The following is a 288,358-nucleotide window of genomic DNA, read 5'->3' on the forward strand; positions in this document are numbered from 1 at the left end:
TTGCTGTATGCGTTCTATTACATTTTTAGCACTTTATCTTGATACAGTGATAGAATAATCTTTAAGATTCTTAATAGAATGCAATAGCCTCCAGCTGCTTAATGCTAGATTTAATTATTTATGAGGCCAACATGGGTGTTTAGATGTACATTGCACTTGCAGTGCAGCATATGAATGTTATTAAAATTGATAGTAGGAATCCAGTTAGACATCGCATAGATTCAAAGAATGCCAGTAATTTGGGACCCTGGAGATGATCTATTTCATTCTGTTTGGTAGAAAAGAAAACTGACAGAGGGAATGGAAATGAGTTATCCAAGGTATTCAGCAGGTAGCAGCATGATCTCAGCTCCCCTGCTTCTCAGTCCCAGGATTTTCCCATAATAATGGGCTATTTGGTGTCCAATTGCTTTCTTTTGTCATTACAACCTTATCAAGATCTTACGCTTTATGCTGAATGTTTACATTTCTGACCATTGCTTCCTTATAAATAAATAGATAATTGTTACTGGAAAGAAAAGCTACTCTATTCCTCCTGTGACTTTCCTTTATTCTCATAATTCTGTCACATGCTTCTGACACCAGGTTGTGACTTTCTGCCCATTCCTAGGCCAAGTAATTCTGTGATACCAACTTGATGTTTTACAGTTGAACTTAATTCCGGCACTATCTACTACCTAGAGATAGCATCAGACCCCACAGGTTACGCTCCATCCCACAAGTCTCTCTTCCTAGATGACAATGACAAGCCCAAATTGTAACCTGTGCTTCTGACTCACTGGCTATAAATCAGAGTTTCCCACAATCCCCATTCACAGGTTCCATTCTTTCCTAAAACAGCTCTCAGGACTAAGGGAAAACCCAACTTACCTTTATTTGTTTGTTATATATTAAAGGATGTGATAAAGGATACATATGGGCAGCAAATGAAGGGATAACATAATGAATGAGGTCTCAGTAGGTCCTAAGTGCAGGGGCTTCTGGACCTGTGAAGTTGGGGTACATCACTGTCCTGGTACATGGGTGTGTTCTCCAACTCAGAAGCTCTCCAAACTCTCTTAATGACTTTTTTTTTCAATAAATATTTGTTTATTTGTGCATAGAGAAACTGGGTGTGGGCCAGAGGTGTGGGAGGTGGGATTAGGGGTGAGAGGATTCACCAGAGACAGAGTTGGGAGCAGAACAGGCAGATCTACTGAAATACACTGCTGAGGGGAGCAGCAGGCAAGAAAAAAGAGGCCTGCTGTGCCATGTGGGTCACCTCCCTGGCCGGGGATCAAACTCAGGCCACAGTGGGGATAGTGCTGAGACTTAACCCCTAGGCCACCAGAGAGACCTGCTATTGACAATGTAGTGGTGGCTTCATTATGTAGGCATGGTCAGCTGTTGACTTCATTCCTAGTTTGTCTGCCTTTCTGGAAAGTGGAATGTGGGCTGAAAATTCTAAGTTGTCTAATATTGGCTTGGTCTTGTGAAGAGACCACTAAGATTCACCTCATTAGAACAAGATGTTGCTACCACTTAGGAGAGTCCCAGGAATTTGGAGCTCTGTGTTAGGGATCAAATACCAGAACAAAAGATGGCAACTTTCTAAATGATAAGAGAACTAGGAACAAGGGGGGATATATTTACTTCATAGTTTTAAAGTTACTATATCATTTTGCATTTTTTTTTGTTTACTATACAATTAGTAAGAGATGTTATGGGCCTTTGAACCTACAAGGTGCTCAAGTCATTCAGGGCATGTCAGGAGGCTAAATGACTATTCACACTGTGAGTGGACAGAGTGGCCTGGTGGATTATTGCATATTTGACATTATTGAGCAAATTCAGTAATCTTATGTTTCTTTAGAAGATACAGATCTTTTGTCTTAGCATGTTTACATTTTAAATTTAATTTTGAAATATGGATTCACAGAGATTTAAAAAAATGTATAGGGATGTCTTGTGTACTCTTGGCTAATTTTCTTTCAATGGTGACATCTTACATGACTATGCAATAGCACAAACCAGAAATTGACATAGGTGCCATTGATGGAGCTTACCCAGATCATAGCAGTTCTACAAACTCTGTGTGTGTGAGAAAGAGTGTGTGTGTGTGTGTGTAGTACATGCTATGCAGTACAGTCGTGTAGATCTGTGTAACCACCACCACAACCAAGATTAGGAACTGTCCCACCATCACAAGGTTCCCCTATGCTATCCTTTTCAGCTATCCTTTCCCCTGTATTCCTTACTCTAAGCAACCACTATTCTCTTCTCCATCTCTATGCTTTTATTTCAAGAATTCATATAAATAGGATCATACATTATCTTATGTTCTTCAAATGAAAGAACCAAGTCAAAGTTTTGTTAAGTCTGCAGAATAATTTTTAATAGTCATTGGTTTCAAGTCCTGTCTATCTTGAAAAATGTGCTTTGTCCTTTCTCATATTTTCTAATATCAGGCTAGAAAATCAGTAAGAAACAAAAAAATTCAATTGTTTCCCCACATGATACATTCTTCCACTCTCTCTGATTTTTCTCCTCCAAAAGTACCTTCATGCTCTTTATCTCTTCTAAGAAAGCTTAGTGATGAGTCTGAAATAGTCTTTAATGAAAGCCCCGATTACCTTTTAAAAAGCTCCTTTCTGGACCTTTAAAGTAGTTTACCAAAGTGAAACTAGATATTTAGAAAACAAAATGCAAAACATGCTTGTTTTAGGAATGCATCGTTTTTGAGAAAGGACCACTTCTTTCAAATGTCTGTGAACTTTTATTCACATTGCCCTTCACTCTTATTCAATTATATATATTTTACAAGTTTCTATAGCGAGGGTGATGAATTGTCAAACCAAGTCATTGTCTACCAATTATAGTTAATATTTTTTTAAAGATTTATTTATTTTTATACAAGAGCTGGGGTACAGGCCAGAGGTGCGGGAGGGTGAGAGGATTCACCAGAGACAGAGTGGTGAGCAGAACAGGCAGACGACTGAAATACACTGCTGAGGGGAGCAACGGATATGACAGGAGAGGTCTGCAGCACCATATGGGAATCTCCTTGGCCGGCTGGGAATTGAACTCGCACTGCAGAGGCTGCGGACAGCTTCACAGAGCTGCACTCAACCCGCTGCGCCACCAGGGAGGCCCCAATTTCAATTAATATTAATGATGGCTACTGGGAAGCTACCTATATAGCTACTGTGCTATATCTCGGGTCTCACTAGCTTTGCTGAGTTACAAGGGACTGCCTAAGCACTAAATAGGGACTTACTGATGCATATAGGAAGCCATTTGTATTAATATAATTAAGAGACCCTACCCAACTCCAGTGAAAAATTACTTGAAAGTAACAGAGGACAGAGTCCTTATTTTAAAGTAAATGAACTATTGGGAATAATTACCATTAGTCCAACCATAATTGGATTTAATGAGACCGAATAGAAACAAATTAGACATAATTGGAAGTTAAGCAAAAGTCAATTAAATCCTTATAATTTTAACTTTATAAAAGTTATTGAATTAAATGATCGGGATCAATTATAAAAGGAAATAATGCCATGAAGTGTAATGCCAGGAATTGGTACATTTTTGAGGAGAAAGGAATTGTTTTACTAATCATTAATGTTTAGTAAAAATCAACTTAATCACTTTTGCAACCTTATCACTAAGTTTAATAACTTCCAATGAGGTCATTTTGTAAACTTGTAATAGTTTTACCTACAAAATACTGCAGATGTTTTAAGGACTCAAGGAATAGAATTTACTTAATAGAATAAAATAGCATATTCATAATTCTCAGTGAATTCAGGTGGTTTGGAATAAAGAGACAATTGCTCTGACTCAGTGTTCATTTCAGACTGGCTTAGCTATGTGAGAATTAGGGTTGACCTGTTGTAGGAATCCTGTGATTGAAAATAAATGTACCACTTTGCTCTTTATAGACTCACTCTGGGGATCAGTCTGCACTCCTACAGCATGCTGTCAACCCCAACTAACATCACCTGAAAGGCCTCAAGTCAGTTCTTATTCAGTAACATAAGTGAGGTCTGTGAAACTGGTTATCTGACTCAGTACTAATAAACTGTGGTTACCTAAGCATACCTCCACATACAGTCATGGCCAAACAGTGTTGTGATTCCTGCCTGCTGGGTGTGCAAGGAACATAATTCACTCTATGATGCTGAATGACACTCCACAGGGCATCTAAGCCTGTGGTAACTTTGAAAAGTGATGGAATATGATTGCAGTTTTGATTCAGTGCTAAACTAGAATTTTCTAATGATAACCAAAAATATTAATTGTGCAGTGACAACAAAGGAAAGAAAAGCAGCAAACTGGTCTCAGGAAATAAATCTAATTGAGATGCTAGATACAACACAGCTTTATAGACACTATCCTTTAAATACATTATGTCTAAAATAAAACCATCTCTGTACATACTGCAGAAGTGGTAAATTCTTTGCTGAAGCATATATTCTGCAGTTTTATATATTTTTCATATTTAATAGTTATCTGCTTAGGTAAAGTCAGTGGAACTATGATATGATACATGTAGTGGGCAACTTCACTAATGATGTAGTGAGATTTTGCGCAAAGATATGAACTGAGGTGTGTGAACTCCGACTTTGGATAATGAAGAACATACTTTTGAAAATAAATATCTCCACTTTGCTGCCTCATACATGGTAAATGATAGCCCCATCCAGTTATGATTCTTCTCTAATAAAATGTCTTTCCTGGAGAAGCAGGTCTGGTGATCTTTTGTATATTGGGACACATGAGGGCAGATCCAGGAGTCCTGGCATGAAAGTTTGTTCAAGGGGTTACTCCTGCTTGGTGGTGTGTAGGTGATTTTTTTCTGAGTGCATATAAATGTCTTGTTGAAGATGATGGATTTTTCAAGATCTGGTTCAAGTGAATTGATTAAAATATCTGCCGCTGATCCTCAGGGTTTTCAGAGCTCCAGTATTTCTCTGTGTTAAAAGGGTATTAGAAGCAGTATTTAAAAATCAGAGCAGGTAATGCTTAGACAAGACAGAGAGTGAAAGAAAAGGTGGAAACAAGAAAAAGTCAGCACAGAAAAGGACCACCTTAGACACAGGTCCCCTCAATGCAAAATTGGTTAAAAGGCTTTTCTTGGGCCCCATTTGCTAGTTCTTATGAGTTCTCTGTAATTTATACCTCTTCCTGTTTAATCCTCTGACAGGAAGGACAAATGGAAGAAGGGAAAGAAGTAATTAGATCAGTAAAAAAGGAGCAAATATCAGGGAGGTAAATTGGTGCTGCTGGAAGATGCAAGTCTTGAAGTATGAATTGGGGTTTGAACTTCAGCTATTTCTGTTGTAATTCTCCTAAACTCTGCTCTATTTTTATTTATTTTTTAAAGATTTATTTATACATACAAGAACTGGGGTATAGGCCAGAATTGTGGGGGTGAGAGGATTCACCAGAGACAGAGTGGGGAACAGAACAGGCAGATTGACTGAAATGCACTGCTGAGGGGAGCATGTGGCTCAGCTTCCTGGCTGGGGATCGAACTCATGCTGCAGTGGCTGTGGATAGCTTCATAGTGCTGCATCTTAACCCCTTGTGCCACCAGGGATGCCCCTCTATTTTTTATTAAAAATGTGAATTGACTGCTTCTTGTGGACATGATGTTATGCTAAGATTTGCTAAGTTACTTCGAGGAAGTGTCATCAGAAAGGGAGGATTTAAGGACTGCTTTTACGTTATTTCAGTGATCTGTGTCTTTTGCCACGTGCCTCTGTTCTGGGCTAGATATCGCAACATATATCTGCATGAACTTCAAGTCAAAAGATGTATGAGATCAAAGATCAAGTCCAGTTTGGTTTGCAAATTGCTTAATTTCTTTTAAATTTCTTTCAGATTTCTCATCTATTAAGTGGATAGATGATCTAGCTTAAAGGTTCATTTAAGGGCAGACAGAAATAATGCTTATCAAAATGCTTAGTAAAAAATTACTGGTAGAGATTAGGTACTCAATAAATGATAGGTATTATAATTAATAATTGATCTTAGTTTGGACTTTAATTTGGAGAGTAGTAGGGGCATACAAATTATATGATTCATTCAAGTTTGAGAATCCCTTTTTGTCTTCACATATAAGTGACAGTTTGGTTACTAATGAATGATTGATTTATGCTTTTGGATTTTGGCTATTCTAATTGTGTGTAGAGGTATCTTGTTTTAATCCGCATTTTCCTCATGATGTATGACATAGAGTACCTCTTTATAGGCCACTTGAGTATTTTCTTTGCTGAGGCATCTGTTAAGGTCTTTGGCCAATTTAAAAAAATGGATTTTTTTTAAAGATTTATTTTTATTTATTTTATTTATTTATACAAGCACTGGGTACAGTCAGAAGTGCAGGATGGTGAGAGAATTCACCAGAGCCAGAGCGGGGAGCAGAGCAGGCAGAAGGACCGAGGTACACTGCTGAGGGGAGCAGTGGGCGGCAGGAGAGGTCTGCGCGCCATGTGGGACCCTCCTCCAGTGGCCAGGTTGCAGCCAGGGATCGAACCGGCGCTGCAGAGGCTGCGGGCAGCTTCGCAACCCAGCGCTCAACCGCTGCGCCACCGGGGAGGCCCTGGATTGTTTTCTTATTGTTGACTTTGAGTGGTTTAGGCATGGCTCTTTGAATCTTCATATAACTATGTCTTTGAATTTAGTCTCATCTGTTTAAATGATTGCTTTACGTCAATTTAGATTTATGGTGATGATTACTGACATCTAGTTTTATTATTCTTACTTAGCTGTTTTCTTTTGCTTCAATTTTTTGTACTTTTCCCCTTCTTCTTTCCTGACTGTCATTGAATTAATGGAGTTCCAAAAATTCTTGAACCCCCTTCTTCTACATAAGAACCAGCAAATAATTTGTTTTGCAGTTTTGATTTGTTCAGCTATTTTTATTCAACTATTTTTAATTGGTGGGGAATCTATGAGGTCCTGGTTGTGAGTATGTTGCTCAAGAAGAGTTAAACATTTGTTTTATCCTGATGTTCCTAAATACTCCTACCTGGGACTTCCTTACATTTCTTTCTTTCTTTTTTTTTTTTTTTTTTTGGCTTCAGTTATCTTACCTTGCTGAAGTCATAAAATTGAAAACCCAAACTTGTTTTAGGGCAGGACTATGGCTTTTCATTCTCAAGGGGAAAATGTTTTCTTTTCTCAGGACTTGGACTGAAATGGGTAAGTTCCCCTGTCATCTCTTTCCTGTAGTTAGGAGGCTTTATTTCCTGATTCATGCTGTCTGACTTTATGTTGGACTCTTCCCACTCTACCTTGCAGGAGGCCAAAGACTTGTCTCCAGTCCCCTACACAGACTGCAATCCAAGTCTCTGAATCTTGGGGCTGGCAAATGTTCCCAGAACACTCATGGTTTTCGTATTCATTGACTGTTTGGGTTTTCTGCTTTGTCGTATTGTTTCCCCCTGGATATTTCTCTCTCTTGGAAGCACAACTATGCATTTAAATGGATGTTTGCCTCATTTTATGTGCTATTTCTGCATGTTTTGTAGTAAGGGCTTTTCAGAATACCGTGCTCAATGTATTGCCAGAAGTAGAGGTTTGTTTCAATGTGCTTTAGAAATATCCAATTTCATATAAATAATATCTTACATAAAAGCCATTCTTGCCTCTTAACATTTGGGGCTCTTATATACTCCTGTTGAACCACATGGTAATCTATTCTAGGTATGCCATATTCTCATAACACTGTAGTTCTTTGAGTTTTATCATTTTGATTGTTCCTTATGGAATATTGACCCTTATTACGATTGGTACATGTTAGTGTGACTCTTGCTGTTAGTGATGTAACATAAAAAATCAGCCTTAATTCCATGCTAGCCTAAATAAAAATTACAGAGACCTTAAAGACTGTTCTGAGTTCATGTGTCTATTGTTCTTAAGTGATTTTTCGTTTTGTTGGCAACTTCTGCATGACCCCAAGTGACTATAATGCTCAGTAGAGCAAAACAAGCCACTGTGTTTCCTATGGTGGTGTATTTAATTCATCACCTCTCCCTTTCTCTGTTTTTCCATGTATTCTCCTTTCTTCTGGAGGAACTACTGCTCCTCCTCACTCCAGTCATAAAACTCTGCCCTTCCTTTTATGAGTAGATACATGATGCAGTCTGGGCCCATCTGGAACCCCATGCACCTGGCTGCAGGATTGGTTTAAGGAAGTAGATGCTTTCATTGAACCAATCACAGCACAAAGGAGCACAAAGAGAACCTTTCATCTCAGCTTAGAAAGTTGCTAGCAAAATGGCCCTGGTGAGTCCCAGGGCAAGTTGGGGTTAAGTAGACAGCTTCAGGGACAGTGCAGGCAGGGACTTTGGGAGAGCTAAGGGAGGCCTCTGAGATAAGGGCAGAGAAATTCAGGAGGGCTAATGAGGGCAGTTAACAGTACATTTTAGGATACCTTGGATAGGGGAGGTAAAAAGAGAAACTCTAAGATAAGAGCTGGGAAAATGGGCACATCTGCCTGGATGAGTATGGCCACTAGGAGAAAGCACCAACCACAAAGTAGGATGATGAGATTTTTAGAATAGAAAGAAAAAAAAAAAAAGATTTAAATACCCCTAGACCCTGGCCCACAACGGCTTCATTGCCCCTCCCAACGTCAGCATACTTGGAAGTCCTTGGTTTCTTCCTTTAAATAAACTGTTCTTTACATTCTTAAAGTTTGTTTATCTCTGCTTAAAGTTACTGCAAATTCCTTTTTAAGGCTTCGTGGTATTATAGGACAGGGAGAGGGGCAGCCCAAACCCCGCAAACCTGCCTATTCTAAATGGGTTCTGCCATCTGCCGCATCAACACAAAACATAGGAGACTTTAATGGGAAGGAACTTTAATAAAACTAGGAAACAATACAGGTAAGGCAAAGAGTCTAGTTTCTAAATGAAGCACCCAAAGTTACCCATCCCCTCGTGGGTAAAAGTCCATCCATATGGGATCGGCCCAGAGCAAGGCCCCAAAGCCTGCCACAAGTCTAAAGCACCTTCCAGTGGGGACCCACAGCAAAGGGTCAGAAACAACCAGACAAGCCCGGAAGGAAAAGAGCAAAATCAACATCAAGATAAAAGCTGCCATTGTCACCTCCCCATGGGTCTCACCCACATCTGTGTCACCCAGTCCACGACCACAAGACAAGCGCAGTTTCTTCACGTGTCTCTAGGCTCCATGTGCCTCCTCCAGGTCACCTGGCTCCATCCTGCTTCCTTCTTCAGTCTCTTCTGCAGCTTCTCCTCTCCCTGCTCAGCTCCACCCTCCCTTGGGTGGGGCAGAGAACCTCCCCCTTTCCTGGGGACCACCCTGTTACAGTGGGACAAGAACCTGTGGTGGTTCAAGGGCTAAATTAATAGTTCACACCAGTGTCACTGGCTTGGTTTCCTGTTGTGGGGAAGAAGTGGGTTTCAGGTTGGAGAGCTGAAACCCATCACCCCAAGAAAGTGGCAGTGAAAGACCAGAGTGAAGAACTGGACCTTTCAAGACCCCCAGATTAAGACTCAGCATTGCCCACAATCTTGCTAAGGTTTGGTTATGAGACCTGCAGTTCCCTTTTTTGAGATAGCTGGTTTGAGTTGGGTGTCTGTCTTTTCCAATAAGAATTCTGATTCCTTACCTCAGTCTAAAAATATTTGTAAATACTTCATTACTCACTAACTTGGCTGCACAGATATGTTTGTGCAGACACATTCGAATGGTTTACATTCTAAGAGAGAAAGTCTGGCACTTTTTCTCTAGAACTTTAACTGCTAAGCTCAATGAATATTTAATACTCAGTTTTGGATATATAGTCAAACATTAAATTAGTAGTTGAAAGTTGTCCATATTTTCAGGAGGTTCTGACTTACTCCAATTGAGTACTAAGTTACTTTAAGTATTTGTGTGTTCAGAACTCCTAGGGTCAAGGTTAAACTGCTGCCTTCTCTAACACATAGGAAAATTAATGCATAAAAACTTTCTCTCCAGGCCTCTGGGCATTGGGGATTTGGTTATCTTTTTCACTCAACTGACAATTGATCCATTATTTGCACTAGATAATTTGGCTTTGTTTAAGCACACCACTGTTTGTGTTTTTAACTCTAAATCTTACCTCATTATGAACAGTTTTTGACCATTTCCCCTGGGGAAACACTAATGCTGCTTGTTTATATAGAAAGTAAAGGAGTCAGTGTTGATATTTTGGCTAACTTTCACAGGCAAAATGTAGTACTGCATGCATATGTTTTCTTCTGCATCCTCCCCTTTATGCCGGACTATGCCTTCAGCAGTAAACTATGACTTCACCCACTGACACCCACCAACCATCAACCACTAACAGCAATGGATTGAATGAACATTGTTTCTTTGATTAATTTGTCTCTATTTCTCTTGTCCTAAAGTAACTATATGTTAAGGAATGTGTGGACAGTCAATGAAGCTCCCCACTGTGTTTTCACTGCTTATAAATCAAGACTTACCTGATGAGCAAGAGGTACTGGGATAGACTGCTGAGACCTGCCTGTCAAGGGCCCTTCAGAGACTTGACATGCTAAGTAGACATGGTTGACAGAGAGTTGACCACATGTGTAGGTTACACTGTCACAGACATGGCCATTGGGCCACCAGCAGCAGCCACAGACAGCTGTTATGTTTTGGAATAAGTCACATGCATTTTCAGTGAACTGGAAACTCTACTTTTCCTCATAGAATTTTTCACATTGAGTAGTGCTGTTGATTTGTGTTGTGAAATTTTATAAAAGCACTCATCTTTGTGTGTCTTGTAAAGTTGTTGAAGATGCAGTCTCTACATTTCATAGTTACTTCTTAATGAGGAACTAAGGAAAACATGCTCTCTGGACTCATCTGAAAAAATCGTGCTTTTTGGAATCAATTGTTTTATTTATCCTAAGGGGATAATTTAGGTTTTGTTACCTGTGGTTGATTACAGATCATACAACCAAAGTAGATACTCATCTCTGGCAAAAGTAAAGGACTGGCTGACATGCATTGTGTGATGGACTTTATACCTGGCTGTCTTTTCTTTACCTTTGCCTTAGATTTTGCTTCACTTATTTTTTTACTTAAAAAATAATTTATCTTATTTTCTTACATGAATTTTAATAAAACTCCTTATTATGGGCCTCCCCAGTGATACAGTGGGTTGAGCGCAGCGCTGTAAAGCTGCCTGCAGCCTCTGCAGCGCAGGTTCAATTCCTGGCAGGCCATGGAGATACCCACATGGTGCAGTAGACCTCTCCTGTCTTGCCCTCTGCTCCCCACAGCAGTGTTTTTGGTCCATCTTCCTGTTCTGCTCCCCACTCTGTCTCTGGTGAATTCTCTCACCCTCCCGCACCTCTGGTCTGTACCCCAGTTCTTGTATTAATAAAATAAATATTAAAAAACTCCTTATTATAAAAAGCAAGTAAAAAATAAGGTAGACATTTCTTATAAAATGATGCTTAATCTAGCCCAGTCTCATATATTATTAGCACACTATTCTGTTAGACGTAACCCAAGGCAGTGAGCAGCAAAACCTTGTACACAGCAAAACCTTGTATATAGCCAAAGTGGATGTCTCTAAGTGTCTAAAATAAAATATCATGCCTGTGGCTTCAGGCAATTGCATTGGTCCTTATTTCTAAGCCTAATATTAGGTTCAGAGTATTTATTTTTTATTTCTTTTTCTTTTTTAAATTATTTTTATTTTTTACATTATTGTTCATTTTTAAAAAATATTTGCTTCCCCACCCCTTCAGGTGCAGTCCCCATAGAGTTTCCTTCACCCCAAAATAGATGACTGTATCAAGAAGATGTGGTACATATACACAATGGAATATTATTCAGCAATCAAAAAAGATAAACTCATGCCATTTGCAGCAATGTGGATGGAGCTAGAAGGAATTTGCTCAGGGAAATAAGCCAGAGGAAAAAGAAAAATATCCAAAGGTTTCTCTTATAGCAGGAATATAAGGGAACCAAATAAGATATCAGTGTAAAAAAACAAGTTCAGAGTATTTAAAGAAGCTTAAGTACATGATTTCTAAGTCCATAGTAGGTGTGAATTAAGAAAATTTAAAAAGAGACAAGTTGCTACATGGGGACACTGACAACAATGGAGGGAAGAGAAAAACATGAAATAGGCAAAAATGCTAAGCAATACAAATAACCCTATATATTTTAATAGGGCATATCTAGTTGATGTATACACATCTAATATATAGATATGATCTAATGTTTATAATGATGACTGATTCAATTATCTAGAATATTTGACTATCTAGAATTCCCATAGTACAAAGATTTTTAGGTAACTGAATTTCAAATAAATTATTACCCCGCATTTAACCTTATAATTCATGTGAAGGGCGAACAAAATTTGAGGAGACATACAGAGAAATATTCGATCTCTGAACCCTTCATGACATCATTGATCAAATGGATTAGATAACACAGGATACAGGTTTAATACCTTCTGGTTTCACTAGAAAAGTGTCATTTAATAGCATGCAAATGATAGACTAGACATGTCTCCAGGGTCTCCACAGCAAACAACTTCTGTGTCTAACCTAGCATGCAAAAATGCTCCATTTAAAATGTAAGCTGTAACTGTGTGTATTGTATTACTTATAATTACATTTCTACTTGGTTAAATGTTGGCTTTTTTCAAGTTACAAGAAGTACAGGCACATTGTGGCTTCAATACATGTAGATTATGTATGTGTAAATGTAATAACCGGATGCATTGTAGCCTAAATGCTCACACTAATTCCTGAAAAATACTTAGTTGAATTCTCTGGGCAGCACAAGGCTCTTCATCTAATGTTTTGTCTGATTGTTGATCAGGGGCTATAATGTTCATTTTCCCAAAACAAGGAGTAATGTTCCAGTTCTGTGAACTGATTTTCACCTTTTCGAGAGGTAGGGCCTAGAGGGGTAGAAGAGTAATTGTTGTCGGTTCTCATGCTTACCATAAGATGACTGAGCCTCCCTGGTAGCGCAAGGGGTTAAGTCACAGACTATGAAGCTATCCGCAGCACAAGTTCAATCCCCAGCCAGGGAGCTGACCCACATGGCGCAGCAGACCTTTCCTGCCTTGCCTACTGCTCCCCTCAGCAGTGTATTTCAGTTATTCTGCCTGTTCTGCTCCCCACTCTGTCTCTGGTGAATCCTCTTACCCACCGTATCTCTGGCCTGTACCCCATAATAAAATAATTAAATAAATCTTAAAAAAAAAATAGATGACTGAGCAGGCATTACCAACCTTCTGAGATCTTTAGGAGGCAGTGTCTGGAGGGTTTCAGGAGATAATACCTACACATTTCTCTGGCTGCAAAGTGGTGTGGCCCTTAACTACTGCTGACTTGGAGACTTAGGTAACTGGACTGTTGGTACAATGTGATTCCTGCTCTCTGAGCTTTCCCTTTCTTTGGTCCTGGTGGGTATGTAATTGAGGTTTGGATTTGCGTTCAAGGAGATGAAATCCATTTAGCTCACTGTGCAAGGTTAAAAGAGTTCCCCAGTGGTTCAACTTTTGGAGTTTGGGACCAAAATCTCACTTTGCTTTTGATTTTATCACTTTGCAGTTGTTCCCTGTAGGTATATTTTTCTGGAGAGTTTCACAAGAAGGAATGGTGACCAGATCAGGAAGGATGCTTTACATGACTTGACAGATTAATTTTTTATTTTGCAATTTTATATTTAGTTGGAATTAGTCTTGGGTTAAATGTAAAAATATATACAATGGAATGTTTTCTGATCACTCACTTATCCTCATGTAGTTCCCATAGCCCCCATTGTTAGGATTCTACTATGATTAAATTCCTTGTGTATCCTTCAGAGTTTCTGCTTACACAGGTAAACAAAAGAAATACATACCGTTAATGATCTCACTTTTTACATAAGAGATAATGCATTGAATCATTGTTTTAGATTTTGATTTTTCTTTTTTTTTTTTAAGATTTATTTATTTATGTATACAAGAACTGGGATACAGGCCGGAGATGTGGGGGGTGAGAGGATTCACCAGAGACAGAGTGGGGAACAGAACAGGCAGAATGATTGAAATACACTGCTGAGGGGAGCAGCAGGCAAGGCAGGAGAGGTCTGCTGCACCATGTGGGTTGCTCCCTGGCCTGGAATTGAACTCGTGCTGCAGTGGTTGCCAATAGCTTCATAGGTTGTGTCTTAACACCTTGCGCCACCAGGGAGGCCCAGATTTTGATTTTTCTTTAATGTTCCATGTCATCCCGGACATAGTTTATACACTTTTTCTTTTGATGATTGTGTAGTAGTTCATTGCATATACGGTAATTTACTAATCAGTCCCTTATTCAAAAATGGTGGGATTAATTTTCAAGACTTGCTAACAATGCTTCAACACATAGTTATACTTACATTATGTACACACTAAAGTACTTATATCTTTGTTGTATAAATCCCCAAATGTAATTGTTCTGTCAATCAATTTGTAATTCTATCTTTAATAGATACCATTGGTCTCCATAAGGATAGTAAATTTTAAACCCCATCCCCCCCCAGATGGCCTATGCTATGGAATTTGGGGTTTTTGCCAGTATAAAGTGGGAAAATGGTATAATTTAATTTGCAATTCTCATTATGTAACTGAACCTGTCAAAGAGTTCCTTGGCTTTTTCTGAGAATTGCCTATTTATATATTTGAAACCCTTATTTATTGTTAATCTTTCCCTTATTGATTTCTAAGAACTTGCTATATATTAGAAATTCAACCCTTTATCTGTGCTGTAGTTACAGATATTCCACCCCTCCCCCAATATGTCATATGCCTTTTAATTTTACTTATTTTCTGCCACATAGAATTCTTTATGTATTTTTCAATCTGTGTATGTGTATATATATTCCTTTGTATTTATTCTTATTGCTTTATGTATTTTTCTTTATGAATTCTGGGTTTTCAGAAATAGCAAGGCTTTACTCCCAAGTTTTAGAGGAATCCTTTCATATTGATAGTATGTTTATGGTTTTATTTTTATTTATATTTGACTTTTTTCCTATTTGGAATTCTGATATGTAATGTGAGAAATGAATCCAGTTCATTATTTTATATACTTATCAGTTTGCTCAAACTCCGTTTATTGAAACAGTTCATCTTTTCCCTATCATTTAAGATAGGGAAATTTTAATTTAATTTATTTCCTTTATTTGGAGGGCTGATACGAAGGCATGGAAGCAGGTTCTGGCTCAAGTGTCACAAATTCCTACTATTCTTTTAAGGAAATTTCTTGAATAAATGCTTATTGATTTGCTATATGCCTTTAGGTCAACATCCAAAGACTCTAAAATTTGTGCTTTATAATTTTTACCAGTTAAATTTTTGTTTCACTGGGAGACAAGTGTCTCATACAAGTATTTTGGAAGTCTGACCCAGCAATTTATGAGAAGTTTGTATGGAGAACAGGGGAGGGAACAAAGTTATCTTGCAGGCTTACCAACCCAAAGTTTCTCTCATATGCTACCCTAGAAATAGACTGCTTTAATAAATATGACAAATTGGTGTGTTTCTTTGTATCACCATGTCTTTTTTTTTAATGTTTTGTTTTGTTTTTTATTTTTTTCTTACATATTTATTTATACAAGCACTGGGTACAGTCAGAAGCGCGGAAGGGTGAGAGAATTCACCAGAGCCAGAGCAGGGAACAAAACAGAAAGACTGACGAAATGCACTGCTTAGGGGAGCAGCGGGTGGCAGGAGAGGTCTGCGCGCCATGTGGGATCCTCACCTGGTGGCCGGGGATCGAACCGGTGCTGCAGAGGCTGCGGGCAGCTTTGCAACCCAGCGTTCAACCACTGCACCACCAGGGAGGCCCCTCACCATGTCTTTCTGAGCCAGACTGGCCCAGATGGGCTTCTGGTGATATCATGCCCACCTCAGTTCCTAAAATCATAATTGCAAACAAAACATACAATTTTATACTTCAAAATGTGTCTCTAGCCTTCAGAAAGTGTCATTTTGCCAGCACCTTTAAAAAAATTTTTTTTTCCTATCTTTTTCTTACATGGCTTGATTGAGCTTAGTTCTTTTAAGTCTACACAGATTTTTGGAGTCTACACTTAACATCTGTTTTCTCCTCTTTTTTTTTTTTTTAAAGATTTATTTATTTATTTATACAAGCACTGGGTACAGTCCGACGTGCGGGAGGGTGAGAGAATTCACCAGAGCCAGAATGGGGATCAGAACAGGCAGACTGATGAAGTACACTGCTGAGGGTTGCAGCGGGCGGCAGGAAAGGTCTGCGTGCCATGTGGGACCCTCGCCCGGTGACCCGGGATGGAACTGGCACTGCAGAGGCTGCAGGCAGCTTCGCAACCCAGTGCTCAACCCCTGCGCTACTGGGAAGGCCCTGTTTTCTACTCATTTTGGTGAAAATGAATTTAAAATTGCTTCTTGATGCATTTCTTCCAAAGAGAGTGGTGAGAGATAGTGTTTATGCAACTATGGTCATTGGCATGTCACTTATTAATACTCTATTCACACTTCTTTAATGGAACTCCTAGACTTTTCTAAGGCTTGGTAATAGTTTAATAAACATTTGTCAATGCTTACTAAATTTTTTACTCTTGCATATGTTTTATATAGGATGTTTCAGAAAAACACTCAGCAAAACTCTAGCCATTTATTTTCAATTATAACTTCCTTTCCCTCCCTTGATGAGTTGTAGACACTACTGCTAGTGAAATTGATTTTGTTTAGAATCCTGTAGGCTGTACTGGTTAGTAGGTTGGAATGGGTTATAGTGGGTGCTTAGATGAGTCTTGGAATGGCATTTTTTGATAGATATTATTTACACTCTTAAATGATAACTGGGAAAAAGCCAGGCAAAAACTACCAGTATCATAGGTTTTGTGGATGACCTGGGATTTCCTTATGTTAAATCTTAAGGAAAGTGGGAGTGAAATTAATTTTGAGAAAAATCAATGAGACAATTTATTCATTTCACTTGATAAGAATGATAAAACATCTTTAATATCATGTGTCATAAATGTGAGCTAATATAAAAGATCTATAGATGCACAAAAGAGACTACAAATGTGGAATATGGTGACAAAAGAAGGAAAAAGTTACTTCATTTGGGAGAATAAAAGGAAATGTGCCCAGAAGAAGTATTATTTGAAGGTTACATAGTATGTGTTGATTTCAAAGGAATAAGTGATATTTTCTTAAAGGTTACTTAGAGAAAAGCATCCTTCTTATGATATGTAGAATAAATGAATTAAAGTCAATTACATTATTGAAAGTCATCTTGCACACAGCATAAGAAAGTATCAAACAACACTCTAATGTGAGCTTTACCATTTAGAAGATTGTCAGTGTAGTATTCTCACTAGTTAGCAGATCTTAAAAGAAATGGTCATCCTAAGTCCTTACATTAAAAATTGATTTCAGGGCCTCCCCAGTGGCGCAGTGGCTGAGCGCTGGGCTGCAAAGCTATCCGCAGTCTCTGCAGCGCCTGTTCCATCCCTGGCCCCCGGTGAGGGTTCCACATGGCACGCAGACCTCTCCTGATGCCTGCTGCTCCCCTCAGCAATGTGTTTCAGTCACTCTGCCTGTTCTGCTCCCCGCTCTGGCTCTGGTGAATTCTCTCACCCTCCCGCACTTCTGACTGTACCCAGTGCTTGTATAAATAAATAAATAAGTCTTTAAAAAAATTGATTTCATGATCAACTTCAACTGGAATGTCCATGTTAAGAAAATGTTGAAAATGCACAAATTACAGTACCAAGAAATGACTTCAAGGTAGCACCTGGTTCATACTTTTAAATCAATCTCTCTCTCTCTCTCTCTCTCTCTCTGCCTCTCTCACTCACTCTCTCACTCACACACACCACACACACGATATTTAAATAAAAGAGTTTTCTTAACCGTTCCATAGAGTAAATAAAGTGAGTCTGGATTAATGATTTGCATGGTGATCACTCCATTTATGTTGGAAACCAATTAAGAGAATTCTATAGGCTTTTTCCTTGAGCCAACTAGCAGGGCACAATATAGGAGGCACAAGAACTGTAAAGGTGACATCTTTGTGTTCTGAAAGCTTGAGTTGTTACAAAGTGCAGAGGTCCCAAGCAGATAGATCATTACCTGCTTTGTCCTTTGTTTTCAAAATTCTTAATCAAATTATCAGTGATAAAACTGCTTTTCCCTTTGGTTACCAAACAATGCAGCATTTATAACAGCAGGTCATGGGGAACAACATCAGCCAGTATTAATAAGGTAAAAGTACCACTGGGACCAGGAAATAATTGGCAGGACTGCTGATCTTGTTTATCCTGTTTTTTTTTTCTTCATTCATTTCTACACAATCTCTTTTCATTCTTTATGTGCTCATCTACAGATTTAAAATGCCTCAGAGGTGGCAGAGAATAATTAGCACATAGAGCCTAGAAACTCAACTTTTAAATTTTATTAATGAGCAGAGTTCCTCTTTATCTTTTAACTGACCCCAAGAGCATTAATGAAAAGTATCTAAATATGAATACAGGTGTAGTAATAAAGGAGAATTATCAGTCACCCTTAATTTAATTGGTGTCACCTTAGCTTTTAGTAAGGTAATAGGATAGTATTGCCACCTGCAATCATTCAAGACTACTTTACTCACTAATTAGCTCACTCAAAAAAATTAAATGACCTTTCAAAAGTGAGTAAAATAGAGATCCGGTTAGAACCATTAAATATATATATTTGTAAGATGGCATAGGTAGAATATTTAATTGTAGAATTTCAGAGTTTGAGGGACCTTAGTGGTTCATTTGCAACCTTTGCCATAAATCTCTGGAAATACTCATACTATATAGATATTCTAAAACTCTACTAAATGGAGATTTCACTTTGATATTCCAAGGTCTTTCATCTAATGTCATTATTTCTTAGATTCTTTATATGAAAAATACCATATAATGTTTTGATTAGGAAAGGGATACTTTTTTAGATAAAGGTGCAATTTGTTCAAAATTTGCATGAATTAAACTCTGCTTTTGGCATGTAGAAAAATATAAAACATGGTTTTGCTGCTTCTAACTGCTCATATTTTGGGATCTAGGATGAGACATACAAAGAACAACTTTATAAAGTTGAATAATCCATTATATGAATTAACACATGTGCTAAGAATTATAAGTAACTATGCATAATGAACAGAAGTATATGTAACTACAAATCAAGCCATTGGGCTTCTCTTGTTCCTTAGGAAAATTTTCTGCTTTAAAGAAGTGTTCAAAGTGACATTTTACTTAGGAGACACATAGTTCATTTTTATTTAGAAGACGGAGTGGTTAACTGTCTTTGTATGTGTTAATTGAAATGCTTTAATAGTGCATATGCTTTTGGTAGCTATCTGCATATTAGAAATGGATGCAAGCTAGTATTGCTAGCTTGTCACTCTAATGAGCATGAAACAAAATTCATTGGTATTCAGTTCCTCTCCACAAGCACTAATCCAAAGCATGTTTTCTGATTATGAAAGTGGTTCCTTCTCTCACAGATAGTGTAGCTCCAAATGAGGAATATGTTTAAGGGTCAACATATACTTGACTTTTTATTCTGACTATACAAAACAGAAATTGAGGCACAGAGAGGTAAATTTTTTTTAATTTACTGCAGAGTGGAGGTTCAGACTTGGATTTGTTGAACTCATGATCCACAACTGACAGTGGAATTTGGTCATCTGGAGTGTTTCCAGGAATGTATATCCAGGAACAATTTTCTGCTAATTTTCCATTTCTATATATTTGCTTATGTTTCCTTCATAGTGAATGTCCATACTGTCCCTTTAACTTTGTATCTTTAAATGCTAATTTGTATGTCTATCCTACTTTGGTGAGATCAGTAGGAGTTAGTTCAGAATTTCAAAAATAGAACTGTGCTGTGAAGTGTTAGCAAGTGTCAAAGTCTAACCACCTATTTCTCTTGTTTAGCATAGTCTTGAAACTGAAGGTTTTTTATTGAGTAAAAATTTAAAGAATCTCTGTAACATGCCTTGATTTTTGAGGCCAGTTATAAGAGAATCTTCAACCTACAACTGTTCTTTCTGTTTTATGAACTTGGTTCTATCTATATAGCACTTCAGGATTTCTCAAATGAAAGGAACACTAGTATCACAAAAATACATGTATTTTTATTTGCAGTCTACATATTCAAGTTGCTATTGAAATAATCTATGATTACTGGTTAGGGACTAGAAACACTTATATTGAATAATTTTTAAGTTATAATATCTGTAGAACTGATGGAAAAGGAACACTGAAATCTTTTCCTTTAATCTAGATTTTTTGACCTGACATTTATTATGTATATTATAATATATCTGATATGAGTACAACCTCTCATTTATCACTTAGCATCAGAGATACAGGTGCTTTTAAGAAAATGTTGCAACTAATCTATTCATATTGAGGAGACTGTTTTGTAGGCATGAAGAAAATTTTCCCTATTAATCTGGGTTCTTTTAAGATAGGTAGAGTAGTCAAATTAACATCAGACAGATTAGTAGGGGAAAAGAACAGATTTAATTATATTATGTATGGTGAGTCTACATGAATGTATATTCCAAAGTAAATGGGGTAAAAAGGAGTTGGTTTATCCTGAGTTTAAGAATTAGATAGGGGCTGGGGGCTTCAAAGTGAGATAGGGGGACTCAATGATAAAAACGACCAGATGCTTTGTAATTACATATTTGCCCTGTAATACAAAGTTCCTCTAATAGAAAGGTTGTTTCTGGAGAGAACCCTAAATTAGTGTAATACCTCCAATTTTCATTCTTCTGCATACTTAAGGAGAGTAGTAAAAAGTTTTTTTTCAGTTTTTAGTTTGAGTCTGATTTCAGTCATCCATATGCCATAGTGGCATGTCTTAAAAAGACCAGTGGGCATCTTCACTGTACTAAGCATGGAGAGCATGTTTCCTATGTTATCTTGTAGGATACATTTGCTAGCAAATCTATGATCAAATGAATTCATTTAAATATTGAAATGGACTGGAAGTCAAGGAGACTTCCTTAAGCTCTTTGTCTATTATCCATTAGTTAAAGACTTTACGGGGTAGGGAGCCACAGCATCCTTACTTTTCATATTTGGAAAGACAGAAAGCTATATATATATGATGGTCTTTAAGTTAACTCCAGCAGTTAAGTTCTAGAATTGCTCCAGATCTCTTGTTCTTCTATCTACTAGATTCTTTTTCTGAATAAAATGGTTCTTGATGGCCTTTCCCATTTCTTATTGAATAAAGAGGATCAGGATCTGCCACCCCAAAATAAGCCACTTTGGCATATAGATTCCCAGCTAAAGGCAATTGAGAATAAACAGATACATGGAAAGAAATCTTCTCAAAGTTGTCTTCATCTGACTAAATGCAGAAACTTTTGAGAAGTCTGCACTGCACAAATCTCCAGGCAAATTTTATGGCCATAGAGAAGATGGAAAGTTGGCACCAACAATTTCACAAGCAAATCTTATTTACTTAAATGAATAAATAAATAAGCCACATATCTTCCATTAGTTTTCTCCATATTCCTTCCTATAATTTATTGCCCCTTGAAGTCCAAACCCTTCTTTTGTCAAGCTGTTTCTCCATAATTTATCATCTATTGTTAGAATGGTATATAAGCTTTTCACTCTAATGTTTCTTTCTGTTTCTTTTTACTTTTCTGTGTAACCCTCATGCACATAAAACTAAAAACATGAAGGAAATTTGTATGATGTTTTATCTTATTAATTTGTCTTGTAAGTTTAACTGACAGGCCCGAGACACAGTACATAGAAAGAAGAGCAGGGGCCTCTGTGGTGGCACAAGTGGTTGAGCACCGCACCGTGAAGCTGCCCACAGTCTCTGCAGCATGGGTTCGATCCCCGCGAGCCAGTGAGAATCTCACATGGCGAAGCAAACCTCTCCTGTCTTGCCCGCTGCTCCCCTCAGCAGTGTATTTCATCAGTCTGCCTGTTCTGTTCCCTGTTCTGTCTCTGGTGAATCCTCTTACCCTCCCACACATCTGGCTTGTACCCCGGTTCTTGTATAAAAATAAATCTTTAAAAAAACAAAACAAACAAAAACAACAAACAATCCAAAAAAACAAACAAACAAAAAGCAGAGCAAAAGTTTTCTTCTTGCCCTACAGATTGCTGAGAATGAAAATATTTCTTTCAGGTTTACAATAATGATGAATTTGACTCTTTTTCTTTACTCCTGTAATTTGAGGGTTCTATAGCTTAAAGAGCTCTCAGGTTTATAAGCACCCTGACATAACTAACCCTGGAGTGCAGCCAGCACTTTAAGATTTGAATACTTACAAGCTATTCATATCGTCATAAAGAAGGTAAAGTGGAAATCATATTGCCCAAAGCATACATCTACACATAGCATGACATGGTTTGTTGCCAGTTTCTGTCTTTTGGTTTAATGTTTTAAATACAGGGTCTCACAATCAATTCTGGACACATTAAAAACCAGATAATTTCTATATTACTAAATGATTCATAAGGAGTAAGACTCTTCTAAGTCATTTGGGGGAAATGTGTTAGACTTCCTGAGGACACAGAATTACCACTGTTAAAGTAGAAATGCATTTGGCTAGGAATCAGAGAATCTGTATTAAATTCAAGCTCTGATACAATTTGTGGCATGACTTGAGGCAGATCATTTAATGTCTCAACCACAATGTCCTGAGCTCCAAAACCACAACTTTGAACTTGATGGTTTCTTAGGCCTTGCCTGAGTATATAAAGTTTATTCTATGTGCTAAAGCCATGATTTAGTTTATTACTCTGGTAATAACATACTTTCAGGCAGTAGCTTTCAATAAAATTCAATTTTTATAAAAATTCCAGATAACTGGAAAAGGAGAGTATTTCATTTCAGCATATTCAAATATGATAAGAACCTAAAGAAAATGATTAAACAATAACAAAGACAGTAGTCCTATTTCAGAATAGACCATTTGTTTCTAGAATCAAGTAGAGGTTTGCAAACATTTATGCAGAAGGGCCAAGATACTTGTGAAGGAAGTAATGTAATTTACCCAAAAACTCTTTACTTACATCTGCCTACAAATGTAGAAACATCTGAATGTTCAATTTTAGCCCATTCTTTGGTACATAAAAAGCTCTGGGTGCACTGTCTCTGGCTCTTGATTTGTAAAGAAGAGAACCCTGGTTTTTACTCAATGTAAAGGCGCCTCAGGGAAGTCACATCTCATCTATTAGATGCCTTTGTAATGCAAATCATACTGTTTCTTTTTTCTTAGCAACAACTTAATTTGGGACAGGATTGATTGACTAGAATGTTTGCTAATCATTTTGAAACAAGACTAGGCGAGGGGCCAATGGAAGTTTGCCAGAACCTCCTTTCCAAAGACAAGGTCGACAGCTGGTCTCATTTTGGAAATGCTTTTACCCATTATCTTATCATTTGGTCCTTTTTATATGGTCCACATCTCAAATTGCAATAGTTATTTTGAAGGCACTCCAGAGAAAAGGAAAAAAAAAAGGTGCCACACACAACTCAGAGTATATATATTGTTAATTATGAATTACTGCTGAACCCTAGTCTTTGGATGTAGGTAATGTGACAACATTTGGTGGTGAAGTTGGGAAAACAACTTTGATTTTGACATCAGAACATATGGATTCCTTGTGTTAATCTTCAAAACTCTTCTTTGGGTAATTCCTTAAAAATTTAAAATAAAATTAGAGAATTATTACAAAATGAAGATGTTATGAAGTCACTGGTGTGCAGAATAATAGGATACATTCATTTTATAGGCTAACATTTCAAATGCTACAGCATCTAGGAGGATTATATGAATGTGTGACTCAGACAAGATGTAGGACAATAGAGAATGGTGGACCTTGTGGAAAAACTAGAAAGTATATGCTTCTTCTAGAGACTCTCAAATTTAGATTTGAAAAAAACAAATACCATGCTCATAAACAATAAGAACTCCAATACAAATTAGCACTTTTCAATAAATGAGAATTTGAGCTATAGTCTTGTTTCAAGTTTATCTATTAAGACAGTTCACTGTCTTTACTAAGATAGTCCATAAAAGGGCCTCCCCTGTGGCACAGGCAGTTGAGCGCAGCACTGTGAAGCTGTCCACAGCCTCTGTAGTGTGGGTTTGATCCCTGCTGGCTGGCGAGATACCCACATGGTGTGGCAGACCTCTCCTGTCTTGCCTGCTGCTCCCCTCAGCAGTGTATTTCTGTCAGTCTGCCTGTTATGTTTCCCACTCTGTCTCTGGTGAATCCTTTCACCCTGCACACATCTGGGCTGTACCCCACTTCTTGTATGCAAAATAAATAAATATTTTAAAAAATTTAATAAGATAGTCCATAAAAGCTCAAGGGAGAGAGGAAAGAGACTAAACTTATCAAGTATCAGATAATTAATAGACATTGTATTGGCATTTGAGCATATGTGATTTCATCAATTCTCCCAATGATAATGTGCAGTAGCCAGTATTATTCCCACTTAACAGTTGACAAATTTCAATTTCAGGATTAAAGTGAATTATAAAAAGTGAGTGGAAAAGCAAAGATTTAATTACAAAGCTCATGTCATTCTGCTATCCTAACTGTATCAACTTGATTAAGCTGTTAACTTCTATGCACCCATGTTTAAAATGGGCATAATACCTTCTTTACAGAACTATGTTCAGAATGACAAAAACCTAATTGTAACAATGTTCCATAATCATGCTTTTTTAGATGTCTGTTGAATATGAAGGCAAGATAATGGCTCTGTTGCACAAACATCAACAATAGTAGATTTTTTTTTTTCTATAGTGGGAGTTTGGATAAGGCACCTTTCCTCTACTACCTGGATTGAATTGTAAGTTACATTCAATTAACTGGCTAGAATCTGAGGTATAACTATGATTGTGCAGTGGCCAGGGGATACTTACATATTATGGTTATTGCAATAGAGACAATAATAACTGTGTATTAAGGAATAAAATTGTATTAGACATTTCCAGAGAAACAGATCAACCAAGATGTGTGTGTATGACTATGTTTATGAAGGAATTGGCTCATATATGGCATATATAGCATATATTACAATATATTTTGTAAAAAATTAGCTTGTAATTATGGACGCTGACAAGTCTCAAAACTTAGTCAGCAAGCTAGAGACTCTAAGAGGACCTCTGGGAGAGATTCAGCCAGAGTTTAATGGCCTGAGAATAGGACAGGTGATTGTAAAAGTTCCACTCCAAAAGCTGCCTGTTTTAGGCAGAAGGAATTAGACAAAGGAATTTTCTGGCAAGAAGTGGATTGTTTCAGGCAAGGCCACCTTCCTGTTGGGGGCAGCAGTGGTCTAGCAGGTAGATGACCTCGCTAATATTGAGCAGGTAGTTTCAGATTGATTGATTAAAGGCTGCAACTCCTGGGAGATGTGGAAACTACAGTTAGGTTAGGTATTAAACGTCTTGATGGGGTGATGTGGACTTAGCACAAAGACTCTATTTTGGGCGTGTTGTCTTTTTCAAACAAAAGCGACCTGACAATGTACTGACATGATGGTCTTGAGAAAATTAACATGCTGTGACATCACCAAACTATACGAAAGACCGAAGAGTGCTGTCAGTGTGTTTCCAAAGGTCAGGTGCATTTTGGGCAGGACTGCATGAGTCAGTGGGGCCTGGAGCACGGGATACACACACTGGACATAAAGAGCATTTCTGCATGGAGCTGGATCAGCTTTCATATAAGTGTGATGCTGTTCATGGTAAATAAATAGCACACGTGCTCCATGCAGTGCATGCAAAATTACCCCCAGGGTTTTAGGGTAGAAAACCATCCCACTTGATTTCAGCAGAGCATGAAATAACCTTTTACCTGGCTACTTACATAAAGGGATGGTGCCTATTAATAAAACATCCCACATCCTTGCTTTTCCAAGGGAAATGCTAACAAAACGGTGTCATTTTCCCATCTGTTCCTCTGTCTTTGGCTCACTTTATGTTCAGCATAGGGTGGTCATGAGGGTTAAATTGTTCTTCTGGATGACTTTGAAGTGGATTTGCTTATACACAGGCTTTGTTATAAGACTGTATCATACAGTCTTTGTTCTCTGACTCATTCCTAACTAACCTGGCTAGAAGGTAATGCAAATACTGTCATCTATATCACATTCATCATAGTTTATTCTGCTGAGTGGTATCAGATGTGGTTGTCTTTGCTTTCCTGGGGTAAGACTTGTTTTAATTGATGATTCATTTTTCTGTCAGATTGTGCTTGTCTCCTTACTAAGTTGTCACACCCACTCAGTGATTTTATTCTAATTTTCTGCCCTTCTGTTCTGTCCGTGAAAGCTTTTCCACACCCATTTTATTATCAGCCAATTTGAATGTCCATTTAGTGTCTCACACTCAGTTTTTAAGGTAAGAATTTCATCCAGGATTTCTATAAAGCTGCTCATGTAGATGTTGATTGCCATAACAAAATAACAGCCTGCTGGGAACGTTGCCTTGACATAATCATCCAAAAGGCCCTAATGGATTTATAAAAAAATCCTAAAAATACCATGAGTTTAAAAATGAGAATACTGGGTCTCATACAGAGTAGTGTTAGCCATACATTTGGGCCAAGTTCTGTAATTTTGATGTCTCTATGCAGAGTATCATGAATAACCCCAAATATATTTAAAGCATCCCACTTAAATTTTAGGGATTCAAATTTTAGTTAAATGTTTTTGGTGCCTACTTTGGGATTTAGGATGTTTATTATCATTATTTATGACAGGGAATGATAAACTTAAATGATAAACTGAAGTAATAAAAGACATTATGAAATAAAATAGGACAATTTCATGTAGAAGAATATTATGTAGCATTCAAAAACATTTTAAAAGGGTTCTCATTACATGCCAAATACTTTTGCTCCAACAATATGGGAAAAATAACAGGGTGTTGTAATTCCACATATGTTCACAACTAGATAACACTGAAAAATGGCATAAAACATGTTAAAAGGCTTTTGAAGGCTATTGTGGGAGAGATTGAGTGAGCTTTTTGCCTTTCAATTTATATATTTTTTGACACATAGACTATATTCTTTTCATGGGTCTAGAGATTTAAAGATACTTTTCGAGACAGAGGACCTTGACTCAGGCATGCCAACAGGTTAGCAGAAAACTGTGGAAAGTGGGGGGCTCCTTAGCTCCACCCCATTGTGTGTGACAGGTCTTCGGTAACTTGTCTTATCAATTCTTTTCAACTTTCAAGCAAGATAAGAAATCCAGATTTCTACCTAAAACTTGTGAATTTAGCTCTTGGCAATTAATTCATTTTTTTTTTTTTTTTTTTTGGGAAAGCAATGGGAAAGCCAAACAAAACATGTCTTAGGGGCAAATCTATGTCACATTCAGTAAACAAACATGGCTCAAGTTTGTGACAAATATCCATTGGTGTACCCCAAATATTTGAAACATGTTAATGATATGTACAGCTCAGTATTGACTGTGAACTTGAAGTAAACTCAGTAGTCCTTACAGTGCATGTCCCTGTACGTAATTTAATTGTTTCCTCTACCCTCTTCATCTGTTTTTCTCTTTCTGTTCTTTCTTATTATTTCCTTTTTCCTCCTCTCTCTCTCTTTCTGGCCTCATTAAATATGGGATGCAGTTTCAATGAATGCTACATGACTCCAAGATCCCCCAGAAGATTTAAACAGATGAATTGTATAGGCCTATCAGGCTCAAATTGAGGCTGACCAGTTCAGTGTTTCTCGACATTTTTGTTCTCAGAACTTCTAAAACCCAAATAATAATAATAATATAATAATAATAATAATAATAAAATAAACATATAATAATGCCAAAAGAATTTTGCATTTTTCCAAATTTCCATAATGTGTGACTTAATTGATTCTGAATTCTCCTTGTTTCTACATTTAAACTGTTGTGATTCTAGCCATCATGAACTTCTGCAAAAAACTCTATTTGTTATGAGAGTAAAAATTGCAAATGACATTTTCTTATTACTATAAGGTGCTTTTGACCCCAGTTATCTCTGACAGGCTCTCAGGGAGTCCTGGGCTTCCCTGGCCTGCCCTTGGCAATCAGCGGTCCAGGTTGTTTTCTGAGCTAATCACAAACCAGTGCAGGCGCCCCCCCTCACCTCTTCTGTTAGCCTGCCCCAAACAATTCATTCTTTTGTGTTAAAGCATTATTTTCTATCAACGTGCAAATACCAGTGCGAAAGAGAACACATTAAATTATTAACAGCTATCACTTTCTTAGTGTGCATAAATTTAATTCATTTCACTTTGAAAGTCTCTAAGAACAGAAAGGAGATGAAGGAAAAAACGAGAAGGGTCAGAAAGAAAAGCATAGGAAGGCTCCAGTCCCTTGCTTTAACTTTATCTCTTTCACAGCAGGGCCAGGAGCAGCCTCCTTTCTGGATAGTTGACTTGCAGCTCTGAAAAGGAAACAGTTCCTAATCTATTTTAATTGCTTCTTCTCAAAAACTACCTGAATTACAGTACCCCTGTGACTTAACATCTAATTTGGACACATTGATCCAGGAAATGGAAAGTGTTATACCTACTAATAAAAAGTCAATCAAAACAAAACCCACTAAATTTTATGAAAAAGTATTTTTATTGACAACTATGTGGGAAGCTATTAATGTCTTCTTCCTATTTTGTTACTTTAAACCTAGAAATGCTGTATGCTACCATAATCCCTCATACTTAAATGTATTTTTTCCTCATGTTATGACTTATCCTTAAGGGTTTGGTATTGCTACTTCTTCATTTTTAAGAAAGTAACCATTCTGTTTGAGCATCTGTGCTGTGAAGTCTTTGGAAATTAAATTCCAGTCTTTGTTAATAGGGCAAAATGGAAATACAGTATCGGGTAATGCATGACAATTCCATGGACTGGTATTTTCTGCAGATGAGACTCTAAACATACTTAATGGGAGGGAAAAAACTCGATAAACATCAGTCACTCAATATTTGTGCCATTACATTGTAATAATTTCTTCCCCTGCTGGCTACCAAAAACCCCTTCGGAGGGAAGAGCTGACTCTCCTTTGTGGGATGCATCTGATGGGATTGTTGGCAAAGTCACCTGGTGCCAGGTCCCTGAACTATTGAGGGATCCAGCAATATAAAATCCTCAAGCAGAGAAACCAGCAGCCATAGCAGTTGAACAGAAAGTGTGGGGACACAGAGGATGAAAAAGCTAATTCTGCCGGTGGGTGTTGGGTGTGTAGGCAGAGGTAGGGTGGAAAGGGCCAGGCCCCGGGGCAAGCCCTACTGAGCTTGAATACAAGTTTTTTCACTTACTGTGTCTCTTTGATCTTGTTTCTTTTTTTATAAAAGAACAATAATACTTAACTGGACAAGAGATTATTAGACATATGTAAGACTTACCTAACCCTATTGCCAGCGGAGTCATGCTGCTCTTAAGGTCAGCATAGGAATTGTGTTTATCTTCTTCCAGTCTCAAGTCCAAAGTTTTTCCCAAAATGTCTGCAGATTTGCCCTCATTTATTCAGGTGCAGAGGGTGAGAAAATGTGCTGTGTAGTTGATTTATTTATTTTTTTAAGATATTTTAATTTATGTATACAAGCACTGGGTACAGTCAGAAGTGTGGGAGGATGAGAGAATTCACCAGAGCCAGAGTAGGGAGCAGAGCAGGCAGACTGACGATACACTGCTGAGGGGTGCAGTGGGCACGGCAGGAGAGGTCTGCGCACCACGTGGGACCCTCGCCCCACGGCCGGGGATCGAACTGGCACTGCAGAGGCTGCAGGCAGCTTTGCAGCCCAGTGCTCAACTGCTGCACCACCAGGGGAGGCCCTATGCTGTATAGTTCAGTGAAAATCCTTCTGCACTAGATTCTTGCTCTCTGCTTTGCTCTGCTAGGGCTGACATTCTCACTGCTTTGGTGTCCACCTGAACGGGAACTCACATCCTTCCTTGAATTGCACACAAAGGCACTCCCGCAGGCTTCTGGGTGGGCAGCAGGAATTTTAAGGAGATGATTTAAATAGTGGAGCAACTCAAACAAGTCACAATGGCTTGCTAGATGCCTGTAATCTTAATTCTTAGTGTGCTCTGTGATTCTGGGGCTCTGCCTCCTCTCACTGTCCTCTGCTTCTTCCCTTGAGGAATCAAAGCCTCCTCAGACTCTGTGCAATGAAAAACAAACACTGAACAGCAACAATAATGAAAATGTTTCCTCTTCTTCTTTTCTACCCCTCTCCCCTTTTCTGTAACTTACTCATAATGCTTAAAATGCAGAGAAAGTAAAGCTGAGTTATTCAGGAGGTTGAACCAGAGGAATTGCACTGCGGGTGGTTTCCCCTGCTTTGCTCTTACTTTTGTAGCCCTGACTACCCCAGGCTCTCACTACCCCAGGACTCCCATGCTATCAGGTAGCCCAGACACGCTGGCAAGACCACATGAGGATTCTCAACTCAAAAGTTGCAGGTGAGGCTGTAGTCAACCTCAGTCAGGAGACACGAGCGCTGGTGTTTGCAGTTGGTTCCAATTGGCAGCCGCTGAGCCACCTCTCGCCTTGAGGTCTCTGTGCCTGAAACCCCAGGACAGAGCAGAGACAATACATTCCTGCGATGCTCTGCAATTTCTTGACCAACAGAGTCTATGGTAGTTTTAAGCTTCTAAATTTGGGGGGTTATTTGTTATGCAGTCATAGTAATTACTATCTGGAATAATGGTTACCTAACACTAGAGCTAGATCTAGAAAGAATAGGAACTTTCACCAGGCAAAATTACTTGGAAAAGACTTCACATTTTTAGGAGAAGAGTGAAAAAAATCAAGCTTGTTAAAGAAATAAGTTTTGGGAGAGAATCAGGGGAGGTAAAATGATAGGGTGAGAAAATGTGCTATATAGTTTAGTGAAAATCAAAACGTACTTGTTAGTTAATAGAAGTCATTTTCTTCTAGACTGCTGACCTTAAAGATATATTTTTTTAAATTGAGAAAGTTTATGCCTTAGAATTGCAGGAGACTTTCTGAAATTTCACATGGACTAAAAAAATAACTTTAAAATGTTAAAAAAATCTTGCAGCTCTTCATTAGTTCACATAATTACTATCTAAATTCTAACATTGAACTTGGCTTAAATTGCAAGCTGTGATTTAATGTATGTTTAATCATAATTGATTGTTGGTTGAAAAAAAACACTAATTCTTTATAATTACTCACATTCAATTTTAGGATGATTTTTTTGGGGGAGGGATGTGTTAGTAGCAGAGTTGAGAGTGAGAAGCATTCTTATCAGTATTCTGGGTCCTAATACATTTTGTATGTAATTTTCCACAGAGGTATTGATTTTAATCAACTTTAAAGATGTGGCCCCACATTTGTCAAAGCAGAAGACCCAAACGTGCAATTTTTTTCTTAGTGGAAAACTGATCATAATGAATGTGCTAAAATATATTAGTTATCTATTAACCTCAATATGCAAGAAAGTACTAGATCTTTAGCTTGCATCATACAAAAATAGTGGCTAGAGTGTGACCCACTGTAGGGGAAAGCCAGATCAGCAGAACCAAGTGGCCTGTCAAGACAGAAGTTTGTGAAAATGCTTGCCTGGGTGTGAAGTAGGGATATTATGAAATTAACACATATGATGCACAGTGTAATCATGCTACTCGTGATAGGAAAACATCACCATTCTAGCAAGTGGTGTGTTTTGTACATCAGAATTCACAGCATCATCTATCTCTGGGATACTGTGTGTGTGTTGCAGTTCTGCAAGGATTTCCAGTCAAATTTTGAATAATTTTTGGTAGTTTTATTTGGTTATTGAAGTGTAGCTTGATTGTGTGTATGTGTTTCCACTTTTCTTTTAAGCACTGACAGTCCTGATTAAATTTCTCCTTGAGGAGTACGAAGAAAAACAGCAAAGTAACTGTCACAACTTCTTTGAGATGAATAGCTTTAAGTGCTTTGAACACATCATCCCTAAGTAACCTCTCTGGAAGAGTCGTGGAAGCAGCAACACTGTAAGATCACGGGACGTGCTAGCTGGTGATGGTTTTTTGGTAGTGATTATAAGGTTTCTTCTTAGGCTCAAATGCAAGGTTGATTTCTATTTCTTTCATAATGCTTCTAATCTCATAGTCAAATGACTGATACACTATTGACTTAGTTGGCTTGAGTGTTCATATTTAAATTGCATTGGTGAGGGGTTCAGTTTTGTGATGCGTCTCTAAATTTTTACTGTAAAAAACATAAGCCAAGTCTGGCTAGAAACTTTCTTTTTGGTCGAAATCCCAAAGACTATAAGCTTGCCCTAGCCTGGACTTGAGGGCACTTAAATATTTTTACCTTCATAACCCATAACAGGTCCTTGGCTTAGCTTCTGATAAGCAAAAGACTGGAAAATCCTTTTCAACTTCGGAAACATAGCAATGTTTCAGATATGCTCTCTCCTAAGACTTCATACCGAGGAAACATGGGAAAGAGAGTCCTTATTAACTTATGCCCCTATGTGGACTATGATGAATAAAACTTTACTCTCAGTTGCCAGAGAAGTCTACCTGGTCTTGGTAGGTGGAATTTACTTACTACAAATTGCCTGCATACCTATGTGCTTAGATATGTGCTCTTCCTAAATATAGCATACAGTCTACTTTTTGCCCAGTGGAGATGTTTCAATGGACAAGCACTAGATTTATTTCATGGTGTTAAGGATTTATTGAATAAGCTTTTGTGGAGCCCCAATTATGCCCTAGGACCAAATTGCACCTGCCTGTGGGAAGTATGAGCCTTATTCTCAGGGGTTACATCCTCTGGTGTGACAGAAGCATGAGCATATAGTACCCAGAGGCCAGAGCACCACACAATGTGCAGGCCGCAGGCATGCATGGATGACAGGCTGACACTGAGAGCACGCTGACTTGTCTTTGTGTAGGTAAATTCTTTATGGGAGATTAAAATCTTCAGGATTGAAAGACATGTTTTATGGTAGCAAGTTGACTGTTTTTTTTTTTTTTTTTTTTGCGCTTATAACCATGCTTGATTGTGAATGTTAGCGGGACAAGGGAAAAATACAGGAGAAGAAACCATCTTTGTTTCTTTTTATGTCAACAACCAACTGATGCATAGTATAGACACAAGGTGGAAATTAATTGATTATTTTAAAAAAATTAAATGGAGTAAGAACGTGAAGAATCCTTGCTAGGAGAGTATTTTTTTTTCTCTGTCAGAGAGCAAGAAAGTGAACTGTAAAGTTCATTTACACTGAATTGCACTAATCTGATAGATACATCCACACAGGTATGTATGTGCATGTGTATATTGCACAGATATGCTCTCTCCTAGGACTGCAGGCCAATTATATGGAAATGAAGTTTCTCTCTGTTGGCCAACTTGGGCCTTGCTGAAAATTTTTTTAGAAATGTACTGTTTTAAGACTTTTCTTGCTAAAGCTCCCTCCCTCCCTCCCAGCTTCCCCCTCCCTTTTTCCGTTCCTCCTTCCCTCCTCTCCTGCAGAGGGGGCAGACCTACACCGTGGGTTGGCGATGTCCCAGGCTCCTCCAGCCCTCTCCATTTCCCGCTGTCAGGCATGACTCTCTGTATCTCTTGAAAATTGAACTCCATCTTGGTATCTGCTTGTCTGGGGCACCAGACTCTGTTCCAGGAAGAGGTTACACAAGTGCAGGTGTCCCAGGAGGTCAGCCTTGTAGAGGCACATCCAGGTGGTCCTTGTCGCTTTCTTGAGTTAAAGAAGGGCAGGGTAGTAGGAGCTGCATCTGAAATCTTTGCAGAAGAAAAATGGTTGGCTTGGTTATTATAAAACTCCTTCTTAAAGAAGGGGATTAAAACATGTTAAGCAGTAATGTGTGTCAATTACAGAATTTAAAGGAAGGGCATTACAAACTCAGTCTCTGATGGTCTTTTCATTAGCAATACTCAACATCTGTTTAGGTAGTAAATGTAAGTGGCCAAGTTCTGGGTCGTTAAAATCTTGATGTAACCCATTAAGGCAATGCATGGGCCTTAGTTCAAAGGGTATTACCTGTGTATCTGTGAGAGTGGCAAATGCAGCATGCATTTTATGTAAATCTAATTGATTTGTAATGAATGATCCTGCTTAATAAGTTAGTTAGAACATTTTAGCATTTACTTGCACAGGATCATAAATGTCTTTTTCTTTAACTGTTGTACAGGGCTAATCACTTAACTGAAATAGTGTTTAATGTCAAACACACAGCAAGCACTAAGTTCATTTTGTTATTGATGAAGATGGAGATGATAGTTCTTCCAAGGTCCTTCTTCTCAAAGGTATTACTAGATGCTCCCAAATGACCCAGTTGAGAAGAGACTAGAAACTTTCTTTTTGGTCGAAATCCCAAAGACTATAAGCTTGCCCTAGCCTGGACTTGAGGGCACTTAAATATTTTTACCTTCATAACCCATAACAGGTCCTTGGCTTAGCTTCTGATAAGCAAAAGACTGGAAAATCCTTTTCAACTTCGGAAACATAGCAATGCTCAGTCAAGCGATAAAAGCTTTGGAAATTAGTCATGAATATTATCACTGTGTATCAACTGAAGTCAGATGAACTCTATATTCAGCCAAAGTTCTTTTTCATACTAATTAGATGCTCTTCAAAGGTGTAATTACCATTTAAAAATTACTTCAGAGTGCAGGATAGACAATAGCTTTTTAATGCCTTTTCATGTCTTTCTGTGTTTCTCATATTTCAATGGCATCTTCTTATTTCACCTGTGAATCACAGGACTCTCAAGGACTTCCAATCCCTATACCCACAAGCTAAGATTCTAAACAGAACCTCTGCTCACATGAAAAACTGGATTCAATGACCAAGACATGACCATAATAATTAAAAATTTGATTGCATGAATTGTAATCTGCCCTATACTCCTTCTCCTGCTGCCACCTTGAGCAGAGAACTATTTCTGGTCTGGGAGGTGAGATGCCTTGCACATCAAAGGAGGTGAAACATGAAGGTTGGCATGTGCATGTTGTCACAATTTGTGGCAGAGCTGAGAATCAGACTGGGTCAGGGAAGCACATGCTCTTTGCTCCGCCATGCCATGTTTCTTGACATCTCTTACCATGTCAGAAAGGCAAGACTGGGAAAGAGAATATTTCAAATTTGTGAGCATGGTCTGGCGCATTTTATGGAAGTGTTACAGGGCAGCCCCGACATAAAATGGGTTGCCTGGCTGTGGGTCCTCACCCGTGCACCTAAAAGGGACTTATTAATACTCCACTACAGGCACACACAAAAGGTTAATAAAAGGTTTATTTACAAGGGAAGGGAAATGAGGAAATGTACAACTCAGGGAGAAAATAGGGAAATAAAGTCTTAAATGCGTCCTACCCGATCCGCTGACCTGGAAACCCAATGGCACTCAGAGCTGGCTGAGAGCCATGAGCTGGCGGAGAGCCAAAAGGGCGCCCCCCAAAGCCCACGTGTCTGGTTTTATACCAAACCTGGCTGCTTAACTCCACCCTCAGGTCCCAGCCACCTTCCCTTTGGTGGTGACGGGATTTTTCTTTCCCAATGTCCTGATGGCTTTGGTCTAGAGTGGGGGTGGAGTCCACAAAGCCTGAATGGGATTAGCTCAGGACATCATTTCCCCCTAACAGAAGTACATGGGTTTTTGTAGCCAAAGTAAAAAAGCTCACCTGCCCTTCCATGAGTTACCCAGAAAGCAGTGGACTTCTTTTGGGGGTGGGCCATGCTAGGAAAGACCCCCCTGACTTACCAACCCTCAGTGTCTTGCCATTTCCTTGAAATAGCCTCTAGGCCTTGCACAACCTGTTTTATCCAGTCTGGTCTTTCCCAAGCCCCTCTGTTCCCCTTAGGCAGTCTTCCCTTCTTCTTTGACATTCTCTTTGTCTCTTCCCCCTTTAAGCTCTTTGTGCAGGCTCTGTCAGGAATACTGTTTTGTCCTCTTTTCAGAACTCCAGTTCCTGCTTTAGATCTTATTGGAAGCACTGTTCCCCTCTGCCCTCCCTGGCCCAGGGCCTCCTGCTTGGGATTTAGGGATGCACATCACACCAGCATAGAGTCCCCTGCCCACCCAACTCCTACTTCAGCACACACTTCTTAAGACTGGCACTGGGTCTGGTTTTGTTCCCCAGGGCACCTACAGAACAGCACCAGACCCAGCACCGAGGGGAAATGTGCCTGAGTAATGTTCTAGGGGTGCTCTGCCCCTCCCTGCAGAGGGCAGCCTCAGGGGCGTGCTGGGGCCACCCTGGTCGTCCATCTCCAGATGATTCAGTGAGTGGCCGTGAGGTCTTTGGAAAGTGTCCTGCGGAAGTCAGGCACCCTGCTGTCCTTTCTTCCTTCTGCTATTAATGAACGTTCAGACTTTGGGCAGGTCATTTAATACTTTCTTTTTCTTTACATGAAATGGGATTATCAATATCTGCTTTATTCATTTACCAAGTAATCCCTTTAAGTCAAGAATATTAAAGTCTAGATGGTATTAGTGTGACCCGGACACTATGGTCAGAAGGGATTGGTTAGACAGTTCCTATTTCCATACAAGTGGATTCCTTGAAATGTATTTGTAGGGATATTTATTTATTTTTAAGATTTATTTATTTATTTATGCATATAAGAGCTGGGATACAGGCCAGAGATGCGGGGGGTGAGAAGATTCACCAGAGACAGAGAGGGAAACAGAACATGCAGACTGAGTGAATACACTGTTGAGGGGAGCAGCAGGAGAGACAGGAGAGGTCTGCTGCGCCATGTGGATCACCTCCCTGGCCGGCCGGGGATCGAATTTGTGCTGCAAAGGCTGTGGACTGCTTCATAGTGTGGTGCTTAACCCCTTTCGCCACCAGGGAGGCCCTGTAGGGATATTTAACAGATAGCAATAAGGGCTACATTTACAGAGAACTAAAACTGTGGTGTAAGATTTCTAATAATGGCTCATTATGTGCTGCACCCCTCAGATACACATGTCAGATGAGGTGGGTGACACTTTCATGTGTATCCAGCACAGAGGCCCTTCAGGTGTCTCTGGAGGTTGAAAAGTTGATGCCAGAAACTGTCCTTCCCCTGTGCTGGCTGCTTCTGCTACCCTTGGCTACAGCTATAATCTTCAGCAGTCTGGGTACCTTGAAACAGGTGAAGGAAAAGGGGTTCTGCCTTTTTTTGCCACCTGTGGTAGATTGCAAAAATTTAATTTGTCATGCCCTCACCTACAGTCTTTTTCATGTAATTATATAGATTTCATGAAGCTTGACCTTAGGTTTAGCTAAGTGCATTAGTAAAGGTTCTCCAGAGATACAAAGATAGGGAATCTGTCTATCTAGATTTATATAAGAAATTGGCTCATGTGACTACAGAAGCTGTTAGGTTCCAAGTTCTGCAGTCAGAATACTAGAGACCGCAGAGAGCTAATGGTGCAGATTGTCTGTATACCAGCAGAATTGAGGTCCAGGAAAAGTTGATGCTTCAGTTTGAGTTTAGAAGGCAGAAAAACAAAACCAAACACTGGTAGTCCAATTCCGAGGCAGTCAGGCAGGGGGAGCTCCCCTTTCTCAGGGGGAGGGTCAGCCTTTTTGTTCTGTTCAGGCCTTCAACTGACTGGACAGGACCCACCCTCAACGTGGGGCAATCTACTTTCTGCAGTCTACCAATCCAAATGTTCATCTCATCCAGAACACCTTCAGGCACATGCAGATTAATTTTGGGCCAAATATTTGGGCACCCTCTCACCCAGGCAGATTTGCTTTTTTCCTTTTGAAATGGAAAAAACAGAGATGACCCTGCTCTGGCACTCCATGGCTAGCTGATGCGAGTCCAGGTCTTCTGCTGGCATCTCCAGAAAACCATGGTACAGGAATTTAACATTTTATTTTAATCTAAATAGAAAAAATATTCAGACACTTAGTCGCTAATAAAGTTCAAGGTTTATCCTAAATTGGTTGAGATCACACTGGTGAGTATTACTTATTTTTTGAAGAACAATTCATGTTGCAAACATAAGCCATTTCTCTGAACTGTGAGCCAGACTGAGAAATCCACACAATTGATTTCAAATTTGGGGGAGGAATAGGAATAAAAAGAGAACTTCACAGTCTTATTCCAGAACCCCTATTGAGTAGAGACCTCAGGACCCTTCAGGATACAACATCCCGCAGATAGTATGTTGCCAGTAACAGAGAAGGCAGAACAATGAGCAAACCAGCTGTCAGTCCATGGAAGAGAGCGCTCGCAAATGTCTGGCAACACTCCCTGTCTGTGCAGCAACCTCTTTCAGCCTGGATGGTTTTCCATGTTGCGCAGCATGCCTGCTTCTTGACATTAAAGGCATCACTAGGTGTGGGTTGGGCATTGCTGCGTTTCCTCTTCCCAACTCCTGCAGCTTGGCTTATGTTGCTCAGGAGTCCCCCACGGCCGTGGCATCTGGTTTCTTTCTGGGAGGCATCTGCCCTGCCAAAAGAGCAGGAGGCAGGGGAAAGAATAGACAGAATGGGATCTGCAGGCCTCTAATTCTTAGGGGAAAGCAGCATGACCTTGGACTCGTGGTTGTGTTCTTGAGAAGCTTAAGTAGAGATCCTGTTGCTCCCTACAAGAAGTTTGAACAAACTGAGATGATGATCTTGGAAGAAAACCTTCAAACACTGTGAAAAGCCATGTCATAAACAAAAGAAGCCTTTTGTATGCTTTGGAAGCCCCCTGCGTAGTATACTCAATAAATAACTACATGCTGTTCTACTCTCTGAAAAATGAAATGACAGGAATTTTTAATACCATTTCTGAGATTTCCTATGAGAGTTGATGTACATAGTCTACTAAGTTCAAAGCCTCGTTTTCCTCTAATTGTTTTCAATATTTCTTCACATTGTTAGCATCTTTCAAAAAAAGCATTGGCAGATTGCTTCCCCTAGAGAGAATAGACGAGAATAAAATTTCATGTTTTAATCTTTAAAATGCAAAAATTCAAGACACCCAACTTCAGTGATAAGTTTTTCTGTTTTGTACATGTTCTGTTAATACCTAAGTAATGTCCAGAAGTATTGCTGTCTTATACTTACAAAACTAGATCACAAATCAAAATTGTTTTGTATTTATTGCCTTTCGTGGGAATGCTCGATATGAGATTTCTGGTTGTCTTTTCAAGCAGGCTTTTCAGTTATTAAAAATCAAAAATAGGGCTGCTAAGTTCTGGTAACATCAAAATATTCAGGGGGAAGTGCATGCAGCATGTCTGATCAGGAGTGTATAAGGGTTCTGTGTCAGAAGTGCTTCCATTTATTGAATGCCTTTAGATGAATCCTGTTCTGAACTGAATGTTTGTGTCTCCTTAGAATGTTATTTGTTGACACCGTAACCTCCTATGTGATGGTATTTGGAGGTGGGACCTTTGGGAGGTAATTAGTTTGAGGTCATGTATTGAGGGTGGTGCCTTCACGATGGGATTAGTGCCCTTCTAAAAGCAAGAAGCAGCAGGAGCACTTCCTCTGTCCCTGCAAGTGCACACAGAGGTCACACGAGCACATAGAGAGATGGACTTTCTTTAGACATGAAGAAGTTCCCTCACCAAGAATCAAATCTGCCTGCACCTTGATCTTGGACTTCCCAACTTCCAGAACTGTGAAAAAGAAAAGAAAAATCTGTTATTCATTCCTTCCAGTCTATTTTGGTATTTTGTAAACAGCAGCCTGAGCTGCCTTAGACAGACCTTAACCTGGCGAAAGTTTTCACTGCAAATGAGGGGTGAGCTTAGCTTCATCCCTATAGAAAAACCTTAGTGGTATCTGTGAAGCTGGGACTTATCTCTCATGGTTCTAAACATTACAGAAGCAATCATCTGTCCCTGGTTCCTTATTAGGTCTTTGTTCTTTCTCACATTGATTTTTTTAGATAACTCTTGTGTCCCTGTTTTAAAAGATGATCTTGCAAGAAATAAAGTGAAAGGAAAACTTTAGATAGATGCTTTTCTCTGATGCCTCAGAAATGTCAAGATTATTAGATAATCTCCTGAATTTCTTTGTTACCAATATTCTCAGGTGTGAAACTAAGTCAATCTCTTAGAAGACCTCATACAACCTGAATGATAGAACCTCAGAGGGCATACACTGCATCTGAAAGGGCTGAGGGGAACCCCAAATGATAGTGATCAGATGAAAGGTTACGCAGGACCATGCACTCAGTCATATTTATCACACTTCTTCTGAGCTTGTGGGAGAACTATGCACCTTCACAAGCAATGTTGGCTTCTTGAGTTAGGTTCAAACAAACAGGCACTTACCCAATCTTGTCATTTGTTTTTGTTATTGATTAGCTAGTGTTCTTCTTTTTCATCCTCATCTATTTCCAACTTCCTTCTCACCCACCTGCTCACCTCCAGGGGGACTCTCTCTAGTTGTTTCTTAAGAGGAAACTCCTGGTGGTGCAGCGGTTGAGCTCTGGGCTGCGAAGCTGCCCGCAGCCTCTGCAGCTCCTGTTCGATCCAGTTCGATCCCCGGCGCCAGGCGAGGGTCCCACATGGCGCACAGACCTTTCCTGCCACGCCCACTGCTCCCCTCAGCAGTGTATTTAGTCGGTCTGCCTGCTCTGTTCCCTGCTCTGGCTCTGGTGAATTCTCTCACCCTCCCGCACTTCTGTCTGTACCCAGTGCTTGTATAAATAAATAAATATATCTTTAAAAAAAAAAAAAAGAGGAGACTGCTTTCAGGTCCACTTTTCTTCCTCAGGGTACTATGGTCTTCTAAGTCATAAAAGTTCATAAAATGATTTTTGAGACCTTTTAAAATATGATCCAAGAACCATTTATTTAAAAAAATATGTACATTCATTAATTCATTCAGGTACTTTGTCTTGAGCTTTAAAAAAATGAATCATTTTGCAGAAAATAAACTCAGTACTGCCTCCCTAATACATGAATGAAGGAATTCCCCAGATAACTGAAGTCAAAGGCTTTTACACATTGAATCATCTAGCTTTCAGAGTTAACAATTTGAACATTTGTGTGCATCTGGAGATCCAGTTTCTGTTATAATAACATTCTCAAGATCTGCAAGATTTGATTCCCCCCCACAATAAATATTAATAGAACTTATAAATTGAAGAAAGCTCAGGAAAGAGTCTACAGAACCTAGAAAGAAGGATGTTTTCTGCGCATGAAATATTTCTGAGCTAAGGTCTTCACACCTGAACTAATACTTGCAAATATGTGACTTTAGTGATTTTTGGGATAGCCTAGACCAGTTAGTAATTAGGGTGTATACTATGATATATTCATAAAAACTAGATTGCTTTTATCCATTTATTTAACAAACACTTTACAATTCTGATTGCCAATGATGATGTGAGTTGGATTTCCTCCATATCTCCCCACAGTGCTCAGACAACAGCTGCATGTCCTACAATTCAACTAAGTTCTAACAGTATTTGCCTGGAGGTCAAATCAGGTTAAGGTTTCAGATCTTCAAGACTGCTCTATATTTCTGATGCCAATACAAGCCCAGTTGTTACTTGTGCTTCTGATCAACCAGCCATAAATCAGAATTTCCCAATGTCCATTCCTTGGGTAAGATTAATTTGCTAGAGCACCTCACAGGTCCCAGCGCTAACAGTTCACTCACTATATTATTGGCATATTGCAAAGCACATAACTTGGGAACAGACAGATGGAAGAGATACATAAGTCAAGCTTCAGGAAAGGACATGGAGCTGCTCTGCTTTCCAAGTGAGTCATTTTTCTTGAATTTCCAGGAAATCATCAACCCAGAAGTTCTCTGAATTTCCTCCTTTTGAGTTTTATGAAGGCTTCATTATGTGGGTATGATTGATTAAATCATTTGCCATTGGTGATTGATTCAATCTCCAGCCCTTCTACTTTCCAAAGATCAAAGGAGGTGGAACTGAAAATTCTAGCTCTGCAGTTACATAGTTGGTTTTCCTTGCAATCAACCTTTAACCTTAGGTATGGTCTAAAAGTCATCCCATCAACATAAGGAGACACCTTTTTCATTCACCTCACTTAGGAAATTTCAAGAATTTTAGGAGCTTTGTACCACAGGAATAAAACCAAGTATATATTATAAACCACAACACAACTGTGATAACAAGAGGTTATGTATAGTAATCTTGATAACACCCCACAAAATTTGTGGAACATTTGCTGTATGCTTGGCACTGAGTTAGATGCTGAATGCAAAAGTTGAGTTTGTCAGATTCCCTTAAAACCTCATCTAATTTGATCTGAGTTTGATCACTCCTGTTGAAGCATAACTGACACTTTGATAAATATTTATATCTATTGATTCGCTGTGTAGATTTTTTTTTTTTTTATATTTTAAGAGCAGGTTTATTAGGGAAAGGGATGGAGGAATAAAGAAAACTTGTATAGACACAAGTAGGCAGGAAGAGCTGCCCTGAAAGGGACAGGTTTGCTGCTGAGAGAGGCCTGCATGGTTGCAGGCAGGCGGCCTTGACAGGTCACAGGCAGGAAGGAGGCTGCTGCCCTGCAGAGGGAGAGAGTTGGTGAAGAGGCACCTGCATAGTCACAAGTGGGCAGAGGGAGTGCTGCCTGTCGATATTTTTGTAGGGAGGGTGCACAGGAGTTTGTGAAGGCCCTTTTTGCAGTCAGTGTAGAATTTGTGAAATACTTTCTCCCTTGAATCTGTCCCATTTGAATGGGAAATTTCCCTTTTTAATCTGATATTTTTTAGGGCAAAATCTTCCATTGGTGTGGGTCAAAAGGACATTTTATTTACCTCTCCCACCACCATCTGTGGAGCCAAATTCCTCTTCTCTCCTTAAGATTTTATCTTCCATTAGCTTCTAATATTGACAGATCTTCCAGGTGTGTGAAAAGTCCAAATCCTTTTCTTTTATCCATGCTGTATCCTTAGTTTCAACTTTTCCCCCGTCCTGGAATTTCAATGAATCCGATGAAGGACTCCTCATATTTTAACCTCGAGCTTCTGAGAGGCCTTTCCTGGTCCCTACCTTTTCTTGTCAATCCTCATTTTGTTTTCTGTGTAGAATTTGTGGCCAAATTTTATTTATTATTGGTCAATTCAATGCCTTTTTCTTTTTTTCTCATTAGCAAGTGCAAGGGCAGGAATGGGTCTGGCTTATTTACTATTACATTTTCAATACCCTAGATGGTAGACAATAACAAACTGTTAAATATTATGGATTATAATATATTTAGTTTCTTCACAAAATTGGCCTATAGATATGTGTGTGTTGGGGAACAGTGTGGTATTTTAGGTTAGTTAACCTCTTCATAACTTCATCCATGAGATTCAGACTTTGCTCAGTGTATTGCTAAGTGTTCTACAGAGAAACGAGAGAGAGAGAGAGAGAGAGAGAGAGAGAGAGAGAGAGAGAGAAGAGAAATTTGTATGATTATGGAGACTGGAGAGTCCTACATGATGGGCTTTGGAGAGGTCTATCTGTCTTCTAGTCAGGGATTCAGCTGATTGGATGAGAATCACTCACGTCAGGGAGGACAATCTGTTTTACCAGAGTCCACTGATTTAAATGTTAGTTCTCATCCAAAAATGACAATCCACAAAAACATCCAGATTGTTTGGCCATGTACCTGGGCACCATATTCCAGCCACATTGACACATGCCATCACAATTAATCTGTAACTTGAATGTTGACTGAATTATCTAAGTGTCAGGACTCACATTTATTCAGATGGGATTAGATATTGTCCTATTTCTGTAGGCTCTCTGATTGAGCAATCCTCTTGGATGAGATTCTTACATATAATATAGGCAAATTAGTCTCAATAGGGGGTTGGCATACCACCAGTTTATATGTGGTGGCACAAGCTTAGAATAATTTTTACAGGTGAACATTTGCGATCAAGTTGCTTATAGGGGACTAACTTTGAACCTCAATTATGAAAAATGTTACCTTCCACCAAAGAATTCCATTATCTCACTTGTAGACCTAATACAAAAAATTGTAGAAAGTGTTTGGCATATTTTGAATTTTATCAATAAAAGCTTTGTGCAAATTTGTTTTACCTCTTCTTATATATTAGGATCTATGTCATATCTTTGATTTTTCCTCTTAGACCATAAAGCCTAGAATATTTATAAACTGGTTCCAAATGCCTCCAGTGTCCTTGAGTCAGGCCAGGAAGGTGGCATGAATCTCTTATTTGAGTCTGTGCTTTTCTTAAATAAGCTGCTGTTTTTCCATATCAGGCTTATGATATAGAGGAGAAAGTCTGTATATTATCTTAAGTCCTTTATACAGATCAGCTTAGTTGCTTTCACTCGTCTAAGATGAATAGCTGATTTTCATATCTACAAAGTCATTTCATAGCTTTATACCAAGCACCCATAGAGACAGTATTTAGTCAGTGAAAAAACAACTTTCGGAAATGTTTTAGAGGAGTTAGCTGTACTGTAAGATCAATTTGCAGTGTGCTTCACCTTTCCAATGTAGACTTTTCACTAACTTGATTCCATTATGGCGTTAAATTAGGTAATGAGCCTGAGGCAAAAATAGCTATAAAAAAGTTCTGTTTGGTTGAGTGTTTTGAAATGTGGATGCTTAACAGGAGTTTACAATTTGCGTGACATTTATGTTTATTTATTTTGCATTTTATTTCCCTTGCCTTGTTTTTCCTTTCTGTTTCACTTGGTCTTATTTTCAAACCTGTGCTTCTGAGCAGACCCCCTAGCTCTTTTGTTAACTGGAATTTCCAGGAAGCAATGACTCCGTGCTAGAGGTTTGCTTTTCTTGCCCTGGGGATCCTGTTCTGGCCTGCAGACCCCATCATGCATGATGAGGCTCCCTCCTGGCCCACAACTCCCTCTCACCTCCTTGTTCTTGGGTGTGTTAGGAATAAAGGGAAAAAGCAGACAGCCAGAAAAAGTAGACAAACTACAGGCCTAGGTCCACCCAAACAGGAAAACATCCAAGGAAGATGGGTGTCATGGGATGTCATAGAAAGGAGGAATCTGAATCTCTTGCTGTTCTAGATAGTCCAAGCATTGGAACACAGGTCGAGCTATGCACATTTGAGCTAATTATGTGCACAGAAATGTTTTGCTGGAGGAAAGGCCTGAGGACTAGCTTGGTTTTCTGCTTCTTAAGTAGATTGGACTCATTGCTGTTTCTTCAACAGTAAACAGTGTTTTCTTCAAGAGCCGATATTCAATGATATTTTTTAATTCTTGTGTGCATTTAGAAAAGAAGGGATAAATACATCATGATACTAAAAATGTTATCTGTAAGTAACTTAAATATAGAGTAGAGTAATCCAAAATTCTGAAAGTAATTGAAGTGTTCACTTACGGTTTTAACTCTTTCTCTATGAGTTGACAGTAACTTTATTTTAAGTGAATCACTTCCTGAACAGCCTCTTACTTTCAATAGGACACTGGTTGCTTCAGATAAATTTGATTTGCCCTGAATTTAACTCCTTGTCCTTCCCATTAAATGAGCCTCCACCTGAATACCTTGTTTCTTTGTGAAGGTTGCCTGCTGGTTTCCTTGTAGTCAGCAGTTCCTTGTCTTCTATCCCCATACATGCCATTTATACACTTTTTTAAAAGTAAGTTTTAATTGAAATAACATTGCATTATAATATACAAGTTTCAGGTATATGTTGTTATAAATCAGCATCTGTTTATATATTAGCACTAAGGTCTAATTTTATCCTTTCCACATAGTTGTTTCTTTTTACCCAACTTACCCACCCCCTCCCATTCATACCCTTCACTGCTTATATACAGGGGCTGTGAACAAACTTATTAGTTGAGCTCCTTAGTTGGCATTAAAAATTCTTCTCAACCTAAACTTATTCCCTCTTGCCCAAGTTCTGTATTTTTCATGCAGCCCTCCGTATCTTCTCACATGGATTATATGCTCTTTGTAACGTGTAGAGGCTGATTAGATGTTCCCTACACTGTTCATTCTCTTTGGAAACATGCATAGATAGTATTTTCCAGTCTGCTATGTGACTTTATTGTGAGCATATGACTTGAAGGTAGAATTGAAGGCCGCTTTCAAGGTTGACCATAAAACACCACTCTTTTTCCTTCTGTGGTGACCTGGGAAGTCATGTTTGGACTTCAAGCATTTTCAGGACTTCATTGGTCCTGAATGATGTAAGGATGGTGGGTTGTGGCCAGAATTTACTTTATGTTGAAATAGTGGCAGATGGCCATTGACTGGATAATGTGCTGAATGTCTATAGCTGTGTAGGCTGCAACACAGAGAAATGACAGACCATCCTGATTTAGAAAGTGAACTTGGGTAAATATTGCATAGTGTTTGCACAGCAAAGGACCATTTTGGGTTTGTGATCTGTGAATTCCTAGTTCTCTGGTTATCACATGGTGTATGCTCTCCTGTTTTTATCAATTGTTGCAGTTCCAAAGCAGCATGTGATTCTGTGTTGGGCCATCATTTTAGTTTGCATATTTTTTCTGTGGACTGATTTTTCATCATTGTGATGTCAGTGTCTATTTTTGTGCTGATCGTACAGTTATATCTGTCTTTGATTGTTGATACCCATTCTCTTTCTTTGTCTGGCAGACATTAAATCATTAATGTTTCAAAATCACATACAGCTGAAACTTTGTAAAAACAGAATTTGTAGTGAGGAGCTCCTTTAAAATTATGGAGACAATCCAGTGTTCTCTCTCTCACTTTGCTTTTGTTGACCTATAATTTCACTTCTAACAGGTATCAAGGGGGTTATCTTCGATTGATAATTGTTTTTCCTGATCTCATATGTATGAAAACCTGTCTTTTATCATGAGACCTTCCTAGAATATAAGTATTTCTCTTCATTACTGATGCAGGAAGCTTTTCAGTCTTGATATATATCTATCATATTAAATTGCTAGGAAACACGGCCATTTCCGAAGGTCGGCTATCTCAACAGCAAAAATTGTCCTGACTTTGCTCCTTCATTTTTGACACTCACCATACATCATTGCACGGCTTCTTTGCTAATTAGCAGCTGCATCCATGGTCTTGTTTCTCCACTATGGGAATTTTTGCACAACTCTCTTGCAAGTTAAACTTCTGCCGTACATTACTAAGCATCCTATCTTTCATTGGGGATGCTGCTGAAAATCCCACAAGACCATCAAAGTGCCTCTGTTATTACTTGATTTAGGGTAGTTCAACCCTCCTCCCATCTCTCCCCCTCTCCCCTAAAAAAGGCAACAATGAATAGAAGAAGCTAACCTTTATAGGGCTCATATATATATATACTTCATGGCAGGCACAGTGCTGTCCTTTGACCATCTCATTTCATTCTTATTATTAATGTGTGAGCCAGAGTCAGATGAAAAATAGATTAAGAATTAAGAGATTTAATAAATAATGTGCTCAAGGAAACACAGCTGAAAAGCAGCAGATCTGGATTTAGACACAGTTGTATGTGACTCAGAACCATGTCATTGGTTGCTGTAGGAGAATTCCAGGGAGAATCCTAGCTCAAGTGCCAATATTAACACAAATGCTCTTTGAAATGATGAGAAGAACACCACAAATAGTTAATAACAAGGAAAATACATATATATCATGTTATATCACAGATTTGATAAGTATTTCTTGATAGTATTTACCTTGAGTGTAAAATTTGTAGTGGATAAAATAATATAATTTCCTTATTTTTGCACAGAGCATGGTGTATATTTTAGTAGGTGGCCTGGGCTCTAATCTGTCAGTGAAGCTGTGTGAAGTCTGAATGCTAAAGTAAGAGACAGAGATGGACAGACACTTGTTTGCTCCTGTGCTGCTTCTCCCCCAGGGACCAGTATTCATGCTAGGGGAGTGGGAATGTCTTCAAGGGATCACCAGGTAAAGACTGAAGAAAATACAACCCCTGCTGCTGGTGGCTTTAAAAGCATCACAGTCCTGCATGGGAAACAGCACTTCCTCATGAAACAACATTTCTTTTTTTTTTTTTTTAAAATAATAAATTTTATTTTTATATTCCCCTTACAATTGCAACCCCCCCATTCTGACCCCAATCCCTCCCCTCCCGCCCCCCACCCCCCAAAAAGTGTCTCTGGTTCATAGTTTTTTGTTGATTTTGATTTTCACTTTCTTGTAGTTATTCATTTTCTTGGTCCCTTATTTAAGTTTTCTAGATTCCTGCTATGAGTGAGACCATCCGGTATTTTTCTTTTTCTTTTTGGCTTATTTTGCTGAGCATGATCCCTTCCAGCGCCATCCATGTTGCTGCAAATTGCATGTGATGAAACAACATTTCTTATGGATATTTTGCTTCCTTTTCCAATTCAGGACAATTAGTATAACTTCTAGTGACATTCTTTTTAGGTTACCTACCATTTTTTAATCTCTCGTGTCAGAATTCATGTTTCTTGTCTTATTAATACCTACTCTTCCCAGCTTGCCCCCCTTTCCAGTTCCAGTTGGGAACACTAAGTTATTCAAAGATTTTGTTTTATTTTAAAGGAATATTGCATAAGACATGATGTTTGAAAAATTATTACACACACACACACACACACACACACACTATTACATATACAAAGCCCCTTGACTTCTCTAAATGAAAAGCAACCTACTGGAATACAAGTTTTTCTGCAGTCAAATGCTCTGCTCCTGAGCTATAACCCCTTAGAATACAAAATTTTCTACTAAGAAGTTTCGTATGCCAGCAACATATGTGTGGGGTGACCTGTTTTTCTGAGTGCAACTTAACTGTAAATACTGATGTGTTTTCTCAGCTTCCATTGACTGACGTTTAAAAACTATCCTACACACTTTGCTGCCTTAGTAAACTGAGGATAATCCAAACTTTATTGTGAGCATTTCTTCTCCAGTACTTTTAGATGTAGATTTTTGATACGTCTGCTGTAATGTATTGCCTTAAATAACTTCTGGATTAATTTCTTTTCATCTACCTCTTCCACATAAAAGCAGAATTTAGAATGAACAGCTGCATGACTTCCTGGGCATTTAATAGGACTTTTTAAACTACCAAAATAACCATGGACTCCAAGGGCGAAGTAGACTTTTAAATTGTCTCCTTGTGCTTAATTCTATAATGTTCCTGTCTTTATCAGTAGCCATTGTGTTTGCACAGCCTTCACAGCCTCCTCTCATTTCAGTGTTATTCTTACCACAATGCTGAATTACTGGCCTTATTTTAATTTTCCCTTGGCTAATTTTGTCTTCTCTTCATAGAATTTAAACACATTTTCATTCTACCTCTTTTCTTTTTGCCTTTTTTTCCCCAGAACTGATGATTATGGGCTTACTTTATTTTAAACATCCTTCTTTATTTTTCTCAATATAGGATTTCTCACTGCAGGTGTGGTCATCATAGTTTTCCCACCACCAAAGTGCCCACGGTCCTCTACCACACTCCACCACACTCTGTTGCCCACCCTGTTCTCCACTCTGCCCTCTCCTCTACCTGCTCCCTTCCTCCTCAGTGTCTGAGATCTATTGTCTTCTTTTTAGGGTTAGTCTTATAGCTTGTCTTTGTATGATCCTTTTTTTTTTTTTTAAAGATTTATTTATTTATACAAGAGCCAGGGTACAGTCCAGATGCATGGGAGGTTGAGAGGATTCACCAGACACAGAGTGGGGAACAGAACAGGCAGACCGACGAAATACACTGCTGAGGGGAGCAGCGGGAGAGACAGGAGAGGTCTGCTCACCATGTGGGTTGCTCCGAGGCCGGCGGGAATCGAACCAGCACTGCAGAGACTGCAGACAGCTTCACAGTGCTGCGCTCAACCACCTGTGCCATCAGGGAGGCCTTGTATGATCATTTTTGATGTCTGTCTATATGATTTTTCTAGATTCCACATATAAGTGAAACCATCTGGTGTTCATCTTTCTTCTTTTGGCTCACTTTCTTAGAATAATCCCTTCCAGTTCCATCCATCTTGCTGCAAATGGCATGAGTTTATCTTTTTTGATTGCTGAGTAGTATTCCGTTGTGTATATGTATCAACCTCTTTTGTTCTATTCTTTCTCTGTTTTTAATCATAGACTTATTTGATAGAAAATTCTCCCCAAAACTGGTTCTCATGATCTCTCTCTTGAACCAATTTATTTGCTTTTATTTTTGTAGCATTATGTATGTTTTTGATAAAGTATTTCTTCTGGATCCTTAATCAATAGCAATATTTCATGTAGTGCAACCTCTCTTCATTTATAGATGAAAAGCTATAAACCCACTGTGATTCCATTCAGATCAGTGTGCCTGGTCATCTACTGACATACTGCAAGCTTGGGAGTCAGTGGTGGTTTTTGCTCTTCCAATTATCGCATCTTTACAGAGTGGGGAGGAATTTTTCGTGATCCAGAAGAGTGAGAAGAGAACTCTAATTTGCCACTTCCATTCCTTTTACTGTCTCATTTCACTTTAGCTGGAGCCACTTTCCTAATGGACATGGATTGATACTAAGCTGTGTTTGTACTCTCCTCAATGTGTGGCCTTCGAGGTTTCTATTATGGGAGTTTGTAAAATAGTCATTTCTCAGAGGCAGAGACAGTGCTGCAGGAGAAATACAGAACACTTGTGATTAGTCTCCTAATACAGTTTAACCCTCCTTTTACAATTTAACTCTTGGAATGCCATGTTCCATTGAGGAGTAGTTCATTTAACCATGGGTAGAGTTGTGTTCATCTCACCACCACAGCTTATATATTAATTATATCTTTTGGGATCAGGACTACACACTAAAGCTTCCAACAACTTGACTCTGTCTTTCGTTTTGATGCTCAGAAACATTTTGGATGTTGTGCTATCTTTTGTGCTGTAGAATCTACTTATACTGCCCTGTGATTTCCCATGAGAAAACCTTTCTGTGACTTTGTCCTCAGAGATGCTGAGTCACAATGTGCATCTTTTTCTAGTGTCATTTACTAGAGGAGTCATCGCCTGTTCTTCCTTTTTATAAAAAGATTTATTTATTTATGCACACAAGAACTGGGGTACAGGCCAGAGGTGCGGGGGGTGAGAAGATTCACCAGAGACAGATTGGGGAACAGAACACATTGCCTGTTCTTCTGAGAGCCTGGAGAGACTTCGTTTCTTTCCCTGCTTTTTCACACTGATGTTTTGCAAAAGAATCAAGTATCAAAAGTCAACTCATTTTTGAACTGATGGGAGAAAAGAAGATTCAATTGACAGAATGGACCATCAAACTTTGGTATTGCTTCCTTTTATTATTGTTCTTTATTACCTATTTCTTTGTACAGATTGTAAAAGACTCTGAGACAGACAAATGCAGGAAGAAGCACACTGTGTTCGCCAAAACTGATTGTTTCCTGGTTATCTTCATTGGTCGTGGAAAGCATCTTCCTTCCTGATTCACTGGTGATGACAAAGTCTCGATTTTGAAAGGTTGCAGTGCTGTGTCTGTCTGTCTCACCACCTTTCCTTCCTTCCTTCCTTTTTTTCATTTTAAAAGGATAGTTTTATTAGGAGAAACAATGAAATAGAGACAGCTCTATAGTCATAGGTGGGCAGGAGAGCTGACATTGCAGCTTTACAAAGGGAAAGGGTTTCTGTTCAGATTACATACTTCAAACCTTCATTTTATTTTCTCTTTTATTGCTAAGTCCTTAAAAGTGAGTATAGGTGAACAGAGTGACAGTGGGAGGTGGCTGCAAGGAGAAGACACCATAGCTAATTTTGAATTTAGGACTAAAAGAATATTGAAAGTTTTCTTTTTTTTTTTGCCAAAACAAATATTTGATGGTTTCCTGTTTTTTTTTTTTTTATTTAAGCATCTAGTAAAGTTTTGGCTGTTCTATTCAGGAAAAGAGCATGGGTCCAATCAACATGTCCCATAACTAGAGCCACAGCTCGGGGGAGGAAAAAATAATATATGAAAGAAGTTTACTGGAGTTTGATTTTAATTCATCAATAATATTTAATCAAATTAAACATTCGATTAGCAAATTAGCCATGTTTAAGATATTTCAGTATGGTACAAGAGAAACAGTTGCCAAAGTTAAGGTGATATTTTATATTCTTATCTGTTCAATAGACCACTTTCAGAATGGATGATATTTTCAAAACATTAGGGTTGTAAGGTCAGTCTGTGAGGCTAATTATTTCCTTGAATTTTCTTTGTATTTAGTTTGGCTAAGTTGTCACAGATAATCAGGGATATTTTGGTTTCTGTTAGGTTTATATATTAAGGTATATCTTTTAGAGGTCTAAATTTTAATCTCTTTACTAATAGAAGCACAGATATTATTTTCCTTTTTTTAAAGATTTATTTATTTATGCATACAAGAACTGCAGCACAGGCCAGAGAAGCGGGGGGTGAGAAGATTCATCAAAGACAGAGCAGGGAACAGAACAGGCAGACTGACAGAAATACACTGCTGAGGGGAGCAGCAGGAGAAACAGGAGAGGTCTGCTTTGCCATGTGGGCTGCTCCCTGGCCAGCTGGGGACTGAACTCGTGCTGCAGAGGCTGCGGATTGCTTCATAGAGTGGTGCCCAACCCCTTGCGCCACCAGGGAGGCCCTATTATTTTCACTTTTAAAAATCAAAACAGAGGGCCTCCCCGGTGGCACGGCGGTTGAGCGCTGGGTTGCGAGGCTGCCCGCGGCCTCTGCAGCGCTGGTTCGATCCCCGGCTGCTCCCCGGACACCGGAAGAGGGTCCCGCATGGCGCGCAGACCTCTCCTGCCGCCCGCTGCTCCCCTCAGCAGTGTACTTCAGTCCTTCTGCCTGCTCTGCTCCCCGCTCTGGCTCTGGTGAATTCTCTCACCCTCCCATTCTTCTGACTGTACCCAGTGCTTGTATAAATAAATAAATAAATAAATCTTAAAAAAAAAAATAAAAATAAAAACAGAAAATGTAATTCCTTATTAAGCTATTTAAACATCACAACTTCAGGTGGTAATCAGAAAACTTTGAAATTTGGAAATTAAGAACTGGAAAGGAACTTGCAGTTCTTGTCTAAGTTCTTCATTGTAAAGGTGAAAATTATACCTTTAACACAATTACACTAAATAGTCTGCTCTAGTGTTACATATATTAAATCATTTATTTCTTTTAACTAATTATTATTATCCCTACTTTACACATATACACTTAGATGAGGCTCATTTATCTTCCATGGTAAAAGAGCTAGCAGGTGGTAGAATTTGAATGCAAAGTCAGGCAGTCTGGCTTTTAAGGTCTTGTTCTTTTTTATTTTTAATTTTAAATTAAATTGTATTTTTTATTGAGGCAACATTGGTTTACAGCACTGTATATGATGTAGACAGACAGGTTCACAGATGTATGTTACCACACCCACCATCTAAGTATCCATCATCCTCCACCATAGTCCATTATGCCCTTTCCATTCTTTGCTACCCTCAATTTATAGTCAGCTTTTTAGGGTTTGTTTTGGCTTAGTTTTGTCTATTGCTTTGTTTACTTCTTTGTTTTCCATATGTGAGCGAAACCATCTGATATTTGTCTTTCTTTTTCTGACTTATTTCACTTAACATAATCCTTTGCAGTATCATCCATATTGTTGCAAATGACAGGATTTCACCACCCCCTTTTATAGCTGAGTAATATTTTGTTGTGTATATAAACACATCTTTTTTTCACATTTTATTTAAATTTTATTTTTTTATATTCCCCATACAATTACAACCCCCTTATTTTGACCCCAAGCCCTCCTTTTCCTGCTACCCATAGAGTGTCTCTGGTTCATAGTTGTTTGTTGATTTTGATATTTTCTTTCTTATAGTTATTCATTTTCCTGGTCCCTTATTTAGGTTTTCTAGATTCCTGCTATGAGTGAGACCATCCGGTATTTTTCTTTTTCTTTCTGGCTTATTTCGCTGAGCATGATCCCTTCCAGCGCCATCCATGTTGCTGCAAATTGCATGTAAACACATCTTTATCTACTCATGTGTTCTGTGACACTGAAGTTATTTACATAAGTTGGTTATTGTAAATATTGTTACAGTGAATATAGGAATGCATTAACTTCCAATTAGTGTTTTTTGCATTCTTCAGATAGATACATTGGTGTGGAATTGTTAGTCATATGGTAGTTCTATTTTAATATTTTCAAAATATCCATACTGTTTTCCACTAGGGCTAAACCTATCTGTATTTCCACCAACAGTGTATGAGGGCTTCTTTTTCTCTGTACTCTCACTCTTTTTGATCTTTTTGATAGGGACCATTCATTGTCACAAGTATGACATGGTATCTCGTAGTTTTCCTTTACATTCCCTGATAACTGATGATGAGCATTTTTCTTTATATATGCTATTACATGCATTTTCTGAAGATGTATCTATTTAATTTATTTGCCCATTTTTTTGGGGGGGGGGCTATTATTTTTCTTCTTATTGTGTGAGTTATTTGTAGATCTTGGATATTAACCTCCTCTCTGACGTATAATGTAAAAATATTTTTTTCTCTTTTGTAGGGTGTCTTTTTATTTTAATAGTAGTTTATTTCCCTGTGCGGAAATTTTTAGTTTGCTCTAGTCCAATTTGTTTATTTTTGCTTCCCCTGCCTTGCCATTGTTTTCTAATCCTGAGACAACGCTAAAGCAAGTGTTGCAAAGTGTTTCAGCAAGTGTTTTGCCTGTGTTTCTTTCTATGTGTTTTATGGTTTCAAGTCTTACATCTAAGTCCACTCCATTTTGAATTAACTTTTGTGTGTGGTGTGAGATTCCTATTTTACACCATTGTCTACTCTCTCAGAGAAAGTAAAATACAGGGAAAGAAAACGACTTGCTAAGGTGATATAGCTGTAGCAGCAATTGCATCATAAATTTAAAATGAACGAAAAGAAAAATTTTAAGCAAACAAATATAGACGTTCATACCAGTTGTTTTTCTCCCATAAAAATTCTTAAAATTGGGCCTCCCCGGTGAGGGGAGCGTTTGAGCGCTGAGTTGTGAAGCTGCCCGCAGCCTCTGCAGCGCTGGTTCGATCCCCTGCCACCAGGCGAGGGTCCCACATGGCGCGCAGACCTCTCCTGCCACCTGCTGCTCCCCTCAGCAGTGTACTTCGGTCCTTCTGCCTGTTCTTCTCCCTGCTCTGGCTCTGGTGAATTCTCTCACCCTCCCGCGCTTCTGACTGTACCCAGTGCTTGTATAAATAAATAAATAAATCTTTAAAAAAATTCTTAAAATTATTCCAACCTGAGTTTTATGCACAGACTCCTTTGGAATATTCACTTGTAATTAAGTCAGATTCTTTCAATTAATCAAAACCCTCCCATATATCTTCTAATTTTTAGTAAAAACCCTCCCTTGGTGGCTCTGCCAGGCTTTCTGACATTTGTTAGTAATTCTCTTATTTCTGGCTTGCAAAGGGTAGGAGAAGAAAGAATGAAGGGATCTCGTTGGCTCTTTCAGTCAGGAGGGGCTGCCTTTCACTGAAATTTCCTGAGTTGAAGAGAAAGTGGTAGTTTGCAGTAGGAACTGTCCTTGGCAGCACTAACAAGCAATTTGCACAAAATGGCCTCTTTAATGACCAGCTATTTTGCCACTTCTGTTACCCACTATTTATGTCAGAGATCCAATATTCCTGGATTCTAAAGACCTTCACCATAATTTTGGATTATTAACTTAATACATATTCAATTATGTAAAGGAGTTGAAAAATGTAAAATGCAAAGGAAAAACTGTCTGCAGAATGTTTGATTGTGACTTTTAAAACAGAGTTGGAACCATAGATTTAAGTTGTATATTCTCTATCTTATGTGATGTTTTGAAAAATTTCCATGTTATTAAATATTCATCAGAACCAACATTTTAAATTGCCACATAGTGTTTCACCAGTGACTGGGCCATAGCTTATATAGCCATTCTCCTGTTTTCAACGTTTAGATTGTTTTCAAATTTTCCTATCACAAAAAATGTTGAGACACCTTTTATGTCTTGGCCAGATTTCTGAAAGGTAGAATATTGAATTCAAAATTGTACAGACTTTTAGTCTTCAAATTTCTGAAGGTTTATCATGAAATGCTTTTACAAAGATGCATACTTTGCTGCCAGCAATATATCTGAGAAAGTGTCTTTTACTACATCTTGATCGTTATTGACTGCTATTAAAAAAACAAACCACAAATAAATAATATGGTACACATTTTTAAATTTTATTTTTTAAAGATTTTATTTATTTATGCATATAAGAACTGGGGTACAGGCCAGAGGTACAGGAGGTAAGAAAATTCACCAGAGATGGAATGGGGAGCAGAACACCTTGCCTGTTCTCAGAGCTTGGAGAGACCTTTGTTTCTTTCCCTGCACTTAGGAAGGAATGTGGGAACACCCCTAGATTGTCTGACAGCCTCATGGGGCTCCCGGATCATTGGAGTGATAGTCCAACCAGGTGGTAGGTGGGAGCTTGTTTAAATACTCTTGCACAGCTGTCAAGAGTCCCAGTTTGGTTTCCCCATTCCCTCTTTTTGTTCCTCGTGCAGTTATTTCATTTGCTAATGTGTTTTTGGTATACTGAAAAAGTTTGTAGTAGGTCATGAAGTTCATGGTCTGGTAGAGGAGAAAAGAGCATCTACCTGTCATAGGCATGTATGGTTATTATTATATATACCTATTTTATATACAATAATATATCTAACATTTGAAAATATATCACATATAATATAAAAATATATTTAGTCATCTAAGCATATTATTTTTTTATTTTATATATTTTTTTACATCATTTTTCATTTTTACACAATGTATGTATTTTTATCTTGGTTATAGTCCCCATGCAATTCCCACCCCCCTTTGTTTTGATCCTACTCCCTTATCTCCCCCCACCCCCCATAGTGTGTCTCTGGTTTATCATTGCTTGTTGATTTTGATTTTTACTTCATTATAATTAGTCTTTTTCCTGGTCCCTTATTTAGGTTTTCTAAATTCCTAAGCATATTAATTTTTAATTAGAATTATATATTATGTAATATATTCTATTAATTATACTCAATACATAATGAAGTTATCAGTCTACTAATAAGCAATGATAATTATATGTATGAAGATATACATGTAAATACATAGAATATAGACTAAAAATAAATATTTGCTTATACCCAGATTCCTGCATATTTTGTTGTCTGTGAACACACAGAGGATAGCTCATGACGTATGTTAATTTCCACAGGAATGGTGCAGATGATGCCACAGTTGTTGGGGAGAGAGCACATTGAGGGCTGTGGAGGCAGAACAGACTTACCCAAGTATGTGAAACTTAAACTTGGCACTGAGGAATAAGTTCCCACATGGTGAAAACCATCAGGGATGATATTCCTTCAGCCAAGTTGTTTCTGAATAATTTTTCCAGCAAATTCTCATCCCAATGGATTCAAGGGTGGGGGTGTTAATGAAAACAATGTGTTCTTGAGAGAAAACTAGTGAGTTTGAGATAATTTTTAGGTGGCTGGTGGCAAAATCTTGGAGATAGTGTATTGTATTTCGTAGTGTTGTAAGTTATTACCTGTAAAATAAGGTCATATTTTACAGAAGGGAATCATTGGAGGTTATTCTATAGGCGACTAAGCTGCAAATTATTTTTGTTAAAGAAGACTGTGTTAGTGGGCCTCCTCTGGTGGCGCAGCAGTTGAGCGCTGGGCTGTGAGGCTGCCCGCAGCCTCTATAGCGCCGGTTCATCCCCCGGCCACTGGTGAGGGTCCCACAAAAATAAAAAAAAAAAAGACTGTGTGAGAGCAGCAGTTAAATACACTGAGTGAGGCAAAAATTTGTGGTAGGCTGACTTGATGAGAGATGACAATTTCTCTGAGTGAAATGTACTGAAGGTGTGAGGTGCTTGTGTGAAGCATCTTAGCTAAGTGTTGAATCGGGTGGCTGACTGACATTGGAGTTTGGCTGTGGGTGCAGAGATGATACTGCTGTAGTACTCATTTAATTGGCAGAAATAGTACACAGTCAAGAAGGAATGTGGTTTTGCAGAAAACAAATGACCTATTTTGTGTGGCTTGAGGAAAGAAATGGGTGAAAAGCATATCATTTAGTTTCACTTGCTAATAACTTTTGTGCCGTCTGTCAGGTATAGGGATGTGTGTCATCGTTACTGGTTGCAGTTCCTGTGCTTTTCCTAGTAATTCTGATAAGTAGTGAGGCTATGTTCCGATTTCCAGAAAATCATGAATTCTCTCAGGCCATTGTTTAGAATCTGCAGCAGTATTTTTCCACTTGGAACAAACTGTTTTCTTTTTATGTCTTGTCTTCTTTTAAAAAAGCCTACACTGGTTAACATAATAGTGGTTAATATCTAAAGTGATCCCATCTAGAATTCTATTAACATCTTTGTATTGGGAGCAGAAGCTACTTTAAAAGAGGATATATTTTACTCTGGTTTCAAGGTCCTAGGGATTAGTATTATTTGAAAGTTAATATCTTTAGTCAAAATAAGAGTTTGGGCCATTTCACTTTCTAACATAGGTTTTCCTCTTGTCTGTGTTGGCAATGTTGCTTGAGAAATTCTGGTCATTCTAGATTAATAAAATAACTATTTGTCATTTTGGAAGAGAAATCCTATAGAATTTGCATCAAGCTAAATATGTTACTTCTAGAAGGTGATGATGCTTTCTGGAGGTTCTGCGTAGTATGAGGGTGACTATGACGAAGAACTCTGAGCTTCCCTGGGGTGGAGAGTGTCTGTAGTTACTCCTGCTGGTGGGTGGGTGGGCTGGTTTAAATAATAATACTTATGCACCTTGTCTCATAGTTGATTAGGGAGTCAAATATAAAGATAAAGTATATTGTTTTTATTTACTGGAATAAAATATCAAGTAAAAGAAACATTAATGGGGATTTACTTCAGTTGTCTTCTTAATATACAGTAGTCCTTGTAATATCAAGGGAATGATAAATTACAAAGGATATTTTAATTTCAAATTTCAAGTGAACACTGTACAAAATTGGAAATCTCTGCTGCTGGAATTTCCTCCTTTCATTTCCTGGAAACATGTAGCAAAGGCAAAACTTCAAAATGTGTGCAAACATTTTAGCATTAAAACAAGTTGTCCAAATATACAAATGTGTGTACATAGGCTTTCATTTGTCTTGAGTAAATTTCAGGACTGTGATTGCTGGGTCTTATGGTATCTATATGGTGAATTTTAAAAGAAACAGAAAAACTGTTTTGTAAAGTGGTCACACTATTTTGTACTCCTGTCAGCAATTTATGAGCATTTCAGTTGTTTCTCATTCTCATCAGCAGTTGGTATTCTCAATCTATTGTAAATTGAATTTTTTTTTTGTCTTTTTCAGATAAATAGTCTTGTAGGTCTTGCCCAGGTACAAAGAGTTATTGTGACTGGCTTATTTGATGTAAGGCAATTCAGAGTTCATTTCACCGTGGGTTAAGTGTCTACTGTAAGTGAGTTTGTTTCTAGTTTGACCACCAGTTCTCTAAATTTACCCAAAGGACACAGAAACATTAATTCAAAAGGGCACTGCACCCTATGTTTATAGCAGCACTATTTACAATAGCTAAACTATAGAAACAACCCAAATGCCCAAAAATAGATGACTGGATCAAGAAGATGTGGTATATATACACAATGGAATATTACTCAGCAATCAAAAAAGATAAACTCATGTCATTTGCAGCAACATGGATGGAGCTGGAAGGGATCATGCTCAGCAAAATAAGCCAGAAAGAAAATGAAAAATACCGGATGGTCTCACTCACAGCAGGAATTTAGAAAACCTAAATAAAGGACCAGGAAAAAGACTAATTATAATAAAGAAAAAATCAAAATCAACAAACAACTATAAACCATAGACACACTATGGCGGGGGGGCAGGAGAGGAGGGATTAGGGTCAAAATAAGGGGGCTGGGTATTGTACGGGGAATATAACCAAAATGAAAATGCATACATTGTGCAAAAATGAAAAATGATGTAAGAATTATATAAAATAAAATATTAAATAAATATAGGCATAGAACTGGTAACATGTTCATGTGCATTATCTCATCTACTCTCCAGGTTTCTGTATGTCCATCAATCTTTGTTATAATTCATGCTACATTTCTATGTAATTGTCATATTAGCATATGAACATACTGCTGTAGAACATACTGCTCTTTACATATTTTGATACTAAAATCTGTGTTTATCTGAGTTCCTTTTGGGCAGGGACTGAATGATATTTAAATTTTAATTATCCACATTTAATAACATCTCCATCTTTATTTTTTTTTATTTTTTTTTATAGAGGCATGTTATTTATTTATTTGTTTGTTTGTTTTGTTTATACATGCACTGGGTACAGTCAGAAGCACGGGAGGGTGAGAGAATTCACCAGAGCCAGAGCGGGGTGCAGAGCAGGCAGAAGGACCGAAGTACACTGCTGAGGGGAGCAGCGGGCGGCAGGAGAGGTCTGCGCGCCATGTGGGACCCTCTCCCGGTGGCCGGGGAGCAGCCGGGGATCGAACCGGCACCGCAGAGGCCGCGGGCAGCTTCGCAACCCAGCGCTCAACTGCTGAGCCACCGGGGAGGCCCAACATCTCCATCTTTAAAAAGTGTTAATTGGATAAACAAATGCACCAATTAGTAATTTCTAAGGCAAAACTGATCATTTATATTAGTGTATAATATAATTTATTAGAATATTTTGAATGATCGGAATAATTTAAATGGTTTGAAAAACTTTCATGCTTAGAGAACAATTCTACATGACCATAAAAAATGTTTAGGACCCCTGGTCTGAGAATTTCAGCAAAATACCTATTTTGATCTGAATCATTGAAATGTTTCACTTTGCTTGGATGAGAAAATTCATTGAAAGAGATAGCACTCATAGAGACAAAGTTAAAAAAAAAGGCAAAGTAGGGAGGTTCAGGATATTTTTGTTTGCTGTACAAAAATTTGCATTTTCAGAGCAATCTTTGGATCTATGGAAACCATGGAAACTGTCTTCAACATAACCATTTTTATACTTAGGTTTATGTATAATTGCCAGAAAGTCATTTTCATCTGAGCTACTGGTCAATGGGTTTTACCTTTGATAATACAGCAATTCCATTTTTTTCGATGCAGCATAATTTCAAGAGTTCCTCCTATGCACTAGGCGTTCTTATCTCAAGTCCAAGTGCTTCCCTAGGGCTGTGTGATAGTTTTGAGTGAAATACAGTATGAACATTTACTGTGGTATTTCACTACTCTCCTTTCTTTGGGGGAAATAAGTGCATTCAAATTTGGCCAGAAGTTTGTCAAATATTATTCCCCCCCCCTTTTTTTTTAAACTTAAGAGCCTTCATTTTGATGATTTATTTGTTTACTTGTGCTTTCTTGTTTGATTGTGATTCCTAAATACTGAGAACTTGACTGACTTTTCAGGGATTTGTTTTGGGATTTATTTCTCAAACCCACTGACAGTAAATTACCCTGGGTAGTCCCTCCCCTCCACCCCCCTTGTAATCCTTAAATTTAAATGAAATTTCCCCCCTTAGTATTGGTTGATCTTGTATTCAATGACACCTTGGAGAAACATTTGTTGTCTTCCAGGTTAATTTTTTTCCCTATTGTTTTGATGGTTTAACTTTGTTTTCTTTTTTTTTTTTTTTGCATTACTTGAATTGAAGGTTGAAATTCAAGAAATAAACTGTAAATTATTCCAGTTCAACAGGAAGGAGGATGGTTTTGCAACTGCACATATGAGGTCACAGTTGAGAGACCATGGGAAACATTTGAAGCATTAAGAATTAGACAACTGAAACACTTTATCACTTATGATATTTCATTTGGTATTTACAAGATATACCCAAAGGGACCCTCATCTGCTTTGCCATATGGAAAGTTTCTAAATGGTAGCATACAGACCAAGAGCAAAAGGGGAAAAAGAAGCAATTTAAGGTGGTTTAGGTGCTCAAGAGCAGCGGTATTTTCTTTTGTTGTGAGAAACAGCTGTTGCTTTAGGAAAAGGTACTCAAAAATGATATACCTCCTTGTTCCTTTGGGATCTGGTAAAAATATCCGAGAATAAACATTCACAATATGTATTTTATTTTTTGTCCTTTTATAAAGGTGATTTTATTCCATGTAGTTAACTGACAGAATTAATCATGCCAATGTGTTTAAATGTAGGATTTTTGTTTCTGTCTCAGTTGAAAATAAGTAAGGAGAAATTCAGGTATTCGAAACCATTTTTAGTTTATATTTCCTTTCTGTTCGGCAATGCTGGCATCTTGAAAAGTATTTTAACAGCAAAGATTCAAAAGTGGGTCTTGTATCTAATAAACCTAGTATCTAATAAAAACCCATCCAAATAAGAACCAAAATTCTGGGTTAAATGTGAGAATTTTTTTTTTTTTCCCACAACTTAAGTGTTGAGATCTGATCATTAATCATCTGTCACAAAAAGGGCGATGTCCTAATATGGTGTAATATGCTTCAAAAATACTTGCTTCTGTTAAAAAAGGTGACTGTCCAAGGCGTCTAGGCATTTTTAAAATATGAGTCATACAAAGTTTTGATGGTTATTGAAATAAAGTAAAAAATATTTTTCCCTATAATTTAGGATTGATTTTTTTCTATCTTTATTGATTCTAGTTTTTTTATGTTTTTTAACCAATTCTTTCAGTTTTCATGTATTTATAATTTCTTTTTAAAAATTCTATTTGGTTTTGTAGGTTTTTTTAATTGAGGTAATGTTGGTTTACAACACTGGAGAAGTATGGATTCATACCTCTTTAGATGTGTGTTACTACACTGCTTACCACCGAGTATAATTTCTTTTAGAGCTGATCTTCTACCTCTTCACTGATACTCATTCAACACACACTATTGCTCAATCTGCAAAGCACTGTTTTTGGAAGGAGAAGAAAAGGTCTTTGTGGAACAGTCCATTGGGAAGATGGGAGCTAGGTATAGTTGCAGTCCACTGTGACAAATGCTGTGAGGAATCTTAGCAGAGACCCAATGAGACCCCACTTTTTCCTAAACAGAAATTTTTTACTTAACAAACAAACAAAAGCTCCTTAAGTTGCACCCTAACCTGAAAAGACAGCTATTCATGATGTGAGTACTAGTAAGCTCAGCGAGAAAATGCTGAGCTTTTATTTTTTTAGAAGCTTTTCTAAAGCTTTTATTTTTTTTTAGACCAGTTGTAGGTTTACAATATAATTGAAAGGAAAGTACAAAGATTCACTATACACCCCCTGCCTTCATACATCCCAGCCTCCTTAATCATCAACATCACTCACTCACCAGATAGCATTTTTTTTTTTTTAAATCAAAGATGAGGATCTACAGTGACATGTAATAATCACTCAGTCTCTAGTTTGCCTTGGGATTCATTCTTGGTGTTGTATGTTCTATGGGTTGTACAAATGTACAGTGACATACATTATGATGATGAATATTTTCATATCCTAAAAAAACCACTGTGCTCTGCCTTTCTGTATCTCCCCCTGCTGACTTCTGGCAAATACTTACCTTTTTACTGACTCCAGAGTTTTGCCTTTTTTTTTTTTTAAAGCATGTTCTATCTTTGAGATCATACAGTATATGGACTTCCAAATTGGCTTCTTTCACTCAGTAAAATGCATTTAACTTTCCTCAATCCCTTTTCATGGCTTGGCAGTTCATTTCTTTCTTTTGGGGGATCATCTCTTTTTTGTGCTGTGTATTATTTTATTGTCTGGATTACTACTTTCTAACTATCCATTCAATCTACTGAAGGGCATGTTGGTTGCTTCCAAGGTTTGGTAGTGTGAAAAAAAACTGCTGTAAATCCTTATGTGTAAATTTTTGTGTGGACATAGAAGTTTTTAACTCCTTTGGGTAAATACCAAGTAATGTGATTATTGGATTATATGGTATGAGCCTGTTTAGTTTGGTAAGAAACTGCCAAAGCTCCTTCTACAGTGGCTTCTAAAGTACCATTTTTAAAAAAAAGTACCATTTTGTATGCCCATCAGAAAGAGGGCTCTTATTTTTCCACATCCTCACCATCATTTGGTGTTGTCATTCTAATATTGGACAGTGCTACCTAGTTGTTTTTAATATGCATTTCCCTTGTGACACATGGTGCGGTGCATCTTTTGATATGCTTATTTGATATCTGTACATCTTCTTTGTTAAGGTCCTTGACTCATTTTATTTATTTATTTTCTCTTTTTTTAAAGATTTATTAATTTATGCATACAAGAACTGGGGTGTAGGCCAGAGGTGAGGAGGGGGTGAGTGGATTAATTAGAGAAAGTATGAGGAGCAGAACAGGCAGATGCACTGAAATACACTGCTGAGAGGAGCAGTGGGCAAGACAGGAGAGGTCTGCTGTGCCATGTGGGTCAGCTCCCTGGTGGGATCAAACTCATGTTGCAGTGACTGGTGTACCTTGATAGCGCTGTATCTTTAACCCCTGTGCCACCAGGGAGGCCCCCTTGGCCCATTTTAAAACCATGTTTATATTTTCTTTTTTTAAGTTTGAAGATTTTTTTTTTTTTGGTTAAATTTTATAGTTTTATTTTTAAGAGAAAAAAGTCAGAAGTCTAATATGTGCATTTAGAACAGTGCTTTATCGGATAACTTTTTCTTTGGTTCATTTTCTCACTGAAAAATTCAATATGGCTAAAACCTTTTTCCAGATATCTTTTTCTAACTATTGTTTTGTTTACAGTCCTTTGAACCTTTAAGAGTTAAATATAATGTTGAAAATCTTGGGAGGGGTCAATTGAAAGCATTTTCCCTGGGCCTTTAGAGGTAAAACATCTATTCCTATGGGTTCCAAGATCTTATGGGCAGTTCAGATTTGCCATCTTGAAAAACGTTTGCAAAAGGCTAAGATTCCTCCATATGGAGGCTAATGTAAAGCCAAATGCAAATTAATATCTATTGCTTCTAAATACTATTAATATGGAAACACATTTTCCTTTTTACCAGGAGTGTTTCTCTAGTGCAGATTTTCTTTTATCTTTATTTATAGCACACACACACACACTTTTCAGCTACTGACTGTGATTCAGATTCTTGATCTTTCGGGCTCTCTTAAATATTGACAGTTTTTGAGGGGTGTAGTGGGTGCGGGCTTTGGAGGAGAGCTTAATGTAGTATAGAGTAGAATTTCAATTTTGGAGCTTTTTGGGTTGATACAAATTTCTAGTCAGCTGAAAATTCACAAGGATAAAGATAAAGTGCTCTTAGACTTTCAACTGTAAATTGACTGCATGGAACCAATTTGAGAGCAGGCCAAGAAAGTAAGGTTTAGAGGAGAACGAGATGAGCAAATGTTAATGTAAGATTGATAATGTTTTAGTAGTCATTGAATTGAAATTTGAAAAAGGGAAATCTGGGAGTTGAGCAGACTGACATTAAATGAAGCTGAGAAGTATTTCAAATTCTAAGTTCAACTCTTTCCCCAAATACTCTTCCTCTAATACATTGTTATCAAGCTCCTTATTTATAACCTAACCCCTTCCCATCCCTGGGAATTTTCCTCTGATTGTCACTAATGGAGCTGATCACTTTCTCTCCTAATGATTCATATCCTTGAAAAATACATTTTTATATTATTGAAACTATCTCACTGTGCCAAAGCAGTACCAGTGTTTTAATAAGTTTTGTTAAATACCTATTTTGAAATGAGACCAATATAGATTCTTCTGTTTTACTGCTAAGTGACTTTTTGACTCTGGACAGGTCACTTACCATTTCTGGGTTTCAGGTTCCTCATTATTAGAAGGAATTGCTATTAATAGCATAGAATTCTCAATGAGTTCTGTATGTTGTAAACACTTCAAAAAAAGTCAGTTTCATAAAATTTAAAATTCTTTCAAATAAGTCTCTATTTCTTAGTGTGTTATTTCAGTGCTTCTATATTAATAGATAATGCATACTATTTACCTTTGATATTTTGTACAACTTCATTACAGTATTATTTTCTCAATGTATGCTGGAATGTTCAGAAGGTTAAATGGTGTATAAGAGAGAGTTGCTAGAAATTGATCTAACATCTAAGCCTTGTAGAAGTTTTTCTTTACTAATGTGGAGAGAAACCCCTCAGAGGGGACTTAGAAAACACATAAAAGTTGTATTATAAAGCTGCCAGTATTTGACCTTAGAGCAGGTCCAATTGACAAAGGAACTGCAGGGTATGAAACATTCTCATTACAATGTCATGGCAACATTACTGAAATTATTAACTATCCAAGCGGGATGATGGATGTTATAGGGTGATGATGTCCTTGGCAGAACATATTGCTTAATTATCTTCTTTTAGTACTAGCATACAGTCACGTTCCTATGATCAAATGCTATTCCAAGTGAATATGAAATGAATTCATAAGGAGAGAATATTTAAAGATCCTATCCAATAAAAGAGCAGATTAAATGTCAGATCTTCATTAGGGGTTCTTTAATCAAAGTTCCTTTTTGTGGTTTTGTGACAAATCCTTCTAATTTGGCACTTGAACCAAAGACCCCTAGGTCTAAAAGGAACTGTTCTGTCACTTGAGTTAAAGGGTAATTTAATGATTTTTAAAAGTAAAATTTATGGTCTCGTGGGTAGGACTTATGAGTAGAATTCAGAAAGCCTTTAATTTCAGTGCCAGAATTAATATCTCATCTTTGATTTTTTTATAGGGCTATGAAGTCCTGTGACTTAGTTTCCCAGTATGTTAAAAATAGAATACAATAATGTAGTATGAGTACTTATAAATTTATAGCCAGTAACATTTATCAGGTACTATTGAGATTTTTAACAACACTCTGTGGTGGGCTTACATAATTCTAAAGAAGTAGAGTGGCTTCAAGTGAGTTACTTAATGTAATTGCTTGTCTTAATTAACATTTAAGGAATGTTTAAAGATGGAATGGACAACGAGATAGACTTTTATCCAGGTTTGCAAAAAGGCACACCAGTAGCATTCTCTTTTTTCCAGATGAGAAGTATATTACATTTAAGGAAAGCCTTGAAGGGAGCTTGAAGAATACTCATCCTAGGCATCTAATATATAATCCTAGAATATCAGAGCTAAATATAGTAGTTTTACTGCAGAGTGAATTGATTCAGTAGAAGAATAAAACTAAACTATTTTTGGTGATGATGAAATTGGAAGTAATTTATTATCTCTGTGGTCGTATGGAACTGTTTGTGGGCATGCAAAATAAAGGTGGGATATCAAATGAGTTGGTTATCAGAATCTATGTCGTCAGTACTATGCCTTGAAGAATTCTTATGTTTTTAAAAATAAAGTCAAGTATTTGATTTATCTTAAAATCTTTTGAATGAGAATTATAGCATTAAAAATGTAGTATATTTAGTTCAAATATGGGAAAAGTAGTCTCACAGGAAACTCTTTTGGCTGTTAATTTGCATCTATTAGAACTCTATAAATAGCAAACCTATTGTATGGTAATCAGTGTTGCTATTTATTATGACTTAAGAAAAAGAAATTGAATTTTAGATGATAAAGGCCTATAATTTATGCACAATTGAGTACATTAATTAAATTTTAGTTTTTCTGAAACCAGTAAACCATGTCTAATAAATATTAGGTTTTTGGTTAACAAAAATATCACAATCTGGGATTCTTGGTATTCATATTTTGGTGCGTTTGAAGACCAAATTATATCAAATTTGTTATTATTCATTGAAAAGATTACTAATGATAAAAATTTTATAAAATACTATATCAGGACCTAAAATAAAAAGCATCGATCAACTGGAAACCATTTGAATTTGCATTAAGTCATTAAACCAAATTATATTTTTTGATAGGATACTACTCCCATAGATCAAATGGGACAGATAAAGCAACTGAGAGTCTCAGATGCTTTCCTTATAAACTACTTGTAGAAACTGATCTAACAGAAAATACATTTATAGAGACTTAAGTCTTCTTTTAAGATTTATTTGATTTATTTATACATACAAGAGCTGGGGCATAGGCCAGAGGTGGGGGGTTGGGGGGAATGAGAGAATTCACCAGAGAGAGTGGGGAGCAGAACAGGTAGAGGATCTGCTGAAATACACTGCTGAGGGAAGTAGAGGGCAAGACAGGAGAGGTCTGCTGTGCCATGTGGGTCAGCCCCTAGGCCAGGGATTGAACTTGTGCTGCAGTGGCTGCCGATAGCTTCACAGTGCTGAGACTTAACCCCTTGTGCCATGAGGGAGGCCCAGAGACTGATGTCCATTTAAACAGCAGTATCTAGGATGTATTGATGAGTGAAATATTTGCCGTAGGGAAGGTACGTCATGTTCCATTTACTATGTATGTTCCTATCAATGACTATTGATATATAAGGTACTCTTGTTAACTATTTTTTTTTATAGAGTTGCTGTTCATGATATTAACTGTAGTAGTTTCTGATGATTTTAGCACGAGTCATTCAGTTTTGTTCTCTCCCTCTCCCCAACACTAAATGGATTTCAAAGATTGCTTTGTTTTACATTCAAAAGTTTAGTTACCTAAGTTGTAGACCAAATATTTCTGTGAGTGAATATTTTTTTAAATGACATAATCATGCTCATATACATATATATAAAATGTGGCTTTGTTAGCTGATAGCAATTCGTGTGTTAACTTGTGTGTTACTTTAAAGACATACATGCTTTTTATATTTACTCATGCCAGAAAAATTATTTGAGTTAAGTCTAAGAACTATAGATTAAAAAAGGTAACTCTTTAAGTGTGATTTTGCCTTGGCATTGTCTCTGGTATTTTAAAGATTAAAATATGACAATTCATGTTGCAAATTAAAAACTAAACCAAATTTAGATGACAAGGTAATTAAGAATGACTTACTTCAGTAATAAAACAAGTTTAATTTAGACTCTCTCTTCTAAAATCTAGTCTTACCTGAGAACTCATCTCTTTTGCTTTACTGTACTGACTAGATGAGCCACTGATGGATGTATTGGGAAATGTGGTTTGAAATTCACTAGTAATTTTTTTTTCATATTCAAAGGGTAGGTTTATTATAAAAAGTGAAGGAAAGGAAAGGACACTTGCACTGTTACCAGCGGGCAGAAAGAGCTGCCTGAAAGAGATGGGTTTGCTAAAGAGAGGCCTGCGTAGTCACAGGCAGGCAGGAGAGCTTTGCCCCACTAGTAATTTTTTTGTTTGATGTCAAGAGTCAGCTTCCATTCCCTCCCAATAATGATAGTACACTTCAAAGATCAGAACTAGATAGATTCTTTAGTGAAAGGAGGAGATACCCCAACATTGGCATTTTCCTTTGATGTTTAAATGTTCTTCAATTCCAAAGAATGTCACCATTAGCTAGTGTTTTTTGAAGCCACGGAAGACTCTCATATGGCTCTAATTTCAATAAGATATTGAAAGGAATAATAGGTATTAGCCAAATAAATTCAGAAGAACGAATCATTTGCCCAGGGATGAAAGATACAGATTCTGCAATGCTTCTAGAATGGGCTCATGTACTGTCAATATTTCCCCAAAGTTCAATTTGAAACTCTCTGACTTTAGTAGGTTGCCATGTTATTATATAAAAAAATAGTGTTCTATAAGTATCCACAAATGTTTTTAATATACTTTACCAGAATAATGATTCATGATTTCTTCATTTATTTTAGTAGACATAGAATTAATATTAATCCTAATTCCTAATATTATAGAAATCAAATGGGTAGCATTTTGTGAACTTACACATTTTTAGAAGAGAGTAGAATTGACTGAAATGGTCTCACTGCTCTCCTTTTACTGCCAAATACCTAATATACACTGCTATGCTTTGATTTTTCTTGACATCTTACTTCAATGAACTTCTAGTATTTGTTTCCTAGCACTCAGTGTAATGCTTGTACATCAACTGTGTAGATAAATAATATTTTGTAGAATGAATGAGGAAATTAATTCATTGGCAATGTAATCCCATAAAAATAACTGCAGTGTATTGAGTTAAAGCAAGGGATTGCTCAGAAACAAAGGTCTGAAATTTTGTATGATAAATAGAAAACCAGTGGATTTTTTGTTTTAAAGTAGCTCCGAGTCATTACAAAAAAATCAACAATAAGAAAATGGCAAATCAAGAGTATTGAAAGCTGCTTGCTATGATCCAGTAATAATAGTCCAACTAGTATTTTGTTGACATCTTCCTGAGTGATACAGATACAGAGCATTTCTGACCAGACAACCATGACATACACTGTAGATCTGGAATGAATGCTATTACGATAGCATGTCTCTCTCTCCGGGGGCAGCTGCCCATGTGTATATCTCTTCTACTTTATCGTCAAGAAAGAGAAGGTATGATGGAGCCAACAATGTTGATGAGCATTGATCTGTTTCAGAAATAAATTAACTCAGTTTCAAGGACTGAGAAATGACTTCAGGCTTTTCCTTAAAAGAAAAAAAAAAGATGATATCTCATTTTCAGAGTTCAGAGATGAGAAAAAAAGTGGAAATTGAAAGAAGCAAGGTAAAAATTCAAAGAAATTGGGTCAATTTTGAAGGAGAATTTTTATTTCCTTCTGTTTTGTTTTTTACCAGTTGATACTTACACAGTCAGAGTTTGCTTTTCAGCTAATGAGTTAATGCAACAATATGGATTGTTAATTTGGAAGGTGACTAGAAAATTTTCCCTGTCATATTTTTTTATTTTATTCTCCCATCCTTTATAACTAAGAAAAATATTGCTTTCAGAAGATATTGCAGGGAACACAAACTTGAGATTCTAGTCTTCTAACTAGTTTCAGATGGGGGCATAAAAATGATATTTCAGAATGTTAAAAATAATCAATGTGAGTAAAAGTTGGACTTTGAATATTTGCCTGCAGTATTATTACTTCCTCTTGGTGGTGTGTTTCTAATTTTAGAGCCTGTGAGTGAAAGACAAAGTGCAGACATAAGTAATCTAATATTGGCTCCATTTGTTTAGAAGATCTACTGGTTTTATTTTCAGACTTAATACCCTTGAGAGATTCCTTAATAATTTCACATTCCATCAGAAATGCCCCTACCTTCAAAATTATGTCTAATGGGTTCGTTTCTTTTGATTTGTAGAGTGGTGGAGTCAATGAAATTAGTACTTATCACAAATATTGTAAAACACCTTCATTAAACCTCTTACCAAGAAAGATTTTAATGGCTAGTGTGCATGTACCCATGGTCTCCATATATTTTCCCCACAGCGCTGTTGGGACTGGGGTGTGACTGACTGAAGGGAAGGATTAGTATGTCCAAACTTTTTAGCAGACCAGTTGAAGTCAAGAAGGAGAGAAAATGATGAATTATCAAACTAGATTATCAGGAGTATAACCATCAGGAAGATGGTTAGACTTCAAAAATATGGGGCAATTATTATGAACACTGAAAGCTCCCAAAGCTGTATATGATTAAAAAATATTTTGGGACACAGAAAAACACATTTAAAGACAAATGAAATGAGCCAAAATGACAAAAGAGTGAGCAAAACAGAAAAGCTTAAAACTTAGGTATGCTGTGTGTCACTAAATTTCTCCATTTTGACAAACAACTGTCAGTATTATACTAGATTAAAACTTTCTTAGAATTTAGGGACTTTTTAAAAAATGTCATATCCAATTCCCGGTATAGTATTTTATCATTAGACTTACACTGTAGATCTATTGTATTCAGTATCATGGTAAGCCCATGTGTCTCCTGAATATTATCATAATTCCGATTAAATTCCCCAATAAATTGCCTGAATAGAAATGTTGATTTTCTTCCTTTTGAGTTTTTATGCAGGAAAAATTTCAACTAGCCTGCTGAATAGACCAGCTTTTTAGAAAACAAAGACTTTTCTTGAAATAGAATGAGTTCTCTTTTTAAAGGTTCTCTGTGTATATAATCACTAGGTGTTTCTTTTCCTTCATTATCAGCAACAGCAGTGCCTCAAGTCTAATGTCAGAGGCATCTGTTTGAACCAGAAATGCTTTGTCAAAGTCAGGAGGGCGTAATAAGGCTGGATTTTCACCGAATGCATTTGTTAGGTTCCTGAATGTTAAATCACAAGCTGAATCATTGTCCAATTTCTTCTTTCCTTTGTTGTTTTTTTGGCAAGCCAGGAAATGGCTGTGCAGAGATAAATCTGAGTTATCCATTAATGGGTCACCATTTATACTGAAACCTGTCTCTTTTCACCTTTCTAAAATGAAGCTCATCTTCATTAATGTGCTTTTTCTATCAGGTACATGAAATCACTGAAATGTTACAGGAAGATGCATGCTTCGGGTGACCCAGGAAGCATCATCTCTGTGTAGTCTCATTACCTCCAAAAGCAAATGTAATAGCTGCATCATAACACCAGGGAGAGGGAACATCTTATTTGTGCACTCTTAGGTTGTTAGAAGATTTGTTGCTTCATATCCCAATTTGTTCAGACAGACAGTAAACATACATTTGGTTTTCCACAGCACCGCCTCTCAGGTACAGTTGTGAAGGTTGGGTTCTATTTTGTTGTCACTGTACTCTAAGCTTTACAACCTCCCTTGAGCAAGCTGACCCTCCATTTGGATGTTGGCTGACTGATTTCTCAGTGAACCTCCTGTTCAGAATTATGGGTTGCCAAATTAAACGCACTCTATGTGGTTTGCAGTATTATCCAAAGTGATGCTTAGATGTGTCATCTGAGCATGGGCAAGGGAGCGTATTGGCATTTATTTCCCATAGAGACATCTTAGGAAATAAGTTGTTAGTGTTTTCTAAATATTGTTTGCACCTTCATGCATGCCTTTTGACTTATTTGAAATAATAATATATTTTATAATATAATAGAATAATAATATAGTACTATAATAATATTATAATAATAATATAATAATATGTAGCGTAGTGGTCATAGTTCACACATTGTCGTGAGCTAGGGATGAAAGTTGAAGGTGGTTTGAGTTGGGTAGTATGCTTCTTCAGTGAGCCTACCGCAGTAGTGAAAACAGAAGCTTTCATAATTACCATTGTTTTAAGTGGCTGTGGGAAGGATAAGGTTGTATACAGCCCATCCTGAGCTGCAGGGTCTTGAGAGGACAGAGTCTCATCCTTTTCCATTCCCTGTTTGGTGCTGGCTGTTTGTTCTCAAGATAGCCCCTAGTAACCCTCACCTTGTATACTCCAGGAGTCAGGTTTAAGTCTTGGTAACTTAACTTTTCTTAAAGGTAGAATGGACTGTGGCTCCCCACAGCAAGTAAATGTGTTTCTTGGCTCTCTCTAGAAATAAACAGTCTTTGTAGTAGTCCTAGAATACACTGGGTTGATGTCAAGAGTTAGGAATTCCAGGCAAGTTTGGTGATATACATCCAACTAGCTCAATTATTGAGATCCCCTGGTTTTTCTTGGGGTATGTGGAAGGACCCACAGCACTTGAATTTCTTTCAAATCCAGAACCTAAAAGCCTGGGTTACTCAGAAGCAGATAATAAACAGAGAAAAGCAGTTATGGGTTAATCATCAAATATCTTGAAATCCTGAGCTTCTAGAATAAGGGAAGAGGATGAATGAGTTAAGTTGTACATAGGGTTAGCTTTGGTGAGAAATGTCCTTTCGTGTTAGACTAAAGGCTTAACAAGGAAAAAATCAGCATCTTTCATGGAGGGAGGAGACAGGTTGTCTCAATCTAGCAAACTCTATCTATTGTGTCATTTGTGTTTAGTTCTCTGAAACTACTTTTGGTTTTCAGGCTTAGCGCTGGCCTGTCATCCACTGCCATCCCAATAGATGGCTTTCTCCTGGATAGGTTGTGGTGGCCGCCCCATTCTAAACTGCTTCACTCTTCTTTCCCATCATCTTTTCATTCAGTAATCTGAAAGTCAACTCTTGTAATTTGGCCTTAGATTCCAGGTAGGAGTAAGGGAGTGCCCTGCTTCCAGCCTCAGGGACATAAATAAGTTGCCTCCACCAGTTCATACACAGATGGTTCTGATTTCAGAGACTTTTCTGCATTGCTCTGTTTATATTTGTGTTTCCATACCATGTATTCTTGAGGAACCTCATTTTTTTTTTAACAAAACCAAAAAACTCTGTGGGCCTCTAATGATTTCTACAGAATGTCAGACAAAAAGATGAGATATACTCTCTCTATTTAAAAGGTTTCCAACATAAATGTTAACAGTGTGATGTTATCCATCCTATTCTCTCCTACTTTTTCCCCCACTACATGCCACTGTGAAGGAAATGTGAAACCCAGTATCAGCTACATCTGGGAGTATTGTTTCTAGAGCCTTGGGTGGCTATTTGGCATAATCTGGACATTGATGAAAAGTTGGTCTGCCTTCTAAACATCTATAGTCTTCTTTCCAGTCATATATACCATTCATGGTATATTATATTAATACACTCTGAGGTAAGAGGGGTTCACCTGTGGACCATGGACCAGATGAACCACAGGGTTTTACATATGGAACTGTACTTATGGGTAATTGGTTCTCATCTTAATACTATGCCTCTCAGGTATGTACTTTAGCGTATTTAGCTTTTTATGAAGAACAGTTTCGAACTATCAAAACATTGAAAATAGAATTGTCACATCCACCAGCAATTGCACTTTTGAGACTTTATTCAAACTAACTTGAAAAGATACCTGCACCTCCATATTCATTGCTGCATTATTCACAATAGTCAAGTTCATGAAAATATCCTAAGCATCCATCTTAGGGATGGATGGATAAAGAATTTGTTATGAAAACACACACCCGAGAATATTATTCAGCCATGAAATACAAAGACATTTCGTCATTTGTGAAAACATAGATGGACCTTCAAGGCATTATACTAAGTAAAATAAGTTAGAAATTTTTTTTAAAGATTTATTTATTTATTTATACAAGCACTGGGTTCAGTCAGAAGCGCGGGAGGGTGAGAGAATTCACCAGAGCCAGAGCGGGGAGCAGAGCAGGCAGAAGGACCGAAGTACAATGCTGAGGGGAGCAGCGGGCGGCAGGAGAGGTCTGCGCCATGTGGGACCCTCCTCCAGTGGCCGGGGAGCAGCCGGGGATCGAACCGGCACTGCAGAGGCTGTGGGCAGCTTCTCAACCCAGCGCTCAACCACTGCACCACCCTGGAAGCCAAGTCAGAGAAATCTTAAAAACAAACACAGACAGGTTAAACTCGTGGTTACTGGAGAGTGGGCATAGGAAGAATTGGAGGACGTTTGTCAAAAGACTTAGATCTCCACTTACAAGATAAGTACAAGGGGTGTAATCTACAGCATGGTGACTATAGCTAATGTTGCTGTATTATATATATGAGAGTTGTGAAGGACTAAATTTTAAGAGTTCTCATGAGAAAAGATTTCTTTCTTTTTCTTTTTCTTGTGTCTATATAGATGATGGATGCTAACTAAACTGAGGAAATCATTTCACATGTGTAAGCTAAAGCATTGTGCTGCACACTTACGCAGAAATTTATGTCAATTATTTACAATAGAACTGAAAAAAAATTTAGCTTTTGTTAGTGTCCCTCGGGGAGAAAAAGCAGAGCCTGAGAGTGGTGTTGGTGAAGAGAACTCAATGTTTTATACTGAGAAACTAAAATACCAAGGACACTTCATGTCTTCTAGAGCAAAAGGGATCAGGCTTTGTGAAAGGTGGGAAAGCATTGAAGAAACATTATCTTCAATTTTCTCCTGGTTTCCTGCAATCTATGTGTAATATTGAGATCTATGACTTAAAAAACCATATGTGTTTCTTTATTGTGAAAAAGAAGTGGGTTAGTAAATTAGAGGGAAAATAAGACATTTCTTCCATGTGACAAGGATGGTGGAGGGAATCACATGTGATTCAAGTGTAATTGTGTATTTCTGATTTAGAGGGATATGGTTGTAGTTATTAATCTAGGTAAAGTTTTTTCTGTAAACTCTGGACGTGGGAAAGAGCTGAGGTTTGAATTTCAGCTTCAGCCTTGTGTTTCCATTTTAAAATTATACACAAAATGTTTGTGAGTATGGATGTTGGAGAAGAAGGTAACATTTTCTCAGCCCATTCTCTTGACTATTTGCAGAAGTCCCAGTCTAATGAGGAATACTGTGCATGCTCAGAACTTTCTGTTTCATGAATCTCAACAGATGATGATGAATTGCTCCTAACAATTATTATACTTTATCACTCTTTTCCAACCCTGGGTAGTTTCTCTCTATCCTAGAGTTCTCAACCTTAGTGCTTTGACATCATACACTGGATAATTCTTAATTGTGGGATGTTTTCCTATATATTGGAAGTTGTTTTAGCAACACCCCTGGCCTCTGCCCATGAGGTGCCAGTAGCATCTTCCCCAATTGTGACAACCAAAAATGTCTCTTGCCCTTGACAATATTCCATGGTAGATAGGGAGGGGGAAAGACTCATTCTCAGTTTTGAACCTTTGCTTTGCCCTATTCCTTTCATAACAAATTAATTTAGGAAAGTCTTCTTTCTGCTGAGTTTGCTGATAAGGTACTTAGTTGTTCATTTATCCATTTAAAAGATTTATTGCATAGCTATCTTAGACCTGACGTTAAATACCAATCTAGCTGTGTGCTAGACTCCACACAATATTCCATGATCTTTATACAGTTTGCCAAACCAATGCCCCTCTAGTAAATTTGGCATAATCCATGTTTTTTAGATGAAATTTGCTCTGGAATTTGCTTGATTAGAATAACCACTAAGATAAATGCACTTGTTGGTTAGGACTGGGCTCACCAAGGACCGAAATGTGTAAGTTTGGGGAAAGCATATTCAAATTCCAGTGCAAGGTCAGCAGTTTAGGACCTCTTGGACCTGTGTCCAAGATATCAAGAGACTGGAGCAAAGGTTCAACAACTCTAGCACCCCTGCCACGACCTTGCCTCTGAGTTACTTTGAGGTTAGCAAAAACAATATTGATTTCTGTTGGTGCCACAGATGCTGGTACCCTGAGTCCATAGGCAGAATGATTATGAATTTTTGTAATGAGCCAGGCCAGCTGAAGCTTGGTGGGTGGACTGTTTGGAAGTGTGGTTGGATCCATTATCTGGGTGTTTCAATAGACAAAGCCCTAGGATATGACACTTAAAATCAGCAGGCCCAGCAAGCACACCATACCTCTTTAAACTGAAGCCTGCAGTGCAAAACCAAAAATGGGAATGAATTAGTCTTTTGGGAACTAATCTCCACGTTGAAATGTGGTAGAAATTACAGTGAGGAGCAACTTTCTAAATTATTTTCTTATGCTTCATGTCGTTCTTTAGTGCATATTTTTAGTGCTTCCACCGACTAACTTCATTCTCTCTCCTGCTATTTCTAATACATCTCCAATGATGTATTTTCAACGAGAATTCAATTACCTGGAGAGGCAGATGTGCTAAATGGCAATTTGAGGGTTTTTTTTTCCCAAGTCGATTTCAAAGCTGACTCATGATTCTACTCTGGTACTGTCAGGAGAGAATCACTGTCAACACGCTGTTAAAAATGAAACCTAATAATGAGGGAAAATGGATGAAACATCACGTAAATCTCCTTGTTCTTACCGATTGCCTCATTTAATTGGCACCATTTTATTGAATTTTTAATAGAATGAAATGAGATTTTAATGTAATCTCATTGAGTTTAGACCTAATTTAATATATTAACTTATTATGAATCTTTCCTCATTAATTTGTTTTGTATAAAGTTATGCAATGAAAAGTTTCCCAAATTGCTAGTTATTTGTAAACTTTTAAAATTTTCTCCTAAGGAGGCTTGTTATTTGTAATGCAGGAAGCAAAGTGAAATTATTCAGTAGTATTTTCTTTACTAATGTCCAAGTTAAGATACTGTGAACTGTTAAGATAGTGCATGTTTACATTTGCTGAACAGTCATAAGCTTGAATATTGAGCTTTAATTATATTAACCCTTTGAAAGAGTAGAACAATGATAATTAGTATACAAGAATGTGAAGGGCCTGAAAATTGAAAAAAAATAGTGTAGATGTTAGCTGATTTCATCTGAAGCCAATCTCATTATAAATCATATACTTTGAGTCATACCGTATAACTTTTTTTCTCAGAGGATACTTTTGTCTACTATTTTATGATTATTTTGTTTCAATGTATTTAGGGAATTGGCAGCAGACTTCTAAAATAGGGCATTTAACGAACTGCAAATGTGTAAAGTTCTCACTATTTTAACCCAGCGATGATAAAATCAGAGACATGTTGAGTTCACCAGAGGAAAATACAGAAAAATCAACTAATATATTGGCATGTGTGAATAGAAAAGCTTTTGGTAAAATTTACATTGGTTCATGAGTCTAATATTTTGTAAAGGTTATTTTTAAAATACCCCTATATATATATATATATATATATATATATATATACACACAATCTCTCTTTTTCCAAATACCTATTGAAATAGAATGTCACTGGTTGAATCACAGTAGGAAGAAATGAAATATGTTTCTGAGAGATTCTGTATTTCAAAGTCATTTTCAGCCATATATATATATATTTAATTTCATATACATATCAATCATATGTATATATATATGATTCAACCAGTGACATGCTATTTCAATAGGTATTTGGAAAAAGAGAGATACTTATTTGGGGGGTAGGTGAAAAAGGAAAGGAAAAACAGTGATTTTTTTTTTCCTATTCCTGAATCCAAAACAGAAGACTCTAACATTTCCCTTCAGGTGGACATTTCTCATAAAGGATCTGCTATCAGAGACTATTTAGAAATCGGGCAAAGCTACATCATTTTCATTATCCCTATTCATGGATGAGGAAGACACGTAGCACATCATCTTGGCACTGTAGCTTTTAAACACAGTTTATTTATAGGGCTACTACATTAGTTACAGTATATTGGCTACTATATTAGTTCCTGTGGTGGTCAAACAAGTTATCACTAACTTGGGAGCTTGAAATATGAATGTATTCTTTGAGTTCTGGTAACCAAAAGTCTGAAATCCAGGTTTAGGCAGGGTCACGTTTTTTCTAAAGACTCTAGAGGAAAATCATTTTTTGCTTCTTCCAGCTTCTGTGGTCCAGATATTCCTTGGCTTCCTTGGCTTGTGCCTGTGTCACTGTAATCCCTACCATCTGTGATCACATTGTCCTTTTCTCTTCTTTGTGCATCTCTTATAAGGATGCTGTCATTGGATTAAGGGGCACCCAGAAAATGCAGACTGATTTCCTCATTTGAAGGGCCTTAACTTAATTACATCTGCAGAGGTTCCTTTTCCAAATTAGGTAACATTCACAGAACTTTGGAGACTAGGGAATGGACTTATCTTTTGGGGGAAGGTACTGTTCAACGTCAGAGTAAGCTATACCATAGAACAGATCACCTATAGTGATCATACTGCATATTACGCTCCCTGTTCACATTTATCTTATAACTGGAAGTTTGTATCTTTTGACCACCTTCCTCCAATTGCCCACCCTTTTCTCCCTCCTTCTGGTAACCACAAATCCAATCTCTTTTTTCTGAGAGAAATCATACACTATTTCTTTCTCTGTCTGGTTTGTTTCAGTTAACATTATGCCCTCAAGGTCTCCATGTTGTGGCAAAATTTGGCTTTCTTTTGAGACAATTTGGTAACAATGAGTTAAGCACACAGCTTCTTTCTCTTGCATAAATCTTATTTGGCATGGCAGATCTGCTGCAAATGTTGTCTGGAAAGAAGGGTTCCTTTCTTTCTCTCTTGATGCTCTGTTGTTCAAGATGACTCAAGCCACTAATTCCACACTCCAGCTGGTGGGCCAGCCAGCCTGGACACTGATCCTCTCTCCTGTTCACATCCTACTTTCCTGGACTTTATTTGTGTGACCACAGCTTATTATGAAGGAGATTAGGAAATGCCATCTGTGTTCTATGTGCCCACATGGAGGCTTTCTGTTATCTCAGAAGGGGAAAAAAGAGTGTTGAGGACATTCAGGATGGTAGTGTTGATAAATAAAGTGGATTTTGAAATTGATGTGAAATAAGATAGTTTACTAATCTTGCATCATAAGTCTTGTTTTTTTCCCTTACTTGACTTCAGAAAAAAAAAAATCTTAGTTTTGAGTAGTGATAAAAATACTGAAAAAAAAAAAAAAAAAAAAAGGCCGCAAGGTAGCCTACCTATTAGAGTGCTAAGAAAATGTTGCAGCTGTATCTGAGAAACTGACAGTGAGGAAATGTTAGATTTCAAATACTAGAAAATTCAAATAAGAAGAGGACTAGATAATTGGGAAAGCATGTAGTACATATCAGAAAACCAGTAGTAGGATGGTTCTGAGTTGACTTACCCAGATCCAGGCTTTTGCAATTTTTAAAATTCTGACAGCCTCAGAGTCCTGACGGTTGTCTGCTCGCCATTGCGATATGCTGTAGCTGTTTCAAGTACTACATCCTCACTTCATAGCCTCTGAAGAACAGGGAAAGAGAGAGAGGAACAGTTTGATTCAGGACCCAACAGACAACTCTCCTCCTATATCATTGGCTTCACATAGCATTGGCTATCATTGCGTCATGAATTCTTGAAGAAAATGGATTTGTTATTGTTAAAACCAATCCAGGTGCTTCATTTTTCCCTGCGAGGGTAGAAACTTTCCCTTCTGTGTCAGTTCTTATGTTATTTTCTGGATGAGAATTAAACATGAAAATAAGGGAAAGACTAGAAGAAAAAATATTTTATAGATCTTAGTAGTTTTAAATGTTGATCAAAATTATATATATATGTATGTATATACATAATGCTATATATGTACGTATATACATAATGTACATACATAATGCTTTGGTGAGTTGTTAATGATTTGGAAGAAGAATGGTAGGGAAATACTGGGAAAAATAGAACTGGCAAAAACTATGAGAATATGAACTTTTTAGTTGTAACTACAACACTGCCTTCTCCAGAGAAATTTGCTGGGACAGTTCATCCCGTGATAGTTGACTATGTGCTACTAGATAGCTTTTTGGTATCCAGTGTACATGTATATTTCCAGGCCAAAGCCTGGGCCTTCTCCTGGTTATACCATGCCACAGTCATCTGCTCCTGCTCTTCTCATCCATACATTATTAAATAGACCAGGACTAATCAGTGTGGTGGCCTGGGTACTGTTCCTGGGTAATGATAAGTCCAGAAACTGAAATTTAGAAACTTGTAAAGGAATCTGATGTTGCAGTGGCATATAAAGATTCAATCTGTTTTAGCAATTCATTTTTATTATAGCTTATGGAAGGGTTGGTTTGTAAGGGTTTAGGAAGAAGAACAGAAAACCAACCATCTCTCAAATCTGCTTTTCTTCCACATTGAAGCAACTTGATTGTTGTTTCAATTCTAAACTAAATATATTTCTATATTTAGAATATGGTCTATTTCCAATATATAAAATATATTTTCAGATTTCTTTCAAGCCACATGAAAGCTTTGAGGAGCATATGCTAAACCTTGTGGTTCTTTTGAGGGAGGTGATAGAAAGCAGAGAAGGCTGAGAATCTGGCTGGAATGAAGTCAGACTCCATATTCAGTGCCCCATCAAGGACCTGTGAACTCTTCTAGCTGGATATACATCTCCCTGAGGTTCCTCCTCAGACATTTATACTTCCCTCAGGGATAAGGTGAGATTCAGACATTCACATGATATCTGAGAGCATGAAAACCAAGATGAGGACATAACACACTTACCTGTACACTCAGGAAAATGCTATCATTTTTGGCCTCCCATTGTGGACCTTAAATATCCTAGGCCCTGAGATTTCTCTAACTTAAGAGGAAAAGGTACATTAAATACATTTTGGTGTTGGGTCTGATATGCTACTGAAAGTTAAAAATTGCAAACAGAGTAGTAAAAAAAAAAAAAAAGGAAGGCATTTGTTCTGTTGAATGTAAAAAGCTAACTTAAATATGCCCACATGTCTAATGCAAGGGTGATGTACATTGATGTGAGTGCCATTTTCTTTCAGTTACATGAGGCAAAGTTTCTTGGATACTTAACTTCTGAATAGCAATGTTGACTACCTGTTACCCCCCACCTCACACACAGGAAAGTCATATGTTAAATCCTAATGCCCAATGAATGGTATTTGGGGTGGGGCCTTTGGGAAGTAAATGGGATTAGTATCCTTATAAAATAAATTCCAGAGGGTTCCCTTGCCTCTTCTCTTGTGTTCATACACAGCGTACAGATGGCCAACTATGAAAAAGGAAGTGGTCCCTCACCACATATTGAACGCCCCAGTATCTAGATTTTGAGCTTACCAATTTCCAGTACAACAACAAATTCTGTTGTTTGTGAACAACGTGACCTGTGGTATTTTGTTACATCAGCCTATATTAAGGAAGACAGATGTCAATCCTAATAACTGTATGTACAGGTGAAAGATAAGTAGAGGCTTTGCTATGCTGGATATTGAATGCAAAATTTGTTATCCTTATCTTGCAAGTTAAGATTGCCATAAAGAAGTCAGTTCTGGGCCTCCTTGGTGGCGCAGCGGTTGAGCGCTGGGTTGTGAAGCTGCCTGCAGCCTCTGCAGCGCCGGTTCGATCCCGGCTGCTCCCCGGCCACTGGAGGAGGGTCCCACATGGAGCGCAGACCTCTCCTGCCACCCGCTGCTCCCCTCTGCAGTGTGCTTCGTCACTCTGCCTGCTCTGCTCCCCGCTCTGGCTCTGGTGAATTCTCTCACCCTCCTGCACTTCTGACTGTACCCAGTGCTTGCATAAATAAATAAATAAATAAATAAATAAATAAATAAATCTATCTAAAAAAAAAAAGTCAATTCTGAGCTTTAGGTTGATTGCCACCTTTGACTTTCTTTTAATTTTCAGACTTTTTTAATATTTTATATAATTCTTACATCATTTTTCATTTTTGCACAATGTATGCATTTTCATTTTGGTTATATTCCCCATACAATTGCACCCCCTTTATTTTGACCCTATCCTTCCTCTCCCCGCCCCCCTCCCCCGCAGTCTGTCTCTGGTTTATAGTTGCTTGTTGATTTTGATTTTTACTTTGTATTAATTAGTCTTTTTTCCTGGTCCCTTATTTAGTTTTTCTAAATTCCTGCTATGAGTGAGACCATCCGGCATTTTTCTTTTTCTTTCTTACTTATTTCACTTCATTTCAGACATTTTGAATACAAAGTAGAAAAAATGGATAATATTTTTCATTAATTGTATTTCAGTGATTTCACTTTCTGTAGATTTAAATATATAGTTCCTTTCTCCAAATGCAGGTCAGATTGAAACTTTGCAGGAACTAACTATGGTGAGGAGGAAGAATATTAACCACATGCCCCAAGTAATCATGTTTTTAGATATTTATTACCTATAATTTATTATTCATTGAAATACATTTGTACACTCTTGCTTCACCTATAATACAACAGATTTCTAGATCTAGTTTTATTTCACTGTCGTCTCTCTTTCACTGTCGTCAACCTCAAATTCTTCCTGTTTAAAGGATATCTTGTGGTAATAAAAGCAAAACTTTGTTCCCACTTGTTTCTTTTTCAATTTTTTTCTTGATTACTGGTAGCGACATAGAATATAAACTTTGGCAATTTTTATCTTTGTTCTCCAGCTTGTTACTTATGTGCTGCTTGTCATCAAGTTCTGTAGTTTCTTCTTGTTTTCAGGTATATTTCCTTTTACTGATTTCCTATCCAAGTGTGTGAGAATTGGGGGGGAGAAACCCATTTGAAGCAGTGAGACTAGCTAAAGAGCACAGGGAGAGGATGGTTAGCAAGAACGAGAAAATGAAAACTAGAAAGCTACCCAGTATTCTGGAACAGAAGCTAGGGGTCTTTTTACAGTGTGGTGGGACGTTGACAATGCACATGGCTAAAAGGTTACCAAGCGACCTGACTACTGAGAAAGTTTTACTTAACAAACTTTTAATTTATAATTTCGCTAGAGGGCACTCATAGCTCAGGGGCGAGAGGATGGTGTGTAAGACCTGCCAGCCAGGTGGGAGTGGGGCCTGCGCCTGCCCCTTGGCGCAGGTGCTGCCCTTGGCTCCCTGCAGGTGGGCAGACCTGCAGGTGACCACGCACTGCGCCTGCTCCTCACTCTCTTGCGGGTGTCCCGGCTGAGGCGCAGGTGCACCACATTGTTCATGGCGTGCTGATCTTGCAGTTTGGGTTCCAGGTGAGGTTCTCAAGCATGTGAAGCAGCTCTCTCAGGTTCTTTCTCGGGTGCAAGATGTGGCACTGCACCTTGCCAGCGCCCTGGGAGAGGTGCACGCCTTCCAGGAATTGGGTGCCCATGTGAGTTGGGTGCCCTTGTGTTTCTGGTACAGGAGAACCCGGGGTTTGTTCAGCATTTCTGGAGTCTCCAGGTGATTTTTTTGACCGAGGAGAAAGGTGAGAGAGAGGGTGATCTCATCAAAGGGCTGCTTAGTTCTCTTTAAGCCTAAGACCCGGTTCGTTGTTTCCTTCAGCTCCAAATTCTTGAACATCCTTGCCTCTTCCATACGTGGGGGTGCGCACGGGATCACTTATCTCCATTGTTGCTCTAGGACGCCCCTCTGTAATGTACCACTTTTAGCGAGAGGTCCTTGAACTCCATCGACAGTCTCTTATTGCACCTGCATGATGGCACATCCTGGGAGAGGGAGGATGTGAAACCTTCCCTTCTGGACTGTGGGTTTCTAAGTCTCCCTTTCTGTTCTAAGGCAGTGGGGGGTCCTGGTTGAAGGGACTGGGAGAAAGTGCAAGGGAGGAACTGCTGGTGGGTGTAGTAGTGTCTGGGAGTTATGATTTTGTGTAATGTCAGGAGCTGACTTTTACATATGTGCCGAGCACTGGGCAATACTCACTTAAAGACCTTACTGATGCTAGGAAAAATAATTAAGACGCCATTGACTTTTAAAATATAAATGTAATGGGTTTTAGTTGTCAATAACAATGTCGATATTTATTCAGCTTTTTTTGTGTGTGTGTGCTAACTTTGGGTGTGATAGACTGAAGGACATTGGTGACATTATTTTGCAGCTCTCCTGTAAGAGTTCTTACCTATTTCCCCACCACTTTACTTTTTTAAAAAAATTTATTTATTTATGCATACAAGAGCTGGGGTATAGGCCAGAGAAGCAGGGTGGGGTGTGTGTGTGACAAGATTCACCAGAGACAGAGTGGGGAACAGAACAGGCAGATTGACCGAAGTACACTGCTGAAGGGATCAGTGGGCGAGACAGGAGAGGTCTGCTGCGCCATGTGGGTTGCTCCCTGGCAGGCCGGGGATTGAACTTGTACTGCAGAGGCTGTGGATTGCTTCATAGTGTGGTGCTTAACCCCTTGCATCACCAGGGAGGCCCCCCGCCCACTACTTTCCTTTCAGTTGATGTTGTGTCTTTCTGTGAGCCTACACCTTGGAGGTCTTACAACTATGTCTTCCCCTTTTGGAATATTGCTGCCTTGATATGAGGAAGGCAAACTATTCTGCTCCAGGAAGAAAGACTACATGGAGAGAAAGGTGGAGTGACCTAGCTGAGTCTAGCCCCAACCAACCCTACAGCTCAATTCCAATACAGTGTGAAGTCATGAAAGACCAACAAAAGAACCTCTCAGCTAATGCAGAGAATTATGAGAAATATAAATTGGTTAAGATTTGGGGTATTCTGTTATGTAGTGTTCGATAGCTGATAAGTCTAGCCTTTTGGCATATGTTGTTAATAAATACTTTGATACATATGATAAGCAATTTTAAGTTCAAGTCATTAAGCAACTCACTATGTCAAGAATTTTTCAATAATTATAAATTGGATAAAAATTGTGCCATTGCAAAATAAAGATGAAGCATTTTTTTAGGGACATACTGAACATTCTCATTTAAAATTTACTATTATTTTTTATTTTTAAATTATTTAAAACTTTAAATATTTACAATTTTTTAAAATTTTTATTTTTAAAATTTTTTTTTATAGAGAACTGAACATTCTGAAAATAATGTAGTTTTTACTCAGACATTAGGCCTTACAGTCAAGAGGTGCATACTTTAGAAAGAATTAGGACAAAATGATTCTCCAATTACTGTACCCTGATGCTCTGCATCAAATACAGCTGAATTCATGCTTAAAATGCAAATATTTAGTTCTACCACAAACAGTATAGACAATAATCATTTTAATTTTAGAATAGATTTTCTTGCTATTCTCTTTTAAACACATATGTGTGTATGTATGTATGTGTATGTATATTTATATATATATATGAGATACCCTTTAGAATGACTAAAATGGAAAAGAGATAAGGTTGGCTAGAATAATGAATTGTTAGAACTCTTGTGCACTGACAGAATTGCAGAACTGTTTGGCAGTGTTTACTAAAGTTGAAATGCTTATCCAGAATTTCCAATCCTAGGCATATTTCAAAAAGAAACGTTGGACATACAGATATTTAGACATACAGACATTTCTAATGTCTAAAAGGTTGTTGAGAATACTCTTAGCATCTTTTTTTTTATAGCCCTAACTAGAAACTGCTTAATGTCCATCTCAGTAGAAAATAAATAAAAATTGGAATACTGTATAGCAATGAGAAAGAGAACTAACAACAACATGAATGAGTCTTCCACAATATAATGTTAAATTCAAGAAGCAAACACAGGCTATGTACTGTATGTTTGCATTTGTTAAAAACAACACTAAGGTATGGTGTTTAAGGATAGTTATTACCCTTCATGGGGTTAGTGATAGAAAAAGGGGTTCCATAGTTCTGGGGTTCTCAGTTTTTTTTTTAATTTAAATTTTATTTTTATATTCCCCATACAATTACAACCCCTTTATTTTGACCTCAATCCCTCCTTTCCCCGCCCCCCACCCCCATAGAGTGTCTTTGGTTCATAGTTGTTTGTTGATTTTGATATTTTCTTTCTTATAGTTATTCTTTTTTTCTGGTCCCTTATTTAAGTTTTCTAGATTCCTGCTATGAGTGAGACCATCCGGTTCTCAGTTTTTGGACCATGGTGCTGTTTGTGTGCTGTTTGTTAGTGAAATAACAGACAAGTCAATGGAACAGAACAGAGTGCCCACAAGTGGAACCACATAAATACAGTCAACTGATCTTTGACAGAGAAGCGAAGGTAGTATAATGGAGCAAAATATTCTTTAAACATCTAGATATTCATATACAAAAAATTAATCTAGGGGCTGACATTGCACCCTTCACAAAAATTAACTCAAAATGGATCATAGAACTAAATGCAAAATGCAAAATGGAAAAATCTTAGAAGATATCATAGGAGAAAATCTAGATAACTTGGGTATAGTGATGATTTTTTTTTAAGAATGTTATCTAATTCTGGTTATAGTGATGATTTTTTGAGCTGCAATCCCAAAGGTGGCATGATGCTTGAGGGGGGTGATAATTGATAACTTGGACTTCATTAAAATTAAAAACTTGTGCTTTATAGAGACAGTGTTTCAAAGGATGTTAGACAGAATGCAGAGTATTTTTAGGGTAGTGAAAATTCTCTATGCTATTATAATGGTGGATATATACTATTAATCATTTGTCTAAATCTATAGACTATTCAACACCAAGAATGAGCTATAATACAAACTATGGTCTGGGTGATAATGATGTGTCAATAGGAATTCATCGATTGTGGCAGGTATACTACTCTGATAAGGGATGGCGATCATGGAAGAAGCTGTGTGCATGGGGAAGCATATATGGAAAATATCTATATCTTTTTCTCAGTTATGCTGTGTAACAGAATTTGTCTAAAAACAAAATTTTAATAAGAGATATATATTTTAGATATTTACATATATGCAAAAGTGTTTGCACATATATATTTCTTTTATAGTTTTCCTTCTCACCCCCATCCATAAGGAAGCTCACAATTATCTTTGTAAACATGGGGAGAATAATATGAAATCCAGAACATATTATTTGTGAGAATTGCAATGATAAATGGATTAATTTTCTACGGGGTCTTTAGTCTTCCTGATGCTGGCAGACTTTATTTAGTTAGCCTCTCCATCCTCAGCCCCTGGATAAATAACGTTGCCAACTGGCCTGCTCTTTCTCCATCAATACTACTCTAATGCTATCTCTTTTCTGTCCAGGGGTCCCTTTTGTATTCTTAGAGGTTGTCTTTCTGTGTTATTTGAAAAATTTGTTGATATGATATGTTCCCAACTTTATTCTGTGTCTGTGCACTACAACCTTTAGCCATGATTTTTATTTTCTCCATTCACCACTTCTTAAAGGTATTGTTTATGGTTTGAGTTGGCTATAAATAATCAATCTCCTTTATATGTTGGCTTTGCTCATTCACAGCAATTTGAAAGTGAGTTTTACATAGTAGAACCATTGATATGTTGGTCTTTTAGTTGATCTAAAACTTACTAGCCACCTTGTATCACTCCATTATTTCACAGTGTGTATTTTTCCTTTTACTCACAAAGCTAGAGACATTTGCCTGGGGTGGGCAATTAGTGGCGAAGGGAATCAACATTCATTGGATCTCTTATATGTGTTTTTATAGGCTTTGTGGGGAAGAAAGGCAAGATTATCTTTTCCCTTTTTTTAGGCTGATAAATAATCAAATTAATCATCAGACAGATTGACAAGTGAAGAAACAAAAATAAGTTTAGTAATAACATGTTGAACTCCTGTATACATGGAAAACCTCAGTAATTTACCAAAAAGACTTCCCTTCATAAATACCTTCATTGTATTTTGGGAAGGGGGAAGGTCAGCTATGGGAGGTCACCAGGAAAGGCAGAGCAAACAAGGACATCACCTTTATGCAAATTTCATTTGCTGCATTCTCCAGTGATAGAGTTAGAGATTTTAGTCTTCCAGTTAAAATTGTAGTTATGGGTCTTCCTCATAAAATGAGAGTGATATTCCCCAAAAGGGAGATTTTCCATTACACATGTACATTTGCTTATAAAAGGGAAACCTCAACCCAGTGTTCAGCACCCTTCCAATGAAATAATCCTTATGCCAAAGAAATGTGTTTTGGGGGTGGTGATATTTTTCCATACAGTTTAATGTAAATTATTTTATGTAATCTTCATAGCATGCAGGAAAGGTATAGGTATTCTCATCATTAGGATGAAGAGGTGCTTATCCTAAGTTACCCAGTTTAGAAGTAATGGAGTTCAGATTCACTATCCAGAACTGTCTCTAAATCCCATAATTATTCCATGACATCAAGATGCAAAGCTAGTGAAACCATTTTTTTTCCCCCTCCCATCACTCAGTGACTCAAAGTTGCTGTTGCAGACTGCTAGGGACTATGCAAGCAAGGGCTAAGTGACTGCTTGCATTGAGTTTACCTCTCAGGCCCAGAGTTTTTTTTTTTTTTTTTTTTTTTTTTTTTTTTTTTTTTTTTTAAATATTAAATTTTATTTTTATATTCCCCCATACAATTGCAAACGCCCCATTCTGACCCCAATCCTTCCCCTCCCGCCCCCCCACCCCCAAAAAGTGTCTCTGGTTCATAGTTTTTTTGTTGATTTTGATTTTCACTTTCTTATATTCATTTTCCTGGTCCCTTATTTAAGTTTTCTAGATTCCTGCTATGAGTGAGACCATCCGGTATTTTTCTTTTTCTTTTGGCTTATTTCGCTGAGCATGATCCCTTCCAGTGCCATCCATGTTGCTGCAAATTGCATGTGTTTATCTTTTTTGAATGCTGAGTAATATTCCATGGTATATATGTACCACATCTTCTTGATCCAGTCATCTATTTTTGGGCATTTGGGTTGTTTCCAAAGCTTAGCTATTGTAAACAGTGCTGCTATAAACATAGGAGTGCAGGTGCTCTTTGGAATTGATGTTTCTGTGTCCTTTGGGTAAATACCTAGGAGTGGAATTGCTGGATCATATGGAAGCTCTATGTTTAGTAGGTCCAGAAATCTCCACACAGCTCTCCATAGTGGTTGGACCAGTTTGCACTCCCACCAACAGTGCACAAGAGTTCCTTTTTCTCCACATCCTCGCCAACATTTGTTGTTGCTAGTTTTTTTAATATGTGCCATTCTCACTGGTGTGAGATGGTATCTCATGGTAGTTTTGATTTGCATTTCCCTGATTACAAGTGATGTTGAACATTTTTTCATATGTCTGTTGGCCATTTGCATTTCCTCTTCAGAGAAGTTTCTTTTAGCTCTTCTGCCCATTTTTGACTGGATTATTTTCTTTGTTGTTGCTGAGTCTCATCAGCTCTTTGCAGATTTTTGTGATCAGTCCTTATCATTAGTGTTGGGTGCAAAAATGTTCTCCCAGTTGGTGGGGTTTCTCTTTGTTTTTGTTATTGTCTCTTTTGCTGTGCAGAAGCTCTTTAATTTGATGTAGTCCCAGCTGTTTATCTTTCTCTTCACTATCACTGCTTTGGGTGATGTGTCTGTAAAGATGTCTTTGATGTGCAAATCCCGTAGTGTTTCGCCTATATTTCCTTCTATATATTTTATGGTTTCAGGTCTTATGTCTAGTTCTTTAATCCATTTTGAGTTGATTTTTGTGTATGGTGTGAGGTAGTGGTCAAGCTTCATTCTTTTGCATGTAGCGACCCAGTTTTCCCAGCACCATTTATTGAACAAACTTTCTTTGCTCCAATGCATAGTCTTTGCTCCTTTGTCAAAGATTAGTTGACCATAAATCTGTGGGTTTATTTCTGGATTTTCTATTCGATTCCATTGGTCTGTATGTCTGTTCTTGTTCCAATACCATGCAGTTTTGATGATTATGGCTTTGTAGTATAGTTTGAAGTCTGGGAGTGTGATGCCTCCATTTCCTTCTTTTTTTTTCAGTAGAGCTTTGGCTATTCGGGGTTTTTGGTGATTCCATATGAATTTCATCAATAATTGTTCTATTTCTTTGAAGAATGCCATTGAGATTTTGATTGGAATAGCATTGAATCTGTATATTGCTTTTGGTAGGATAGGCCCAGAGTTTTCTGAGTGGCTAACAAAAAACAGATGACTATGAAACTTAAGTGTGGAATGGAATCTGGGGACTCTCTTATTAGCAATGGCTGTTTGAAGAAGCAGCTTGCAAATTTCATAGAGAGGGTATTGTTTGCAAATCTGGGTAAAATTTTAATTGTGAAGATATTCTTTTTCATAATAGATACATTGAAGAGAATGAAGAAGATCAGATGGGAGAAAAACATTTTTATGGGTTATTTTAAAATACTTTTTTTAGGAAGTAATGATTTGTTTAAAACTTCCTGACCACCCTATCTAAATTGATACCCATTTCCCATTTTTGTCTTTTGTCTACTTTATTTTCCTCCTCACTACTTATTCCTTATTCTCCAACATATTAAATATTATTCACATTTATTTGTAAATCATTTTTACTAGAATTCGGTCTTTGTGAGAACAGTTATCTGTCTTCTCTTTGAAACAATGTCTGACACAGGAGATATTTGTTGAATTAACATGCATTTCACAATTGATATTTTATTAGTGTCTGGAGATTGAATAATAGATACTTTTAAAATAATTTATTTAGAATGTTCTCTCAAGTCACATTTGTGGGTCTGCTTCAAAGTTCACGGGATAGTGGGTTGGTGGGCTTAGACTGCTTCCAGTTGGCTTTACAAGTATCTAGTCAAGGTGTCTATAAGAGTTAATTTCAAAAAGTTCATCTTTCAAGTCTTCAAAGACAAACTACTCAATCACACTTGCTGAAAATGATTTTAATTTTAATCACAATTGTGTCAACTAATCATACTGACAGACCCTCCAAATCTCACCCTTATTGCCCAATGTGGCTAAACTGGTCCTTGTAGTTCTAAATGATGGCAGAATGCATGTCAGGAAACCACCAGGAAACTTTGAGTAATAAGGTTTATCACTCAGTTTGAACAGTAAGATTTACAAAGAATAGATTCTAGATGGCCCACACTTAAGGTTTCATTCATCAGTGATAAATTTATTTGAATATACATATTTTACATCCTTGTTCATTTTTGTACAATGTTTGAATTCTCCTCTCAGGTGTTAAAAATTCCCACCACCAAGTCACCTGTGAACCATCACCATAGTCTCTGTGCTCTTCCTTCCCCTGTTTTGACCTTCTCCATCCCTCTCCCCTGCTGAATGTCTCCAATTTATAGTTTGCCTGCTGCTTTTGTTTTTGTTTTATTTTTTCCTGATCCCTGGTTTAATGTTAAATTTAAAGCATAAGAGTGGGAATTTGGTAGTGGGAAGAAGATGGTCTGCTGCACCTCCCCCTGCAGTGACCTTTAGGGCTAACCGGCCCTAGGTCCGGCTGGGCAACCAGCGCGCAGGGGAAGAACAGCAAAACCCTACCTGCTGCACCTCCCCCCGCAGTGATCTTTAGGAATGGCTTTCACCACGGTCCCTAGATCCGGCTGGGCAACCAGCGCACGGGGAGAGAACAGCCTGAAGCAGAGGAAGTGCAGCGGAAGTTCCCTGAAAAGGCAGAAGCTTATCAATAGATAACGACCACCAAGAACCACTACAAGAATGCTAAAAAAACTTATCCCGTCTTTCTAGAACTACAAACTTTAATCCCTTATCTGTCTTTCTAAACTTCCTCCTTTCTTCTATAATGGTCATTGTTTGTTATGTAGATCACCTCCCTGATGGTGATAGACTGAGCCCATGAGCAAGCTAATTTCTTTGATATTCATTCCTGTGCTTTTGGAAAACATATATATACTGGTCACAAACTCAAAGAAAATTGCACTCAGATTTTCACTCTTGAAGTGTGTCTGCTTGTCATTTTCTTTCGCCGACGCCCTGACCACCCTGCACGCTTCTCTCAACCCTGAGGTGGCCTCATCGTCTACTGTCTACTGCTGTGCTGGTCCGCGGCAATGGTCAGTAAGTGGTCAATCAGCTATCTAGGTTGTTCTCAGCTTTCTCAAAGGGGCTAATGGATGGGGCAGCCTGATTCCTTGCTCCTTTTGCTGGCAATATATTTATTCAACATGGATGTCTTTGAAATGAAGGCTTTGGCAATCAAAAGCTCAATGACTGGCACTGAGTGACTGATGGACTCTGGAATCAGAGTAATTGGATTCAATCACAGCTTAGCTTAACTTCCACTGTAACCTCTTTGTGACTCAATTGCCTCACCTATAAAGTGAAGATAATAGTAACAGTTATCTGATAAAGTTCTTGGAGGGAATTAGATGAATTAGTATCAGAAAGCAGCTTGGAACAGTGCCTCGCTTATGATAAGTACTATGTTAAGTGCTAATTAAAAAGAGCATATGATAAAATACAGTGAAGTGAAATGAAATACAATTAAAGATGATGTATAAGCTAATGGGTGAGTTATAATAGGGAGAATAAAAGCAAAAATGAAAATGGTCAGAGATCTGTTCCATTGGGAGAACTTCTCAGGGATGACATACTGGAAACTTGAATTGACTGCCGTATTTATTGAAAATTCTCATAATTGAGGAAAAGATATGCAAAAAGAAATGTTTCTATTCAAATTTTGCATAAATAGAACTTCGATTGAAGGAATAACCATGTATCTGGGTGAGCTCATGACATATATTGTTATGGTTTTGAAAAATGTGGACTTTAGATGATTGTTTCTTAGTGCTCTACCTTTATACACATTTTATGAAAATATAGCTTAAACCTTTACACCTAAACTTAAATATTTGAATTTGGAATTTAATGATGAGATAAATGGAATCTTCAGGCAGGTAGTGAATTTAGTATGTTTGCATTTGAAATTGATGATGAACATTTTGTCATTGGGAAGACAGAGGGCTCTTAATCTGGGATGCATATGATTTGTGGGGTCATAGAATATAGGGAATGTTTGAATATAACAGCTTTTGAGCATTTTTTATTGGGAAAAGGTCCATCAGAGGAGTTTATGTGCCAGCAAAGTTTAGGAATCATTGGTACAGAAACTGCAATCTTCAGAGTCTCTAGTTACCATTCTATGAAAGTATTTCTTTTAAAGGAAATAATAATTAAACATCATCCTAGTATGAGATAATCTGAACATTACCCATTTTAAATGAAAAGGGAAGAATCAGGAAAATTAAATACTTGCTCTCGTAGGTGCAGAAGGAATGTTCCCATACCCTTCTAGGTTTTCTGGGCTGGGAAATAATATCAGCATCAGACAAATTAACAAGAAAATAAAACCAAAAAGAAGTTTAATAATGACATGTTTACCTCCTGTATACATGCAGGAGATTTAGGAAGACTGAAAAACCCAACAAAATGGCTGGAGTCAGCATCTTAAATGAGGTCAGCTAGAGACTTGGGGAAGGGAAAGGTCAGCATGGGAGGTCACCAGAAAGGCAAAGCAAATAAGGGTAGGACCTTCAAGCAGACATAAGTTGTTTGCTGCCCTCTCTGTTTTTTTAGAGTTTTAGAGGAGGTTTGGTCTTCCAGATACTGTGAGGGAGATGCCCTTACAAAGGGAGCCTTTTCTTTCTACATGTCAATGTCTATTACAAAAGGGCAACCTCAACCCAGCCTTCAGAGACCTTCCTTTGAACAAGTCCTTGTCAAAGAGTCATCTTTTGGGGATGGCTGATTTTGTTTTCCTAGGCAATTTATCCCTAAGGTATTCTTTATCCAGTCACTTGCTTTTGTATATGTTTTATATTACTGTTAATGTGCACACACATGTACACATGTATATATTTAATTTAGAAAATAGCAAGGTTCACTATCGACTACCAGTGCTTGATTTTTGAGTTTTTATAAATTCAAAAGCTTTAATAAATGTAAATATTTTTAATAAACTAGATATTCAGATAGATTTTATTATCTGAGAATTTCATTTCAGGGTAGTAAATGGCTTTTTTTCGCTTTATTTTCCTCTCTAGATACTTGGTTTAATAGGATTAGGAACCACTTTGTTATGCTGTTAGCAAGCAGTTTTAATTGGATAAAATCAAATACTTTACCAACTATCTCTACAGACCTTACTGATTTTAGGGCAGAAAAACAAAGGTTCTGATATAGACTTTATGTTTAGGGAAAAGGGTTATAGCTCAGTTTAGGGGATAAAAACAGAGTTCCGTAATCAAGGCAGAAAAAAGCAGAATCTCTCTGGGCCTCCCTCTGTCTTTCTCATCTTTCTATATCTGTGTATGCTCTCGTCTGTCATTCTTATCTTTCTTTTTATCTTATACGGGACAATATTTGTTAAGAGCAGGCATATAATATATTAATTGATTCATATTCTGTACAATCACCAATTCTCTTGTCCTTATCCCACCCACAATAGGGTTCAATAGTATTAACAATAGAAAGGATAATAAGTGAATCTAAATTTAATCCCCTTTTGTTTAAACTAATCTCTCTCTAATTAATGGCTGCTCATTCCATTATTGCTAATGAATCAGGAGACTATTCTCTCCATCTGTGCAGGAAGAACTTTATTAAATCATCAATTGAAAATCAAAGGAGAGCGCACAGTCCAGCTTCCCATTGTTCCCCTGGTGACTTTTAGTTTAATGAAAAGGGTGTCAGAAATACAAAGACTAAATGGAGCCTTCTCTCTTAGGTGCATAGCTTTTAATTCTGGATTGTATCCCAGCTCTAGTCAGACTTTTTAAATCTTAATATTATAAGGATTAAGTAGTTTATAGACTAGTCAGTGGATTACACTGAGGGGTGGAAAGGATAGGGGCAGGGTAAGGGAGGAAATGAAGTTACAAGGAAAGTTTTAAAAAATATGTCAGTCAACTCTATGTGAGCATCCATCCTCAACCTATCTGAGGTCTTCTTTAGTAGGTCTGAGATTCGGTCTAAGTGTGTATACTATGAGAAGCCCTTTGGGTCATTTCTGTGCCATAACTGACCTTCACCCCCCAACATGTGCGTGAGCACGGACACACACACACAGACACACACACACACACAGACACACACACACACACACACGCACACACTGAGAACCACTGTAAATGGCAGCAAAATACAAGTTCACTCTCCTGCTTGAAAAGAGATGACATTTTATTCTTTTGGATTGTTTGAAACTTTGGGGTGCAAAAGAAATCCAGTTCTCCTTTTGTTCTTCTAGAGCTGGATGAATAACCAAAATAGCATCAGAGGGGCTAGTAAAGGAAACACTTAATATAATAATAACATCTAGAGAATTACATGGTTGTAAGTTTTAAAGAATAGTGGAGTGGATCAGTTATATTTCTCCTGTGTTTTGGGATTTGGGGTATCAAGGACAAAGAGGGGGAGACTTTACATGACATAAGAAGGACCTCTTCCTATTCTGAAAATAAAATTTATTCCTAGCTAGAGAAAAGATAAGCTTACAGCCTACTAACTACATTCTTTTTATGAAAGGGGGAATCAATGATAACTTCTTTGATTAGGAAAAAGGCAGAAGCTTAGGACACACTGATCTCTTCTTTGATTAGGCATGGGTAAAAGACTTAGTCAAAAAAGAAACTTCTGTCCTTCACAGTCCTTACAGTTCTCAACTGAAAGCAAATTGCATTCTTTAAGTAATGGTAATCTACCTCCCAAGACTCACAGGGCCTTAATAGACCTCTAATCCCCATGCCAAGATGACAGAGACCTTCTCTGAGCCTGTTGAGAAAAGGCTTTTTACTCTTTTGGGAGCACAGGAACTTCAGTGTTTAAAAACTTCTTTAAATTGAGAGCTTGGGAGGAATAATCCAAAATAATAAATGTCAATTTTTCATGTATTGTAAACCTTCTCTGTGCCAGAAAGATGCCAGGTGACGGTGCCAGGGTCAAGGACAAGCTCCTGCTTGCAGAGACTCCCAGACCAAGTACTCAGAAATTACTTCTACGTCGTAAACCTAATAATGGAATGTTGAATTAAAATGCTATCTTGGTGATTATCTGTCACCTGTGTTGCTTAATGGAGATTTCCAAATAATGTTATGAAATATTTATAATTAGATTTTTCTGATGGTAACTAAAAATACTGTCACTCAAATCATATATACTACAACAGCATCAGTGCAGAGAGTAACAAACTGACATACTAGGTAAGCTCCTGGGTCATTAATTCTGTCTCACTGCTCAGAGTTTCACAGTAGATGTGAATGTATCCTGGTCATACTAAGCGTAAGGCATGTCTTTCTGGAGATACATACCATTAGACCTTAAGTTTCTCTGATTTCTTAAGCTATGCTCTTGAGTTTAGGGCTCATGGACAATTTACTACAGGGTAAAAACCACAAAAACTATGATTTTTGATTATATGCATCTGAAGAACATAATGACTTATTTGGGTACAAAGGAATTAACATTATCTTTTTAAAAATACTAATTACTTATTCTTTGCTAGATGTTATCTTGGCCTTGGAAAAAAAGAAACAATATAATCCCTTTTTTCAATGAATTTGCAGTCTGGTAGAGGAGATGACCTATAAACAAATGATTACCATATAATGTGTATGTGTATCAATCAAATATGACAAGGTCCAACAGTAGCATAATTGGGGTGATAAACCGTAAAGTCAGGTAAGACAATGGATAGGAAGGGCTTCTAAGAGAAGTGACCTGCAAAAGATTATCCAGAAGTGAAAGGCTAAATCTCACCCCGCTACATATATATTTTCTTAACAAGGAAAAAACCATTAATCTCAATTATTTGAGTTGCTAGAAATAAAATGTGAATGAAAAATCTATGTTAAGATTTGTTTGATGAAGACCCACTGAAATAAACTTCCTGTGTGATATAGTAGAGTCCCTGATAACCAAAATGGCCACTTATTTGGGCAATTTGGCTCACCAAGAATAGTGTGCAAGGATGGCCAGAGGGCAGGTGTCAATCTGCCATAGGTTATACTACAAGAATGGGGTAATTTGGTATAGCTGTCCTTCTTGCCTCTGTGTCTTCATGGTTCCCTGTGCTGCTTCCCATCAAAGAATGTATCATAATTTACCACAAATGACTCCTTTTTTTAAAAATACCATCTCCCCTAATAAGCTTCTTGAGGGCAGGGACCATATCTGACTTGACTGTGCATCTAGGTTTGCTATTTGGTCATCTTGCATTTATGAGTCAAAGATATTTGTTGCATTAAAAAAAATCAATAAACCTGAAGGCAGATTTAATCAGGAATACAAATCTATTTTTGTGCTAGGTCAGGAATCAACAGGAGGCAGTTGCTGGGTGGAGGTCAGTGCTAACAAGCCTACAAAGGCCAGATGAGATGAAACCCATGACAAATGGGGAATGGCACCATCTCTTATGATGGCTTGTGTTTTGAAATATTTAGTTTTTGAATGGGAGCCTGAGAGTTTTCAGTGCATGTTTTCAAATAAAATATTCTTCTTTTTTGGCTTTTATGGCTTAAGCCAGTTTGAATATTTAAATAATTCCAAGTGTAATAATTTAACACCAAAGGGTGCATTTGGTAAAGCTCTTTGGACTTTTAACTTTCCTTAGTCAGAGGGGTCTTTTGTTTTTACATCATGTGCGTGAGGCCAATGTGTGTGAAACTATAGGTGAGAGCTTTTGCTGTAGAAGGAGAGAAACCTGTCAGGCTTCATGGTTTAGTAGTATCTACAGGATTCCGGGTCAAAATAGCAGTTACGTAAAACATGGTCAATTTTGTACTGTTGTCTTGGTCCTTGGGTCAGTAGTGTATACAGTGCACTTCAGAGTTATTATCTTGAAGGCCTATATAGCTTAAGCTTGGAGTCAGAAAGTGTTCTACCTTCAGCTCCCTCATTTATTTCCTGGGTGATTTGGCAAAGCTACATCTCTTTGGCTCTCAGTTTCCTCTCGTGTAAATGGGGATTATTTGGAGACCTTAGGACATTCAGATATACTATACTCCTAACAATTGGTGGATGGAAACACTAGAGTGGTCAGTGTCATTTTTGAATGTTTTTCACTAGAAATACTCAAAGCACTCTCCACCAGAGGGTCTTTGAATTTGCTCAACCTTGGTCTGGAATTTTCTCTCCTTACCCCCAGCCTATTTCATTCTTTATGTCATTCAACTAAAATCTCAGGTATTATTTCCTCAGAGGGTCTCCCAGACACACCTCACTAACTTTGTAATCACTGTCACATTAGCTTTTTAAAATTTTCTCCACAATGTCTTCTGCAAACTGAAATCATCTTTATATTCTGTGTTTCCTGACCAATTACTGCCTTTCTTCTCCTAGTAGATGATAAGGTTCTTAACAACAAGTATCTTGTCTGTCATCTTTACCACCATAGTCCCAAGCTGTAGAAAAGTACTGGAATATGGGAGATAACCCCAGAAAATTTTTTTAATCACTGAATTCTTAAATATTTTGAATTATAATTTGACTCCTTTTTCTCCACTCGCAGATAATATGCACAATTCAGAATGCTTTGGGCAAGGATAAAAAACATGGCCATCTCTATCTGCGTGTATTTCCCCAGTTTGGCTTGACCAGAGGAAGAAGTAAAAGAAAAACCCACGTGTACTTCATATTTACTGGTGTGGTAATTTTTTCCAATAGAAAAAGAAAAGACAGTGAGTTTAATTGGATCCAGTCTCTTTGAGTATCTTTTCCATCGAGAAAAGAAAGTGGGAGAAGTGTTCTCGCCAAATGATGACTTAAATTTAGTCAATATTTCTGGGGGGTGCCAAATCAAGAGGTTGCAGAAGTTTATTTTTCCTTTACTGGGGTGCATTTCCAGCTCAGGCACATGGACTGGCATGGAAGATCTATCAGTTATAAAGGAAAAGAATACATTTGGTGTCTGCCTCTGCTAGCTGGGGAAATAATTGAAAGCATGAATATTGTGTGGTTTCTCTAAAACTTCAAAAGTGTACATAATCATGGGAAGGAGAATGCCATCTGTTTGTTGTTAAGGTCATGTTTTATTTTTCTGCTAATACTCTCAATATATTCAGTAAACTTGGCTTTTTTATAAAGAAAATTAATTATTATTTATGCTAGGTTTAGATTAGTGATGAATTTACTCACTTTCCCCTTTCCATTAGCAGTAGAATGGCGTTACATAATAGATTAGAACCATTTGGTGATTCATCACCATCACCCGAAATTGCTCATTGGCCAAAATAATGAGTAGAAACAGGGCTCAGAAAGAAAGAATCCATCTTTCGTATAGTTAATAACATGCTGGCAGGTTTGCAGAGTGTGGTAACAATAGCATTTGTTCTGCAGTGTAGGAAGGGATGCATTGTCAAATGGGATTTATAGGCCATTTGCTATCAGCACTCATCTGCCTTAGCATCTGTGGAACCCCGATGTTTGGTGGTGAATGGACCATACAGAAATTCAGAACTTGAACCTCAGACCCAGAAAGGTATGGAGAGGTACTCACAGTAAGAGATGGCAGGATTGGGGCCGAACCCAGTTCCCATTCCTAGCCCAGGGGCTGCTGGCTGTATAGTGAGTGCTCTTCATCGGCTGTGCCATTCTTTGCTAGAATCAGTGCAGCCCCCAGCAATCCACAAGTGACGTCACATGCAAATTCCACAAACCCCATGTCTCTACGGTAGACTGTATTTGGGGCTGTTGGGTCACTGTCCCATAGTTTACACGTAGTATTTATTCTGTAGGTTAATTTATTAGTTGCCTTAGTAATTTGAAGTTATATCAAGTTCAGCCTAATAATTGTTCATTATTTGTGAATTAAAGCACTATATGTGTATATAATTTGCTGTATGAGAATCAACTAATAGATACTAGGGTGATAAAAAATTATAAGCCCTTTTTAAAGAACCTATAGACACCTTATACATACTATACAGAAAGAATGGGCAGAATATTGGTTAAAAAATCTTCTTTTCTCCTGCTAGGAGTGAGACCAAGTGGTGTTTTTCTTTTTCTTTCTGACTTATTTCGCTGAGCATGATCCCTTCCAGCTCCATCCATGTTGCTGCAAAAGTCATGAGTTTATCCTTTTTGATTGCTGAGTGATATTCCATTGTGTATATGTACCACATCTTCTTGATCCAGTCATCTATTTTTGGGCATTTGGGTTGTTTCCATAGCTTAGCTTTTGTAAATAGTGCTGCTATAAACATGGGGGTGCAGGAATTTAGAAAACCTAAATAAGGGACCAGGAAAAAGACTAATTATAATCAAGTAAAAATCAAAATCAACAAGCAACTATAAACCAAAGACACACTACAGAGGGGAGGAAGGAGGGATTAGGGTCAGAATAAGGGGGGTGGAAATTGTATGGTGAATATAATCAAGATGAAAATGCATATATTGTGCAAAAATGAAAAAAGATATATAAAATATAATAAAAAAATAAAAAAATGCAAATAACCTGCAAAAAAAGTCTTCTTTTCTCTGACACTCTTATTTATTGTTTTCCTGACTTCTTTGGTTGTTCTTTTTCAATCTGCTACTCTTCATTCTACATATTCTTTAAACAGTGGATTTCCATAGGGCTCTGTCCTAAATTCTGTGTATTACTCTGACCCTTCATTGTCCCATCCAATTCTGCAAATTCTGTTATCCATAACAGGACATACTAGCCTAGGAACCAGGGATAGTCTTTAGAGGCCTGTGATTCCTCTAAAATCATGTGTAATATTGGTGTGTTTGTACATAGCTTTTGTCATCTTCAAAGTTCTATGATGTGGATAATTCACAGGATTTTTTTTCTCTCCACTCGTGAGCCCTGGAGACCAGATCTCATTGCACCAAGGCTCCTCTACTTGGAGATCTCATAACTGAAGCTGAAACTTAAAAACTTAAAACTTACAATGCTTACCTTATCAATTTCCCTACCCCCTCTGAATACCTCCCCTGGCCCCAGGATTTTGTTCCTTCTTTTGTGTTTCCTGTTCACAGTGAAAAACATCATCATCTACCAGATTTTCCAAACCAAATACCAGGGAGCTTTCAGATTCTTCCTTTTTCTCTCTGCACATCTAACCTAACTCCTATGGGTTCTTCTAAATCTCTCTCAAATCTGTCCCCCCATTTTCAAGTCACTGCCCCTCCCACCCCTCACCTTTATTTGATGCAGTAGGCTTTTGGCAGATCTTCCTCTAGATTATCTTCAATCCATTTTCTATTTTGAGGCTGGAGTATGTTTTCTAAAGTAAAATATGAACACGTATTGCCTGGCTTTAACTCATGAGTCAATTTCTGTGAGCTCCAGGGTTCAACCTTGATAACATAACCTTGCACAAATTGTTCCACACTCTCCTGTATCTTCCCTTGCTTTAATCTCTCACTTTCCTTAGCCATATCTTTCCTCTGGCTCCTCAGACCTGCTGTATTCTCTCTCATCTCCTGTCCTTGAAATTTGCTTCTGACCCTCCTCTTCCAACCTTCCTCCTAATCTTCACTCCCTCCACCTCGGTCCCTTCCTCTTCTTGCACCACTCCTCCCATTCGCCAGGCTACCTAGTAATTGTCTTCAGTTCTCACTGCTTCGTGGAGGACTGGATAGATGAGATCTCCCTTATATGCCCCCACAGCACCTTTCCTTTCATGGAATCTAGGATTTAGCACACTCTGGGGACATGTTCGCCCCTGTCCTGCAAGCATTGTAAGCCTAGTGAGGACAAGGCTCACATCTGTTGGATTTGTGTTCCTGGTGTCTAGGATCAGGCTCCCCACACAGCACGTGCTCTGTTAAACACTTAGCGAGTGTATCACTGGAACAGTGAAGTGCAGGTAGAGGTCTAGGAGAAAGGCTTATCATTGGGATCATTGTCATTGGGTGACTAGGGCTTCAACTTAGTGCTGAAAATGATAGAATGTGGTTTAGGCAAGGTGAGAAAGAGTAGAAATCAAGGGATGGAAAAAATAGTATTAAAGTCTGGAAAAAGGACTTGACTCTGAGATGACAGGGCAAAGAAGTTATCAGTGGGTGGAGTTTGGCTCATGGGTGGTGGTATGTCCAGTGAGTACAGTCGTTTGCCTATAGTGTAGACATCAGATAAGAACAGATAGTGACCTTGAATACTGGGGTGAAGAGGGAAGCCACTGAAAGGGTCTGGGCAGGTGCTTTCATATTGGACAGTAGTAGTATTTCTAAAACTTCAGCTATTTGTACATACCTTTGGAATTTTTTTCTACATCTGTGTATTTTAACTACATATACTTCATATTTTCTCTAAATGAATTTTCTACTTAAATGATCTTTTTATTTTTATTTATTTTTTTTAAGATTTATTTTATTTATACAAGCACTGGGGTACAGGCCAGGGGTGCGGGAGGGTGAGCGAATCCACCAGAGACAGAGTGGGGAACAGAACAGGCAGAAGGACCAAAATACACTGCTGATCTTTTTAAAAGGAAATTACATCACAGTTGTACATGAGAAACAAATACTGCTTGTCGTTAATCGAAATAAACAAAAAATTGATGAAAAAATGTTGAATTTCATGTAGATACTGTTTTCTGCCCAAGTTGCTAAGTTTAAGATCTGCTCTATCTTTGTCATAAAGGGAGATAAATGAGTATTAAAAAAGGTAATAAAGATCTTTAACAAATCAAATCTTCTCTTTCACATAACCATAACAATAAAAAGAAAATTAAAAAGGGAATATATTTCTCACTATATGATTAGATATTATTTGATTCCTCATGTGGATGCCACATAAAATCATCTCTACTTCCATTAGAGTTACTTGCCTTCACTTTGGGCAATGATGGTAAAAAGGGGTCTGCAAACTTTTTCTGCAAATGCTTTAACCTCTACTGGCAATGCAATCTCAGTTGCAAATATGTAACTGCTGTTCAGCATGAAAGCACCTGCAGACAAAACTTAATGGAAGTGGTGTGGCAGTGTTTCAATAAAACTTTATTTCTAAAAACAGACATGAATTTGACCTATGGGATGTAATTTATTGACCTTTGGTCTTTTTTAGTGGTTTACTAATTTATGGTGTGATGGGGATTACTTGTGTTATGCATTGAATAATGTCTTTCTCTCCTCCAAATATATGTCAAAGTCCTAACTCCCAGGACCTCAGAATGTGACCTTATTTAGAAATAGGGTCTTTATAGAGGTAATCAAATTAAATTGAGTTCCTAGGGTGAGTTCTAATCAAGCATGCCTGATGTCCATATAAAAAGGGGATATTTGGACACAGAGGCAGACACATACAGAGGGAAGGTGAATATTGTAAGCCAGAGAATGCTTGAGACTACCAGATGCTAGGAGATAGATCTAGAATATATCCATCCCTGGTGCCCTTGGAAGGAGCACGGCCCTGCCCATATAGAAATCAGTGTCCAGAACTATGAGGCATAATACATTTGTGTTACTGTAAGCCCCCCAGTGTGTGCTAGTTTATTACCACAGGCCTAGAAAATGAATACAAACTGTGTGTTTTTTGAATATAAATTTTGGAGCCTCATCTAAGAAATATTAAATAAGACTATTCATGTGTAGGAACAAGGTATATGTTTTATTTTATTTTATTTAAAGATTTATTTATTTATACAAGCACCGGTTATAGTCAGAAGCGCGGGAGGGTGAGAAAATTCACCAGAGCCAGAGTGGGGAGAAGAACAAGCAGAATGACGAAATACACTGCTGAGGGGAGCAGCGGGTGTGGCAGGAGAGGTCTGTGTGCCATGTGGGACCCTTACTGGCTGCCGGGGATTGAACCAGAGCTGCAGAGGCTGTGGGCAGCTTTGCAGCCCAGCGCTCAACCGCTGCGCCACTGGGGAGGTCCCAAAGTCAGATTTCTAAACATTAGACATTTTGTTATAAAAGGAAAGGTAAAATATTAGGAAGAAATATTGTCAAAATATGTGTTTTTTCCAATGTGGAGATGTGTGCCTGGTCAAAGGTGCAGAGGAAGTAACCAGAAAAGAAATAGTGAAATCTCTAAAGTACCTAGACCAGAAATGGCTTCCCCTTCTGATATGTGGTAGAACTGGGAGATATTCTTTGGTTTTTAGTGTTTTTCCTTTATGCCCAGTCTCTGCTTTCTCACATAGATAAGCATTTCCTCCCCCCCACCAATTGTTAAAAATATTGTTGTATTTTACAAATCTCCTTATAAATTTTTCTAACCACTTATAGTCTAGGCAATAATAAGGCAGGAATTGTATTTGTCTGGAAACATCTTCTAAAGGTTCTTAAGTGTTTATGAATTATAATTTAGTGAAACCATTTCTCATAGCAGCTCATCTATGTCTCTATCAGTATATTTTTCTATCTACATAATACATATTCCATTTATTTCTAAAGATTGATTTGAGGTAGCTGCTATATAATGATTACAAATTGCAGATGTATGGTTACAAATAATTATATAGATTCCTCAGGACAATCACAAAAGAAAAACTAGAAAATGACTAATCATTGACAAATTATTGTGAAAACAAATTGCTAGAAAAGATACTGCTAAACAATTTCATGACAAATTGGTTATGAAAATGCACAGCAAGACATTTTTTGTATAAAATCCATCTTTGACAAGGGGGAGAATGACTCAAAGAGGGCTTTGCTCTGGGCTGTCTGAAGGGAGCATCTAATTTTATCAGTCGAAGATCAGACAGAGCCAGCTGAAACTTGAGCCAACAGAGATGAGGTGTCCTACACACTCCCCTGGCTTTATTATGACATCAGTGACTGACTCCAGACTTCAAACACATGGCTATGGAAGAAAAAGGATTTTGGCTGCCTTTTCCAACATCTATTCCAATATTGACAGAAAGCAAAAAAGTTAAAAAAAAAATACCTAAGTCTAAAATATCAATACAAAATAATAGACTCAAGAGGACACAGGATGCAAAAAGTCTGAATAGTAAGAATTCACCACTGGCCTGCCAGGGAGCATGTGGATTTTAATGCCACTTCAGGGCAATAAAAATGAAATGTCCCACCATCTTAAAGGTTTGGGACTTCTAATAGAATAAGCATTTGATTAATGAAACAACATGTACTATAAAGAACAAGGGATCATAAAAAGCTGGTTTTAACAGCCTAAGTACCTTTTGCAGCTTAAAGTCTTTTATCACCTTGTAAATCACCCCTGGAGAGAAATAACCAAAGTGAGCCAAGGCAGACTTCCATTACCAGCCCGTCCACGTTGGGACCTTGGCTCTAGTTTCTCAAACATACTGTCTTTGCTCACTCACTGTGGTACCTTGCCTTTATTATGGGGTAGGACAACTGGTTGCCTCTTACAGGCAATGTCTCAGAACAAGTATGTCCCCTCAGGAGGCACTTTCCCGTGATGTCTTTATTCTGCAGTCATGCATGCCTCTATTGGTAGAAATTAACCATGAGTACTAGCCAGCTTGTCCTCTCCCCCACCCCCCGCAACCCCCAAGCTTGTGGCTTGTAGCAGCGAATGTTAATCTCCCCCAGGTTGGTGTGTGGGTTGGCTGCACTGGAATTCAGATCTGTTCTATGTGCCTTTCATTTCCAGGGCCCTGGTGGAAGAAAACTGGCATAGGGTGTGCTGTTCTCACTGTGCAGGGAAGGAGCACAGCAGGGTGAGTCACACAACCAAATTCTTCTAAACTTGGTGTACTTTGTCCTCTGTAGGGCTGATCTCGATGTCAGTGGAAGGGAAGTACATTTACCCACAGCACATCCTGACCTGGATGAGGAAGGAAGCGTGAACTGGGATTATATCATCCTGTTGACCATACTGTGAATTACACAGATGTGGATCATGCAGGTACCTAACTAGAGAGCCTGGACAGGAGTTGATGATTTCTGAGGTCACAGTGTATGTTCTAGTCCAAGGAGACTGATGCATATGGTATATGTTAGTAAAATGGCAGGAAAGAATCCTTACTTCTGTAATTATGATTTACTTAGGTTTACAGCTTTGGCCTCAAGCAAATTTTTGACAAACTAGAGACCCTTGAGATATATACTAGGAACTGCAAAATGCAGGCTGTACATGTGATTTTGTATAATCATGTAATCTTGTAAGGTGGTTATTGATAACTCTGTTTTTCATACAAGGGAACAGAAGCTTGGGAGCCAAATTGCATGAATGGTCAATTTGCTGGGAAGTCCAGACTTGGGATTTGAACCCACGTTTGTCTAATATCTCAGGCTTAAGTTTATGTATACATGTGACTCACATACATATGTTTCTTTAGAGTATGTGAATATATATAAAATATATTGACATATACATGTTATATGTTAACATGAGTGTAAACTATGGATTTTGTTTAACTGGAAATGTCAGTGTAGGTTGATCGATTGCAACGGTTGTACTGCTACATTGCCCTGGATGTTGATAATGCAGGAAGGCTGAGCATGTCTGGGGATAGGTTATATGGGAACTCTGAGTACTTTTCACTCAATTTTTAAGAGGTATTCAATTGAGATATTGATAAATAACATGATGGTAGTTTCAGGTATAACATCATGCTTTGTTGTTTGTACACATTTACAAAATAATCACCACAATAAATGAATCTAGTTAATATCTGTCACCATACACAGTTACAATTTTTTTCTTTGCACAAAAATTGAGATTTACTTTCTTAGCAACTTTCAAATATGCAATAAGCTATCACTAACTATAGTCACCATGCTACACATTGCATCCCCATAACTTAACATATTTTATATCTGGAAATTTGTACCTTTGTCTCTCTTTCACCATATTTCCCCACTGACAGTCACCAAATTTCCCTCTGACAATCACTAACCTGTTTTCTGTTTATGAGGTTGGTTTTGTTTTCAAGTGGGAGCATATGGAAGTTTTCTTTCTCTGGTTGATTTCTTACACTTAGCATAAAGCTCTCAAGGTTCATTCTTATTGTTGCAAATGGCAAGATCTCCTTCATTTTTATGACTGAAAAATATTCCATTGTATGTAGATGCCACAATTTCTTCATCCATTGATAAACACATATGCTGTTATCATGTATTGACTATTATAAATAATACTGCAGTTAACATGAGGATGTACCTTTTAGAGTTAGTGTTTTTGTCTTTGGTTAAATACTGACAAGTGGAATTGCTGGGGCATATGGTAGTATTATTTTAAATTGTTGAGGGACATCCATGCTGACTAATGTCTGTACCAGTGTACTTCCCAGCAACAGTACACTATGTTTCCACTTTCTCCATGTTGTTGCCAATACTTGTTATCAGTTGCCTTTTTGATAATAGTCTTTCCAATAGGTGTGACGTGATAGTGAATTGTGGTTTTGATTTGTGTTTCTCAGATGATTAATGATGTTGAGCATGTTTTCATGTACTTGTTGGCCAGGTTTATGTCTGGAAAAAGTCTGTTCAGATTCTCTTCCCATTTTTAATTGTATTTTTTCCCTTGCTGTTGAGTTGTATGAGTTTTTAACATATATTTTGTATATTAACCCTCTATAAGATATATGACTTGCAAGTATTTTCTCCCATTTGGAAGGTTGCCTTTTCATTTTGCTGATGGTTTGCTTTGCTGCACAGAGACCTTGTAGTTGCATGTTGTCCCACTTGTTTAGTTTTGCTTTTGTTGTCTTTGGTATGGGTGTCAAATCCAAAATCCGTCACCAAGACCCATGTGAAGGATCCTACCACTCAGGTTTGTTTCAAGGTGTTTTATGGTTTTAGGTCTTGCGTTCAAGTCTTTACAGCATTTTGAGTTAAGTTTGTTTATGGTATAGGAGAGTGGTCCAGTTTCCTCCCTACACATGTGGCTTATCCAGTTTTCCCAGCATATTTTTTGCGGACTATCTTTTCCTCTTTGTATTTTCTTGGTTCCTTTGTTTTTCACTCAATCTTGATGTGAATCTAAAACTGGTCTAAAAGGTGAAGTTTATTCATTGAAATAAATGTAGGAGAATTCTATTGTCTACAGAGGAAGAAATATTTGCTTAAGGATGCTATGGCAATGGATTTGTTGGGAATGAAAAATAGAAATAATCTGGGGGATAAGGCATGAGAAATATATTAAGTAACTTCATATACCTGTAAGCAACCATTAAATTATTATTTAGAAGAATATTTAATAACATTGAAAGTATGAACAGTGAGAAGAGATTATAAAGCAGTATGTATTATGAAACCTCAAATTTGTAAAAAGAATGCTAAAAAATGAACAGTGAATAATTCTTGGTAATCTATCTTTAGGTGACCCCACCTCCACACACCCAACAAATTTGTTAAATGAACATATTTTGCTGTTTTAACTTGTAGGATGGTACCCTCCTGCTGACCTGTAACTCCCCAGAATGGCCTTGCTAGCCATTCTCAAGCTGGGAAAACCTCACCTTTCTCTGTGCCGAGTGGATACTATAGGGAAACTTTGTCTTAGCAGCCATGTCTTCTCTAGGCCCCAATTTGGGGTCCAGGGGTAATGATACAGAAGAGGCAAATGGTCTTGCAGAAATTAGTTTTGCTCCAAAATAGTGCTTAGTGCTGGTTCTTTCTTCCGAGCTTACATGTACTTCATTATTTTTATTATGTAGTTATGGCAAAACACAATGCAACAATTATCAACCATTTAAATGTTAAGAAAGAAGAAAAAAATAAATCAGAACAACAATCACAACTATAAAATCCCAAACAAAACGTCTCATTTATTGTGAGAAATGGGAGCATCTTTTTTATAAGTTCTCCTCAAGACAGAACAGACAAAAAACAAGAGATACAACAATTGACTATTTATAAATGGTAAAAATTTCTCCAGCAGGAAAACAGCCGCAGGCTCTATAATAATTGCACTTAAAAGAACTAACATCTTTTGAGTGTATACTATGTACATGAAGCATTTTTCTACCCAAAGCATGTTTTGTAGTTATTTTTCAACAATTCTCCATTTTATTGACCTATTTTTTAAAAAAGATTTATTTATTTATGCATGCAAGAGCTAGGGCACAGACCAGAGATGTGGGGGAAGGGAGGGTGAGAGGATTCCCCAGAGAGAGTGTGGGGAACAGAACAGGCAGATTGACCAAAGTACACTGCTAAGGGAGCAGTGGGCGAGTCAGGAGAGGTCTGCTGTGCCATGTGGGTTGCTCCCTGGCAGGCTGGGGATCGGATTGCTTCATAGTGTGGTGCTTAACCCCTTGCACCTCCAGGGAGGCCCTTGACCTAATTTTTTGATTAAATTTGAAAACATTGAATTGTTCTGAATTTACTTTTCATTTTCCTATTAAAAGAGTAATTTGCATTTTAATGTAATCTATTGGGCTTTTTTTTTAAAACCCATGACCTATTATATGATTCTAAAGTCATCGAGTCTTTATTATTGTGACTTTTTCTTATGTGAGATGATAATATTGAGTTCATTTTTACTTCTGGAATCAAATTACTTTCAGTGTGCAATTTGGGCACCAGTAGAGTGAAACAAGAATTTAACTTAAAGAATGTAGTCCACTGAGTGTGTGTGTGTGATATATATGTATATATTTCACCTGTGTGTGTGTATGTTTGTGTGTGTGTGTGTATATATATATATATATATATATATATATACAGGTGAAATATATACATATATATCACATATATATACACACAGGTGAAATATATACATATATAGCACACACACATATATATATATATATATATACAAGTGAAAATGATATATATATCTCATGAAGTTTTTATGCCAGTTGTCTATTGATAGACATTGAAGTTAATTCCATGTCTTGGCTATTAATGCATCTATGATCATAAGGTTGTTTAAGTTTTTTCGTATACTTTGGGCAAATACCTAGGATTGATATTGTAAGAGCATATTGTATTTTCATTGTTACAGTCTTAAGTAATTTCCATATGGGTTCTACCAATATGTATTCCAACCAACAGTGAATGAGTGTTCCTTTTTTTCCCACACCACATTGTCATCGACATTTGTTGCTTCCAGTCTTTTTGATATAGGCCATTCTCACAGGGGTGATGTGAGATATCAGTGTAGGTTTTTGTTTTCATTTTTCTTATAATGTGATATTGAATGCTTTTTTCATGTGCCGGTGGGCCAACTGTATGTCTTTTTTGGAGGAGTATCTGTTATTATTTAGGTTTGTTGCACTTTTTTTTTCCCATTGGATTGTTTTTTAATCTAGGTTTTCCAATTTGTTTGCATATAAATATTCATAGCAATCTCTTGTGATCCTTTGTATTTTTGCACTATCAACTACAATTTCACCTTTTGCATTTCTAATTCTTTTTAATATGGTTTTCTCTTTTCCTCAGTGAACTTAGCTAAGGGTTTGTTGATTTTGTGTATTTGTTCAAAGAACCAGCTCTTAGTTTTATTGATCTTTTGTATTGGCTTTTAGTTTATACTTAATTTATGTCATTTTTATTATTTCCTTCCTTCTGATTTTTGGTTTCATTTTTTTCCAGTTCCTTCAGATGTAAAATTAGATTGAGACTTTTCTTGTTTATTTATGTGGGCCTATATTGCTATGTAATTCACACTTAATACCACCTTTATTGTACCCCATGGGGTCTCATAGCTTAACTTTTCATTTTCATTGGATTCAGCTGCATTATCTTTTTCCATGTTGCATTCTGGGGTTGATCCTTCTTTTCCATGGATGTTACTATTTTCCCAGTAGGTGGCGCTGTGGCTTAATTTTGGGATCCTCTTATGAGGCCTGTAGGAGGAGAGAATGTGGGAGAGTGGGTGCTCAGATGCCTTGAGTTTGCAGTTTTTTTGTGGTGGAGAGTGTCTAGGGCTAGGAAGTAGTTGCCATTGCTTCTCTCTTTGCAGTTGGATCAAATTTCAGTCTGTACCTAGAAGCTGCTTCCTAGGTACCTGTCTCAATATTGTAGGACTCAAATGTTTAAAACTGATTTCTCTCCTCAGAACTCACTCTCAGGGGCACAGGGGTTCTGCTCTGCCACTGCCCATACTCTACCACTGCTATCAGACCAGTGGTCAGGTCCTGTTGTATCCCGGACACAGGGCTCAGAAAGCAATGTGTTATTTTACCTTAACTGCAAAGGTCCCCTGTGCTAGTCTGGGTACATTGGAAATTGTACCCTTCCATAGTTGGTCTGTCCACCAGGAATGACTCCATGTCATTGTACCCTTTCCCTTGCTTCCCTCCCTGCCCCCAAACCTTGGTAAGTAGCATAGTACCCACCTCAGGGAGGGAAAGTTGTGTCTTGATCCAGTAATGCTGGCAATGAGCTGGTGAGGTGTACATATGGATGATGGTTGTGTCTGAGTTGTATTTGAAGGAGAAGCTTGCTGGCAGAGAGCTCTTCTGCTGTTTTTTGACTCTGCACCCCACCCCCAATAATGCAGTTTTGTTAGTCTTTGTAACAAAGTTGAATAAAGATAGAAAACTTTTAGTCAAATAATCCTAAAACTTGTGAATAAGAATTGCCTTTAATTTACAGCTGTAGTCTCAGAGGTTCAGAGAGATGAGATGCTTTGTTGAAAGTCATATAATGGGTGTTGTTTTACTGACTTTCGAGTTTTAGCACATATCCGTTAATATTTACTAGGAAGTCATATGAAGGAGAAACTTTGGACATTTTTTGAAAAATCACTGCTTTCCAATATTCACCCCTATTGAAAATACCTTTCTTTGGAGAATCTGCATTAATTTTCTTGGCAATGAATCTGCAGATCTTCAGAGTTAATGTTCTGTATAGGTGTTAACTGCAGCGTGTTCTAACCTTATACAACTAACCCCTCTACAAGTAAATGGGTGTTAAGAAAGAACAAGCATTATTTTCAAGGAAAAGTGAGAGGGTGTGTTTTTCTTGTCTAAATTAAAATGAATTTTATTAGTAACTGTATTCACAGCATGAGGAATAGCATAAAAAGAAAATAGCTTCATTTGCTGAGGGATAATTGCCCTTGGCTAATCCATACGGTCCCGATTCTAACTGATTGTGTCCCATAAAATCAATGTACACCATCACTAGCCTTGCCACTCTTTAAACTTAGAAGGAAAGTGAAAATCATGACTTCATCCCTCATCACGTTTCTCATTTTTTCTTGTCTTTGATAATAAAAAAGTGTTCAACTTCAAAAAATAAGTCCAGAGTGAGTCACAGAAATCACTGAGTATTTTTCAGCAATCTGGTTTCATCCTCTCAGTAGCAACACATGAGTGATGTGGATGTGTCTCAGATATAATGCCCTCTTTTTTTCCTGTTATGTAAACATTCCAAAAGGGGAAACAACATTAAAAATTGAACCCAGGAAAGATGCCTCGTTATGAATTATGATTTAGCAGTAAAGTCACTGCAGGAGAAAGAGAACCTGTCTCTCTTACCCTGATGGTACTTGCGATAAAATACAGGAGGATGTGGCACCACTCTTCTTGATAAATTGAACCCTAGAAAAGCCATGAATGTGAAATTATCTAGCACATGATAAATCTGCTGTAATAAATAAAAATCCAATAGTCAGAAGAAGTAGGAGCTGCATGAAGTAAACTTTCTTTCAAACGCTGCCTCCCTAACTTTTGGCAGGATTCCTGTTTCTCTGATGACTGTGTAATTAGGTTTTTTCATTTATTATTTGCACCCCAAAAACCCTTGTGTGGAAACAGAGAGTCAGAGAGCATGTATGTTTCACCTTTTAAAAAATGCCCAAAGGATTTGTCAAGATAAATGTGCAGTTATTTGAAAATTTGTTGTTACTCTCAAATTAACAAGGTGGCATATTCTTACCATTGACTTTCTGAGAAGTTGTTATGTCTTACATGCTGGCATAAGATAAGTCTTAAATATGCTTTCAATTTGCCTCTGTAAAATTTATCTTTGGCCTCCAGGCAAAACCAAAAACTATATTTAAGATAATGTACAAAGTCCTAAAAAACTTCATCAGAAAATCCCAATTTTTCCCTTTGTAATTAAGGTAAAGAAATGCTCTAAAAATACCGTTATTAATGTGTTTATAACAACAAATTGAGTATACTCATTTTAATTAATTTTAATACTTTTTGAACGTACTCCAGGATTCAGAACTTTCTTGATAATATTTTCTAACTGTTGAAAATGTAATTCTCATGAATTAAATTGAGTGGGAGTTAAATTAATTGATATTCTATCTTGTTAAAAAAAGACTTTATATGGATAGATCAGTACTTCATTGTTTCACATTTATCTTTGACTTCCCAAAGACTCAGTTAGTAAGAATGGCAAAGCTTGCAGATAAAGCACACCTCTAAGAGAAGAATCAGAAAAACCTTGCAAATAAATAGGAGAAATAAAACACTGGTATGATATTAAAGATAAATAGTTTATATTTATTGAAAATCTTACTCCATATCATATTATTCAATACAGTTACCAAAAAAGGGTTATTTTTCATATCTTGATAAATCCAAATGCCTTTTGTATGGGTCTTTTTTACTCCCTCCCCATTTTCCATAGATTTTATTTTTTAATTTTTTTCCATTGATTTTAGTCTTTGGTTATAAACCATAGCAGAAATGAACACATTTATTTCCATTTATTTATTTATTTATTTCCATTCCTTTTTCTCATCCATGCTGAACCCAAGCCTATGGACTATGTTCCTTTCCTCAGTTGTGAAATATGACATTGGTGAAAAAGCTAAAAAAGTGGATTTCCTTTGGCTTTAGAGAAACAGATATGACTCTGGGACTAGAGAGAAGAGAAGGACTCTTTCTTTGCTCTCCTTTCTAAGACTTGTACAGTTCTCTGGCTGGGGGTAGTGTGGGTTCCTGTTAGAACAGTGGTTCCATGGAGTAAAGGTCTACCCTGTGTCTCCCAGGCATAGCCTTGGTTAATCTTCAAATCCTGAAAAAACTGTGTGAGAGCAAAGGCAGGAAGAACCTTATACCTGGGGAGAGCCATGATGACATACTGGAGAAGAAGTAAGTGAGGAGTGAGTCTGGGTGGATAGTGAATAGATAGTCATGAAGTTTCCCATGGTACAGAAATGTAGGCTCAGCTCCTTTGTTTCTACTTAGAACACTGAAATTACCCAGAAATCTACTGATCAGAAAGAGAAACATGACATAAACATGTGAGCAGTTGTGACGAGCATGTATGGATGGAGATGGTGTTTTCTAACAAGATGACACATATCTCATCTGATGCTGGCTGGACTGGACAGGTGATATCTAGGACCACACAATTCCCCCATACTATAATTCCCTGGATCTTAGATATAATTTATAGAAAAGAAAGAGAAGTAAATTGACAGACATTAATTTTTCCCTATTCCAAAGAAATTAAAAGCTAAAAAAATTAAAAAAAATAAAAAGTAACTCTTTCCCATACTAGTTTGCATTGAGGCTTATATTACCTACATTTATTTTAACTTTCAATGAAAAGCCTAATTCTTTGGTGTCTATTTGTACACATATCTGATTGCTCATATGGGAGGCTGCAAGGGACATTGCAAAGAGGTTAGATAAGCACAGCAGAAAATAATGTTTAGCCTCCATTTTGCTATTTCTCCTTCCCTGGTCTTAGTTTTCTCATGTGGAAAAAAAGGACTTCGATGGACTGGTCTCTCTTACAACGCTTCCAGCTTTGGTGATATGATTCTGAGTCTGCACCATCCTATTTGCTAAATTGTTGGTTAGTGCTGCTAGATTAGATACTGCATATAAAGCACTTATCTAGGAGCTTGGCACTTAGATGGTCAATAAATATTAATTTCTGTCACCCTCCCTGCTCAATAGCATTATCTAATGACTACTTTCAAAGTTAAAGGTGTGATTCTTAAGATATAATTAACATGAAGGGCCATTATTTTTTTCTTTCTCTAGGTTTCATGTGCAGGACCTGTTTTGAGGAAGCCACAGTGGGTTGATTTGTCAGCATATTTGCTTCCAGGGATGACTCTTTTGCAATTCTTTTATCTGTGGTTGAAAGACCTCTGAGTCCTGACCAGGAGAGTTGGTTAAAGTGTTTGGAAGTGGCTAGGAAGGTCTACTTTCTCACTGGTGAGAGATGAATCGAAGATTAAATGGTGGATTCAGGGTGGCACTTATTTGATCTAAATTTGTGACCAGATAGAGGCAGGACTGTTGGCAATCCAGAACTTTTGTGATCATTCTGGCTTTCTGCTTCTATTGTGTTCTTATTTGAGCATCCAGACCATTGGATTAGTGTACCCTTCCAACAGGAGCTATGAAATGGTTGAAATTGTATTCCTGGTGAGTTCACAGAGCTGTAGGAAATTGCCATTGAGGGTGTTAGAGAGTCTGGGGGTCTCTCTAAATCAGTGTTTGCAGGGACTGTTGCTTAGATGGTATATCAACAAGAGATGAGGAATTTTTACTTCTGCTTTGAATTCAGTGGTTTTTCTTCTGGGCTGCCACTCTCAGTTGTGTGAACCTTCCCCTTCAGCCAGCAACTCCCTAAGAAGACACCATTTTCAATGGGATGTACTTTTTCTATAGCTGGCTGAGGGGAAGCAATTTTTTTTTTTAATGGTTTTACTGTCTGCCTGTCACCTCTTGTCTAACCATTCTCCTTACTCCTTGAACCTTCCCCTGGTTCTGAAGGCAACAGCCTTTTCATTATTCCCAACCCATTCTGGCCTTTCACTCACTTACAGGGTCCTGTTAAGGCGCTGAGCCAGAGTGGATATGGGCTGGCAAAAAAGGTGTTTTGGTTTGAGTCTTTACTTCTTTGCCTCAAAATTCCTACACTCAGAGGCTTAGCTGATTTTTTTTTTCAAAATGCCGGCTGCCAATCACCTGGATAATAACCAGTCTGGGTGCCTATGAAATTAAATATAAATCTGAAGGCTCCCACTCCAGATCTGTTGATTCAGAGTTATTGGTGGGAGTCCCCAGAATCTGCATTTTAACAAGCACCCTGATGCTTCTTTTGTAATTAAAGTTTAAGAGATACCACCTGCTCATCATCCCCTTCTACTTTTAAATTTCACTGCTGGAAGCCACCTTACCTTAGTCATGCAGTCATGCAGTCATGCTTCTCTTTACAGGATAAGTTTTGATTTTTTTCAATGCCAGAGAAGGTAGCATTGATCTGCAGTGTATTTCACATGCCTCACTGCATAGGCCCATATACGCAAGGAAGCACATTGTGGTAATTTTCTCTTGTATGCCGAGCCAACAGCCAGAATGTAGCTTATCAGAGCATGAAGTTTCTTGCACTTCCTAACAAAACACCCCATCAGTTGTGACCTGTGTGGCCACAGCAAATCCTGTGCCTTCCCATTGTGACTTGCTAACAGCCAACAGCCCATATGGGGAAGTGGTTGTCACTGAGTGTTGGGAGTAACACACACTTGTACCTTTTCAAGCAGGTGGGCTGTTCTGTGATGTGCATCAGTCTGGCTGCCTGGGATGCCTGCTCAGTCCTTCTCAGCCATCAGCTGACTCGCTCTATCTTACTCTGTCCTCTCATAGCATTTCCCAGTCACTCCCATGACCTGAAATTGCACTCAATAAATTCCAATGTCATTGCTGTTTGTAGTTGCTGCCTTACTCCCCATGCAGCAGTTACTTAGTTTTCTGCTATTGTTTGTCCTTGGTACATGTCTCAGCCAGTGAAGCATCTCTGGCTCTGAGCTGTCCGATTTAGAGTTTTATAGTTAGCAGGAATGGCTCTTAGTCCCTTCTGTCGATAGGACCCTGTTGGCTGTCTGGTAAAGACCTGTCTCAAAAAAAAAAAAAAAAAAAAAAGCCCGAAACATTGTAAAAAACATAAGCTAATATACAGATGATTATAGAGGAAATAAATTATGTTCAAATATATTTCTCAAAACATTTTAAATGAGAATGTTGTGATAAAGTAATATGTATGCCTTTTTACTTATGCATTAAATAGCAAGAAATAACTGCAAGTTTGATGATTACTATAAATTTGGAAGTGCCAGTAATCCTAAATGATAATTTGAGAAAACTGTAGCAACTGTACTGGAATGTAAAACTAGTTGTAATTTATATTGGAGCCATATCATGAGGATTGCTGCTATTATTGCGGTTTATCACTTAAATTCATAGGAGGGAAATGCTATACATTTTAAATTAGAGAAAATAAAGATTCATTTCTTCATTTAAGCTTATGTTCCTTCAAAATGAATTTTAAGAATCTTCAATCTAGCTCAACCTCCCAATTTTACCAGGAAACAAAGACCCTGAGATGTGAAATGAATTACCAAGATCACAGTTCATTGTTGGTTATGTGGGATTCAATCTTGGATCCCCTAATCCATTTCTCTTTTTGCTGTGTTCCACTGCTTCTGTTTACTGAATTACAAGATGGCCTTTATTGGCGATTCTGCTTTATGTTTCTCCCATGGTTCTGTCTTCTTTGTGTTATATTTGATTCTGGCAATTCCATACAATACTCTTTCTTAGTGGTGCTTAGATTTTGTCTAAATATTGACACTGTGTGGATGTCAGACTCAGCTTTTTCTTCCCTAGGATATAATGTCAAATTCCCTATTTTTTTAGTCAAAGAATTGTGCTAGTATTTAAAGGGAAATAAGCAATCATAGTTGACATAAAGAGTGTTCTTCTTTAAAACATTGTTGATCTGGAGTTTACTACATTGTACCTTATAATTTGAGTAAAATATGAAACCAGGAAATAGTTACAATTCATATGAAGAAAGGAACCATCTTGTCTTATCTGAGTTTGTCATTGGGAGACTAAAAAGAAACAGAGTACATTTTTGTATAGTGTATTCAGTCTTGCAGTGCCTATATAGATACAGTTTTTCCTGGAGGCAGAATAAATTATTAGTGACCAACCATATTTGGTATCACTTGCATTTTATGTATTTGGAGTCTATCCACTTGACTGTTTTTAAAACATTCGAAGATAACATTATATTAACCTTTAGGTGTTGTGTTGTTATTTGATTTTTCTTACATATGCCTTTAACTGGACTACATACTTTTTTTTTTTATACAAGCACTGGGTACAGTCAGCAATGCGGGAGGGTGGGAGAATTCACCGGAGCCAGAGCAGAGAACAGAATAGGCAGAGTGATGAAATACACTGCTGAGGGGAGCAGTGGGCACGGCAGGAGAGGTCTGTTGCAGCGTGTGGAACCCTTGCCGGTGGCCAGGGATCGAACAGGTGCTGCAGCTTTGTAGCCCAGCGCTCAACTGCTGCACCACCAGGGGAGGCCCTGGACTACATACTTTTTGAGGGTAGGGAGCTGGTATTATTTATTTTATTTCATTGCATCTTTCATTGCCCTTAGTATTTAGCCACAAGTATGTGGACATAGCGTAATGGAAAGTACATCAGCTTTCTACCCAGGTAGGCAATAGAGTTGTGAATATAGCTTCACTTATTCTGGCCAGGTTTTAATCCACTTATGCCTCTGTTTGTTTACCTAATAATAAGCCTTATATGCAGAGAGTTGTTTAGTGCAATGATGCTATGCAGAAGATAGGACAGTATCTTTTTCTTCTTTCCCTTTTCCTGGTGTTTCTTCCTCTGCTGTTTCTTATTTGCTAGCATCCAGTGTCTCTCATCTCTGATGTACTCTTTCTTATAGAAGGCATAGAAAAGTCACCTCAATAAGGGGACGGTGTAGAGTGAGCAGCAACACATTCTCCCATCCATTTTAGTGACGGTTAATTGTGGATGTGTCGTGTCTCTTTGCTGTCTTCTTTCAAGGAATTGATCCCATTGATGGGGGCCATGTTTCTCCTCCATTTTTACAGCCCTGTTTGCTCGTCAGTGAAATTATTTATCATGCTTTCAAAGGGCTAAAAAGAAACCATTTCAAAAGGAGGCGAATTATGTTGGTGTTTTAGGAAGTTAACATATAACACTCTTTTTTTCGCTTCTGTAGTTCACAATATATTGAAAGGACCCAGAATACAGATGAATAGAAACCAGAATATGTGCCATATTTTAGAAATTGTAATCATGTTGGGAAATGACTTTAGCTCTGTGGTATAAATACTTCCCCTCAACTGAACTCTGCTTCCACAAACAGAAGAAAACCAACACAAAACTGGAGACTCCTCCAGCCTGCACACACAGAGCCTACCCTGAGGTGTCCTCTCTCGAGGTTCCCACACTGGAGAAAAGGGAGAGCAAGTTGCCCTGCTGAGCACGCTCAGTTTCTTCTTCTAAACTTGCTGGTGAGATCAGCCTTGTCTCAGGAAGGAATGCATGAAAGAGGTGGAGAAGGGTTGAGTGTTGCTTGGACTGAGTTGTGCACAGAATGTGACCCCTGGACCAGAAACATCAGTATCTCCTGAGGCTTGGAGGATGCAGGTTCCAGGACCACATCCCAGACCTTCTAGTTACCCTGTTGGCCCAGCAATGTGTGTCTCCTCAAGCCCTCCGGGGGGCGCTGCTGCAGGCTGTGTTTGCAGTCTGCCATTCTTGCTCAGTGCTCCTCAGCTCTGGTTGCACCTTCTGGTCACTTGCGAAGATTTAAAAACTTATCCATATTTTGGCCAAACATACATAAAAGCTTTATGAATCAGGATCCTTATGGTAGGGCCTTGGTAAGTTTTGAAAGTCGTCAGGGCTTTTGTCCCCGTAAAAGGAGGAATCCCTGCAAACGGCACAATGAACAAAGGCTGGTTGTGACTTTGAACTCTTAGTCGTGCCACTGGGGTGTTTTCTTTCCTTCCATCACAGAGTTGGTGTTGCAAACACGATGAAGTCACCTGAGACATAGCTCTTGACCACTCTGTGGGATCCAGTGACTGAGAGCCTGGTGGGATGGGGTTGGGGGGGTGCCTCAGACACAGGAGACTGGGTGAGTTGCACTGGTGCCTGGCTAAACACCACTGACACCTTTAACTTGTCACTGAAAGGTATACTACTTTGTTTAAAGACAACAGAATCTAATATTGGCAGAGACTATGTAATGTATTTTTTAAATGACTATTTTTTATATCTTTGAAAAGAAACAGACTGGAAACTCGAGATTATGCTGTAGAGGGTCATTAAAAAGGCATAAAAAAGAAGTGAAACTTTCAAGTTTACAAACTTAAACCATGTTTGGAAGAACGAAAATTCTTGTTGGAATGGTTCCTGTGGGCAGTGACCAAGCAGCGCTGAGGGTAACGAAGCTGACTTTATGGAGCCCTGTTTTTATGTGTTGCTCTATGCGTGTTAAATTCACGGGCAGTTTGCTTTCCAGAAAATCATGTTGCAAATCCATTCAATGCATTGCTTCACGTAGAATGATTAGGAAGTGAGGTCATAGGAGCCAAATAAACAGCTCTATACCTCCCACCACTGTTCTGGAGACCGACCAGGCAGCTTGTCTGCTCTCTGCATGGCGGCTGCCTTGGAAGAGTCTACCCCATAGAAATATGTGCGCTGTGAGTGTGAGTCTCTGTGTCATTAAACATCTCTAGTAGCCACATTAAAAAGTGAAAAGAAAATGTTCAGTTAATTCTGATAATACACTTAATTAACCCAATGCACTGAACATACCTTTTTTTTTGTTTCAACAAGTAAACATGATAAATTTTTATACTAAAATCAATAAAAAATAATAAATTATTGGGCCTCCCCGGTGGTGCAGCGGTTGAGCTCTGGGTTAAGAAGCTGCCTGCAGCCTCTGCAGCACCAGTTCAATCCCCGGCCGCCGGCGAGGGTCCCACATGGCGCGCAGACCTCTCCTGCCGCCCCCTGCTCCCCTCAGCAGAGTACTTCGTTGGTCTGTCTGTTCTGTTCCCCCTCTGGCTCTGGTGAATTCTCTCACCCTCCCACGCTTCCGACTGTACCCAGTGCTTATATAAATAAATAAATAAATCTTTAAAAACATAATAAATTATTAAAAAAAAATTGTACCAAGGCCTTGAAATCCAGTTTGTATTTTCACATGCAAGGCATGCTAGTTCGTATTGGACACATTTCAGATATTCTGTGGCCCCTGTAGGCTCCTGGCTGCTGTAATGGACTTAGAATTCTAAAGTATGGTTCAGTCACCAGGTTTGCCTCTCATTTGCTCCTCTAAAATTAATAGCATTTCAAACTTGGTTTCTAGAAAGTAGCTTAGTGTTTTCTCTTGCTATTTTCTCTTTACAGCAAGAGTATATCACCAAGACTTCTTTTGATTAACATTAAGGAAATCTTTTTAAAAAGTCTGTTTTCCTTTTGTGTTTTCCATTGATTTTGAAAAACAGCATTTCTATCAGTATAACTTCAGTGGTACTTGTTTTCAAAAAACCTTTGAGCCTCCAGTTAGATAAGGTTGAGATTGCTGGGAAAAGTTAGCTTGATAGGAATGTGGTCTGATTCTTGAATGCATCTAAAAAGTTGGTAAGAAGTAGTCTAGAAATTATATAGAAGACTGGAATGACATCTCATTTTTCAAGTAGAGAAGCATTGAGAGTAGTCAGTTTTTACCATTATTCTGTGGGTCTGAGTTCTGTCTTTCTGGTCAGTTGGTCTAAAGTACTGCATACTGCCTATCTGCCAGAGATCACAGCATAAGCTGGGACTGCTGCGGGCAGGAATGCACCTGCTAGCATATTATTTGATTTATTACAGAATAAAAGGTTCAGTAATTGCTCATTGATTAATTTGTGTGTTATTGACTTTTGTGAAGAAATAGATAAATACGGTGGTAGCACAAAGTGCTCACCATAGCACCAGTGATGCCCTCCTGGTATGCTTTGTTTAAATTTTCACTTTCATTTTGAGAGTTGATGATGGTCCTGTTTGTGGTTTGTTTTCGGTGCTAATATACTGGATTGGGTGAGAAGAATAAACCACTTACTGTATGACATGCATCCTGAGCTGTACAGTTTCTTAGGGGTCACACTTCCATTTTTATGAAAGTAGGATGTCTTTTCAAAGTGTATACAGAGAGGGTTAGTACATGTGTGTGAAATTAAAAATATACTCTAGTTACTTCTTGAATCTATTAATGACAAAAGCAGTATCCATATTTAGGTGGAAGGGGGGAAAATTATTTATGTCTTGAAGGGTCATTTCAGCTGTTACTGAATTATATTTCCACAGTGTATTTCTGCCATTTTCAGCCACTGTTGTTATGTCTACTTGATTCAACTGCAGTAGTTGAATAATGAGCAATTCTGTGTTTTTCATGATATCAAGTATCTCAGTTTTAGACAGTCCCAATTTCCTTGTGTCTAGAGTAATACATGCATTGTTCCTCTTATTATATAAGTAAAAACTTAGGAAATTGTGACTGTATTCTTTGATTCTTTATGGGGGTATATTTGCACATATTATTAGTTAAACACAGATAATTAGTTCCTTCACTGGACTTGGAATTCTGTGTGGATAGGGACTGCATCTTTATTTTTTTTCTGTAGTTTAGTGATTGATATTACATATGTATAATGATTAAGTACATTAGTGGATTATACACACTTGAAAGCAGTGTCAAACAAACACTGGTATGTTTTTAGAAAGAAATATTAAATGTCACACCTGAACATTTTTAGGGACCAGGACTAGGTGCGTAATTATTAAGAATTTCAAGACAGGGACCTCCCTGGTGGCACAAGGGGTTAAGTCTCAGCACTATCAAGCTATCGCCAGCCACAGCAGCATGAGTTCTATTCCCGGCCAGGAAGCTAACCCACATGGCACAGCAGACCTCTCCTGTCTCGCCTGCTGTCTCCTCTCTCTCCTGGTAGATCTGCTTTTTCTGCTCCCCACCCTGTCTCTGGTGAATTCTCTAACTCCCTGCATCTCTGGCCTATACTCCAGTTCTTGTATGCATAAATAAATAAAAATAAATCTTTAAAAATAAAAAAGAATTTTAAGACAGTGACAAGTAGAGCATTAAACTAAGCACCGGACTCTGTAGTCTATACTTATCACAGACTCATGAAGCCAACCCTATTAAGGCCTAATTAATTGGAAGTCAAACTCAATTTTAAGTGCACAGACAAACACAAAACAAAGCAAACCATGATACAGGTTTTAAAATTTTCAAGTATTGAAGAGTCTAGCATTTCTTTCAAAGAATAATATTCTGTTTTGAAAAGAGTGATTACTATTTATTATATACTATTGGTCTAATTAAATTTCCTATATTTAATTCTATAGTTAGTAGTTGAAGTCTTAGACTTAAAAAATGTGGATATTATAATGGCAGATACTAAGGTTTACAGTTGGAGAAATATTTCACTGCTGATTGAATATGCCACGGATATTTGAGCATCTTGAATTGGTCACATTACTTTTATACTTCCGTTTTGTACCCTATCAAAGTGAGTGTAAAAACTTAAAGCCTTAAGCTTAAATTGAATACTGTGGCTAAGACTGCTAACTAGAATAAATGAAACTAGGCTCCTTGAAATATTTCATGTGAAGGATATTTGCTTTGGGGGAGCTGAATGCTTTTCTAAGAACACATCTTTTCTTTGTTTGATTTGTTTAGTTCAAGAACAGCATTCATATTATGGATTAATGTGACATAAAATTTTGATTTAAAATCTCTGTAAGCCAAAATAAGACTAAGACTATCTACAAAACTGTCAAGATACATTTTGCCTGTCCTCCTCTTTCCATTTTTTTTCCTTCAAAGGATAGAAATGCAATTGGACTTGTGAAAATCACATTAAGATTGAAAGACTGTGGGATGTTTCACCTGGGGTGCTTGTTAAAAATTGCAGTTTCTGGGGTCTCATTCCAGATCTATTTAGCGAGACTCTGTAAGCAGGTGCCTAGAATCTGCATTTTTTACATTTTCCAGATGCTTCTTTTGAAGTTTGAAAATCACTGCCCTTGAGTTTTAACTGCCATTAAATAGAAATTTTAATAGCAGCAGCCATAATTTCATAATATGACTGATAAATAGACTCTGCTGCTAATAAAGAATCACTAAAACACATAACTATGTGAGATAAAATATACAGATGTGCTGACTTGCTGAAAAAAGAAAAGTCAGACTTCTGATTGAGTCATGTTTGAAGTGCAGCTGTGAAATTTGGTGATTTTTGAGCGGAATCTAAATGCCAGGCAAAATTTGTGTCTGTGTTCTTCTCTACCCCTCCCCTCTGACACCATTTCACTGTCTTGCAGCTAATCTTTATGCAGGAGCAGCTTATCTCTGCTCCCTGAATTTCTATGAAAAGACATTGGTTACAAAGTCAAGAGTTGCAGACTTCTCCGGTTTCTCTTCCACACATTCAGTGACATAGAGCTGTATCAGGCAGAGCTTGCCACTGCTTTAATTTTATCTTCCTGAACAGGATTAAAAATACTGTTCTCACCCCACTTAGAATGTTGCTGCTAAGTTTCAATATGTCAGAGGCTTTTTCATTTTCTCAGTGCCTATGCTGGCTAAGATGCTAAGTGACAGTGCGGCAGTATTTGCATTATCTTCCTTACCTTGCACATTTTTCAACTATGTCAGAACAGAGGTGCTTTGAAGGAAAACTCACAAAGAATATAAGGAAGTCTCCTGTGTCTTGCTTTGATAAGTTGGGAATAGAGCTGAAAATGTCTGAAGGAATGAGTCAAGCCTTCTGTTCTATATCCCCACCTCCCTTCCGTGTGATTTTATACACTCTGGTTGCCTTAAAATTGGTGACCTTAGTTAAGACCTTCATAATCGTGCTCAAAAATGGAGCCTCACTTAGCAGTCAATATATGCCTCATTTTTAAGATGATTTAGTAATGATTATGTCACATTTTAAAAAATACTTTGTAGTTGTCAAAGTGCTTGTAGACACATCTCATTTAATTCCTGCCAGACTCCTGTTAGGTGTGCAGAGCAGGTGCATCCACATTATGGGTGAGGAAATAGAGGCTCAGAAACTAATAATTAGTGGGTCCAGTGTTTGGAACTTTAAGGTAAAAAATTCTTATTTCTGGAAAGAATCTAATTGTACATTGTATATCTGATTTCTAAATAAAAGAAATGTGACCACTTTACATCTTGTTATTGTCTGTATCAGTGTACTGAGAGCTACATCCACCTGTAAGGAATAAGACACTGTCACCCTTTCCCATTCTAGGGGCTTTGGGGTGATCTCCTTGTAGAATTTAAAATATATACTTTGGTTCTAAGTATGTCCTGGTGTGCAGTGTTAAAACCAGAGTTTTAATAGCCGTTATATTCCAAGATGCAAAATAATATGCTCTTAGATATTTGAAAATTGTGTGGCCTGATTGGCTCGTATTCTAGTCCTCAGCTGTTTACAGCTCTGTAGCCAGTGGGATTTGCCAACAGACTGATTATTTCCTGTCCAGAAGTGCAGACTGTGACAGGGAAGTATTTTGTGGTCAGAATTTATTAGGCATTAAAATTATAACACCTGGTGACAAAGATGATAACAGTAGTTGAAAATGCCACAATATGGATCTATTCTCACAACAAATATTGCAATAAGAATGGGAAATGCTGCAGACGGAACCCATCCTCATTATGTTCTGATCAAATTTCCTGCCTTCAGCATGTATTGTATTGTCTGGCCTCCTTAATCAAGAATGTTGAATGTGAAGGAATTTCTCATCTAGAAGGAAACATAAATTCTCCTTTGAACATCTATCTAGTAAGAGAATCTGTTTCCTCATTCAATTAACCAAATTGGAATACCAAAAACACTATTTTTGAAGTCTCATTAGAGAAGATAAACATACATGTGTATGTATTTAATGATTGCTACTAATTAAAAATAAACTGATTTAAAACCTTTGAACAAAAATTGCACCCATTTTTCTCTCTTTATCACAGTATTTACAAAGGGCCTGGACTGGATGTTCTCTGCACAAATTATTTTGCTGTATGATCATAATGCTTCCAGCTGTGATTAGTGGAAAAGAGATTAGTTAACTGTCAAAACAAAAAAATTTCGTTAGCTTTGTTTTTGCTGTTGTTAAGATGCTTTTAGGTATTTTAGATTTTTATTTTCTATCTTGAAAAGGAGCTACCTCTCTTAATAATGCCGCATGTTGCTTCAGGCAATAGTAAAGCTTGTTGCCTTATTTGTTTTACTCTCATTGACATTTGAGAAAGAGGACTCGCCAAATATGCCTGCAAATTGGTTGGTGTTCTTTTGAAGCTATCAGCATGGCGACTTTTTCCAATTTTGAATGTGATAAAGTGTGATAAAGCTACCAATGGAACCCAACAGGAAATGCCAGACCAAAGGTCATTCTGTCTGTCCCAAAACCTCAGAAACTGGCTTTTTGCCTCACTTTTTTTGGAAGATAATGCAATTCAGAACAAAGCTGTCTGTGAAGTTGCTTTGAACATGATGGTAATGAAGGATTTGATGTGAGATCATTTTTATTTCAGATGTTGTAGATACTAACGTTATGAAACGAGTATTTAGTCCAAGCATGGCTAAGAAAACTAAATTTTAATTGGCAATTTTGGAGATCCCAGCTCATGCATGATGCCTTGTTCTGGCATGTTTTCCAGAACTGAAATATCTTTACTGACCAATCTCCATGGTTTCCTCTTCTCAAACTATTCCGTCATGAATACCCATTCTTGGTGTATCCTTACTAAAAATTAGTTGATGAATAAATGTATTTATTCATGGTACATGTAAGATATCTGTATAATATATTTTTAAATATTTTATGAGGATGATAGGCATGGGGGAAGGCAGAGCACTGGAGTATGGAAAAGGATATGGAGATTTATTCACTTCGAGAGTGTGAGGAAGAGGACAGGGCTTGGAGTAGGGGATGAATAAGGCAGCATCAGTGTGCTTAAGAAAGATGTGTGAACAGGATGGGAAGGGCAGGTTGTGCATTTGCATAAATTGCACAGGAGTATAGTGGGTGATGATGAAAGGTGGGAAGACTGTGATGTTTGGGTGGAAAATAACTTAGAAATTGACTCATCCTTTGGCTAGAGAGGAAGGTAGGTATCCTTTGCCATAGCAGTGGATCTTGAGCAAACCATGCTATGATTTTGTGACCTTTCCTGATTATTGATCTGTAAAGTTCTAAAACCCAAGGGAGATAGAAGTCACAGTGCAATCAATATTTCTATTATAGATAAGAAAATCTCAGAAGGGTCTACATGGAATCATCTGTATATAACCAACCCCAGACTTAAGAATATTTTGAAGATAAATACTAAGATTATGTCTCAATATTAATTTTAAGCTTCTTTCTTCATTCCATTTTTATTTATATATTTTTAAATTCATTTTTCATTTTTGCACAATGTATGCATGTTCATCTTGGTTATAGTCCCCATACAATTCCCACCCCCCTTGTTTTGATCCTACTCCCCGCTCCCCTCCCGCCATGTCTCTGTTTGTAGTTGCTTGTTGATTTTGATTTTTATTTTATTATAATTAGTCTTTTTCCTGGTCCCTTATTTAGGTTTTTTAAATTCCTGCCATGAGTGAGACCATCCGGTATTTTTCTTTTTCTTTCCATGGAAACAATCCAAAAATAGATGACTGGATCAAAAAGATGTGGTACATATACACAATGGAATATCACTAAGCAATCAAAAAAGATAAACTCATGCAGTTTGCAGCAACATGGCTGGAGCTGGAAGGGATCATGCTCAGTGAAATAAGCCAGAAAGAAAAAGAAAAATACATATGGTCTTTCTTTCCATTTTGCTTTATATTTGCCCTCTCCTATTTTGTCCCTTTTGAAATAAAAATGGGCAGTAGTAGATCATAAATGTAGAATCAAGGAATATTAAATTATCTTCCAATTGTTGTCACTTACAGTGAAATTAAATGACTATGAACTCCTTGTTAACTGCTGACAAAAATTGTTTTAGAATCCTCACAGCCTGATTAAACTGATGCTCAATCAATAATTTGTCCATTGAATCCTGTAAATGGCTTGTTTTTATTAAGGGGGGCAAAGAAGAAAAAAGAGTATTAGGCAGAGAAGAAATGAAGGTGACAACATGATGGCCACAGCAAATTCCTTTATTCCACTCCATACATCCCTGGAATGTATATTTTAATAGGACTGTGATAACATGGCATCCTGCACTTTAACTCAAACTTAAGTTATACATGCTCATCTATTATCACTAACTTTTAACTAGTACAAGATAGAAACACTTAGGCTCAGCACCTTTCTGTGTTTTTTAGTTCTTGGGAGTTGTTCTTATTGGAATTTAATGTAACAACTGTAATTAATCTTTGGTGTCCTACTTGACCAGTGGGAAAGCAAGTATTCATCTGGAAAGCTTAGAAAGGCATAATTATAGCTATGCCTTTTTGTTTTTTCTTTTTTAATTGAAAAATTTGTCTCCTGCATTCATAAATTTACATTCAATTCATACTGATTAATATTAAATAAACAGAAAAGTAGTTAACTGGTCAATTAAGAAAAGCTTGCAACTCCATTCTTTCAATTTCCACTTCTACTTTGAAGGTAGACAAAGAGCATTTCCTTCCCTCTTTTTCTTCTATTCAAGGTCCTGCATTTTTTGGCATAATCTAATGGAAAATTTTATGCTCCAAAGCATCAATTTTTCTTTCCAAGTGTTGTGGTTTCCAATTTATCACCTACTGGGTGGCTTTCAGTTTACATGGCAGAACAGAATCTTCTCAACTTTTTGATTTCCTTATTAAAATAGTCAATGGAAAACTAAACCAGTATTTAAGTAAACCAAGGATATGATCTCATCTTTATTCTTGTCCTTGTGGTTGTTGGAATGGAGTTCTTCTTATATATCTAAATAATGTTCCTGTTCACACAACACAAATACCATCATAGTATTTCCTGAATTAAATACTTTCTCCCTCCACCATCCACCCTCTACAACATGGGAAAGAAGTTCAGGAAAAGAGACTTAAATGTTTTAACTTTACACCAAAATATCCCACCAAATCTGTATTTATGAATTGACTTGAAGAGATACCGATAGATTTAAATGCAAGATTCTAAAACCAACTGGGTGAAAACTGTGAGGTAGTCTAGGATTGTAAAACAATTTTAGAGCTAATCTCTAGGGGATGCTCTTGGCCACCGTTTGGTTTCTGGAGGCTGTCCCTCCGGAACACCTGCTTTAGGTAAAGCCCCACTCCTCAGCATACTCTTTGAAAAGCTGCCAAGTCCTGGATTACCCCATAAGTTTCTCTCTTTATGGATAATCTAAACTGAAATGTTCAGATAATGGTACATTTGAGCTACCCCTTAAGCAGATGAGAATTCTTTTTTTTTTAAGATTTTTTTATTTTTTTATTTATACAATAGCTAGGGTACAGGCCAGAGGCGTGGGAGGGTGAGAGGATTCACCAGAGACAGAGTGGGAAGCAGAATAGGCAGACAGACCGAAAGCACTGCTGAGGGGAGCAGCGGGCAAGACAGGAGAGGTCTGCTGTACCATGTGGGAATCTCCCTGGCTGTCCGGGAATTGAACCGGTGCTACACCATCAGGGAGGCCCCAGATGAGAATTCTTAAGAGCTCTTGAATTTCCCTATTGCTCAGGCATCACAGGGGAAGACAATAATCTCCAGGTTTGGTGGTGGCCTATTTATGTCACTAAATTTATCTCATCCAGAGAAGCTTCCTCCCTTAGGTACCTGAATGCCATTTCTTCCCCTCTCTGTCAGTCAAACATTGAGGCCTTGGCCAGGTGTTCCCTAACTTACTACTTAGTATGACAGTTAAGCTGAAATTACTTTGTGGCTAGTGACACAAAGCTTATTAGGTAGGTTGGTGTTTATAACTTTATAGACTGATAACAAAGTATAAGATAGAATATGGTTTTGGGCAGAAATCTAGTTGATGTGATATCTTTGTGTTGCATTGCTTGTTGATATACTTTCAAGATGAAACTATTCTTAAATTTTCAAGACTTTATTCTTCTTTTTTTTAAGGTTTATTTATTTATGCATACAAGAACTGGGGTACAGGTCAGAGGTGTGGGGGTGAGAGAATTCACCAGCGATACAGTGGGGAACAGAATAGGCAGATCGAGTGAAATACACTGCTGAGGGGAGCAGTGGGTAAGTCAGGAGAGGTCTGCTGCACCATATGGGTAGCTGGGGATCCCTGGCTGGGGAACGAAGTGGTGCTGCAATGGCTGTGGATAGCTTCATAGGTTGCATCTTAACCCCTTGTGCCACCAGGGAGGTCCTCTTTCAGCATTTTGAATATGTCATCTATTGTCTTTTGTCCTTCATGGATTCTTATTGGAAATAATTGCTAATTTTACTAAGGAATCTTTATATATGATGAATCACTTTTTTCCTTGTTTTAAAGCTTCTCACCTTATCTTTGACTTTTTTATAATTTAGTTAATGTGTATCTCCTTCGTTTATCCTATTAAGATAGTGGCTGCAGATAGCTTCATAGATTGTGTCTTAACCCTTTGCATCACCAGGGAGGCCCTTCAGGACTTTATTCTAAGGATGAGAAAATTGAGGCCCATTGAGATTAGGTAGCTTATATAGCTATTTCATCATAGAAATGAGTATTCGATCCTAAGTTGAGTGATCAGATGTACTGTATCAGGTCACAGCTTTTGACAGCTTAAAAAATATTAAGACATAGTTTTGATAAAGATTTGTTTTCCACTTTGAACTGTGGGCCCTTTAACAACTCTAAAGGAGTTTTCTATGCAGTCCTCTGCCTGTCAATATTACCCTAGATTCAAGTGGATTCAAGTCAGAAGTGCTGCTTTTCTTCTAGAAGCCAATTTTGTTTGGAGTGTAGTGTAGACGTGGTTCTATCCAGTTTTGAAGCTTGCTGATTGTTGGTAGCTGTTTATTATAACAGTTGAAAGGAGAATGCCATAAAAATAAAAGTTTCCCACAAGTGGGACACTATTTCATCTGATTTAGATTTGTAGAAGCTGAAAGCAGAAGGAACTGAAAGCTTCCTTTGATCTTTCTTAAATGAAGTTCTAGAAAAGAGTTTTTTCCCTGTTGATTCCTAAGTAATGACTCTAAATATGAAAGCAATTTTGAATGTATAAGAATATACTGGCAAAATCACTTTTTGGCCAGCATCACATCTTATATCTTTTGCACCCTCACCTTTCCCCACTAAAGTGTGTGAAAAAAGGACCAGTACATATTTCTTGCTTCTGCCAAAATCCATGTACCCTCTTTTCTTTTTCCAAGAGAGTATGTTGTTACTGTAGGGGTGAGTGTGGAGAAAGTGTAAAGAAAGAAATCCTATCCTTATTTATTTGCTACTTTTGACTCTAGTGAAATGTGTAGTTATTCGCAAATTTTAGTGTTTCAGAAGAGTCATCTGGGGCTTGTTAAAAGCATATTCCTTGACTGGCTTTCAGAGAGATTTGTTCCTTCTGGAAATGCCCTTGGTGAAAATGCCCATGACTCCTGAACATTTTGGCTGTTTGACCGTTTTGGGAGTTTGAGTGCCCTCAGAAAGGTGGAGCATTGCTGAGGTGGTTTCAAAATCCTTCCCTTTCCTAATTATAGTGCTCTCCAGGAATTGGAATTTCATCTCTCTCTCTCTCTCTCTCTCCCTCTCTCTCTCTCTCTCTCTCTCTCTCTCTCTCTCTCTCTCTCTCTGTTTTCTTGATAGTAAATGCTTGTGGTTGAATCTTGAAAAGCTGCCTAAAATAGTGCACGTATATCGAGCATTCACATGTCAAAGGAAAAGATTCCTCTTGGCAACCCAGGAGGAGATCCAGAACTCAGGTTTTTCCCTCCAGTTGTTAACCCTTGATGATACACAGTTGCTGCTGGTGGTGCAACACCAGATGAAGATAGTGGGGGAGATATCTGTATTCTCTCTTTCTTCTGCTCTCCAACCCCTGGGATTTCCATTTTCTGAATCCACTCAGAAGAAGAAACTTCTGGGCCAGCTGAGTTCAGAAATTACAGTTGGTAGGAGCCACACTTTGGGATGCAGAGCAAGGGAAAGGAGCGACACAGACCTGGGTATATGGGCCTTGGGGCCTGGGGAGAAATCTGGGCCTGGTGGAGAAGCAAGGCCACCATATTTTCTAGAACAAGAGTACAGGAAGGAAAACAAACTCCATGGGATATAAAGGTTCATGTCCATGTAGAGTCAAAGAGTCTGAACATTGCTCTGATAGGGCAGAGCCAAGAACTCCCAGGATACTTTCTGCTGAGAGAGTCAATAGAAAAGCAGCTTTTTGCTGGGTGACCTTTTAATTCTACCTCAGCAAAGAGACAGGCATTTCTGAGTAGAAATAACTCAACTCACATAGTAAACAAAGAGTTGGTGCATCAACAGAGCAGTGCCTGGCACACACGCTCACTCCTTCTCCTGCTTTCTGTCTGGGGTCTATTTGGAATGTCTGGTATTTCTTTCTGCCAGTGTGATTGGAATGCAGCAGAAAGCTGGAATTGGATCCTAAGGGGAAGTACCAAAAATAAGCAACCAATAATTCCATTAACTGTAAGACTAAAAAATTGGAGCAGATGTGCCATGGTGAATGTTACTTCTCCATGGAGAAATAAACTCAGTTCACATTTTCAGACAGTCCTCTGGACAATAAGATGGCAGATTGGGAGTCTGATGATGACTTTAAGAATTTGGGTTTTTTCTTTTAAATTGCAAAGTTCTTTAAGGGCCGGCATGTAATGAAATTTGTGACGCATGCATAAAATGAACCGATAATTATAAAAGTCATGAACTTCACAAATTTACACGGAGGAGAATTGTCTAAGGGGATTTGTGGTACTCCCTTAATGTGGACTTGAAAGGCTGCTTAGTTGAGTTCCACTGAGCAGTCAACCCAGATACCCCAGCAAGATGACAGGCTGTGTGCTGCAAACACCTCACCACCCACCTTTCCGCAATAGCGAGGACTTTTGATGTAACTGCTAGGAACTAGTCTGTCCATGTAATGTTTTCCTATAGTGAACTTAGTTTTAACTTTATTTCTTGCTTAACAAATTCTTGTGTCTCAGACAGATGTAACCTTTTCTTTTCGCTTCCTGAGGACACCTGCAAGATATTCTAGCTAAGTTTCCTGGATACATCATTGGTTTTTTGCCAGCCTTGTTTTTAAAAATCTACATATTGCTTTCCCTGTTCAATCCATCACTTTACCCTTGAAAAGGTCATGGTTCTCTCATCAGGAAACTTTGGAGAAATCCTTTGCTGTGATTTATCTGATGTTACATGCCATGATAGAGATTCTCAGGAAGTGAGACCCATTAGTTCCTTGTAAGGTCATTCCCCTGATGTCCAGAGCAGAATGAGTACGAATTGTGCTTGCTTGAGTTGGAAGCATTCTCTTGAACGATTTAAAGGGAGTCCAGGGAGTGATTGGTTTCTCTGTGGTGACTCATATGGGTTAGACAGGTGATGTATGGGAGAGAGTGTCCCTTTGTAGTTCTAGACGGTCAGTGACAATGCTTATATTCAAATATGCCCCTCTGATAATTTGATTTGGTATAAAGACAAGCATGCCCTAAAATATTTAATATTTTATTATCTTATTCACATTCTGTGGTTGTTTAAAAACCCCTTGGTGTGTTATAAGCAAATATTTGCCCTTTCCCCTTAAAATTCCTGGAACATTAATCATTACTGACAGGAGAGATTAAAGCAAGCCTGGGTACTATTTTTTTAAATCATGGTAATTGAAAATAATATTAAGTGAATCTCAGAGCTATTATATTTATAATATTCAACACTGAAATATGTTTAGTGGAAAGGCCAGGTACTTTGGGGAAAAAAAACAGCACTGTGAAATCGAATAATTTGTTTTCTTACTTGGGAGGACATTTTGAGGGAGACCCATTTTCGTTGTATGATTTCTCTGGGATACGGACAAAATCAGACATTATATAGGAGACATTTATGATACATTCAGTTGTAAACTCACGTTACTTTCCTATGTGATCATCTCAGACACCTAAAATGTGTTAAATGTTTATTTTATGTTCTTCCTAAATATTTTCTGATCTCAAATGTTATTTTCAGTCAAGATCTTTTATTTACGGATCACTTAACTGTATTTACAGTAACTGTATTTCTGGTATATTTATAAGGCCCTATGTTGATTTTTGGTGATACAACATTGAACAAGATAGAAAGGTCCCACCATAATAAGTTCCCGGACAGTGAGTTTTCTTGGCATTAAGTTCTACTAGTAAGATGGAAATGCTGTCTGACTATGGAGAAACTTATTAAATGGCAGAAGGTAAGTGTAGAGAATCAAGGTCAACTGTGTGGAGCATACCTGCAGCCTTTCCTGCTCAGGCCTTGTGTGATTTTTCCAGTTCAGCTGGAAGATTTGTCCTATTGTCCATATACTCTCTTCTCAAGGCCCCCTGTAAAGCAAAGTGTGAAGTTGCAAGGCTAGGTCTCATATCTGTAGTAAGGCATAAACACAGGACTGAAACAACAACCTGGCCTTACTCTGTGGGCTCAAACCATCAGTGTTAATAGTCAAGAGAAATTAGACTGAAAGCTTGGAGGAAAAATGGAAGGAAATGGGCTTACCAGTCTCTAGGCTCAGTAAGGGAGGATGCCCTCATGTGTTCAGTGTGTTTGGGATGCTTATGTGGGCTTCTCCAATGGTTGCCCTTTACTATGCAAGCCAGAGCTTATTTGCCTGTAGATAGCTTTTATATTTACAATTTATGGGTTAGTGTTCTCTTTCACCTAACCCAGTGATCGGTGAGAATAAATCAGTTTGTTAAAAGATGATGCTTTGAAAAAACCTATTTCTAAGGGCATTTCACTGGAAAGTTAACAGATTATTTTTCACTTAAAAATACAATTTTTCTAGGGTCAAGGACTATTGGTGCTTTGATCGTGGGGGTGGTATGGTAACAATCTTAGAATGTGTGGACCTATTCCCCTAAATTATATTCAGCGCTGTAAACCAATGTTTCCTCAATTAAAAAAAAAATTAAAAATGCAGTTTGCCCTGTAAATGATAGGAGAGAAATTTATTCTTAGTTTTTTTCAGATAAATAAAATTTTTGTTATATTTATGCATGGTGAACTGGATTTAAAGGGAGAGAAGTCTATCATTATCTAATACTTTAAATAATAATTTGAATTAGATTTTGAAATGGCTTATTTGTATCACATTGGTTGGTTTATTGATGATATTCTCCAAAATTAATGATCTGGCTGTCTGTCCTTTTCTGAAGGAAATAACTTGACTTTCTGTTGATTTGATTTTCCCTCTCCTTCTTTTTGAAAGTAGTATGGTACAGTGGAAGGAGGACGGGACTAGTGTTTGGAAACTTACTGTTTAGAATGGCCTCTGATATTTACTCACAGGAAATCTCTAAAGCTCTTTGATTTCAATTTCCCCATTGGTAAAATGGAGCCAATAATATAAATCCATGCAACTCACAGTCTCAAATGGGAAAAGTGATATAAAAATAGTTTTTTAAATTGTAAAGTATTATATAAATATAAGACATTCTACTTAGTAGGCACTGACCTAATGCAGAGCAATGCATACATATGGCAAAATGTCTCTATAGTGCAAAAGGTACACAATGCCAGTTTCTTCATCTTGTGGTTTCCTAGTTCTTCAGTTTCCCGATGTCATGTCCCAGAGGTAACCACTCTTCCTGGGGAGTGCTCAAGACCTTCTGGGATCCATCCTAAGCGTGTTTAATAGACCTATGGCCTACTTTCTAGGAAAGTACACATTTTCATTTTTCAGTAGGACATAGTTCTCGGTATGTGAAATTGCTTATGATTTAAGGAGTCTAGCTTGATAATTTTTTCTTGTTTCAAAAAGCAGAGAGTAGAAACCTGAATGCTGTTAGCTCACTGAATCAGTGTGCTTCCCAGATATGTATTGAAGTCCATGGAGCCCATCTAAAAGGATGGAAATAATGCTGCACAGGAATCTGGCCTTTCAGCAACAGACACAATTTCACAGCACACGTTATTACTTCTTGTAAAAGCTGTTGCTCCCCTTTCTCATCTCAAGATCACTGGATGACAGGTCTGGCAGAAACAAATAGCAGGTGGGATGACATGTATTTGTGGATTTTAGGTTATAGTTTGGCTTTAACATGTTGCCATGTCTCTTTTTCCAGACTCGCCTTCCTTTCATAGGCTCAACACCTCTTTTTAACATAATGATTAGATTCAAGACCTGCAATTCAGTCAAGATGTAGTCACGGGTCAGCATACTCCTATTATCACAGCTGGGGCTGCAGTCCCATGTTGCCTGTTTCAGAACAGCAAGTGTATTCATCTCAGCTGTGCCATCCTGGACAATGTCAAACACTCCTCACATTCTTTCCCAAGAAGCTGGTTTCTTAGATTTCTTTCTTTCTTTTTTTTTTTTTTTTTAATTATTTCAGAGCCCATGAGGGTGTGTCAAATGTCTCCCAGATCTTTTACCCTTTCATTTGTCCGTAGTGGCCTTAGAGGTCAGCTCCAACTAGATATGATTCTATCACCTAAAAAATAAGAAAAAAAACAGAGTATGAAGGAGCCAGAATTAGGAGCATGGAGAGTGGACATTTGGAAGGACAGCATAACCAGTCAGTTTTTACTTGCTTTTAGGTAAAAGTAGATCATATTCATCATTACTACTCACAAAAATCTACCTCAAACAATGAAGAAAGCATTTTGTAAAATGTTTATGTCTATGAAATCTGACGGATGTACTTGCTAGGGATTTTGGCCATTGAAAGCTAGTTCAGCCTAAGAAAAAGATTAAGTGTTATTGTTTAATAGTCAGAGAGAACAGGAATCAGGTTCATGAGTTCAGCATAAACAAGGAGCAATCAAAAGGCCTGTAGACCCTCAAGTGTACTCAGAAATCTTAGAGTTGCAGGTATTGGCTCAAGATAATGTTTTGAGAATCAAAATTCTGAAGTAATCATTTGGTGAGAGAATTTCCAATGGAGAAACCTAACACATTATGAGCACAAAACAGTGTTGAAAGGCCTAAGTTGTTAGTGAAGCTATGAATAATTTTTCAGTTTGTGAAAGCTAATAAAATAGCAGAGCGATTAGACTATAAAAACACTTGGCACATCTTAAACTAACAGGTACAGTATGATTGACTTCCATTCATTGTCCAACAGTATTGAAAAATTTTCTGGATCTCCTCCTGCCCTCTCTAAACGACAACTGGAATTACGTTTGCTTTGATACAAACATTAGGCACACTGAGTCAAAAAGGTTTTTTTTTCCCCTTCTATAATCAGATTTTTATTTTTTTAATTAATATTTTATTTTATATAATTCTTACATCTTTTTCATTTTTGCACAATGTATGCATTTTCATTTTGGTTGTATTCCCCATATAATTGCACACCCCCCTTATTTTGACTCTAGTCCTACCTCTCCCCTTCCCTCCATCCCCCCGTAGTGTGTCTCTGTTTTATAGTTGCTTGTTGATTTTGATTTTCACTTTGTATTAATTAGTCATTTTCCTGGTCCCTTATTTAGGTTTTCTAAATTCCTGCTATGAGTGAGACCATCCGGCATTTTTCTTTTTCTTTCTGACTTATTTCGCTGAGCATGATCCCTTCCAGCTCCAGTCATGTTGCTGCAAACTGCATGTGTTTATCTTTTTTGATTGCTGAGTAATATTCCATTGTGTATATGTACCACGTCTTCTTTATCCAGTTATCTATTTTTGGGCATTTGGGTTGTTTCCATAGCTTATCTATTGTAGATAGTGCTGCTATAAACATAGGGATGCAGGTGCCCTTTGGAATTAATGTTTCTGTGTCATTTGGGTAAATATGTAGGAGTGGAATTGCTGGATCATATGGAGGCTCTATCTTTAGTAGGTCAAGAAATCGCCACACAGTTCTCCATAGTGGTTGGACCAGTTTGCACTCCCACCAGCAATGCAGGACTGTTTCATTTTCTCCACAACCTCACCAACATTTGTTGTTGCTAGTTTTTTTAATATGTGCCATTCTCACTGGTGTAAGATGGTATCTCATTGTAGTTTTGATTTGTATTTCCCTGTATAATCAGATATTTAAATGTTCATTGCAGTGGTGATGTCATAACTCTGAGATGATGCTACTCCTTTCTCAAGTCACCTGGAACCTTCTGGGAGGGACAAGGGCATCAGGACTCTTGCAGTGAATGGCATGGGTCCTGTTGAATAGCTGTTTTTCAGCCCTCTTCTCTAATAGAATCAGATTGTTCTAATTCCCCTGTGCTGATATCGACACTGGTGTGTGGCTTTAAGGACCAGGATTAGTGTGTTGCAGCATTGTCCTTTTCAGGGCTGAATTGCAGACACCTTCACTATTGCTCAGCTTCATTCAGTGCTGCCACTCTTTGTTCTTTGCAATTTCCATTTGATTTCTTGGCTTTACATTATTTTAATCAGAATAACTAAAATTTTATAAATGATAATGCTGAAGTTGCATGCATTATTTAGAAAAGCAGAGTCAAGCTTAATGCATATTTGTGAAAATGAGTGAAAATAATGATAAAACCTTTATTTAGTGCTAAACCTCTTCCAGACACACATTATCCCCTATTTTTTTTTTCAAATTAATTACATTTTAACAATTAACAATGTGGTAGGTGACATTTTTATCTTGGTTTTATTTTTTTATTTTTTATTGTTTTAAAGATTTATTTATTTATGCATACAAGAACTGGGGTACAGGCCAGAGGTTTGGATGGTGAGAGGATTCACCAGAGACAGAGTGGGAAGCAGAACAGGCAGATCGATGGAAATACACTGCTGAGGGGAGCAGCAGGAGAGACAGGAGAGGTCTGCTGCACCATGTGGGTAGCTCCCTGGCTGGCCGGGGAATCAAACTCGTGCTGCAGAGGCTGCGGATTGCCTCATAGTGTGGTGCTTTACCCCTTGTGCCACCAGGGAGACCCATTTATCTTGGTTTTAAAGAAAGACTAGGTAACATTATGTCAGGATTATATAGATAATAAATGAGCAGTTGGAACCCAGGAACCCAACTTTAGGCACAAATTTATGCTTACTGACCTGGATATCAAATTGTGCTGGATATAAATATGGAATATTTTTTAATCTGTGTAAGTCACTGCTACCAACCATGATAGATAAAATGTCCTCACACTCAACATTCAGTCAGGTTTGATAACATTCTAGTAATTTGTTTAAGTTGTTTTATTTTGGTATTTAAAAATCAATTCTGATTATTTTCTCACCAAGGTATACAATATACTTACAGAAAAGTGTATAAAGACAGCTCCATAGATTTTCACAAGTGTGCAAAGTAAGTAACCACCGCCTAGATTTAAGACATGGAACATTTCAAGCACCACTGTTAGGCTCCGTCCCAGTCACTGGTGCTCTCTCGTGGTAATTACTATTTTGAATTCAATAATCATAAGTTCTTTTTGCCAATCTTGGACATCATGCAAATGGATTCATAGAATATGTATTCTGTATTGCCTGAGTTTTTTTTTTTTTTTTTCATGCAACCTGAAGCCTGTGAATCATCTGTGTTGTGTGAAACAGCAGATAATTCTTTTATATTCTACTGTTTGAGGTTACCACTACTTATTTATCCATTCTCCTTTGTACATACATTTGTGTTGATTTGGTTTTTGGGTATTGCAAATACAGATGCTATAAAGATTTTTGTTGGGCCTCCCCTGGTGCAGCAGCGTTTGAGAGCTGGGCTGCGAGGCTGCCTGCAGCCTCTGCAGCGCCTGTTCGTTCCCTGGCCACCGGAGAGGGTCCCACAAAAAAAAAAAAAAAAAAAAGATTTTTGTAGCTGTTTTCTGGTTGACGTATGCATTCATTTTCTACAAGTATATAAGCAGGGCTGGAATTCTCGTGGGTCATACTGTAGGTGTATGTTTAATTTTGTTGCGTATTGGTAACACTTTTCCAACCTGGGCAGACCAAGCATGTTCCCATCAGGAAGGTATTAGAGTTTCTCTTGCTTCACATTTGTAACTATACTTGGCATTAAGAGTCCTTTTCGTTTTAGGTATTCTAGTGTGTATGTAGTGGTATCTAATTGAGACTTTAATTTGTTTTTTCCACATGAGTAATGAAACCGACTTTTTGTATACTTAATGAACATTTTAATGTTTGCTTTGCTCGGTGTCTGTTCAAGCTCTTTGCTCATAAAAATTGAGTGATTTTTCTAATTATTTGTTTGCAATATTTTATATATATGTATTCTAGATGTTAGCTATTTTTTAAAGTATATATGTATTATCAATATAATTTTCCAAGTTTGTGGCAAGGTTTTTCTCTATGTTCGGTGTGAATAGAAGCTCCTAATTTTAAAAATTTTTATTAAGATAATGCTGGTTTGCAATGTGGTTTTTATTGTGAAAGTATAGAAACTTCCCTTTCAGGTGCTCTTATAACCACACCCACAGCCCAAACCCTCGTGGTCCACCACCACAGTCCTTATGCTCCTGCATCATTTTGTTCTCACCTCTCTCTCACTTCTTTCTCTGGTAGCCTCAGTTCTCTAGTCAGCTTTCGAGGTTTAGTTCTTCATTTGGCTTCATCTGACTCATTGTTTGATTTCTTTATGCTCCGCATATAAGTGACACCATCTGGTATTTGTCTTTCTCTTGATTTATTTCACTTCACATAATCCCCTCCAACTCCATCTATTTTGCCATAACGGCAAGGTTATCTTTTATGATGGTTGAGTAGTATTCCACTGTGTATATATACCACTTCTTCCTGATTTACTCATCTGTAGCTAAACACTCAGAAGGTTTCCATAGTTTGGCTATTGTAAATAGTGCTGCAATGGACATGGGAGTCCAAGTTTCCCTTCAAATTACTAACTTCATATTCTTCAGAGAGTGCCTACAAGTTGAACTGCTAGGTTGTTTGGCAGATCCATTTTTAATATTTTCAGAACCTCCTTTCTGCTTTCCACTGGGGATGGACCAGTATGCATTCCCATAACAGGGTAAGAGGACTCCCTTTTCTTCATGTACTTACCACCACTCGTTGTTTTTGGTCTTTATGATGTGGGTTGTTCTCATGGGTGTGAGATGGTATCTCATTGTGGTTTTGATTTCCCTGATAATAAGTGAGGATGAGCATTTTTTCATGTGCCTGTTGGCCATCTGTATGTCTTTGGAGAAGTGTCTATTTAGCTCTTCTGTCCATTTTTTGATTGGGTTATTTTTTGTTGTTGTTGTTGAGTTGTATGAGTTCTTTGTAGCTTTTTGATATCAGCCCCTTATCAGATGTATGGTGGACAAATATTCTCCCATTCAATAGGATGGCTTTTTGTTTTAGTGATGGTTTCTTTCACTGTGCAGAAAGTTTTTAATTTGATAAAGTCCCAGTTGTTTATATTCTCTTTTTTTCCCTTGCTGTTGGAGGTGAATCCACAAAGACAGCTCAGAATTTTTGTCATAGAATGTTTTGTCTATGTTTTCTTCGATGTATTTTATGGTTTTAGGTCTTACATCAAAGTCTTTTATCCATTTTGAGTTGATTTCCATTCATAGTGTGAGATAGAATCTGGTTTCCTTCCTTCCTTCCTTCCCTCCCTCCCCACCACTTATTGAAGAGACTTCCTTGGTGCCATTGTATAGTTTTGGCTTCTTTGTGCTTGATTAACTGTATATATTGGTTTGGGTTTGTTTCTGGATTTTGAATTCTATTCCATTGGTCTTTGTGTCTGTTTTTGTTCCAGTACCATACTGTTTTCATTATTATAGCTTTGTAATATAGTATGAAGTCTGGAAGTATGATACTGCCATTCTTTACCCTCCTCCCCTTTTAAAATCAGGATTGCTTTGGCTATTAAGGGCATTTTGTGGTTACATATGAATTACAGTAATATTTGTTTCATTTAATTGAAGAATGCAATTGAAACTTTGATAGAGATTACACTGAATGTGTGATGGCTTTGGTTTGTATGGCCATTTTGATAATGTTAGTTTTCCCAATTCACGAGCAGGGAATATTTTCCCATTTAAAAATATTATTTTATTACATTATTGTTCATTTTTGTATAGTATTTGGTTTCTCCCTTCAGGTATAGTCCCTAGAGTTCTCCCACCACCATAGCACCTTTGAAGAATCACTATAGTCCTTTGTGCTTTTCCTCCTTGTTTTGACTCCTCTCCTCCCTCTTCCTTGCTGTATCTCTCTGATCTGTGATCACTTTGCAAGTTTATTCTCTTCTTTTTTTGACCTTTTGTTCAGTTTTTCTGTATTGCACATATAAGTGAACATCTTTCCATTTCTTTGTGTCGTTTATTTTTTTTAAACAATCTTACACTTTTGTTTTTGTATTGGTCCATCACCTTCTTCACTGAGTTTACTCCTAGGTATGTAATTATTTTTTGGTATAATTGTAAGTGGACTTGTTAAATTTTTCCATTTTTAGCTCATTGTTTACATGTAGCAAGGCAAGAGATTTTTGAATATTGATTTTGTAGCCTGATACTTTGCTAAACTGATTTATTGTTTCAGTTTTCACTGGAATTTTAGGGTTATCTATGTATATTGTCATGTCATCTGAAAATAATGTAGCTTCTTCTTTAGTTTGTATTCTTTTTATATCCTTTTCTTGCCTAAATGCTGTAGCCAGGACTTCCAATATTATGTTAAATAATAATGGTCAGTATGGACATCCTTCTCTTACACCAGATCTTAACGAGAAGCTTTCGGTTTTTCACTATTGATAATGATGTTAGATGTGGGTTTGTCATGTGTGGCTTTTATTATGTTGTAATATGTTCCATTTATCCCCATTTTTGAGGGTTTTCATCATAAATGGATGTTGTATCTTATTAAATGCTTTCTTAGGATCTATTGGTATGATCGTATGGTTTTTATCTTTCCATTTATTTATGTGGTGAATCATGTTGGTTGATTTTCAGATGTTGAACCATCCTCATGACCCTGGTATAAATCCCACTAGGTCATGGGGTATAATCCTTTAATGCACTGTTGGACACAGTTTGCTAAGATTTGTTGAGGACTTTTGCATCTGTGTTCATTAGGGAAGTTGATCTACTGTAGTTTTCTTTTTTTGACGTTTCTTTGTCTGGTTTTGCTATTAGAGAGTAATGTTAACCTAATAAAATGTGTTTGGAACTAGTCCCTCTTTCTCAATTTTTGGAAAGAGTTTGAGCAGGATAGGTATTAGCTCATCTTTGAAGGTTTGGTATAACTCACATCTGGTCCTCACTGTTGGTTTTGTTTTTCCTTGAGAGTTTTGATTGCTGTTTTAATTTCCTGGCTTGTTATTGGTTTATTCATATTTTCTATTTCTTCCCTGTTTAATCTTGTATAGTTGCATAATTCTCAGAATTTGTCTATCTCTTTTAGATTATTGAATTTGTCTATCTCTTTTAGATTATTGATTATGAACAAATGTTCATAGTAATCTTATTATCCTTTGAATTTCTGCAATATCTGTTGTAAATTCTCTTTTATTTCTGACCCTATTTATTTGAGTTTTAATTCCTTCTTGTCTCTGTGATCCTAGGAGAGGTTTGTCTATTTTATTTTTTCAAAGAACCAGCTTTTAGTTATATTAATTTTTTGACTGTCTTTTTGATTTCTGTTTTATTTATTCCTGCTCTAATTTTTATTTAATTCTGATGACTTTCCTTTTTTATTTTTGTTTTTCTGTTTCCTTCAACTGAGAGATTAGCTTTTTATTGAACTGTTTCTTGTTTCTTGATGTGGGCTTGATTGCTATCACTACCTACTTAGTGTTGCTTTTGCTGTGTCCCATAAGTTCTTCGAATGCTGTTTTATCACTATCATTTTCCTTAAGGTAGTTTTTGATTTGTCATTTGACTTCCTCATTAACCCAATAATCATTCAGTAGTGTGTTGTTCAGTCTTTACATTTTAGAGGTTTTTCATGTTTCCTTGTGATTGATTTCTAGTTTAACACCTTTGTTGTCAGAGAAGATGCTTGGTATGCTCCTTTGCATTTACACACACATATTTTCAGTTTGGTTTATAACCGTCCACTGAAGAATTCCTTTTCTTCAGAACAGTTAGACCTCTCTGTACTATATGTATGTATGTAGCCTAACCTGTATGTCTGGTGGAGTGGGGGGGAAGTTCACCTGCTCATTCATGCATCCCTTTTCTTCCTTACTTGGTGATAGCTCCACTCCTTCAGTGTTTTTGAGGGGCATGTAGGAAGAAAAAAGTGAAAAAACATATTAGTTAACCATGAAGTACGCAGTCTTCTGTTTGGTGCTTGCTCTTTCTCATTTCTTGCTGCACGGTGGTTGGGCTTTGAGATCTCTAAGTGGTTGGTAAATGCTGGTTCTTTTACTCGTACATGTGTGAGGAATCCTCACAGGGCCAGTTGGGGAGGAGACCAAGTACTGGTCTTACCTATTCCCTCCTGTTGATACAGTCTTCCTGCCTCTCTTCTTTCCTCTTCCACCCCTCCTCCACTTACATCTTTTTGGTGCCAGGATCTTTTATCTCTTGAGAAATATAGATTGGAACATTGGAAAAAAGCATCAAATTCTGCTACTTTCAATGATTCTATTTTATTTATAGTGGGGGAGTCCATCTACTCTTCAGATTTGTTTATATAGTTGGGGACACGGGATAACTGGCAGGTACCTGGCTGAGAGACCTACAGTAGAGACTGAAATGGTAATCTTTTCTTGCAGGCATCACTATCTTCATACATAATTCTCTTGGAGTTTCCTTCCCTGTGATGGAGGAAAGTGAGAACTTTCTTTATTCTAACAATCTCTCTAGCTACAAATTCATCTTTTTACCTTTATTGGTGATACAGTGGTGGTGGTTGTTGGAGTCATTTGGACTTGGTATTTCTGATTTAATCCAGATAAAATTTGCAAGTGTTATTATTTGAATTTTAACTAAAAAACACCTAAGATGATAAGAATATTGGTATTCAATTTTTGTTATTTAACTTTCAATTGTTACTTTTCTATTTTGAAATAGCCATTCCTCACAAGATGTTAAATGTGCTTCCATCTGGAGAAGCTACTCAAAAACAGATGACTTATTGATGCATCAAATGTCATCTTCTTATACAAATGAAACCATATTAAATCTTGGAAGTCTGAAATGATTGAACTTCAATCAGAAGTAATTTTTCTTTGGATGCTACAGAGACTACCTAGATTCTATCATTATGAAGTTAGCACTAGACCAATTATTCACTTTTATGTTCCTGGAGTGACTTGCTTCTTTGATCTAGAGAAACAAAGATAAGTAGCTTATGAGATAAATGGGAAAAAAATAGAACAAAAACACTAACTTCACTTCATTTTGTTTGTTGACTTCCAAAAGTTAAGTTAAATTTATTGGATGCCTCTCATGATTTGATTGTATTAAAACTTGCAGGTGTTTGAGGAATTTGAAGATATGACGTATGTGAAAGGCAAAGTTAGAGAAACAAGCTTGTTTGCCTTGATATCCAGAAAAGTGCAAAGCAATCTTTTTTGCTTTGAGAGTAGCTCCCAACATTTTTATTAGATGTTCCCATGCTTCTTCCTCATTACTTGGTACTTTTTAAGTGATTTGATTTCTATTTTATTAACATTCAATTTTAACTTAGTGATGGTGGTACAAATTGACAAATACTTTATTCATTTGGAGAAACTCATTAGAATTTTTACTTATTTTGCTTTGATTTCATGTAAGTTATAAAAACTGGAGTCAACCTGACCTAAATCTGATTTGATCTATAATCAGTTGAGGCCTATTTCTTCTTCGTTAAGATGTTGGAAAGTTTGTGTTTATATTCATCTCAATATATAATTAATTTGGTTTCGTTCTTTGATGTAAATTTGAACTGTATTTTATTCTTAATGATAAAGACACAGACGTAAGTCACTATTTTTATTTTATAACATACAACAGATTGTTTATATTTTTGAAATTCACAAGTTAGCTCAAAGCTTTAAGGGGGGTGGGAATTGTATGGGGAATATAACCAAGATGAAAATGCATACATTGTGCAAAAATGAAAAATGATGTAAAAATATATAAAATAAAAAAAATAAAATAAAATATAGATACTTCTAAGGTCAAAAAAAAAAAAAAGCTATTTTTCAGATATTAACATTGATGAAGGATCTTTCCCCTGGAATTAGAGGGAAAAGTACAAATTACCACCAATGAAGTTTTTACATTTGTTTTACTCTTAATCTGATGACTTGAAGATAATTCTATTCAAAAGCATGTGCAGACCTAAGAATTTTTTTCTAATTAGATCATCGTAAATTACATTTTAAATGAAATGTAATGTTTGTCTGGATTAGAGATTGAGATAGCAGGTTAGTAACCATGATAATGAGAACATTTGCTTAAGAAGGTGCCGAAATGGGTGCCCTTACTTCACCCTTTTTGTTAGAAAGTGCTTTAGAGTTTCACATGTGGGAGACCCTTAACTCTTACATAAAAGTTTTTTTTCTTCAAAGGACTAATTTAGATGATTTATAAATGATATGTGGAAAGGGATCATTACTCTTAAGAACTGAACAGAGGTGATTCAATTGAATAACTATCGCCAAGTATTAATCAGGAGTTCAGCAGAACTGTACTTTGATTTTACTTCCCTATATGAAAGATGATCCTTCATCTATGGAGAAAAAAGATTTGTGAATCTGGATGTGCTATATATGTGATTAATTCTACTTTCCCCCCTTAATCCATGACTTTAAAATTCAGGTTCTTATCTGTTAAACTGGATGGGACACAGAGGCAGATGGGGTATGGGCATGAGTGGTTTGGTGGAAGCAAAAAAACCCAAAGCTTGACAATGTACTCTGATGAGATAATGGGTCGTCGATGATAATGAAATGACACAATTCCCCCCACTATGGTAATTCTAGTAATTTTTAGATTAAAGAAATGGAAAGAGACACAATAAGTAAATGCAATTCCTGATTCTAAACTGTATCCTTGATGGGAGAAAAAAAACTTATAAAATATATTATTGGATCATTTTACAAAATATGAAAGTATTGTATCAGTTTACTCAAGATGAAAATGATATTGACATTTCATTGAAAATTATGCTAATGTAGGAGAGTATTCCTGTTCTTAGGAAATAAAAACTGAATAGTAAAGACCACAATGTATGTAGCTTAGCCACAAATATTTTATTTCATCAGGAGTAGGTGTGATGGAGAGATGCAGAGGTAGACAATGTGAATGATAATATAAATGGGAGAAATGTTATTAAGTGTATCTTGGATGGTCTTTTTACTATTCTTATTCTTCCAGTCTTTTTTTTTTTTTTTTTTTTTTTGAGTTTGAAGATATTTCCCACTAAAAAATAAATCTCTGTACTGGAATTCTAACATTAAAAAAATACATGGGAGCAAGTTTGAAATTTTTCCAGTATTTGGGCACCTCTTTTTTTGCCTCCACCAAACCACTCAAACATTAGTTTCCATCTAATAAATTATTTGCACCTTTTAGTTGTATTTTTAGAGAGTAAGTTGTTGGTAGGGATTTATTTACATGAAGGCAGAAAACTGGTGGGGAAGGCATGCGCACAGGACAAGGAGTTAACAGAAGAAAGTTCAGTTGGCTGAACACAAATTGACTTTGATTTTATTCCAACTCAGTTCTGAATTCTTGTAAACAAATACTCAACCACTGGTCTGAACCCAAACCTGCAGAACATGAAGCTCTTCAACTGTCAAGTAAACTTTCAGCAAATCAAAGTTAACTTGCAATCTTGAAGAGCGTGAGATATTCTCAATTAAAAACAAACAAACCAACTTGTCTCCTCCATGGGAATTTGTGGGATTTGCACCACAGTTTATTTCAGTATGCCAACTAGGTTCTTTTCATAAACCACAACAAACAAAAAACCACTAATATGTATGCATGGTTACATTTCAAATATTTTATTGGTATTTGTTCACTATTATTTTTCTTTTGTTTGTTTCCTTGATGAAAAACTGTTTAGAATGTTAGAACTGAACTGGTTCTTCCATTCACCCTCTAATTTGTAATCTCACCTTCAAATAGATCTGGAAGATCACTTAAAAATTATACTTGATCAGTAAAATTTGCCAAATTGTATATTCCTGTCATTTACTATAATGTAGGGTTTTGAGGACAATAATGTCACATGTGGTTTATAGATTGCCCTAGAAAGCAAAGCAAATAGGAAGAATTAAAAAAAGAGAGGCAGAATAAATGAAATTTTTTTCTTCTTCTGAGTTTGATTTTCATTGTTTTGGTACTTTATAACATTCATTTTGGATTTACTACAAACAAACTTAAGACATATAGTTACTCTGGCCATCACCTAGACCTATGATCATAAAATGAAGAAACTAAAAGGTAGGTGGAAAATTTAGAATGTGAAAATTAATGGACATCCCATATCACTGTAAGAAGAGCTGGTGCTGATAACTTTGCACAAATACTGTGCTACCAGAAGTTGTTGTTGGAAGTAATGTTCACTGCATTGTGTGGTCTGTTTTACTTTTTCTTGTCCAAGTGATAGATACTTAAGGAATGACAACAGAACTGGTTAATTAGAATGGAAATTGCAGAGGCAACACATCTTGTAGGGCTGAGAGTTCATGTTAAATCAAATAATGGTGGAGTTAGAAAGAACCTTAGAGCTCACCTCTTCCAGTGCTTTATTGTTCAGATAAAATAAAAGAACAATTATAAACTATTAAGTTCCAGAAAAGTTTAATTGATTGGCCAAAGGTCCGTAGTTAACAAGATGACTGTGGGCCAAATAACCCTCTCTGCACCTCATATTGCTCATTTATTAAAAGGATGCACATACTATTTAAGATCATGTTTATAAAATACCCAGTGTATTTTATACTTTTTTTATGCTTGACATATATAAAACATTCAGTGAATGTGGGCTTTTGATATTATTAAAGTTGAACCTTGAATATTAATCTTATTAATAATAATAACTTTATAATTGGTTCTTTGCAAGCAATACCCAGGTCTTCTAACTCCAGGTCTGGTGCTTTTCCTACTTCCCTCCTGCCCTTCCCTCTGGCCTGCAGTCTGCTGGAGATAAATGTCTGAAAGTAAGTTCTTCCATAGCTGGATCTGTAGAATGAAAGAGAAAGGAAGTCTTGTTAGCACCAGTCTGAACTCTAATCAGAGTGCAGAAGTCCTGCATCCAGATCCTTGTCACACGCGGTGAGATCTAGTCTCATTTGAAGTTATGATCAAAGTTCTGCATGGTTCATGCTGAGAGCTAGAGTTTTTTTTCCCCTATGTGCCCCCTGCTTTCATTTTACTCAGCTTTAAAACATTTGTTCTATTTACATGAATGTATTCAACAGGCAGATTGTTCCTTGCCTGAGAATTCTTCCCATGAATGCAAATAACATTTCTTAATCTCTCACAGCTGGTTCAAGAAGTATGCCTGATGAATCACCTAGAGGAGATAAAAAAAAAAAGGATAAAGAGAAGAAAAACAAATGCAGAACATTATACAATCCTTGATCAGCCCATTAACTATTTAACTTATGCAAAATATGTACTGCATGAAGAACTGTTTTAGATAGAAGCCACAAGCTTTCTCCTGGGCTGTGGAGAGACAAGGTCATATCTCTGATGCTTGAAGAAAGCAGAAAGGCTACAACCAGTTGAGATTTCCATGCCAATCTTGTGAAACAAACTTGGGTTATAAAAATAAAATTCTTGAAATTCTTGAAGACATGAATGCTCTGGATAGATGTAAACCCTTCCCCTATTGGAGAAAGGTGTTTTTCTCAAGATATATGGACTAAAGGTCTGTGTTTTTGGTCTTCCCCAAAGACTTTCTAGGAAATTTGGTAATTTTAGAGGCTACTAGCAAGCCTCAATTGTATTTATCAGTGAAGACAGGCTGTTAGTATAAGGTTTGTTACTCTTTCCCTCAGAGATCTTGAAAATTCCTTGAAAATTCACCTGTGAGTGGGCACCAAAGGGCAGGTTTGGCACTTCTGCTAGATTCTTCTGAGTGGGTAATATATTTTCACACAGGACTGAGGTAAAGGAGTTGCATGCTTTTCTGTTCCCATGAGATTTCCATTCTAACAGATAAGTATTCCCCCGGTTAGGGAAGAGACTAGCAACTAGGAGTAAGCGATGCAAACTAGCTTTTTTATCAAGTGCAGGTCAGCAAGCTAGTCTGTGCATCTCCACATCTGAAGCTATATGGCTCTTTACTTCGGTGAGGTCTGAATGTGGAAAGAAGCAAATTGCAATGGAGAGAAAGGGGTTGGCTTTCTACTGGCTGAAGTGGTGATGGAAAGACAGTGACTATGAGAAGAGGCAGTGATGGCAGAGCAGGACACAGGAGGCCCTGACTTACCTGAAACTGTGGGGCTGGGAGGAGATTCATCCTGGGAGGTGATACATCCTTTCCTTCACTCATGCCTTCATTCAGCAAATACCCTAATCCTGTTCATTCCCCCGCCCTGTTATATCCTTCTGTGATTTTATATCATGCCTGGATGTAAAATAGATTTCTCTCCCAAGCTCTTGTGGCAACAATGACAGGTTCCCTGCCTAGTTCCTCATGCATCTTGTGTCATCTCTCCCCCAATTCATCTGTTCAGGCCAGTGTTTTCCTCTCATCTGAACTCTTTCTCTCTTTATTTTTTTTGTAGGAAACATTTTATCCCATAGCACCCCATCATGCATGCACATGTGCTCAAAACACACGCACTTTTCCAATGGCTGGTTGCTTCTCACCTTTCTGGGCTCAACTTAAACCACATCTAAGCAAGAGCCCTTTCCTAACCACTCTACAAAAGCAGTTCTCCTGCCCACTCTTTGTCTCTTGTTTCAGAGCTTGATTGAGTCCTTCATAGCTTTCATCACCTCATGTATTTTATTTGTAGGTGTACTTTCTGTGTGCTTCTACCTCTAGGCCGTGCACCCCAAGAGAGGAAAATGTTCACCTTTTTCTGTATCAGCCACACCCCCACAGTGCCTGGCACCTAACATAGGCTTCTAATGAATGGGGAATCAAGGTTGAGAGGCCTATAGGTGAGTCTGTGGAATATCCTTATGGAATATCCTTGTTCTCAAGAGCAACCTGTGACTTTTATGTCTAAGCTTTGTCAGGGACAGGGCGCTCAGGAGGAGCAGCATCTAGCAGGAGGAGGGATGAGGGTGGTGGTGGAGTCAAGAGAGCTATATCATGGTCCCTAAACTCTAGGAAAAGGTTGCTGATGGATCTTGATCTAAATGTCTTAGTATTTATGAGAAGAAGGTTTGCCAACTTGGGTTCTATTGTGGTGAGTGGCCTTATTGGATCAAAGTCCGTTGGGATTATCCTCCTTAGACAGGAAAGAAGCTGGAAAGTACTGCTATTATTAGACATGCAGTACGTGCAAATTTTTTTTCTGGCTCTGGACCCTGGCATGCCCCTGAGCTGAGGCTGGTGCCTGGGTCACCATCAGTGTTCCTCTGGAGGACAGTCAGAGCAATGTGCCAGCACTGCTAGCGCTCCCTGACTTCCAATGAGTGAATCTTCCAAGAATCCTGTTTACAGCTTCCTGGGCTGCAGTTCCCTACCAGGTCGCTGCTCCTTTATTCTCCTTCCTCCCCAGCTCTCTTTGCCCTGCACTGATCGAACCTTCCTCCCCTTAGCAGGGGTTCCTTTCTTCTGCTCCTCAGGCTGCCATATCCCCAGACAGTTACATCGCTGAGGTTATTACACTCAGCTAATAGTGTGCCAGCTTAGGGGTCTAAAGAACTTGGCAGAACTCCTCGAATCTTCTGGAGCTCAAAACAGATATGCAAATAAGTTCCTCAGAATCTCATGGTTCCCCAGGTAGTTATGCAAAGTAAACTCTAATAATGATTGCTTTGGCTTGGACTCTTTTGTATATTAGTGTGAATTTAGAAAAGGACTTTGGGCTTGGCTCCTGCAGGGATTGTCATGTAGGTTCCCTTTCTGTTTTCTAATTTCTTCCAGCCTGACTTAGAACTCAGGCCAGAGTTGAGAATATAAACTCCAAGGCAACACGCTGAGTTCAGAAGATGGGTGCGGGGTGAGCTGAACAGAATCCAGTGTCATTACAGTAAACCTACTTTGGAACAAGAGGGCTGCCCAATGCAGAGGGGCCTGCGCTCCTGGGGGCACTTCCTGTGGGCTTGTGACTTGACTCCTTTGTAAAGAAGCCAGTGTGTTGGCAAAAAGAACCAGTGATGTCTCTGCTCTGCTGCATTCAGTGAAAAAGAATGTGCATGAAAAGTCTCCAAGTAAATTCCTCTTCACTGGAGATGCCTGGAAATGTGTGCAATGTGCCAGAGGTATATAAAGCACTGACTATGAAAAGCTGAACATAAAAAAAATTCCCATCCCTTCATGCAGGATTAACGGTGTTCCCTACCTGGTGGTTGCTCACATAGGGAAGATTGGTTTTCTGTTGGAACCTGGAAGCCAGTGAGAGCCGAGCACATCACAGAAATGAAGACACTGCACAGAGCCTGAGAAACAGTGAAAGGAACTCCCTGGCTATTTATAAAATGCCTCAAGCTAGTTTTACACCTGAGTGATAATTTCTATAAAATGCATCCCTACTGGGTTGGGACTAATAAGCCTAAGGACATGAAATAACGTGCTCTGTTTAAATAGCTGTGTAAACAGGTGTTCCTGGTGTTCTCGATAAACTCATTTCCATGGACCTATTAAAATAGTTGTTGATCAAGGTGGTCTCCAGGCACTGGAAGTGATAAAGCAGAATTTCAGATGGTAATTAGGTATAAGAAGCCCTGGAGGTTTAACCTTGTCAGATATATAGAAAGTGCTTAGTAAGTGTCCAGCACTATTATTGAGGTTGTTCTTTTCACAAGAGGGGCCATTGACACAACCACTGAGGCTGCCATAGCTCGGAATTGGGTTCCAATGGAATTAGGTTCCAATAGGCAGTTCTCCTTGAAGGTGGTGAAGGCTTCCTCCGTGGGCAGCATTGCACTTCCCTTGTTACAGAGCACTGTGGGGGTGCCTCATGTAGAATCTTCTTCTTTCCCTAATTCTCTGAGCTGAGTGGGTTGGGAAGAACATAAATTTACATATACAGGCATTCCAAGGAATACATGTAGGCATCGTCCTTGTGATTTAAACAAATTGCTTTTTTTCCCATCTTGAGTAACAATGCCTAATGTTTGCAGACTAATTTGGAGAAAATTCTATCAGTGCTTACAAACTTAAACAGACCAAACAGATTGGATTGGTTTTTATGAATTGAATTACCCTTTAAGATTCTGGAAATTTATATCAATATTTGGCTAGTTCACCTTTGGTCATGACATGAAATTTGCAAACCTTCTCTGGGCAGCAAAATTTTGGAGATGAGCATGAAAGCAGTACAACGATTCCACTAATGCCAGAACCAAAATATTGCCCATTAACCATTTCTAAACTAATAGCAAAATTGCTGACATTGGATATATTTTATCTATTTAAAAAATGGTGGCCTATCATGCATCAAGCAGGAAGCATCTTTGACTGAGAAATACCTGTTTTAGAAATAGTTTTGATTGCTTTTTCCCTTCCTTGGTAATTTAACCTGTATCCAAAGTAGAGTTATAATTCGAGCAATAATTTTCTAGCTTACTCAATATTAATCTTAGAATTTTATATAATAGCTATAAGGAAATGGTGAGACCTAGTTTCCATGGGATAACCCCAGTTTGCCTGACTCATTCTGCTTTATGCCTAATGACCAATATGTCATTAATATCACTCCCTTCACTTTCAAAGTTATCCTGGTTTGTACAAATTTTTTTTTTCCTACTGACATGCATTGGTTTACAATACTGTATATAGTGTATACACACACACACACACACACACACACACACTCTACCTCACACCTAGTTCTGGTACTATCCACCACTATCAAATTGCCCCTCTATTCATTTTCCCCACACCTTACCTCTTCCCTTATTGTAACCATTGTTGTGTCATTGGGGGTCTAAACGTTGTTTTGTTTTGTTTCATCATTTTGTTTTTTTATATTTTATATATGAGTGAAATCATCTGGTATTTTTCTTTCTTTTTCTATTTTTATTTAGCATAATAACCTCATATTCCATACATGTTGTTGCAAATACCAAGATTTTATCTTTTTTTTTGATAACCGAGTGGTATTCCTGTGCGTGTGTGTGTGTGTGTGTGTGTGTAACATCCATACTCAATCATCTGTCAATGAGCAGTTAGGTTGCTTTATATGTTGGCTCTTGTGAATATTGCTACAATTAATATGGAGCATACATTCTTTGAATTAGTATTTTCATATTTTTCAGACAAATACCTAGACTTAGAATTGCTGGATCATATAGTATTTCTACTTTTAATTTTTTGAGGCACCTCCACAGTGTTTCCATAGAGATTGCACCAGTTTGCATTCCTACCAAACAATGATGGACAAGGGTTCCTTTTTCTTCACACTCTTGCCAACATTTCTTTCTTCTTGTCTTGATGTAGACCATACTCTCAGGTGTGAGGTGGTATCTGATCATGATTTTGAATTTCATTTCCCTGAAAAGTGATGATGAGCATTTTGTCATGTGCCTGTTTTCCATCTGTATGGATAATAAATTTTATTCCCACTGTATTTACCCATTGCTGGGAGATAAAACTAAAACAATATCCTCACCAGTAATAGTAACATAAAGGACAATATTTATAGAGTAACAGGAAGGAAACTGAAGTGTTTTAAGCAAAAATAAAGAAAATTTTTGATATCAGTAGGGAAAGGATAAAGGAAGAACAGTTTATTTGCTTTGGGTGAAGTAAGTTATAGAATAGTAAGCAATGAGGTTGGTTTAATAGGACCCATCCAATAATCTGAAATCCTTTAATGAAATGGAGGTGTTGGTACAATAGAAAGTTGGCAGTTATTGAAAGTTTATGAGCAGACACTTGAAAGCTTAAAGACCATTACAAGAAAGTTGGTATGGCACCAGATATGGAAAAGATTGGAGAAAATAGCATCACTTCTAGATTAGAATTACTGTAGAGGAGCATATTAGGGTCTCCAAAAGGTAGTCTTAGAGTAAGCATGCAATAGTATTCCATCCAAAAAGTCATCATTCTGAAAAACATGGAGGAGGAGATAATGGTTACAAAAACAATAATATAGAACCTGAGTAGAAATGGATTGGAATTCAAAGCTTGAATAATCTGGTAATCCTCTGGACCTACTAGCATTTGACTTCAGTGATCTTTATTTATGGTTCTTGTGCTTAAGGATAAGGTTATGCCTTGATTCAACTCAGAGTCTTTATAAGTGATCCTTTTCTTATTGCTGGTTATTATATAGCATGTGGAACTTAAGGATGAAAATGGTTTCAATACTTGAAAGTTGAAGTCAAGTGGAATTTTACTTTATAAAGGAGTTAAAACATCGATGGAATCAAGGAAAATTTAAATAAAATCATGAATGAGTCCTATATGGAGTTATTAAAGGTTAATTTAATATACTCAGGAGACAACTTAATCTTTTGAGTCCAACATCATGGAAAACCACAATAATATGCTCTCACAAATCAAACTGTGATGTTTTATACAGTATACACAGATCAATATTCCTCTGTCCTCACCCAGGATTGATTTCTTGTATTAAGAAACAGTCTGCTATTTGTTCAAGATGCCAAAAACCAGGGAAGATGAGACTGATTTGACTGCACATATCAAATGTCAGTTTCCTAGATAATCCTCCATGTTTAATAAATTGCTAAGTGGTTCAATTTTCATAATCCAGCAGTAACTCTATTAGTCACTCTCTTCTTTGAGTATCTCATCTTTTTTTTCTTCAGCAGTTTAGAGTTAAGTAGTAGTAAAACTTTTTTGGAAAGTAGAATCAAAAGATACATTGGTGGCAAAGAACTAAGTGCCCACTTTGATGTGGTATATATGTGTGTGTGAGTAGGAGAGAGAGGGAGAGAGGTTGGGAGGGGGGGGTGAGGGAAGGAGGTGTGTCAAGGGGAAAATACATCAGAATTACTAAAGGACAGTGTCTCTTAGGTGGATAGTGAATCTTAATATATGGTTTTCCAGTTATTTAATCATGAATGAATTCACTGGATTGTATTTAATATGTGAAAACACTCTTGGTTAAGGATGCAACTAATATTTTTTAATAACCAGCAAGTTCAAATTCCTTCTTTTTTTTTAAGATTTATTTATTTATTTATACAAGAACCAGGGTACAGTCCAGATGTGTGGGAGGGTGAGAGGATTCACTAGAGACAGAGTGGGGAGCAGAACAGGCAGACTGATAAAATACACTGTGGAGGGGTGCAGTGGGCAAGAAAGGAGGGGTCTGCCTCACCATGTGGGACCTTCGGTGGCAGGCCGGGATCGAACTGGCGCTGCAGAGGCTGTGTACAGCTTCACAGCGCTGCACTGCGCTCAGCCGCCTGCACCACCAGGGGAGGTCCTCAAATTCCTTTCAATCGATAAAAAATATAATTGCCTGTGTCATATTTTTATTGATAAAAACATATTCCCTAAATATCAATCTCATGGTCCTTACAGTTACCTAATAACTTACAAATTTCAAATTTCATGCCTCAGGAGATCCCATTTGGAAGTATTTCTGTGTATAAAATTATGACATCATTGATCAAAAATTAATAGATATAACTAGAAAAACTTTAATATTTATACCCTAAGTTAAAATTAACTATAGCAGAACTTCCAAGATAATAGACTAAGGACCCTGCCCAAACAAAAAAGCAAAGAAAATGGTGGCAAAAATTGTCAATATCATCTTTTTTTTTTTTTTTTTTTTTTAGAAATCTGGAAATCAACCAATCGCTTGCAAGCAGTTTGAGGAATATTTACTTAGGAAACACTCTAGGAATACCAAGTTTGATAATAGCATGGCCTACTCCATTCTCTTTTCCACAGTTTTGTAGTACCCTGGAAAAGCAGCAGCCTTGTAGCCACAGAATCTGTGCAAACCAGCAGCAACTGGAGGGGTGTACTGAGGTCTGGAGTTCCTCAAAACCTCTCATTACAAGTTTTGTCAGAATTTGATCTGTCCAGCATTTCTTCGAAAAGCTCCATTTGCAGAGTATTGTCATTATTTGACCTGACTCAGAGGTCTCTCTGTGGGAAAGACATCCCCAAGGCATTTGCTGAAATAAGAAAGCAAAATTTCTTCACATTGTAGCCTCTCGAGTCTGTGATATCACTTGGCACAGATAAAGCCTTAGTCAAAATATTAAAAGAAATATCTAGGAAGGTACTGGCCATAGGGATCTTTAAAAAGCCCTGTTATAATCCTGGGAATCTAGAAACCCATGCACATATACAGAGCTGTGTATTTGCCTAGAAGACCTGAGAAAATCAAAATTCTTAGCCTTTGGCTGACCTTGGGGCTCTGTATAGACAGAATGTAAAGACTAAGGGCAAGTTGTAAATTGCTTGGATGTTAAATGTACGTCTCAATATGTATGTAGAGACTTCTGCAAAATCTGGGAGACTAACTGGTTCAAATATATCTCTGAAAATTTATTAGTTCATCTAGAAGAGACCTAAATTACCACATATTACAGGGAATAGAGACTATACAGAATTAATCTCACGACATCACCAAACAAACAACTGTAGTTAAAAGAATGACAAAATTGTGGCAACAAAAACCTGGGAAGGAGTTATCTGATTTATAAATTTGCCACATTTATGTACTATCCAGTTTTCTACAATAGCCACAAAAACATGAACCAATTAAAAAGGAATATATGGGTCTCCCCTGGTGGTGCAGCGGTTGAGCACTGGGCTGCGAGGCTGCCTGCAGCCTCTGTAGCGCTGGTTTGTTCCCCGGCAAGGGAGGGTCCCACAAAAAAAAAAAGGAATAATAAAACCAATTAAAAAGGATGGGTAATGGGTAAAATGCCATCAATAGAAACTGGCTCTGAGGAATCTGGACCTGAACTTACCAGGTCCATATATATATATTATATATATGCATTATATATTGTATATGTATTATATTATATATTATATATAATATATATAATACATATATTATAATATATTTGAATACATGTAATTTATATATAAATATATATATTTGAAGAATTAAAATAAATCTTCTCTATAAGATTAAAGGTAAGTATGATAACAGTGTCTCAACTAGGAGAGACTATTGATAAGAATTTTTTTCCCACAGAATTCTGGAGTTGAAAAGTACAATAACTGAAATGGAAAATTCATTAGGGGAGCTTAATAACAGATGTGAAATGACAGAAAAAAGAAAAGAGAAGTTGAAGATAACTCAATTGTAATTGCCTCATCTGAAGAACAGAAATTTAAAAGAATTAAGGGAGATAAAGAGAACTCCAGACACTTGCGGGTCTCCATTTAGGATGTGAAAATGAGCATAATGGATAGTCTAGCAGGGTAATTGAAAAAAAAAAAAGGAACAGAAAGAATATCCGAAAAAATAAGGGGAAAAATGTATGAAATTTAATGAAAAAAAATCTGTATTTCCAGGCAGCTTAATGAACTCTTAATAGGATAAATGCAGGAGATTCACACCTAGATACATATTAACTAAATTATAAAAAAGCCAAAGATAAGGTGGGAAGCTTTAAAATAATCAAGGAAAAAAGTGATTCATCATATATAAAGATTCCTTAGTAAAATTAGTAATTATTTCTAATAAGAATCCATGAAGGACAAAAGAGAATAGCTGGCATATTCAAAATGCTGAAAGAGGGCCTCCCTGGTGGTGCAAGGGGTTAAGATGCAACCTATGAAGCTATCTGCAGCCAGTGCAGCACAAGTTCTATCCTCGGCATGGTGCAGCAGACCTCTCCTGTCTCACCCGCTGCTCCCCTCAGCAGTGTGTTTCACTCGATCTACCTGTTCTGTTCCCTGCTCTGTCTCTGGTGAATTCTCTCATCCCCCAAACCTCTGGCCTGTACCCCAGTTCTTGTATGCATAAATAAATAAATCTCTAAAAAAATGCTAAAAAAAAAGCACCCACCAAATCTTTAATATTCAAACCAACAAGCCTTAAAAAAGAACAAAAATTTAAAACATTCCCAGGTAACAAACATGCAGAGAATTCATTGATAGTAGACTTGAGAAGACATAATTATTTCTGTACTTCAAGCTGAAGTGAAAGGACACTAGATGGTACCTTGAATTCACAGAAAGGAATATTGACTTAAAAAATGAGAGACGATATGTAATAAGATGAGGAATGAAAGAGGGGACATCACTGACCGCCTCACAGAAATAAAAATGATTATAAATGAAAACTGTGGGCAGTTTTTTTAACCAACATATTATATAACTTAGAGAAAATGGAAATATTCCTATAATAGTATAAACTACTAAAACTAATTGAAGAAGAAATGGAAAACCTAAATAGATATATAACAAGTGGTTCATTTAGCAATTTAAAAACTGGTCAAAAAAATAAAAACTGATCATGAAGAAAAGCTCATACACAGATGTCTTCAATGAAGTCTGAAAAATATTTTAAAAATAACATAATACCCCAGTTGACAAGGACTTCCAAAAAAAAAAAAAAAAAAACAATAGAAGGGACACTTCTCAACTCATTTTATGAGACAAGGATTTCCCTGATACTAAAACTAGACAAAATTATGAGAAAAACAAATCACAGATGCAAGAACATCAACAAGAATACTAGTAAACCAAATTCAGTACCATGCATAATGGATTTTATACCATGACCAACGGGATTTATTTCTGAAATGCTAGACTGGTGTAGCACTGAAAATCAGTTGTAATATACGATTATATATTGTTGAAAAAATGACACAGATTACATGATTATCTCAATAGATACAAAAAAAAATTGAAAAAGTCAAAGCCTTTCCATGGCAAAAAATAATACTCAGTGAATTCTTATAAAGGTTATTTATGAGAAACACCTAGCAAATATCAAACTTGACATGGAAATACTGGATACTTTCCCTTTAAGATCAAGACATGACAATATCTGTTCTTGCTGCTTCAATTCAATGCTTTGTTGGGTATTCTTCCCAGTACAGTTAGGCAAAGGTAAAGAAATGAGTAAATAAACAAGAAAATGAAATAAAGTATGTCACATTGGAAAAGAAGAAAATGAAACTATCTGAATTTGTAGATGACACTATCTTGTAGACAGAAAATCCCAAGCAATGTTCAAAAAAGCTATTAGACCTGACAGATGATGATAAGCAATGTTTCAGGGTACATCACTAATATAATAAATGAGTGCCACTTCTATACACCGCAGTAAAAAATCCAAAATTGAAATAATGAAAACAATTTCATTTATGTTAATATAAAAAGAATAAAATACTAGGAATAAATTTAACAAAGAGCTACAATACTTAAACACAAAAACTGTAAAAGATTGTTTAAAAAAATCAAGAAGACCTAAATAAAAGGAAAGCCATTCTATTTTCATGGATTGGAAATTTGGTATTACTTAGATGGACATAGTCCCCAAAATGATCTATGGATTCAATGCAAACCCTGTCAGAATCCCCATCTCACTTTTTTACAGAAATTGAGAAGTTGATCTTCAAATTCATAAGGAAATACAAGGGACTCAGATACTCAAAACAATCTTAGAAAAGAAAAAAAATTGGTTTACTCACTTTTCAGATTTTGACACTATAATCTACATTAAGACATTGTAGTGCTAACAAAGAAATAGTTCAATAGAATAGATTTGAGAACACATAAATAATTCTTTACATTTGTGCTGAGCTGATTTTTGACAAGGGTGCCAAGAAAATTCATTGGGGAAAATATGATCTTTTCAACAAATGTTGGACAACTAGATATCTATACTGAAAAGAAAACAATTGGACCCCCAGCTCACCCCAAACAAAAAGGGGAAAAATATCAGAGACATAACTGTAAGAGCTCAGTCTTTAAAACTCACAGAAGGAAACGGGATTAATTTTTTTTCTGTCTTTGAGTTAAACAATATCTTAGATCTAACACTGAAAGCACAAACAAGAAAAAGATGACTTAAGTTAACACTAATTTGACACTTGAAAATTTGGTTATTAAATTGTGCAATGAGTCAATTTTTGTAAGTCCCCAAGTTTAGTAGCTATCTCTCATAAGAAGAAAGACAAATCAATTAATTGTGTAAAAAGATGTTCAATGTCATTAGTCATTAGTGAAATTTAAGTCAAAATCACAATCAAATATTACTATATTTAGTAAGATGTCTGTAACCAAAAATATACACAGTAAGTAATGTTGGCAAGGATATAGAGAACCTGATGGGAATGTAAAATGGGTGCATATACTTTGAAAAGACCTTGCACAGTTTGTCAAAAAGTTAAGCACAGAATAACCATATGACACAGATATTCTCTTCCTACATTTATATCCAAGAAATGAAAATATCCATATAAAGATTTGTAAATGTATATTCAGAGCATATTCACCATAATCATAATAGCCTAAAAGTGAAATTTAATATAATGTCTACTGGCTGATGAATGGAAATATGCAATGGAATAATAGTTATTGCTGTAAAAGAATAAAATATTGATGTATATTGTAATATGTGTGAATCTTGAATGCATTATGCAAAGGGAAAGGAACTGGACACAAAAGACCACATATTATATGATTTCATTTATATAAAATGTCCAGAATAGACAAATTTATTGAGATAGAAAGTAGATTAGCAGTTGTCTAAGGTTGAGTGGAGGGCAGGGAATTGGGGAAAATGTAGTTATTGCGTATGGATATAGGGTTTCTTTCTGGGGTGATAAAATACTCTATGATGATTGTGGTGATAGGTGTCCAGCTCTCTCTGTATATTAAAAACCATGAAATTGTATGTTCCTCTAGTGCCGCCATGTAATGATGCTCTAATTTAAGTACAGGAATGTGGATTCACATGGAATATGAAATCAAGAATAGTAAACATCTTAATTTTATTTCCTTTATCCTTTTTGAAACCTACTTTACTGATATGTTTCTGATGCTTCATATTGAAGCCGAATAGCAAGACAAGAAGTCAAGAGAACTGGCCTTTTGAAAACAAAATATTTTGTACATTTTAAAACACAACTGAGGTATAATTCAAATACCATAAACATCAACCATTAGAGCTCTGCTGTGGTCTGATTCCAATGCCAGTGGCTTTGATCATGTTCATATGTCTGCACGGGGATATGCTTGTCTCTAGCAAGTGTTCAACTTGGCCCTGTCTCTCACTGATTATAGGGTAGCTTAATTTTACTTCGGCACCACCAGTGTTCATGTCCCTGTGTCCCTGTTCCTAGGTTTGAAGTTTCTGGCAGCACTAGAGTAATTTCTCTCTTGACATCCTTGTACTTCCATGTGGAGTCATGGGAACTGATAAATGTCATTTACAGAACCCCACAGTACCACAGGCAACTGCAGTGGGAACCGACTCCATCCTTTTCTCTCATGTATGTTCTAACATGTCTCTTTCAAATCTCCTTGGTTTGTTCTCTAGCTCAGAGATGAACACTTGTCTTAATGTTCACATATGGTCCTCAACTCAGCATGCAGATGTCAAGCTCTGATAAGTGTTCTCCCAGCTGGCTGTGCCCTGGGGGTAGCAATAACTGGATCCAGCACTTCTCCACCTGTACAAGTCAAAATGATATCCCAGACTTCCAATCTTGGACACTCCTTCAATCTCAACTCCTTCTCCCTTACTAAGAATTTAAATTCTGTTCTTTCTCTGAGAGCAGTGAATAAACTTATCCCTATTACCTCTTACAGCCTCAGGGGGGCATGCAGGAGTTGGTGGTTAATGGGCATAATGCCAGTTCTACTGCCTCATAATGAGCTCTGCCAGGAGGTATTGAGGGTACCAGGCACTTATCTTTAGAGTAAGGGGTTAATTAGTGCCTTCATTTTATTTGTGGACCTTAGTTGTATCTCCAGGGACTTATGTAACGTAGTTTTCTGCTCACAATAGTTTACCTTATATGTCCATAAAATGCTGACCTGAAAGGCAGTCAGCCGCGAGTACATCAGATTGGTTGCATAATTTCTGATTCTTCTCAGAAGAACTAGAAATCAGTGATGTTACCAGTCTATGTTTCTTACATTTTTTTTTTTTTTTTGGTATTTACAAAAATTTTGCTGGGATGGGGGGTGCTGAAATAAATTATTAGATTGCTTTCTTATATTCCATTGTAAATATTTTTTATCTTGCCTTCCCAAATATTTATAAGCTCTTTGAGAATCCATATATTATGGTTCCTTGGGGATTGTGAAATGGCATACATATAGTAGATGCTCAGTAAACATTTTTTTCTTAATGTACTTTTTCCTCACTACTGTATGATTTTCAAAATATCTTTATTAAAAAGAAATAATTTTTTAGGCAATTAAGATACAAACATTACATAATAGCAAATGGAATTATTCTTCTTTGAAAGCTGTAAATCGAACATGAAACCTTGAAACAGCTGCCAACAATGCATACTGGTTTTAGTCTGTTATCTGAACTTTCCCATGCTCATTAGATACTTGAACTTGGTTTATGTGGATGAGATTAAACAGATTAACCACTTGTGTGGGAATGTAGATACAGACAAATTTCCTTTGGCCCAAGCTTCTAATTGCATCTCAATCTACACATTGTTTGAGTAACAGAGTTGGACAGGAGGATGATGAAAAATCACTGAGTCACAGCAAGTAATTTAATTATAAATAGAGTTTTATGAGTGGTGTTAATGTGTGCTACCTCAGCTAACCTGACGATAAAGGTTTCACAAGCTACAATGACATCTGGAACCAAATCACATGTAGGAATTATGCAGCAGCAATAAAAGCCACTTAATTAGCATTGCAAATAGTGTTCCAGCATTTATGAGATGTCGGTAAATTTGCATACAGATACATAATTACATAATTTGCAGCTGTTGTGTTTGTTCCATAAGACCTTGCCACTTTATTAGCAGAATATGTAAATCAGGAATTAATTCTCTTATTTCTCATTCTTAGCCTTCTAAAGATATGTGGTGAATCATGGTGATGGTGCAACTCTTTTATCTGGACTTCATCACCCTGTCTTAGATGGTTTTAGAACAAAAACATATTCTTTGACTTATTTAATAAGAGGGACATTTTGAATAATTTGTAAATACCATTTGCTAATGAATGAATATCATTTATTAGCTAGTTTTGGTTTTTCCTGTTCATCTTTGAAATCTTTTGCTTGTTCTGTCATCCTAGAATATGAACTATTTATGTTCTGGTCTGAAGAAGCTAATTTTATATTTGTTTTAATCTGCCATTCAGATTATATACTAAATTAATACAATCCATTGAAATGGAGGTATCCAATCAAAATAGAACAGTACTTTACTGAAGTTTTAGATACAGAGAGCTAAGCAGATCTGGCAGCTAAATACAGAATAGAAAAGAGGTGGATTCAATTTATTGCCAATCTTGAAAGGTTAGCTGAACTAATTTAATACATTGTATTAGTACAATTTCATGTAGTAGAACCATGACATTTTTGTATTTCAGATCTAGAAGTTGTGTAGAAAAAAATGTCTCACCATGGGTTTGTGATTTATTATCAGTTAATCAGATTAAAAATTGCAGTTGAGTGTGCTAAAATGACTGAGATGATATGAGCTTACACATGGAAAGTACAAGATATGCCAGAGAAATCTAAGCTAGATACAGGATGTCTGTCTTTTATCTTTGAATGCTTGAGTTAAAATTTTACAGAACATCAGGTTAGACACAGGAATAAATAACAGTCCTGGAGAAAATGTGCTTGGATAGGATGGAATTTGAAAATGTAGATTCCAGTGTTCATTTACTCATCTACTTAACATTTATTAAAATAGGCGCTATGGAAGAGAATGTCTTGATCTAGGTTCTCAACTGGGGACTGAAGATAAAGAAAACTAACATATCAAATCTGACCATAAATTTCACTTAGTTAATACTTAGTGCTTGTTAAATGTGTTTTCTGAATGTTCACTTTTCTGGAAAACTGCACTTACTATAGTTCAATTTTATTGTCCCTATTTTTTTTTTTTAATATTTATACAAGAGCTGGGGTACAGGTCAGAGGCACAGGAAGGTGAGAGGATTCACCAGGGACAGCTGGGGGAGCAGAATAGGCAGACGGACCGAAAACACCGCTGAGGGGAGCTGCTGATGAGACAGGAGAGGTCTGTGTCACCATGTGGGTATCTCCCAGGCTGGCCGGGAATTGAACCTGCACTGCAAAGGCCATGGACAGCTTCATAGCACTGTGCTTAACCCACTGCGCCACTGGGGGGGCCCCTTTTATTGGAATTTTAATCAAAGTTAAAACTCATACAAAAAATAGAGTTAAATATAAACATGAAACTATAGGCATGTATGTTTTTGTGATGTGGATGTGGAAGAAGATTTCTGTTTAGACAAAGTTTAGGGAAGAAAAATTCCTGCATTCTTTAATATTAGGTTTCTTGACATACCTTCTATCTTTGTGATAGAATCTATCAAATTAATGTTTTTAATCATTTATGGGAACAAATACCTTCCTTGTGGTTGTGCACTCACTAAGAACCAGTATAACTCTCTCTGCTTGTCTTTTTTTTTTAAGATTTATTTATTCATGCATATAAGAACTTGGGTACAGGCCAGATGCACAGGAGGGTGAGAGGATTCAGCAGAGACAGCGGGGACCAGAACAGGCAGATCTACTGAAATACACTGCTGAGGGGAGCAGCAGGCGAGACAGGAGAGGTCTGCTGTGCCATGTGAGAATCTCCCTGGCTGGCTGGGAATCGAACCTGCGCTGCAGAGGCTGCGGACAGCTTCACAGTGCTGCACTCAACTGCCTGTACCACCAAGGGAGGCCCAGATGCTTGTCTTTTTTCTATTCTCAATCTTTCAGAAAAAGTAATTATATGATAACTCCTAGACACTCTGTCCTAGAAGGAGTCTGTGCTCATGAATGGGGCTGCACTCATCAACTTCACCTGGGATAGACGTCCATACCACGGTCTTGTTAACCATGGAATAGACATGTTATATAATGTGAAAAGATAAAGTATTGTTTAGCTATGAAGTTTATATATAAAAAACTTATGAAAGGAAAGTTGTGGGTTTTTTTTTTGATGGCCCTCTTGTTGTCTCTCTATTGGACGTTTTTATTCTTTTACAGATTTTAGCCATGATCATGAACAGCCTGGGTGTAACCATTTTTTCCTTTAATACAGTAACCACCTGTGTCAGCAATATGCAATTTGGCTTAAATAGACCAAATAAAATGGAAAGAATCCTGCTTTAGTTTTCCCTTAAGTTTGAGAAAACTGGAATCTTTAGTGACCCCCAAACTCAGTAACATCAAAAAAGAAAAAAAAATACTTCAGTCTGGGCATTTGACCTAGTAGCTTGGAGTTCTGAAGATGCTTCTTCAGTGCTATTGTGTTGTTTTGATAGTATTTTCTTTTCTTTTTAAAGATTTATTTATTTATTTATTTATTTATTTATTTATTTATTTATTTATACAAGCACTGAGTACAGTCAGAAGCGTGGGAGGGTGAGAGAATTCACCAGAGCCAGAGCAGGGGACAGAACAGGCAGACTGATGAAATACACTGCTGAGGGGAGCAGCGGGCGCAGCAGGAGAGGTCTGCGCGCCATGTGGGACCCTCGCTGGTAGCCGGGGATCGAACCGGCGCTGCAGAGGCTGTGGGCAGCTTCGCAGCCCAGTGCTCAACCGCTGCACCACCAGGGGAGGTCCCAACAGTATTTTTTTTTTTTAATTTTTATTGAAGTATAGTTGGTTAATAACCTGGATTTCAGATGTATAGCATTGTAATTTGGCACTATATTGTCTACATTACAAGTGACATAGTAGATAGTAGTTTCTATCTACTACTTTTACTCAACATAGGCGTCCATGTTATCCATTCCTCTTTAGTAACCACTGTTTTATTCTTATAATCTATGAGCTGTTTTATTTGTTCATTTTTTTTATTTTGCTCATATGAATAAAATCATAGATATTTGTCTTTCACTTTCCATAAAACTCTTTAAGATTCATCCATGTTATTGCAAATGGCAAGATTTGTTTTTTCTTTCTTTTCTTGCTGATTGATATTATACTGTGTATTTGTGCCACATCTGTATCCATTCATCTGTCTATGAGCACTTAGGTTGACTTTATCTTGGTTATTGTAGATAGTGCTACAGACAACATAGGGATGTAATTATCTTTTAATTTTTTTGTTTTTATACCTAGAAGTGGAATTATTGAATAAGTTATTTCTATTCCTAACTTTTTTAAAAAAAAGATTTATTTATTTATGCATACAAAGCTGGGGTGCAGGCCAGAGGTGTGGAGGGTGAGAGGACTTAACAGAGACAGAGTGAGGAGCAGAACAGGCAGGCTGACTGAAATACACTGCTGAGGGGAGCAGCAGGAGAGACAGGAGAGGTCTGCTGCACCATGTAGGTATCTCCCTGGCCGGGGATTGAATTCATGCTGCAGTGGCTGCGGATAGCTTCATAGGTTGTGTCTTAACCCCTTGTGCCGCCAGGGAGGCCCATCTGCACATACTTTACTGTATACAATGAATTGGGCTTGTTTGAATTGATGACATGATTTAATCTGGTGTGAATCTTTAAAGATTTTTATGAATTTACAAATGTGGTTCTTAAATATTGGGAATTTTTAAACAGGTGGTTCTTTCTTAGATATCAGAAAAGGTAATAAAACTAATAAACATTTTTCTAGCAGAAAGGTCAGAAAGTAAAGAAATTAAAGGATAATTTGGCAATTTTCAACTTAAGTATTGTAAATGAGCTATAATTATGCCTAAAGTTATAAAGACTATTCTAACACTAATTAATAATTTTCATTATAGCCTTAATCAAAAGACTAAGTGGTTATTTCCTGAATCTACCAGTGTTCCCTAGAAAGAGTTCAAAATATTTCTTTTATACAAGAACAACTGTTAATTTCTTTTTCTACTATTACAAAAGAACTGGTTCTTGAATTTTATGACTTCTATTAAGTTACACTGAGAAGAAAGCAAGTCCAAAACTTATAAAGTTAGATTTGCCCTAAGGAAACAAGTATATTATTAATTCATTTGGTTTTATAATAGCAAGAATAACATTTCAATACATTTTGATAATAGGATTTTTATAATATTTCAGAAATACCTTATTTTTATGTTTAATCTCTGACACTTTCATTGGAAATAGTAAAAAAAAAATACCCTATGGTTTATGAAACAATAAAGTCTTAAAAAGTTAGTGTGGCACCAACAATGTAACCGTTTCCATGTAAAGACAGGTAGTATAAAGAAGAAAAACATGCATTTGTCAGAGTTCTGCCCCAAAATTGAAAAACTCCACATCTTTCAAGCAGAATGGCCTTTAATCCAGGGAGTTAAATGCATTTGAATTTTGTGATATACTGGGGAATCAAAGCTCAGGTCAAACTTTGTGAACTTTTAGTGTACTGTAAACTTAATAGAATCAGAGGGTCACGATATTCTAGTTTTCTCCTAAGTAAAATCTAAGAAGGTGATTTTTCAGGAAAGCAACTGGAGTTCACCACAAAAGCTAACGCTTGCCTTATGCCCACACTCAAAGGCATATTCATATGGCTTCTGCTTCTTGTTTGTGTACCAGAATCCTTCATGAGGACATCTCATTGGGGACTGGTAGCCAGAATGCTGGTGACAATGTGCCCATATGTCCAAACTCTGATGGTGGGAGGCACCAGGGGCAGGACAGTACCTTGTGACCATAGGAAGAGAGTCACTGAAGGATTTGCAACCATTACTCCTGAGTCTTCTACTAAGGCTGCATTTTTTCCATTTGAAGGATTTGGCATTTCTTACAATGGGAATGGCCTAATATTAAAAAGAAGTAGCTTGATTCCAGCATGGCACTGCCTTCCTGGTGTCAGCCAGCCAGAGAATAGGAATAAGGACACTCACCATTTTCATGAGGGCAAAGGGCCTCTTCCAACATCTAGAGAACACAGCATTCTGGGCAGCTGTTTTCTCCTGCATCCTCCCCATTTTGATTCACTTCCAGATGTACTTATTGTACTTAATATATAAGGGTTATCTTTTTTAAAAAATATTTTCTTCCAGCCTTTCTTTCATTCTTTCCTGCAACTTTTCCTTCTCACCCCAGGAATTAGCTTAATAGCATGGCAGTAGTTAAGATCATATATCCAGGAAAGATCTGTGAAGTCTCATTTCATCCATAATTGGACCAATGCAGGCTATTTTAGTTGAGCTTTTGGTGAGATTAGCAGTTCTTCTCATTTGCAGATTATTCCTAAATTGAGGGAATATCAAAGTTTAGAGAAGATTAAAGAGTAAGGTGGGATGTTGTATCTTTTATTTTTATCCTGTAAAGTTTCAATTCACATGATGAGTCACCCATCACATCTGTCTCAAAGTTTTCTGAATTCTCCTAATCTTGCACTTTTTATCTTTGCTTCATTGGCACCACTCACTTGTGTGCTTACACTCTGGACTTTGTTGTCACCCAGAATGACTAATACATGAAAGGTGTTATTTTCCACTGACTTTTTCTGCCCGCATCTGCCCTGCTGACTGACTTGTTCTCTGATATCATCTGGAACTTCAATTTCCTCACCTCTCCTCCTCTTCTAGTGTATTATTTTCTTCTCTCTGGATTCTTCACAGTACTTTTTCACCGGCATCATGGATGGTCTTGGCTTGGAATTCCACCCTATAATGTTAATTCCTCAAGAAGGACCAACTACAACCCAGTGGATTGTTATTTTTTATATATTGGGATCCTTAATGAATCGTCTAATGACTGATGCTTAGGAGTAATTCAATTTGATGAGTGAATTAGTGAACCTAACTTCTTGTTTTCCCTGCTTCCATTCCTATAATGCTGGGGGAAAAATCATGTAACAATACTTACTGAATGAATGTAAATTTGTAATTTTTGTCTTTAACTGGATTCTTAATTGGTCATTAATCATTCTTACCATTTCTAGCTGGATAGAGAAATAGTGCTGGAGGAAAATATTAGGGGCTATACTTTATTATTAGTGTAGTGGCAAGGAATGCAGAGGTGTGGGAAGAGGTGAGCAAGTCATGGAAGGAGGGCCTAAGGGAGTTGTTACTAAGTTGATCACCACTACATCCTATAGAATATCATCTGATAAGCCATGGGAAGGAGCCTCCCTCTCCACAGAATCCATCCAGAGGGTGGAAGACACCAGAATTTACCTGCTAGTTACTACATTCCATTGGTCACATTTCACCCAATGGGTCATCACTCCCCTGTACTTTGGGTCCCACATATATGGACTATGAGAAAAATCCCGTAACATCTTTCACTTTAGGATCAACCAAAAAACCAAAAAAACCTTGCTAGAGGTGCATATGGCATCGGTAATAGGGTGGTGCCATCAGGTGTAAATTGTGAGTGATACGAGGGTTGGGGTGCAGCTTTGCTTTGTATCAGCAGCTCCTATCTGGCTGCAGGATGCAGGGGCCAGCACAAGTTCTTGACAAGGATTCTCTAGCAAGAACACCAGCCAGTGCACACATTTGGGCTCACACATGAAGTAGCCTGCCACTTTCCTTTCTCCTTGGAGTCTTTCACAAGTTATTACTCCTGTCAGGTGAGAGGGAAGTCTGGCCCATATCCTAGTATGAGTGGCACTTTTATAATGTTTCAATATTGAGATTTTTATTATTTTTAAGGACAGAATAGCTTATATTTATGTTTTACATTATACTTTCATGTGTTTTGTTAAAACAAACCAATGAATTGGTTTGGATGAGGTTATTATTAGATTAATTTTGATAGAGACAGAGACTCACGAAAGTTGAAAGTTTTGTCCAAGGTCACAGAGCTAGAATGTTTTGATACAAAGAACTTGGACTTTAATTTTAATTCTAGTTCCATATCTTATTTTTACGTGATCTTTTTTTTAACCCAAGAGAAAGAATATCCAGACCAACCCAAAGTGATGGACTTAGAAATTCTTTGATATTGCTTTGAGCACTTATTAAAAATCTCAGCAGCATTTTATGGAAGTTTGTATGTCTGCACTGATGAGATTAGGAGTGAAAAGGAGTGAGAAAAATGTGGATTACTTGGTTTATGACTTTTATGTGTTAGAAGCAAAGGCAAGCCAGTTTCCTCCTTTTATTTAGAAAATATATGTTGGTTGGAATTAAAGAAAAATCTGGTTCCCACTAAAACAAGACAAAACAAAACACAAAGAGAAAAACTCATTCCCTATCTCATTTTCTTTTGCTTGACAGTGAATCATTTTGGTTTATAAGTTGTAATATTGCATGATGTTGAAGGCATTATTTTATAAACACAGATCTTATTGAGTGATTGCTTTGAGGTTGACATGTGTAAATTAAGGTTAAAGACCAGAGTTGTACCCACCCTGAGAATATAAACCAAATTACACAACTAAATAGACTCTCAGAAAATTATAAAGTATTCTGATCAAAAGTAATGGAATCTAGTAAAACTAGTCTGCTGTTACATACATTTCTTGACTTAATGTTGTACAAATATCATGAATTAAGTGAATGGAATGTCTTGAAAATGTTGGCCTCTTTTTGTTACCAGAGAGTGATGTATTTTTAATGTCTAAAAAAATGTAGTTTGCTCCTTTCCTGGTGCAAATAGTCATTGAAGATCAGAGTTATCTCTGCATGTCCAAAACAGAATTAGTTCTCATTACTCAAGTTAGATACTATAGACCATCCATTCTATTTGTTCTTTGCTTTTCTCACGATTCTATGATGTCACTGGTGGTGACCTTTAATTATCAATCATATATATTAGTTGTTTTAATAATTTCTTAATGGTCTTCCAGAAAACTTTTATTTCCTAGCCAAGAAATGAAGTAACATAAAATTGCCCAGGCTTCTTGCCAGCATCAAGTATGGGTGTAAATTAAACTGTGTAGTTAGAAGCTGATTCAATATTTTTTTCTTGATCAAGAAGAGATAATTTGCATGTCTAAAAAAAAGCATGTAATTTTTATTATCCGTGAAGACTTTGCCACAATGAATACATCATTACCTGCACAAATAAGAAAGTAGAATGCTACAATTCATTTTCTGAGCTGCAGTGAGTGGGGAAGAAAAAGCAATCCGACCTTATCTTTTTCTTTATAATTAGCATTGCTGAAACAACTTTAAAGGCAGAACCAAAAGCAGATAAAAATGTAGAATGGTAACAAGTTGGGAGGAATTTATTATAAAGGAGGCTTGTAATTATTTCAAGAATATACTGAATGGGAAGACCTGTGCTTTGTAAATACGGAATATTGAGCAATAGGAAGTTTTGGATATGCTGATGCTGTAGCAATAAATAAGAGAAGGAATATAAAGCAAGGAATTGGCTCCTTTGGAAAAACTGAAGTGCAGGAAAGGAATATATTCACAGCTTGACAATAAAATATGCCAAATACATCTCCAGTTTGCTGATAAAGTTTGCAAGGCCAAGCTCCATAATCAGCAGGAATCAGTATCTATGGGATATTAATCTTTGATCTTGTGCCATTGTTTATATTTATGAATCTTGGTCATAGGTACAGTTACGAAAAAGTCCATGGCATAAACCAACTTGGCAGTGGGCTAGGTTCCAAGACTCTGTGGATCCTAAATACTGATTAAAAGGAATTTACATGTGTTTCTGGTTGTGTTCTGACTTGAGATGCCAGAAACACAGAAGCACATACCAAATGGCTCCTGAACATAGCAGAGGCAGGTACCTCTGAAGTGTGCACTGGTGAGTAGAGATGGAGACTCCTAGAAGTTAAGGACTGAGGATTTTCTCCTTATAAAAATTCTCAGGACTACTGAAGAGTCCTGGGTCAGCTGCCTGGTTTTGAACCCCTCTTCTGTTTTTCTTTCGAGGGTGATGGAAGTAGTTTGCTTGCTCCTATTTCCACCATCACTATCTGTAGCTTTTGGCCATTACTCTCTGCTCCTTGACCCTTTGGAAGAAAGGATGCAATGAGTGACCTGTTTCTGGAGAAGCCTGGGGTTCTTTTGAAGATTGGTGACAATTTTACTAGTAACAGCATTTATTCTTTAAATGGACATTTTTTGAGGACACATTATGTTCCAGTGATGTTATTAGACACTATCAACTTAAAGGCAAGCGAATCTGGATAAAAGAGCCTGGTTATTTCTCTGGGATGTCAGTTCCAGGTAACAAAAGGTAAAATAACACATGATAGTCACTTCACATCCATTCAGATGGCTACCAACAACAACAACAAAAAAAAAAAAAACAGAAAATAAAATGTGTTGGAGTAGATGTGAAAAGATGGTGCAAGGTTTGACCATTATGGAATCCAGTATGGATTCTCAAAAAATGAAAAACAGAATGACCACATGATACAGAAATTTTATTTCTGGATATGAGCCCCAAAGAATTGAAATCAGAATCTTTAAGAGATATTTGTATACTCTTGTTTCTAGCAGCATACATAATAACCAAAATGGGTAGAAGTAGCCCCTGTGTGTGTCTATTGATGACTAACTGGATTAACCACATACAATAGAATATTATTCAGCCTTTAAAAAGAAGGAATTTCTGATGCGTAATACTTCATGGATGAACTTTAATGCCTAGTTGATGCTCAATTAAGAATATTATGCTAACTGAATAAGTCAGTGAGTTATCCAGTTATGCTAAGTAACTAAGCCAGACAAATACTACAATTCCACTTATATCTGGAGTGATGAATTAGAAAGAAGCAAAGCAAAATGGTGGTTGTCAGGGGTTGTGGGGTGGGGGAAAGAGGAGAGTTGTTTAATGGGTATGAGTTTTAGTTTGCAAGATGGAAAAGTTCCAGAAATCTGTTATACAACAAAGTGTATGTACTGTACACTTAAACATGGATAAGACAGTAAATGTCATGTGTTGCATATCTTACCATATTTCAAAATAAATAACGTGGTGAACTGCATCATGAACGCATGATATGGAAATATGAGGATACAGAGAGAAAGCACCAATGCTGGAAGGGCTGGGGTAATGGATGTATAGAAACTGGCTTTTTATTTTTAATTTTTTTTGATTTGGCTTGCATTTTTATTTTTGGGCAGTTTTCAAATTATTACAGTTTCATCAGTTGACAATCTTAAGTATTGTTTTTACTTTTAAAGCCCTTGTTTATATTTTTTAATGATGTGAGTTTCCCAATTTTATCTGTGTATTTTTAAAAATTTTATTTATCTATTTTTACATCATTATTCATTTTTAAACAATGTTTGCTTCCGCACCTCCAGGTGTAGTCCCCATAGAATTTCCTTCACCAATGCACCCGTGCACCATCACCTCAGTCCCCTGTGCTCCTCCCTCTTTCTCTCCCTCTGATCCCTCTCCCGCCTCCTCCCCTGCAGGATTTATAATAGGTAAAACCTGAAAACAACCCAAATGCCCAAAAATAGATGACTGGATCAGGAAGGTGTGGTATATATACACAATGGAATACTATTCAGCAATCAAAAAGAGAAACTCATGCCATTCACAGCAACATGGCAACTAAAAGGAATTATGCTCAGTGAAATAAGTCAGAAGGAGGGCCTCCCGGTGGCGCAGCGTTTGAGCACTGGGTTGCGAAGCTGCTGCAGCCTCTGTAGCGCCGGTTCAATCCCCTGCTGCTCCCCAGCCACCAGAGGAGGGTCCCACATGGCGCGCAGACCTCTCCTGCCACCCGCTGCTCCCCTCAGCAGTGTACTTCGTCCCCTCTGCCTGCTCTGCTCCCCGCTCTGGCTCTGGTGAATTCTCTCACCCTCCCGTGCTTCTGACTGTATCTAGTGCTTCTATAAATAAATAATAATAAAAAAAATAAGTCAGAAGGAAAAAGAAAAATATCAGATGGTTTCACTTATAGCAGGAATATAGTGGAACCAAATAAGACATCAAGGGAAAAAATAATAACAATACAAAACAACAAAACAAAAAACCCCATACAATTATAAACCAAAGAAACTGGCTTTTTAAACAATGCTGAGGAGCTCCAATGAAGACAGGCAGAAGGGTGTTATAGACTATAGAACAAGCACATATAGGCACAGGTCACAGTGAACTGGCCCTTTGGTTCTGTATGGCTGGGATGTAAACAAAAGGAGAAAAAACAATTGAGAGAAAAGTAAAGATTGTCAAATTTCTTGAAATGACTATTTGCAGGTAGCATTAATTGGCAGTGCAAATTCAGGAGAATTTCAGTCTTCCCACCTCTCATTGGTTCTGATAACCACATTGTCCTCTTCACCAGCCAGATAACCCATGGAGACTTGGATTGAACAGGTGTAGACCCCCATAGGCAGTAGCTGCTGAGCAGAGGGTGAAGGGAAAATGAGTAGAAACAGGAAATCAATGAAAACAGTGCATAGGGAACCAGGTTTCCTCATTTGGTCAAAATTTGCAATTCAAACTCAGTTGGGAGGCAGGAGTTACCTGTACAACACACAAGATTAATAAGAAGATACTTGTAACATGGAGTTTTTGAAAGAGGTGCTTTTGTGAAAGCAAACATATTGTTCCTGTGAGAGAAGAAAGCAGACTACAAGGTAATTGTCTTTTGAGACACAAATCACGAATCAGAAGTGTGACAGGAAATTTTTAACAACACTGAACTTAACGGCTGTCATGTGATTTGTATTTCATACAGTTTTCAAAGCATTTTGGGCCCAGTGGTTGCTTTTTCTCTTCCACTGCTCTGCCCAGGGGGCACTACTTGCTAGTCCATTTTCCTTCTTGTCAGTGAGGACAGATTTACAACCTTCTCACAACTTGAGTGTGAAACATACACTGCTGCCATATTGTATCCAACCAAAACTTGCATTTTAGTGGTGGAGAAGGTCAAGGATATTTCATAAACATGCGATTTTAGGGCAATCACAGTAGCTGATTTACTAAATTTAATAAAAATTTAATAAAAATTTATTAGTAAATTTTTATTAGTAAATTAAGACATACAAAATACAATTAAAAAAACCCAGCAAACAAAAAGAAATAAAGAAAAATCCAGCAAACCACCCAGCCCTTAAAGTATGAATACACTTCATTCAAACATTCTTAGATTTCTCATTGTCCTAGGACTATCTCAGGTTGGTTTTCTAGTTCCAAAGTTGTATGAGTCTGTATTTCCTTTCTGAAATTATTTACCAGTTATTTTCTTTTCTTTCGAAGAACTGGGATTTCTGTTTCTTAAATGACACCATGTAAAAATAGGATAGGGGGCCTCCCTGGTGTTGCAGGCGGTTGAGCGCCGCACTGTGAAGCTGTCTGCAGCCTCTGCAGCGCCGGTTCAATCCTGGCCAGCCGGCGAGGATCCCACATGGTGCAGCAGACCTCTCCTGTCTTGCCCGCTGCTCCCCTCAGCAATGTATTTCGTCAGTCTGCCTGTTCTGCTCCCTGCTCTGTCTCTGTGAATCCTCTCACCCTCCTGCACATCTGGCCTGTACCCTGGTTCCTGTATGAATAAAGAAATCTTAAAAAAAAATAGGATAGAAGTTTGATCAGTAGCTTAAGTAAAGTAAAACTTCTAGCAGTGTTTAGTGGCCTGTGTTCCTACTTCCTGAGAAGTATGCCTCAAGCTTCAGCCTCATGGGGGCAGCCAAATAGATTGCACTGTTTTTTGGTATAATTTCATCCCTTCCACTCCTCAGTGAAAATTTTCTAAGGATGCTCCACCACTGAGGGTTCCACTTAATTCTGCCAGCTCTCAGACAAACAAAAACAGTGAAATGCCTCCTGCCTATGCTGGCTCTGAGAGTGTGGCGTACATACCCTGTGAAACAGGTCTATAGTTTGAAAGAAGTAGAAGTTTTACTCTTTACAAAGAACTGCAACAGGTAAAATCATCTGGGTCTATACTGAAAAGATAGAGAAATAATTCAGTTTTTCAAGGAGAGAGTCCAGTTTGTAGAGGAGAATTTAAACTTTTCTGATCTCAAGCAATCTTATCTCCAATCAGATTCAGTTAGCAGTAATGAAGCAGCAAGTGCTGTCCCACACATATCTCTCCCACTGGTTAGGTTGATGGCTGAGCCAGGGAGGCCTAATGGATGCACCTCTTCAAAGTCATCCTCATTTGCTTTTCTGCGATAATGCCATCTCCAGAGAAGGAATTAAGGAAGCAAACACTGACATTTCTGTGTTGCTTGTACTTACTTTGCTAGTATGAACAGTACTTTACTAGTCCCTATTTACTAGTCCCTATTTATAGTTCTACTAACTGCTCTAGGCAAAGTGGAATGTAGTAACTATGTTTGAGACTGAGATTGAGATTTTGACTTTTTATCAATGCATTTTCTTTTTTTTGTTTTTTTATTTTTTATCTTTTATAGAGGCATGTTTTATTTATTTATTTATTTGTTTTTTTTTTTTTTTTTTTTTGTTTATACATGCACTGGTACAGTCAGAAGCGCGGGAGGGTGAGAGAATTCACCAGAGCCAGAGCGGGGAGCAGAGCAGGCAGAAGGACCGAGGTACACTGCTGAGGGGAGCAGCGGGCGGCAGGAGAGGTCTGCGCGCCATGTGGACCCTCCTCTGGTGGCCAGGGAGCAGCCAGGGATCGAACTGGCGCTGCAGAGGCCACGGGCAGCTTCGCAACCCAGCGCTCAACCGCTGCGCCACCGGGGAGGCCCTATCAATGCCATTTTCAGGGCATCTAGTTCAGTTCATGGTACCTAGTTAATGCTTAATTAATATTGTGCTAAATGTTAAATGGATGAATACTTTCTGGGGCCTAAGGTCATCTATATTATTTCTCTCTAGAGATTTGTTTTCCTGATCCCTTTCTGTCTTCAATCCATTCTTTCCATTGCTACCTTAGCAAAAAGTCATTCCACTATCTAAAATAGCCTATTTCATCCCATGACTAAGGGCATAGAGTCCAGGCATTTCAGGGAGGTGCTAAATCCTGCCACCGTCTAGGCTTCACCAGTTTTCATTTCAAGAACATTTCTTGACTCCACTCCTGAGATTCCCTAAACAGATTCCTGTTGTTTCGCAAGGTAGCCAACTGTTTGCATAGGTGCCTTTGTGCAATGCTCCATCTTCTTCCTAATGTACCTTTTCCTCCCTTAATTTTCATAACTCATATTTATCTTTTAAGATAGATAATCCTGTCAACCTTGAGAGAACCAAGGAATTTTGTTTGACTACAGAGATTTCTTCCATATTTTAAAAGGACAGTCACTACATATCTCATATTTGTTACAAGATTATTTTAAAATACCTCAGTATTGTATGTCTGTGTGTATGTGTGTAAATTAAATTTTATCCATATTCTAGTGATTGTTAGTTTGCATTTGAAAAATTTTAATAAGAATTTTCATTCTAGAGATTTCAAAGCAAGTAGTTCAATTATCATCTAAATCCACAACAGTGTTTTTGATTAGCATAAAGAAAGCTGGAAACATTCCCCGCCCCCCCTTTTGATGAAATAAATGATTCTCAAGATACACAGTGGGCTGGAAATATTTAATAGAGCTTCCACTCTCTATGTGCATGGAGTATTGGAAGCTGGTATACCCAGCAGGGTCACATATAAGTGTGGAGTCCAAGTTTAAGTGCCCATTTGGTCTTTCCACCCACTTTTAGGCAAGGCTCTTCTGTCTAATCTAACTCAAGGGTTAGCTGATCCTGCTGTTTGAATGTAACTGTGCTGGTCTAGAGGATACCTTTCATGTCAAGTGCTTGGCAGAGTGGTTAGTACAGAGAATAGGATGTCCCCCCACCTTTTTTAAAAAAGTGCATGACTATTTTGGGACATCTTTGCTTCTAAGTATTTGAATCTGGGGTAGAATTGGTCTGCACCCTGATTTTATTGTAATCTTTTATCTGTTTAAGAAAAATAGATCCTGTTGGGTATTTTCTGGGGGAAGGGAGAGAGCGAGTGGGAGAGTGAATGCACACAAATGAGAGTATGGAGTACGAGAGTGGGGAGATACACATACATGTTTTGGGTGATGAATAAAAGCTGTTTTCAAGCTTGGAAAAAATATTTCTTATCTACTATTAACTGTTGATAGTAGATAGTCACAAAACAACCCCATAGATGTTAGTGACCACATGTGCTTGGGTCAGCCTTAAGTGTTATAATGATTTAATTAGGGGGTTAAGGTCAGGGCTCCACTAGGTTTGGAAGCTTTTTGGATGTGTCTTTTTCCTCTTTGTGCCCCCAGAGCCTGCCGTACTAGTGAGCTGGCTCAGCAAACACTTGTTGCGTAACTGAATAAATGAGATGCTTGTCTTTTAACACTAAAAATAGTGAAAGGGAATATAACTTAAAAGGCTGGAAGAAAACAAATTTAGTGGGATTGCAGGGGAGCAACTAGCAGAGTTGTCTGGGATTGAGGGATTTTCAGAATATGAGATGTTTAGTGCTAAAACTAGGAATATTCTGAGCAAATAGGGAGGGTTTAAATCTGATATACACATTTTTCTTTATTGAAATATTATTTGCATAAATTAAAAATGAACAATGTGAAATTAAAGTAGCTAAAGACTTCTTGGTTTATATAAGTTTTGTCAAAAATATTGGAAATTAAATACCAATAAGTCACTTCTGAATATTACAAAAAATTATTTAATTTAGAGAACCACAAAGGAGTTCTTACATTTTCTTATAGTCCTCTTAAACTGGAAGTTGCTACAAGTACTGACTGCTTGACATTTTTGAAGCTCCATATAGGTTTCAAGAGGCTTAAAAAAAGTGCGATTTCATTTTCACAATAAGCCTTTAAGCTGGTATTGCCTTCATCATGTGGAAGTCACACTGAGGTCCCAACTAAGAACTTAGAGATATAGCAAATATAATTGTCCTGAGAGAGTTAATCAACTTCCTAATGATAGATTAACTGTTGATAGTAATATATATTAGGAATGTGTTTTTATTTTGTTTACTAAAAGCAAGCAAAAACCAGAATTTTACCTCAAAGAGGCCTACCATGGCAATAAGACTGTTTAATGGTATCTTATGATTAGGTGTTTAGACGCATGGTTCCTGGTTAGCAGTGACTCAATGGGAAGATTTCCTGTGCAGCTTAGAAACAGTCCCACTGAGGTCAGTGTAACCCTGAAGCCTTTAGGGGACTGGTAGAGTCTCTAGAATCAGTATATTTGAACTAAGGATTAGATCTCTTGTTTGTTTATCTTCGTGATTGCTTGGGATTTTATGATTGGAAACTCAGGTTAGCCATCAAAATAGTGCTACTTTAAAATTACTATATTTTAAAACATATAAAAATATAAAAGTATTGATAAACATTAAAAAGTGTTGTATTTTATTTTTTCTATTTTGATATATAATTATAAATCTATAGTTTAATTTTACTACATAACTTATTTAATTGAGGCTATTGAGTTATTGAGAAAAATTTAAGGATACTGAATTTCTAACATTTTCAGTTAGAACAAAGAGAAGTATTTATATAAATCAAAAGGTGCTAAGTTATAGTTCTGAATATATGTTTTGAAAATAATAATGTAACCTCTAATCTAAAAATTATGTGTGTATTGCAGCAAACCTTCAGATTTAGAATCAGATAGGCAAGTTCTCTATAGTTTGTTTTTTTTTGTTAGGTACTGAACTGGAAAGATTATTTGTAAATGTGAATTCCATGTATTTTGTCACCCCTAGGTGTGCATTCTTTGACCCTGCCTCCCGGACAGTGAATGACAACTAGAATAGTTATTCCTTAGGTCCATTTTCTCTTTCTCACATTGGTGTTGTAGACTCTTCCTAGCGGAGGTTTAGTTCTAGGGTCTCAGTGCATGGAGACAACAGCATATAGAGAGTATATTCATTTATTTAAAAAATTTTTATCAAGCACCTAAGTGCCAGACCCAATTCTAGTTAATAGGGGCCTGGTGATGAAGATGAAAAACCAGGTGTCTGCATTCATGGAGCTTTTGTTTCATGGAGACAGTAAGCAAGTATATAGATGATTATGGGACTTTCAGATATGATAAGTGCTAAGGAAAATACAGTGCCAACCTGTGGGAGAAACTCATCAGGGCAGGGCTCTTTGGAGAACTTTTTGAGGTGGTGACCTTAGCACTGAGATAAGACAGCATTGGAAGAAATCTGTGACAGAACATTGAGGGAAACAGTAATGAAAATTTGCAAGGACTCAAGAGCCTACCCTAAATTTTTCTTTTCATTTCTCCTTAGAAATACTGGTGGCATGCAGAGAGGATACAGATGATTTGATGACTCTGCCACCCTAGAGTCTTGAGGTACGTGACATACCTTTTTGTCTCCCATTGAAAATTAAAAGTTTCATGAATTTAAATGCACATCTTGAAATTTCAGTGCACTATATACAAGGCATTGATAGACTCTGAAGGTGATTTAAAACATTTTTTCTCCAGCAAGCAAGATTAAGGACAAATTCAGGCTTGCATGAAACTCAACTCACTGCCTAAAACCCTGCTGGATTCTGAAAAATATTGAACTATCTTGTATACCTATTCTAGAGGATTTACTCACTCCAAAAATATATTATTTTTCAATTCCAAACTAGCATTTGTCTAGCAAATGTTCCTCCTATACTTTTGTTAACCTCCAGAACCATTATATTGAAGCAAGTGATGACATAAAAGCTGTCTGACAGCTAATCCTCTGCTTTGTCTGCCCTCTGACCCAGAAGAATTGGCTTCACTTTATGGAGTAGTTTAGTTCTCCTTGGACTTACAGTGTCACTGTCTTGCATTCTGAGATTACCAGGAATCTAACACCTTAACAGATCTGACACTTTCAGTCTCCTGGATACAGAATGTGATTTCTTGTCTTTTTTCTCATGCCTCTTCTCTGTACTGAGATCATTATGCCCTTTTGCTGGCCTATACCCTGGCCTATACTCTTCTGCTCCAGGTATCTAGATTCAGACTCCAAATCTACTTCTTGCCTCGATTTAATCTTTTAACCTGGATGCTGAATGTAAGCTAATCCTCCAGCTTCAGAGAATTTCAAATGTAAGATGGACACATGGAAGGCTTTGCCCTGAATCCCTGGTTCTAGGAAGGTTAGAAGTGTTCAGATGATACAAATTTCTCTGGGTTTGTGTTTGTTTATATATTTATGTGGTAAATATAGGAACAGTGAGTGATAAGTTTATCACTTATAAACAAACACAAACCCAGAGAAATTTGTATCACCTGAGCACTTGTAACCTTCCTAGAAGGAGGGACTCAAGGCGAAGCCTTCCATGTGTCTATCCTTACACATATTTGGGTGAACTGGAAAGCTCCAGTTGGTTGGAGAAAGTCCTGTACAATTTGTCAGAATCACAGCCACTGGAGATGTTTCCTGGTGCATCTTTTGTCTTTAAGTCTAATTATTTGTATATCGACCTACCCAGCTGCCAATTCACCATCCATCCTCCATCCATCCATCCATCCATCCATCCATCCATCCATCCTCCTGCCAGCCAGCCAGATATCTTCTCTCATAGCTATTATCTATCTAAATGATCTATCTATCACTAGTATCATCTGGATTCGGGGAGTTATGTTTTTACAATATTAGCCTATAGCTCAGAATTCTTGCTGGTGATATTGTTGGACACAATGATGACATTTGCTTATTTTTTAGGGAAGCAAGTAGTACATTATTTTGCTATCTTAGTTTCTTAGGTTAAGATGTTTTTGTTGTGGATTTTCCATTATTATTCACTGTCTAAAAATATTAAGAAATTCTACTTCAAAATTGAAGTTTTTAAGCAGTGACTGAGATGAATATGCTTGAGGAGAATTTTTCAGATCAAAATTGAATCCTGAAATATATTAAGTAGTTAAAAATAAGCCATTTAAATTAGTTTTGAAAGGAATGAAATGCATTTAGATTTAGTTGATAGAATAAGTTCTTCTCAATGATGATTACATATTAGGTTTTAAAAATTATTGCATTACAATTATATTGTCAGAGTAAAAAAAGAATCAGTCCTGGGCAGCAAATATTATGCATTTTAAATTGCCAAGTAAAGCAAATACATGATAGATTGATTCACATATATACATACACACATAAATATATATATACATATACATACATATATGCACACGCATTATAATATATGCATTATAATATATACATTATATATTATATATATAAAGAATGTATGTTATAAAATATCTGCAAGTATCATTTACAACCTCAGGTAGTAGTGATGCTTGAGGGACTTGGAGTGTGTCTATTCTTAGGTTCTTGTTACCAAAAATAAGTATATCTGAAACTGCTTAGATTTCCTAAAATAGCAATTCAGGCAAGACATTAAAAGGCCAAAGAAAGAAAGATTAAAAATTTTTCTTAAAAAGCAATGCAAATAAATACATCAATTTTCAGTTTGAGTGCTTGGACTTCTCAGATTGAATTCAGCAAGGCAGTCAGACATGGGGTCGGGTTTCTAGTTTCCTGCCTCACTGAAATGAGCATTTTGACTTGAATTCCAGCATTCAGGTTTTTACCTACTTATTCTTTACTGTCTAGTTCAGAGTTGTGTCCTAAAGACTGGAGCCATGGTTTCCATTGCTGTCAAGAAAGGCCCTCTGGAATCTCACAGGATGAATATAATCTCACCTGGTGTTTCGTATGCTAATGGCTATTTACTGTAGGCATATGGTATTTCTCACAACCAGGAAAAAAATTTTCCCAGAGGAAAGGGGTTTGTGGTTACTGTGGGCAATCAGTTAATCTGACTTTCTAATCCCAATACTGCACTTGATTTCCACATAACCTGAGGTGGATTGAATTGTTAGTGCACTAATCAACCTGCTCTGAAACTTGGGCTAAGTCTAAAGAAATCATTTTTATCCTGTATTCTTAACACCTGTCAAGAAATGAGGAAAAGATTTGCTCCTGAACCTCAGTAATTATTTGGACATAAATCCATATTTTAATTTATAGCACATTTTTTTTTCTCATGGAGAAAATATGTGGAAACTAAGGTCTTTGACTCAAACAAATCACAAACCAAATTATCTACTTTATTAGCATTAATAAAACAATATAATTTTTGTTTGTGAGAGGGGTTCAATTTGTACATCTTAAGATTTTAGTACATTTCCTGAAAATTATGTTTTTATTTTCATAATAATAGCTAACATTTCTATAGTTTTGCAATGACATATATAGGATATATATAGAGAGAAGATATATATACACATACTTAAAACATTATATATAATATATATTTCATATGCACATATATACTTACCCAGAACCCTCTGAGACTTATTATTAATTTTACATACATTAAAATTGAGCCATGCTGAGGGTAAATGTATTTTCCAAGGTCACACTTCAATAATGGAAGGAAGAGTTGGAATTCAAACCCAGGCAGTTTATTGACCATCTATAATATCATTAAGTAAAATAATAATGGGAAACTCTTGGGGTATCCCTGGTGGTGCAAGAGGTTAAGTCTTAGTACTATCAAGCTATTGCCAGCTACTGCAGCATGAGTTTGATCCCCGACTGGGGAGCTAACCCACACATAGTACAGCAGACCTCTCCTGTCTCACCTGCTTCTCCCCTTAACAGTGTATTTCAGTCAGTCTGCCTGTTCTGCTCCCTAGTCTGTCTCTGGTGAGTCCTCTCACCCTCTGCACCTCTGGCCTATACCCCAGCTCTTGCATATATAAATAAATAAAATAAATCTTTTAAAAAAGGGAAACTCTTATTTGGAATTATTATTTAATGTACACTAACCAAAGTACTATTCTTATAGAGATTTGATACACAAATTGAATCTATTATATAGGCAGTATTATTGTTCTCATTTTACAGTAAGGAAATTGTCACAGAGTACCTTTCCCAGGATAGCACATTTCATCAGTAGATGACCCAGGATTTGAATCCAGGCACTCTGACAGCAACATTTATGTTCTTACCTGATCCTCTTTTACTCCCATCCCCTCAGTATCAGTGGCAGTTGGTTTTCATACCCTCATGGATACCAGAATCTATAATGCTAAAGTCCCTTATAGAAATGGAGCAGCATTTGTATTTAACATTTGAAATCCTCTTCTATATTTTAAACCATCTCTAGATTATTTATACTACCTAATATAAGCACCATGTACATAGTTGTTGTACTATATTGTTTAGTGAGTAATGGCTGGAAAAAGTAAGTACAGATAAAAACCATCGTTGTCTTAACTACCTAGTATGTATTTTCTATTCATGGTTGACTGATAATGGGGACCAATTGTACTGCGCCTAATTTTAATTATGTTAATAAAGTAGTATTAATGCCTTATTTATTAAATCGGTAGCAGTTAAAACCATTGACCAGCTATTATGTGCTGGGCTCTGAGTAAGTGGAATTCAATTCTATCATTTCTACTTGAAGGTCTGTATTATTTCCCCCACATCAAATATTGTCTTTTGGGTTTCTGTTCAAACATGTTCTATTTAAGTGATAGCTGTGGTGGACTTTGTTTAGAGAATAATGTTGTTGGAATATTAAATGCTCACAAAGATGTATATAGTCCGTTAATCTACAAAGGAGTAAAACGAAAGTACTTTGTTTATACAAAGGGATTATATAAAATTTAACTCTAGTGAATGCTATCAAGGAAAACAAAAATCAATTGGATAAATAAGTGACCAAAAAATAAACAGGAAGATAGTTAAAAATTATAATTGACACGATCCATTTTTTTCATTAAATTATTTTCAAAATTAGGACATGTATGTTTTTGCATTATATATATAATCTCACACACTATATTTCTGATACTTAATTAAAACTTGTCTTTGCTAAATGACTTTTTCAATTAACTTTAAATGCTATTAACCATAATCATATTTTGTCAGTTTAATAACTAACTTGTAAATAATAATAATTATTATTACCTGTTTTATGATATCACGGGCATTCTCTACTTAATAACACACATAGGGCATTAGTATTTTTTTGCATATGTTATTAGTTGTTCCCATATGGACTCGTGTCTGTGTGTACATGTAGGAAAGGTGGTAATGCCACTTATCTCAAGGGATACATGATATTTGCCAGTGGCTTAAATGGGTGTGACTACTTCATCAATCATTTTTTATTTTTTCAGCTGCCCTATCATGAAAACTGCTGAATCAAATACTTTCAGATACTATTGGTTTGAACTTGGAGGTTTTCTTGACATAATAACTAGAGCAATTTGTGATATTTAATGAATAGAACACATGTGATTAATGGGAACTTAAGGAAAATAAGATATGAGTTAGGTAACATTTAAAAAAATATGCATAGTCTCTAGATTAGGATTCAAAGTAGTACAGATGGGACCATAATAACTTTTACTATATTGTTTATTAACTCCCAGAGACTCTGTATTTAAATTTATGGGTTTTTTTTTTTGTTTGTTTGTTTATCAACACTAGCTGTTCGTTACACTCCTGAGTCAAAAGTGGGTATCTCCTCAGACTTTGGGGATTTTGTATATGTTCTTAGGAATGTCAGTGGTTTTGTGAATTCATAAATACAATATATGATCTCTTTCAGTCATTAATATTAATTGTTGCCTTTATTTGAAAACACTCAATAAACTCATGTCTGAGTTGCTTCAAAATTAGTGTTTACTTTTAAAATATTTACTTCTTAGGTCTATGAATAAATCATTAACTTGTTATTATTACTACAACTTTTGCTGATGCCATTATGCCTCCTCCCTCAAGTCTCTTAAAGAGAATAATAGACCATCTTGTACTTGATTTTGCAATTAGAGAGTTTGTTAGGATGATACTTCATAAAATATGTATTTCTGTTATGAAGTTATTTGGTCTTATCACTGCTATTTAAAAAATCTACCTTAACCGCAGAATGATTGTCAGAGTCAAATAACTGTCGATATTGAAGTTTAATTCCAAATTGAAAAAATACTGTGACCTTGGCTTAGAAGATACTATCCTGCCCTTATATTTTTCATGTTTATGCAAGAAAGTTTCAAGGCAAGAGGGCGAACCTTTCTCCCTGAAAGAAAACATTGCATGAGATGATACAACATCCTGGAAATGGAAAAACAATAAATAAAGTTGTGCATGTAAGCATGCCATCTGCTATCTGGCACACAATGCAGTTTAATATATTTTACACAAGTTATCACTAGCTCTGTGACCTCGTAAGAGATAAAATTTCATCCTCTTAGTAGCTTGCGTTCCAATGACCAGTGTCCATGATTCTGCACCTTAATTTGACAACACTAAGAGCACATTTTTGATTCTCAGTCTTACAAGAAAGTTTATACTCTTTGGAAACACAAGCACAAATATAAATTTATGATAATACGTATCCTACCATAAGGAAAGTTGGGTATGATTGAAGGTATGCCTCCAAGTTTTTAAGAACATTATGAGACAATTCTATGTGTTGCATCAAATCTTTTAGTTACATTTTTTAGACAGGTTGTAAAAGTTGAGTGACCATGACCCTGAAGGCATTTCTACTAAGACTAATCACATTCTTAAGTTTGGGAAAGTTTTATTGTTCGTAGAGTACTATTTATTGTCATCATGGTTTTCACTCATGCACCTTTTCTCTAAGTACTCACGCTTTGAAATTTGTAATCAGGTCCTCAATTGTCAACTTTGTTTAATATAATGAATTGCTTATACTGCACATTTGCATGCTGGATATACCATTTAGTTTCAAAATGAGAACATTCTGGGAAATTTCAAGAAGGGCACTCAATTTTAAAGTTTTCTGCCCTTCTGAAATCTTTTATGAGCTCTATTTCAGTGAAAAGGACCATTTAAGCTTTGGACCCAGCACATTTGTATTCTTTGAAAATGTTCCCAAAGTCTATATCAATATATTATGTGTACATTTGAAATGAGGTTCCACACTTCATAAACCTATGTTCTGTATTAAACTTCATCTGGGGAAGTCTGTATCAGTTTTCTAGGGTGTAAAGTGATGGAAAAAATGAATCTTGTTTGAATTGATGTTAGCTTGCTTATGAAATGGCCTCTTGGGGCATGAAGGCGAGTGGCTGGAAATTTGTGTCTGCAAAGTAGGCTGGAATCTGTTAAAAATTACCTCCAGATAAGAGGAATGAGCTGGGTCATGAAATGATTTCAATAGTATGAAACATTTGTTTTTAATGTAGAAGTCATTGGACATGAGAATTGTCTGCCTGTAGTTTTTTTCTCTCTGACAAGGGATTTCCTGCTCTTAAAATATCCTTTCTAAATTTCTATTGAATTGTTTGCCAATGCAATCCAGAAATCTTGTTAGTGTAAGGCGAGAAAATCGGTATTAACTTTCCTTGTGCTAACATTTCCACTGTTGACCTAGGATTAAAAAGCTAGAAGGGGTTCATTCCTGGAAACATACTTGAAAGCGAGTGACACCTGTGTCAAGAGGAAGACATAGTTTGGTAAATGCAAGGAGCAAAGATTCAGCTAAATTTTGAATACGTTATTTGATTTTCATTGTGAACATCATAGTTTTCTTTTTTATTCTGAATTTAAGACATGAGATCTTGTCCTTCCACATAGAATACAGGTAACACTATTAGTTGACTGTAAATGTACTTTTCTTTACAGCATTTACAATAATCTTTGAAAGAAATAGATTGATTTCAAGATCCATACCTTTACTTTCTGGCCTTTCTATTTAGTGTTGCCTGATGGTTCTCTGTAATGTGGTCTCAATTGTGTTTAGATTCTGGGTAAATTAAAATAGAAAAAAAAAACTCATATGCTCTATCACCACAGGATTATATAAAAAATATTTTCTGAGTTTAATTGGCAGCTTCATTTGGAATCAATTTACATTTTTCTTTCCACTGAATAATAAATTCAGAAGTTGGATAATAAATACCAATGTTTCTTCTTGAATACTATTTGCATATAATACTTCCTAATGTAGATGGTGATTATATATTGAAAAAATGTTATTAGCAAAGGAAAAAGAGGCAAACAGCCAATATTAGTGTTTGTAAATCCTCCTGCTCCTCACTTCTGTTTCTTTTCAGAAGTCTCTGAAAGGTATGATCTGACAATCCATATGCACAGCTCCCACCTGTAGATTTGTCCAGGAAAAACACGGTTTATTTCTGCTTTCTTAAGGTGTGCTATCACCACAAATCTAATTTTAAGCCTACGTTAAAGGATCTTGCTGGAATTGACAATGGTCTGTCAAAATCTTACCATGAACCTGACCTTTCTACACCAGTATGGGCACTTCTGCTTCATTTTTGTTTTCAGATAGAGTGAGATTAAAGAGGAAGCAGAGCAGGAGGAAGAAGCAGAGGAGAAAGGGGAAATGAGAGAAGAGGAAAAAAGAGTGGAGAGAAGTAAAAACAAGTTAGAGGTAGAAGGAAAGGTAGAGGAAATAAAATGTCTGAGTTGAAAAGAATATAGGAACAACCAGCATTTTGCTTCAAAAAAAAAAAAAAACCCAAAAACCCAGGAATAAAAGAAATCATACAAAGCAAAAACAAAGGGATACCTTTAGAAATTATTCTCTAAATGCTATATTCTCCAAATTTAGCTTTGGCTGTGTTGCCTTGCCAATGTGGATCTCTGGACAGTCAAAATTTAAGCTTTTCCTTGCAAGCTTTCTTGACTCTGAGTATTCAGATCAACTTGTGAGTTGCAGTGCTGCACTGATCCTTCAGCTTGTGTTGCTTCTTGGGATTTATTTAGCTGTCAGACTTTGAATTTTTAAATTATACTTCTTTTAATTTTTTTTAAAGTTTTTTTTTAAAGATTTATTTATGCATACAAGATCTGGGGTACAGGCCAGAGATTGGGGGTGGGTGAGAGGACTCACCAGAGACAGAGTAGGGAGCAGAATAGGCAAACTGACCAAAACACACTGCTGAGGGGAGCAGCGGACGAGACAAGAGAGGTCTGCCTCACCATGTAGGTAGCTCCCTGGCCAGCTGGGGATGGAACTCATGCTGCACAGATTGCAGATTGCTTCATAGTGCGGTACTCAACCCCCTGCGCCACCAGGGAGGCCCTACACTTCTTTTAAGAGGGTTGTATGCATTTAAAAGTTCCAAGCAAAATGAAATATTTGAGTAACTGACTTTTTTCTTTGTTGAACTTCTGGCATTTGATAAAGTGACTGGTATTGAAGCTTTCTAGATACACTAACATCTGATTAGTTGTGCCTTTTAGTTTGAAGCCTGTGGGGAATCTTTTTCTCAGCTCCATCTTCTCAGTCCTAGCCTCTTTTCTCTATGCCTGGGGTGTGTTCTAGTGTCAAAGATGGAAACTTGAACAAGAAAATGTTTTAATTTACTTTTTTTAAAGATTTATTTATTTATGCATATATGAGCTGGGGTACAGGCCAGAGATTGGGGGGTAAGAGGATTCACCAGAGATAGAGTGGGGAACTAAACAGGCAGAGCGACTGAAATACACTGCTGAGGAGAGCAGTGGGTGAGTCAGGAGAGGTCTGCTGCACCATGTGGGTTGTTTCCTGGCCAGCCAGGGATCAAACTTGTGCTACAGAAGCTGTGGATTGCTTCATAGTGTGGTGCTTAACCCCTTGCACCACTAGGGAGGCTCCAAGAAAATGTTTTAACTGTAAGTTCCTAATATCCTAAATATGGAAGTTTCTGGCTAAATCTGTCATAAAGCTACCATTTATTCTATTTGATTTTACTCCTTTTATTCTTAATTTTTTCTAACACAGTGCTATCGTCTGACCTAGGCATTTTTATATATTTTCTCAAATGAATTCACTGATTTGGATTCAAGTGATTCCTTCTCCTGTAATAAAAAATGTAACCCTCTTCGTTATCATAAATTGATTTTTCTCTTGCTTCTTAAGAAAGAACCTAATTTGGTTTAAGGAATATAAGTCTGGTGGAATTATTTGCATTTCTTTGCTCTTTTGCTTTATGTTTCAAATTCAAAAGGATGTTCGGATGATCATAAATGTTTGGACAGTGTAACGTGAAGCATCCCTTTCAAAGTTCCAATGTTTATCTTGATTATTGGTTGGGTGTCAGACATGCCAAACATAGCAGTTTTCACAAGTATTTTTTTGAGAGTGGCTTTTTATTACTTTTCATCTCAGTGTATGAGTATTTTGAAAGATATAAAAGGAAATCAGCAACACCCAAAGAGAAACAATAAAAGGCATTACAGAAGAAATGATAATACCTTTTGATAAGGAAAAACTTGTCTTATTATAGCTGAGCTTAAAAGTAATATCACCTTTTTATCAAACTCACAACTTGTGAGTTGTGAGATAATACATATTTTCTATATAGTGCCACCAATTTTCTTAGGTTATTTTTTTTTTTTTTAGAGATTATTCATGCATACAAGAACTGGGGGACAGGCCAGATGCACGGGAGGGTGAGAGGATTCACCAGAGACAGAGTGGGGAACAGAACAGGCAGATTGACTGAAATGCACTACTGAGGGGAGCAGTGGGTGAGACAGGAGAGGTCTGCTGTGCCATGTGGGATTCTTCCCAGCTGGCCGGGATCGAACACGTGCTGCAGAGGCTGCAGACAGCTTCATAGTGCTTAACTCAACTGCCTGCGCCACCATGGGAGGCCCCTTAAGTTTTTTGCAAGAGAATTAAAAAAAAAAAGGGGGTTAATTAGCTTAGTTGCCAGCTTTCAGATGAGCAGATAACTTAGGAAAAAGTAGAAAGAATTAAAAAATAGTTGAAAAACAAAGTCCAGTTCCCAACAAGAGGAAAAGGGTTAAATAAATGTCGGTGTAAAAAACACACTCTGCATACTAAATAAAACAAAGCTGAAAGATGAGTTTATTGTAAGATTTTCAGCCTGCAAGCAGGGAAATGCAAGATTGTGGGAGCAATGAATTCTGAGTATCTCATAGACTAAGGGATTTTTATAAGATACATACAGAAGTTACTTGACTTTTTTTTAGCTGATTGTTTACCTGGTGTTCTTTTATGTGCTGGATCAGTTTAACTGAGTTGGTGAACAAAGAAGTTCACAGGTGGTGTAGCCTACTTGGCATTTGAAGTTTGACTGGTGTCCTCTGCTAAGAAGAGCTGTGAATTCCTGTGAGGGTAGGTTAGCTTTCTTTTGTTGTCTATTTTTTCCCTTGACATAAGTGACTCCATTTTAGTTTGATTCTGCAATGGTAGAGTCCCAAATCAGAAGACAACCTTAGAAATCCTATTTTCAAAAAATATAGTGGTAATGGAAAATGATAGTGAAAAAAGATACATCTTAGACAAGTGTAGCTATATACACACGTGCATATACACACATGCATAAAATGGGGGAGAAGAGGCACTGAAGCATTAATGTTGTTTTAGTCTCTAGAGTGGAATTATGAGGGGATTTTCTGTTGAACTTTTTTCCTTATTTTTCAAGTATAGGTATTTTTTTCTTTCAATAATCAGAAAAATAATACTATTTGAAATAGGGAGAATAGTAAGAGAATAAGCTTTCTATGGTTTTGGCATTTCTATTTATCTAAAACTGACACATGACCAAGCAAAAAAAAAACTCAAATCCCTTACCCTCTAATTTAAGGGAGAGAGTGTGTGACTAGACTGAATGCCTTTGTGGTTGTACACTACTCATGTCACAGCCTGCTTCTTCCTAGCTTTATTTGTATGGTTTTGCAGAAGAGTTTTCTGGGCCTGGATTGTTGTGACTGTTATTGAGACTTCATTAGAATAGCCTAAAATGGTAATTTATATTTTCAAATAGTAGTTTTATTTTAGGGGAATAATTCTTTCACATTTCAATGTGGAAACTGGTCAAACTACAGCTGTGTCCTCCAAAAGGGGGCCCTTTTCAGTTTTGCCTTTGTGAGCAACCGTCCTAGTGTTTTTATTGAATGAATGACTGAAAGCTACATTTGTTCAGTAAAACTACATGCTCATTTATTGCTTTTCTCTTCCAGGAAAATATTTTGCAATACATTTGCTATCTGCCTTCTGAGAAGCACAAAAGCAATCTCTGTGTGTGTTAATCTTTGGAGATCTCTGCTACTGGGAACTTGTACACTAATTCCCTAAGCTGAGGCAGAATTTAAGGCACCTTTCCCATATTGTAATTTCATAAATATACTTGTTTTAGTAACTTAAAACTTTTGCAATTAATTCCATCACACTCCTCTTAGTGGTAATTTCATTCTTTTATTTTTTTTTAAGATTTATTTATTTATACAAGCACTGGGTACAGTCAGAAGTGCGGAAGGGAGAGAGAATTCACCAGAACCAGAGTGGGGAGCAGAGCAGGCAGAGTGATGAAGTACACTGCTGGGGGGAGCAGCGGGCCGCAGTAGAGGTCTGTGCACCATGTGGGACCCTCGCCCAGTGGCTGGGGATCGAACCGGCGCTGCAGAGGCTGTGGGCAGCTTCGCAACCTAGCGCTCAACCGCTGCGCCACCGGGGAGGCCCAGTAATTTCATTCTTAACCTTATTTTTTTGAATGTAGAATCAAAAACTTCATTTTGCTAGAAGTAATTGAGATATTTAGCAAGCAGGTAGGAAAAGCATAGGGGACCAGAAGAAAAATAAGGCTCTGGATCCTACAGTCTTTGGTATCACACCATATTGGAGGCAGTTTGTAGAAACTTTTGGGAGGTAAGAATGGAATATCTCTGCCTTTGACTCCAGGGAATTATTTTATAGGTATATGAGATTTTTCCTGTGACTAAAAATATGGGTATTAGTATTTGTATATTCATTATTGGAGAGTCACCATTTGAACTACTGTGCTGTATAATAAAAAAAAGAATAGGGTTCCATTCTTACTATTGAAAGATTTTGATCAGGCATTATTTTCCATTAGTCAGTATATTAACTGATTTCATAGATATATATCCAGTATGTATTCTGATATAGGTACTGTGTAATTGTCTATATCTTGATTAAAGCAAAATAGAACTGGTTACTTCATCAATATTTAAATCCCCACTCTTAGTACTTATTTGGTAACAGTTGAGCGTTATGAACATGTAGCAAGAATTTTCTTGAATTACACAAGCTCTAAGTATTTAGAGGAATACCAGATGAGATAGGGCATGTGGAGTCCGATACACATGGAAGAGATTTTACAGAGAGGGTAATCAAGTCTCAAAGATACCAAGCATCTTCTCGTATATAATGTTGCATAAGTTTGATTAACAATCTATGATCAGATGTTAATAACATCAGCAGTCCTAGACCAGGTCAGACACACCAGACTTTGATAAAATTCTTTGATATTTCCAACTTATACTTTCTTTATTCTTAGACCCTCTTCTACTTTCACATTTTCTATACATATTGGAAGAGTTTGATGTGTCAAATGTGTGAACTTATTGTCCACAGATGTCTTAACCAGTGGTTGGTATCCTGGAATCTGTTGTCTGTCACCACCATAGAAGAAATCCCTTGTGCCAATTCAGATTCCTGTAACAGACAGAACTTGGAATTGTGGGAGTCAAGCATGACTTTATAACTAACTGTCAGATGATGACTATTTGAGTGAAGTAGCTCCAAGAAATAGAACTGTTAGAAGAAAGCAAAAAAAGGAAAGTAAGATGGAAAAATGATGGTATTTTTTGGCTTGAGAGAAGAAAACATTCAGCCTCTAGTTGGTCTTATTAATAATAAAGGTTATTTAGTATTCGTTTTGGAACCCACAATTAATTTTGTTAGTAAGGGGCACTGTAAACCACATTGAGAGGCATGGATTGGTCTTGGAACCTTATTTATTCAGCTCTCACTTTGTGCTACATTTTCACCAAGTTGACCTCCTTTGGACATAGCTTTGAATACAGATGGGAAATCAATGTGAGTAATGATGAAATTAATGCCATTTTGTTTCTTAATGAACGCCTACTTTTTTTTCAGGTTAACTACCTGAAAGGTAGTTAACCACAATTTAAATGGAACAGGATTTAAATTAGGTTCATAAATAGAAATATGCCTTCAATAAAGCTTACAGAAACTGAGTTATTTTGTTGTAATGAACTATTTCATACAGCATATTTCTTGAACAAAATGGGTACCTGGTTGTAACATAGACATAGTTATGCTATATAACTCTTTTAGATAACTAGCTTTTCTTTTATATTAAGCTTGCAGACATAATAATAATAATAACATAAACATCATTCTTTAGCTTTTAACATTATTTAGATTAATAGATCCATATATAGCACTTTAAACATTATTCTCAAACACTCTGTAAGTATACAATATTTGACCTTATTTTGGACTAAGATCTGGAAAATTAAGACACATGTCTAACACCACATAAGTTGTAGTGATAGAGATAAGACTTGGATCTAGCTGGTCAGCCTTTCCAGCCTACATTAGTCATATTATATTATGCTTTCTTGAGTTTATGTTCATCAGGTCAGGAGGGTGGCATAAAGGGAATCCAAGGGAATCACCTATGGATTGCTATCAAAGCTAATATTTGCTTGCTGAATGAGCAGGGATATATTGATTTCTTTAATTTGGCATTCAGTGCACTGCCTGGAATGATGGCAGATTGGTTAAATATATGTGTATATACACAGAAAGGCCAAGTGTTGCTGTTCATTTTGCAGATTGCAGGTATAACTTATCTGCTAGGATTCTCTGGCAAGGTGTAATTTTGTGAGGAAAGACTTGCAAAAAAAAAAAAAGTTCCCATGGAGAGTTATCAGTCAGTCTTAGTGTGATATATTAATACAGAGTCAATCCTTTCAAGTCCTTTGCTTAAATCTTAATAATTGGGAAAGGAAAAGTAAAGGAGATCACAGCACTCACTAATATATTTAATACCAGATAGACTATGGGGCCATCTATATATCTGAAAAGTAATTTGAAAGCTTCTTCCATTTAAAAAATGATTTGAGGGCCTCCCCGGTGGCGCAGCGGTTGAGCACTGGGTTGCGAAGCTGCCCACAGCCTCTGCAGCGATGGTTTGATTCCGGGCTGCTCCCCGGCCACTGGAGGAGCGTCCCACATGGCGCGCAGACCTCTCCTGCCGCCCGCTGCTCCCCTCAGCAGTGTACTTCGGTCCTTCTGCCTGCTCTGCTCCCCGCTCTGGCTCTGGTGAATTCTCTCACCCTCCCGTGCTTCTCACTGTACCCAGTGCTTGTATAAATAAACAAAAATAAATCTTTAAAAAAAAAAAAAAAAAAAAAAAAAAAAATAAAATGATTTGACACATTATTTAAATAGAATACTCTTCTGGGGAATTTGAATTGTGCCTTGATTTTTGCAAACAATTTGGTAACAAATCAATTAGGTAAAAACAATATATGCATATAAACAAAGGTAAGTATAGATTAATTACATAGAAACAATAATTTGATATTCTTCAGAGAACACAATATAAATATAGATGTATTCTTTTTGTTTCTATATTCAAGGTTAGAAATTCTTATTCTTAGGTCCTATTTCACTATAGTTCTGGAAAAAATTATTTTTACTTTCAAATCCTCTGTTTGGTCTGAGAAGGAACTATTCTTGTCAATCTTAAATTAAACATGGATGTATGTGGCATATGTTTTTGGTGTGAGGACCATTAACTATCAAATATTTGGTTCTTCTGGTAACAAGGAATCTTGCAAAGTCACTCTGTTAACAAATGTATTATTCTACATTAATATTTAATTCCAATCAGAAAACTGTTTTATAATCACAAAAGAATGAAAAGATAAGGCATCATTGGCTTAAATAAAATTTAGTGTGTATAAATTGGAATAGAATTGAAACTTTTCTGGCAGAGAGAGGAATACAGCAGATTTGCTCCAGTATGATTCCATTGAGTTCCACATATGAAAAGAACAAAATTATATGTAATTTCTCTCAAACAAGAGAGCATGTAAAGATTTTTCATTTAAGAAGTGATAATAGGGCCTCCCCAGTGGCGCAGCAGTTGAGTGCTGGGTTGCGAAACTGCCAGCAGCCTCTGCAGCGCTGGTTCGATCCCCGGCCGCCAGCAAGGGTCCCACATGGCATGACAGACCTCTCCTGTCTTGCCCGCTGCTCCCCTCAGCAGTGTATTTCGTCATTCTGCCTGTTCTGCTCTCTGCTGTGGCTCTGGTGAATTCTCTCACCCTCCCGCGCCTCTGACTGTACCCAGTGCTTGTATAAATAAATAAATAAATCTTTAAAAAAAATAATTTGGATTACCAACTTTAAAAAAAAAGAAGTGCTTCGGGCGGAGCAACATGGCGGCGAGGAGACGCTGCGAGTAAGATCTCCCATTAAAAAAAGTTAATAGGGAGGAAAAGCGGCAGGTCCCAGTGAGAACTGGGACACGGAAGATAAACGGGTGACTCCAGCAAACTGCCCAAAGAAGAAAGTTGCCATAAAAGAGGACCAGAAGGGAGGGAAGCGCAGAACCCTGCTCCCCTCCCCCGCCCACAGAGGCGGCACTCTCCAACTGGCAGAGAGGAGAAAAACAACAAACTAAAACTGCCAACAAGAACAAAGGACGCAGCAAGCGGGGACTGTGAGTGGAAAGGAACTATTGCAGCCACCACACCCTGTGAACGGGAGCTGTGGAGAACCCCCGCAGGATCCGCCGCGGAGGTGAGCTCCGGGCGCCATTGCAGAGAGCCCCGCCCAGGAGGAGCCCAGCACCAGCACACAGCCCCGGCCGCCCGATGACTCCTGGAGGAACCAGGGGGGAGCAGAGAGGCCCACCCAAGATGCCGGCCAGTCCCAACTACACAGTGTCCCAACGCATACAGCAAATTAGAAAACAGACTGTAGGGAGGAGAAGAACCACACGCAACCTAGCAACTCTCCAGAGAAAAAGCACACCACAAAAAGAAAACCAGCCCCCAGATGGCAACGACAGTAACTTGGAAGAACTTCTGAGCCTTCCAGAAAGAGAATTTAATATTGCCGTGATTAAAAAACTGACAGAAGTCATAAAGGAAAACAATGATAAGGGAAAAATAATCAACGATCAGAAGAATGAAATTGAGTCCCTAAAGAGGGAAGTAAAAGAAATGCAGGAGATCAAAGAATTAATGGAAGAACTAAAGAATTCTGGGAAAAGCAATGAAAGCAGAATTGATGAAATGGAAGAACGAATAAGTACTCTTGAAGACACAGAAATAAAAAGAACCAAAACAGAAAAGGAAAGAGAAGTACGAAGGAAAAAGAATGAAGAAAGACTTCGGGAACTTTCTGACTCCATGAGGAAAGGAAATATAAGGGTTATAGGAATACCAGAAGGAGAGGAGAGAGAAGTAGGAACAGAGAAAATATTCAAAGAGATAATTGAAGAGAACTTCCCAAATGTGAAGGAGGAGCTGAAAATTGATATACAAGAAGCAAGAAGAACACCAAACTTCCATGACGAAAGGAAAAATACAGCAAGACACATAATAGTAAAGCTCCCAAGAATCCAGGACAAGGAAAAAATAATGAAGCTGGCAAGAGGGAAGAAACAGATAACATTCAAAGGAAAGCCAATCAGGCTGACATCAGACTTCTCCGAAGAAACACTACGGGCAAGGAGAGAGTGGAGGGACATAGTCAACAGACTCCAAGAAAACAGATGCCAACCAAGAATACTTTATCCCGCAAAGCTCTCCTTCCTCTTTGAAGAAAGAATATGGACTTTCCCAGACAAACAGAAACTCCGGAATTTCATTGCAACTAAACCCCCACTCCAAAAAATACTACAAGGAGTCCTAAAGCCAGAACCTCAGAGGGACGAATAACAATGAAAGAAGGCCAAAAAAAAAAAAAGTTATTAAAAGAATAAATAAATAAAATCAAAGGAAAGACAAACACAATGGCAAATAGAGATGTTAACATATCAATATTAACTCTAAATGTAAATGGACTAAATTCTTCAATAAAAAGACACAGAGTTGCAGCCTGGATTAAGAAACAAAACCCAACCTTTTGCTGTCTCCAGGAAACACATTTAGCTACAAAAGATAAAAATAGGCTCAAAGTTAAAGGATGGAAAACAATCCTACAAGCAAATGGACCAAAAAAGAAAGCAGGAACAGCTATACTTATATCAGATAAAACAGATTTCAAACTCAAAAAGATAAAAAGAGACCCCAATGGTCACTACATTATGATCAAGGGGACAATACTTCAAGAAGAAATAACACTCATTAACATATACTCACCAAACGAAGGAGCACCAAAATATATCAGACAACTGTTGTCCTCTCTGAAAACAGACATCAGAGAAAACACATACGTAGTGGGAGACTTCAACACACCACTATCAACAATGGATAGATCAACAAGACAAAAAATAAGTAAAGAAACCAAAGCTCTAAATAAGGACCTAGAGCAATTGGGCTTAACAGACATCTATAGAACACTAAACCCCAAAAAAACGGAGTACACATTTTTCTCAAGCGCACACGGATCATTCTCCAGGATCGATCACATACTGGGGCACAAGACAAACATCAACAGATACACCAAGATTGAAATCATATCAACCATCTTTTCTGACCATGAAGGCATCAAACTAGAAATAAACCATAAAAAGAAGGCAAGGAACTTTCCTACCTCATGGAGATTAAAAACCACACTACTGGAAGACCACTGGACTAATGAGGAGATCAAAGAAGAAATTAAAAAATTTTTTGAATTGAACGACAAGGAGGACACCAATATCCTAAATGTATGGGATGCAGCAAAAGCAGTAATAAGAGGAAAATATATAGCAATAGAAGCTCACATCAAGAAACAAGAAAGAGCTCAAAGAAACAACCTAATCTCGAAGCTCAAAGATCTAGAAAAAGAACAACAAAAAAACCCCAAAACCAGCAGAAGAAAAGAAATAATAAAAACCAAAGCAGAAATAAATGAAATTGAAACTAAAAAAACAATCCAAAAGATCAATGAAACCAAGAGCTGGTTCTTTGAAAAAATCAATAAAATAGACAAACCCCTAGCCAGGCTCACAAAGGAAAAAAGGGAGAAAGCACAAATAAACAGGATCATCAATGAAAGAGGAGAAATCACAACGGACACAGCAGAAATCAAAAGAATAATTAATAACTACTATGAACAGTTATATGGAAACAAGTTTAACAATCTAGAGGAGATGGACAAATTCCTACAACTCTACAATCACCCAAAGCTAGATAAAGAAGAAATAGAACACCTAAACAGACCAATTACAATTAGCGAAATTGAAATGGTAATCAAAAACCTCCCCAAAAACAAAAGCCCAGGACCTGATGGATTTACAAATGAATTCTACCAAACATTCAGAGACGAATTAGTGCCTATCCTTCACAAACTCTTCCAAAAAATTGAGAAGGAAGGGACAATACCAAACACGTTCTATGAAGCCAATATTACACTAATACCAAAACCGAACAAGGACAACACAAAAAAGGAAAACTACAGGCCAATCTCCCTAATGAACACTGATGCAAAAATCCTCAATAAAATTCTAGCCATCAGAATCCAACAATGTATCCATAAGATAATTCACCACGACCAAGTAGGATTCATTCCAGGGACACAAGGATGGTTTAACATCCGAAAATCAATCAACGTTATCCAACACATCAACAAAAAGAAATATAAAAACCATATGATAATATCAATAGATGCTGAGAAAGCTTTCGACAAAGTGCAACACCCATTCATGATAAAAGCCCTTGAAATTCTTGGGATACAAGGAACATACCTTAACATCATAAAGGCCATCTATGACAAGCCAACAGCCAGTATCATTCTCAATGGTGAAAAGCTGAAAGCAATTCCATTAAGATCTGGAACAAGACAAGGATGTCCACTCTCACCACTGCTTTTCAATATAATACTGGAAGTCCTAGCCAGGGCAATAAGACAAGAGAATGACATCCAAGGAATCCAAATAGGAAAAGAAGAAGTCAAACTATCACTATTTGCAGACGATATGATATTATACATAGAGAACCCCAAAAACTCCACAGAAAAGCTAATTCAACTCATCAATCAGTTCAGTAAAGTGGCAGGATACAAAATCAACACGCAAAAGTCAGTAGCCTTCCTATACACAAACAATAAATCTGAAGAAGAAGAAATCAAAAAAAACCATCCCTTTCGTTATTGAAACAAAAAAAATCAAATATTTGGGAATAAATCTAACAAAAGAGGTAAAGGACCTATACAAAGAAAACTATAAAACACTGTTAAAAGAAATAGAAGAAGACACAAAGAAATGGAGAGATATCCCCTGCTCATGGATTGGAAGAATAAACATTATTAAAATGGCCATCCTTCCAAAAGCAATATACAGATTCAATGCTATTCCAATCAAAATTTCAATGTCATTCTTCAAAGAAATAGAACAATTATTGATGAAATTCATATGGAATCACAAAAACCCCGAATAGCCAAAGCTCTCCTGAAAAAAAAGAAGGGAATGGAGGCATCACACTCCCAGACTTCAAACTATACTACAAAGCCATAATCATCAAAACTGCATGGTATTGGAACAAGAACAGACATACAGACCAATGGAATCGAATAGAAAATCCAGAGATAAACCCACAGATTTATGGTCAACTAATCTTCGACAAAGGAGCAAAGACTATGCATTGGAGCAAAGAAAGTTTGTTCAATAAATGGTGCTGGGAAAACTGGGTCGCTACATGCAAAAGAATGAAGCTTGACCACTACCTCACACCATACACAAAAATCAACTCAAAATGGATTAAAGAACTAGACATAAGACCTGAAACCATAAAATACATAGAAGGAAATATAGGCGAAACACTACGTGATTTGCACATCAAAGACATCTTTACAGACACATCACCCAAAGCAGTGATAGTGAAGGCAAAGATAAACAGCTGGGACTACATCAAATTAAAGAGCTTCTGCACAGCAAAAGAGACAATAACAAAAACAAAGAGAAACCCCACCAACTGGGAGAACATTTTTGCACCCAACACTAATGATAAAGGACTGATCACAAAAATCTGCAAAGAGCTCATGAGACTCAAGAACAACAAAGAAAATAATCCAGTCAAAAAATGGGCAGAAGAGCTAAAAAGAAACTTCTCTGAAGAGGAAATGCAAATGGCCAACAGGCATATGAAAAAATGTTCAACATCACTTGTCATCAGGGAAATGCAAATCAAAACTACCATGAGATACCATCTTACACCAGTGAGAATGGCACATATTAAAAAAACTAGCAACAACAAATGTTGGCGAGGGTGTGGAGAAAAAGGAACTCTTCTGCACTGTTGGTGGGAGTGCAAACTGGTCCAACCACTGTGGAAAGCTGTGTGGAGATTTCTGGACCTACTAAACATAGAGCTTCCATATGATCCAGCAATTCCACTCCTAGGTATTTACCCAAAGGACACAGAAACATCCATTCCAAAGAACACCTGCACCCCTATGTTTATAGCAGCACTGTCTACAATAGCTAAGCTTTGGAAACAACCCAAATGCCCAAAAATAGATGACTGGATCAAGAAGATGTGGTACATATATACCATGGAATATTACTCAGCATTCAAAAAAGATAAACACATGCAATTTGCAGCAACATGGATGGCGCTGGAAGGGATCATGCTCAGCGAAATAAGCCAAAAAGAAAAAGAAAAATACCGGATGGTCTCACTCATAGCAGGAATCTAGAAAACTTAAATAAGGGACCAGGAGAATGAATAACTATAAGAAAGTGAAAATCAAAATCAACAAAAAACTATGAACCAGAGACACTTTTTGGGGGGTGAGGGTCGGGAGGGGAGGGAGTGGGGTCAGAATGGGGGGGCTGCAATTGTATGTGGAATATAAATATAAAATTTATTATTTAAAAAAAAAAAAAAAAAGAAGTGATAATATTGTATCTTTTCACTATTTCTTTTCAAATTTAGTGGATGGTAGGGAAAAATCCAAACATGCTCATTTGTCCATGCTACTCACCAAGGAAAGACTATTTTCATGACTAAAACAAAATTTGAACATGATAAGGGCTTCCACTTTTAGCAAGGATAAAATAGCATTTAACAAACCAGTGGTCCTTCTGAGAAGAACTACAAAAATTGAATAAATTATAAAAATCCACCTCTTTGAAGGCACTAGAGTGCCTTAGAGACAACCAGACTTTAAGGAACATGGATTCAGACAAAAGGGAGCTCTGAGTGTGGGTTCAACATTCTGTGTATTTCTTTTCCCTCTTAGGTTATTTGCTGATGTGGGAAGAGAAAGGCTAAGGCGAGGCAGAGGCAGTGGGGATAGGAATACGGGCATGCTGAGAGGTGGAAAGGTTGGTAAACTTTAAACAATTTCATGGAAATGAATTGAAATGAAAACTGAAGTTTGAGGCTGCCAAGGTAGCCTGAAATGGAGGTGCCAAGAACTTAAGATACAGACGCACAAGACTGATACTTGCTTTTTTCCATTGAGACAGTTAAATTTTTAACACATATGGGCAGGAAAATAAAAATCTAATAATATAGCAAAGTCAAAATTCAAGAAACTATGAATTTCAAGCAAAGCAAATGCCAAGGAAACTATTCCTCAGTACATTAATGAGCACTACAAAGGCAAGAAAACATTAGCAAGCAACCAGAGAATAGAACTAATATCATCAAATGAACAAGATTGAGAGATGTTTTAGCAATAGAAATGAAAATGTATATCATTTTAAAGAGATGAAAGAGAACAGCTGTCAACCTGGAATTCTATACCTGGTAAAATATTGAGAAGTGGGAGCAAAATAAGTATATTCCAGGTGCAGCAAAAATGAAGGAACTTGTTTGCTGATAGACTGGCATTAAACAGGAATTCTTCAGACAGGGGATTTTCCCCAACAGAAAAGCAAAAATGAAGAAAGGAGTTAAGAGTGGTGAATTGTGAATAATAGAAATGAATTATTAACTTTTTAAACAGTAATAATTATGGCATGTGAAAGCATTGTGATATATTCCAATATTATTAAATATTTGAGCTATCAAAGTGAATGACAACATCACTCAAGATCATATAGAAATTGTGTTAAAGAATTTTAAATGATGGATAATTATTGGTGATTGATTGGGTGATGAGTGTGTTATGGTGACATAAATCTGGAGATGTGAGTCTATATCCCTAAATCACATACAGTACTATAGACCAACATTACTTCAATAAAAGCAATTTGTTATAAAAAAATAAGCAACAACAAAAACAAAATGTTAAGAAGCTAGATGTAGGAAAATTCATAGAAGCACTAATATATAGTTGATTCTAACAAGTCAAGAGTTGCTGGTATAATCTCTAGGGAAACTACTAAAATAAACTAGAAAACATTATAACTCACAAACTAAAATGCTTGAAAATGTATTTGAACAAATATACTTGAAAATATAACCACTAAAATAATAGTAAAAAAATTTGGTTTATAACTCACAAATTAATATTTGAAAATATTGTAATAAAGGGTTCAATATTGATTGCTCTTAATGAAATTGAATTAAAAATAGACATTTTTATACTTTATTTTTAATGAGTTTATATTTAAACAGAGTCCCTTTTTTTTACATCATTGTTAATTTTTGGCCAGTAGATGATTTTCACTTAGGTGTGCGCAGCATAGTTCTCTCACCACCAGAAGACCAGTAGTCCATCACCATAGTCCCCTGTGCTCTTTCCACCCCTTTCCTCCCCCCTACATTGATAGTATATATATTTAGATACATTCTAATTCATTGTTTAATGGGTAATTACATTGTTAAGAAGACATGTAAGGAATTATTTTAATTAATTAGTGTTAATTTTTTAAAAGATTTATTTTTTATTTATACAAGAACTGGGGTACAGGCCAGAGGTGCAGGGGGTGAGAGGATTCACCAGAGACAGAGTGGGGAGCAGAACAGGCAGACTGACTGAAACACACTGCTGAGGGGAGCAGCGGGCGAGACAGGAGAGGTCTGCCGCGCCATGTGGGTATCTCCCTGGCTGGCCGGGAATGGAACCTGCGCTGCAGAGGCTGCGGAGAACTTCACAGCACTGTGCTCAACCGGCTGCACCACCAGGGAGGCCCTAATTAGTGTTAATTTTTTACAGAAGTGTTTATTTTTTACATTTGGACGAAAGTGTCACATATATAAATTTTGCAGATATGAGAGCTTTTATATATAAATGCTGAAATGCTTTATATATGTTTAATATATAAATGTTTAATATATAAATTAAATACCCAGAAGGTGAAAAAGAAATAGACTTGTGATTCATAAGTGAAAATGCTTGTCATTCACGTTCACTATCAGTCTAGATTGATATTTTGATTAAAAAAAAAACAAAAACAAAGCAAACCATTTGGTTTAATAATCAGAGTATGTATCAAGCTCCTTTCAAATGCATTTGCTTCTAAGTCTTTTTCCTTTATATTGATGGCTAATGAATAGCCTCATCTCCTTTTCCTTATCCCTTCTTACATGCATGTATAAGTGCTTTTCTCTATGGCTTCATCTTGTGAAATGTGTCCTCTACCCCATTCATCATTTCTTGTCAGTCTTGTTTCCTACCTTTGGTTCCCTCTGCAGGTGGTGAGCACCAAAGATCAGCTAGTACCTTGTATCTGCAGGAGTTGTTTTGGGGCTGCTTGGCCAACTGAGTCTCTTCAGTAATTACCTGTTCTTTATTCTGTCATGGTGGATAGTGGGCTGTGTGAATACATCATCACCTCTTAGTCCCAGTTTCCATTTGTGAAACTCATTAAAGATAAAATAATTATATTTTTACAGGGCTCTAGAATCTGATTTGAATACATGGCCAGTCAGACACCACACAACGAATGACACAGTGCTTGAGAAATAAAGTCCTCCGTAACCGAAAGTTTCTTTGCAATAACTTCCTTCAGGAGTTGTAATTAAACAAAAAATAAAAACTTAGAATATCTATAGGTAATTGTAAATACTTGATTTGAGAAACTATGTTAATTCTTTTTACACTAGCACAATGGTCTTCTTTAGGACCAGTAAGTATTTTTGTTATTCTTCTCCCCCAGTATTCAAGTTTAATAATCCTATATTTTTACATTATTTTTATTGGCTGTCTTAAGTATTACAACCTGTATTGTGACTTCTTATGTGAATTATGGTGTAAGTCTGATATAACTTACTGCTTTACTACTTCCTTGATGCTGATAGAATCTTAACACAGCATTTACCCAAATCTTTTGTTTTCTTAATTTTCTAAATGTTTGACTCACCACAAGACATTGTAATTATTGTTTAATGCAGTCAATATTTATTTATATCCATTTACATATTTGCTCTTTCCATTATTAATCCTTTTTTCTTGAATTTCAGTGTTCCTCTTTGGGATAACTTTTCTTTAGCTCACTTTAGTATAATTTTTCTTTTTTAGTACAGATTAGCTACAGATGAATTCCATGTATATGCATATATATGTGTATATATATCTGAAAGCATCTTTATTTTACTTTCATATTTAAGGGATATTTTTTACTGGATACTGAATACTAATTAGCCCATCACTTTTATAGAGCATTTCAAAGATAGCGTTCTATTCTCTTCTGGCTTCCATTAACTTCTATTGAGAGGCAGCTAGAGTCTTTAGTTTCTCTCCATTGAGAGTAATGTGTCTTTTTTCTTTCACTGTTTAAAATTCTTTTCCCCTTCTCTCTTTTTAGCCATTTCATTGTGATCTAAGTATGTTTCTCTTGAAATTTATCCTGCTTGTGCTTCTTGAATCTGTGAGTTGATATCTTTTTTAAGTTGTGGAAAATTCTTGCTCATCATCTCCCTAAAGTGCTTTTTATTTCTTTTTCTTCTCCTCTGGAATGTTTCCATGTCATATATTCTATCTCTTACTCTTGGTTTCATATTTTTCATCCATTTCTTTCTCTGGGTTTTAGCTTAGTTTCTAATGGCCAGCATTTGAGTTTGTGAGAGGCAAACATACAAAATCATTTATTAAACTTATCACATCATAGCACTTTTTCAGTTTTACAAACTATATTGAATCCTTTACTAGAGATTCCTGCAGTTTAAATTACTTCCATCATTTTCACTTTGTTTTCCTCACATATTAGCCAGTTATTATAGATTTCTTCGAAGCCCAGTATCTCATTTATCTGAAGATCTCTTCCTACTGTTTCTTTTTGTTTAATTAGTTATTAGAACATCCTGTTTCTGGTCACGCCTAGTATTTTAAAAATTGAATGTCATTTATCATGCATAAAATACTTGTAGTGCCTCCCTTCTGATGCTGTCTTCCCTCCAGAGATAATCATTTTTCGGGCCTCCCCCGGTGGTGCAGTGGTGGAGCGCTGGGCTGCGAAACTGCCCACAGCCTCTGCATTGCTGGTTCAATCCCCAGCTGCCAGGTGAGGGTCCCACATGGCGCGCAGACCTCTCCTGCCTCCCGCTGCTCGCCTCAGCAGTATACTTTGTCAGTCTGCCTGTTCTGCTCCCCACTCTGGCTCTGGTGAATTCTCTCAACTTCCTGCACTTCTGACTGTACCCAGTGCTTGTATAAATAAATAAAATAAATCTTTAAAAAGAAAAAAGAGATGATCACTTTCCCTTTGTTCAGTGAAGTGAGCTAAGGTAATGACACTAGAGGTGAAGAAACATAGTTTGATTCAAGATGCTTTCTAGTTATAGAAAGCAGGACGTGATGAGGGGTGGGTCAGGAGCAGGGTGAACAGGAGCAATAGAATGGGAGGAACCCAAGTTGAATGCCAGGTTGGTAGCTTGTGGTGCTATTGCTTGAGCTGGGGAGCCAAGCCCTGAGGAACAAATTGGTTTGAAGGGTGATTTGTGCAAGAGTTCACTTTTGTACATGTGAATATAAGGTGTCTGTGCTATCCAAGCACAAGCAATGCTATGTAGAATTTTCTATAGAAATCTTGATCAGCTGCCATTGAGTTGTTTAGCTTTCCAAAGTCTTTAGCTCTTTGAATTGTGATTTTAAGGAAGGGTAGCTAGTACAGCAATTAGGTTGCCATATTTTAGCAAGTATGTTGTTCTTCAATTAGTGCATTTTGGCATCATTCCCTCGTTTTAACCATTATGGAGAAATCTGTTAACTGCTACCATCTGTGCCTTCACAAGAAGGCATGATAACTGTTGTTTGATTTAAAATGGGAGGGGGAGGGGTGTCTTATTGTACACATCTGTTTTTTCAGTTTAAAATTCTTAAGTTTGCCTTACCTGATGTTGAAAGCAGTGTCTGTGGGCAGCAGGCTTGGTACAGTGATCCGAGGGCACAGTGTGGCTACCTGAGACACAGGGCATTCTTGATGGACAAGCTTGGGTTCTAATCATGGATCTTAGCCTCACAGCCACTAGCTGACCTGAGGATTTTCTCTTAGACATTTTCTGCTGCAGAATAACAATGAAACCATTTCCTAGGTTTCAACACAATATATAAATAAAGCTCTAGCTCATGTTGCCACCTGTCTGTGGATAGACTACCATTTATTGTTTCAGAAACTTCAATTGAAAAAAAATATAAATAAAAAAATATATATAAAGAAATAAAAAAAAACAGGTCTCAACTTTTTAAAGTATTCTTATGCTGGCCATGTTTCAAATATTAAATTTCTTAATGTTCAGTTTGACCTGAACCCTTCTTTTTATGGGTAGTGTTTTAATTGAGGCCATTTATTCCTTGTGAATTGTAGAATGGGCTATCCACACCCCTTCCCCCCACCCTATTTCTGTTTTCTTTCTTTTTTGGCACACTCATCTTTTTTTTTCTTTTAAGGAAAGAGCACGAGAGAAGAAATCCTGCCTGCTTCTCATTTTCAAGCTAACTTTTTTTTTTTTTAATATGCAAGACCTTGCCTTGTCAGAGTTTTTAAAGTTTAAATAACAGATCTGTAAAACCCATTTCCTGAAAGCACAGTGCATAGGAAAGTAGTCTCTTTCTTACTACTGTATCCCTAGTTCCCAAAATAATAGCAGCACATAGTAGGCATTCACTTTTGGAATGAGGGAGTAAGTAGATCTAGAGCCTCTGATTGTATGTAAATCAGGGATAACTGTTCACTCTGCAATTACCTGAACCAACCAGCTCCACTTCAGCTTACTTTTTCCTCAAATTGTTTGCAAAAGGCAGGAGGTGAGGCTTCAAGTTTGGAGTGAAGAGGTTGTATGGCATAGAGATAGTGACATAGGTTATAGGCTAATTCAGGATAGTGTGATTTTATTTATGTTTTATTGTTGTATCATCTATTCAAGAAAACAAATATACTTGAGTCACCATCTCTGGAAAATATGCTTTTCGATCCCACTCTTGGTAGGTTGCAGGCTAACTGGGATCAACCAGAATCTCTGGGGTAAGGCATCTCTGTTGGGCAGGAAGGGTGACCATTTCTCTGTCCACTTCCTTTAATATGTATGAAATTCTCAGCTTACTGTTAGCTTACAAGAATTGCTTGAAATCAAAGGCGCGTGATTAAAAAAAAAAAAAAAACAACTCTGAAATGTGGTGTCATGCCCTTGGCTGAGCTTGTGGTTCAGACTTTTCCCTTGTCAGCTCACAAGGATTAATTAGTGCAAACCTGATGAGGAGTAAAGGCCACTCAAAGTGGACACTGGAATGCTCAGAAGAGAAATTATGTTACTGTTGAGCTTAGAAAACTGTGTTCTGTGAAAGGCCAGAATACAATACTTTGAAAACCAGTGTCTTTTCTTGTGGTCTATAAATGATGTTTCCTTGATCATGTTACTAAAGGAAATGATGGGTAAAAAGTGTTCCCAAGATCCCACTTGACGTGTTTGGCTGGCACTCTTAAACAGTGAAGGGTTGGCAAGTTAGTTTACAATTTCATGCCACCATACAACTGTGATAGACTTTTTCCATGTTCAGAGGTGAATATAGACAAAAAAAGATTTTTCTCTTTTGTTCCTTCTCTAGCTAAGCAAGAGGTACAGTAAATCAAATACTAATACCAACAATACTACTAAAGTTATATTTACTGAAGACTAGTATTTGACCATTTTACAGGTGAAAGCTGAGGCAGAGAGTCAGTTTGCCTAAGGACCCAGAGCTGTGCAAGTCAGAGCAGAGTCCAGAAACACCTGTCTGTGGAGCCTAAACATCAATGAGCTATTTATGTGTCATGGACTCCTTGTTATCTTTCTGTAGTTTTTTTTTTTAAAGCTTAAAACAACTATTGTGTGTCACTGATAAATACAAATAAATTTGAAAAGCTTCGAATCATCAATCAAAAGACATGTTCCTATCTTAGTTGGAAAAATAGCCCCAGAGTTGACATAGTATCAGTGAATGGGGAAGTAAAGTCTTCTAGAATTTCTATTTGTTTCTGGCACATACACCTGTCAGATTGAAAGTCTTATATTAACTAGGGTCTATAAAAGATTCATTAATGTTGCCAGTGTTGATACTTTAGGGCTCAGCCTAAAGAAATATTTATTCAACTGCAGGCTGTTTATTATGGGGTCATTAATTAGAAATATTTATATATTATTCTGTGTGTTTGTTCCTGGAGCTAATTATAATTATTAGCTATCTAAATCCTTTTCTGAGGGATACTAATTTAGGTTTTTAATAAATAGGTTCTTTAAAAACAATGTATCCTTATATAAAACTAGAACCTCCTGGCTGTTACATTTCCTGCAAGCTAAATTGGTAAACTTAACTCCTGTAGAGTCTTTTCTTCCCATCTAGCACTCATACATAGTCTTTGTCATCACCATTTGAGTGGGGCTGATAATTGGAAAGTTCTGGAAGGTGAAAAACTGAAGCTTTTCTTTCCATAGCTACACTGCCTAGACTTATCAATGAGTCAGGGTTTAATCCTGACCCAATTCTACATTTTCCCCATAGTTCAAGAATAGCTTGCACTTAATTTCTTGCCTTTTCCATGCCAACTCCATCTTTGTAATGAGATATTTTGTTCCCAGTAGTTTCGGGTGACATCTGTGAGGACTATGACAGGAGTCTGTGTCACCATGTGTAACCTGGCTGGGCAATGTTTCATTAGCTAGGAAGGAATGGCACAATGGTATCAAAGTTTTAGTCATGTGTGATGGTGCTAGAGGAAAGATAATTCTGGAAATCATGTGATGTCAGTAGTAGAAGATTCTATTGTTAGAGTTATATATTGTAACAAAATTCAAATGTAATCTTTCCTCAGATAATGTTACTAATTAGATACTTACATGACTGTGAAACCAATAAACATCTTCTGGCTGGCAGATATTTTCAAAACTGCTGCACATTCTATGCTCCCTTTATTGCTACATTTTGAAAATATTTAGATTGGAATGGGTCTTAAAACTAAGGTGAATCTTTAGTATTTTACTTTTTCTTGTAAAGTTGTTGCTAAATTCAGCATATCATAATCTGTATGTCTCCAAATTCTATACCATTTGAAATTTGACAGAGAAGGAAGGGGAGGAGGAAGTAGAAATTGTACAGATGGAAAAGAAAATTTCTCTACACACTGATTGATCTGGCTCTAGTGACATTTTAAAAATCAGCTTCAGACAGAGGTATTGTGTGCTCTACTATATGGGGGGAAGGGACAAAGAGTCTCAACACCCCCCTGAAGTAGATGATTTGAGAGCAAAAAGAGCAAACTCAGAGTTTCTGTTTTAGAGCCCTAATTCTGAGTCATTCCTGTTTTGTTAGGGAAGGTAGTAAAGCTTGGCGAGAGATAAGCAATATTCCCCCCACACTTTTTTTTTGAAGATTTATTTATTTTTATACAAGAACTGGGATACAGGCCAGATGTGCAGGAAGGTGAGAGGATTCACCAGAGACAGAGCAGGGAACAGAACAGGTAGACTGAAGAAATACACTGCTGAGGGGAGCAGCGGGCAAGACAGGAGAGATCTGTTCACCATGTGGGATTCTTTTCAGCCGGCTGGGAATCGAACCGGCACTGCAGAGGCTGCAGACAGCTTCATAGTGCAGTGCTCAACTGCCTGCGCCACTAGGGAGTCCCCTACCCCCACACTTTTATCCTGTGGGAGTAGGGGGATGTTTCACCCTCTTTTGGAAATTTTGAGAAATGAAGTTACTGACCATATCATCAGAATTGAAAAAAAAAAGTGGCAGAATATATAAATATTGCTTGAGAATAACTAAATCAAATAAATGAAAAAAAGGACATGATATTATTATTGTAGAACATGCCTAAGCCAAACTGTAGAATTTAGAAGCATTGAAGTAAGTGTAAGAGTTTTCTCCTATAGGTTAGGGAAAAGCATTTAAAACTCCTGTCTCTTTTTGCCCACCCATTTTGGCAGTGAATTAAATGCATTCAGGCATCAAATAAATAACATTTTTAAAGTGATTTATTTAACTTTTTCATTTTGGAAGTAGGATAAAATGTAAAACACACTGTACATGAAATTAATGAAGCTTTGTATTTAAACTTTATCTAAAAGTCAACCACCAGGATGCCTGGCCTAGTTTTTAGAGATTAATCTGAAAGAAGTGTGGCTATTCAGTAGAAGACACAATCTAGCAATTAGAAGAAATTATCATTTTGGTAACTTTTAAGTGCCCAAGTCTCCCTAAGCTTCTAAAGAGCTGGCTCAACATATTAGTGCTATGTTTTTACTCTAAGAGTCGACCTCTTGAAATTAAGTGTCAGTATTATAGAATCTCCACAAAGAAAGGACTCAATTCTTATACCCGGGGTAGAAATAGTAGCTGATGCAAGTATTACAAATAAAACTAGGCCTCCCCGGTGGCGCAGCGGGTTGAGTGCAGCGCTGTGAAGTTGTCCGCAGCCTCTGCATCGCAGATTCGATTCCCAGCCAGCCAGGGGGAATCCCACATGGCAAGGCAGACCTCTCCTGTCCCACCCTCTGCTCCCCTCAGCAGTGCTTTCAGTCTCTTTGCCTGTTCGGCTCCCTGCTCTGTCTCTGGTGAATCCTCTCACCCTCCCACAACTCTGGCCTATACCCCAGCTCTTGTACTAATAAAAAAAAAAAAAAAACTAGTATTACAAATAGAACTGAATTCATGGCTGTTATTCATGGTTATTTTTTTTTATTTCAAAATTTTTATCTTTGGGGAAAATATTTTGATGTCATAAATGCTTGTGTTTGGAAGAAGTCAGATTGACTTTTTTGTTATTACATAAACAAGATATTAAAAATGACAGTCTTGGGCCTCCCCTGGTGGCTCAGCGGTTGAGTGTTGGGCTTCGAAGCTGCCCGTAGCCTCTGCAGCATCGGTTTGATCCCCGGCCGCCAGGGTCCCACATGGCACGCAGACCTCTCCTGCCGCATCTGCTGCTCCCCTCAGCAGTGTATTTCATCTGTCTGCCTGTTCTGTTCCCCACTCTGGCTGTGGTGAATCCTCTCACCCTACACGCTTCTGACTGTACCCAGTGCTTGTATAAATAAATAAATCTTTTAAAAAAATGACAATCTTGTTGGCCTATTTAGGAAATATCTATAAACATTTCCTCAGACAAAATGCAGAATTTAGAATTTTCTCTAGGAGTTGATTTAGAGAATGCACTGAAATCTCCTTAAACTGGATCTATTATTTTTTTTCACTGTCTTTAATAAAAAAAGCAAGATATCCTATACAGCAGTTCAACTTTCATGAGCAACATGTTCCCAGTAAGGGTGATCACTTTCGAAGTGCTGGATTATATGATGTTAAAAATATAATCCCATATTGAATCCCAATGCTGAACAACATGTCTCCAAGGAACTTCTCTAATTGAGGAAAAATTATTCACATATAAAATACTCTCACCTGCCCGCACATCTGCCTGTACCCCAGTTCTTGTATAAATAAATAAATCTTTAAAAAAATTATTCACATATAATCATTAGCTTTTCATGAACTTGTTAAAAACTCTCTTTAAATTTCTCATTGTCAGATTCCTTCTATGAGAAATGAGAAGTTAGACCAATAGATTATTAAGGTTTGCTTCAGCTCTAAATTCAGTATAATTTTGCAACAATATTTGTAGAATTACTAAAAGACAAAATGTTCATGTACAGGCTAAGACTATGAAGAATTGTGTTGCTCTGAGTCTTGCTGAATAGTAAAAGATATGGTTTGGCAAGTAAGAAAGGCTGTGATGCCTTTGCTGTTACAGCTAGGGTAGCCTTCTAAGTAGTGTCTGTTATCAATTAAATACATTTTACCTGTTGCTTCTCTGAGCATATACTTCAAACCAAGTGAGTCAGGTGCCTCTCTACTGTCTACTCACTGAGTTTTGACTTTATGGAATGGTCACTACCTGGATTCTGCCCGGGAACCGTACAGATTGAATTTGTGATCCTTGTGATTCTCCATCTCTGGCACCTGCTCAAACATTGTTTGCCCTTTGCTCTTTCTAAGATGTTCCCTCTATTTTTCTGTCTCTGTTTCTCTCCCACTGAATCCTTTGCCTCTTTCAAATCTCAACATTTATTGAAACAACAACAACAACCACAACAAACTGTTTCTTTCATGATTCCAATAATAGCAAACTTTTTTATGTGTATTAGATTTGGGGTGGAGAACTCTTCTCCTTTCTCCTTTCCCTGCTCTTCTACAGAAGGTCATTGAGAAAGAAATTTCTGTCATTACCTTTAGTCTGTAGTGGAAGTGTGGAGAAGGCATTATTATCACCTTTCTACCATTTCTTATTGGAAGTAATGCTGGTACATTGAACTTGACAATTATTTATTGCACAGGTCTGTATCTCATTTCAGAACAGCTTTGCATCCCTTTCATTTAAACTTTTCCTTCTCCATGTGCTTGAGAAGCACTGAGTCCACTTGTTCCTCCTCTGGGAAGATGGACTGATTAACCTGCTAAGGTCACTGACAGTCCAGTATTCATTTGCCATGGTTCTCTAGTGGGCAGGATTGATGTGGTAAAATAAACTTTTACCTCTTTTTTAAAAAAATAAGATGTTAGTATTTAAGAAAAGTTTTAGGTTCTCAGCAAATAGAAAGAAGGTAAAGATATTTTCCATATACTCTTTTTTGTTGGATTTTTTTTAAAGATTTATCTTTATTTATACAAGCACTGAGTACAGTCAGAAGCGCAGGAGGGTGAGAGAGTTCACCAGAGCCAGAGCGGGGAGCAGAGTGGGCAGAAGGACTGAAGCACACTGCTGAGAGGAGCAGCGGGCGGCAGGAGAGGTCTGCGCGCCATGTGGGACCCTGGCCGGGGAGCAGCCAGGGATCGAACCAGCTTTGCAACCCGATGCTCAACCGCTGCGCCACCAGGGAGGCCCTCCATATACTCTTAATTCCACAAATGCATAATACCTCTGCTCCCCACCCCCATTATCAGCATCCCTCCTCCAGAGTGGCACATTTGTTGCAGTTGATGACCTACATTGATACATCATTCACCCAAAGTCTACAGTTTACATTGTGGTTCACTCTTGGTGTTGTACACTGTATGGCTTTAGAAAAACATATACTGATGTGGAAAGAAGTCCCTTTTCCACAAACTCATGTACTGGAGAGCTCAATACCTAGGAGCACTTGGGCACGAGCCTCCATTACTAACGAGATGGACACTTGGAAGCACATCTAGCAGCTTGTATCTGTTCTCTTCTCTTCTGGTTGTTAGGTCCACATAGCTTGGAGAAAATTTTGGCTATCTTAATCCCCATAAGTCTTAAAAACTTGTCAAACTCTTATGTGTGTCCTTATCTAAGGATGTAAATTTCCTGTGGGCTAGGTTTATGTTTTATTGAATCTCTTGTCTCCTGAAACTATTAGTGATTTTTTTCATTGTGGGTACTTGGTTTTTTGAACTGAAAAATAATACTTTTCACCTATGGAGTGTCAGCCACTGTTGGAAAGGCTCTGTGTAAATGAACTCATTTAAACATGTGAGAACCCTGTGAAGGGAACTACATTTATTACCATGCTTTACAGATGAGAACATATAGGCTCAAAGAAATTAAATAACTTATTTAAGATTGTTCATTTAGTAAATGCCTTAGCCATGTTTTGAAATTGGGATATTTGAGTACAGAGTACAGAACAGAGGATAGTGCCTTCAGAAACAAGTAAAGATCAGAAATAACAAAATGACACTTGAAAAGCACTCTCTATTTAGTCGTTCCAATTTTTTTTTTTTTTTTTTTGGCCTTAATAGCACTTTGGGCAAGAACCATGTAATTAGCAGCTGCAAGAGGTCTTGAGAGACCATTTAGTAGGGTTATTTTCAAGACGGTCCCCTTGGCTCTCTTCTGGGACCACACTGTGTGTGAGTGTGTGTATGTGTAGGTGGTCCACGGAAGCCCTAGAGGAGAATGGGGTGCTGCAGCCTGACCTTATTTTATTCAGTTATATCACTAGACTCCTGTGTGTGATTTCAGTTGGAAAAAAGGCTAGGCTACTAGAAGAATTGTTTAAAACCTAGGCAGGAAAATGCACCAGTTGCCTGGAGTGACTGGAAGGCTATTGGTTTACAGACTTTGTAAGTAAATATTTTAATCACTTGTCTGTTAATAAACCAGAGAACTAAAAGCACTGTGCTATGTCTATACTAGATATCTCACTGCAAACAAAAAATTAAGTTGGATCCTTTCCTAGGAGGTTAATAGACAATCTACCCAATTGTCAATAGCATAGAAATACAATAAATTCAGTGCACAGAAAGTGTTTTCAAAGAAAAGCAGTTAAGATGCCAGATATTAGCAGGGAGAATATGTTTTGTAGAGGTTACAAATCACAGTTCTACTTCATCCATACCTTAAATGTTCAAACTATAAAATCAGCTTATGTCCTTCCTAGTTCCTTCAGCTTCCATAGATCAGAACTTATATTCCCATATTTTCTTTGCTTCCCATAACCACTTCAAGGTTCTTCTTTCCTGTGCTTTACCTGCTGTTGCTTGGACCCTTTCAATGGAAATCCATAACTTTTGGTATATTATATTCACCACTTCTGTTTCTGTCATGTGGTTGAATGTAATATGGGAGTAATGACCATCTTTTATATCTTGAAGTCATAATCTCATAACAAATAAAAGTTGTCAAAATTTCAAGGTCAAATGAATAATTACCTAGATGCCTTGAGTGTATTATAAGGCAAGGTGGAGAGAAAAGAAGCACTATTTAATAGCTTGATAGATTTAATTTCAGAACAGATAGGATTTCAGAGTAAATTTTTTGTTTTGCTTTAATAGGCTGAGAAAGAAGATGAAAAGGACAGAGAATAAATTAAAGAGTAAAAACAAAATGAAAATCAGTAAGTACATATAAATATATACTATTCTCACAACTGAACCTCAGATTTCTGTAGTATTCATATAATTTGTGTTAATTGCAAATCATCATAAAACAGGTTTGACAGCTTTATTTTACTTTAGATTTCTAGATCAAATCTACTGTCACTGGGAAAAGCAAATTAAACATGGATTGTTCTCTCTGCTTTGGGACTTAAAGAAATGGCTTAACTAAGTACCTAACCAATTAATTAAAGTCAATTATTCTCAGAAGACTGGACTCAGAGATATCTGAAAAGTATGTGTTTTTTTTTTTTTTAATCTGACATTCCAATTCTATAGTAATTGCATGGCAGTTTAATTTGACACCAGTCTCTCTGTATTTGCACTAAATTCTGGCAAATATCATAAACAATGCATTCATAATTTTAGGCTCTGGGAGCCATTCTTTTTAGGCTCTGGGAAGCTCAATAGTTCATTGTTTAATAAATAAATAACAGAGCCTATTGGAAGTAGGAGTTAGGTTTGACATTAAATTCAGTAAGAACACAAGAATAATTATGGACATAATTTTTCAGTGTCCTGAAAGCAAACAGTAAACATAGGTAGAATTGGTTAAAGTAAATTAATACTTTTTAAAGTTGGCTATTCTTTTTTTAAGGAAAAAAAGCACCCTTGTATCACAAACAGGAACATCAGTGTGGGTTTTGCCTTTATGGGAATGTATAATTTGTCTGGAAATTGAATTATGACTAAAGGTAGACACGACTATTTTGCCACTTTCAAATTAGCCAGCATCAAATGACAATTAGTAATTGAGCACGAAAGGTCATACCTATTTCTATCTTACTTTGTTATGCAATAATTTCCAAGCCATCTGTTCTTTGGAATATTTATGTGGAGGAAATGAAGAACTCTGAGATTTATGCGGAAACCTTAGAATTCATCCAGAGCTCACCCATAAGCCTTCCGAGTACTTCAGGCAGACATCAGATACCCTGGGACAAAGGCAGACCAGAAACGCCCAAGGAGGAAGTGTTCTAGACAGAGATGTCCCCTGAATACCTGGCTGTGTTCTTATGTCTCATCTTTGATTGCTTTCTTCAATAGGAATTCTTAACCATCATAAATAAACTGGCAAAATCACACTATTAATGAAAATACAATTAGAATTCTAATCCTAAATAGAAAACCAAGCCAATTTGGAGACTGCACATACCCATAAAATAGTAAAACATGATGAAAGATGAAGTAAGAATTCCTGTTTTTCCCAAGGGCCAAAAAAACAGGAAAAGACAAATTCAGACAACTGAAACTTCTCTTCTGGAGCTAATTTTTGTTCATTATCTCATGTTTTATGGTCAGCAATTCAGACTGGGGGTTGACAAACATCACTTACCCAAAACCAGTCGGCTGTGTCAGCTGAAGCAGAGGTTGCTTGAGAGATTTCTGATTCGGTTATGCTTTGAATCAACATTTGGCCAGTGTTGAAATGCCAGGAGGGAGTGCAGCTGTGAGCGAGACCAGTTTTGCTGGTGCATCCGGCAGGCTTGTAAGCTGTGTTTTTATGACAGGGCCTGGGTTTAATTTTCGTAGTTTGACAAAATCTGACTGTCTCTGGCAGAGCAATCTGTCCATTTGACACATTTTGGCCCCAGCAGAATATGAAGAGCAGGTAATGCAGCAAAGGAATTGGCAGTTTTAGTACGCTTCAGTAAAAAGAGATCTTACATCAAAAAGCACAGCATTCTGGGGGAAAAGATTTGCAGACCCATTTTGTTATGCTTGGTCAGAGAGTATATTTGGTGTGCAAGGTGAGTTGTCAGCTCCCACTGCTTCACATGTTGGTGCAAAAGGGGTTTATTTGGTGTACATAAAAATGAGTGAGTCCTTTACAAACACTGTGCCCCAGAAGTAGAAATTCCCTATACATATCTTTCATTTCTTTCCTCTGCAAATACGAGAATTAAAATGACCTCAAGAAAGTATGTCACTCTTCACACAGAGATCACTATGTATGGATTTATCTTATAAAGGATTTTTCCAGAAAGCACACAAATGAAAAAAAAAATACCTATTTTAGTAAATGGTTTTTAATTTGGAAATGAATCAGAAGATTCCACATTTCGATTAGTTCTGATTCATTTTCTCTTAGTGTCTACACTCTGTTGGGTTATATGAATGAGGCTTATCACATTGACACCGTGCACCTGAGAATAAAGGCACCATTTGAACCTGTGACTCTAGACCACAGGTGTTTATGCACTTTGAACTAGTTTGACTGTAACCCCACAGAGATGACAAAGGGAATTATGTTCACTGGTAGCTTAAGATTGGATCCTGTGACAGAAACTAAAGCATGAACAGCCATTTTTTCTACCTATCGCCTACAATAAAATTTCTAATGATTTTTTGTATACAGTATCACAATGTGATTTATTCATGAATAATGTTACTTTCCTTATGATTTAATGCCTTGGCTTTTTCAAAATTCCACATGTCACAAGGGGATTGGTTTATCTGAAAGCCAAAAATGAAATTACAAAAATAGTCAGCTGATCTAATTGTAGGAGACCCAAAGGGCAAAGGAGTATGCTTTTTTGGTTAAGAATCAAGGCAGCTCCTATTGCAATAACTGTAGTAAGAAGGGCTCACTGGGCACTGACACTTTCTTGAAAGAGCCGTGAGTGCAGGATGAGAGGTGGTTGGGATTTTCTTCCACTGTCATTAATTTGTTTTAGCTTCAGCTTTTTCTGGTGTTTCCATCATAAGGAGTTGAACATATAATTTAAAGATCATTTATGGTAAAAAGTTCCAGGAATAGCTTAATCATTAGATGATTTTAAACACAATTTGTTTTTTTATTTATTTTTATTTTTTTAATATATTTCTTGCATCATTTTTCATTTTTGCATTATCTATGCATTTTCATCTTGGTAAGATTACCCATACAGTTGCACCCCCCTTATTTTGACCCCAGTTCCTCCAGTGTGTCTCTGGTTTATAGTTGCCATCTTCATTCTTTCTCCCTCCTTCTGGTTTTTGTGTTTTTATTTGCTTTCAGTCATTCCTGGGTATAATTATTTGTCCTTTGTAACCTGTATTTCTAACATATCAATTTGGAAACTTCATACAACTCACAGGTAAAGGAAGATTAAAAACTTAAGTCTGCTAAACCTAAGAGTCTTTCTAAGAATCATGGGAATAAGAGTTGAAATGAACCTTGGAAATGATGCTTGTGTGCACATGTTAAACTAGAGGCCCAGAGAGGTGAGATGAATTGCCTAAGATCAAACAGATAAATTGTGGGAGTGATCTTTTCATCCCAGCCCAGTGCTCTTAACAAGTTTCAAAGTGAGTGGCATGGGGTTAATAGAGCAAAATTGAAGTAAGTTACTTGATACTGTGAGGACAAAAAAACTTTATAGTGTCAGGTGTCATCTCTTTCAACCTATACCTTGACATTGAGCCATTTGCAAATTTGATAAATTGGTGTGTGTGTGTGTGTGCTGATATTAAAAAAGTTTCTCATGCAGGTATCTAAGAATTTGCCTTTATGGTGATATCAGTTAGTTTTTTGAAACTGTCTTACATTTATTAATAGTATGTATTTTTAGTATGGGAGACTTTGAAGGTCATTCTGTAATCACTCAGGAGTAACCAATCAGAGAAATCTAGTTCATTATAAAATTTTGTTATCTTTAATGATTATTGCTTTTTTCCTACTAGTCTCAAAAATTACCCTTTTAGCAGTCATCTTTGAAATCTGGCAAGGAATCATCAGTCCAATTGGTCTGGTCTGTGATTCTTTGGGGCCCTTTTTTTTGTGTTTATGTATTTCCAGTATTTCTTTATGTATTCCTTGAAGAACCACTTAAAGTGCCTCCTTCTTAGTCCTTTCTTGGTGATGAGAGGAAGTATATTCTCTGTTGTCTGTTCTTATGGGGACACTGTTCCTATTGAATCAGGCCCTACTCTCATCACATAATTACTTCTGTAAAGACCCCATATCTAAATACAATCACATTGGGGATTAAGCTTCAATATACGAATTTTGGGGGCACACAGATCAGTTCATAGCACAGAATAAACTACTAGAATGGAATGTTTCTGCCAGTGAAGAACTCTAACCAAAACATATGGAGTATAATATCTGTGTTTTAAAACTTGAACCAGACTTTTTCTTGGAATATAATAAAGGAAAATGTTGCTACAAAGGGAAAACTTGAAATTATTTAGAAAAACTTAGAATTGAGAGTAGAAAAACTTAAAACTTACATTTTATTGTACATTTTTATGACAAAATTTGATTTTGGTTCTATTTATACTACTAAGTGTTCCATAGTCGTAAGAAGAGAGACAAAATAGGAGTCGAGGATTTCTATTTTCTCTTTCCTAGAAAAAATAGATTTAATATTTAATATTTTTAATAAAGTTTATTGTGGTACATTTTGCACACAATAAAATCAGCGTACTCATTTAAAATCTATAGTTTAATAAGTTTGAACATTGCATATATCTGTCACATGTATTGATGCTGTAGTGATCCTCACTTATTTAGATGTTATATGTACTGACATTGTGGTGTTCCAGAATTATGGAAAGGTAGAGGCCACTGAGACAGAGCGACTTAAGTTATTAAAAAGCAGCCACCTCAGGATACAAAATCAACATGCAAAAGTCAGTAGCCTTCCTATACACAAACGATAAATCTGAACAAGAAGATATAAAAAAAAACTATCCCTTTTATTATCAAAACAAAAAAAATCAAATATTTGGGAATAAATCTAACAAAAGAGGTAAAGGACCTATACAAAGAAAATTATAAAACACTGTTAAAAGAAATAGAAGAAGACACAAAGAAATGGAAAGACATCCCCTGCTCATGGATTGGAAGAATAAACATTATTAAAATGGCCACCCTACCAAAAGCAATATACAGATTCAATGCTATTCCAATCAAAATTTCAATGTCATTCTTCAAAGAAATAGAACAATTATTGATGAAATTCATATGGAATCACCAAAAACCCCGAATAGCCAAAGCTCTACTGAAAAAAAAGAAGGAAATAGAGGCATCACACTCCGAGACTTCAAACTATACTACAAAGCCATAATCATCAAAACTGCATGGTATTGGAACAAGAACAGACATACAGACCAATGGAATCGAATAGAAAATCCAGAAATAAACCCACAGATTTATGGTCAACTAATCTTTGACAAAGGAGCAAAGACTATGCATTGGAGCAAAGAAAGTTTGTTCAATAAATGGTGCTGGGAAAACTGGGTCGCTACATGCAAAAGAATGAAGCTTGGCCACTACCTCACACCATACACAAAAATCAACTCAAAATGGATTAAAGAACTAGACATAAGACCTGAAACCATAAAATACATAGAAGGAAATATAGGCGAAACACTACGTGATTTGCATATCAAGACATCTTTACAGACACATCACCCAAAGCAGTGATAGTGAAGGCAAAGATAAACAGCTGGGACTACATCAAATTAAAGAGCTTCTGCACAGCAAAAGAGACAATACCAAAAACAAAGAGAAACCCCACCAACTGGGAGAACATTTTTGCACCCAACACTAATGATAAAGGACTGATCACAAAAATCTGCAAAGAGCTGATGAGACTCAGCAACAACAAAGAAAATAACCCAGTCAAAAAATGGGCAGAAGAGCTAAAAAGAAACTTCTCTGAAGAGGAAATGCAAATGGCCAACAGACATATGAAAAAATGTTCAACATCACTTGTAATCAGGGAAATGCAAATCAAAACTACCATGTGATACCATCTTACACCAGTGAGAATGGCACATATTAAAAAAACTAGCAGCAACAAATGTTGGTGAGGTTGTGGAGAAAAAGGAACTCTTTTACACTGTTGGTGGGAGTGCAAACTGGTCCAACCACTATGGAGAGCTGTGTGGAGATTTCTGGACCTACTAAACATAGAGCTTCCATATGATCCAGCAATTCCACTCTTAGGTATTTTCCCAAAGGACACAGAAACATCAATTCCAAAGAGCACCTGCACCCCTATGTTTATAGAAGCACTGTTTACAATAGCTAAGCTTTGGAAACAGCACAGATGCCCAAAAATAGATGACTGGATCAAGAAGATGTGGTACATATATACCATGGAATATTACTCAGCATTCAAAAAAGATAAACACATGCAATTTGCAGCAACATGGATGGCGCTGGAAGGGATCATGCTCAGCGAAATAAGCCAAAAAGAAAAAGAAAAATACCGGATGGTCTCACTCATAGCAGGAATCTAGAGAACTTAAATAAGGGGCCAGGAAAATGAATAACTATAAGAAAGTGAAAATCAAAATCAACAAAAAACTATGAACCAGAGACACTTTTTGGGGGGTGGGGGCTGGGAGGGGAGGGATTGGGGTCAGAATGGGGTATTTGCAATTGTATGGGGGAATATAAAAATAAAATTTATTATTTAAAAAAATAAATAAAAAAATAAAAATGAAAAATGATGTAAAAAAATAAAATAAATTAATAAAAAAAAATAAAAAGCAGCCACTTGTGTTTGAAGGCAGATAAACACCATACTAAAGGCAAGGAGGAAAAAACCTGCCCTTCAGAGAGGCCCCATCTTACTAAAAATTAATAAATGCTCCGAATAATATGACTCTGAAAAGTGGTATAAATATAGGCACTAAATTTGAGATGCTTATGGACTACATGCCTGTAGTTTTCTCTGACATTCAGAGAGAGCCACTGGGCACTCAGTCTGAGATGTGGTGCTCTCCTCCTAGTATGCCAGGGAATATGCCAGACATATGCCAGGAAATCTCTGGGCTTGACCCTGCCCATTCTGTGTGTTAGTCATCTGAGTTGTGCGGCAAGGTTCATTACCTTGAATTGTATACTTATATTATTGTAATGTGGATTCCCTCCAATCAATTCATATTGTGGTTATAGACATTAGCCTTGAGTTATAAGCGAAAACTTCCTGCTCAGTGAAAGCTAGCATTCTAAAGATCCTGGACCTGATAAAACAATACCATGTAATAATCTTCACATTTGAGATAGAGAAAATTTCTATCACTATAAAACATTTTGTTATGTCCTTTCCCAATAAAAAGTTTATATATAACTTTAACAGCTTAAGGTCTATAACCCACCCAGGGTTATGGTCTAAATTCTATCACTACAGTTTTTGCCTGTTCTAGAATTTCATATAAATGGAATCATAGAGTATGTAGTCTTTTGTTCTGACTTCCTTTACTTGAATATTTTAGAGGTTCATCCATGTTCTGAAATGGATATGTAATTCATCACTCTTTTGTTTCATGAGAGGAATTCCATTGTATGCTCTAAATTGTTTCTCTGATTACTTATTAATGGAGATTTGAGCTGTTCCTAGTTTTAGTCCAATGTAAATAAAATTGCTGTGAATATTCAAGTACAAATCTTTTTGTTGACTTAAGTTTTCATTTGTCTTGTATAAAGACTCAGGAGTCCAGTTAGGTCATAATGTAAGTTTATGTTTAAGTTCATAACAATCTACCAAATGTTTTCCAAAGCGATTCTACCATTTTTCTCACCAGCAATAGATAAGAGGTCCTGCACTCCATATCTTCACTAGCACTTGCTATAGTCAGTTTGCGGGGGATGTAGTAATATCTTATTGTGATTTTATTTACTCATTCACTTTAATGTATTAAATATTTTTCTATTATTTGAAAGTCTTTTTTCCCCAACACCATCATTTATACCCCTTTGACCCCATCTCTATCCCCTTTCTCTTAACCTCAGAAACCTCATTGGAACCTCATTTCATTTATTAGCATCTGCCAGTTTTTATAAATATTTTGCTTGTCAAAATGTCTGCTATGTATTATTTGTTTTTGTCAATTTCACTTGCTTTACTACACACGATTCTCTTGACTAGTAGGTTGTTTCTGGGTCCTGTCTATTGTAAATAATGGTGCAATAAACATGGTAAAGCTTATAATTTTTTGCATTGATAGTTTCATGTTCTTCAGATAGATACTTAAGAGAGGGATTGCTGGTTCTTGAGAGGTTTTTTTCATTCTTAGTTTTTCAAGGTAAATTTAGGTTGCTTTCCAAGTGGCTACAGCAGTTTATAGTATTATAATAGATTCATTTATTCTCAGTATCCTCTCCAGCTCTTGTTATTTTATCATCGTTTTAATTTGCATTTCATTGGAGTCAAATGATGTTGGTATCTTAAGGTCTGTATGATAATGTAGGATCATAAGCTCTTATGATCTCAGAAATTTTTCTCTCCAAAGTGTGAAGATTTTAACATGGTGTTGTTTTATCAGGTTCAGGATCTCTTATGTTTTCTGTAGCTGTATATAAAACCTGTATATATCAATTCTCTTTACTGCTTATTTAAGTTTTCCCTCTTTCTTTGGCTTTAGAACATCTTAGGTAGTATGCATAATTTTCTTTCATATATGTCCTTGGAAATACATCTCTTGCATTCACTTCTCATAACATTTTGATTTTGAGTTTATAAAAAGATCCTTGCTATGTTAACTTAATTTCTGAAAGTATCTCTTCATTTTCTTCCTTATAATTTAGGCTAAAAAAGCACCAGAATTGCCTTTGAAATGATCTCTCCTTATAGAATTTTTATAGAAGCTGTTGCTTGTTAATACTTTTTGGAAACTTGTCTTGTAAGCTAATAAACTTAAGATTTAAATCATTGGATTTTACTTTCACTTATTTATTTAATTTCAACAGAAAATTATTGTGGACTTGATCTGTACCAGACATTAATTCTAACAAGCAGGATGTGGTGGTAAATAAAAACAAAACAAAACAAAACAAAACATGCAAAGTTGGGGGAAGATTCTAGATACCAGATGACATTTTAGGTATTTTTTTGTTGCTATTTTATTGATATTGTTTGATTACTTGAACATATTTACTAAGTACTTGGATATATAAGGCACTTGGGGATACAAAATGAATGAATAAATGCAATGTATTTGTCTTACATGGAAAATAGTTGAGTAAAATTCACAAACTTGGAATGTTGCTAGGTGCTGGGAGGGAGATACATTTGTTATTAAGAAGGTGTGGTTCTTGTGGTAGGAAGGAGAGACAGATGTTATTTAAACAATCAGACATGGAAGTAGAATGCTATTCTTCTTCCTATTCCTATTCCACACGCTACAAGAATGTGTAATAGGAAGATCTAATATGGTGGGTGTCTTGTGGTCAAAACGTTTCAGAGGAAGTAACATCTCAGACAACTAAATCTAAAAAAGAATTAACCAGATAAAGGGAAAGGAAGGATCTAAGACCCTTCTCCAATGGGAATGTGAAATGTTTAAGAAGCTGGAAAAAACAAGCATGGCTGAAGATTGAGAAGAAAACACACAAACAACATTAATTTTGCTGATTAGTGTACTGTATTTGGCCTCAACCTCCAATTTTTTGCTGAAATTACTCCATGTAAGGTCAACAGTGCCCTTCAAGCTATGAAATCCAATGGCTGATTTTCAGTCTTCATACCACTTGGACTTTTTCCAATATTTACCATTCCATTCATTATGAAACTTCTTTGGTTTAAGATGCCTAAATTGATTATACTTCTACTTTTATGACTTCTTTGCAGCCTACTCTTCTGTAGAACATATGAGTGTTGACTGCTGCTAATAGTTTTGGTGCTCTGCCTGTCCTATTTAGTCACCTATGATGTCATCATGAGTGATGTCTCTCCAGCAGCAGAGTGCTGAGCTTTGATTCAGTAATCATCATGGTTGAAATGGGTCTTCACGATTTCAGAAGTAATTGTATAGCTAAGTTTCCATTAGGTAAATATTTTTGCTCTTGTTTTATGTTTCTAACCTTTGCTAATCAAAGCTCTATCCTTACTGTTTACTTACAGTGTGAGCGGGCACTTATATTAAATGCTTTGGAGCAAGACGTGTGCTTCAGTTGTAATTGTCCTTCTGGACTCTCCCATGGGCCACTTTTCCAGGAAACCATTTCTGATACTTGATGCTTCATCAGGTACCCTCATTATGAGGTCTCATCATACCATGTGCATTCCTCTTGTACATTTTATACCATACAGCAAGCATCAATTTATTTTTATATGCTTTTTCCAGATTGTGTTCTCCTTCCTTATAAATCCTTATTGCCTAATTCAGACACAGACAAGGTCTCTCTCCCTCCCTCCTTCCTCTCCGTCCACTCTCCCCCTGCATCTCCTTTTCTCCCTTCTTCCTACCTCCTGATTATTCATATTCTGTATTTGTCTAATCACTAAGATTTATTTGTAATACCAAAATCAATAATTATGATCCTTTTGCAGTCATTCCCAGACCAGTGCAGAGTGGCAAAAAATTCAGGTTGTCTGATAACCTGAGGTTGAACAAAGAGAAAGTTTAGCTCTCATGGTGTAAACAAGTATTCTTTTTAACAGTGTATTTAGTTCCATATATATATTTCTTTTTTCACCATTTGGACCTTTTGTTGGTGATTTTATTGTTCCAAATGACTCTCAAGTATAGTGCTAAAATACTGTCTAGTGTTTGTAATTGCAAGGAGGCTGTGATGTACATTATGGAGAATATATGGTATGATAATCTTGATTCAGGCATGTTATAGTGATGGTTGTTGTAAGTTCAGTGTTAGTGAATTAAAAATAAGTATTTAATAAGTTGGTTTTAAACATTAAATAAAGTTATGTATTGATCAGTGGGCAATAATGTAATGAAAGATTTGCTGGCATTAGCCCTGTATTTCTGCTAGGAGTTTATTTTTGCAATTTCAGTGTTTACTGTGATTTTATGGAACTTACGTTTAGATAACATTACAGTAGATAATAAGAACTGCCCCTCTACCGGGCGTGCAGGGGAGCGTGTCCCCTGCACCGGCATTTTGCAGCAGGGACCTTTCTTGCTGGAGACTGTGTGAACCCAGCAGAAGGCTCACCGAGGAGCCAGAGGTAAGCTGGGAGGCTTGCCCATGCCGGGCGCCTTCTAGCCTGCAGTTCCAGCCCAGAGGGGAGCAGCACGCACCACTGGGGCAGACCGGGCGTGCAGGGGAGCACGTTCCCACATCGCCATTTTGCAGCAGGGACCTTTCTTTGCTGGATACTTGTGAACCCAGCAGAAGTTCCCCAGAGGAGCCAGTGGTGAGCTGGGAAGGTCGCCCAAGATGCCAGCCAGTACCAGCAACACAGTGTCAAAAGGAATACGGCAAATTAGAAAACAGGCAGTAGGGAGTAGAAAAACCACATGCAACCCAGCAACTCCTCAGCAAAAAAGCACACCGCAAAAAGAAAACCATCTACCAGATTGCAACGACAGTAACTTGGAAGAACTTCTGAGCCTTCCAGATAGAGAATTTAAAATTGCTGTGATTAAAAAACTGACAGAAGTCATAAAGGAAAACAATGATAAGGGGAAAATAATTAATGACCAGAAGAATGAAATTGAGTCCCTAAAGAGGGAAGTAAAAGAAATGCAGGAGATCAAAGAATTAATGGAGACGCTAAAGAACTCTGGGAAAAGCAATGAAAGCAGAATAGATGAAATGGAAGAACGAATAAGTACTCTTGAAGACACAGAAATAAAAAAAACTAAAACAGAAAAGGAAGGAGAAGTACGAAGGAAAAAGACCAAAGAAAGACTTCGGGAACAATCTGACTCCATGAGGAAAGGAAATATAAGAGTTATAGGAATCCCAGAAGGAGAGGAGAGAGATGTAGGAACAGAGAAAATATTCAAGGATATAATTGAAGAGAACTTCCCAAACACAAAGAAGGAGCTGAAAATTGATATACAAGAAGCAAGAAGAACACCAAACTTCCATGACGAAAGGAAAAATACAGCAGGACACATAATAGTAAAGCTCCCAAGAATCCAAGACAAGGAAAAAATAATGAAATTAACAAGAGGGAAGAAACAGATAACATTCAAAGGGAAACCAATCAGGCTGACATCAGACTTCTCTGAAGAAACACTACGGGCAAGGAGAGAGTGGAGGGACATAGTCAACAGACTCCAAGAAAACAGATGCCAACCAAGAATACTCTGTCCCGCAAAGCTCTCCTTCCTCTTTGAAGAAAGAATAAGGACCTTCCCAGACAAACAGAAACTCTGGAATTTTATTACGACTAAACCCCCACTCCAAAAAATACTACAAGGAATCCTAAAGCCAGAACCTCAGAGGGATGAATAACAACAAAAGAAGGCCAAAGAAAGTTATTAAAAGAATAAATAAATAAAATCAAAGGAAAGACAAACACAATGGCAAATACAGATGCTAACATATCAATACTAACTCTAAATGTAAATGGACTAAACTCTTCAATAAAAAGACACAGAGTTGCAGGCTGGACTAAGAAACAAAACCCAACCTTTTGCTGTCTCCAGGAAACACATTTAGCTGCAAAAGATAAAAATAGACTCAAAGTTAAAGGATGGAAAACAATTCTACAAGCAAATGGACCAAAAAAGAAGGCAGGAACAGCTATACTCATATCAGATAAAACAGATTTCAAACTTAAAAAGATAAAAAGAGACCCCAGTGGTCATTACATTATGATCAAGGGGACAATATTTCAAGAAGAAATAACACTCATTAACATATATTCACCAAACGAAGGAGCACCAAAATATATCAGACAACTATTGGCATCTCTGAAAACAGACATCAGAGAAAACACATACGTAGTGGGAGAATTCAACACGCCACTATCAACAATGGATAGATCAACAAGACAAAAAATAAGTAAAGACACTAAAGCTCTAAATAAGGATCTAGAGTGCTTGGGCTTAACAGACATATATAGAACACTAAACCCAAAGAAATCTGAGTATACATTTTTCTCAAGTGCACACGGATCATTCTCCAGGATCGATCACATGCTGGGGCACAAGACAAACATCAACAGATACATCAAGATTGAAATCATACCAACCATCTTTTCTGACCATGAAGGCATCAAACTAGAAATAAACCATAAAAAGAAGGCAAGGTACTCTCCTACCTCGTGGAGATTGAAACCTACACTACTGGAAGTCCACTGGACTAACGAGGAGATAAAAGAAGAAATTAAAAAATTCTTTGAATTGAATTACAAGGAGGACACCAATTTCCTAAATGTATGGGATGCAGCAAAAGCAGTAATAAGAGGAAAATATATAGCAATAGATGCTCACATCAAGAAACAAGAAAGAACTGAAAGAAACAACCTAATCTTGAAGCTCAAAGATCTAGAAAATGAACAACAAAAAAACCCCAAAACCAGTAGAAGAAAAGAAATAATAAAAACCAAAGCAGAAATAAATGAAATCGAAACTAAAAGAACAATCCAAAAGATCAATAAAACCAAGAGCTGGTTCTTCGAAAAAATAAATAAAATAGATAAACCCCTAGCCAGGCTCAAAAGGGCAAAAAGGGAGAAAGCACAAATAAATAGGATCATAAATGAAAGAGGAGAAATCACAACGGACACAGCAGAAATCAAAAGAATAATTAATAACTACTATGAACAGTTATATGGAAACAAGTTCAACAATCTAGAGGAGATGGACAAATTCCTACAACTCTACAATCACCCAAAGCTAGATAAAGAAGAAATAGAACACCTAAACAGACCAATTACAATTAGCGAAATTGAAATGGTAATCAAAAACCTCCCCAAAAACAAAAGCCCAGGACCTGATGGATTTACAAATGAATTCTACCAAACATTCAGAGACGAATTCGTGCCTATCCTTCACAAACTCTTCCAAAAAATTGAGAAGGAAGGGACAATACCAAACACGTTCTATGAAGCCAACATTACACTAATACCAAAACCAAACAAGGACAACACAAAAAAAGAAAACTATAGGCCAATCTCCCTAATGAACACATGCAAAAATCCTCAATAAAATTTTAGCTATCAGAATCCAACAGTGTATCCATAAGGTAATTCACCACGACCAAGTAGGATTCATTCCAGGGACACAAGGATGGTTCAACATCCAAAAATCAACGTTATCCAACACATCAATAAAAAGAAATATAAAAACCATATAATAATATCAATAGATGCCGAGAAAGCTTTCGACAAAGTGCAACACCCATTCATGATAAAAGCCCTTGAAATTCTTGGGATACAGGGAACATACCTCAACATCATAAAGGCCATATACGACAAGCCAACAGCCAGTATCATTCTCAATGGTGAAAAGCTGAAAGCATTTCCATTAAGATCTGGAACAAGACAAGGATGTCCACTCTCACCACTGCTTTTCAATATAATACTGGAAGTCCTAGCCAGAGCAATAAGACAAGAGAAAGACATCCAAGGAATCCAAATAGGAAAAGAAGAAGTCAAACTATCACTATTTGCAGATGTATGATAATATACATAGAGAACCCCAAGAACTTTATAGAAAAACTAATTGAACTCATCAATCAGTTCAGCAAAGTGGCAGGATACAAAATCAACATGCAAAAGTCAGAAGCCTTCCTATACACTAACAATAAATCTGAAGAAGAAGAAATGAAAAAAACCATCCCCTTTATTATCGAAACAAAAAAAATAAAATACTTGGGAATAAATCTAACAAAAGAGGTAAAGGACCTTTACAAAGAAAACTATAAAACACTGTTAAAAGAAATAGAAGAAGACACAAAGAAATGGAAAGACATCCCCTGCTCATGGATTGGAAGAATAAACATTATTAAAATGGCCATCCTACCAAAAGCAATATACAGATTCAATGCTATTCCAATCAAAATTGCAATGTTATTCTTCAAAGAAATAGAACAATTATTGATGAAATTCATATGGAATCACCAAAAACCCCGAATAGCCAAAGCTCTCCTGAAAAAAAAAAGAAGGGAATGGAGGCATCACACTCCCAGATTTCAGGCTATACTACAAAGCCATAATCATCAAAACTGCATGGTATTGGAACAAGAGCAGACACACGGACCAATGGAATCGAATAGAAAATCCAGAAATAAACCCACAGATTTATGGTCAACTAATATTTGACAAAGGAGCAAAGAATATGCATTGGAGCAAAGAAAGTCTGTTCAATAAATGGTGCTGAGAAAACTGGGCCGCTACATGCAAAAGAATGAAGCTTGACTACTACCTCACACCATACACAAAAACCAACTCAAAATGGATTAAAGAACTAGACATAAAACCTGAAACCATAAAATACATAGAAGGAAATATAGGCGAAACACTACGTGATTTGCACATCAAAGACATCTTTACAGACACATCACCCAAAGCAGTGATAGTGAAGGCAAAGATAAACAGCTGGGACTACATCAAATTAAAGAGCTTCTGCACAGCAAAAGAGACAATAACAAAAACAAAGAGAAACCCCACCAACTGGGAGAACATTTTTGCACACAACACTAATGATAAAGGATTGATCACAAAAATCTGCAAAGAGCTGATGAGACTCAACAACAACAAAGAAAATAACCCAGTCAAAAAATGGGCAGAAGAGCTAAAAAGAAACTTCTCTGAAGAGGAAATGCAAATGGCCAACAGGCATATGAAAAAATGTTCAACATCACTTGTAATCAGGGAAATGCAAATCAAAACTACCATGAGATACCATCTCACACCAGTGTGAATGGCACATATTAAAAAAACTAGCAACAACAAATGTTGGCGAGGGTGTGGAGAAAAAGGAACTCTCCTGCACTGTTGGTGGGAGTGCAAACTGGTCCAACCACTATGGAGAGCTGTGTGGAGATTTCTGGACCTACTAAACATAGAGCTTCCATATGATCCAGCAATTCCACTCCTAGGTATTTACCCAAAGGACACAGAAACATCAATTCCAAAGAACACCTGCACCCCTATGTTGATAGCAGCACTATTTACAATAACTAAGCTTTGGAAACAGCCCAAATGTTTGACTGGAAAAATAGATGACTGGATCAAGAAGATGTGGTACATATATACCATGGTACATATATACCAGCATTCAAAAAAGATAAACACATGCAATTTGCAGCAACATGGATGGAGCTGGAAGGGATCATGCTCAGTGAAATAAGCCAGAAAGAAAAAGAAAAATACCGGATGGTCTCACTCATAGCAGGAATCTAGAAAACTTAAATAAGGGTCCAGGAAAATGAATAACTATAAGAAAGTGAAAATCAAAATCAACAAAAATCTATGAACCGGAGACACTTTTGGGCGGGTGGGTGGAGGGAGGGGAGGGATTGGGGTCAAAATGGGGGGGTTGAAAATGTATGGGGAATATAAAAATAAAATTTAGTATTAAAAAAAAATAAATGTCAAATATTGAAACCAAAAAAAAAAAAAGAACTGCCCCTCTCCTCTCTGTATATGTGTGTGTATTGTGAAAAGACAATGAGAAAAATGAATAATATACAGTAATTGTTAAAAAGAGAGAGAGAGAGAATACTTTCATGAAGTTATCAGAATGTTTCATAGAGGCACTGGTATCTATTATAATCCCTGAATGAAAGGTAGAATTTCACAGGCTGCACTGGAGCTAAGAGAATCCTAATGGAAAGTGAAAAAGCAAAATTCAGAGATTTGGAAACATTCAAGGATATTACGTGCTTTAGCTCAAGCATAGAGTACAGATAAAGAAGATAGTGCCATACTTTGTTGAATCACATGTGGGGGAGTAAAATGCTTGTGGTTTATTTAACAGTCATTCCCAATTCAGTATTCAGTCTTTGGGTTTAAAATACTGCTTAACATCTCCTCCTAACTTTCTAGTAAAATAGCTAATCAGTGAAAATAAAAGCCAGAATCTATAATAACACTTTGCTAATCAACACTGCTAGAATTTGGAAGGACTTTCCAGTTACTAAAATATGAAAAGAACGATTTGCCTCCTGCAAAGAGTAGAACTGCAGGTTCTGACTCAGAAATGCAAGATATTTCACTAGGCAACTATCTCTTCTGTGCCAGTATTACTTTTGGAGCAGCCAAAAACATTTTTCCTTCTTCCTTTAGGTGTAATAAGATCAGAGAGTCTAGGGGAACAAATGGAGAGAGAGTAAAGGAGCTGTGGGGACAGCATTATTTCATTATCACAATTGTCTTGCATTGTGTAATTCTCCACTTTAGACATTGAAAATTGACCTGGTGATTAGGCACATAAACAGTTGAGCTTTTATAACCCCAGGCATGAATGGGACGCTAGCAGGAGCAGTTAAACCCTGAGGGGGAGATTCATGTGGAACTGTCAGCTGTGAACTTTGAGGCATGTACTGGATCGATGGCAAATGTGCAAGGGATGAGCTGAGAGATTTCATTCCTCAATCTCATTCATTTCTATCAGTCTAAGTTCTTGTCCTTTGATGAGCCCAACCAGAAGACAAGAGAACATTTTGATTCCATCTATAGTTTCTTAGGGTGTAGAGAAGAGTGGAGAATGTATCTGAAATTGCTGAAGAGGATGAAGGAGAGCATGCGCACACACACACACACACTCACACACACACACACACACAGAGGAGACTAGATAATATCTAGGCCATCAAATTTCTTAAAGCCCATTTTCATTATAATGCACAGTATGATTCATTTAAAAATTTGAATTGCCAGTAGCCCAGATTTGTACTAGTGTCTGTTAAAAATCACTGAAACAAGTTCAGATTGAGTAATCTAATTCCCCTTAGATTTAAGAGAATGCTTTATATCTGTGTTCAACAATTTAAGGCTAGGGATGCCTAAAGGTAGAACATTTCAGTCCTGTATCCATGTGGTCCTAGACAAGAGAATGATACATCCCAGGGACTGTCCTGAGTGAGAAAATTACCAAGCAAAACAGTTCTAATGCTAAGGCTGTTGCCGCTACAGCTCCCTAGCAGACGTATTTGTACCGGCTTGGAAGTCATCACTCTTCTTTAAAACAAGATGCTGAACAATCTGAAAGTGAGAAACTTTTCTTGGACACAACAGAAAACTCAGCTTATATGGGAAAACACTATTCCTAAATTGAGGATATAGATGGTACAGAGCGCCAGAGCCAAGATTTGGGTTAGAAGCAGCAGGAGCCATAAACTTGTAGGAACACTTAATTTTGTTGAATTTCTAAAGGCTGAGTGTGGAGTAATTTGAGTAAGAAACCCCTGGAGTCCTTAGTGGTCCCCATAATCCAAGTGGAGCTTATAATTCCAGCAGGCTCTCATAGTAAAGAGCTGAGAGAGATTCTCTTGTGGAGGTGCCAGAGGGAGGTGAAGAATAATCCTTATAAAATATGTCCAGAGCTGTCTCTGTATCAGAGACCTAGTATTCAGAAGCTTATCCCTGCATAGTGTATTTCTGTCATCCAACCATCTCTAGCCTTCCTGTCAGTAAGAAAAGAAAGCTGAGAAATGTTTTAGAATGCCACATCCCAGAAAATATAGAGCCACTAAAATACTGAGATTTAGCCACAGTGCTCTCGAATGTTTCTTATTCCTTTCACCCTAGCAATACCCACAGGGCTCCAGGATAGTAACAATGGATAACAGATGAAAAAGTTGAAAGATAAAGACTCTGTCCAAGGAGAAGTTCTTAAGGAAACACAGAGACAACTAGAAACATACAAATAAGGACTCCAGAGGAATTTGAAGCCTCTGGCATTTATGGCTAAGGCATAGACTAAACATAGCTCAATTCTAGTCAGATTAACATATCCTCACACTAAAGGCATTGGTGACATGTATTTTATAGCTATCTATTTGACTGTCTGTCTATCTATTTATCTATCTCTAACTTTCAACAAAAAATTGCAAAGCATGCCATATAAAAATAATATGAAGAAATAAAAGAAAATTTCAGAGTCAGACTCAAGATGACATTGATTGTAGAAATTGCAGAACAAGAAATGTAAAAAAAAAAATACAATCACTACATAAAGGGCTCTAATAAAAAAGTAGAAAACATGTAAAAACAGATAGATATTATTAAAATACAGAAGAAAATTCTAGAAATAATATGGTAACAGAAATGAAGAATGTCTTTGGGCTCATTGGTAGATTAGAAATAGCTGAGGAAAGAATTAATGCATTTGAATATATATCAATGGAAATGTTCTAAACTAGAATGCAAACAGAAAAAGAAAAAAAATGCCAACACATCCCAGAAATGTGGGAAAATTGCAAAAGGTATAATGTACATCTAATTGGAGTATAAGAGGATGACAAAAGAGAACAGGAGGAAAAATATTTCAATTAATTATGGCTTGAGAATTTTCTAGTTAATGACAGATAACATATATGGTGAGCTCAGGAAGCATTCAGAATTGTAAATATAAAAAAAAAAAAAAACACCCGAGGCTTATCCTATTCAAAATGCAGAAAGCATAAAGAAAAATCTCAAAGGGAATGAAGTTAGGGGACATTTTCCTTAAAGAGGAGTAAGGATAGATTTACAGGTTTCTCATCAGAAATTATTCAAGCGAGCAGAGAATGGAGAGAGTAATGGGAAAAAAAATTACCAACTTAAAATCAGGAGACATACTCCTTCAAAAGTAAAGGAGAAAGGCTTTTTCAGGCAAACAAAATAGGGTATTCATCACTCTGAAACATATTCTGAGTAATTCTTCAGGCAGAAGGGAAATGATATGTCAGAACCTTGGGCCGACTTTAAGAAAGAAGAGCTTTGAGCAGGAGTGAGGAGAGCCAAAAAATCTTTTACTTTTCTCATGTTTAATTGTTCTAAAAGGTGACGGTATTTAAAGTGATACTAGTAACACTATTGAGTGGCTGTAACATGCTATTAAGTGAAATAAGTGATAGCTTATTAGTTGGCTCAGGCAGCGCTGACAAAATATCATTGACTGTGTGATTAAAATCACAGACATTTCTCACAGTTATACGAGTGAAGTTGAAGTCCACGCTGCTGCCGATTTGGTTCTTGGTGGGACACCTCTTCTGACTATGGATGACTGCTTTCCTTCTCTGTCTTCCCACAGCTAAAAGAGAGGGCGTAGGCTGTTCTTCTTCTTCCCTAACATGTGCCCCCCGCCTTTATGGCTTCATCAAAACCTAATTAATACCCAAATGCCCACTCTCCAAATACTAACACATTGGAGGTGAGGACCTCAACCTATGAACTTTCGTAGGGATTGAGGGTAGGATGGACAGTTCAGTCCATATCCGATAGCAATGTCCTAAGGGTTATAAGGCACTTGAAGTGCCAAAGAGCTATTTTTTTTTTATGAAAGACCTATTTTATTTATTTATCTATTTTAATTTTTAAAAAAATTTTATTTTTATATTCCCCATACAATTGCAACACCCTATTTTGGCCCCAATTCCTCCTCACACCCCCCCCCTCCAATAGTGTGTCTCTGGTTCATAGTTTTTTGTTGATTTTGATTTTTACTTTATTATAATTAGTCTTTTTCCTGGTCCCTTGTTTAGGTTTTCTAGATTCCTGCTATGAGTGAGACCATCCAGTATTTTTCTTTTTCTTTCTGGTTTTTTTCACTGAGCATGATCCCTTCCAGCTCCATCCATGTTGCTGCAAATTGCATGTGTTTATCTTTTTTTGAATGCTGAGTAATATTCCATGGTGTATATGTACCACATCTTCTTGATCCAGTCATCTATTTTTGGGCATTTGGGTTGTTTCCAAAGCTTAGCTATTGTAAATAGTGCTGCTATAAACATAGGGGTGCAGGTGCTCCAAAGAGCTATATGAATGTGAACTTGACTTAATTACATATGTCTACTACATACTACATTCTATTTAATTAAACATGTGCACTAAGGAAACCATTACTTTTTTTTTTTTTTTTTTTTAGAGGCATGTTTTATTTATTTATTTATTTATTTGTTTGTTCATTTGTTTTGTTTATACATGCACTGGGCACAGTCAGAAGCGCGGGAGGGTGAGAGAATTCACCAGAGCCAGAGCGGGGAGCAGAACAGGCAGAAGGACCGAAGTACACTGCTGAGGGGAGCAGCGGGCGGCAGGAGAGGTCTGCGCACCATGTGGGACCCTCCTCCGGTGGCCGGGGAGCAGCCGGGAATCGAACCGGCGCCGCAGAGGCTGCGGGCAGCTTCGCAACCCAGCGCTCTACCGCTGCGCCACCGGGGAGGCCCCGGAAACCATTACTTTTTAAAAAAAAAAAAAGAAGTATAGTTGAAATATAAGGGGAAGAGAGAAAGGAATCATACAAAGGATAATTAAAATGAGAGAAGGCAGATAAGAGAGAAGACAAAAAGGAAGCAAAGAACAAATGCAAGAATAAAATAGCCATAAGCATGGTAGATATTATTCTAATTATAGCAATAATCACCTTCAATCATAATGGTCTAAATACACTCGTAATAAATGCAGATTGTCAGAGGATTAAAAAATAAGACCTATTATGTGTTATTTGCTTGAATCCTATTTTATTTTATTTTTTAAAGATTTATTTATTTATGCATGCAACAACTGGGGTACAGGCCAGAGGTGAGGGGGATGAAGAGATTCATCAGAGACAGAGTGGGTAGCAGAATAGGCGGATTCACCAAAATGCACTGAGAGGGGAGCAGCAGGCGAGATAGCAGAGGTCTGCTGCATCATGTAGGTAACTCCCTGGCCAGGAATCGAACTCATGCTGCGGTTACTGTGGATAGTTTCATAGTGCTGTGCTTAACCCCTTGTGCCACCAGCGAGGCCCATTGACTCCTATTTTAAAGATGAGACTCAGGTTAAAGGTAAAAGGAACAGAATGCTGTGGCATGACCATACTTATGCTGTGTCTGTGGCAGAAGTGAAGGAAATGAAGTCAGATTTATATGCCATTGCTTTTACAATCTGAAAATCCAAAGAGAAGAGAGGCAAGCATTTACCACCACTATACTGAAAGGAAATAGAATAATTGTCAGTTTTAGAATTAATTAACAGTTTTGGGGATGATAATTTTTTAACTGCACTTAACAAGCAAATATCAAAGTGCATTAGACTAATTCTTCAGAGAATTACACATGATTCATATGCAGTGATATTTTAGGTCACGTTTTGTCTTAAGGAAAGAATAAGGCAACTGTGTCAGAGAGAAAATATCCTAAATAAGTTGACTGCTTAATTTCCTTCATCCTTTATTCTTTTGAAGATAACTGCATTAATTTAAGATCCTACCTTTTAGAATTAATGACTTCATTTGGAGATCAAAAGTACAATCACTCTATATCATAAGTAACCACAAAGGTGTTTATTCTGATTCTCAGATAAGTATAGTTGGTGAGCATTCTAACACCTGACATGAAGTTCTTCCTGATGACACTCTTCTGATTATTATTTCAGAGTGCCACCCACAGATTACTCTTCTCTTTGTCTTGTCAAGAAATGATGTTGAAAATATGAAAGGTTGCTAAGTGCTTTTGTGGAAATAACAAGGCAAAATACTCTATTTTTAAAATTTTCCATACAAAGAAATAAAAGCGCACACACATCATGTCACAACTCTCCACTTATAATAACACATTGTGCATCTTGCTAAAATATATTTTATTGTAATGACTTTCTTAGGAAGTAATACAGATTTTCCACTTTGATTTTTAATATACACAAATTTCCTTGAAATGACATTTTAAAGACTTGGATTATTTGTTACAAGCCAGACTAAATTTTGAAAGACAATCTGCTTGATCAGCCTGTAAAGTATGGTGGATCACGGATATGTAAGAGTTTAGAGGTTAGCTACTTTAAGGGTGTTTTTAAAGTTCTCATTGGGAAAACTCTTATATGTTCCATACGAACACAGAAGAGCATTTTAGATACAGACCATATTTTGTGTTTTTTTTTTTCTGTGTATGTATTGTTAATGCAAAATTATTTGGAAGACATTTCTGAATTCTGTGCTCTGTGAGTAAATAACTATGTTTACACCCAGAAATTCCGCCAGTCTTATTGCAGACTTTCTCATCCCTAGAGTGGAGCTAATATATTGAATACTTTCCTTGACCATCTGGCAAAACAATTTTGGTGATGCAATAAGTGTGTGTGTGTATGTGTGTATGTATGTTTTGGAAATAGAGTGAAATGTCATACATTATTGAAGTTATCCTTATGGCTATATAATACCTTAATTCTAGATGGTTTTAGTTTGCTGTGGACAAAGCAATGGTAGGTAACTATAATCTCCCCACTAAAAAATCCAAAAATAATCTGAGAAATTTCTTTTCCCTTCCCTGTTCAGGGAAAATATAAACAAATACACAAGTTGGAATTCTGCATAGTGGTGTTTATTCCAAATGTGCCCTCACAGGCTTCCACAGGCAGCTTTGTTTCACTTCATTTCTGGGTAAGTGCTCTACACTGTAAAATGTTCTAGGGTTTCCAGGGCCATAACTGCTCTATGAAAACAATGTAGTTTTCATTTGGTGATTTGATGATTTTATGAAAGCAGCATCTGTACATTTATAAATACTGACAAAGGTTAAAAGCAAGGGAGAAGGAATCTTAAAGTCTACAGCCAGTCGAGATTTGCTCCTCGGGAACTGACAATCTCAGCTGAGGTGTTGATGGAGTTAAAGGTTGCTGGCTCTATTATTAGAATTCAGTGTTATTGCCCTGTTTTCTGCTTGAGGCATGAACATTTCAGCTGTAAGAAAAGCAGTTGCTTATCTCACATAACTCGTTAACCTGACTGTTTGTTTAGTCCTTACTTTATGAATCCATGCCAATATTTTTGTTTACTAAGACTCCAAAAGGTATCAATAGCACAGTGCCCTTTCTCATGCCAGACAATCAAAACCAAAGTCCTGATTTAATATTTCATTTGACTTTAAAAAACAAACCACACATAAAATTTAAGACTGGGACATCTCTTAGAGTTGGCAAGTAAAGAATTGCTCAAAAAACCCCAAAGGTTGGAACACGGCAGAGGGACAATACATAAGAGCCAACCTAAAGGAGCTCTCAAAGACCACAACTGGCACAGTTTAAGTGACAATATACGTCTATCATAGTATCAGATTATAATGCGACATATAATGTAAACACATAAGTGAATACATGATTAAATAAATAATGGGGGAGAAGTTAAGGAAGAATTTCAAAATAATTCATGTAGTTATTTTGCTTTATGGAAGGTGAAGCTTAAACCCTGTGCTCCATGTCCCCATCCTTCTTGTAGTTAGTTGTCAAGCTTCCTGTCTCTTCTGTGAGTGTTCCTCTGGTTTTCATTTCTTATATTTCATGGGCTGGAATGGAAGCTCTTCAGGGGCAACTGGCCAGTTATCCCATAGAAAACTATCCCCAACCCCCCAATCTGGATTTGTCTGATGTCTTTCTCGTGATTAGGCTGGGTGTATGCGGTTGGGGAAAAGAATACCCAGGATGAAGTGCTTTTCTCATCACAGCCTGTTAGAGGCACAGGATATTCACATGACATCACTGGGGTGGTAAGTTTCATCCTTTGTTTAAGGTAGTTTCTGCCAGATTTCCCCACTCATTTTTTTCTTTCCTACTCCATTCTGTGAAATGACATAGTCAGGGTATGTGTGGGGGGATGGGATGGACAAGTTAAACTTCACCTTCTCTAAAGCAATCATTTATGTGAATACTAATACTTAAATTCATAGGATGTCTTGTTCTTATGTTATTTACTTGGAAAAATTACCATGATTTCCAAGTATAGGGCCCTAATTTATTAATAGTTTAAAGGACCAATAAACTCTCAGCTTGATAACAACAAACCCCTAAGATAAAGTGGTTTAGCCTAGAAGGGAAAAAAGAAGGCAAGTATATTATTTCAATAGCCAGACTTTGATTTTTTAATGCTAAATCCATGACCATGATGCTTTTTCCCATGGAATATTATGAAATAAATACAAGTTAGAATGGTGATGTCTTCCTCTCATTTTTCTACTCTTGATGCCACTGTCAAGCAGTGATATTTATTGAATGCCTATTATTTTCTGAGTACTTTTTAAAATACTTTTAAAAAAGATTTATTTATTTATGCATACTGGGGTACAGACCAGAGGTTGGGGGGGATGAGAGAATTCACCAGAGACAGAGTGGGGGGACAGAATAGGCGAACTGACTGAAATGCACAGCTGAGGGGAGCAGTGGGCGAGACAGAAGAGGGGTTAACCATGTGGGTTAACTCCCTGGCTGGGGACTGATCTCATGCTACAGTGGCTGGTGATAGCTTGATAGTGCTGAGACTTAACCCCTTGTGCCACCAGGGAGGCCCTATATGAGTACTTCTGTTGAGACTTTCATGGGAGTGGCTTGAAAAGAAGAATATGCCAACAGTTTTGTTAGACCTAGCATCTCTGTCACCTACCCACTAGGTTCTTGTAGCGTCTCCCCCTCTACCCTATCTGTCCTCTCCCAGTTGTGACTAAAAAATGTCTTCAGATATTGCCAAATATTTTTCATGGGACAGAATTGTCCCAGATTGAGGAACACTACTCTAACTGGAAACAATAAACAAAAATAGTTGGGATTTTTCTTCTTTGAAACTGTGATTCAGCACTGGCGACAGTCTTCTCCATCTTTATGAAATTCTTTGACTTTTCCTTTAACTGGTTAAATGTAGGGATTCACTGGGTTTTTTTTTCTACTGCCATCTTTTTTTCTTTTTCTACATTTTTTTTTCTGAATATTCTAATCCATATTTAAAGCCTACCTTTAAAAAAATATTGAGAGTTCATATGTAATCTCTCTTGTCCTGGCCTCTTTTCTGATCCCCAAGTGTGAATTCCCACCTGCCAACTTTTAAACAGTTCTAGAAATTTCTACCTAACTATTCTTCCATGACTGCAAACTCAATATATTCAAAGCTGAATAGATGACTTCCTCCAAACTGTCCCTTTCTATATTCCCTATTCAGTTAAACAGTTCACTTCAAAACTATTTTTAAGTACCTCAGGATTTTGTGGTTTGGTATAGAATAAAGTCACTCAATCAAATTTAATATAATGTGATCACTACAATGGTAAAAATATGTAGCGATCGCTATGGGAGTTCAGAGGAAGAGCCTTTTATCCATCCTGCAATGTCAGGAAAAGCTTGCTAGAGAAGGTGAAGTGTAAGTAGAGCCCGAAATGAGAAGCCCAAATTAGGTAAAGAAGAGAAGATACATAGGCATTTGAGGCAGGTAAAATACTACATACTGTACAAATAGGTGGACAGGAATAGCAGATCATATAGTCTTTCATTTTTGCTAATTTAAGTCAGGCAAAGGTGAACAGTACCTTGTATGTAAATGCTTGTAAATACTCTTTATGTTTCCTTGAAACATTTTTAAATTTCAATCTATTGGTTCAAAGGTAGTGGACATTTTTTTCAGGCCAGAATGCTTTCCACAAAATTTTCCATCTCTACATCAACGAGTAAGAATACTAATTTTCCATATACTCACCAATATAGGATATTATTAAATTATTCCATATGGTAACAATATTGTTTTGTTAAGGTGAAGGAATACTGATACTGTTTTTAATGAAATTGTTCTGCTCAAGGTCTCTCAAAACAACCTTATTGATAAGCAGCATCCACAGATCAATTCTCTAAGTCAGACACCAGTTGTAGATATATACTAAAGAACCTGCCTCCACCGTGTTCTTTCTGTTTTACACCATGGAGGGCTCGAATTCTATTTTGTCTGCACCATGGAATGTCCTCAGAGGTCTTCTAAATTTCTGCCTGACTATACTCTTATGTCTGTTTGCAGATTTGGCTGGTCTTCAGAGTTAGAAAGGATTCTTGGCAAGTGCTTCTCGACTATACCAGAAGCAATAATGCTCCTCTCTCCTGTCAATGGAGGTAGGTGCTATGTTTTCAGGGTGTTCAGGAGGTTGAGTGTGGAGTTCCTAGAACATGGTGCATTTTCTTGAGGGCAGGAAGAAGATCCTTTTCTAAATAGTTTTATTTATTTATTTTTTTTATTTATTTTTTTTTTTAAAGATATATTTATTTATTTATACAAGCACTGGGTACAGTCAGAAGCACAGGAGGGTGAGAGAATTCACCAGAGCCGGAGCGGGGAGCAGAGCAGGCAGAAGGACCGAAGTACACTGCTGAGGGGAGCAGCGGGCGGCAGGAGAGGTCTGCACGCCATGTGGGACCCTCCTCAGGTGGCCGTGGAGCAGCCGGGGATCGAACTGGTGCTGCAGAGGCTGCGGGCAGCTTCGCAACCCAGCGCTCAACCGCTGTGCCACCAGGGAGGCCTAAATAGTTTTATTTTTAATATATATATTTTAATATTTATTTATGCATACAAGAACTGGGGTATAGGCCAGAAGTACGGAGCCGGGTGAGAGGATTCACCAGAGACAGAGTGGGAGCAGAACAGGCAGATTGACTGAAATGCACTGCCCAGGGGAGCAGCAGGTGAGACAGGAGAGGTCTGCTGTCTCATGTGGGTATCTTCCTGGCCGGGGATTGAACTCGTGCTGCAGTGGCTGCAGATTGCTTCATAGTGCTGACGCTTAATGCCTTGTGCCACCAGGGAGGCCCTATATTTTTAATATTTGCATTATAACTAGCCCAGTATATAATATTTCTGGTATGTGACTGGTATTTCATTGTGTTTCCTACCACAGATATTCATTTGACCCAACTTATATTGATCATCTTTTTGGGTCTGGAGAGCAGACTTGATTTTTTTCCCCTTGGATTTCTATTTAACCAAGCGATTCCCATGTACTTTTAAAATCTGACCCTCTGTAATGTTTTAAGTACACAAATATGTCTGTATCACTTTTCAATCTGGTTCTGATTCCAACTTTACCATGTCCTCTCAGATTCCAGAAGGATGCAATATCTAACTAAATATTATCTACCCTAATTAAGCCTTATGTTGACTGTCTACAAATTTTTGAAACATATTCTTAAAAATGAATACAACTTTGCCTTTACTTTCCAGTGCTTTGCCAAGACATTATATTCTTTCTCTCTACTGCTCATAGAACGTCTGCTTGTTAGGTATTATTTCTTTGCGACTCCAGTGCTTGAAAACATACTCAAGTTACAGTGAATATATACTAAATCTGATTTTTATGTCAACAAACCAGTGTCTTCTCTTCCTCATAATCTATGCCTCTCCAGGTAACACAGCTTCCATTCACTTAATTTGAAAAGTACATATAGGTATTTCAGAATTTGGGCCACCACCTTAATATAAATTATTTTACTATTGTGTGCAGATGAATCTTCTTTTATGGAATAGTGTGAATTTGTAGGTAATTTGTCTCTAAGAGGCAATTTAGCAAATTATTAATGTGTATGTTGTATTTCCTGCATACCTGTTGCCCTGTTGAATCTTATGTTCATGCAAAAAGAGAGGAATGGATTTTTCCACCTATTTCAGCACTTGAGAATAGGCGATGCCAGGTACTAGGATATCTACTTCAGAAAAAAGTGAGAAAATCCCATGCCAGAGAAAGAAACCTGATAAACTTATTAGAGTTGGAAAGAGAAGTCAATTATCACCACTAAACCAGTGAATTTCAGTGGGTTTCTTAGTTCTACTTCCCTGTAGTCTGTGGTGGAGCCATGTGGTCACTGTCACTATTTGTATACTTTAGGGATTTGCCTGACCCAGAAAGCTTGGTATTTGTTCTGGTTCTGCCCTTATATTTTGAGACTTAACTTTATCAGTTTGAAAGAGTACCACTAACAATATCTGTACAAAAAGATATTTCATAAATACTGAGCTCTACTGGTTATTTTAACTAAACTCATCTCCCAGAAAATTCAGTCTTCTTGTTTTCATGTTAGGGGAGAAATCAGAGTCTTTCCAGATTGCTAACATTTTCAGAAGGCTTATTTCACTGCAACTCTTAGGGATTCTTGATTAAGCATTTTTTTTTGGGGGGGGTAATCTGATTTTCATCCTCACCTTAGAAACTAGGAATCAGAGTTCATCTTTTCCCCATTTTTACCTTCTGTAGCAGAAAAGGAATTAAAGATTAAATTTGCTGCTGGGGTGTGTGTGGAAGGAGATGGGGCTATTGTTAAAGATCTGATCATTTTTTCATTTCATTATTTAAGTACAGGGTGATAATTTCGTATTTCTTCATAGGTGTAGCTAACATGCCAAACCTTATATTAGTTAAAAAAAATCTAAAGCAAGCATTTTCATAAATGCCATCTTTGATAATTTTTTATTAATGTGCATTTCAATTGTTTATTAGGAATTGAAGTTGGCTTATAAAGAAAAGTGCAAAGAGAAGAGAGGGTCAATTCTCAAGTCATGAATAGTGACAAGTAAAATTATATGGAGAAAGGAAATCAATCCCACCAAATGAAAAAGGGCAAAGGAGGAGTTGAAGTAAATGAATCATTTTCCACAAGAATCCAATTTCTCTACATTTGTGAGCTGGAATTTGAAAAAAGGTCTTGATGCACTATTGGTAATGAAATATTATCAATAGATTTCTAACCAGCTTCACAGATGATGACCCATTCCTCTCAGGGCATGAGTTTTGGTTCTCTGGGAGGGAGGATTTGAGAGGTTCACAGGGAGAATCTCTTCTTAGGAATTTTGCTTTTTTTCTTTAAGATTTATTTATTTATACATACAAGAACTGGGGTACAGGCCAGAGGTGCAGGGAGTGAGAGAATTCACCAGAGACAGAGTGGGGAAAAGAACAGGCAGATTGACTAAAGTACACTACTGAGGCAAGCAGAGGGTGAGATAGGAGAGGTCTGCTGCTCCATGTGGGTCACCTCCCAGGCCAGCCCAGGATGCATCGAACTTGTGATGCAGAGGCTGCGGATAGCTTTAGTGCTGTGCTTAACACCTTGCACCACCAGGGAGGCCCCTCTTTTCTTCTTTATGGACAAGTAAGTCTGAGGGGTCAGATGCATTTGCATATTTTGTTTGCATATAACCAGTAGCAGGCTGGGCAAAGTAGTAACACAACTCTGGTTTGAATCAAAACATTGTGTTTGAGTTTGAACACTTTCTCTGATGTGCTGTGCTACCTTGGGAGATAGCGCCATTTCTCTCAGAACCCTTTTCCTCTTCCAAACTCTGAGGCTATAGATCAACTCATCTTTCAAATCTGAGGCAGGCAATGGTACTAGTATTTCCCTGTTGTCTATGGGAGAATATTCACATTCCTTAAAAAAAATGGTAATATCTTAATTTAAACTGTTATCTCTAAGACATTGAGGAAATGAAAGAAAAGGGAAGACCCATAAACTTGATCGAAGCTCACCACCCAAGTTAAATTTATCCCATTGTTTGAAAATATTAATAGTATTCAAAGAGTTGTATTTCATAATCTAATTTTATTAATCTGTATTAATCATGGTTCTCCAGAGAAACAGAACCAATAGTATGTGTTATTTTTATATACATATCAATTGTGGTAATAAACCTAGAGACTTATAGGGAATTGGCTCGCGTAATTATGAGATTTGTCATGTTCACGAACTGTAGGGTGAGTCAGCAAGTTGGGGACCCAGGAGACTCGGTGGTATAGATTTATTCCAAATGTCGGAGGCTGGAGACCGAGGAAGAGCTGATATTTTAGTTAGAGCCAGTTGTCCAGATTGAAGGCAATAAGGTGGGAGACTTCTCTTTTACTGAAGGAAGAGTCAACCTTTTGTCCTATGCAGACTTTCAATGGATAGGAAGTTCCATTGTGAAGTTCACTCACATTAGTGAGAGCCAGCTACTTGATTCAACCTACCAATTCAAGTGTTCATGTCATTAAGACAAAATAAAAAACAACCACCCAAATATAAAAACAAACCTTGCCTAGAAACTTTCAGGAAAAAAAATGACCAAATATCTGGGCACCCTGTGGCCCAGTTACACTGACACAAAAAATTAGCCATTACACATCTAAAGAGTTGTATCTGTTGTGTCCTCATTTTATTTTATAATGTATGTGGTTTAAATTTGGCAGAGGCTAGCATATTGTTGCTTAATTCTTCTAGTATTCAGAATTGGCACCTTGCCATCTAAAATGCCTAATGCCATTATGCGTATGTGTTCTCAGTTAAGTTAGTTAATGACATCCCATTTGCTTGGACGGGTTTATGCTCCTTGGAGGAATAAAGTATGCACTCTGAGAAATTATTTGCTTACCCTAGGATTGCACCCATTATTATAATCATGATATGGAAGAAACTATAGAAATTGAATAATAGGGTCATGTCTTAACAATAGCAAATATTTCAGCTAAGAATAAAATCACACATGGCCCTAGGGATGGTCGACCTTCGTTGCTGATCTTTAAGTAACTATTTTAATTCAGAATGAAAGTGAGGGGATAGATCTAGTACTAAAATGAAATTAAGAAAGAAAAGAGATTGAAAAAGAATAAAACCAGAGTACAGAAATTAAATATTAGAGACTGTTTGTCTAATATATGATATTTCTATTTGGTGGGATTTTAGTGCTCTGATCACCTGAAGCCTGACTACCAAGGGTAAAAGGTGATTTTTCTCAATATGGTCTTTTCTCCTCTTTATCCTATGTCCTTCTAGACATTTATCTTCCCGTGCATTCTACCCTTCCATACTTAATTACATATTCCATTTAGGAATTGGACCTCCTTTGAAAAAAAGCAATTATAAGGGTAAAAAGAAAGTAAAGAAATTGTATATTCCCTTTCCCCAAAAGTACCTCCCAAGGATTATAGTATGGCTCACCAATTAATTAAAAGTTTATAAAATTGTTCTTTTTTCCCAATTAATAATATTTTACTGGAAAATTCAGGGACGCTTCATTTCTGAATCTCAATAAATTTCACAAGCTGCAATGTTTTTAACTATTCTTTCATTACAGATATGGAAACAAAAATTTAAGCCTCATAGAAGTAAATACTGATACTATTACAAAGTATTAATAAAGTCTTAAATGTAAAACTATAAAAGTATACTTCTTGTTTAAAAATGCTTTACATTTTTATGTCTAGGAAATAGATAGCATTTTATAGGTAGATAGATTCATTCCATAAAGCATTGTAATAATTTACAACATCAAACATAAACATTGCAGATCTTGACTTGAATAGCCGAGTCACAGTTCATTGACCGTGGATAACCTAGAGGCTGCAATGTTTAATAAACATTTGTATGTCTTTGTGAATTGCCCAGATCAGTCATGGGATACTATATTTTGTATAACATTAGTTTATTAACACTAACATTAAAAAATGTATTTTGATAGAATGTGCTATGGTGAACTTCTACTTACCTTTTCTTTCTTTGAGGTGATCCACAGTTGTTGTGTAAGAGAAATAATGACACAATTTTAGTGGCCTCTGGGTTATCCATGGTCAATGAACTGTGACTTGGCTAGTCAAGTCAAGATCTGCAAAAGGCTTACTTAGTGTTGAGAATCATAAATTTTTTGAGTTGATACCCAAAATAATAACATTCATTCCTCAAAACAACATTCATTTTTGTACTACACTTGTCATTTGAATAGTCAAGAATCATCTGCTATGCCATGAAAAATTTATCTTGAATGTTCAGTTCTTGCTGGTTCAGTTTCATCATAGTCTATATATGGAATTAATAGTTATTTATTTATTTTTTTTAAATAATAAATTTTATTTTTATATTCCCCATACAATTGCATCCCCCCATTCTGACCCCAATCCCTCCCCTCCCGCCCCTCACCCCCCAAAAAGTGTCTCTGGTTCATAGTTTTTTGTTGATTTTGATTTTCACTTTCTTATAGTTATTCATTTTCCTGGTCCCTTATTTAAGTTTTCTAGATTCCTGCTATGAGTGAGACCATCCGGTATTTTTCTTTTTCTTTTTGGCTTATTTCGCTGAGCATGATCCCTTCCAGCGCCATCCATGTTGGTGCAAATTGCATGTGTTTATCTTTTTTGAATGCTGAGTAATATTCCATGGTATATATGTACCACATCTTCTTGATCCAGTCATGTATTTTTGGGCATTTGGGCTGTTTCCAAAGCTTAGCTATTGTAAACAGTGCTGCTGTAAACATAGGGGTGCAGGTGTTCTTTGGAATGGATGTTTCTGTGTCCTTTGGGTAAAGACCTAGGAGTGGAATTGCTGGATCATATGGAAGCTCTATGTTTAGTAGGTCCAGAAATCTCCACACAGCTCTCCATAGTGGTTGGACCAGTTTGCACTCCCACCAGCAGTGCAGAAGTGTTCCTTTTTCTCCACACCCTCGCCAACATTTGTTGTTGCTAGTTTTTTTAATATGTGCCATTCTCACTGGTGTAAGATGGTATCTCATGGTAGTTTTGATTTGCATTTCCCTGATTACAAGTGATGTTGAACATTTTTTCATATGCCTGTTGGCCATTTGCATTTCCTCTTCAGAGAAGTTTCTTTTTAGCTCTTCTGTCCATTTTTTGACTGGGTTATTTTCTTTGTTGTTGCTGAGTCTCATCAGCTCTTTGCAGATTTTTGTGATCAGTCCTTTATCATTAGTGTTGTGTGCAAAAATGTTCTCCCAGTTGGTGGGGTTTCTCTTTGTTTTTGTTATTGTCTCTTTTGCTGTGCAGAAGCTCTTTAATTTGATGTAGTCCCAGCTGTTTATCTTTGCCTTCACTATCACTGCTTTGGGTGATGTGTCTGTAAAGATGTCTTTGATGTGCAAATCACGTAGTGTTTCGCCTATATTTCCTTCTATATATTTTATGGTTTCAGGTCTTATGTCTAGTTCTTTAATCCATTTTGAGTTGATTTTTGTGTATGTTGTGAGGTAGTAGTCAAGCTTCATTCTTTTGCATGTAGCGACCCAGTTTTCCCAGCACCATTTATTGAACAAACTTTCTTTTCTCCAATGCATAGTCTTCGCTCCTTTGTCAAAGATTAGTTGACCATAAATCTGTGGGTTTATTTCTGGATTTTCTATTTGATTCCATTGGTCTGTGTGTCTGTTATTGTTCCAATACCATGCAGTTTTGATGATTATGGCTTTGTAGTAGAGTTTGCAGTCTGGGAGTGTGATGCCTCCATTCCCTTCTTTTTTTTTCAGGAGAGCTTTGGCTATTCGGGGTTTTTTATGATTCCATATGAATTTCATCAATAATTGTTCTATTTCTTTGAAGAATGACATTGAAATTTTGATTGGAATAGCATTGAATCTGTATATTGCTTTTGGTAGGATGGCCATTTTAATAATGTTTATTCTTCCAATCCATGAGCAGGGGATGTCTTTCCATTTCTTTGTGTCTTCTTCTATTTCTTTTAACAGTGTTTTATAGTTTTCTTTGTATAGGTCCTTTACCTCTTTTGTTAGATTTATTCCCAAATATTTGATTTTTTTTGTTTCAATAATAAAAGGGATGGTTTTTTGATTTCTTCTTCTTCAGATTTATTGTTTGTGTATAGGAAGGCTACTGACTTTTGCGTGTTGATTTTGTATCCTGCCACTTTACTGAACTGATTGATGAGTTGAATTAGTTTTTCTGTGGAGTTTTTGGGGTTCTCTATGTATATTATCATATCATCTGCAAATAGTGATAGTTTGACTTCTTCTTTTCCTATTTGGATTCCTTGGATGTCTTTCTCTTGTCTTATTGCTCTGGCTAGGACTTCCAGTATTATATTGAAAAGCAGTGGTGAGAGTGGACATCCTTGTCTTGTTCCAGATCTTAATGGAATTGCTTTCAGCTTTTCACCATTGAGAATGATACTGGCTGTTGGCTTGTCATAGATGGCCTTTATGATGTTGAGGTATGTTCCTTGTATCCCAAGAATTTCAAGGGCTTTTATCATGAATGGGTGTTGCACTTTGTCGAAAGCTTTCTCAGCATCTATTGATATTTTCATATGGTTTTTATATTTCGTTTTGTTGATGTGTTGGATAATGTTGATTGATTTTTGGATGTTGAACCATCCTTGTGTCCCTGGATAGTTATTAAGTATAAAATATTTTTTCCATTTCTGTAAAAATAGAAAACACAGCATATCTAGTAGTTTTGTTTGTTATTCTTAGTTTATGAACAAAATAAGCTTAATTTTGTCTTACTTTAGGTTGACCGTTAAATGGAAAGACGAAGCATAATTAGAAATAACATTCCCTAATATATAGTGCCTTAGAATTGGCAAAATGTTTCTCTTTGGAATGTATCAATTGACCCGCATAGTCTACAAAAATGATAAATGAGTCAAGCACATCCATTATTCATTGGTGCCTCATGTCTATTATCTTATCTCAAAAAATCACTCATAGATCATTTTCTACTTTTGTTAGGATTAAAAAGGCTAAGTCACTTGTTCAAACCTTGATGGCTAATAAATGGCAGATATAGAACTTGAACTCTACCTGATTTCAAAGCTATGCCCTGAACCAAAATTATAAAATCAGTTTTTAACTATACTGAAAGAAGACTTCATTGTGGTATGGGTAAATTGAAAGGTTTGAAGAGGTGTAATACACATGAAAAAATAGTCTGTGTAGAGGCCAGATATCACCAGGACCAATGAACTTGAAATTGAAACAAGTTTCAACGCAATATAAGATAGAATATTCTAGCAGCCATCAACAATAAGTCAGATTTCCCCCCCAAATTTTTATTGTGATAAAATATGCATAACATAAAACTCATCATCTTAACTATTTTTTAAGTCTTCCATTCAGTAGTATTAAATACATTCCTTGGACCTCCCCGGTGGCGCAGCGGTTGAGCGCTGGGTTGCGAAGCTGCCGGCAGCTTCTGCAGCGCTGGTTCGATCCCCAGCTGCTCCCCAGCCACTGGAGGAGGATCCCACATGGTGCACAGACCTCTCCTGCTGCCCACTGCTCCCCTCAGCAGTGTACTTCGGTCCTTCTGCCTGCTTTGTTCCCCGCTTTGGCTCTTGTGAATTCCCTCACCCTCCCGTGCTTCTGACTGTACCCAGTGCTTGTATAAATAAATAAATAACTCTTTTAAAAAAAGGTTAAATGTTTTAATAAATAAATAAATAAATACATTCCTTATGTTTTGTAACAATCACCAACATCCATCTTCACAGCTGTTTGATCTTATAAATTAGGCGCTATAAACAAAACTCCCCTCCCTTTTGCCCATGCTCCTGGCAGCCACCATTTTATTTTCTGCCTCCGTGATTTTGACTACCTTAAGTCTCATATGAATGAAATCTCATGTCATTCAAATGGAATCATACAGATTTTATCATTTTGTGACTTGCTTATTTCATTGAGCATATGGTTTCTTAAGGTTCATTTGTGTTGAACCATGTTAGAATTTCCTTCCTTTCTAAGGCTGATAATAGTTCACTGCATGTGTATACTATATTTTACTTTTCTGTTCACCTGTGGGTGGATGCTTGGGTCACTTCCATGTTTTAGTTATTGTGAATAATGCCACTGTGAGCATGAATGTGCGAGTTGCTCTTTTGGGTATGTGGACTGAAATGGAACTTCTGGATCATATGATCATTCTAAGTTCTGGGGGAACCTTCTTGTGTGTTGTGCCATTTTACATTCCCACAGGAGCGCACAATGTTTCTTGTGCACTGGCCCTTCCTCCCTTCCCCCTAGTGGTAAATCAGGCTGTTTGGGAGTGCACAAGCAGTATCTCAGGGATAAGAGAGAAGCAGTTTATGTACCTGGTGCTATTAGACTGTTCTCCTTGAGTGCCCTTTAAAATACTAGGTTCTGTGCTTGTGTGAATACTGAAAATGTATCACTGCTGGGTTTATTGAAATAAGCTAACTGCTATAAGAAAAAGACTATGGAGGGCAGGTTCAACTTTGCATTTAATATTCCTCAAATTAAATCGCAGATACTTGTGATTAAAAATGTAGTTTAATAATTAAGTGTGATATCTATCAAAAACTATTCTAATAATTGAATATAATTTTGTTATGCTTTTATACCTCAACTATAAAAGGTGTAAGATATTCATGGGCACACATGGCTAAATAAAAGAATGGTGCTCAGATGCTTGTGGGAAGATGAGGCCTGCCGGCATCTGTGAGCGCCTCACCTTGTTCAGTGTTACAAACATAAGTCCCATAGTGCACTGCCATGCTGTAGTTCACAGATGAAGGAACTCTGTGATGTATGGGATTATGTAACAACCTATGACACTGAAGGTATCTTGCCTCCCATTACTTCAGCTGCAAGTATGTAGAAGTCAGTTTCACTGTTTTGGTTTTGTTGTTGTGCTTGTCATGAGATTACAGATATTTCTGTGACTTTGTCTATTTCTAACTCCAGTATGTGGGATTTTTGTGGTTAATAGCCTTTTCTTATTATTTCTTTTATGAACAATATATGAATATGTAGTATTCTTTGGCAATAAGATCAAATTTTTTATCCAGGAAAATAAATATCTCTAAATTGCTTTTGGTTTCTGTATTACCTTGGGACTTCTGTACTTCTCAGAAGTTTTAGTTTTATTCTTTCTAGATCTTAATATTTGAAGGGGTTCAGATGCCAGTTTAACCTTTTGAATTATTGTTTCTTTTATCACACAAGTAATGTACTCACTTCGTAAATTAAAATTTCACGGTGCTCAGAGTACAAAGCAAAGAGTGAAGTCTCTCTGCCTGATGCCTTTCCCATGCATGGAACTTGTTTTTTTATTCTCCCCATAGTCACATTTATGTCTCAAAAAATATATTTCTACTGTATTTTGTTGTTTTGCCAACTGCAAGTTGCTTGCAATAGGGTGTTGCTATTAAAACGGATGGCAAACTCAGCACACTTTTTTTTTTAAGATTTATTTATTTATTTATATAAGCACTGGGTATAGTCAGAAGTGCGGGAGGGTGAGAGAATTCACCAGAGCCAGAGCGGGGAACAGAGCAGGCAGACTGACAAAGCACACTGCAGAGGGGAGCAGCGGGCGTGGCCATGTGGGACCCTCGCTGGTGGACGGGGATCGAACTGGTGCTGCAAAGGTTGCGGGCAGCTTTGCAGCCCAGCGCTCAACCGCTGCATCACCAGGGGAGGCCCCAGCACACTTACTTCTAACCCCACTTTACTTCCTCCTCCTGACAATATTTTATAGAATTTTAGACTATCCCTTCTATTGGATATATTTGTAAAATTACTGTATTTAAATTCCTGTTTTTCTTTATCCAGCAGCTTTAACTTTGATACCCACTTGGTAAGTTCTGGATTTAGTAACCTTCTATGTCCTTCTACTTCTCTCCACCTCTTCCTTTTGTCTTTCTACCTTTGAGTAATTTCACTTAATATAATACCCTCAAGTTTCATCCATATTCTTACAAATGCCAGGTTTTTCTTTTTAAAAGGCTGAATAATATTCTATTATATATATATATATATAGTACAATGTATGTAGTTGTTCCATTTATTTTATTTATACAGATGTATGTAGGCAATTATATTCATAGAAGAGACATAAAGTGACCATTGTTCTGTTTATACAGTTAATCATTTAAAGCAAGGATCAGAAAACAATAAGACCCCTGACCTGTTTCTATGCCCATAAGCTAAGAATGTTTTTTATATTTTTAAAAGAGTTGTGAAAACAATAAAGCAAGAATTATATAGAATCAAGAAAATATGTGGCCTGCATAATTTAAAATATTTATACTCTGACCTTAAACAGAAAAAGTGTGTTGGTCCCTGTTCTGATTTTAGATAGCTTAGTTTTGTTTAATCTCCTCACTTTAACCTAATCTCATTTTGGGTCAGTTTCTGTGTGTGGTCAGCAGAAGTTCTTAGTTTACAATAAAAGAAGGAACATATTTATTTACTAATTCAATATTTGCAAATAAATCATAATAGAATTGCAGAAATACCTTATGGAATGTTGATTTATAGGTAATTTAATGATTTATAGGTAATTTGTCCTTATATAGATTATATCTATCTGTGTACCTACCTACCTACCTACCTACCTACCTACCTATCTGTCGTAGTCTGCAGAAAATTTATATTCCTAAAAGAAGTGAACCCAATTATTGGGGTAATAATTTAAATTCAAAGAACCCAAGGTGCGGTTATATTTGTCAAGGATACCAGTGTGCAAAAAGTAGACTTATTCAGAGAGAGAATATTAGCATGAGGAACCAGAAGTCAGATCATGTATATTGTAGATACCAAGGTTTAGCAAGCTGTGGACTATAGGCCACCTCTTGTCAACTGCTGAATAATGCCCACCTTCACAAAAAAGACAACTTGCCAATCCCTGGCATAGGTCATGGTAACTCATTATAGTGCATGAATAGACAAGTGACATGATGAAGCTTATGTTTTTTTACCAAGATCCTCCTGGCTGCTATGTGGAATGTGAGTTAAAGGAGGAAAGACAGAAGCATGAAGACTTGTAAAGAGACTTTTGTTAACAAGTGGCTAAATAAAATCCTGAAGTGAAATGATGACAGTAAATTTGGTGGATGTTGTAAATACTGGTCAAACACAAATATTTTTGTTTTTGTTGTCTTTGAGTCTTCATTTTCTGTAATTGAATATTCATTCATCAAACCATCCACTGACAGAGGTGCAGTAGTGCATTAGGCTAGGCAAACATTGGAATTTCCTGTCATGTCAGCAGTCAGTCTCTGTGGAAAGCCCCTGAGGTCTGGGGCTCTTGTTAGGTTACTAGATGGGAAACCATGAATAGTTTAATTATTTGTCTTTCTTGGGAATGATTTCTCTGTTCTTAACTCTAGATAGCTGGTTTGAACATGGCTGCTTAATTATATTAAAGAATCATTACCTGTGTATATAAAATTGTCTACTAATTCAGAGGGTCTAAGAAGAAGGGGGGAGTTTCTAAAAATAACTGCATATAGACAGTCAGCAAAGGAAGATGCTCCTTGGGAATACTGGAGGTGACCTGGACTAACATCACAGAGGAATAAAGATTTTGGGGGCAGTATTATCTCTGTACCACTGTGCAGTCCAGGTAGGGGAAAAATGAATACAGGAAAAGAAAACTAATTTAACAATCACCTCTGCCTACTGAAAAACACCTTTCTGAGGGATATATTCTTGTATCTGTCACTTCTGAATCCAGTCATTTATTAGTTTCAATACTAAAATGTCACAGTCCCACTTCTTTCAGGAAATGGGAAACTTCTGAATACTTAGAAACTTTAACCTTGATTAGAGACAGCAAGTTGAAGCAACTTGTTCCTCTTCACAGTGACCTCTCCAAAGTACCTGGCAGGCAGTTTCCTGGTCCTCCTTTGAAGAATCTGGACACAAGATTTGTTCTAGCTCAATCCAACTAAACTATGAGATGCTGAAAAATGTCCACTCAGCACCCTGCTTTCTAATCGAGCTCTCAGTTCTCACAAGTCAGGGTTTGTGTGAGTTATTTTCTTTTTTGTCAAAGACTTGTTTGATCACTTTAGAGAGGAGCAGAGAAGGCAGACAAGAATTGAAATGACAGAAACAAAGCCCCTGAGGACATTCCACAATGAGAGTTGCTTTGGAGGGATAAAGGAGGAGTCACAGGAAGGCCACCCTGGCTCAGGGTGCCGGGCCAGGCCTGGAGACCTGTGGTTTTCATTAAATGGATTTCTGTTGCCTTTGAAACTTTGTCACTAAAACTGCACCATAAGCACAATTCAGTATAGTGTTTTGAATTAAATGAAAAAATGAACCTGTTGGTGAGCAACTATAGCACAGTTGGGAAAATAGAGCTCTGAGAGCTGCCTTCTGCTGCCTGGTCTCAATTCTAAACTACTGACTGGTGGAAAGAGAGGCTCTGGACTTGCGCATGCTGACGATAAGAGCTGCCCCATGTCTAGGCCCTAAATGAGAATTGATATCCGTTGCAATGATTAAGCACTGACAATTTTTCAAGCTTGAGGATAGCTTTCCTTTGCAGCTGTGCAACCTACTTTTGTATTTACGAGCACTTGGTGAGTACCAAGACAGGTTTATTATTTGTTGGCTTTCTCCAGCATTGCACAGTAAAAATTGTTTTCAAAGCGTTTTCAAAAGTGGGGCTGGCTGTCATTGTAGCAAACCGAATCCATCCACTGATATATTTCACTCTCGTGATTGATAACTGGCTCCATGGTTTGGCATTTTAGGAAAAGAGTGGAAAGAGAACAAGTCTCAGAGGTCATTAATCCTTTTTCTCCCAGAGACTCCCCTGAGTGGCTGCTTGTGCCATTACCCACATTTCTTAGTGCTGTTCTCAACAACTGTGCGCTGACTCCAAACATTGGCTGGTTGCCAGGTGTCCTTCCACCAACTGGGGTTCTTATCCTGATAGCAGCCCTCATGAGGACACTGAAGGGGCCTCTTCCTGGGAAAAGTAAGTCCTCAAAGCCCAGTGTTGGGACCATTTCTTAGATCACAACTATTCTGAAAGGAAACTTCCTGGTAGCTTCCCACACTGAAATGAGCATCAAGAACTCATTTTTGTTGCTGGAAACAGCACAAGACACAAGATGAGTGTGTCTCATCTTGTTTGAATGGGCGTTCACCTGGACATCATGTGCATCAGCTTCCATGTTCATTTGATATAATTATTCTTGATGTTCCACCTATTGTGCTGCGAGTTAGTACATAGGAGAGCTATAACTATTCATCTGTCTGACAGCACTGAATAAACCTTCTTTGCTGTCAGGAGGAGAGGCTGTTATTTCTTATTGCTGTGAAAATGTTCAGAGTATGCTGGATGAAATGTCAGGAATCGTTTAAAAAATCAGCCCCCAAAGAAAGAGCAGTCAGTGATTATGAAAACCTGGTATCTCTAATTAACCAGAGCATGAAACTTTGGGGGATTAGGGTTGTGTGTGTGTTTGGGTGGATGTGCAGAAGTCTCTTCAGAGCCCCTTCCTGGTTTGCCTTATTTTCAAAGAAAGAACTCTAAGCTTCAGTGTGTCCAAAATCCCTGGGTCTCAGTCCTGCTGAGTATTCAGGATAAAGTGTTCCTGTCACTTGCCAGCAACCTGGGGGTGTTTCTGTGCTCTGGAAGTGTGAACTTTTACAGAACATTTAAATTAAACACAAATATCCTCTCCATCTGTCCTCTGTGGAATAAGCTTTACTACATAAAACTTTTTTGCCCCCCAAAATATTTTTTTCAAATTGGAATGTAAGTGTTCTCAGCCCCTTAAATTGCTCTCACTTCTATTGCGTGCTCCTTTATCCATAGGATTTGCATTATCCATTGTTTTGGGCAAACACTTCAACAGGAAATTTTTAAAAATGATATGGACTGAAAAAGGATATAAAAATCTTTAAGTCTATTCCGGTCAATGAGGATGAATAATAATGACTTTGAGGGATCCTTCCAACATCCTCACTAGCTGTTCAAGGAGAGCTTTGGGATTTGGGGAGTTAAATAAGAGGAAATGCATGAGGTATTATCTAAGTGGATATAGGAGAATTCTGGTTGCAGACTGACACTGCTCTCTGCTCCTCTGGCATCCTCTGGAAAGTAAAGAATGAAATCTATATTTCTGTTTGCCTAGTTTTAATTTAAGCATATGTATTTTTATTCCAAAATAATACGTGAAAGATATTTTCAAAAGTCCTTTGGTCAGCCATCATATGCAAGCATGGATTTTCAAGTACCTGTAATATGCTCTGACTTTTGAGAAAATAAGCTGCATTGCATTGAGGTACAATTTAATATAATAAAATGGTACCATTTAAACTATATAGCTCATGGGCTTAGATAAATACATATAGTCAGGTAATCACAAGCACAATTAAAATATAAGAACTTTTCATTACCCCATAAAGTACACTTACGTACCTTTTAAAAAAGATTTATTTATTTATGCATACAAGAACTGGGGTATAGGCTAGAGGTGCAAGGGTTAAGAGGATTCACCAGAGACAGAGTGGGGGACAAAACAGGCAGATTGACTGAAATACACTGCTGAGGGGAGCAGCCGGTGAGTCAGGAGAGGTCTGCTGTGCAATGTGGGTAGCTCCCTGGCTGGCCTGGGGATCAAACCTGTGCTGCAGAGGCTGCGGACAGCTTCATAGGTTGCATTTTAACCCCTTGCGCCACCAGGGAGGCCCATAAAGTTCACTTACACACTTTTGAAGTGAATTTCTTCCTTAGCCTCACCCCTTGGTAACCATTAATCTGCTTTTATTGTCCCTAAAGTTTTGCTTTTTCTAGAATGTCACATGTGGAGATAGTCTTTCTAGCTTGTGTCACTTAATATCTTACTTTCTAGATTCACCCATGTTGCTTCATGGGTCAATCATTCTTATTGCTGAGTGGTGTTCCATTGTGTAGAGATATCACCATTTTATTCCATTTTTTTCCATTCACCAGTAGGTGGAGATTTTAGTCCTGTTCAGTTTTTGACTGTTAGGAAAAAAGTTATCATTTATGCACAGGGCTTTATGTGGTTATAGTATGTCCTGCTTTTAATCTGAACTTTGGGAGTTGTACTTTGTTTATTAGTTTTTTGCTAGTCATCACTTAACTGCCATTTGCTGAGTAGAGTTTTTTGAGTTAGGAATTCTGTAGCTTATCTTCTTTCTTCTTTTTTTCTTTTGAAAAGAGTTATCTTTTTTGTCATTTTATGGAAAGTCAGTTGAGTGATTTGTGCAATTGGATTTCTTTTTTAAGCTTTATTGAGGTAAAATTGACAAAAACCAGATATCGTTAAGGGGTACAACTTGGCCAATTTTATTTCTTCATTCATTTCTCTCTTGAATTTCCAACAAAATTGGGTGTTAGACAAAGCTTAGTTCTGTGCTTTGCCTCCCAGCCTAGAAAATTCAAGAATTTCAGTAATCATTTTTTCTCAGTTCTACTTGAAGATTAAGTATTTGTTTCCCACAGGATGCTACATTTTTAAAGGAATTCAACTCATGTCCTGAAGCATTGCATTTTCTTACAAGCCATGTGGGAAAGCTAGAAGCAAAAATAAAGGGCTGGGAGTTAACTCATAACACTGTTGTTTATGTATCAGTCCTGAAGGTAATTCATGTGGTTCTTGTTTCCAAACTTAGAGATTGTTGTTCTCAACAGATCCTTTGTAATATCAAAAAGGTTTTGTGTTGTGCTTGCTCAATGAAAGTAGACAAATATATAATTATTGTATAGCATATCATTGACTATTATTTACAACTTGATATTATTCTGGAAGACCATGAAAATCCCAGATAGTTAATATTAGTTGAACATTGGTAATTATTGCAAAATTTGGATAAGAAACATTTGATTTAACTTGTGATAATGAGTTTACTAAGTTATTAAGTGATTTAGATATCAAACTTTTTCATACTAGAGTTACTCAAAACACATAGTTTGTTTCTTAATAGTGTAGATTGTGCTGATGGTAACTTAGAAATCAGTGATTCAGACTCCTCTGATTTAACAGAGGAAGGAACGAAGTCAAAGAAATAAACTGAGTTAACACTATTTTTTTAACTGTTGGCTAAAAAAGGAAAGCAAATTCTTATTTGCTTACTTTCCTAATTCTTTCCATCCTGATTTGCTGTCCACATAGAGTTTTCAGTGGAATATTTGCCTCTAATCAGCAATTACTCTAAAGGACTATCATGGAAATCAGAAAAAAAATTTCCTTTTTCATCAGATCTTTTTAACAAGTTTCCTGTGTCTGATTTCTCTGGAAAAAAGAGAATGCAGAAAGTGAAGTAGAAAATACAGTGTAGTACTTGTACTGATGGAATGGTTTCAATAAATATTAAACAGTGGATAACATACTTTATATAGCCTACAGTTTATGTCATATACATTTATCTTAATGGCTCTTGACTTTCTTGGTACATTTTAAAAATGGAAACAAAATAATGGGGTGCTTTTCAAAGAAACCAGAAGTCTCCTCTCTACTCATAATCACCATAACAGTTCACATATCCATACTAAAATACAAACATAAATATCTGTTATTCTATCAGAAGCTGAAGTAATATGCCACGTGGGAGCTTTCCTCAGAAATGGTGAAAAATTCTCTTCTCTTCTGATAAATTTTACCTTAGGGAACTCTTAATGATCCTCCTTTGCCTCTAAAAATGGATCTGCTCCCCTTAACTGATGGGTGTCTAAAATTGTATATTTATGAAAACTCCATTCCTGACCCCCATTTCTTCCTTACTCCCTTCTACCACCTCTCCTGTCACCCCACTAACTTGCTATCACTGATGTCTGTCGTAGTGCTAAATCTGAAGACCCTTTCCAGTCTTCAGTTTATTAGATCTCACTGTGGCATTCAACATAGTTAACCACTTTCTCCTTGAAACGTTTTCTTCTCTCGGCTTCCAGGACATCCCACTATCATTGTTTCCCTACAAATTTGATGTTTCGTTTAATGTCCTTTGTCAGTTGCCTTTTCTTTACTTCATTCCTAAATACTGAAGATGTTTAGGACTTAATCTTGAGACTTCTTCATACTTGAGAGTCACTGCATAAGATATTATTAATTCTGTAGACATATATAAAGATGCTTCAAGTGATAACATAGAATGTCTTCTTTATTTGGAGGTTAGATGTGAATTAAAACCCCTCCACCCTTGTACTTTAGTCAATTTAATTTTCTATTTCTGTTTGAATCAAAATTTCCAAATTGATAAGAAGAGTATGGTTGAAATATCCAGTTGTCTCTAAACTTTTAGACCTAGGTCTGCATTATCTTATATTTATGGATTTGACATTAGCGATATCAGATGTTGGGCATCATATTTACTCATGGGACATTTTGTCATTGTACATATAGTTCAACATTCCAAAATGTGCATAATTTTTTGATTCTTGAATCTATCATTCAACATATTCCTGTCTCACCAGTGCTTAGTGATGTGTTAGCTTGAAAAGCATGACCCTGGCTACTGGAATTAAGGGGAAATTGCTAATGGGGAGGACTAGTAATGAGCATTGTGACGTTTTACTAAAGGCCTCCGGCTAGTTCATATGAAGCATAAACCCTCTCCAGAGAAAGCCATTCAGGATGGTAACTAAAATCAGACCTTTTTATGCTGCTACAACTACATACTGCAGCAAACAAATGATAAACATTTATTGGATTGTTATTACATATGAGGCACTTTTCTAAGAGCTTCCACATGCACTGACTTACTTCTCACAGGGTACATGTGCACACAGGCATTACAAATAGTTATTATACCTGTTTTACAGATAAAGAATCTGAAGTGTAGTGATGTCAGGTAACTAGCAGATTTGGGATTTGTCCCCAAGCAGTTTGATTCCAGACCCTGTGTTCTTAACTGATATGTTCCATTGCTTAGTTACCATAGATGATTTGAAAGCTTTTTTTTTCCTTCTGAAAAATAAAGCCTAGCTATTATACATGGAAAATAAATGCCATTGTTCATTCAACTGGAGTGATCGAGTTGAACCTGTAGGTAATTTAAACTAAAAATCTATTGTGACAATATGACTATTTAGAAGAAGACATACCTTCATAAGTCATAAAGTTCATTTACATTACTTTGCACATTTTGAAAGTAAGACTATTATTTGAATAAATAATTTTGAAGGTCTTATTAAGTTTAAGGCATCTCAATTGGTTTTTTTTATTTTTTTCTGTCACATTATTTCATTGGGTCTCAATTACTGTGTCTTAAATTTGACTTTATACCTAGCTAGACAAGAATTTTACTTTGAGGGCAGTGGTGTCCTGGGATAGAGGTGGGGGTACCTGCATCCTTTTGTAATGGTAATTGATCATTTGAGCAATGCTCTTCCCAGGGCAGTTGTTCAGGGATTATGCTTTATAATCCAGTCATTTTCTGCTGATACTGCTTAATATGCTATACTGTTCTGGAAACTACATTAACTCTTTCAGGAGACTATATAGTGCATGAAGTTCTGAAGCTAGAGTTTCCTAAGTAGTCCTATTAAACCTTTATGAAGGGAATTTTACTTCCAGATGTGTCTTATTTTTGGGAAATAGGTTTAGCTCCCTAGAGAAGGGACTCAGTGAATATTGTTGATGGTAATGATGATGATGGTGATGATGGTACTGGAGCTATAAATCCATTTTATTGTCTTTGTAATTAGTATAAATATCCTTTACTTTCCTGACCCCACTAAAACATGTCTTAATACTTGACTGAATCTGAAAAAAAAAAATAAATTGTATCTTTTAAAGTAAGTTGTAATACGTCCCATTTCCTTTATTTCTCTTCTTAGCATATATGATATTATTAAAATAGTTTTAATGTGACTTGTCACAAATAGGTATGCTTATATGTCATTTTATCTGTTACATTATACTGGAAAATCCTTTTTTTTTCTAAGTAAAATCAAGAATAAATTTATAAAAAATTAGAAAGTACAGAGAAAAAATGGAAATTATTTCTAACTCCATCATTCAGACATAATTACTATTACTAAGTTAGTATATATCTGTCCAGTATTTTTCTATCAATGACTTTTTTATATTTTACAAAACATGGGTTCACATTAGTTTTTGGTAATAATAGCTAAATTTTTTAATAAGGCTGTTATCTCTAACTAAATAATTGTATTTCCTTTAAAGAAAAAGAGTGGCATTTTATGATATGTTAACTCTGATTTCAAAATGAATGAATGTGGAAGAAATAATGACTATATTTGTGAACCTAAAGCCCAAAGTGGATGACAAATTGTCAAAATATGACATTAAAGGAATTCTTAAAATATCTTACTTTTGCATTGTAGACCATAGCTGGCTAAGTCATTTAGATTAATAGACTTTTTATGTTTTTGTATGAACAGTAGTCATAAATCTATTGACTAAACTTTTCTGTACACTCTACAATCTGTACACATTATTTTAATCAATCTTGTATGTTATTGCCATAATGAACTGTTGCTTTATTAGCAGATATTTCAATTCTTTACTTTTTTTCTGTTGTCACAATAAATATCTTTACAAATAAATATGTTTGACTATACGCAGTTCCAATAAGAAAAGTTACTATTTCAAGCAGTGTGGAAGTATTTAAAGTTGTGCAAAATTGCCTTATGGAGAATTTTATAATTTATACTTTTGGCTACAGTGTATGAGTGATGCTTGGACTGAATTTTAAAATTTTTAGTACTTACCTAAAAATATAAAAATATATCTAAGAACAAAATGAACAGGAAGCGGGGCTAACTGAATTCCCTGACATTTGTTATATTTATGATGGCCTGGCTTGTCCTCCTGAGTTTGCAGTAATACTGTAATCATAGGATCCTCCCAACAGGAAACAAAGCTGAGAGAACTGTCTGTTACTTATCTCAGTAAGACATGAAAAATACTCCCACTATGATAGACTTTTAATAGCATTGTTTTCAGTATTCTTAGACTTGACAAGCACTGTTGATAATATTACAACAATAATATTACAATAATAATAATGTTGCAATAATAACATAAACTTGTCATTTACTATATATAGATACTATTCTAAATGCATTATTTTTATCATCTCCTACTTGATAATTTGATAAGCGTTAATTGAAATATCTAACTTCTGTTTTAAATTAATTGGACTACAATTATAGTAACATGTGGTTAGTCTGGTTTGTTAGGACCTACCAAATTGTTGTTTCTTCCCAGAAATGTTGGTTCTGCCTTTAGGAGAGCTGTAAAGTACCTTGGCCATGCATCAGAGGTAGAACTATGACTCCTGTGTCCAGTTTTTCATGCTTAAAATTTCAGTGACTTACTTGGTACTAAATATTTACAATGTATTATCACATAGCTGTGACCTTGTGCCTCTATGAATCCTGCTTTTATTTTGAGCTCACTAGCTATATCTTCCTCCCATCCTTTGCTGGATTTGGGGATACTAAAGTTTGGAGATCTTTGGGCTTCAAAATTGAGTTTTTTAGTTGCTCCATTTACTAACTCTTCTTAGGAAATCACATTTAGTCAGCAACTTCATATAGCATCTCTGTGTTGGTGAAGGCTCTAATTCTATTTTTAAACCTGCTGCACATTGAAATCTCATGTTTGTAACTTCAGTCTCCTAACTCAGATCTGCATTTTAAAGTCTGAGAGGTACCTCATGTTAACATTGGTATCATTGTTTGATATTTTTTCTATGCTATTTTCCTTCTCAAAATTTTCACATCTAGAAAATACCTCTATTGGATAGCTAATTGTTCCCATCAAAGTCTAGTTGTTGTCCTTTATTGTATACTTTCCTCCATTCACCTCCCAATCTATCCTGTCAATTCCAGTGTCAAGACTTAGCCAAAATCCATTTCTCTATCTGAACCACCACCACTTAAGTCCAAAGCCATGTGCCCTACTCACACAGCCTCTTATTAAACTATACCCACTTTTGCTTAGATTATCTTTTTGAAAGACAATATAATTTGTAATTTGTACTGTGTATTTATTTTGGCACTTTCTCCCAGCTCTTGGACTAAATCTAAACTGTATGAAAAAGCAATCATATAGGATCTGGACCCCACTTACACTCTGATCTCATCTGACAACACTCCCCTTTCCTCACTGTCTGCTTCCATGATAATGAACTTCTCTGTTCTCACAATAACAAGTCATTGCCTGGAGGATTCGTGTTTCTGCCCTCTTCCTGATTTCCACTTAAACATCACCAGTGCAGAGAAGCCATTCTTAATAACAATTGTAAAAAGCCACCCAAAAATTTGACTCACCCCTCTATTGTAATGATATGAATAGATCTTTCCACTTAGCTGATATTCACATTTGTTTACTCTGTTTGGAGTGGTTCATCCTTTTATACTACTTCTTATTTTCTGAGCGATCTATGTCTGTATCTGTGGTCCTTTGTCATTAATTTTGGAATATTCCTATTTTTTTTTTGTGGGACCCGTGCCAGTGGCCGGGGAATGAACCAGTGCTGCAGAGGCTGCGGGCAGCCTCGCAGCTCAGTGCTCAACTGCTGCGCCACAAGGGGAAGCCCTGGAATATTCTTGACTAATATGTGTTCAGCTCCATTCTCTGCCCCTGACTTTCTGCTATTCTGATTACTCATGCACACACACACGTTGCACTTTTGATATTGTCTTTTAATTGCTTGGTTGTCTTACAGTTTCAACATCCTTTACTTTGTATTTCAACTTGAGAAGTTTCTAATTATCTCTCTGGAAGTTCAGGGATGCTTTCCTCAGCCATGTCACATCTACTAAAAAGCCTATTAAAGCCTTTCTTCATTTCTATTACTGTGCTTTGATTTCAAGATGTTCATTTCATTATTTATTTTAGAGTTTCCATCTCTTTGCAAACATTACCCATCTATTTTTTCATGTTGTCTAATTTTTACTTTAGAACCATTATCATACGAGTTGTTATGTTAATCCTTCTCCTAATCATTCCAAAGTCTGTAACATCTCTGAGTGTGTTTCTGATTATTGCTTAATCTATTCAGATTGTGTTTTTTTTTTGGTATGCCTCATAATTATTTTTTATTGTTGAAAGCCAGGCATATTGTGTTGGGTGATAGGAATTAGGGTAAATAGTATAAGGGTTATGTGGTTTGGTTTAATGATCATTGTATCTATAGGCGCAAGATAATTCAGATTCCTCTAGTATCCCTGTTTTGACTACCCTCTTGGCTTTGAGTATATATTCTTCCCTAAGAAATCTTAGGGACTGTAATTATTTTAACTGTAATCCTCTATTACCCTATTGGAGCCCTCCTCTTAGGATGGAAATTACAGAAGAGGAGAGGTGTGCCCATCCACCTCCAAATAAGTCTCCATCTGTGGTTGGCCCATCTCCCTGAATTGTGCCCTTCACAAACGTCAAATTGTTCCCTACCTTCCACTGTTCCCATCCCCTTCCCTGTCTGCAGCCTTCCTAGCTATATTTTTTTTAAGCTTTGGCTCCTGTTAACTATAGAGTTTTGCTTTGTAGTTGTATTTGTTTCCTTTTAGATGAGACAGAAAGGCTGGAGAGGACTGGAGTGAGGAGTGATTTTCTTCTCCCTGTCAGGATAAGAGATGACAAAGTGCTTTAACTTGGAAAATAGGTCTGTTTTATGGGGAAGTCTTTGGAGTAATACAGAATCGTTATGCTTCCTTCTTATCTACTGAAGCTATGGGAGCTATCTCAAATCCTCATTCTGAGACTCTACTGGAATTCCTAAAAAGACACCCTATGAATGTAGGGGTTCTGAAGCAGACTGACAAGGAGTTTCTTCTCTTGCTGGTCCACACTCATCCCCCAGCAATTCACTGAAATTACTTTGTAGGTTTTTCTGCTAGTTCATGACTCAAGCAGTTGCTGTTTGAGGAATGAAGATCTTGGTCACTGTATCTCTCTGTACGTGTATTTTTTCTACCTTTTTGGGTGATGAGGCAGTGGGTCCATGAACGTCGCCAAGGTGCAATTTACCTGGATTTTTCTAGTTGTAAAAGATGGGAGTGTCAACGTACTAGCTCTTTACATATTGGAGCTGAAACTATGTACATTAATTTTTGAATTTTAAATTAGTGAGTGAAGAAATAATTGTTGAACTTTTGAACAAATAATTGTTCAACTTTTGTTCTTAGTATTATGTGAGATAAAAAAATTATCCTTCCACATAAAACCCAAATAAATAACTAATGAACTAAAGATTTTAGTATACAAAATGAGGTATACAAAATAGAAGTAAATTTAGCATGATTCAAAGATTTTAGAATTATATTATGATTGGGGCTTTTCTATGTGTGTCACCAAATCCTGAGACAGGCTGAAATGATACATAGTGAGATGAACAAATTTGACTATACATATATTATAAAAAACTTTCTGATTTAATTTCAGACTAAAAACAAACAAGAAAATAATTCTTCTTTAAACAGCATTAAATATCAAATACTGAGGAAAAGTACTTAAGCCAATATATCACTGAAAATTTTACTATCCTTATCTGATAAGGGAAGATATACAAATAAATCAAAATAAATCAGAAAAAGAGATAGCCACTAGTCTTTGCAAAACCAGACTATGGGTATAAGGAAAAGTACAAATAGCAATAGTCATTTGAATAGTGTTTGGATGCATGTGAGAATGATACCAATCTTTGAGATTGGCAATGGTAGAAGTGGTAGTGCCAACATGGTTCAGACTGTGCTAGCATGTCTTTAAGTAGGTAAAAATTTGTAGATGATGATTTGTCTTTGTTTATCAGAAGTCTTGAAGACTATAGATCTTTTGAATTACAAATTCTCCCCCTAGAAGTTTTTTTCTAAATGTAATCTAAAAAGTGCTCTGAAGTATTTGATTACCACAAAAAATTTAATGCTTAGGCACTGGAAATAATCTTAATTATGGTTTAGTAACTTGTTATGCACACATTAAATAATTAAGTAAATTATTAAGAAATGTAACAATATTGGTGTTGGCCCTTAATTTCTGATAAGGAAAAATGTTCATAATTCTTTAAGTGCAAAGAATGTATAGTTAGAAAATACCAAGGGAAGATGCTGTGGAAACTACTAATATGCAAATGAATAAATGTCTGAGTTCCAATAAAACTTTACTTTCAGTAACCTGGTGCTGGACTGAATTTAGCCCATCAGCCACAGTTTACTAACCAGATCAAAAGGATAAAGTCCAATTTTGGTTGCATATACTTTTTTCCTCTCACATTCTACTCTGTCGTCTTCACTTCCTTCACTTTAGACTCAGGTCCTCAATTCATTTACATTGATTTCCACCTTTGTGTTTTTAAAAAGAAATATGTAGTGTTTTCTCCCTTTGAAATAACTTTTCCTTCCTGAACTTTTGTCAAGAGCTTATTCATCCTTGAAAATTAAGATTTGATGGCTATTCCCCAGAAAAATTTCCCTGGTCACTCACATTCTCCTTTTTTTTTTTTTTAAAGATTTATTTATTTATGCATACAATAACTGGGGTACAAGCCAGAGATGTGGGGGGTGAGAGGATTCACCAGAGACAGAGTGGGGAGCAGAACAGGCAGATTGACTGAAATACACTGCTGAGGGGAGCAACGGGTGAGGTAGGAGAGATCTGCTGCGCCATGTGGATTGCTCCCTGGCCAGCAGGAGGAATTGAACTCATGCCGCAGAGGCTGCTGATAGCTTCATAGGTTGTGTCTTAACCCCTGTGCCACCAGGGAGGCCCCGCACATTCTCCTTTTCTAATCCCTTTTACAGACATGTAGTAGGGTCTCTCATCACACTGCCTGGTCATTACTTCTTTTTATATCTAATTATCTTTCTAGACTATGAGCTACTTAAACATAGGGTCCTGATAGTTACTCCTTAATAAATCTTTGGAGAATTTAGCAGAATTGCACTTGAGTGTGCACCTTTGGAAAACATTTCTAATGGGAGTTGGTGCCTGAGAGGTGCAGACTGAAGACCTCAGCAGTAGCAGAGGCCTTAGTAGACAGCCAGCCTTCATGATAGCCTGCCTGATGGGTTCTACAGGTAGGGGAGACATTCAGCATGGATTGCAGGGACCATGTACCAATATTCAGGAACGATGATCATCAAAAGATGACCATAGAGGGAAGCTTTACACTCTCCATGCACCTAGCTATGAGGTCTAAAAAAGACTCTCAGATTTTTGTGTTAATAATCTTTCTGGTTCCATTTTTCATTTAGATGGGGAGGGTGTATGAACAAATAAAAACTAACAGGAAAAGATGCATAGGCTTTTTCTCTTTTATTCTTGCTTTTAATTGCCATCTTATGGTTTATGTTATTTGATAATATGTATTTGGGGTCGTTTTACTGATAGGTTTATAAAGCAAAATAGTCTATTTTGAATAGATATTAGTAATCCTGAGTCATCAGTAGAAAGCCCTACCAACTGTTACTGTTAGCAGAGATTGCTTCAATTTGCTAACACAGTGTTTCTAATGTCTTAAAATTAAAGACAATAAGAGAATTTCTGTTGATTCACATGAGAAGTAAGATCATCATAACACATGTAATATTTCCTTTATGACAAAAGATGAACAAACATACATAGCCACAGATGTCTACTCATTTGCTGAATCTTTTATTAGTTTTTTTTACACACTTGCTGATAATAGGGCTTCTCTGTTTTCTCTCCCTCCATTTTTATGTATTATTATCCAATTTTAGATAATCTCAGCTTTAAGAATTTCTGGGGGAAACCCAAATTGAATACTTCCTTTAACTACCCATATACCCATTCTCAACCCCTACTAGTGTTTTGCTCTATTTGGAGAATCAATGACAAGATTTGTGAAGTAGATGCGTGGAAAAGACTATAAAAGAAAGAACTAAGAAATGATAGGACACACTGTGTGGAACCATCAATTTCCTTAGCATGGGGAAAGGATTGATGCATTCTGTTTAATCAGGGTTGTATAGAGAAAATGCCACCATGGATTGATCTCTCTCTTACACCCAGACATACTCAACATTTCTGAACAACTGCCCTAAATTGTAGCATGCACTGTGAAAATGGCATGCAGCTAATTAAAAGATAATGCATGAAACTGACCTTTGTTAGTTTTTGCTTCCCAGAGGCTGGTAAGGCACCTGGGAAATGGCAGGAAAGTAACAATTTTAAGTGAATGAATCAGTTTTACATTCTGTCATTTACAACCCAGATTTTTTTTTTTAAAGTTCAATCTAGTTCTATTTTTTTTTAAAGATTTATTTTTTATTTATACAATAGCTAGGGTATAGGCTAGAGGCACGGGAGGGTGAGAGGATTCACCAGAGACAGAGTGGGGAGCAGAACAGGCAGACAGACCGAAAGCACTGCTGAGGGGAGCAGTGGGCGAGACAGGAGAGGTCTGCTGTGCCATGTGGGAATCTACCTGGCTGGCAGGAATTGAACATGTGCTGCAGAGGCTGCGGAGAGCTTTTCACAACGCTGCGCCACCAGGGAAGCCTCTACAACCCAGATTCTGCTTTCAAACCACATGAGTGAACTGGAGTCCTAGATGCCTGTAGATTGCTGACTTTATGATATTCAGTTTGAATTGGCCATTAGACAACATTTAGACTTTCTTTTTTAAAAAATGAATTGCTAGCACTATCTTTTATGCTGATAACCTTTCAAAGGCAGAGGTTTTACAAAAGAATTCCAATTAGGTATTATGTTGATTTGAGGTATTATGTTGAATTATGGAAAAGACTCTTCTTTGGTGGCTTAATCAGGACAAGAGGTGTATAGAAGTATTGACATGGTATGAGATATAGATTAGGACTCAGCACCTGAGAAAAGAAGGATAAAAGGTATAGGAAGTAGGGAAGCTGGATTAGGGATGACATATCAATATGTTTTGAGGGAGAAATTAAGTATCTCATGCCTGATTGAACATTGAGAATTTACTGCTTAGAGACAATATGATTCTTTATAAATTGTAATGAATATAGGTAGCAGTTTCTGATATCTGTTTTTTTCAGATTGCCAATAATTTATTAAACTGATAGAATTTTAGTTTTTGTTAATTTGTTTTAATAGTTTTGAGTTTATTTGATGTTAAATTAATTTTACTTTAAGTATCATGTTTTTAGTCAATATTTATAATTATGTTTGAAATGAAAACATAAAATTGAAGACCATCAAATATAAGGAATTTTTTGCCATTGTTGCTCCATTTCTGAAAGTTTGAGTTTGGTATTTATCCTTGTGTTTTCTCCTTGTCCACACACATCTATATAGAATCTGTATGTATTTCAAGGGCTGATTTTTAATAACTCTTGTGCGCAGAATCTCCCATAATTTTTCCATAAATTGTTCCTCCTCTAGGGATTTTCTTAGTAACTATTTACGTTTGAAAGTTAATTACTCAAAAAATCTGTACATACAAAAAAAAATACAACTATGAATATTCATCATGCTGGATTAACACATGCTAAAGTTAAGCCAGTTTATTTTACATTACAAAGGTCAAGACCTCTTTCTCTTCCAGCCCATTGTTCTTCCTAATCAGGGGCAATCATTTTCATGCATTTCTATATGTTATTTTCCACAATAATTTTTATCTTCAGAAATAAAAGTATAGCATGTTATAGGTATCATAAAAGTATAGCATGTTATAGGTTACATAAAGTATTGCATGTTATAGGTATCACTCATTGATTTGCTCTTCATTTTAACGCCATCTTGTATACAATATTCTCTCTGTTGAATGTATAACACTATATTATCCATTCTCTTATTAATGAACTGTAAGGTTGTTTCACTGCTTCTGTGAACAACACTGCATTGGATGCCTGCACATGTGCAAGAGCCTCTGCAGAACCTGTTACACAATGTGCATTCACCATGAAGTGGCAGCAGTGACACGTGGGAGCTCTTTAGAAATGCAGAATCTCAGATCTCATCCCAGACCACCTGAATCACAACCTGTATTTTAACCAGATCCCACTGATACTTGCACATAGGAAAATATGAAAAACACAGCCTTGGAAGGTGTTCACAAAGTAAGATCACATAAGTTGTAAGAAATAAGCACTTTTGACCTTACTACTTATCATCAAATATTATTCTTAAGTGGTTGTTACCATAGGTAATCTTGCCAGCAGTGTATGAGAGTTTGTGATTTCCTATATTCAGGTCAACATTTGATGTCATCTCAATTTTTGAATTTTGCCAGTCTGTTTGATATGATATAGTATTTCATTGCAATTTAAACCTTGTATTTTCTTTATTAACAATACAGTCATTTAGCATTCATTCTTTATCATATCTTTAATTTTCTTCCTATCTACATCAAATATAAGCACACTTTAATATTTCCAACTTAATAAATAATAATGTTTTACATTTTCTCCCACTTACAGACCTTTACTCTCATCCTCTTCAGAGCAGACCTTACTGGAAAAGTTGCCCATCCCTACTCCTTTAAATCCCTCTGTGGCATTTGCTTTCATTTATTTCAACAAAACTCTTCAGAGCACACATTATTTCCATGTTGCTAAATCCAATGATTAATTTCCAGTGCTTAGTATACTTGACATTTCAGCAACATTTAACACAGATGGTCACTTTTTTCCACCATGAACTATTTCTTCATGTAGCTTCCATGACACGAATCCCTTTTGATTTTTCTCCTGCATCACTGACTTTGTTTCCTTGAGCGTATCTGTTGCTTCCTTCTTAGTTTCTCTATACTTGGGGTGTCATAGTTTTTAAGACTTGTATTTCCTCCCCTTTAGGTGACCAGATTCAGCCTCATGATTTAGAAAGAGGTAATGTGTGCAGTGTCCTTCAAATTATGACTACAGTTAGGTCTTCTTTCTTGAAGTCTGAATTTCAATATCCAGCCGCTTACGTAAACTATGCACTAATATTATCTATAGCCATCTTAAATTCAACATTACATTCCTGATTTCCTCCACCTCAGCTTAAAATCTCTTCTGCTGTTTTTTCCATTTCAGCTAACAACCAACTCTTCCTTCTCATTACTTACACTCAAAATATATCAGAATCTCCTTTTACCTGGTACTGTCCTATTAGTAAATCTGTTTAGCTATAACTTCATTATCCCAATTCTAGCTGCTTCTCACCATCTCTGCCATGGCCAGGCTGATCTCTGCCATCTTAGTCCTGTATTATCACTATGGCTCCTGGCAGTCTCCCTGACTCTACTTTTGCCTCTATTTCCAAAATTTTACAAAAACATCAGTCAGAGCCATCTTTTTTAAATATAAGACAAATCATGTCATTCCTCTGTTTAAAATGCTCCAGTGGCTTCCATCCTGTAACCTGTGACCACTGATTGAATTACATCCAGCATCATTGCTACACTCAGGACAACTGTTAAAACCCATTTCAATTACATATTTTGGTGGGATCAGCTGAGGCTTAGTCATCATAACATTGTGGATCAGATTCTCTCTCTGTTCATCTCCAACTTCCTTGATTCCTATAGCTGGACTCTGCACACACTGTAAGTAACTATGTGAGTTTTTTTGCAGCAAAATTTGTTTTTAGGAAGCATAATCTAAGACCACTGCTGAAACATATAAATGTCCTTATCATATTTAGACCACCAGTAAAGATCATTTAATATGTATACATTAACTTGCTATAGCACATTATTATAATATGTATAAAGAAGTTCTCCCAAGTATATGCAGTACTCTAGCCCATGCCAGCCAGTCACATTTACTTGACACATGTATTGTGTAATGCATTTCTATAGATGCTGTAGGTGATAGAATACATGAGAGCAAGATTTATATTTTTATTAGCACATACACTTGGGACAAGTGAGACAAATAATAAATCTTTGAAGAAGAAGTGTTATAAGGAAACTATCCAGCATATGTTGCTCTGCACTGCAGTGGTGGTAACCTGAAAAGTGTGTATAAGCTAAGATGGGGTACTCAAAGCAAAGTCCATGGCTGCTGCCTTCCTGCACACTCTTCTTTCTTGATGACATAGTAACACAATAATGCAGAACATTAGAAACTTTATATATTTTTTAACTTATATTTGTATTTATATCTTTTACAGCATGTGTGGTCCTCATAAAATTCCCACCACCAGTTCATCCATGAACCATCACCATAATCCCTTGTGCTCTTCTCTCCCCTGTTATGATCCCTCTCTCTCCCCTACCTTGCAGAAGGTCTCTTTTTTATGGTTACCTGCTAGTTTTGTTTTATTATTATTGCTATTATTATTATTGTTATTTTAGAAACTTAATATAATTTGATAGAATAATTCTACATATATCGTATCTTTTTTCAAAATGGGAGTCTTTAATATGTAATTAAAAATTCCTTTTTAACTTATTTGTATTATAGTTTACACAATTGTTAGTCTCTAATAGCTGTAACTAAACCTGTCCCTTCTCTCACTATGAGAAGCAGTGTACTAAGGTAAAAACTGAGTATATATTTGACCAGACTTGGAAAAGCTGAGCTATTTGACTTTGAATAAGATTTTAAAGTTAAGAGAACTGATGAAAAGAAATATATGGGAAGTGTGGTGGCCATGTATTGGAGCATAGATGATTGGCTATTTCAGGTGCTGTCTGTCTGGGATCATCATGGTGTTCAGGCTGTGCTTCCCACAAACTGAATTTCTCAGGGGGTGATCAGGCAGAGGCATTAAGATATGTTCATCCCTAGGAGATTAAGAACTTCACCAGCAGGTGGCTTTGGTTTAAGGTCTTCCCTTCAATCTGGCTGAATATTTCTGAAACTGTGTTCAGAATCAATTATTTTTTTTCCAACCCAGTCCTCTTTCCCTCTCTTTCCTCCACATATATAAGACATGAATTGTAATCTGAAGACTTTTCTCACGTTCTCCTTCTTCCTTCTTTATCTTTCACTTAAGTTTCTGCCAATAAATCTCTTTCATATCTAATCTCTTGAGTGTCTTCCCTGTGGATGTGAAATAACACTACATGATAGAAGGATCAATAGATTATCTATGATATGTAGTAATTTTCCCTGCTTTGCTGGAGCAGAAGATAGAGTGAAATATGTTTTGCTCATTGATTCATCAAATATACATTTATTGAGCCACTTCTTTGTAAAAGTTGCTATTTTGGCACTGAAAATATACTGATTGATCAGACAGTTCTTATCCTCAATGAATTCTAACTATGAGTCAGTCAGGTAAACCATTATCTACTGTATAAGATGGAATGTAGCAAAAAGTTGATTTGGAAAGTTAACAGAAACTGGCTGGCTAGAATTATCTCACTAGAGAAGTAGAGACTTGTAATGAAAATTTTTAGTGGGAATTATCCAGCAGAGAAGGAGGTAAACAAGGCCATTCTTCCCGGAGATAATCTCCTACACTCAGGAAAGTAGAACAGTTAATGCAAATGTGCACATATGCAAAAGACCCGAGTATCTTAGTAAACTGTAGTTGCATTGGGATATCTGGACTGGAGCATATGTATAAGGGATGTTGTAATGTACAAACTGAAAGACCTAGTCAGGGCCAAGTCATAAAGCTTTTTAAACACCAAGCTAAGGAATTTTCCCTTTCCTGGAAGCCCAAAAGTGCCAAGACCTTTCCCTGAAAACCAAAGGGAAGTTGTTAAGCAGTGGAGCTGGTTTGATGCACAAAATATATATCATTGGTGGAGGGTGAGCAATGTAGAAGTACTCTTCCTTTTTAAAATAACAAATGGCATGTTTTGATGTTAATGAGGTGTAGGTACTGAGGGATTAAATAAAGAGAGGGATTAAAGCAAATTTCAGGAAAGTTGAGGTGGGGGTTTTAAAGCATGAGTAGAAAAGAATGCTTAAGAAAAACAAGCATTCTGAGAAAGGAGGAAATGGAGAATGGTTTGGAATTTAGGGAAGTTTCCATGTATCTTGGGATTAATGATTCCTGTTTTCTGGGTGAAGTTGCAGGAAAATTGATACCTCAATGTTTGAAGGGAAGTGGTAGGGAGGAGTACTGAGAAATGTGTTGTAATTCTTGTGGTAAATGGGAAAAAGTTTGGAATAGGAAGAGTTAGCATAACATCTAAGCAGTGTTGAAAGGCCACATGAGATGGGGTACTGTGAATTTACGTTGGCACCAATGTGTGCATATGTATTCTGTTTTATAGTAACATTATCCTTGATCTTGATTTAGAGAAATTGTTGGACTTATTTGGGGCTTTGTTTTGCCATGTGTGTTCAACAAAATAAAAATTTAGCAAAGCCTGTAAGGATGCATCAAAAGAGTGGAGGAAATTTTACTTGCAGAAATGTAAGCTAGATTGGGCAGAAGTTAAATACTGAAGGTGAAGTTTGGAGAATATAGAGAGTCAATTACTGGTAATTTTGATCTTGTCAAGAACAGGTGCAAGGAGAGTTGCTGAGTGATAGAAATGGGAAAATGAGATGTACTTGTTAAATAGTGTTGCAGAGCTTTGCAGTTTTAGAGGTCTGGAATTATCCTGGCTCTGTCGTGGGAATTACATGGATTAAAGCAGGAAATTTTCTTTCCAGTTAGGTTTCAGACTTGACAACCTATCATTGTATAAACCTGTGTTCTATAAATCCATGATAGCAACGAAGCACAAATATCTCTTAGTGAGCAGGGTGAGCTTATATCACATAGTAAGATCAAAATTATAAAATATATAGTGTGGCCACAGATCTATAATAGGAATGTTTCTAACATTCACACATCAAAAGTGCTGAAAAGACATGTCAAATATTAGTCAACAATATTATGGCTTTGGGATTATAAATCATGTTTATTCTCTTCATGTTCAATAATGAACATGATTCTTCAAATATAAATAAGAAAAAATATCCATATCTTTGTGACACATTTAAATAATAAGCTTATTTTTTTAAATATACATCTTGTAAGTCTGAATAAAACCAGGAAATGGGAATGGTTTTTGTAGGTCTGAGAAAACTAAAGGAGAGAATTTTGGGTTTTGCATATTGATCAGAAGAAACCTCAGAAAATAACTTTAGAAAGTTTGTATAAAAAGAAAAAAAATACATATTTTAAGAAGAAAAAATTCCGGGTGTTAAGAATCGGTCAAGACTGATTTCAGTATTTCAACTTGATCGGATGAAAGGTAGAAAAATAATAAAAGTTAATATGAATTGAATAAGTGCTAACATTAACTGTGGTCTAAGTAATATTTCAATGATTTACATGAATAAGTTCATTTATTGATGAGTAATGCTAATGAAATGAGGGAATAAGATAATAAGGATCATGTTTAGGAGACCAGCATGGAGACTCTCACAAAAAGTCACCATTATATCAAATTCATTATATCTAACACTCAGTCTTCCCTCTTGTACATTCTTTTATATTCACTCACTTTTTTTCTTTTCCTCCATTACCCACACAGTGGAGTTATTTTTGACTTCTTACTTTTGTTCCCTTTAAATATCTAATTCATTTAACCAGTCGATTAGCTTCATCTTCACAATATTCACCTTAGCTACAAATTACAATTGAAATTTAAAAAGCTATTTACAGATGCTATTTCTAGAAACTGTTCCATATTTGAGAGGAAAGGTGAACAAAAACCACAATGTTGATTTTTTTGCCGTAGGACAAGTCATTGTATAGGTATTTTATGTACTTTCTCCTTTTAACAATACTACATAAGGGGCACTGTAGATTTTGTTTAGTTTCATTTTATTTTATTTAAAATTTTTCAGATATAATGGACACATAGCATTAGTTTCAGGTATACAACATGATTTGATATTTGTGTATTTTGTAAAATGATCATGACAATGTGTTAACAGCTTTTTTCTTTTGATGAGAGCTTTTAAGATTGATTCTCTTAGCCACTTTCAAATATAAAATACAGTATTATTAAATAGAATGCCCATTGTATATTACATTGTGTGGCATTTATAATTATCTATCTATCTATCTATCTATCTATCTATCTATCTATCTATTTATTTATTTATTTATAAAAGAACAAGGGTACAGGCCAGAGGCGCTGGAGGGTGAGAGGATTCACCAGAGACAGAGTGGGGAACAGAACAGGCAGACAGACTGAAATACGCTGCTGAGGGGAGTAGCGGGCGAGACAGGCGAGGTCTGCTGCACCACGTGGGTTGCCCCCTGGCTGGCCGGGAATCGAACCAGCACCGCTGAGGCTCCTGACGGCTTCACAGCTTTGTGTTCAACCTACTGCGCCACCAGGGAGGCCCATGGCTTATTTTTATAACTAGAAATTTGTACCTTTGACCCTCCTTACCCATTCCCTACCTCCACCTCAGCCTGTTCTCTGTATATATGAGTTAGGTGTAAAAAATTTTATTTTACATGTAATTGAGATAATATAATATTTTTCTTTCTCTGGCTCATTTCACTTAGCATAATGCTCTCAAGGGTCATCCATGTTATAGCAAATCACAAGATTTTCTTCTTTTTTTAATGTCTGTATAATATACCATTGTGTATATATCATGTTTTCTTTATCCATTTATCCATCAGTGGATACTTACATTTGTTTCCTTGTCTTAGCTATTGTATATAATGTACATGGGGGTGTACATATCTTTTTTAGTTTGTAGTCCTATCTTTTAGATAAATACACAGAAATGGAATTGCTGATCTAGTTTAATTTAAAAATTGAGTAAATCTATGTTCATGTGTATTATTATTTAAGTTGACCAAGGTCTTAATCTATTCTAGACTATCAAATGATTGATTATATGGTGCTGCAATTAGAATCTTAATTCTAATTTAATTCTAATGCTTAATTCTTAATTTAATTCTTAATTTTAATGCTGTGTCTTAAATTACTAATTGAATAATGCCACAAATCCATTTTCAAAACAAAATTATAAATGTTTTTAAAGTTAATCTGTGATAGACTAGAGCTACCATTTAAAATATAAAACACCTAGTTAAATTTGAATTTCAGTTAAGCAAGGCATACATTTTCAGAATAAGTATGTTCTATGCTATATCTGAGACTTACTTATGCTAAAATACTTACTATTTATCTGAAATTCAGTTAAGGTATGCCCCAAATATTGCACCCTAACATTAGAGTATATTACTTGTTTTTTCTAAAGTCATTGAGTGCCCTGTATTTTATATGCTAAATTTTGTAACCTTGTACTAGGCATGAATGTCTAATCTTGTCAGTGTGGCTTAGGCAGAGAGCAAAACTGAATAATTACCATTGTCTTCCTGTCAGTGTCATTATATTCATACTCATGGAGTACAATTTTAAGTGTTTTATTTAATCCCTGCTGCAAACTTATGAGGTAGTTAACTCCATTGATGGGGATAATGAGGCAAAATCTTAATAATTTTGAAGAAAATTTAAAATTGGTTAAAGAATTGGATGGACCTTAAATCATGTTTGGATATTCAGGAGCCAGCGATATGGTTGTTATACCTGGGGTAGATCCATGAAGAGAATGCGTTTGAAATAGCATTCACATATTTCTAAATGTGTTCATAGTTTGAACCATACTCTGAATTTAGCATCCATTGAATATGAGAAATTTTGTTAGCTGAAAATTTAAGAAAAGCCTTAGGTGAAAACTGTTGATATGCATTTATATCTAAGGTATTGGGATTTTTTTTCTTTGAAATGAAGTAAGCTTTTCATTACGGGTAAGTTACTTCTGAAGGCTATTTTTGACATGGTTAAGACATTTACATTTAGAGTTTATAGTTTACCATTTTGGATGAAATCTTTTCTTGTAATTTTAAAGTATATTTTCCTTTGACTTTATTCAACCCATAAACTTTTTCTTGAAAATTTTGATGCTCTTTTATAGGATTCAGAAATATTCCAGAATTATCAGTGATTATCGTGTTTAGTGCTTTGATTACAAGTTTCAATTTTTTTGCCTTTTAACTGTATCTTACAGCATTAACTATTTTACTTGACATTTTATTTTCATTTTGGGGGCTTTTGTTTTGTGGGTATGTTCATATTTTGGCTGCTTCTTCTTTACTGAAGTAAAATACATTGGTTTATAAATTGTGATGTTTTCATACTTAAGTTGTTTCAGCTCCTCTAGCAATAAAGTTGTATTTATTGTACATTTTAAAGGTTAAAATTCTATTCTACTCTTGCATTTTACATTACTTAGAGTTGCTTGCAAAAATATTGCTTCTCTTTACTAAAAGTTATTTTAATAGTTAGCACAGTCTCTTTATTTTGTCCCATGGACATTTTTATTTTCTGTAGGTATGCACTGTTGATTTTTTATGCAAATAAATGGGGTAATAAGTGTAATAGATGGAAACTTGCAGGCAACTTTAAGGTATGTTTTTATTTACACGTTTAATGTGGCTGTTTTTATTTCCATATTAAACATTGCTTTTTTTCATGACCGTCGACTTTCAAAGCCTCTTTCATATGGGCCCTCAAGTTCCTTCTTGTCTGTATGACTCTGTGATAGATTACAGTGCAGTCTCTTATTTTAGTATATCCAACAATAGAACCAATAACTACAATGCTTTACCCCCGACACCTCACTTATTATTTCTGTTTTAAATTTTATGCATAAACTCCAAATTTTATGCTAACTCAACTTCTGATTTGCCTAAGTTGAAGAAATCAAGTGTCATTTTCCTCTCTGCTCTGTTACCTCAGGGTCCCATAACTCTCCAATGGAGAAACTGGAGCTTCTTGCTAGAGAAAATCGGAGGATTCTTTTTCTTTCTAGCGATACCATCTTAAATATTTTTAAACAAAATATTTACTTTTTTTTTAAAGATATATTTATTTATTCATACAAGCACTGGGTACAGTCAGAAGCACGGAAGGGTGACAGAATTCACCAGAGCCAGAGTGGGGAACAGAGCAGGCAGACTGACAAAGTACACTGCTGAGGGGAGCAGTGGGCAGCAGGAGAGGTCTGCGTGCCATGTGGGACCCTTGCCCAGCAGCTGGGGATCGAACCGGCGCTGCGGGCAGCTTCGCAACCCAGCACTCAACCGCTGCGCCACCCGGGAGGCCCCAAAATATTTACTTTCAAGAAAGGAAGGTGGTTTCTTCTAATGGCCTGGTTTGAAGGCAGACTATTAATTTGTGTCCATGAGGTTCAAATTTCTAATAGAAAAATCAGAGAGAAAAATAAATTTCCAAATGGAAATTGGTCTGATTATTTGAGAAGATTGAAACTGACATTAGGGAAACATCTTTATATGAAAAATAGGCCTGTAGTTGGGTAATATGTTGAAAAGAGTAATAGAGAGTTATTGAGCTATCTCATTTTCAACTTTATTCATATAATTGACATATAAAGTATATATGTTAAATGTGTATAACATGATTATTCAAACACATGTATATTGCAAAATGATTATCACATTAAAGTTACTTCATATGTCCTTTACCTCACATTATTATTATTATTTTTTTTTTAACCTCACATAATTATAATTGCTTTGTCTTTTAGGGTCTTTTGTGGTTCCATATGACTATTCAGTTTTTTTTTATTTTTTTAATTTCTGTGAAACAAGCCATGGGGTTTATTATAGGGTCGGTATTAGATCTATACAGGTTTGGGGTAGTATGGAGATAATATCAACTCTTCAATTCATAAAAAGAGGATATAGTTCTATTTATTTGTGTTTTTGATCTATGTACACATCTTTCACCTCCTTGGTTACATTTATTCCTAATATAATATAAATGAAATTATTTTCCTAATTTCCTCTTCAGATATTTCAGTGTTAGTGCAAAGAAATACAACTGATTTTTGTATGTTGATCATGTATCCTGCAACTTTACTGAATTCATTGAATAGTTCCAACAGTTTTGTGGTTGAGCTAGGATCTTCTGCATAAAATACCCTGTCATGTGCAAAGAGAGATAATTTTATGTCTTCTTTTCTGATTTGGTTGCCTTTTTACTTCTTGATTAATTGTTCTGGCTAGGAATTCCAATACTATAGTGAGTAGGATTGGTGAGAGTGGTTACTCTTGTCTTGTTTTGATCTTAGAGGAAAAGCTTTCGGATTTTACTCTTGAATATGCGTCAGCTACAGCCTTATTATACGTGGCTTTTATTATGTTGAGTTATATTCCCTCTATACCCATATTGTTGAGAGTTTTAATCATGAATGGTGTTGAATTTTGCCAATTCCCTTTTCTGCATATGTGGTCATGTTCATTTGATTTTTATGTTTCATTTTATTAATGTGGTGTATCACATTTATTGACTTGTGACTATTGAAACATACTTGCACCCTAAAGATAAATCCTATGTGATCATAGTTATATTTTCATGTTATTGAATATGGTTTGGTAGTATTTTGTTGAGAATTTTTACATGTATATTCATTAGCTATATCAGTCTGTAGTTTTCTTGTAGTGTTCTTACATGGCTTTGGTATCAAAGCAATATTGATCTACTAAAATGAGCTTTATATAAAGTGTTCCCTCTTCTTTATTTTTTTTTTGAAGAATGGAGAAGGGATGCTATTAATTCTTTTTAAAATATTTGGGAAACTTATTTGTGAAGCTTTCTGGTCTTGGACTTATCTTTTTGGGAGGTTTTATATTTCTGATTTACTCATTGTGATACTCATTGTGCTGCCAGATTTTCTATTTCTTAATGATCCAGTTTTTGCAGGTTTTATATTTCTAGGAATATATCCATTTCTTCTAGGTTATCCAACTTGTTAATATATAATTATATATAGTAATCTATTAGGATCTTTTTGTTTCTATATTATCAGTTCTAATATTTTCTTTTTTATTTAGACTTTTATTTACTTGAGTTTTGTTTTTCCTTGGTGAAAAGAGCCCTTACTTTTGTTGACCTTTAGCTATTATTTTTTCCATTTATTTTTTTCCTATTTTCTATTTCTATTTCCATTCATTTTTTACCCTGATTTTTATCTCTTTCTTTTCCCTAATTTTGGGCTTAGTTTTTAAAATTTTTTAGTTCCTTATATTGAGTTTCTTTACTTAAAATCTTTTTTTTGGTTAATGTAAGCATTTATCACTATAAACTTTTCTGTGCTACCCCATATGCTTTATTATTTTTATTTTCAATTGTCTAAAGTTTAAACAAAATTCCTTTTTGATTTTTTTCTGTGATCCATTGGTTATACTAACATGTGTTAATTTCCACATATTTTGAATATTCAAAATCTCCATTTATTGGTGATTTTGTTTCAAATCATTTTGGTTGTGGAAAATGCTTAGTATGATTTAAATATTTTAAGTTTCTTGGATTATTTACTGTAAGGTTGATGAGCTCATTTATTAGTTCTAATAGTTTTCAGAGTATTTCTTAGGATTTTCTGTGTATAAGATCATGTCATCTGTGAAAAGATAGCTTGTTAAACTTTTAAATTAAAAGTAATTAATTACTTCAATTCAAAAGTAATTCTGCATTACACCAGATTCAGTGAGTGACATTGTATAAATTGTTTATTTCCTGCTTTCTCACTTATAAAATTAGGAAGTTAACACTAATAGGAAGATGTGTTAGTTATTTCTAAACCGCCATAAAAATATAACACAATAAAATTTTATGAAACTGATCATTCAGTATTTGTATTTTTCCAAATTTATTTCTGATACTATCATTTGGGATATTATGTTAATAGTTTTCATATTCATTTCATGTTGAATTTATAATTTGGATAGTGGACTAAATAAAACTACATCACCAATTTAAAGAAACAAAAAACCGAGAGTGCCAACTTTCAGTTTTGGAGAAAGACAAGTTGTCCTTTTCCCATTCTTTGAAATAAAAAAAAAAAAAGACATTAACAAACAAACCCATGACTGCTGTGTAAATACATCTACCTTTTGAAGAAAAATTTGGTAGAAGTGTTCTGACAAATGATGATGTTGTCTTATATATATTAGGGAAATTTTTTCACTCCATATCCAGTGTTAAGGTTCACTTAGTAAAAGGGAATATGTTCTTTATACTTTTTTCCAGGTGTGATGTTGTTTATTTTCCATAAAGGAGATGTATTTTTAACTTTTATTCTTTGAGTCTACATGATATAATATTCAGAAATACTTTAGTGTTATTTGGTCAAATGCATAAAGCCAGGAACATTCTATTTTTGCCAATTATTCTGAAAATATATTAGATGTGATCCTTCTGTTTCTTATAAGCTGGAAATAGCACTATAGGACTTGCGGTGAAAGGATGACAAGTGAGTTACCAGAAGCCTGTTTGTGCAAAATGATGACTGTAGTCCCCTGTAGGAGTTGCTGAGTTGAGAATATGAAAATATGGTCAAACATAGAAAGCTGCTGGATCCTGAAGATCAAAATGCAATCTACTATGTGACCTGCATGCATACTTTTAAGTTTCTGCAAATTTGTTTTTCACCCTGGGCCTCTGAATATTTGTGGTTAGAGTTAGGGAGAGAATATTGGCAAAAAGTATTTTTTATGCTGCAGGTGTTGAAGACTATAGTAATTTACATTAAACTACATTTCCATTTTCTAAAATGAATGGTCTCCAGTTTATTTGCATAGTAAGAGAGTCCATGTAAATTATTAGCATAATATATGTGACTTGGTGCTCTGAGTTGCCTGATAATATGTAATTCAACAATATAATGACTGTCTGGGCACCCAGGTGCCTTACACATATTCTAAGCAATCACTTGTCCTTAGAACAATCTCAAAGATTTCTCTGGTCTTTTTTATTTATTTATGCATACAAGAGCTGGGGTACAAGCCAGAGATGCAGGGGGTGAGAGGATTCACCAGAGACAGAATGGGGAACAGAACAGGTAGACTGACTGAAATACATTGCTGAGGGGAGCAGCGGACAAGACAGGAGAGGTCTGCTGCTCCATTTGGGTTTCTCCCTAGCTGGGTGGGTATGGAACTTGTGCTGCAGAAGCTGCAGATTGCGTCATAGTACAGTGCTTAACCCCTTGCGCCACCAGGGAGGCCTTCTCTGATCTTTTATGGGTTAAGATAAAACAGAAACTTGGTTCTATAACAGAAAAAAATAAATAAGCATAGTTATACAATTTAAAACAAAAACAAAAACAATATCTCTACATATGTGTGACTAATGAACCCTTTCAGACCCTCTTTCAGGCAGACAGATCGACATAATGTAGCAAAATAACGTAAGTTGCCTTCCAAATTGGTGTATTTTCCCTTAAAAAATAGACAACTAGAAAAATGTCCAATTAACCTATGTTATGCTCCACCCCTGCTGATGAAACTTCTTCTCTCCTTTTGAAATATTGCTACTTGAAAAATCCTTTATGTACTCTAGATTTAGCATTATTAACTTGGTGGGTAAGTTTGTAGCCAGAATGAAAAAGGGCAAGAAAAATGATCTGTACATTAGATCCTGAAGGGATCCAAGTTTAATCCCAGGCTCCTAATAAAACCTGTAATAGAAAAACTGAGTTATACCATAAATTTCTTTTAGAATTCATCATCCAAATAAGATTTCCCCCCCCCCCTTTTCTTTTGCTACATTGTGGTGCTGAATGTCTTGGTTCAGAGAAATAGATTGTGTCTACTGGAATAGATATATGGCTTAGTTATATGAATTGATGTTCTAGTGATGTCTGTTATCTTTGATTTTAGATTTATGCATTAGCTCCAATTTTTAAAGTAATTTTTTCTTTCCCTCCTATGAGATGTATGATCATTGCTAAACCATCATAGACATCTAGAGACCCTGATGATATCCCATAATGAACAGCAAGGAGCCCCAGATGCCTGATGAAACACTCTTTCTTTCTGTGAAGAAGTAATAGCCACAGGCTAGACCAAATCTTTAGTTTTTCACCCTAGATCTCTGCAACTGATATAAAATAGAAGGCATAATGAGTCTGTTTCTAATAAGCACAGTTCTAGAATAAAGCAAGAGCCAAATAAAATGCCAACTGAAATTATAGTCATGATAAAGCCCCCTTCTAAGAGATGGATTGGATCATTTATAAGCAAGCTTTGGACACAGTTAGTTTTAAAACTGTCCAAATTCTACCACAGTGATTGAACTCTTCAAGCCCTCAGATTTAACTTGTAACCTAGCAGCTTTGAACTCAAAGGTATGCTACCTTTCAGGTGCAAGTGTTGCAAATTAAAATTGCAGTTAGAGAAATAAGAGGTGCATTTATGGTAAACAGGTGGCTTCTGTTCCGAAGAGAATTGCTGGGGACTCTTTTATGACCATGCTGATGCTGTGACATATTAAGTGGAGCTTGTCACTTTTCCATCTGGTCTAGACAACTGCTGGAGGCGGAACCCATTTAGGAAGTGGCACACACCATGCAGCTGCTCCTTAATGTCTCATAAATAAAGAACCCAATCATGGCTTCATTCTGCTTTATTAAACCCAATTTATGAGGAATAGGTCATTGTTCTGTTAGGCAATTGTTCACAGAATATGACTTTTAAGGAACTTGTTTTCAGATAGAATCCTTTAAAAATGGACTTGGTGTTAGAAAAATTATAAAGTGTGCATTGAGTTTATGTTTGTTTGATTGTTCTTTATCTAAATGACTATGCTTGATAAAATGCCTTTCCATGTGAAGTGCACTGCCTATTTATCTCAAAGGAACTCTGTTCACTTACTTTAATCTCCCCTGGACACACTTATCCTAGAGTTTTTATCTCTAAAAGAAGCAATTTTGGTAGAATACTGTGTTTTTGCATACATCATTCAACTCATTTACTTATTGCTGTATTACTTTTGAGATTCACAGATAAGGACCATTAAAAACAAGGTACTATTTAGTAGTTTTTGTCTGTTTTTCTCAGTAGAGTTTGATGCTACATCAAATGAGGCAGTAATAGCAAAACAGAAGGGCATATCTCTTTTCATAGTTCTTTGAAAACAACTATTTATTTAACTTGTAATAATTTGAAAATCCTGACTTATGTTTTGCTCTGAACCACATGTCTTGCTGTAATAAGCTTGGTGGTTAAG

The 288,358-nt window shown here is 36.9% G+C and overlaps 1 long non-coding RNA gene across 1 annotated transcript; it reads left to right on the top strand.

Moving 5' to 3' along the window:
- The first annotated feature begins 106,096 nt into the window (after positions 1-106,096).
- Positions 106,097-217,329, top strand: LOC129146790 (uncharacterized). The gene is made up of 3 exons (XR_008554014.1): positions 106,097-106,155; positions 181,462-181,526; positions 217,280-217,329. It is a non-coding gene; the product is annotated as an uncharacterized LOC129146790 (long non-coding RNA).
- The last annotated feature ends 71,029 nt before the right edge of the window (positions 217,330-288,358 follow it).

This window comes from Talpa occidentalis, unplaced genomic scaffold, assembly GCF_014898055.3.
Source record: "Talpa occidentalis isolate TD23 unplaced genomic scaffold, MPIMG_talOcc4v2.1 talOcc4.4, whole genome shotgun sequence".
NCBI lineage: Eukaryota > Metazoa > Chordata > Mammalia > Eulipotyphla > Talpidae > Talpa > Talpa occidentalis.